Source organism: Larimichthys crocea, chromosome XXIII, assembly GCF_000972845.2.
Source record: "Larimichthys crocea isolate SSNF chromosome XXIII, L_crocea_2.0, whole genome shotgun sequence".
In the NCBI taxonomy this organism is placed as follows: Eukaryota; Metazoa; Chordata; class Actinopteri; family Sciaenidae; genus Larimichthys; species Larimichthys crocea.
Window position 1 is genome coordinate 9,592,050 of NC_040033.1, and position 286,013 is coordinate 9,878,062.

The following is a 286,013-nucleotide window of genomic DNA, read 5'->3' on the forward strand; positions in this document are numbered from 1 at the left end:
TGTGCTGAAATGCAGAGCTTGGTGTGAGTTTGTGTTGTGAGTGGGCTTTAAAAAAACCCAACTCTACAGCTTAACAAGTGTCATATGGGAGTATGCAAGTGGAGAAGGTGGGTACTGTATCTTTGTGCCTGATTATTCCTGCTTTGGTATCCTGGACACACTTATTTAGTTCTTATAAAAGAACCACATCTGAAAGAAAATGTGCCTTTATATATACTGTATAAGATGAGAAAAATCTGTCCTCCTCTATCTTAATATAACATCGGAAAAACCATCTGGAACAGAAACATCCAGTTTAGCCCCAGGTGATTCACCCTTACCAGAGTCTGTGATTAAGACATGGCTGTTTCTGGTTTTGATTAGCCTGTGCTTCAACCCCTTTAGACTTCTGCCACAGACTGGCCCCCTAGGCCTGATACAGCAGCCTTTATGTGTGTGTCTTCGACTGTGTATGTGTATGTGTGTGTGTGCGCTGATCCATAATACATGCGACACTTTTGACTACAGGCCTCCTCTCATGAGATTACCCTTTTGTTTGCATCTGTCTGCCCATTAAAACGTTACATCCCCTCTGATCCCGACGCACAAATAAATGTTCTGCTCAATTTATTAGATTTAAAATTAAGGGAATGTCTTTATGATGCCACGGATCCTGTTTTACTGAAAGTGCTATCTGTTCGCCGGAATAGTTTAAAGCCAGACAGAGAGCGATAAACACTGTTGACAGTAGCAAGTGCAAGAGGTAGAGTTTTAGTGTTTATTGTCAGCACAGTGCAGCGGCTACAACAGCATGTTTTAAAGTCAGGATGCATCTATCGTGCTGTTATGGAGAGCGAAGAAAAAAAAAAAAGCTGCATCAGTTAAATTATGAGGTGCAAAATAAAACCAAACTGTGACTGCATGAATCACACTCACAGTGCAAGAGAGCGAGAGCTCTGTAGTTGCTGTAGAAACACAGAACAATAGCACGGATCAAAGTGCTTTATGACCAGTAGGTGCTGCAAAGCCTGTTGTCTGATGGTGTACGTCAGCCACATGCACACCTGCAGTTCACACCAGATGCATCTGCGTCAATAGCAGTAATCGTATTGATTGACATTGATTACGACCGCCAGAAGCTGGATCGAGAAAGTGTGTCACAAGTGTAAAGAATGAAATCAAAACATCAATTTTGAGGTGCAAAATTGAATTCTGTCTCAATATTCTCAACATTTAAATCAATGTGTAGCTGCGCATGAAACTCAATTCATCAATTAGTTGATCGACAGGAAGTTGATCAATAGTTTAGGTCATTTTTCAAAGAGCAACACCAAATATCTTTAGGTTTTGGACTACACTCAGTTCAGTACACTCGTTCTCAGATTGGGCTCTGTAGCATTTATAGTGATTATTCAATTAATCGAGAGAATAATCTATAATGAAAATAATGGTTAGTTGCACCCACGAGCATCAGATCTCTGCAATATGATTAACTCTCAGTCCATTTTGCCATTGCAAACTTTCTCACTCTTAATGTTCTGTTAGAAAGTCGCACTCACATTGACTTGAGCCCTTGGCTTGAGGGAGAAAAAAAAACTAACTGTGAAGTGGATGTGAATGATATGCAAACACATTCGATGAGAAGACTTCACACACGAGACAGCAGGCAGTTCTTTAGTCACAGACTATTGCACAGATATTTCTGTCTGACTGATTTATCTAAAGGTGAGGGAGGGTTATATTTTGATTTCATGCTCGTGTTAAACCACTTTGACCCAGGCCCGACATTTAGCTCATCATTAGAGGGTGCAGATATTACAAACGTTTTAGTCACTTACAAAGGTCACAGACACCTGAGGGACATTATTCCTCCTATTAACGCCTACTGGAGTGAGAAAATACAGGAGCATGATAGAGTGATACTGGAAGCTGATTATGTTTCACTTTTTTGGGTGAAGAGGTGAATCTCATCAATAGATTACTCAATCTAATCCTCAATTTAGCACACAATGAGTTTGCATGTATTCATACTGCATTTTTGGTTTCTGTTCTGTCCTTCCCTCCCCATTCTGTACTAGTTTTATGTGATATCACAAGTGAAACAGCAGTTTCACTACACTGTAGTCCTTGTACAAAGCCATGAAAGAGAAAAAAGGGATCAATAACATATTGTGTTTTACACCTCGGCTGTCAAACAGAGAGTCCACTGAGGCGTACACCACCACCGTAGAGGGCCCTAAAGAAAAACAATCTCGAACAGCAGCAAATGGGAATCACATTGACGGACGCACCCGCGAATGAATGTGTCCTTCAAAGTCCTTTGTGGAGTCACTAGTCTGCTAAGAAACAATCTGTCCAGTATCGGATGCATTTGTCATATCCAATACCTACTGTGGTTTGTAATTGGACAGGAGAGTGAGGGGAGAGGAGACTGGGGGTGTTATGACATATGATGACTCCTTTCCAACACTGGCCAATCACTGCTGTGATACACACTGGTAATTACAATGAATCCTGGGCAAGATTATCAAAAGAGCACAGCCCATTATTTGCTAAAAGATCAATCATCATCAGCATCACGACGTCTAGAGATGGAGTAGTGGGAGCGAGGAAGGTCACGTGGTGATTTATTGGAGGGGGGATTATGGATTCACTTGTGGCCCGTATGAAGATAAATCTAAATCGTCCTATTCGTCATTGTGTGCACTTTCACTTAGAGTATACTGACACTTCATGAAATGAGAATATATGTTGATGTGACTTAGACTTCAAAAGGTAAGCAGTTTTATGGGGAAGGAAAAAACAGGCTTCGACTGCAGTTGTCAGTACATACATCATTTAATTCCTTACAAGTGCTTGATTTAAAGAATAGGCATTTTGATATTCTATGTTCCTCATTTTGTCAAAAAAAAATGACATGAAAAGAAAATTATAATGGATGCTGTAGGAGAGAGGAATAACGCCATGACGGGGACAAAAAGTGGGTCTAAATAACCTAAATATATATAAGAAATGAACTGTTGACATTACATAAATACATCCCGTGGGATCACGTGCGCAATTAATTTGCAGTCTGGACGCGGAGGGGTGAACATCTCCGGCTCTGGCTACAGCTGGGAATGTCTGCTGCGTGAGGACTGGACCGCCTGTGACTGCTTTGGGACAGGGAAGGTGTCCAAGGCAGCACCTGCTGCTCGTCGAGAAGGTGTGCTTTCACGTCAGAGTCTCCAAAAGTCAGGCCAGATAAAGTTACTAGATTTTTTTGGAAAAAGAGTGACTGAAGAGGTCTGAATACCTGCTAAATATAGCGACAAAGCCGTTAAGTCGGCAACACTGGAACCTCAAAGAGTGAAACGTCAGGAGAGTAGGCTTCCTCCTCTGGGAATAAAATCACCATCCCTAGAGTCATGCCTCTAGCCTGGCTAAAAATACACCCTTGAGTCACACAATTGCAGTGAGAGTGACTTGTTCATTCCTTATCATAGACATGGGCACATGTTTGCTGAAAACTACAGTGCTCAGCTGTTTTATAAAAGTGCTGGGGCCTCTAAAAATATTAAACTACATGTATATTTGCAACAAGATTTAGTAGGAATGAATTGGCTCAGTGCTGAATGTTCTGAGAAACTTCATTGTTGCTTTTGGTCTTTTTTCATGTGATTTACCGACAATATGAAAAACATAAAGTAGCCCCAGACCTGTCCTTTAAATGCGTCACTCGGAGCAACTCTACCTCCTTCTCCATTAGCTCCCATTTCCTGGGCTATTTGTCTTTCAGGAAAAATACAGGGAGGACTGCAGCATGCCATTTCTTTATTACCCCGCACTACACATATTTTCTATTCAGCTTTTAAATTTAGCAAGACTGCCTCTTTTTTCCCATTACGCCTTTAAGAGCGCGTCCTTGAAATGCCCATCAACATGTTCTCTCAGTGTATTAGACCATGAGACGGGGCGGTTTGTTTTGATTTTTGCTTGAAGGGAACATTTTCTTCAAACACACTTTGTCGCCCGTCACCACAGAATATCGATGTCAGTTCACCACATTACATTTATCTCTGCGAACACAGTTGCCATGACATGAAAGCCGTTGCTAAGCTAATTTTGCCTTCGCTGTGAAAAGGTTGACAAGAATCAGATAATGAGAAGGAGTAGAGGAGGTGAAGAATGTGAGATAACGGAGGGCAGGAACGTATAACTTCTGTTTTGTCGGGGACGCTGACAGCACAACTACAGCCTCAAATGTCATCACTATGTCAAGCTGGAAACATTATTATAACATTGTGCACTGATGCATTTAATCTGTGAATAATGTCACGACATGGACATAATTCATACTGAGTAAACTGGCTAATAAACAACATGATTGCTGAAGGTTTTCATGTGGTTTGAGAACGTTTCAGTTCTATATTTTGAATTTCAAGCAGTGTTTGAAATCACAGGAAATACTTTATCAATATCTGTACATTATGAGTCTGAATAAACTGACCTTGGAGCCCTCCAGTAATGCATGTTTTTTCCCCTGATGGCTGAACTGAAAGGCCACACTCTAGTTTATCATCGTTCCCACGCCTGTGCCTCAGAGCCAGCAGAAAACCTCATCGACCCACGAGAACAAGCTATAGCCCTTATTGACTGGCTACCTCTCCCGGTGGCCATTATCTTTACTGCCTTGTTACCAGATGGAGCCGGTCAGCATTGGCACACAAAACAACCTCATGCACCTCACCATTGTGTGAACAGATGGACCGTGAGGAGATGGGTGATATCCCATGGAGCGAGGACGCAAAACATTAAAGAGGGAGGCTCGCTGACTGTGTGATACTAGGCAGTGCAGTGACAAAAAGGAGACAACAGGCGCTGGACAATTACATGTTCAGAAGAATAATAATATGAGATGACATCCTGTGGAGGTGCACATCCAAAATAACAGGAAAAGCTGACCCCTTGGACTGTCATTAACCTGACTCCTGTGATGGAAACAGATGAAATAGCTACACCTTTGTGCTGCCGTCCTCTATTTCTGAATCCTGAAACAGAACATTTCGAACACCCACCCCACACAACCCTACAGATATGTTGTCCAGCCTATTTGACAATACCTTACAAAGTATTCTACCATCCATCATTACCCAGCCATATCTTATTGGGATTCTTTCTCTGTTATATGATTTAAAGCGATTAAATGTTTCCTCAAGCGTTTACAGATTTAATGCATTTCTAATGCGTTATGAAATATTATCCTGGGCTAATATATCACTGAATTCTCTGGTTGGTCAGTCCACCTCCATGGTCCAGACTGTCTTAACAACTGTTAGACAGATTGCCATGAAATTATATATCCGCGGTATCCAGAGGATGAATCTTAAAGACAAGAGGATGGATTGCTATGAAATTTGATGACTTTAATGTTCTCCACAGGATGGACTGCAATAACTTTCATGATCTCATGACTTTTTATCTATAACCATCATCAGGCCAACATCTGAATCTGTCCAGTACTTTGTTTTATGATCATGCACATTTAAAACAGCATCAGCATCAGGCGTACGCTGTGTTTAGCGCACGTTTCCAGTGGCTTAACCAAAACCTGAGGACTTTTACTGCATTTAAACCACCTACACTGACATATCCTGTTTGTATTTTTGCAGTTTATTTTAGTATTTTTTGTGGCACTTGCTCACAGGCTTCTGAGTCCCTCCTACACACTTGCATAAAATCGGCCACTGATTGGGAACACCACTCATAGGGAATCATGGCTGGAGTGCTATCTGCCTGACACCGTTATCACTGAGAAAGTGATTTTTAAAGATCCAGCGTGTAGGATTTTATGGCATTTGGCGCCGAAGTTGCACATTGCAGCCAACTGAACAGTGCTCGGCTCACCCTCCCTTCCAAGCATTTGAGAAAAAGGCCCTGTCTAGAGCATGTGTTTGGGTTTATCCATTCTGAGCTACTATGGAAACATGGTAGTTCAATAATGCAGGCTCCATAAACAGGTTTCTTTGTAGAAAAAAGGGCTCATTTTAAGGTAAGAAAAACACAGCAATCTGTATTTTAGGTGATTATACGCCAATGAAAACAGAGTTACGCATATTAGATTCCATGTCTGCCACATTCTACCAATAAATCCCCCTAAATCTTGTGCAATGTAACGTTAAATATGCATACAAAGAAGAAAGTCTTTCATACACTGATGAAGGAGGACCTGTTAAGTTATTGAAGACTCAATTTATTATTCGAGAAGTTTGTGAGAGCATCTGTTGATTTATCCGCCACCTCTTCCCAAAATGGCCTCATTAGAGAGGCTTCTTTCTTGGCAGAGACATTTCTCATCAGACTCACAACACAAAGACGTGTTATGCTTTACTCTAGAGGTTTCTGAAGTATTGGTTGCCCTCGTTCCTGGCACGCCTCCTCTTGGTATCGAGAAGTGACCCAAGCACATGTTAAATTGAGACAGATCTACGCCCTACCAAATGTTATCATCTTGTTTCTCCGTCTTTTATTCTCTCACTTCTTTCTCCCTCCTCTGTGGATCTGGCCTGGGGGATCCTATTTATGTGACCAGGCAGCTGTCAACAGGGCAGCCTGGCAGACTGCAGAGGAGCCTGAAATGAAAAGCTATTTCTACTCCACAGAATACAGAGATGAAGCTCTAAAGAGAATAAGTGATGCCACATACTGAACCGCAAAGACGTGCAATGGATGTGTAATCAGGTCATGCTACTTTATTTTACTTTCCCCAAACCATAGCCCTCTGAAAATATCAGTCATCACATCTATCTGAAATTTTGTGCATTGCCTTAGCTTTCAGTTTAGGTTATCTCAAAAATATATTTAAAAAAAAAAGTGGAAAAAACGGGAAGAGAGAAAGTGTGCGTGTGTGCTGATGTGTGCAGTAATGTGGTTACAAATGTGTGCGTGAGAGAGACGGCGAGGAAAGAAAGGGAGGGCGCGAGTGAGAACGGGAGCAAGAGAGGAGGGGAGCATGAGAGAGGGAAAATTGATAGTCACGACAAAATGAGGCATGAGTCATGTTGAGTGGTGACGTAGATGGATGGGTCAGGTAAGCAGCACCCATGTCATGTAATCACTGGCCCAGAGGCAGCAGGCATACAGAAAATGTGCGACATTATCCGTGCAATAAAAAGGCAAAGAACCCTAGATCAATAACTGCCGTAACTCTCTGTGTTATGACATTTTTATGGTACATTTTGGCGGCTGTTTGATGTAGCGTTATCTCCCCTAAACAGAATTCATGTGTCTCTTAGTCTCTAAAACTATTCATCCGTTGCAGCCCTATTTTCTGCAGGAGGAAACGTTAGTGTATTAAGCTTTTAGAGGACAGTGCATTTTTGTCGCAACTCTACGTGGAAAGTAAATTTTAAAACGTTATATATATTGAAGCACAGTCTGAAGTAAAAGGTTCATTCACAAAAATGATATTAAGGGCCCATTAATCCCAATTATGCTATACAGTCATCCCTCGCTATAACGCGGTTCACTTTTCGCAGATTTTTTTAGTGTAATTTTGCATGCTTTTTTTACAGCGTACTGTACAGTATGAACATTGTGTTCTGCGTCCTAAATTGGCTAAGGGAGAACCGCACGTGTAATGCGTGTAAAAAGGTGTATAAAAGTGTGTGGTTAGGGGTTTTATAGCCTTAAAACATGTATAATAATTGTAAAACTTACTTCGCGGATTTCGTTTATTGCGGGTTATTTTTTAGAATAAACGAGGGACCACTGTAATCAAAAAAACAGATGTAGTTGTTTGTAGTGACAAACCCACAGAGAACTTTCCCTTAGCATTTTAGCATCTTTTAGCTCATTGTTTTTATCGTTGTACATCCTGCAACTTTAATGTTTTGGTTCATTCTCAGTGAGTTCAGCAACAGCAAAAAGGCACAACAACAGTGTATGCTACCTGGCCAGCACCAGACAGACAAATATTAGCAACTAAAATTAGCAAGTAGCAGCTAAATGGAAAGCAAGTATTTGTGGACAGAAACACAACTCCATTGGCTAACATGTTTACCATATCAACTTTATGAGGTGATAGTATTCCATGTTGTGTTTACACACTGCTCTGCTGTCCTAAAGACAGATAAAATATCAATGAATTCAAAGTTAATCTCAGAAAATGTTAGTTTCCGTGTAGCTTCATTCATACAAGTACTACATAAGCAGTCTACTTGTACTTGAAGCTTTTCTTTTCATGCTACTTTCCGCTTTCCAAAGGAAAACATTGTACTTTTCACTCCTCTACATTTATTCAACAGCATATTTCACAAGATTATACATCACAAGAGCTTATAATATATGATATTATTTTTAGATTTTTTCTGGATGTTGAGGGTTACCCTCTTTGGAGTGGAAGAACCTGACTGGCCTGCACAGCATCCCAAATCCAAACATAATCCAAAATCTTTGGGATGAACTGGAAAACCGATTTAGAGCCGACCTCAGTAATGCTCCAGTGGCTGAATGAATCTGCAGCCAGATTCCAAAATCTTGCGGAAAGCCTTCCCACAAGAGAATATGGCTGCTATGAAAGCACAAAAGCCCCTGTGGTTTGGAAATGAGATGTACAACAAACTTATTTTTAACCATGTAGTCTATATTTATCATGAATGAATTTGTTTTCTAAGAAAATAGCAAGTGTTTTATCGCCTCCACTCAGTCGTGATCACTAAATTTAAATTTAAATACATTTTTATTTCATTAATAATAATAATAATAATAATAATAATTAATCCTTCATTAAGCCCTCAGATGTTCAAGGATTAAGCAAAAGGAAGTGAATGGGTACAAATAGAAATGAGATTTTAAAAGCAGATGACTCATATATTGGGTTCAGTGTAGTGAATCCATGACTGTGATTCAAAATGCCAGGTTTTGTGGAAACAGTGTGACCTTTCACAGGATTTCTAACACGAGCGTGCTCATATTGTTTGTCTTTTGTTGCATCAGATTGAAAAATAAAAAAGCCGGTCCTATCTGCGAGGATGAGGGGTGGGGAATGTCATTAAATGAGAATAAATGATAGAAAATGTCAATCAAATATCAGAGTTTTATCTCTTTGATTTAATTCAAACATTCATTTCATACATTTTTTCATTGTTTGTGCCACAGATATGAATTACCTACGCTCCATGTCTGTCTTTGCATGTGTGTGGTGCTGAGCGAACATCACAGTTGTTTTTATTATTAAATCAACAGGCAAGATAAAATGTTCCCTTTGCCCACAGTGCATAGCAGATATAGATAAAGAGCTCCTGACAGCAGTCTGAGAGCAACATTACCAGAGAAGACAAATCCAATCACAGGGTCAATTAACATGAGGGACGTCTTTTATAGACCATAACCCCTAGACATTAGAATGTAATATCTATAATTTGGTGACTGTGGGTAAAGATAAAATATCGAAAACAGACTTAATAGTTCTGTTGTATTACAAATGTTTTTAATATTTTCCGTGATCCCGTTTTTAATGTCTGAAATTACTCGTATAAACAAGCACATTATCGTATTTGTGTCATCAGGGAAATGAAGGTTTTGACTGCGTCTCAAAAAAGTCTTTCTGCATCTTAGAAAAGAAAATGATTATGTGTCTCTTTGCATGTATGATATTTCATTAACTATCTTGAATACTAGTACTACTACTTGAATGCTAGTTTGAAAAGGAATAGTTCAACATATACTTTGTTTCCTTGCCAATAGTTGCCAAGATGATGCCTCTTTACATTTGATTAACATAAAGACTGGAAACTGCTCATCTGGCTCTGTTTCAAGCGCACAAAATCCACCTACCAGCATGTCTAAGTAGCGGTTTATATCGCATTAGTTTAATCCGTACAAAGACAGAAACGTAAAACCCAAAAGTTGCTGTATTCCAGTGTAAACAAACAAGATATCACGTGCTTTAGAGGTGCTGGTAGGCTGCAGTGTCCCATTTTAGCCTATAGATACAACAATATTCACATCTAACTCTTGTCAGGGAAACTGTATTTAGTAATATGCTAGTCTATTAACATACATGTTAAGATACGTACTAAGGGTAATAGATGAGACACTTAAGCTGAGGTTTTGACTGTGAATATACACAAGGATTCAGCCCATACATACAGTGTTTCTAGCACAGCGGGTTGGAGACTTTCGAGCCCTCTTGAGTCTACATCCAGATGCTGATGCCCCATTTTTAACCACACATGGTTTGATGCCACTTCAAGCATCCCATCACTAAGAAACAGAGGTAAATCCACTGCAATCTGCCAGGAGCCATTAGATGGATGCAAATGGATCCTTCTAAGCCTTTCGATCAATTGATTGTTTCTGGCTGGAGCACAGGCAGTCCTTAGAGGTTATCAAGGGGTCAGCAGAAAAAGGAAGGCAAGGTAACTTAAGTGCAATGGCAAAGATATATATAGAAATATATGTGCGAGTATTTCCGGCTTTTGAGAGGTCTAGTTTGAAAACATACAGCATTCTGAAGACATGCTGTGTTCCTTATTAAAAAATGAACTGTTTCACAGAACCAAAGCAGTGTGATTTGAATGATTTAACTGCGCTGTGTGTAGATTGAATTTACTACCATGATAACAATGAAAACAAAGGAAAACTAAATTCTTATTTAAGTCACTTAAGTTGGCACTACAAGGGGTAGTTTGATTGCTCTTAATAAACACAGTTGAGTAATGTAGATCCAACAGTTATGGTATTATTTACCGTTAAATCAATATGATGGAATATCTTTATGTTGTCATTAATCAATACAGTTAATTAAAGCAAAAGAAACAGTATTTTGATGACTGTATGTTGGTCAGTTTAGAATGACCATTGACCTACTGATTAAATCCAAGTTGACCAGATATTGTTAGAATTACATAATACAGTCTTGTTAGTTGAACATAAGTGAGTTATTGCCATGTCAATGATAACACTGGGAAACAATTTGAAAAAAAATTATGTTGTGTTAGTTTTTTATGCTGATTAAAAATAAAATTGAGATGCTGATTCCAAAATTGCAGACAGTTTTTTTCTGGCACGTCAAGTTTTTTCTCCACAGCTTACCCTCCAGATAAGCAATATTCCACTGATTAGCTGTAACGATAAGATTACGATTGGACACAGCTACAGCTACGTGGCAACTTGTTTGTGCAGTCACAATTGAGACGGTGCGGTGAGAGGCGTGTGCAGCTCCCAATAGGTCAGTACTATCAATATCTGCAAACAGAAAGCTAGCATAGTAGGAATGAAGAGGATTTGTGCTGGCTTTTCTCTTAACCTTGTAACCATGGGCATACCGTTGTGAGTTCTATTTCGTTTCGTTTAAAGGAACACGTGAAAAGTTGGCATTTGGTGTCCCCATGGTTTGGCGAGAGCAAAAAGATCATTGCACAGACTGTGATCAGTTTTGGATTAGTTATTATTTTAGTTTTAATTAGTTAAAACAGCTGTCAGACCTAACTCAACAAAAACTGTGTTCCCCATTGTAATATTTAATTATATATAACAACTCAGTTTTGTGGAAATTGCTGACATAACTGGATATTTTTTTCTCATGGTGGAACAGAAGCGTTAAAATTCTGAGGGAAGAGGAAATGGATGATCTGTTGTTCTGCCGGCCTCCAGACAGAGAAAAGCTGATTCTTGCTAATCTGGTTCTTTTGTTAGTGAAATTTGTTCCACAGCATTGTGGTGTGAATGCACCGCACTGTCTGAATGTATTCCTGCTACGTCAAAACCTGAACAGATGGTGTCTTGACAGCGGTATGAACATATCATACAGCTGTAAGTGCTGCAGGAGGTTACACGTTAAAAGCTGTAAACACAAGTGCAAATTTTCTTTTCACCTCTCGAGCTGGAATTGCATGCTGCCTGAAATGTCACGATGGGAAATCTAGGGCAGGGAAACAGCAATTGAAAGGAAAAGGAAAGGAAGAATCAGCAACTGCCAGCTGGCTAACTTGAGGGCACGCTGCTGAAGTCACGCCTACATGATGAGCTGATATGGGGAGGGGGGCTTTGATTGTAGCTCCCTGCACACCATGAACACCTATAGGTTCTCCCAGTGTTGGCATTTAAGAACGCTGTGCACTTAGCACAGTGTATAGCTTAGTATAGCTGGTCCCTCAAGAATCAATTTCTAAATCAATCGGAGTGCAACATGAACAGGAGATAACAGGAGGAGGTGGTGGTGCATAAAAATATTTTTTTAAAAGACACAGTTCTCTGAATTGTACAGCCTGTGATTATACCCTTCATTGTTATTTCCAGTTACCATAGGGACAGAGACAATGCATTCAATTAAACTGCACGTGTTGGCCTGCTGGAGACAAAAATGTTCAAGTAATTAACCAACAGATCAAAGCCAGAAAACATTATATTATGGTGTTTTTGTGAGGCAAAGCTACGATTTATTTTATATATAACGGAAACACAGATTTATTTTTTAAATAATTAAGTTGCGCTTATGTAACTTTTCTGCTGCCTGTTTAATGCAACAAGATTAATTAACCTCTTCGCCGTTATTACAGCCGTAACGCCTTCCATATGATGAAGCCTTGTTCCTCAGAGGTGCATGCAGGGAACACAATGTACCGAGGAGAAATTAGCATCTAAATCAGTCGAGCGCTACCTCCGTGTGTCTTCATCTATACATGTGTGTGTCTGCAGGCAGAGCTGGAAAACAAGAGGAGACCACAGTTACATTGTCAGAGGACACTAGATGACCACAGTGGAAACTTGCCATCAGCATGTTAAAAGCCCAACCACCCACCCACACACACACACACACACACACACACACACACACACACACAGATCCAGATGCATGGATAATGCTCCCTGCATCTCTTGCGTATGATGGGTCAGTGTTGACAGTAGGAGCCTCTGATGACTCACCACCAGATAAGTGATCAGCCAGCCGTCCCTGTCTGAGTCACCTGAGTGTTCTGATCTCCATTTATCACAGTAATTGCAGTCACAGGTGGAGGCAGAGGCCTGAACCCACCTGCCATCCTCTGTTTGCCTCTGGCTAAGGTAAATAAAGTCTTTATTTCATGTCCACCTCCACCTGTCCCTGCGGATTCGAAAAAACTGAATTACACTATCTGCCAATGCAAAGCCTGTCCATTCATACAGTCTCTGTAATTATGATGGATTGTTAATGCCATCAACTGATAGCCGTTCACGCAAACTCTAATAGCAATTTAATGACGCGCATAACAAATGGACCCTGATTCGACGCAGCGTTTAAGGGTGCATTAGCAATGTGGATGCAGGCTGAGTTGGGAAGCTCTTGACATAAGCCAGACCATTTAAAAGCAGGAGGAAGAGGAACGTGAAGCTTTCACACAGCAGGAGAAAAAGCACATCCACCCCCCCATTCCCCTCCCAACTGTGTGCTGCAAAGTAATTACCAAAAAAAAAGGGAATCTCAAGAGGGAGGGTGTGTGTGTGTGTTTGTGTGTGTCCAGCTCGGCTGTTGTTAGAGAATGTGGCACTGGCCTAACCTGATAACAGGAAATTCTCACTTTGTTACACATGCAGTACATTTTCCACCCACACACACACACACACACACATAAAATTTTCCACCGGGTTATTCTCATTTTGGCTTTTGTTTGTGTTCTCCTTCAATTTTCACCCCTTACCCCGACTCTGTTTGAGTATTATTGCACTGTCCATTGTCTCAGGGGGCTCAGGTTTTTATCAAAAATAATGTGCAAACAGCGGCACAGTGCTGAGGCTCAGCAGCAAAAGCAAGCTCTATCACCCTTTAGATGTTTACATAAGCATCACTTGCCTACAGCTACTCCAATATTAGCCATGTAGGACTCTGAAATTTGGTTTTTCATGTATTCGTCTTCCCGATCCTGCGTATCTGACTGAACAGCCCTCCACACCCATCTGCACACCTCTACGTTTTTTCTTTATCTGTCCCCGTCACGGTTGCTTTTAATCCCTCTCCCGATGTGACGGCGCCTCCATTTTGCTCTGAAAAGCTGACACAGTTCAAACCCCCCTCCACACCCCCACCGACAGTGCCACGCTGCTCCAAGCACACCTCTTCAGGCCATCAGGTAGATGCTATTTTCTGGCTCGACACAAGGACACAAGCTGAGTGATGCACACCCTGTGTGTTGTCTAATTCGGCCTGTCATCTGTTTCCAAACACACACACACACACACACACACACACACACACACACACACCAAGCAGAGCAGGGCAGAGCCAATGCTGATTGAAGGAGCTACAATTGGAAATAAGTGCTGGAGCTGGAGTTTGTGTAAGTGGATGATAAATCACGTGACTAAAGACCTCAGACTTCAAATTGGTACACCCACATTCAGAGTTTTCTCTGGACCTGAATGCACTGTAAACATGATACGGCAAAAATCTTTGCTGTGGAAACACTGTCATCAAAACTCAGATTTATGCAAATCAGAGAGCGTAATAATACGTCTGTACCACTGCAGCTGTAATGTTTGGAAACTGCACGCCGCCTTCATGAATGATGCGCTACAATTTCACTACTTTATCTAACAATGACATTTTCTAGATAACAAAAACATTACCCCAGTGTTTCCAGCATTCAGGTCTGTTAGTGAATAGCATGCTATATCGTTTGCATGTTTATATATATATATTGACTTTGAAGGGCCAAAGCCAGGCATGCATTGCCCTGCGGGGTCGATAGTTAACTGGTAAATGATGTTAACACAAAGAGACAGCTCCCTATCGGGTCAAAACCAAGCCTGGCCAGTGGTGGGGATGTCACAGCAAATATGTCAGAGACACAGGAAAACAGCAGGGAACGTGCTGAGTTGTGTTTCTCCATCCACTCATGTTCACTGCGAGAGGCTGAGCTAAACCTTTATCCTTCTGTCTCATCAGCTGCTTCTCAGCAGAACAAAAGAGATCCGTGAACAGTCAGACAAAAGAAAATAAATCGCCACAGACTCTCAGAAGACATTTTTTGAGCAACGTGTATATCATAGAAAAGTCTGCCACTTCTCTTGTTGTTCTTCTTCCTGCCACGATCAAAACAAAAAGCCTTGCAGTAGCAATCTTTTATTTTTTAAATCTTTGCTTTCAAACTGTTTGGAAAAGAAATGGAACAATGAAGCATCTACCAAACAGCTCATGGCTAAATCTTCAATTCGCTGGCGGATGTTGTGAAGGAATTAATGAAAGCACTTGATGGAAGAAAAGATATTTTAACAAACGGCATGCTGTAAATGTTTATAAAGCAGTGGAACACATGATAGTGAAGTCATTTCTCTCAGGTTAAGCGATTGGGAGCCACAGTGGCAGATGGATGCAGACTTGACATCAGCGGGGTCATCCTGACAGCAGACAATGTGTTCCGTTCTCCTCGCCCCTGCAGACTGGCAATTAGTGGTGGAAATAAAGCAGGGCACCGTATCTTAACCTCCTTACTGGCTGCTGCATCCTATTTGCCTTATCTCTTGCTCACGAGGAAACCAGCACACATTGTACAAGATTAAAGATTTTCTTTGAGCAATTTTGCTGCCTTTAATAATAGTAAGGGAAACTGTGTTCGAGAGTGAGAGATGGCAAAGACCCCAGACAAGGAGGAAGCTAAAAATTACTCTAGGGATTGCAATGTTGGTTGTTTAGTCCACGACTTTCCAGACTGTAATATCTCAACATCTACTGGGTGGATCACCATGAAATTTGATACAGACATTCATGGTCCTCAGAAGATAAATCCAATTGACTTTGGTGATCCTCTGACTTTTCATCTTGTGTAAACAACAGGTCAAACGTTTGACTTATCCAGTAAGATATCTCAACATCTAATAGACAGACTGGCACAGACATTCATGGTTCCCAGATGATGTATTCTCTTGTGCTGACTTTATCTCCAGCGCCACCATGAGGTTTATATTTGTGGTTTTAAGGGAAATATCTCAACTACTGAAGCGATTGCCATGAATTTGCATACAGGCATTCATGCTTCCCTCAGGATTTGTACAATGTAAACATGCTAACCTTTGTAAACTAAGATGATGAGCATGGCACCTGCTAAATACTGGCACTGTCATAATGAGTATGTACAACACACTGACATTAGCATTTAGCTGAAAGCTTCACTGTGCCTTAAGTACACTGAGCTTACCAGATAAATTGCCAGAATTGGTCATTTGCTCAAATGCTTTAAGAAAAAAAAATCTATTTTTATGCTTTCCTGACAAGCTATCTATTTTTATTCATACAAATAATGATTGTCCTCTTTCGGAAGCAAAGCGAAAGTGGCCTGATGGTGCCACAAAACCACCTAGGGAAGAGGTTGGCGTCAATGTCGGTTTCCTTTGACCATGACCACAATCTTTCTATATTCAACAAATAGTGTTGGTGGCCTAAACCTAACCAAACCTTAACCATAGAAATAGCAGAACATGCCTATATTGCCTTCGCATCAACCACAGTGTCCCAATTTGTTTTCGGTTAAGGACCTTTGAAGCATATCTGTCATCTCTACTGTCGAATGTCAAGCAAAGACATGAAATGCTCAGAAAAGCAGTGGAAAAAAAGAAAATGCTTGTGCATTTTTTGTTGAAACGGTCATGAGTTGTTCCAAAAGACAATGACCAACAACCCATTTAGGTGTCACTCCAGTACCAACAGCACTGTCTCCTTCCCCAGCTTTCTAACATCCAGTACACATGTAGGCTAATTAAGGGAGCAGCACAGTATTGTAGCTTACAGCGTGTGATGAACAATAGTTTCAGAGCTAATTGATGAAAAATAGAGGCAAACACTTAGCCAGCTGATAATAACAGCAGGAGATGAAAACAACTTCCTAATGAATTCAGACCCCTCAGAGCGATAGTCCTCTTGCATGAATGAATATAATCACTGCATGTACATTTGTGGTCTAACACAGACGTGCAGTTTATTCCCAGGCTCTGTTGTGCATACTGTGAAGAACATTGCATGACACTGCATGACACACCGGCTCCCAGCACTTCCAAACAGAGGCTACATCACGCCAAGATGGCTCTCGATGAAGGTGTGGGAAGGTGACAAAAAAACTGAAAATAGAAACTGTGATGAGGATTTCTGCCCACACACGTGATCCAAGAAACGTCCGTTTATAGCATGTTATCCCACTGATACATGGCAAAAACATTTGAAGTGCATTTTATTTCACATAGGTATCCACACATGCCAATCTAACCATTTTCTCCTGACATAGAGTCAACCCTGAATGTCCGCATCAACCAGTGGATAAAAAGCAAGATTCAGTTTTATGCGGAGATGTGCAACCACTGTGGTTGAAGCAATTACTCGCTCATTACCCCCCCCTCACCTCCCTCCCTCCCTCCTTCCCCTCTCTCTTTCTCTGTAGTTTTTCTATTTCACAATTTGTCATGCTGCATTGACAGGCTGAGGCAACGGCCACTATGCTGGTGCCTGTGAGCTGAGCCTCTCGGAGGTTGAGATAAAGCTAAGCTGACAAGTGGGTTTCGGCTGCGTCACACTGTCCTTTGAAACGGTCTTAGAAAAAAAAAAAAAAGAAGGAGGAAATGAAGGCAAAGCATGCTCCTGCAGAGGTGGACCCCTTTACACTTACACCTCTTGGCTGCTCCTGGCATCCAGCTGCTAGGTTTTGCCCCAGCTCCCTCAAATAATGTTCAGGTTGCACAGATAATGAGAGGAATAAAAACAACATGTTCACCCTTAAGTCATGCATAAAAAAAAAAAAGATCCCAGCCTTATACTGTGTTGATTTGAACCTTGAATTATGCAAAATTTCAACACCACTTCTGATAAATTTCAGCGTGTAGGCAGAGGAGCCGTTCAGAGCTGCTTTATATTCATCTTTAAAAAATTAATCCCCTGTTTAACACGTGCACACAGGTGAGCAAGAGGAAGCTTCCTTAGGAGCAGCACTCACTCTCGGGTGGATAAAGACAAATCCTTCTCCCTCTCATCTTTCTTCCCCCACACAGTCTTTTCTTTCCTGAATGCCCATCCCCCCATCCTACAACAGAGGGCAGCCCTGGTAAATAATTGAGGCATATTCCCATTCTGCCATGGTAGCTTCCCAGATTAGCTTTTTTGCATTTTCTGGGTCTCGCAAAAAGAAAAATTAGGTTATTCTGTTCGAGATTGAGAATTACAAAGTATCAAATCACAAGTACAAACAGAGATACTGAGAAAACATTGTGATGTATATTCTGATTAATAGTTGATAGCAGCCCATCTGTCAGTTCAAACGGCAAAAAGAAATGCAGTCATACGTCTATAGATCATCAACTAGAAAAGCTCCACTTCACATTTTTCTAATGTCTGAATTAAATGAAATCAGAAGCAAGTTTGGGAACTTCTGATTTCATTTTAATGAGGGCTTTTCCAGCCCAGTGGGTTCTTCGACCCAGCATGTACCATACATACTGTAGGACCAAAGCTGAATATATTCAGCACTGGATGATACAAATAGTACAAATGATGCATCATGTCACTGGGTCTGAGGGGCATCATTTCTCTCACTTAATGCAAGCTGCTACTGTTCTGCAAGACGGAACAAACACATCTCATGATTGTGTTGAAGACTTCAGAGAGGAGATCTGATGTTTGCAATAACAAAATGGTACAGAAACATTTCATGTCTCCATCCAATTATCGAAAATATGACAGAGCAGACCTAATTTGACAGCAATTTTTGAAGCTTCTGCAATGGCAGAAGACCTAATTTGACAGCAATTTTTGAAGCTTCTGCAATGGCAGAAAACTGAAGCTTCTCTAGTTGGGATCTATAATGAGGTGTTTGCTGACCCCTGCTGTCTCAACGCATGAAGTTACGCTTCCGCACTCATTCTACACACACAGACACACACACACACACACACACACAAACACACACACACACACACACACACACACACATATACTGTACATGCTTAATAGAGACATTAAATAGGCTGCTGCAGGTTGAACTTGAGCATCTTCTTTTTATAAATATTTGAATATTTTTCATCCATCCATAAAAACCTGAAACAGAATCTGAATTATTTTGAATCTATATAAAGAGAAGAAACAGAAAACAATCAGAGAGCTGCGTCTAACATGGCTTACTCATTTACACCAATCAAAAGGTCAAACCTACACATAAGAAAGGAGGGGATTTAAAATGAGACATAAGGCAAAGAGGCTTACATGGTGAAGGCCTGAGATTTAAAAAAACGTTTCTGTTTTTCTACATGTGTACTTGTCACAAAATAAAAACATCAACCTCAAATCGATAAATGTAAAATAAAAAAAAAAAAAAAAAGAAAAATCACATGATGGATCTGTGTGAACTCCAGCTCAAACTTCTTTTTTTCTAACAGTGTTTCATACTACTTAGCAGGTAATGGTAAGAGCAACAAGACAAAATATTAGTCACCTTTGGCTTTTTAGTGCAAACTAGGGTGACGTTTAACAGCAACAAGAACTCAACTAAGGCTTCAGGCTTGACGTTGAGACATACAGTATACCTAAATCATAGAGTACATTCAGATTTGTATAACCCACCTGACCTAATTTCCAGTCAATATACTATCTTTCTTAAATGTGCAATTCAGCATGCAGCAATGGCACCAGTATATAAATAAAACTCTTTAGAAAGTAAATATTAATTCCAGTGATGCAACTTACAATCATAGGGAAGCTTTTCTGCATCAAAGTGTGCTCTAAATCTCCTCTAATGCAACTCAGTTATGAGTGAAACAGGCTACTTATACTCTGGTGCAGCAGTTTTCTTAACTGTCTGGTGCAGCAGCCTCCGACGTCTCCTCCTCCTTAGTTTTGGCTGAGCTCGAGGGCTCAGAGCCGGTATCTTGCACCTCTGGGATACTGTGGTCGCTCAGGATTTCTGTGTTAACTTCAAGGCCTACGAGGTCATCCGTGATCCCGGCGCTCAGAGAAACAGTAGAGATCATGTCAATAACATGGGCCTGCTCAGTCTCCTGGGTGTCTGAGTCTTCTTCCCTCTCTGGAGATGAAGGTCTTTGGTCAACAGATGAGGTATCTGTAAAATGAAATAAATAAACAAGTGGATTTAAAGGAAAGTTCCAACTCAAGATACAAACATCGGTCTGAAACGCACAGAGCTATTTTATAATGATAACAATGTGACTGTTACACCAGATTTCTTTTAATTTTACTATGTCAACACAGCAGAAGTGTTGTATGACTTAATAAGACTTACTATAATCTGGGAACAGTATCTTTGAAGGCAGACACACGAGGCGTACCAACAATAGCTGGTTTTCCTTTTCAAATAGGTTGGCACTGAACGCATGTAATTGCTCTATTCAGCTGCACAATTCAATCACTTGTAGAGTGAGGGTGTAGTGGTACTTACCCAAGCTACACTGATCACCAGAGTCATCGCCATAATTAGCAAACATGGAACTCTGGCCAATGTCATTGGCGGAAACCATGTCTGACAGGTCTGGCGTCATTGCTTCGGATATGTTGGAAATATCTGCAATTCACGAAGGACGAAATGTCAATTTTAATCTGCATGAAAACACAGAGTGTGTCTGTCACCGTGAAAAAAATTCCATGCTTCTTCAAATTAGATCAGGTTACCTAAGTCTACAGCGTGCTGCTGTGTGGGTGAGGTTACACACAAGTCCTGCACATCTCCTTCGATTTGATTAAAATCTATTCCGCTGTCGCTGGAGGGGCTGCCGGCTGCTTCTGAAGGCACCTGAGAACAGAGAGTCAGAGTCAGACAAGGGGGAAAAAAACTCAACGAAAGGCTCTACCAAAGAACATTTAATAAAAGAAAAAAGATGTGATAAGCAGTACCTCAGTGTGCTCACTCGCAACAGGCTCTTCACTGCTGTCAATCACCGTGGATTGCAGAAGGTTTTTGTTCTGGGGGTTAGGCTCAGCCGGACGAGTTGGGATTCTGTGCAAGTAGCCATAGCCAATGCCACAGCCTAAGCTAAAATTAGAGACAGTTAAGACGAGAGTATTATTCTATATGTTCATTAGAGCTGAACATATACAGATTCCAGATATTTAAAAAAAATCAATTTAAAGACATACAGTAATACCTACCATCCCTCTCCTCCCCATGCTCCGTTTGGAGTCACAACCACCTCCCTGCATTGGTCGGTCTTTGTGTTGTACACCAGCAGTTTCAGAGGTTTCCCCTCATTGGCTTCAATCAAAGAAAAGAAATCCTCTGACTGCAAAGGTTACACAAAAAAGAGAGGAATTTAAGATATTGCATTATATTTTGTTCATGGATGCTAGTGTATTTTATTATACATTCATATAAATAAACGTAAAAAAGGAAAAAACAAGAACGCTTACATCTTGCAACACCTGATCAGCTCCCACGATGAAGTCATCGTGAGCAATAAGGCCGGCTATGGCTGCAGGAGAGCTGGCTTCCACATCCTAAAAAAGATGGATGAAAATATTTCATTTAAAAGTGCCATCTGAATTAAATTAACAACGTCCTGTTATATGGGAATTTATGTAAGAGAATGGCACACTAACATTTGTCCATTTGGCACAACAAGTTAGAAAAAATACTGAAAGAAAATGGACTGGCTACTACCTCAAAGCTGCCAATAAGGTGTTTTATATCAGGCCAGCAAGAGTTTACAATAGATTAAACAAAAAGGTTAAAGAATAGCCCCTATTAAGGCTAGACTTGACTTACCAACACATGCCAAACATTCTCATTGGCTCCTTCGAAGCTGCAGAAGCGGACACTAGCGCCCAGCAGACCCTGACCGCCCCACATGTTACTGGGTATCACCTCCAGTTCCCTCACCCGCTGGGTTTTCGAGTTGTACACTTCAAGTTTGACCGCTTTCTCCACATTGGCTTTTAGAAGATCTTTCAGCAAGTCGCTTTCTTTATTCTGGAGAGACACAGATATGTGGACTGTTCTGGCTGTGCAGTAATGGTAAACCAGTTTTCATGTAAAAGAACATGAAATTAGATTATAGCAGACTGTATGGGCAGCTTTTTTTCCCCCGAGGCTATAATTCAGGCTTAATAGTCTTAATAGTCAGGCTGTCAAAACTAGGCACAGAACCAGAATAAAATAAAATAAAATAAAGTCATATTAAAGCTGGACAAAATCCATAGCAACAGTTCAAAATTTGTGAACAGGGCCAGACAAAACCAAAGAAGTTAACCGTTGTTGTCCCATAAAATAATATGTAAAAGTGCAACTTCTTATAAAACTTAAAGGAGCAGTGTGTAGAATTTAGTGGCAGGAGAAGTGTTAGGTGTGAAGGAGAAACTACAATAGCTATAAAGCACACAAAAAAACGTGAAAAGTCCTATTTTGAGCGAGTGTTTAGTTTCTTGACTACTGTTAAAAAAAAAGAAAAAAGGGCAGTACTCCGTAGGAGAGGACCCGCTGTGTATGCAGATATAAAAGTCTCATTCGAAAATAACAAAAACATAATGATTCTTATTTTTAAGTGACTATACACTAATAAAAACACACCTACGCATATCATATTCCATTTCTGACATAATCTGAATATAGAGCCCTCTATACATCTTACACGTTGGACCTTTAACAAAGGATGTATATGATAAGATATGTAAATATGTTAAAGACCCCGGGTAGTATGTTTCAAAAGGATCATACCTCCTGCAGCTGTCATATAACTGGTTGATAACATTTTTATATAAGTATGAACATCTACTGCTCAAACGTCCTCTGCTACCTGAGTTGAGTGTTCACTTTTGTACTCATTAAAATGCACAAAAATACACAATTGTGAAGACATACCCATTAATAAAACTTTTCTTTCTTTCTTTTTAATGTTTAACATTTATTAGATTTCATGAGTGGGTATAACAAACCACCTTTGATCTACTCACAAGTCTGGCATTTCCTATAGAGAGGATGAAGTCAAAGAAAGGCTCCAGTCCAGCCTTCAGAGCAGGTGAGTCCGCCTGCACCTGAAACATGACAAACATCCAGGGTTAAAGTCGCCACCTGGTGTCAAATAAACACATTGCATTGGTCAGATCTTTTCTTTTTTCCCCCCTCATTGCGAGATATGACACAGCTCATGTCCCTCACATGAGTATGTTTACATGTGACGTTACACTTTCTCTTTCTTTCTATCTATTATGCTGAGAGAGGAGCAAACAGCTGCAGCCTCCAAACTAACACACAGCTTTGGGTGTGTGCCAAATGCCACCTCATCATGGGCGGACACCATTTAAAAAAAAAAGCTGACCATTGTTGTACGAGTTACTTACAAACTAACCTCACAGTTACAAACCAGCTGCTGTGTTCCTTTCAAACATAAACGCAGCAGTTGTATCTGTCTCTGGTATATTTAGCAAGAGTAAAAAGAAATGCTGCAGAGACAAAGTGAAGGTTGTCACCACGTACCCCGTGGACATGATATCCACTATTAGTCCCACCGCCCGACAGAAACGAGCTCTGCGGTAGACCCATCGCCTTTCAAAAGCTCCGTAACACTAACACTGACTAGATGTCACTGAGGTCGGGTGAAGTTAGAAGTCATTACTGGAGGCTGATACAAGCTAAGCTAAGCTACCGCCGACAGCTCGTGTAAGCTCTGACAGCAGGAGCCAGGCCAAGCTAATAAATAAAGATGCCAGAAAAGGTCGAGCTCGTATACTCAGCTCCAGATCCGCGATCACATCGAGCGAGCTGCGCATCGATTAGCCGTCCTTAGACGGAGTGTTCCACGCGGTTGCCCGGCAACGGACGACGCCAGTGCAAACGCTTTAATGTCATTCATGAAAAATGTAAACACCCCGTGATTATTTAATATAAAGTGCTGTTGTAGATATATATATGACAGGTTATAGCTTCACTTACAACTGTTAATGTGTTATCTACTTCTACTACTATTTCTAATATTACTACTACTACTACTACTACTAATGCTGATGCTACTACTACTTCTACTACTATAACTACTTCTACTACTACTACATAACTATTAGTACTACTATTACTACTACTTTTACTACTACTATGACTGCTATTCCTGCTACTACTACTACTGCTACTACTATGACTACTACTGCTACTCCTACTACTACTTCTATTACTATAACTACTTCTACTACTATAACTACCTCTACTACTATAACTACTACTGCTACTCCTACTATGACTACTACTACAACTACATGACTACTGCTGCTGCTACTACCACTACAACTACTTAAACTAGTACTATTATGACTACAACTACTACTTCTATTACTACTACTACTTCTACTACTATAACTACTACTTCTGTTACTACTACTACTACTACTGCTACTACTACTACTACTACTACTACTGCTACTACTGCTACTACTATGACTACTACTGCTACTCCTACTACTACTTCTATTACTATAACTACTTTTACTACTATAACTACTACTTCTATTACTACTACTACTACTACTGCTACCACTACTACTACTACAACTACATGACTACTACTACTACTACTACTACTACTATGACTATGACTACTACTACAACTACATGACCACTACTGCTGCTACTACCACTACAACTACTTAAACTAGTACTATTATGACTACAACTACTACTTCTATTACTACTACTACTTCTACTACTATAACTACTTCTAATACTATAACTACTACTTCTGTTACTACTACTACTATGACTACTACTACAACTACTTAAACTAGTACTATTATGACTACTACTACTACAGCTATTACTACTACAACTTTAACTACTACTTCTACTACCGCAACTACTTCTTCTACTACTACTCCGACCAATAATAAGAATAAAAGTACATTTTATATAGAAATGCATCTGGTATCCAGGTTGTATCTACATATGATTGTTGAGCAGAGAACAGAAAAAGGTTTGCAGTTTAGTAGATTATATTTTTATATATTTATTGGTACAGATATTTCTACGCATAATTTGACTTGTTAATTATTGGCGTTTATACTACATAATTAAACATCTGTATCTTTCCACTGAAATACGAAAAGTGTGGGTTATGAGGTTGAATAAGGTCCTGTTCTGTTCTGTACACATGTCGTGGAACATTTTCTTCTTTTCATAGGCTGTTGATCGGTTCCATCAGTTATCTGTAGGAAAATGTGTGTTTGAGCCATGCTGGTTACAGATAGTCTGGTTAACTTTGCCTGCATGTGAATGCACCTGCTCTTTTCCCACTATGATAACAAATATGCACTCTTGTTTTGTTTAAGTTTCTTAACCGAATAAAAAATATCCAAATAAAATGAATATATATATACTGTGTATATACTGTATATAGATTTTTTTGAGATTTATATGGTTGCTGACTACCTATAAAGATAATTTCCAATGGGTTCTTTCCATTCCTCAGCTCAACATGGCATATATTCAATCTGAACCTATCCACATCGATTGCTGATATTGGCATGTAACCTAATCATTGCCTAACACTTTCTGAAGGTCTTCCAGTCTCAGTCCAATATAAATCGGTAAACTGCCACCGTTCCTCAGTGGTCCAACATGATTTGGCTCGTGGCTTTGCTGTCCTGCTTTGGTAAGTTTTTTTTTTAAAGAAATAAATCAATACATTTTACAACAGACTTTGTTAAAACAATGTCACCACTGTACTCTCTGTTCTTGTTCTTGTTCTTGTTCATGCGTGCACCAAAGGGTTGATCTGTGCTGAAGCACCCATCAACCATAATGTGCACAATCAGAGGGTGATAGGAGGCAGCAATGCTCCACGCGGCCAATGGAAATGGCAGGTAAAACCTCTGAGCACCATGTGTGTGTATTTATTAACATAATTCCCTTTGTATGATTAAAATATATTCAACATTTGTTGTCATTTTTATTCCAAGATATTATTGCCGGTGCTTTCATTTAAATGTTGAAGCTAGTGTATTTCCTTTTTGTTTTCTCTTAGATTTCTCTCCAGCAGGATGCATACAATGATGGTTCATACTACCACCTCTGTGGAGGCACCATCATTGATCCCTACAACGTTATGACTGCAGCTCACTGTATCCTCAGGTTGGGTCCCTTACTGGTTCTTGCTACCATTAATATACACTTACTGTCCATGCTTATTCCATGTCTGCTGGATAAATGACTGTCAGTAAGAATATTGTGTTTTGTTTCTTCTTCTTTGGTTCCTGTCAGCATGGATGCCAGTACTTACCGTGTGGCGGCAGGTGAGTATAACCTGTATGAGTATGATGGCAGTGAGCAGTTCATCCGTGTAGAAAGGATTACCATCCATCCTGGGTGGACTGGTGACCTTGGCAAGGGGTAAAGTGACAACACACCAGACTCCTTCTCTTAATTTAGTCACAATTTTTTTTAAAAAAAAAAGCAAGCTACTCAAAAAAGTTTATTTTTGCATTTTATTAACCATGTTTTTTTTTTGTTGTCTATTAGAAATGATATTGCTATACTAAGGCTGGCTGGTCCGGTGTATGTCAGCAGCTATGTGGATATCGCCAACCTTCCTTACCCTGGTCAGATGCTGCCTCATGACTACCAATGTTTCATCTCTGGCTGGGGTCTTATGGACTGTGAGAAAATACTCACGCACACATACATTATATGTCCAATGCACAATATTTATGTATGTCTAATAAAAAACAACAACTTCTGCACTACTTCTCCTCTTTTTACAGCCATGGGGAGCGTCCCTGCCATCCTGCAGGAAGCTATCCTCCCTGTGGTGGCGCATTCAGTCTGCTCCCAGCCTAACTGGTGGGGCAGCATTGCTCTGAAAACCATGGTGTGTGCTGGAGGGGATGGAGTCGTATCAGGTTGTCAGGTACAGCAAACATATGTGTGCATCTGCCTAATGCAGGGCAGTTTTTTGGATTTCTCTTTAAATGTAGAGCGTCTTGTTTTACTCTAATAAATGGTAGGTTTTGTTTCTGGTGATAAATAATACTTATATTATGAGAGGTAATGTCCCACTTGTTATTACCCGGTCTTCAAACTGGACTTCTTGCGTCTGCTCTTATTCCTACCTGTCCCAGGGCGATTCTGGAGGTCCCCTGAACTGTTACACTGATGGAGGTTGGAGAGTCCATGGTGTTGTCAGTTATGGTCCAGCTGGCATGTGTAACCAAGTGACTAAGCCCACTGTCTTCACCAGAGTCTCTTCCTTCATTGACTGGATCCATTCAGTAAGCCTTCATGATGTGATTCTGAAAATGTCACCGTACTTTCTGTTCAGTCGCCTGACTTTTATTTCTTCGTTTGTTTTTTCAGGTTCTGTAAAATCTACATATGGAAAAGTGTTCATCCACACAGAACCAGTGAAATAAAAGACATATGCATTAAATAATATAGTAGTTGTTTGTTTGCTTGTAGTTCTTAATTTGGCCAAAAGGTGGCAATAGTAGTTCGTGTTTAGACTAAATACCACTTTGATTCCTCTCAGGCTTCATGTGTTTCTTGGCCTCTTGTACTTTCTCACAGTCTCACAAATGTATTGCCTATTAGATGCATTTTCTGTTGATGCTTACAGTCGGTCTCGAATATGACATTTAAAAGTAGGAATGGGCACAATCCTGATCCTCTGACCATCCAAGGTGCAACCCCCATAGTGGATGAAAAATGTTTTTTTTAAACCAAAGACCAATGTGACTGGTCTTCTTCTCATGTGCTATGGAGGTACATGCTTTAAATGTCGGAATCAAAGAAACCAAAAAGAACAAGGAGTTGCAACATCTACCTTTAGACTTAACAAGAACCAAATTTTCTCAATGGTGGCCAAATGTGAGCTATATGCAGGCAGTGGCCCATCTGGGAATTCTAGCCATATGTTTTGTGGTGGTAGTCAGGAGACTACAGCATGACATCACATGAAGTGTTTTTCTCTTAACCATGGAGACCAGAAGCCACAGATGAATTCCAGTGGTTTATACAAAAAAACAAAAAGTATGTTAATGCATCTAATGTGAGCATGTCTACTGCCTGCACTATAGAAAATGTGGTTTCACTAGGTTAAAATATGAAATACTTTTAGTTAGGACTAGCAAAGCAAGGACTATATCAAACAAGCAAGGAATAAATCAAAGAAAGTCGAACTGTGTGGGTTTATCCACTGCCTCTGAATCTAAACTTCACTGAAGGATTATTAAGTAGCATAAAATTCAGTTATAGTATATGATAAACAACAGAGTCAAGCATTTAGAAAATGTTTTTTTTATTATTATTTGGAGGGACAGGCTGTCAAAATGGCTTAGATGAAAGAAACTGTTTTTGAACAGCAGGTTAAAGTGTGAATATGTAAAAAATAAAGCAGCTTTGTTTGCTCTGCAGGACCATTCAAGCAGAAATATGTACAACACAAAAGGCAAAAAGTAAGACACGTTCTTTGAAAATAAAATTAAAAAAGCTGTACTGTAATACATTACATTGATAAACACTCACTGTTGCCATTTCTTCATGAGAATTGATGTTTTATACAAGAGAAACGATGTTTGCTTGCAAAAATCAGTGCCCTCTTCATGGCATAAGAACAAATATTGGATGGATTTCAAAGTAATCAAAAAGGCAAAAAGCGAATAATACATTTCCAATGTGCACACAGCACTTTTCAAAGTATACAATTAATCAGAACAAGTTTTAACAAACAGGACCTGCATGCATAATTTCTAAAGGGTCCAGAAAGGCTGTTGAAACAGCTGTAGAAAGGGTGAGATATGTACATCAGCTCTCTAGTGTCCTCAACTGTTCACACAAGTGACAGCAGAATCACCTTTGAAAGGTCTTGTTCTATAATTAATGAGGCAACTCTTCAATTTTCAGGGTTAGTGTGTGCGATAAAAATTGTATAATATATGCAGTTTTTATCCACAAAAACCCTTTTACATGTGTAATTTATAACATATTGTAACCCAAGTCACAGACTTCCAGAAAATTCAGAATACAATCAAATTGATCTTTGCAATTTACTTTTTTTTTTAGTGGCATTTCGCTATCAAACCATAAGACTGCCTATGAAAAATACTTCAGAATGCTAGAGAGCGATAACCTTCATAAGTATACATTTCTCTATAATTCATATATTACAAAGGTTGTCCCAGATTGAAAATTACTCATTTCGCTTTCTTAATAAAATATTCAATTTGTCAGTGATTAGAATTCTTTTGTCAACCTACATAAATTAGTTACAAAATATTAGTGTAATTTTTCTATGGTTACATTATAGGCAGCGATACAATAGACCCATAATTTAGTTTCAGTGATTAGGGAGATTCCACAGTTTTCAGTCCCAAAGCTTAAATGGAAGCACTGTGCACACGCCATCGGCAGGCATGGCTCCCCTGATAAGCAGGCACATCCAGTAAACTTCACAACACCCCATTTTATTGCCAAAATGTCTTAAATTAAATAACTAATGAAATGATGACATAATAAGTTACCAAAACAAAATGTTAAATGTATAAGAGAATAGATATTAAATACTTTCTGATGGACTTGTGGTCCCGTTTCCCATAACTAAAATGTGATATGGAAAAAAGGAAGGAAGATTGCACTTTCAGGTGAAAATATCAAACCACAGTGCTTCTTGAGTGAAAGTAGGCTTTATCTGAAATAAATAAAATAAAATCATAAAAGGAAATAATTTAAAACAAGAGTAATAAAAGACAATACAGCTACAGCTTTTAATGGTATGAGCATTATTTCTAGTTACCCGGCTCATAAATAAGGAACTCCATAATTTAGCGTTGAACTGTTGAATCGACCCCATACAACCAAAACAATGCCTATTCATACATAACTATTTTCACAGATAAAGTGCTGATCGAGGAGCTTTTAGAGGGATTTTTTTGTACCATATAAGACCCTTGGGAGAGATCTTGAGGAGAAAGAGTCCACTAGCTTCAGGATTCAACACAGGAAGGACCCTACCTACTCAAGTCATCTGGGCATGAGCCCAAAGGGAGGACATGAACAGGACTATGTTGTGATTTAACTCGGGTTTCATATGAAGGCCATCACAGCACTGGTCACCATACATTGCCTCCAAAAGCTAGAAAGCTAGAAAAAATCCCTGAGGTGCACATTCAGCTGTGTTGAGATTCCCAACCTTGCCCCGGTTAAGGTTGATTCCTGTTTAGCATATGGTTGGTGATCTTAGTTTGGTTAAAAGAGCTTTCTTAGGAATTGAGAGCCATCATTGGTTTCTATGGGCCTGGTCAAATTGATCTCTATTTTGTATCTTTTCACTTTTAACACTAGCTGCCATCTCACACAGCAATAATCCCAAACTGCTTTGCTAACGTTTTGAAGGCAAGTCTGGAATTTGAACATTTATTAGGCAAGAGGGAAATCACAGCTTCCTCCCAAAAAAATCACGCTGACATTGACTTCTTATGTGCATGTTCGGTCCCCTCCAAAACCCCTCTTTTTTTCCTTGCACTGTCCACGCATTTTTTCATGTTTTGTCAAACTTTCACAGACTCCATCACAGACAATTTCATGGCTTCCTCCAACAGCTGATTGTCTGTAAATGTGGCAGGGGGTTCTGGGACGGATTCTGAAAGGCCAATCAGTGACTCCAGGAGGCAGGTCCCTGGGTCACTTGCCGGAGGGAGGCTTGGGTAACTAGGCAACTGAAACTGAAAAAAGTTGTCCATGTGTTCGTACTCCTTGAGGGAGTTGTAGAGCGAGCTGGGCCCCAAGCAGGGGAACCCGTCAAAAAACTCCAGGTCTGACTCCGAGGAGAGGCTCAGGTCCATGTTATAGCTTGCAGAGTGATCGACAGAAGGGGATGGCGTACGTGGCACACTACTGCTATGGAATAGGGCGTTTCCCTGGTTGGCGTTCTCGTCCAAAAGTTCTGAAATGGCTGTTGCTCGATTGTCTGTGTGATCATCCAACAGTGCAGCGTCTATATTGTCATTCTCGTCAGCGAAGTCCACCATGCTAAAGCTACTAAAAGCCTCCGTAGACGGCTGCTGCTGCTGCTGTTGTTCTTGCCGCTGATCATGGCAGCACATGTCTTTGCGGTCCCCACCGTCCCGGCTACTTCTTGAGCAATTCTCTGTGTCGGTGAAACTGAGAATGCGGCTCAGGCCTTTCTCGTCGACATCCAGCTGGGTGTGATGCTCGCATGGACTCTCGCCTGCTTCGGAGTCCTCGCTCTGACCTGAAGAGTCGGAGTCCGTCATATCGCTGCTGCAACTGTTCTCTCCAGTTGCCACCAGTTCTGAGCTGAAGGGGAAGGAGGGCACTGCTGGTAAGGTGTTGGCCCCTGTTGTGTTCTCCTCTTCCTCCTCCTCTGTGCTCGACTGCTCCTCCAGCCTCTTTTCCAGCTCCAGCTTCATGATAGTGTGGATGTAATGCGTCTGTACCCTGGTGGAGTTAAACTCAATGCGACCCTCTGTGTTTCCACAGCCGTCCTTAGTGCAGCCACATGGGAAAGAGGAATGATCCATCTGTGAGAAGCAGAAGGGAGTTGGTTAAATTACTTGTGAAATACAGATAAGAAGAGTCCCAATTGTATTGTGATGTGAATCCCTTATTGTTGAACCTCTTTTCAGCTCTTACCTGACATTTGATGCCGGCGAGGCTGCAGCTACACGTCTCAGGCTCACAGAAACCCTGGCAGTCGCAACCGCAGTTCTCCCTGGAGATCCTCAGCTCATGCAGCTGCCTCTTCTCCTCCTTGTCGATCTTCTTCACGCCGGCTGCTTTGAGCAGCGTGTAGCGACGTTTAGGCGGGTAAGGCTGGAGGAAAGAGCCCTCCTCCAAGTTGGTTCCACTGATGTCGATGTCCTGCTCGGGGATGTCGTCCACCGTTAGCTGCTCCGCCTCCTCGCTCTCTTGAGTTCCGTTTTTAGTCAGCTGTGGCGATCAAAAAGGATCAAATGTTTAATTGTTCCACTGAATTTGTGTATCAGAACAAATGATCTAAAACATTTTAGGGGAAGTTTGCTTACCTTTAATTTGAGAGCCTCTAGCTTCTCCTCCCTGAGTCTGTTGAGGAATTTTTCCCGGCGTAGGAGCCGCTGCTCCACAGCAAACTCAGCAAGCGTATACGTGCGGAGGACGCTGTGGCGCTGCATCATACCCAGAGTACATCCTCCTCGACTGGGAACACTGGTGAATCCCTGGCACCGAGGGAAGAAGAACACTGTCACCTGGTCAAACGTCACATTGCCCCGCCGTGCTCGCTTGGATTTCTTCAGGATGGATGTTGCTGTGGATGAAAAAAAAAGTAGATTTAGAATACATGTCATCCAAGAAGGAGGTGTTTTACATTTTCTTTTGAACAGTTGCTTTCACGTGCCACTAGATGGCATAATGTGCCACCACCTGAAGTCTTGAGATGAGTGCTGAACACACTGTAAAAGGACACCCCTCTGATTCATTGCCCTAGTCCTCAACCAAGCCTTATCATGTACCCAATTAAAAGACACTGCTAACAAGAGTTCAACACACTTGCATCCTGTAAAGTGAAATCTAAACTACCAAGAATCCATTGAGTCTTGTTTCTTGTCCTACTATGCGACAGAAAACCACCCTGCCCAGGAATTTCCCCTTAGTGGCCAACACAGAGGAGGAAGCAGAACTGCCAGGATCACAAACTGGTGTGTATATGCTCGGGGCTCCCAGAAGAGGTGGAGGGTGGAAGTGTAGCTCTCAGGACAGAAATAAAATCTGCCCACCCTGGTCTCCCTGCTAGCTGACAATCCCCACAAATGGCCCAGTAACTGGCAAGAGTCAAAGGTCCTGTCTCTGTTAAAAACATTCAAGAACCACTGCAACCAGCCATCTTTTAATATCCAGACAAATACAATAAAAATCATATAGGAATCAAAGTGGAACCACATGTGGGAACATGTCCAACAATTATTCCAGCTTTATTATAAATTCCACTTCTTCTGCCCAGCGACTTTTGAGCCTTGCTTAAAGACAAGCCACTTTTTCCTCTGCTTAAGCCGCCAGAGCCAATGTTTTTTTTGTTTTTTTTGTGCATGTGTGAACAGAAAAGGATGCTAATACTCCACATGTGTTGAGCATTACCTTTATTGTGTGGTGGGGAATTTCTTGTAGATTCCCATTTTCTCAACCATGGACGCTTTCTCGGGACACACCCTAAACAACTGCCCGCAAAAGTCACAGAAGTCAAACGGGAAAAATCTGTCTACTTGGTGTGATAACTGAAGCTCAGAGGAAGAAAAGCAACCTTTTAACCTAATGCAGATACAGACTTCCTTTGTGGTCTAATCTGCTGCTGGGGGTAATACAGATGAAACAAACTGCCAGTTTCAGCTTCACATCTATCAAATCCAGTCAGGCTTATGACACCCGCAGGAGACAAATGATACCTTCTCGGCTGCCTGTAAATGGGATAGCTTTGCTGGCTGTTTTTCCCTCCTTCACTTCACAATGGCAGGCAACTTTCTGTCCAACACAAACACTGGATTTATAATGGTCTGCACAATCTGCTCTTCTAGATGTGTCTGCTTGCCTTCTTTTCTTGATTGGCCAACCCCCCTTTTTTTGTATCCCTTCACCCAGCCTCTTTCAGCACCTGTGCTGGGTGCATGCCCGGGCTTCAGACAAGGCTCTGTGTGTTCCCAGCCTTGGCAACCTGCCACACTTCTCTTCCTGGCTCTCTGCCCCACCATCCTGGAAACCTCACAACTGTTTGCCCTTCTCCCCCTACAATCCCTCTCCAACCCGACCAGTCCCCAAAAGGCCAGCAGACGCACCCAGGTCCAGACAGAAACACCCCGAAGCCACTCAACCCACATCTCTCAAGGAAAGGTGAGGCTCTGTCTGTCTGCAAGGCTCTGGGAAGAGGGTGGATACAGAGCCAAGGTGAGCTGCCACTGCATAATGCGATTAGCCATTTTGCAGCTTCAGGGCATGAAATCAAAAGGGGTATTCATTGCAGAAGTCTGAAATCATTTCTGTGAAGTGTTTCATGCGCTGCCAGCTGCCTAAATTCCTTAACTCTCCCTCATTTTATGGGTTTGTTATCAGAGTCTCCACGGAGCAGTAAAGACAAGACGAGAGAACGCATTAAAAAGCATGTACCATCAGCTCTTTCTATGATTTATTGTTGCTGGAAGAGGACACTCACTGTTGAAATTTGTTGCTGGGGAGCTGGGGTTGCTGGGAGTGGAATCCAGGGTGTCCGAGTAGCAGCTCTCCCCCTCCGAGTCCCAGCCTGAGCAGGCAGAGGAGAGGGAGGAGGGTGAGGAGTAGCATGGGTCCTCATCCACCTCCTCAAACTTCCTCTTGAGAAGCCCACTCATGGCGTTAGTGCGAACAATCTGCAGGAAAGATCAGAGGGAGGGGTTGTCAGCAAATCAGTCAGACTTATTTTAACAGCTTTAACATCATGTGGATTCAAGTTTTGTCTTGTGCATGTAAAGTATTTGATAATACAACACAGAACCAATGAATAAACGTCATCTGTATGTTGCACGGAAGCTATTGTACACACAGGCTTTTCATGCCGTTATTGGTACAAGCGGGTCCTGTGCTCAGCCATGTGAGACCGTGTGCATCCCGGTCTCGTGCTGCACTCAGCTGAGAGTGGGAATAAGCCATGGCACAGGAAGCAATCAATCAGGCCTATTCGCATAAGTCAACAATTACTGGACCCTTCACCCTCTTCCAAAACCCATCAGCTCAGCAAATGCATTGATTAGAAAGAAAGACCGAGCACAGAGGTGACCAAATCATCAAGCCATACACATTTAATCTCAACCATTCCCTTCACTATCAAATATGCAGGCCAAAGCCAGGGCAATTTGCCACATGTCCTGTTTAATGTGCTCACATGGCCCTCATGGTAAATATGCACAGCTATGCATAGTCAAGATGTTTTGTTATGCAACTCCTGCATGTATTCTGTCAGAGCTCCCGCGAGAGGGGCTGCTGGTTCAGCGATAAAAACAATCAATCCTTTGAGAGAGACAGACGGGCAGACAGACAGAGACAGGAGTAAAAAAGATGATCACCAGTTCACGAGAAGAGGGAATGCCATTTATCTTCTAATCTTCAAGAAACATTGCCTTATATCTGTGCAGACTCTTCCGCGTACAAGCCAATATCTTTAAATCTTATTTTTAGTCAATGAACAACACACTCGTAGCTCAACCAAATCAAACTCCTGTCTCCTCACTTAGGTTCCAGGAAAAAAAAACAGAACAGAAACCACATGACATGAAAAATGAACATGTTGGATGAGAAGGAAGGTTTACTGCTGGTGTGTTTTATGGTTATGGGGCGTAAATGTGTCACGTAGCTCTGACAAACAACAGACAATCTTCTTCACAACTTCTGGGAAGAGCCAGGCGATGGCGACTGCAAGACAAGACAGGTCATCATCACACTCCGTGGGCCGTGCTCCTGCTAACTTAAACAAGGAGGGACGAAGGAGGGGGGGGGGGGGGGGGGGGGGGGGGGGGGGGGAGACATGACTGGGCACAAGTCCAGCGCAGACACTCCCTTCGATGATGTGGAATGGGAAAGGAGGCTTTTACTTTACGCGTAAAGAGATCATTTCACCATCACGCTGTTTACTGTCTTCGCTATAGCAGCCAAATCACTTACAGCTGCTGCAGCTTGAGCGCGTTATGCATGCGCTTCAATCTTTGGTTATTTTTAGCCATGTTTGTGCAAATATATGCTAGGTGATACTTATAAAGGAACTGTCAAAAGGTCATCTTTGCACTTTTTTTTTTTTTGGATAATTGCAGAGTAGTACATTTATGCCCCAAACATGTCACATATTAGACAGAACATGGATTAGGCACACAGACACCAAGCTGTCCTGCCAACAGGCTAATTTGTCACCAGCACTCCTTAGAGGGCAGCTAAATGTGTCAAAGGCAGGATACGTCATGGCCAGATATCATCCAATGGCTTTAGAGGATTTTTAACTCCATGTGTGATCTGCATGCCTGGTTTGCAAGTGTCAGCATTCGAAGAAGAGAGAAAAAAAAAGCATGACCAGGTATGCAAGGAGGAGGTCATTTTCAGCATGCAGCGGGGAGCAATTATGCAAAAACCGAGCCCTCCTTTTGACAAGGATAAAAGAGGAGTCAAGGGCAAGAGGCTGACACCTTTGTACAGGCAGTGGGGGCAGCTTTGCAGCTGTATACGGGGTTATTGTTATTGCTGCAGTCAGATATTGTTGTCCCCCAGTGCACATATGATGAATGAATCACCTTGCGATAGGTCAAGCCGGTTCGTGGTGTTCTCTGCAATGAAAAAAAAAGGCTTCCTTTAAACTGTGACCACCTCTGTGCTTGAGCTTGTTTTTTACTTTTTATCGAACCGGTGAGAAAAGGAGCCGCTCATTTCCCATCCATCAACTCACTCGAGCAGGAAATAAAATCTCCAAATGCCATTCACAGCTACTAATATTATCACATCATGGGATTTGCATTGAGACAATTTAGAAGACACCTGGGTGCAGCATCTGTTTCTCGCCTGTTCGCTGATTAGATAACAAGTGTGTTCCAAAACGCCAAGGCATCCACGTTTCAGCGCGAGAAAAAGAGGAGCACACATGGGTTCACCTTACATTTTTGCCATCGCTCCCACCTACGCTCCCCCCTTTTTCCCCCCCATGTTAAAAAAAATAAATAAAAAGGAAAACAAAGCTGTGAGGCATCCTCAAGGGAGTGCATAGCGCCAGCTAAGCAAAGTCTTTTTAATTAAAAGCTGCAGTGAGGCAGAAGGGGGAGGAGTGGGAGAGAGGTGGAGAAGAGGGTGGGGGCATTGGTGTCAGAACTGGGTCATTGTCTCTTGACTGCAGTCTACCTGACACATTGATTTGTTAATCCTGTTCAACGGGCAGAAACAATGGCGAGAGGTTAATCCTGGCAAGGGGACGGCTTGTAGTCAATCTGGAGCTTCTCAGCCTGCTCAGCCACTGCACCCAGAGAACAAGGCCAAGAGAGAGCAGGGAGAGCGGATGGAACAAGGGACTGGAGGGGGTAAAAAGACAACAATCGTGCAATGACTCATTTGCAAAAGGGTGGAGGGAGTCGGGGAGGGGGGAGAACAAAGATAAAAGAGGAGATTTCAGAGCCAGCTCCTCAAGAAAGCAATGCCTGTGAATGTCTACTCTGAATGGAGAATGGATGTGATCGGACAGCCGAGCCAGAGAGGGAGCACAGCATGTTTTCACCGCGCACTAAATTATGCATCACTGTCATTCCATCAACCGCACACAGGCAGGCAGATAAAGGACGCATCCGCTGAGGTGCTCCCCAGCCAGTTGTCACAGAGTTGGGAAGATAAATCTCAGGCGAGGAGATTTGTCACCAGAAGCACTACACAGCTCAAAGTCAGATGCATAACTATGTCAGTCGAATAAGATTATCTTGATACATTCAGCTAAAGGCGGTTAATATGACTTCAGAATCCCAATTCATTTCTATTTTATCTGCAGACAGCCAACTCAAGTTCTTATTAAGGAATTCTAAATTATTCAAAACAGGAGAGGATGTATTAAAAAGTTTCCGTTTCATCAATCAGTCAGCGAGAACATTCATCAGAAAATATGCTAATAACACTGCCCTACCTTTTCACTTTAGATAATAGTTACTGAGGAACAATCCCTACCTTTATTTCTAGTTTCCCCGGGTGCAGAAAGAGATGACAGTTATTTTAAAAGAGATGTAATCAGAAGCACAAAACAATAAGTGGAATTTGGATATCCAGGAAAATCTTAAAAGCCCTAAAGAGAAATTCTAGGCATCCGTGCACTCAGCAGCCTGTTTAAACTGCCCCCGTCTGCCCTGCAGCCCAACAGGACAAGTCACAGTTGACTTTGCCCCTTTGCAGCTGATAACAGTGTGGGTGGGAGTGACAAGTCGCACTAAACTTAGCCAGCTGAGAGAATTTACATGGCACACTGACAAACCCTGTGCAGTGTCTGAATGACTGAGTTGAGTGCTCATAAAATGTGATAATGATGAGCCTGGGAGTCTTCCTGCATGTGTGCAAGCGTGTCTAGGCAGGCCCACCCCCCTCCAGGCTTCAAGGTATTGCACCTCTCACTTCCAGCTCTGTCACTGAGAAGACGGAGGTAATTGATCAGAGCCATCAGGGTGACGGCGGGGCTAGATTCCAGCTCCTGTACAGCTGGGGAAACACTGGCTCATTTCTTCAACTCAGCTGTTCACTCACAAGCGCTCCACCTGCTGGAACAATGCAGGGAGAGCTCCCGTTCTCTCCTCTATGAGCCTGTTGTTCTCACTGAAGCCCAAAGCTCGCTGTGACTGTGCCACAGAAACATTCTGTTCCTCTGCCTCGACCCGTGCACACAACTGATTCCAAAAAGGAGAGGTAGTGGGAAGAAAGAGGGAGGATTGTACAAAACAAATAAATAATGTCATGTCTCCAGGCCACAGGAATTCCATTCTGGCAGCACCACTCTTGCTGTAATAGTGGGAGAAGAACACAGGCTCTATCTAACCCAGATGTGTTTTCTACTGCTAACCACTGGAAAGTCCCATAAGGCGGCAGAGCGAGCTACCTTTCCTAGCCACACCTGACGGGGTATTAGCTTGCACGTAGACCTCACTTACCCTCAGCTGTCATTAATCTGTTATGCAGAGCAAACTTGAATGGCCAGGTGATGCCTGCAGGTGCCAGACTACGTGCTCTTACAGAAATCACTCAAATCATAAACCAAAAAAGAGCGCTAATTATTATTTTTTTTAATTTAAGTGCATGTATTTCGGAGGAACAGTAAAAAGAAGAAGAAATATGGAGATGTGACCCCCCACCCCCCTCTCCCCGTCTTTGCACGTTTAAAAAAAAAAAAGTGTGCAGTGTTGAGAAACTCTCAAGTAACGAATTCCTTTGCATAACTGTCTACTGGTGTGTGTGTGTGTGTGTGTTTGCGTGTGTGTGTGTGTGTGTGTGTGTGTGGAGGAAGGGAGGAGGTGGTTGTGGGTTCAGGGGTCGTGCTCCAGTCTGGGACACTTGCAGTATGGAATGCTGGGAGAGGACAAAGCAGATGGGAGCTCTCCACTGCTGTGTGGGAGACTGTCAGACACACACACACACACACACACACACACACACACACACACACACACACACTCTCTTCACCCCCCCCTCCTCGCTCTCTCTCTCTCGTCTCCAAGCACAAAAGCGTGGGGGCCATCCTGCGTGACCAAAATGAAGCAGGCACAGACAACCTTGTCTGAACCCAACACTACTGCTGCTGCCGCCTCTCCCAGCTGGGGAGACAGATACTAAAAGTGTGTGTGTGTGTGTGTGTGTGTGTGAGCTTCCTGAGGTTGTGAAACATACACTGCAGTGCACAGGAAGTGGCCATCCAGTTTATCTATGCTGTGTCTGACAGCTGCAGGCAACACAAGGTTAGCTGAGAACAGGATCATATGATGGAGATGAGGGAGTCAGGAGGTATGGATGGTATTTATCATGGTTGAAATGCCTCCAAATGCATGCACAGAGCTTCTGCTGCCTATATTTACATTAGTGCCATTATTGTTATTTACAAAAAATATGAGATAAAATAAATAAATCATTGATTATATAAGTAGAGATAAAGGATTATTCAACAACACTGCACATTCCTGGGAAATTAATACCACATGAAATGCACAGCATCAAGTGCTATATTCCCTCTCTGTAAACAAAGGATCATTCAGCTCTCTGTAGCCCAATTCCAGAAAACATGATTCCAAAAATGATCCGGGTGAGGTCGCGCTAGAGACGATTAAATTCATTCAGTCGCTTTATCAAACACAGATAGAGTCTGAGGCTTTTTAGAAAATAAGAGCCTCAGACTGTAGTGTCATTTATCATTTTTAATAGGAAATAATCTTGCAAATACACAAACAGCAAGCGCACACATGCTCTCTGTCTTTTTTTTTTAGAAATTAAAATTTATGCGTCATAATTACTGGTTATGATAAGGAAATACCCATGTGGTGTCATGAGGATGGAAATGTTCAAACAATGAAAGAGCTGCAAGATTCCGTATCCACACATGGCTTCGCTGTTTTCTCTGCACACGAGGTGGAAATATATATATATATTTTTTTTTTTTAAATCAATCAAATCAAATCAAAAATCATTAAAAATGACTGAAACGTTCACGTCGTGAAGTCGGGGGTAGTAGTGCTTTCTCTCCCAGTTGACCCGATCATTCTTCATGATTAATGCTAATTCTAATGACAGCAGCCCTGTCAGCTGTGTGTGTGTGTGTGTGTGTGTGTGTGTGTGTGTGTGTGTGTGTGTGTGTGTGACTGTGTGTGTGTGTGTGTGCTCACATGTAGTGCCTTCAGGAGTCGCTCGAGTTACAAGAGGCGCACCAGCACCGCTGAGGTGAACAAGAACAACTCCGCACGGGATGAATACACAAAGCCGACCTCATCAACAGTTCACATAAATGAACCCACAGACATAAAAAACACACTGTAACGTGGAGTACAAACACTCCCCGAGCTGAGCTGCGAAGTTTCCTTATAATAAAGAAACAAACTAGAACAATTAGTGATCGATATAGATATCAATAAGTGAATGAAGCGGATTGTTGGAATCTCGCCTGAATCGATCAATTCTAGCATTTCTTTGCAATTATCGGATTCGGGTCACCTGTGTGAACAAGCCATGAGTTCAAACTCACTTTATATATATTAAAAAAAACTGCCAATATTTACAATAAAGCGTCAAGTCAAACGACTACGCGTAAAGTGTGTGTGTGTGTGTTTTTTTTTTACAACAAAAAGAAATCCAGCCAACAAACCGCAAAGATTCACCTGTAACAGCGTTTTGCGCACAAACAGCCGCACAAACAGCGCATTTCAATGACTCCCACACATGAGAAAGAGCATTCAAACTATTCGGCTTTCACACATAATTAAAATAAAAAAAATATACGGTGTTCAATAACCCCCACAAACAACCAAGCGAACTCTCCCGTTTCTGTGTCTGTACTCACCACCAAATCCAGTATCCGATCACCATTAGGGACACAATAAGCGTCGGGTATAACAGCCGATGGGATAAACAGTGTAAGTAATCCAAATGGCACAAATTAAAATACAGCGCTTTTATCCCCGCATATAGACAGCTCCTTCCTCGGGTGCTATTGTCTGTGTCTGTCCGCCGCACGGGGCTCCGTACCAGCTGAAGCGCTTCCCTTGTCTGTAGCAGACTGCCGAGAAGCGCAGCCTTTTTCGTCAGTGGAAAACTCCCTCCTGGCGTCTGGTCTGACGCAGGCGGTGACACAAGGAGGCTGCCCACGCCGCTTCCTGCCCGTCCTCCTATGTGACTCTACCCATACTACCTGCACGAGAAACACATATGGTCATCTATTGTGTTAATATAATCATCACATGATTATTGATAAGATACCGTAATAATAATAAAAAAAGGCGCTCCTGAACCTCTGGTGGTGAGTTTGTGAACATCTGTTGTTGTTTCTAGGTATCAAGTCAAATTAGAAAGATAAACAGGGTTTAAAACAAACAATATAACCGGTCCATGTTAATATATGCCACATAAGGTCACATCAGTACCAGATATAGGACAGAGGTCACACATGTAATCACTAAACAAACAACATTATGGAAGTCAAAGAGGTGGATTTCAGAATAAAAGTCTAAAAAAAATGACTTGGAAACTGAACTTAAACTAAACATTTCAAAATGTTACATTGTAATGTTCTTTTATAGGTTGAATAATAACTCATAGATAGATAGATAGATAGATAGATAGATAGATAGATAGATAGATAGATAGATAGATAGATAGATAGATAGATAGATCCAGTGTAGTGCCTCGTAACAACGCTGTAAACAGTGCTGGTGTTTTGGAGATATGTGGATAGCAACAATATATTGTTCTGTAATGCTGATGTTGACTAAGTCTCCACAAACAGAAATAAACCGTCTGAGGATCCCCTGATTCTTCTCTGTATGAGCTAACTGGCTTACACTGAGAAGTATTATTATCAGATAACATCATCTCTAATAGTGACGTGGGAGGTGCTGTAATGCTGTGTGGTGTGGCTTATTTCCAGTCAAAGGAAAACACTGACTAAGCTCAATGAGAATATGACTCAGTTTCTTTTTCTTGGAACACAAAAAAACGAAGCATAGTTTCAAAGGAAACGACTGCGTTTACTATAAGAAGCGATCAGGACAACATTCCTAAAGTGACTCACGGCGTGTCGGAGTCAACTCTGTTGATACAAAGTCTGTTAACTTGGAGCGTAGCAACAGCACAATTTATCGGTGCTTTGACAAAATAATCCTAACTCCATTCACTAATTTGGGGTTTGCAAACTCCAACCACTCAGGGTTTCCCTGAGACACAGTTGAAAGCTACAGAAAAAGCTTTCTAGTGAACACTGAGTCAAGATTTCCTTCCACTGAGGAGGCTGAGGCCATGCCCTCTGCATTCTTTTACTGGGAATTTGGCCATTTAAGCAAATTTGAGGAAGTTTATCTTCTATATTTAAAAATGTACACATATTGGGAGTTTTAAGTCTAATTGGGGTATTTTTCCAGAAAGGAAACTTTTGTCCTTTTGGGAAGCAGCTTTTGCTTTCTTCCTGAGAGTTAGATGAGAAGATTGACACCACTTATGAACATGTCTGTGCTGAGCTTAGCATAAGCCTGAAAACAGGCGGACACAGCTAGCTTGGCTCAGTAACAAAATACATCTTCTAGGCTATTTCATGGGAGAGTTGCCAGGCAACAGGAAACTACTGCTCTGAAATGTAATTTGACTACTTTTAGGCCAAAAACAAATAAATAAATCATTCCTGACAGCATGGAGAGAGCTTTAAAACAGCATTTTTTTTTTTACAATAAAAGTGTTTGCGATTTCCTAATAACTTCCTAGTAAGTTTCCTGGAATAAACTTTGTAATTTGGGGGAAATCAAAAATGTTCGATGACAGTTTTTGTAGTTCAACTTTAGTTAGTTTGCAGTTGTTGATCAGAAAAAACTCCAAATAACGACTGGTGTTGCTCATGATGTCTGCACTGGCTAAGGCCCCAGGAGTGCTGTTTACAAAGTCAAAAACTAATTTTCACACCGAATTAATGATTTCACGTCAGCGTAGCATTTGAAATTCCACAGTGTCGCAGTCACTGATTGAATCATGCCTTTCTCTAGAAGCACAAGTGTCACACACCCTTTCCCCTCCTTCCTTGGAGCTCCTCTCAGGTATTTACAAGTCTCACCGCCCATGGTGAGCACGCTGACATGCTCTGCTTTCATTCTCAGCTGGACCTGAACACTGAAGCATAGTGTTCTGCCAATGTCAATACAGGTGCTTGAATCAGATATGTGGAGAGAGGTCTCCTAAAGTGTGTACATAGGGCTATGCTAATTGTCTCCTGTTAATAGAGGGCCCTTTTCTCACTAGACTGTTGAGCCTGAGGGGCCCCATTTAGGGCCTCAGAGGCAAAACAAGCACATCAAGCTGAATGACAGCAGAAATAGTCCCGTTACTGCTCCTATTGGGCCGAAAGTACATGACGAAAATAACACTAGATACAGTGGAGATTTGCTTTGGAGGTAGTAGTTTCACTGGAGACATAAATTAGCATTTAAACAAGAGCGAGTGGCTTTGTGATAATGAACATGTTAGATAACGCTGGCAACGTATTTGTGAACCTTTAGAGCTGTAGTGAAAATGTGAGAAAAGCTGCTGATTAACAACACAAAGAGGATGTATTATACATTACTGCGTCCAAGAATATACTTATTAAAACAATATGTCTTCGAGATTTTACACATAAGCAAGTTAGTGTTGGACTAAAGCCAGATCATGATTTATAAGTGAGTAAATTTAGTGAAACACAGGGTAACGTAAAAAACAGTTTTTCCTATGATTCAAACACACAGCATTTCCTTAGTAAATAGTCAAGATCAAGGTATCCTTTTCATCACATGATGTTACGGCCTAATTACACTGTGATTAAGGTGAGGAGCGAAGGGGCCATTTAAAGTGTTATTGCAGCCTTTTTCGCGTTGTTGTTATTGCGACTAAAAGAAGTGGAAGAAGGTGTAGAGAGTGGCTCCCAGCTTAAGCATCAATCTGAGATGATTAAAGGGAGACGGGAAAGAAAAAAAGGAGATTGTTTTCTAGTTTTTTTGTTTTTTTTAACATATTTTCTCCAGTTTCTGCGCATCAATTGTGAAATACTGCACAGCTTTACTCACTTTAACTCAGGGTAAACTGCTACCTGCATGTTTGCTTTAAGGTGTGGCAAGACAATATAATGAGTAAATAAACTTTTGATAGTGCTAATCTGTATAGAGACTCTTTACTGTTATCTGCATTGAACTAATAACACGGTCTATGGTTTTGTTTTTGTTTTCATGCATCCAAGGTGTGTAACAGCGTAGGTGTGTGTGTGGGACGTGCTAATGCTCCAGTGCAACTCAGGGAGCCTGTATGTCCAGACAGGCTCCACCCAATTAGTTTCCCTGTCGCCCTGCAACTCTTTAAAAAGACACAACAATGATCCATCCACGGCCCCGAGGAAGAAACTGACGGTCACATGAGCGTCTGCACCAGCCATTACTGAAGAATTCTGCTCTTGTCACTGAAAAAAAAAACTCTAATAATCAACATTAACAATTAGCCCTCTGTTTGACAAGTCCCAGAGAGAGAGAGAGAGACAGAGCCTGGAGAGATTCTCACTCACACTGACACTTGTGTGTGGTTTGGTTCAGAGTAAAGCCTAATTATAGTCGAAGCTCTGGCAAACATCGGATCACTCACACATCTTTGACAACGATGTTTTGACGGACCAACATTATGCAAGAAGCAAATCTGGGTAGCATGAATTCTTGTGAGTTCCTACGTTGTTTTTTTGATGAAGTGTCTTTCATGAAGTTCTCTCGAGATAAACAGGAAATGTCTTGGCGGTGGAACTCATGCTTTTTATGTTGCCCTTTGAAGTCCCCTGTCAGGCCCATCAATTCCCTTTTTGATAAACAAGGCAAAAGTTCCAGGGAACAGTGCGACTCACACATGTTTACCCTCTCTTCTAAGAAAAAGAGCTGCATGTGCGTGTGTGTTTGTGTGTGTGTGTGTGTGAGAGAAGGATGGGGGGATGGTAGCCCGAGTGCCAAAGCCACTGAATCAGGCCTGAATACATTAAGGCCACTCTCTTTAAAAGTGTGCCAGAGAGTTCATGGTGGAAGACGCCCCTCCAAGAGCACAATAATGGGCTTCAATGCTTTCCATCTGCGGAGGGAGAAAGGCCTGTGACTGCACGTGCTGCGTGGAGTAGGCTCAACAATGTATCAATTTATGGCCATCAGAGGCATCATAAAACTGCTCCCAAGGTGAAAACTGAGGCCGTGGAGTGAAATGCCAAAGCCGTCACTAAATAGGCATGATTTAAAAAAAAAAAAAAAAAAAAGTAGCATGAGAATGTCAGCTGAGATTTAGAAATCATGTTCCGCCAAGCATGAAAATAAGCAAAATACAAATTCACAACAACATTCATGCCCATAGAAGTTGTGAAACGTCCCCTGGAGGAGCGACAGACCAGATGAGACACTCTGATGTTGCTGTGGTGGCGGCGGTGGTGGTGGTCAGATCGGGGCAGACGGACGCAGCGGGGTTCGCGGGGGGGAGCTGATTGATGGCTCCAGCTGTCCCAGAGGAGAGGAACACAGGCAGACAGCTGGTCACCTGTAGCCCCAGACATGACTGTGATAGAGGCGCATGGCATTGTGTTTCACTGCAGAGGGCAAGCAGTGCAATGCAGAGTTCAAGCCACTGTTCATCACCGCCAAGAAAAAAAACAAGCGGCAGAGCTACAGGGGGATGAGACTTGAAGTATGAAAGAGCACTCGAGGAAATAGATTTAGCCAAAGAAAGCATGCATAAGGCTAATTTATTGGATTTTTGAGCGGCGACTTAACACTTGGGCATTTTGTTAACACGATTACTTTAAACCTGAGCAGAAAAACACACACCTCATCATTGTCTAATGACAATGCAGTGCTCTAAATCATCCAGTCCTGTGTGTCATTGCCGGGACATGACTCTAACGAGAATAACTGTTGTTTTGACACAAGTTACATGCGAGAGAGAAGAAATGAGCTCACTGGGCACAGGGATTAATCCAGAGGCAAAAGAGGAGAAGAAGAAGAGGAAGAAAATACACCCTCCCCCTCTTACAGCTGGCCAGCCAATCAGCACGCAGAGTTGCTGGTTTACTTGGAGACCAAAGAATCTGTGTGTAATGATATGACATCATCAGCTGCCCATTAAAGGAGAGGTCACTTTTTCTTTTCTTCCCCCCTTTTTTTCCTCCCATCTTCGAGGATAAGTGAGGAAATGTGATGCAGACTCCTCTCAAGCGTCTACATTTCCTGTTTTGTCCTTTTATAGCTTGTTGACATAAAAAAAGGATTGTTGTAGTAGTCTATTCTCATTTTAGACCTTCCGGGGATGTCTGGTCTGGACTACTTGAGCAATATTCATAAGTTCCAGTTGTTCAGCTCTGAGACAGGCACGATTCACAAGTTCAACAACTTGCCTCTGCTGTTTTCCTTTGTCGCCGCTACACCGAGACGAGAAATGTTCGGTTTTCAATGCTTCCATTCATCCACTAACAAACAAGCACTATGTTTTGGTTGCCCTCACTGCATACAGTATGTGCGGTTGCGCTTACTGGTTCCCTGTATGTGTCTTTAGCTTCAGGGGAAGAAAAGCTGCCAGCTTGTGTTTTGTTTACTTGGCAACGTCACAGGGCTGTCTGACTAATGCATTCTGGATTGTCTCTCCCAAGACGTTTGTTCTATGTTTTATTCATCGGTGTGATGTGCTATAGACTTCTCTCTGACATAATATTATTGATTGTCTAATAGACTATCAAAAGAATGGCCTCACTCGAGGCAGCATCCAGAGTTTAGGATACCTTCATTTTTATTTTTTTATATAAATAATTCGATAAAAAGGCAGCTAGTTGTTTCATTACTGATTAAACTGCTGATTTTTTCCCCCCTCGAGTAACAAATGAGTGGTTTTACCTACGAAATGTCATCACTCGAGAGATTAAATTCACTACCACACAAGACAACAGTAACTGATGCTCAAACGATTGTTTGATTAATCGATCAAGCAAATGATTGATTTATTAATTATAAATGTAATGCATCTCTCTGAATTTGCCTCTTTTTCTTCATTTTTTTAATGATATTATGTCAAATTTCTGACGTTTAATGTGCCTAATGATTCATTCGTTTAACAAGATTGATAGATTCATCAACAATAAAAAAATAAGTGTTAAGTTGTAGCTCTAATAAATGCAGAAAATCCTCTCACGTGACAAGCCGGGACTAAGTCATGTTTGGGCTTAATAGTAGTCGGGATTAATTTTCCATTGACTGACTAACTGATTAATCAGCTCACTTTATAGTAGCACTGAGCTCTTTTTTTTTGTTTTTAAACTTAGTATATTTTGTGAATCCAGGTAATCCTCCAGTATCACGAGACCAAACAGCTTCCCTTGCTGTGCAGAAACCATGTTGACAGGAAGCCGTTACACCAAACAGAAAGTGAGAAAAGAGGTGTGCAAATCTGGTACTGTACGGGGTTAATGATGAGTGACATGGGTATTAGTGATGGGCTCCCATGCTTGGAGCATAGTACTCGTCCAATCACATCCCTCAACAATAAGGCCCATTTTTCACATGACTGAGCTAAACCTCACTTCCACACCGGACCCTACAATTGGCCTTCATCTCTGTGACTTCATCACACGCTGTGATCATTGTAGACTCCTGAGCTGCCATCACACTCTCCTCAATTGCTGTGAAACTACTCTCAGCTCTCAGGCAGCAGTGTTGTTAGGACACATGTCTTCTAGAATTCACAGCTCTTGACGGCTCCCTGCATTGCCCAGAAATCAATACATGGCAACCTGTGCTTTATGGCTACATAACAGTACTAAAAGATGTAGTGTGAGAGTGCATACAGAGATATTAGCTCGGTGGAAGTGCCAGACAACAAAAGTGAAACTCCTCCTTTGCTTATTTTCATTTTACTGCAGCGCTTCCTCATTGAAATGTTTACATGCAGCACACGTGCTTTCAAAGAAAAGGCAGAGGTGTCTGAAGCACAGGAAACGCTCTGCTGCACACGTTATGATTCAACATGTTCACGTCCAGCAGCCAAGATTGATGCAACATCATGTAAAACTGCAAAACTTGACTTAAGTTTTTTTGCTAGATTTAAAGCACCATTAAGCAAAACTAGTTATTATCTAACCAGTGACAGCTTCCTCTCATACGTTTACAGTTACCGTGATGCTTATCGGTGTGATTAGTGACACGATTTACAAAAAAAGAGAGATCGGCTTTCACTAGAAACTGATTGTTTCTCTGCAACAAGGAAGGTGAGAATGGAAGTCCCTCGTCGCGTCACGCTCTCACTGACACCAGGAGAAGGAAACCACACACTGTCGTGTTTCCCGTCACAGACTGAGCACTTCCTCCTTTTTCTTCTGTTCTCATTGTCTGCGCGACAATTTCAAAGCGTACAGTACATCACAGCGTCAAAATAAGTGCTGCTGGGGAGAAAAAAACAAAAAAAAACGGGCTGGTCTGTTGAAATTTCCAGCAAGAAGAAATATTTGTGAGTGTCAACAGCTCGCTCACAGTCTTACTTAGTAATTCTAACTCCGCAAATGAAGTTATTATTATTATTTCAATTATTCTGTCAGTGTGTGGTTTACCATAAGGTCGTAAACCACTAAGATGCAACGGAGCTTTTTGAGGACTATTTGTGATAGAAAATAAGTGTTGGGGTGAGCTTTCTAATTACAGCTGAATTAACATTGAGTTGCTCTGGAAATGTATCAGAGCGTCCAAAAAAAATTCATACCACTAGTTATCTTAGCTTAGCATAAAACAAACACCAAACACTGCACCCAGCCAAAAAAATAACCCTCTGTAAAACCTCAACATATTCTTTTTTTTTACATCTTTCTGTACAGATTAAATATAAATGTGTTAAGTGGTAACCTTTAGAAGTGTTGGCAGACATATTTTGTCGCCTTTGGACAATTCAGGCTAGTTGTTCCCCCTGTTCCCCAATCATTATGCTAAGCTAAGCTAACAGGCTGCTAGTTGTAGTTCATATTTCTGTACAAACATGAGAGCGGTGTCAATCTTTTCATCTAACTCTCGGAAAGAAAGTGAAATAAAAGAATCAACAGCAACAAAGTCTGCCCACTTTCATTACACATTAACGAATAACTTCATTAAAGTAGCTCACAGGTAGACAGGTAACTCATAAATGTAATAACTTAACTTGATTATATAATTCTGTGATTTGTGTTTATGTAAACGGAGTCAGGGTGCACGACCCCTTCTATTAAAACGGTTCTGCAGTAGTTAACTAAATCTCAGCTTTCGGCTGTGCAGTAGTTGGTTGTCGTCAAACAAAATCACCCTGAAACGTCTAATGAGTGACATTTTTTCACTTGGGGGGGATGGAGGACAATACAACGCTGGTAATGGGGGAACGGCAGGGGGGGAGCAGGTGGGGGGACGTGCAGTCGCTGAGGCTCGGAGAATCAGCATCACAGCATGCTGCTGTTACCACGGCTACAGTGACATGCGGGCCAACTGCAGGTGCCAGGCCGACAACAGTGAGGCCCAATTAGAGACCCTGGGAGAGGGGAGATAATGAAATCCAGCCTGGACTGACGTGGGTTAACTAAATAAGTCCGCAGTCGTTTAGCGTTAACAAAAAAGACGACTGGGTGGATGTCAGGGTAAGAAAAGTGGTGACTGACCCCCGGACAGTCGTTCAGATTTATTGACTGACAGACCGAGAAGTCTATTAGACTCAGAATGATTGTTTATAAGAGTTTAAGATTTAATTTCATCAGTTATGTCCTTGATTAGTTTGCGTTACCTCACTTCCCCCTCCTCTAACAAACCACTTCATTTCAGCTGTACCTCTTACTCTGACACACACACTCACCCCCAATACACACACACACACACACACAAACACACACACACAAACACATGACCAGTACGGCGTCAACCTCCGGGCTAGCCTCTGCAGAATAGCCTCAGAATGTGAGAAAGGGACAAGTAGCAGTGTTTACCGAGCACTACTGTCCACACATCCGTTCCCACAATGGCCCCATTGAGGGTGGGCCCAGGTTAAAGCCTATTTAAAAGGCTTGTTTAACACTGAGAAGAGGGGCCGCATACCCGAACCACAGGGAAGGGGAGGTTGGGGGAGGGAGAAGGGATTCACAGCAGGCTCCTCACCCTCCACCCAAGCTTTTTCTTCAAAGCAGAGCCCGTGTTGTGCTGACAATTCACTTTATCTTTTTCTCTCACTGCACTTCTGCTTTTTTTTTTTTTTGCTTTTTCCTGTGTGTTTTCTGAAATTCGTTTTTTTTCACATTGTGTCTGCGTGCACGTGCGAGCGAGTGTACATACACATGGACGTGCCACAGTTTGAGTTGAACAGAGGACAGGGGCCAGCGGAAAAGAGAGAGGAGGGAGTAGTTGTAAAAGTAGATAGTTTTAAGAGGGGAAAGCAGGATGGATGGGCAGAGGGGAGGAAAGAGAGAGTAAAGGACAGCGAGGGAATATTTTCCCCTCCACCCTCCCTCCTTCCCGCCTTTCTCTTCTCCTCATGTGAAGGACAAGCCTGGCGGGGCTGCGGTCTGGCCCAGTGATTGTGTACGGCGCCTTGCGGTGCCTCACACAGGAACCCCATTAATCACTGGAGCAGGTCTCTCACTCCTGGACACAAAGACCCCACACACTGACTCCGCTGCATACACTTGCACATGCAAACACACAAACATAATGAGTACCCGCATATCTGCCTGAGCATGTGAGGGAAAGAGGAAAGAGAGAGGATGGAGATTCCTAAGCGCTTTCACAGAAGTACACGTAATTATTTCTAAAATGTTTTGGCAGCGCTCAGCAGAGGGAACTGAGAAAGGAATGCCAAATAGTTTGGAGTCACACCAAGAGAGCAGTCTTGAATTGGTTTAGCATTTAGTCATGGAGTGAATTTGTTCCTACAACACAGCACAGTCCTGATATTTAAGACATTAAAGTGCCCTGATCTAGTGGTGTCAAGAAAGCTTATTTCATATTCTGCCTTATGGTGCAAAGAAACAAAACAAAACAGTATCTGATTTAATTATGAACGCAAGCAAATAGCTAAAGATGACTCTGGTGTCCTGAGAAATTAGATATCAGTGCAGAGACGTGCAGGAGAAACACATATTATCCCACAAGTCAAGCAGGCAATGTTTTCCAGGTCATTTGGTGGAGAAATCCCTGCAGCAATTCTATTTCCATCGGCTGCCTTGAGCGTGAGTCCATGTGTGCACAGTCCGTCTATAGTAGGAGCCGAGGAAAGGACACCACTGAGGTCATCCCCTATATTAAGACTACAGGCTCCTCTTACCCCCAACATGCACTGCAAAAAAAAAAATGATATCGACCTTAACAAGTCATTTACTCCCACATGCAGTATTAAAATGAAATATTGTGTCATTAGGTGAGGTGATTAGACTTGTTTCCAAAATTTGCATGAGGGAAAGAGTGACAACTGTTTACTAATCACACGAAATCCATGAAGAAAACAAGTTGATTCTCACTGGAAACAAATGTAAATATTGCATCCACATGCAGAATTTTTTCCACTTTGTTTAAGGAAAATTAATTTTTTTCACCTCTTTGCAAAGTTTGAACCTCTCCTGCTACGCCAAAACCAATCACACTCTCATCAACAAGTCTCCACATTCATTTCTTAACCGCATCGTCGTTTGTTGTCGTCTGAACAGTTGCAGAAACTGTCCGTTTCATCCCTTAAAATGTGTTTGCTTCATGTGCATCTGCAAACATAAAAAGTAAAAAAAAAAAGCAAACAGGAAATTGGATTGATTGATAGCGCAATCTGCAGGTGGAGGAGGGGGGAGGAGCACTAAAATGTAGAGTTGTCTGGCATACGAAGAGACAATCATCTGTGTGGGTATTTGTGAGTGTGTGTGTGTATGCGTCCTCCACCACTCTCAGACATCCCCCCTCTCATACCTAATCCCAGCCCAGCAACTATAATTTACAGCCCCATTGGTAACTAGCCATCGACAGGGAGGAGATGAGGAAGAGAGAGGGAAAGGCAGGAGCCAGAGGCGGGCTGAGGGTCAATGGCTATATCGAGCACATAAACCCCCATGTAATGAGCAATATTTGTGTACCAGGAGGAAGGTCGTCAGGGTGAAATGGAGAGGGAGTTGCACGTCACACACAGACCCAGGACTCCATTAGTCAAGAGCTATGTATAGTGGGTTTTTGTGTATGCATGCGCAAGCAAATAAACCGAAACTGAAGTGACGTGAGTAAACATTCTTACTTTTTTTATGATGTATCATTTATTGTTTTTATTGTTTTCCGTCTGACGCCAAATTGCGCCGCCGCTGCGTTGCTCACAAAAGAGATTTCTGATCCTAATGAGAATAATGTAGATAAGCAAAGATGAAACTGGAAAAACAAAAGCCGCGCACTAAGGGGGCCATTTGTTTCTTTTTGAACTGTCATGTTGCGGCAGACTGAATCACTATCTTAATTATGTGTTATTGCGTAATCAATGTGTTTATCGTGATGAAGCAGATTAGTTTTCGTCTGAAATCCTGCGTGCGGTGAGGTAGAAATTCAAATGAGGGCCGACACTTTGGAGCTAAATGTCCATCAATGCTGTAAATACTTTTGTCTAAGACACACAACAAAGTGAATCCAATCAGCGCCGAGCAGCTGATCTCAGGCTGTGTAAACACATTTTATGCTTGTATGTATGAGTCAGACAGCTTCTTTTTTTTTGTTTGCCTTTGTGCAGAGATTAAGGCAGCATACCCTCTGTGTTTGATGCGCATTGTGGCTACTTTAATCATCTCGGTCCTAACATGACCTCACACTGTACCAGCATATTCTACAGATGTATCCAGAAGCCTCCAGGCCTGTTTCGCCCCAACACTCATCCCCGGCGGTGAAAGCCAACGTAAGCCCCTTTCTAACTGATGGGGCTCAGGGATGTGGAGTGACAGCATGTGTTTCATAATGATTAAACGCTGAGTGAGGAGCCCATCAGTGACCAGGCATCAAGCTCTCACACACCTCCGGGTGCTGTTAATCATCTAAACAATACACTATACTTCCATCGCACACACAATGCATCCATATGCACGGGCAATCATCCATGAACCTATCAGCCCTGGTATCAGTAGTCGTTATGGTAACGACTGCTGATACCACTGATGACAGTGACGTGGTGAGAATGGGTGTCATGGCAGGCAAATTGAGCTCTGACTGATCTACATCAATGTGCTAATGGCGTGCCTGATACTCTTAATTAATTAAACTAGTAAAAGCAAACAGTGTCTATTTATTTGTAGCTTCCTGGAGTTAATTCTCCAGTAGATGGGGTCTGTGTTTGCAGGTGTGATTAGAAAGCAACACAAGATGCTGATGGAATCTCACACCTCCGCACTGTTAAACCCTCATGAGCAAATATGTAACATAAGCAAATAACCAGCGTCTAGAAGTAGCAGCATGGCAGATTTAGTGTGTATTTAATAAAGGATGCATGCATTAAATATGCAGCCTGTAAATCTTTTATAATCTAATTACCAGCACTTTGGAAATCCTTTACAAACCATTTATACGTGTACTCTTAATTCACAGTGTTGTTGTAACCACAATCAGAAGACTGCTCTGCCTAATCTATTAAAATCCAGCTAGACGAGGTAGAACCGGTTCACAAGGTCGTTTTTTTTTTTTTTTTGGTTGTTTCTAGGGGAAACAGACTTGTGACCCACGTCCAGTCTGTAAAATTCAACAACAGTGGCTTTAGATAAGAGGAGGTATTACAGAATAACATGTTTCCTTTCTGTCTGATTAATGCATCAGTGACAGATGCTGAGGGGATTAGGTCTAGATTAGTATCCTTTCCATCGACTCTGTTTTGCTCTGTTTGCCACATTGCCTCTCCAATGGTCCTTTTTAAGAAACAAACAGGATCAGCTTTCCCTGTTTTTATTCTTACTCTGCCATTGTTTTTCTTCATGTTGTTTTTGTCAAATATGTCTTGTAGACTAAATATTTTTCCCCCCTACTTTGACAAATTGACTGCTGGACCTCAGGTTGTACATATTGAAATGTCAAACTGCTCAAACAAAAGACTTTCCTGTGCGGTGTGTTCGGTTTCACTTCACTGCTCCGGCACTCTCTGTACTCCTCTTTTCAAGCGTGACTCATTATTTCACCTTTATTAACCTGACTCATCAGACTTGCCGACCATATCACCGCAGGATACAGGAAGTTGTGTTTTTTTTTGTTTTTTCTGCTGAAGCTGGCAACGGGATGGACCGCTTCTGGGCGGATTTTGGCGCCTGTTTAGCAACCCAGAGATAAAGCTATCAGCAGCAGGGCCTGTTCTCCATTGTTGAGAAGAACACCCAGACCCTAATGAAGTGCATGTAAGCGGCATAAAGGGACCAGGGTGTGTCTCTTCCTCTCTAACCTAAGTAACGCTGGTTTTCCCAGTGTTCACTCAAACTGCATTCACAAGCAGATGTCTGCTGGCAGGGCCTGCCAGATAATGACAAAGGATTAAATCGCCTGATTCCCACACCACCAGCCCACTGTGTTTGTCTACCCTCTTTAGCCACAATTTATGGGCTCTGCAGAGCTGAGATAGATTGACTATAGGAGTATAAGCCTCAGAGGAATAAAGAGGGGCGCTAATCGGTGAGGAATTATTCTAATTCAGGGGAGTGATTTGGGATTAATAAAAATGCAAATTTACAGAGATGTGATGGAATGATTTTTTGTGTTGATGACATGTTGGGGCAAAGACATGACATGTTCAGATGATATACATATATAAGATGTTTTATCACTGATTATCACAGCGTTATAATTTGTGTAAAAAAAAAAACCCAACAGCTTTAATTTTGCTAAATTTGGTTATTTGCTTTCTTGCAGAGAGTTACATGAGAAGATTGATACCACTCTCATGTTGGATGAATACGTAGTGACAGCGTGCAGTCTGTTAGCTTTGCATGGCATAAAGAGCAGACAAAGAAGAATAAAGAAAGTGAATAAACATATTTCTGCAAATGTACTATTCCTTTAAGATTTCTTCTCGTACTCTCCTATTTTTTCATTTTTAACAACATGCTCGTATTTCTACCCAAATAAATCAAATGTTTGCAAACTTGGAAATGTGAAACTGGTATAAAATTTGCCTGATTTGCAAACAATTGCCTGATTTATGCCATGTGATTTTTTTTTTATTTGCACCTGAGTTGAGCTGTCTTTTGGCATGTGTCCAACAGTTGTAACCCACCACTGAGGTCACAAAAGCAAGAGTAAAATCAACAGAGTATGCATTGATCAGATTTTTTCCTGTTCCTCAAAGATAAAAAATAAATAAATATTCAGGCCATCTCAGTTAAAAAGGGTATACTATCACTGGCTCATATAAGTGCGCAAAGTCCCCCCTATAAATAAAATAAATCGAATACTGTTTGATCAGAGTTGAAGAATGATGCTTAAAACCGAGTCAGATTAAAATCAGCTCAGTGAATCAGCTATCTTTCAAACACAAACACAAAAGAGACTAAAATAAACAGAACAAAACCTTCCGCACATGATAACCTGCAATTTTAAATCAAAACATAGATTTTTTGGTTTTATTTGTAAAATACAGAGGCAATTTTGTCTGAACACAAAGACGCTTTGGATACACACTGCTTATTTCTAGTGGATGATTTGTGTACCAAAACCTGGCAGACTATCATTTGTGTGTGTTTTAATGCGGAGTCCTACTGACTCCTGCAGTTTTGCGGATCACCCGAAATAACACCGTGTGTTTGTCATTTAGGGATAATGTAGCTGGCTGGCAGAGGAGAGCAGCAAAGCAACAATTAGAGAACTGTTCTCTCAGGCTCGCGAACAGGAGACGAGAGGAGGTCGCTGTTTTCATTTGGTCAGGTTTGCTTGGCCGCAGCGCAATAATCAACTGGCAAACTGTCGTATTGTAAAAAGATCACTTGGCACGGAGTTGAAAGCAGGACACGCATTCCCACTTCACTTCAGCCTCTTTGTTTCGGCGCTGGGAAATGTAGTGTGAAATGAAAGATTCACATTTTCTCAGCTGTTTACAGTCTCGACTTTGTTGATGTACATTTCTATTCATAACCTCTCAATGCATGAATTTTCCCTCGTGCTTACACATACACAAGAGGCAACACTTTCCACCGCTGTGTATGTGACGAGGAAAGGATCCTGACAATCCCTGCCTTTGTTTGCAGTAAACTACAGCGCTCACCTGTGACTGCAGTGGCATTGGCAGCTATCCAGAGGTGTGTGTGTATATGTGTGTGTGTGTGTGCTTGTGCGACTAAGTGTACAAAAGACAAAGAGAGGGCCAGTCAGGCGCCTGTGCATTGGTTTGCCTGTTTCCACACAGTCTGGGCCCCAGAGGAGGATTTGCAGGCCAGATAGGATTAGACTCCCTCTCTTTACACAACAGTGATGGGGATAAGGAGTCTGCAGAGCTCAGGAGCACTCCAAATCCCCATTAATACACAGCAGCAGAAACCGAACAGATGAGTACCTTAAACAGCTGAGTCCACTCTGTCCATATCGTGGACGCTGGTCAATTATTGTCCTAGCAATGCCCTGAATGCGCCAATTATCAGGGATGTCTTTCCGTTAGTAAGCTGCAGCCACTTTTGATCAGCTGGATGCCGAACAAAATCCTTCTGTAACTGTAATTCCAGGTTGTCACATCGTGATGGCACTTAATAAAAGTAGGAAGGGCACTCAATATTTGGTGCATTTGGTTTATTTAATCAGTGGCAAGCTGTAAAACACTCACACTAAAATGCCCGACAGTGTCACCTGTAATTATATTTCTCGGTTAGTCTCCCATTCATGATTATTAAAGGCAATTTTCACAAAAATACACAATGAACACCTTCCTGATTATCTAACAAAAACTGACAACTACCAGTGGGTGGAATGTGACCAGTCCAAAGTGCACGCTCCATACTGGAGACGGTTACGTAAGTGAAGGGTCCTTCCTACCCTGTGAGGGTTCAAAGAGCCATAATCACATTAAGACAAGCTACTTGCAGCTGAGTTCAATCTAACCGCAAACTCTCTCTGAGCTCAGATAAGACCTCCCGAGTCATTCAGACAAGACAGCAAGCAGCAGTCTGTTTGCTTTACTTTGATCCCCTTGTATCACTTCGATCAAGTCTTTATGGTGGGAAGCATAGAGCGTGTCGCTCATTTTGCCATTAGCTCTACACATACTGATTCATAAGCGGGTTGTCATTAAGGCGGGCGCTGGGCAAACATTTCTTCCCACTTCCTCTCATCCCTGTCTTCAGAGCTTCGACGTCATCTTTCCCATCTCATCCTCAAGTCTCTTCCTCTTATCTCCTTCATTTGCTACCTCCTGCAGAGCGTACTGATCTCTCCACAATCTGCCAGCTTGCATGTCCCACAGAGGCTGCTGGGCCTCGTGTACAGTAGTGCAAGCTAATGGAGGACAAAGTGCTCTACCAGTCATATACTGTCTGCAACAGCAGTCCATTTTCTGAGACTGAAAATGATTATTATGACGTGGATGGTGTAAATATGAATTAGGATCACTCTCTTTGGGGCATGTTCATTCTTCCATTTTTTTCTGCACTAAACATTTCCTATTAAAGAGTAACAACATCCTCAAATCCTGCTGAAAAAATCCCTCCAAGCTAAATTTTAATAAGCAAAATTAAGTCAAAAACAATTGTAAAACATGTTTTGCGACTAGTCTTCTTTTAAACTCTATCTACAACGTTTGTGGCAACTATGGTATGCTTAAAGCTGCTATAATCAATATTTTTATATTAACAATAGATCAGAAATACTAAATACTAACACAACTCTGCAGTCTCACTCAGCTCATTGTTTTGGTTTTGTTCCCTGCATTTCAGCTGTTTTAGTTCAGTCTCACTGCTCTCATCAGTGTTGTTTCCAGACACAGCAGGCAACAACAGAAAAAGCTTAAAAATCCCTCTGTATGCTACCTGCCCATCACCAAATAAACAAAAAAAAAAACAAGCAAGTAGCTTGGGGACATTATTGGACTTAAAATCATCAGATGGCTCTCTTGCTCCGTATCTGCTGGATGTGTAAATGAGTCACTTTTAGCCCCTAGCGGACAAATTACCATATCAAATTAAAAGGCGAAAAGGTTGATGATAAGGGAGACATTCATTTTAGGTTTCTAATGTGAACTCCAATGTTCTGCATGAAAATCTAACGTGCTATATGTCACCCCAATCATAACACTGTTCCTCTCTACTTAACTATATAAAGGATACACTACTTCCCGCAATGGCATATCGGTCAGGACATAAATCATTTATGAATGCAATTCCTAGGTTGGGATTAATCATTCTACGATGTATTTTTGGAGTAAATTACTTCAATGATCTGCAATTATTGCGAACACGTCTGGAATCAGTCCGAAAAAAGTTCTGCACAAATCCCAAATTTCATGCCACCAAATTTCTTGGTGGTTGCAGAGTGCTGATGCGTAGTATTCTCATTGATTCGAAGGTGAGTAGATTGACATGCAGCCAGTCAGACGGCACTCTGCTGAGATTACTTCTACCCTTCGAGTCTGTTCTGGTGTTTAAGATTAGAAAAATAACCAGCTCTGGATAGAGAGGACATTACTAACCATTGTGTTGGTACAGAGATGTGCGCAGAGCTTAATTTTGCTCTCTGTCTGTGTGTTAAAAGAAATGGGTGTAACAGCAATGGCAACCCATGAAAGAAGTAGGTCGTAAAGAAGCCTGTTTCCGACACCACAGACCATGTCTCGCTTTTTACAGGGTCTCTGCCACAGAGGGTCAGGGGGTCTGGGGCGAAGCTGTGTGTCTGTGTGATTATTGAGCAGCGAGCGACGAGGTCAGATCACGGTCACGGACGTTTACAGATAGAAATATATGATCTTAAAATAACGAGTTCCAACAAAGCCTAAAACTGAGAGCTCATTAAAACTCGCAGCTGTGGAGGGACGGAGGGGTTGTGCATCAGCAGAAGGGAGGAAAGGGAGGCTACTTTCACTGTCTGCTCTCTGTTCAGCTCACAGAGTGCAGACCTGTAGATGGAGGAGGGGAGGAGAGGGGGAGGGAGAGAGAGAGATGGAGGGTAGGGGGGGGTGGTCAGCTGTATTTAGCAGGAGAAGCTTCCTGTGCGTGGGCCTCATGGCGCCGAGCGGGGGACGGGTTCCACAATCCAACTTGCTGTCTCCACAAAACACCCTTTGCTACAAAACACACACACCCTCTGGCACCGATTCTGCTCTCAATTTCCTGCCTGTAATTCTGGCTGCTGGTCAGAGAAAAAAGCAACTTCCTAACAGTGAAAGAGACGGAGAGGACAATCATTCGCCGCTTAGATCACGTGTAAATAATCATGCTTTCATGGTACAAGAGAGATGTTGTGTAAGAGCAGAGGAAAGGGGATGACAAGGAAATCTGATTGAAACAATTAGTGACACTGACTGATGAAAATGTGAAGTATCCAGGAACTAATTATGACTTGCAAAATGTAGACAAATAAATGAAAGCTTCGCCCACCCACTGCTGCATCTTTGTTTTCAATGTAGACAGATAAACAGCTCAAAATACAAAAGACATTTTAGTTTATAGTGTTGTTTCTGTGTGTAGCCATTATTATTGATTTGCTCTGAATTATATGATCCATATCCGGTCAATACAAAGAATTCCATTAAGGTGCACAAATCATTTGACTTGCAGATCCTGCAGGTCTGTGTGAGTTTCTGCAAATCACGGGAAGCAGAAGTCACTCTTAGGTGCAACGTAAAAAAAAAACATTTGCAACAGCCACTCAGTTATATTTCAATTTCAGGAAAAAAAGACTATACACTGCTTCATTATACAATAAATAATAGACATTAAATACTTTATAGAGATAAAAAATCTTGATATTTAACAACAGTTATCCATCATTGTCAGTGTGTGTCGACAGGTTTAGAGTTGGTAATTTTTGCATAATAAAACGTGACGCATTGCACTGAGGGATTGTTAGCACAAAGCATAGATGTACTCATTGTGCTCACACGCTCCATTTAAAATGGCATAAAGGTGGTTTGTAGCTATGTTAGCGGCTACACTGCTACAGTGGGTGCTTTAAGCCAAATGCTAACAAGATTCAAGAGTCAAGTGAAGTCACGATGACCGTGCTAACATCCTAGCATTGTCACATTACCTTTGGCATAATGTGACAATGCTCACCTTCTTCATGCTAATTAGAACTAAACATAAAGTGCAGCTGAAGGCCGATAGTGGAAAAGTCGAGGGATCACCAAAGTCAGTTGGATTCGTCCTCTGTGGATAATGAATGTGTGCACGAAATGTCACAACGTTTAATCGTATAGTTGTTGAGATATTTCAGTCCGACAACAGACCGACAAACCTAAACCAAAACTATGTTACCATTCATTTAGCAAGGCTCCTAGCATCACCAAAAAAACCCCAACAATTCAGAAAAGGGACCAAAACAAAAATAGATTCATGTCACTGACTTTTTGTAGTTGCTTTTTGCTTCATTGAGCGAGTTCTTACCACTGACACAGACCTGTAAAGTGATACTTTAATCATTACTCTTAAGAAGTAGAACAACAGTGCTTCTTACACTGTGTTTACATCAGCAATGTATAGTCAAATCTAATAAGCACACATAGAACCAAACATTACTTAAAGTCAGTCGCAAGGTGCCAAACCTCTAATTAGCCTGACCTTTAGTTCTCACCCATGATAAACAATCTCAGCAAGGACAGCCTTGTAATTAAAACCCTGCGTCCACATGCTGTAAAACAAACATTTATTCCAACAGTATCTCTGACTTTATACACCCGTGCCGGCCATCTCCTCACAAACAATTCCTAATTCATGGACATTACACGACCCAGAGGATGTTCCTAATTACAGAGCGCGTGTAAACTAAACCAAGCCTGGTTACCCCTGGAGGGGTAAGAACACAGGAACATCAGGCCGGAGCCAGTTTTATTGTTGTTGCCAAGGCTGAAAAGAAGAGCATGGAGGAAGTCCTAAATCAATCCCACTCACTGAGGGGCTCACAGTAGGAAAGAGGCTGTCATCAACAGGAGGTGGATCTGTCACGATCAATTACAAATCCACAGGGAGCAGGCCTAATGAATTTTGATACCAGCCTTTGTCTCTCTTTGTTTTAATTTTAGGACTTGTCTGTGCTGATAAACTCTGAACAGTTCATTTAAAACAGATTTAACAGACTTCCTTTTCCAAAATAAAGCATATTTAGGACATATTGTGAACATGCTATTTAAGGCTCTATGCCTGTCTGATTATTCAGATTTATGGAAATCCTTAAGCCTAAAAGATTAGCCTCTCAGTCCTTATGCGAATTTGTTAGTAAAGTTTATTTTACCTATTGAATTTAACTCTTATTGTATAGATAAAAAAGTACAACAGCCATTTTGTTTCACATCCATTATTAAAGCTAAAAACCACTTCAAAATCACTGCACATCTGCTGTTTAGATGCAGCTGCGCCATTAGCCACTATATCACCACTTGTGTTGTCAGTCATTGATGCTATCTGCAGGCACATTAGATACTAACTCTGACTTTCTGTGAGATGCAATCTGTGCAGGCTTAAAAGAAGGGCAGGGCAACAGACGTGTTGTTAAAACCACAAAAGTCTGGGACACACATTGACTACAGTGGCACGACTGAAACACATATTGTGGATGACTAAATAGGTCAAAAGTAAACTTGAGCAGTTTGTTGTAACCATCCTGAAACACGACGTTTCTTTGAGTGGTACCTGACGCAGCCACAAAAAAGAGGGCAGAGTCATAAACCTAAACAAATGCTCATCAAGAAACATTTTTGAAGCCAGAGAAATTGCATACAGATGTGAAAAATGTGCAGCAAGCCAACAGGTTGATAACAAACCGTAGACAGCCTGTGTACAGTTACAGACTGAATCCAAATTACTGGCTTGCCACGACAATGACAACAAAATTTATTCCGTTCAAAAAGGACAGTCCCGATTCCATGTGCAAGGACACTGTTGTGTATCGATACCCGCAAAGCTTTACCAATGTTCTCCTCATATGTAGGTCAATGTGGCTGCAGACTCGCTCAAGTGCAGCTTCAGTCAGATATTTAGGTCACACCCCAATTACAGCGAGGCAGAGAGATGAGCTCTGCAGGGGAAATATCTTTATGGAATACAGCCATTTCTTTGAATATTATTTTGTAGTTATTTTGAGACTCAACCCTGGCAGGGGCTCCGAGCAACAAGCAGCGGTAGCAGAAAGATGACAGCTCGGGTGATTGGGTTTGAAAGTGGACCTGTCTAGCCTCTATGCTAATGCTCTGGCTCCTAGACAGTCTTCTGTTGGCGACGCTCTCCGTCGAGCTCCAACCCTTTTCTTTTAGATGACATCACCATTCATACAGGCACGTTGACATCACCGAGAGAGTATGTTTGGGCAACCACAACAGCAGATCTGGTGATTTTATACCTTGTGTGCACTTTTGTTCTCTTAAAACTGGGCAATCTCTCCGTCACATCTGCATCTTGTCACCGCTGATATAACCCGATTCACATCCCAAAACAGATCCATAAATCCGGCCTGCGTGCTGAAACTCAATGTGAGGTTTTTACGAGAGGCAAAATAATGTTGCCAACCCCATTTTATCTCTCCAAGGGAAGCCCTGGGAGAGTAAGCAAAGTAAAGTCAATACCATCATACACAAGCTCTGCATGTGGTCTGCGTCAGATCAGCCCTGGGAGCGACTCTCAGCGAGGGGGGATGGATGGGAGGGCTCATTTAAAATCTTTTGAATACACAAAAGAACTGAAGCAGATACGTTGAAGTCTGTGGTGAAAATGACTACTGCAGGTGCTGCGAATAAAACAGAGAATGATAAAGACAGACAGTTGTCAAGAGGAAGGAGGCAGGAGAACAAGTGTTCCTAATTCACAAGATTGTGATTAGCATGACAGATTTAGTGCATAGTGACAGGGGGGCCTTGCACTCTAATTGGAGGTTTTCAGCTCTGTATGTTATTTTAAACTAGCTTATGATGATTATGGCAAAGTGACACTAACTCAACTCCCACATACACTGGCAAGATTGTGGTGGATGAAGAAATAGTTTGTTTAAAATAAAACCAAGCTTGCATCATGTGCTATGAATAACAGAACGCAATTTCATGCAATCTTATTTTTTCTTAGCCCAAAAAAAATGTACCTCATCCAAAATAAACATGATATTATGTGTTAAGCACCTTGTAAAGAGTAAATCGAATGTGTTTCATGAGCACATATGTAACATAAAACTACTTAGACAAAGAACTCCCCACCCCATCCACCAACAAGCGTTAGTGGGTTAACTGTGGGTTTTCCAGTTGCTTCCTTGCCACCTGGCACTCTACATCATATAAACTTGTTCAGCTGCAGGGTCAGGCCCTTCAACAGAAATCCCCTGTGTGGTGTTGTGCATAAATACTGCTTAATAAAACAAATAGCATCCTACGACAAGGAAATGCTAGAATTGGACAACACAATTTTCATAGACTGGCGAGTTGAAGCATCAAAAATTTTCATAGGAAGTTCATGCATCATTTACATGTCTCGAAAACAATGTTGAGGAAAGTCCCTGTAACTTGGTAACACCACAGAGGAGTTTTCTCTCCGCTGCTGCTGCCACGGTTTGAGTTTGAAAACGTAAAAGTGACCATTCCAGTCACAATAAGCATATTTAGACCACGGTAGTCACTGAGGATAGCGATATCAGACAGTCCAACACTTTGGTTTAGACTGAAATATCTACACAACTATTGCATGGATATATTGTCACGATATTTTGCAGACATTCATGATCCCCAGAATATGAAAGATATTGATTTCAACATTCCCTTTAGCGCCACATTTATAGGTTGACATTTACCGTACAAACATCTTATTTGGATGGATTGCGTTAAAATTTGCTGGAGATATTTAAGATCCCAAGAGGATAGGTTCTAATAATTTTGGTAATCTCCTTTTAACCCTTTTCCTCTAGCACGAAATGCAAGCAAATGGTAGCATGCTGACAGGCTAAACCATGATATTGAATGTGGTAAAGATTATAGACTATCTGCTAAGCTCGTGTGTAGATGTTTTTATCAGGACGGAGGACTATTTCAACCCTATAGATGCCATTAATGCATATGTTGCTGGGTATTTAATGAAGGAAGGTGTGAGACTCCTGGAGCTAAGACTTTAAAGAGCTGCTAGCATTAGTCTTGTTCAAATATTTTAAATGTGTTACAACGCAGGAGGCATTTCACTTTTGTTTTTCAGTTCTTTCACAAACATTTCCATTTTAAACGATCAATCAATCTGTCCGCACAGACCACACCCAGAGCCCGGAGTCTACCTGTGCTACGTGCATGTTAATGCAACCAGTGTCAAATCTATCTTTTTTCTCTTTTTCTCGTGTACAGTGATTTCATATTGAGCTCTCAGACAATTTAGACTTTTTCACAGCAGACATTTCAACTTATAGAAGAAAAGTACAGGTATAATTCAGAACATTAATTAACGATGTTCTCTGTTCCATTTGGCGTCTCCGTAAGCCGTAACCGTGAGCCTCAAACGCCTTACTGGAATACAGCATTCATTAAAGTTGCTGCTCTGACATGAAATCCCAGTTCTGCTTTCATTGTGCTCTTCTGAAAGGTACTTTCCCTGTTTTTGTCCCACTGCGAAAAAAGAAAGATCATCTTACAATTTGGGAATGCTTTACTGTCACTCAGCTTTTCTCGAAATCTCTTCCCTGTTCCCCGTCACCATCAGCCACTTTGAATATTTTGACTTATTTCCTGCTGAAAAATTCCTGGGAGCTGTACTAACAGTGAGCGAAAGCAGAAAAAATTTCCTCCTTAAATCTTAAACCTGTTATTCTAAGGCTCTTTCCCTCTGGCAGAAAAGACACACAAGATGGCTTTCCCAATGTTATCCTTTAAATCTTCCCCAAGTTATTGCTGGCATTAGTCTGGCTATTTCAGCTGTGATATCAAAGCAACACAATGGATGCATCAGAACACAATGTCCTATGAAAATGCATGAAGGAAAACCAGAAAGTCTGTAAAAGATACATAATCAATTCCTTCAGCAGAGGCAGACCAAGAAAGGTCTTTAAAAAGCTGACTTACATCATGTGGATCTAATGAGTGATGAGTCTCTGGATTTCTAACAACCAGACCTGTGTCTGGTACACGGTGAAGCATGTGTCGATAGCAGATAATTACATGGTTTACACTACATCACACACAAGCAAGTGTGTCTGCTTCAGGAGGTGATTTTCACAAATGGAATGTATGATGTCAGTGTGTAAACGGTGGGTAAAACCATAGACTGGAAAATACGAGACCAAGCCCTTAAAATTTGTGAGAAGTCAACAACGCGACAAGGGGGAGGGTGGGGTTTCCCGACGAACACTCCCATGTTTTTTTTTGTTTTTTTTCCCTCAATTATGCTGATGTCGTGGAAACTTCAAAGAAGTAAAGAGAGAGAAAAGAGATCTGTTTTGTTTTCCCTCAGTCTGCTACTAGGTGATTTGGAAGATGGCCAGGGAAAGAAACCCAGCAGTCTACAGTACAAGACGCAGCACCTCCTCAACGGTGACTGATGTCCCGATCTTATCTTCTGACACCTGGTCAGTCAGCAGCAGTGGTACTATGACTGTAGGCAATCAGTGTTGCAGATCAGATGTCTGAGCAGTATTACCAGGCTGCCACACAAATAGCATTAGTCATGTGTCTGTAATGTATGCCAAAGGAAATTAGAACAATATGTGGTTACTGCACAAGCCGCCATTCCACCTTTTTCCTCCACAATTTGTGAGCATTAAATTCACGTGAATTCACCCAGCAGCTAGACATATTTGTCGTACCACTAACCAAACTCTAAGTATTTTAAAAGAAAACACACAATGTCACATTTTATTTATTTACTGAGGTTAGTACTGTCGCCTCGCAGCAACAATGTTCTTGATTCAAACCTGCCGACCGGCCGCAGTCTTTCTGCGTTCTTCCCATGCCTGCATGGGTTTCTTTCCACAGCCCGATGTCATGCAGGTGAGCTTAAGTAGCAATGTTAATTGTCTGTTGGTGTGAATGCAAGTGTGAGCTGTCCAGTGTGTACCCTACCTCTCTGGGACTGGCTCCAGCCCCCTAAGACGCTTAAAAGGATAAGCAGTTATAACTAGCAGATGGGTGGATATTTAACTGTTCAGTTATGCCCCCACAATTCAGCATGTCTGTAGTTGTAAAACATGAACTCCTCTTCATATCATAACACCCATAAATTCCCAGGAGGAAAAGATCTCTACATCTTTACAGCAGTAGCTGCAGCCTTGGTATCTATAATGTGAATTTAAACACATATACAATGTGGAATCCTGCACTTGTAATGTATTACATTTCATACATCAGTCGTCCTGAAACCACACATATGATATGATGTTTATCATCTGAATTGTCTGAAAACCACATAAACCTATTCATGAATCCCGAGTGACTTTTTGTAAGAGTTAGAACGTGTAGTTCTCTATGTAAGGAGATAAATTACTTTACAAAATAACAGAAACTTTTAATAAATTAGTTTCTTTCATACAGGACATGAGGGAGGATTAAGAGGTTTGATGCATGGATCAAACACTTCAGCCTCTCGGTCACCAGATCACAACCTAATTGAACGCTTGTGGGAGATTTTGGTGTCATCACCGTCATTGAAACACAAAATGAGCAAATCTCTTGGTGTTTATCTTTCCAGTAGAGATCCAAAAACGTTGAAGTTGTTCTAAAGTTGTTTGTATTTTTCCCCCCTCATTTCTAACTCATCTGTATGTTCTTCTTCCATGACACGACTGTTGGCAGTAACTATTAGCATCTTGCCAACCCAAAAGTGAGTCATTAGTGTTCGTTTAATGACATGATCCCTCACTGGCTTCCCACCCGAGAACACGGCCAATTGTGTACATGGAAAACCTCACTGTCTCCGCAACACTGTGCCACTGTGTTTCCCCATGTGCACTCAGAGGGTTTAACATGAGCCGAATCAATGTACTATAATATTTTCAAGACACTGCAAATTAGATTTTCTGTAGGTCTACGAAGTGAACACTACCTATTATTATAAATGTAAATATGACATGTCGAGCACTCTCAATTACAGAGAGGGAAATGGGAATGTCTCAGCTCCAATGGTCACATTCAGAGAAAACACCGGAGGCTTTGCTCAATCATGGCTTATTTCAACACCTTGCAAACGCAGCATTAAAACAGTGTGACATTCGAGAGAAGTCGTAATGACTACCTTAATGTTGGTAACAGGTGATTATTGAAATGTTAGTGCGGCAATTCATGCAGAGGGTAGCAGATCCAGCAGGCAGCATTACTGCTGTATGTTAATACATTTCCATACGATGAGATTCATCACATAAACACAGCCAGAGAGCGGACTCTGCTTCATTTGATGTTTCTATATTCACGCAGATCAAAGGGAGAAGGACGGATCATCCATACGTTAGGACAAAACAAGCTCCTCCACAGACTGCATGAATTCATTACCAGGGTAGTTATTTTAATTAACTGCTCAGCGTCGTCACCTTTCACCTGCTCTCATATATTCCATTCAATCATAAGAGTTAATGATTTACAGAGCTCTGCACTCGATAACTCGAGTTATTTTGATTTCATCCAGCTAGCTCTCAATACTCAAGACAAATGGCTTGCAAAAAAGAGGTTTTGGCTGAGAAACTAGACACACAACCAGCAAAAAAAAAAAAAAAAAAAAAAAAAAAAGGCAAAGTGCACGCTATCTTATCTTCCTGTCAGTCATGACAGCTGATTGCTCCTGCAGAAGGACAGCAGTAAAAGACCACAGGGAAAGTATGCCTTAAATGGTGAGTCGGCAGCTTGTAGCCAGGTGCTCCGGGTGTCCAAAGGACACGGTCGGCCAAAGGTCACTGGAGTGCAGAGCTTAAATTACATAATCAAAGTTTGTTTTAGGCTTTAAATACATTTTGCTGTTGACTTAAAGCCAATACGTGTAGAAATTTGATGTGATTGCAGCATCTTTTAAATTATTCTGATGGCTACCCCAGAGAAAAGTGGTGCAGTTGCGTTGCTTTCAGCCCATTCATCTCACTGTCCCCATGTCAGATCCATATGGGGATGGGGGAGAGAATCAGCAAATATTGATGTCTGCGACAGTGTTTTTTTTTTTTACTACCACTGCCACTACTGCTGTTAGTACTATTGCTATGACAAAGCTGGAAGATGTACCTCTAGGTAGGTGGCTTTAAAAAACAAATATGTCATCAATGCAAAAACATGTATCACCAAAAATAAAATACTGAATTGTATGTTGTCTCTGTGACAATCTCATTTGGTCATTCATCCATCATCTTCTTCCATTTATTCCTACTAGTTAGGATGAGGGGTCGTTGGAGCCTGTTCCAGCATGTTTTCGACAAAAAGTCAAGTCTAGCACCCTGGACAGGTGTCTGTTGCGTCGATGCAGCTGGGGCTTCAGCAAAAATACATGCAGGGAAAAAACCTGGCTTGGCTTTTGCCGCAATGCAATGCTGCATCAGCAGAACACATCCTGTCTTTTTGGTATCTGATAAGACTTAAAACACATTAATCCATCACTTAAACTGGACAACACGCCCTGAACACTGCAGCTCCATTCATTTATTTTAAAGCAGGGCTGTCGGACAAACATTTTCACTCTTAAAGCCAAAGAATCTATCAACTGTGAGTCGAAGCTGGAGCAGCTGAAGGAGTCATGGTCGAACTCAAACAAGACGAGAGAATCAAGGACCTTATTACAGTGAAGCAACGGTGCAACCACCTGAGCTAATCGGTTTCAAATATAAAAAATTTGCATGGTGTCTTTGTCTTGTCGAGAACAACAAGCCATTAGAACCAAACCGGTAAAATGTTTGCATTGCAAATGCAGTAAGACTTATTCTTGGCACTGTTACAAACACACTATCCCAGGTTCCACATATGTTTAAATATAGCCTCAAGCACTGAAACCTCCCTTCCCTCAGCTGAGGACAGCAGAGGACGGCTGGTATCTTTGGGTGGTCCCGTTCTCCCGCCATCTCTCCGCACAGTTTCTAACACTCGTGCGACATTCCTCACAGGGGTTACCACAGGGTCTGTCCTTTCTCATTGATGTTTGGGAAATTTTAAGAATTTTTATTGTGCTTTGTTGGTCTTCCTGCTCTTTGGACAATAGGGAGGCATTGAAAGGAATGCATGGATCATTAAAGGGTCAGTTCACCCAAATTAAAAGAAAACATATTTTCGCACTTACTGCTGGAGTAGCTGGCGGCGTCTAGCCACAGAGACAGTATTGGGTTTTATTTACTCAGGTTTAGAGATATCCTTTTGTGAGACTACTGACACCGCCCAGATACAATGGATCTGAGTGGCTTAAAGTGCTGACTACTGCTTTTTGGTGAAAAATATGTACAAGCCACTGTGAGAAGTGAAATAAAAATACTCCAGCTCAATCACACTTTGCTCTTTAGAACTTTTTTTATTTATGACTTTAAAAGGAACAGGAACCTCTGCACGCAGTAAATGTCCACTGATGTTTATAGAAACTTCCTGACTTCTACTGATGTTTTATAGTTTTCATATTCATACCAGAGCAGATGCAGCCGGTTGACTGCCTGGCAAAGACGTTCGTGCACGACTTCTCATCTGATGCCAGTGACTGCAAACCCCTCAAGAAGAACAAAAAGCATTCTTCCAAAAATTAATATAGTTAGACCCCAGATTCCTTAAACACTTTATGCTTCTAATAACAGATGGGAGCAATTTTTATTTTCCTTAAAAGACAGACTCATTGGCACTCCCGACCATCCTCCCTTTGTCTTTCTGCCTCCGCGGGCTTTTGGCGCTTAGTGCGAGGCGCGAGGGCAGGAGGAGCCCCACTTGGCACGAGGGGAGGATGATTCCCGAGCAGCCTGTCGACTTCACTCCCTAATGCTCTTTCGCCTGCCCCACTGACTGAGTTTTTAATAAATGATGAGATGTGGTATAAATAAACCACAAGGCAGTGGAACTGCCAAAAGGCAGAGAGAGATACCAAGGTAACACACAAGAGGTGATAAATAAGTCAACAAGGACTCATTTGCACAACTTGGTTTCTATCACTGTCATGAGCAGCACTACGTTAGATTGGATTTGAGAGGCAGCGAGTATGTCGCTATGTACATGCATGAATTATTTTTGGAACAGAAACAGCCAAGTTGTGCACCGTTTCTGTATGATTTCTAAATATAACTCAAATGGAAAGCGCTTTGGCTTTTTGCTCTTTAGCTTGTGCCTTTCACTACTCCCCCCACTGACAAGTTAAGCCATTTACATTGGCTTTATTAATATTCCTAAGACACCTTTATATGAATGAATTTGATAAGCTTCTGAACATGATGTAGGATAACATCAGACTGTGAGATATCAATCATACAGGCTTTCACTTAATAGAAAACAGGTTATAATAATTGATCTATTGCACAATACGTGTGTGTGTGTGCTCACTTGCTTGTATGTCAAGGTTATCAGATTATTGCAAAACACTATATTGCTATGTATTGGCAAATGTAACATTTGATAAAGTTACTTTATTACAAACATAAAGAACCAAAAAGAAAGTCGCTCATTTTTCAAGTTGTACAAAGCAACAATATCTGACAGACAATATTGACTTCATATACACACACAAGAGCTTGAACTATATACAGATAAACCAGCATCAACAATCGCAGACGGAGTTTATTGCCTCAAATCTAAAAATGGAGACTATTACTAATAGTTGACAAGCCTGGTTTCATCAACAACAGCTCATTGATTCACATGTCAAGCTGTGGGGAAATCTTAACAACAGCGTCGACTTCTTTATCTTTAGCCAACCATTGGGGAAACAGTGGTATTTTGCAACAGAATATCAGCCTATATTCCAACTCTGTCACTGCCACTTTTGCTCCAGTTATGGTCTGCAGATAAAGACAAACCTTGTCCTAGATTCTGCAGGAGCTCAAGCTGGTACAGAGCAAACTTTTAAACTAGGTAAATTCATACTTGGTTGACTCTTGTTGTCCACTAGACAATAGATAATGTCAAAAATGTTTAGATCAATTTTTAAATAAGCTTTAATTTACATGAAGTGATTCTTCAACAGTGTGGGGCTCGAAAACAAACACAACCCTGAAAAATAATCTTATCGAGTGTTTTCGGCTCATGTGTGAACAAACATCCAGCAGACACAGAGCTACATGAGCATCCCGCTGGAGTTTGTTAAATGCAAATATTCATTCATGTTTGATGAATTGCTATTAACAAGGACTATCTTTAAAAACAAACAAACCGAAAAACAAACATTAAGTTAAAATTTACCAGATTGGTCACTTTGATTGGAGGAAGGTAGACAAAGCCGAAAGGCAGAGATGAATCGAGATGGAGCTGGGAAAGGCTGAAAGGTTGTAAATTACACGGTATATCAGGATCCTGCATTTGTCAATGGAGCTGGAATGATGAAAAGAATGATGAAAGGCAGGGGTGAAAAGCTGAAATGTGGTGGTGGTGGTGGGGGGGCTGTTTAAAATGTCCTCCATTTCATCAAAGTGATTATTGGGGGTACTTAGCAGCTTTCATATTAAAATGATTAAGGTCTCTTTGAAAAACCAAGAGCTGGTGTGGCTGCAGTCGGTGGGAGGCCTGGAATAAAAGGTTCTTGTGGTAGGAGAAGAATGAGGCTTAAATACCTTACAGGGGGGACGGACGACGTGGCAGATTTTGGTCTTTTGGTGCTGTTTCTGCTTACTTACAGGTTCTGTCACGAGGAGAATCACATGGTTTAAAAGAAACAAACTCCTTTCTTTCTTTTTTGTTCATTTTCTTGGCGTTTTTCTTCTTTCTTTCCAGATGGCTTTTTTTTAAACAAAAAAAAGTATCATTTAGACACCAAATGTATTTATTACAGAAACAGAAAGAAGAATAATTACATGATTAAAACCATTTAACGGGAGAATACTGTTGTAACCATTTAACCTTTGTTAATTTGTGTCTCACAAAGAATGAGTGACCCAAGATCATTACTGAACCAGTCTAACTGAGCTCTAAATATTTTAGGGAACCGGTTGTTCTACTCTGTGGTTAGATTAAATATGTTGTGTAATATATACATACTGAGAAATATGTGTGATTTCAACAAGCAACATGCCTGTTCATGCCTTCAGCTTGTATTAGACATTATTGTGCACTCTTGATTTAACCTCTATGTCAAACATTTCAACCTCGATGTCCCCATATTAAACTGTCCAGCTTCACAGCAGCAATAAACATGTTTGCAGCCTGGTATGAAAAACTGTTTTGATCTCTACAGCTAATTTCCCCATCATAAGAACTTTTCTCACCCGTTAAAATTACATTAAGGCTTAAAATTATGCATAAATACCAGAGTGGCCACTTTAATTGACAGGTAAGTGTTGTTATAGATGACTTATTTGAGCACCCAGGTGTCCTTCAGCCAGCCTCAGGTCTGCCGATGATCCACATCTTTGTCGGTTTTGCGTAACAGGAAGGACTACCAACAGATTTTGAGCTTCAAACGAAACTTCAGAAACCTGTGGGTAACATCACGCATCCGCTGTCCATTCTGTATACAGTCAGTGGTTTCAGGGCTTCTTAGTAGAAAGACTTCTACTAATATATATAAACAGATATTAGATTATCAGATGATGGCTGATGGGTTGAGAGATTGTGTTCACCCTCTTTTCCTGTCCGCACAGACAATTTACCTGCATGCAACCAAAGCCTGCGCAAACATGATACTACTCAGACTACAAATGGAAAGCAGTCCAATGCCAAAATTCTGGTCCCTTGCCTACAGAGTCTCCATTCATATGTGCATATCTGTTTATCAAGGTTATAGTGCACTTGACACTGAAAAAAATGAACCTGTTCCTGTTTAAATCTGCACAGATTTTGATGCAATTCTTTCCAATTTCTTTTACCAATGACTGCTTATATTCTTATTTAACTGTTGCTCAGAGGCATCTTTGTCACTTTCTGCCCTTTCAGTTGTCAGTCTGGTAGAAACATTGTTTGTTTTTTTCAAACCCTTCATACAAAATAATATCTCTAATATAATAATAGAGTCTGACTATACTGACTAACTTACCAAAGTTTTGAACTGTAATGCATATAAGGATATCTGAACAGATTCACTATCCCGCTTTCACGTGCGAGTATTGTAAAGCTGGTTCGTCTAACAGATGGTCAACACAAAGCAAACAGGTGAGGACTGTCTGTCCTGTCTTGCTCTCTTGACATCCTCAGGGGCACACATAGCTCAAACAATCTCCTAGTGGAACATACAGCAAGAACCTGTTCTGCATCTCACTAAGCTGCAACCTAACACCGCCATCACATAAAAGAGAGACGTTACTCATTTCTGCGTCACCGTGGGACCTTTGAGGACAAACTGTGCATATCAGCAAACACAGCAGTCAGCTACATTATAAATTGTTAGACTCACTTTGCAGTAAATGCAACAGAGGTGCAAATATTGATCAATTGATTAGCGTCTGAATGTGACTTTGCTCGGTTGAATGTTAATGGTAGGGAACAGATGCCTGGAGAGGCACTGGCTACAAACGCAAAAAAAAAACAACAGCTCTCTATTTTGTCTGGATTAAAGGCTTGTGTCACAAAATCACTGACTTAAGTGAACAGGAGTTCGGTCGTGACCTCTGCATGGGCAAATCCAGCTTGGACTTGAGGTTGCAACTGGACACAGATTATTATTTTTTTGTAAGCTTTTTTTTTTTTTTTTTTTTTTTTTAAAGGTCAGCCTGTCTTAAAGTGCAAATCAAATGCAGTGCTCGCTCCACAAAACACGACAGAGTGTTCTCACTGCAAAAGGATTAGAGAGACAACTAGAAAAAGGGAGTAGGTTAATATTTAGATACAGCCTGGTGGAAAGTAAAAGCACTGCGGTTGAGGTGTTAGGTAGGCGTGCACAAAATAGTCTATAATTCAACACCCTGGAGCCAACTGCCAACTCATGCTGAGAGGCAGTCAAAAGGTTTAAAACTTTTCACTTTGCCACTGCCTTTTATTCAATTACATGTGGGACCATTTATTTCATGCATCAAACTGTAACTGTAATTTTCTGTTTTGTTTGATTTGACACTATTAAAATCCTATTTGCACGCATCTTCTTGTATTGCCTCGTGATTTTTTATTTTTTATATCTTCTCTATATTTTGTTTTATGCTGATGGAAAGTACTTTAAATTGCCTTGCTGTTAAAAGATGCAACTGTAGTGTCTACATATAGTCTTGTCTGGCTTTCATGTTTGACTTTTCTTGTGAATGAAGTTGCGTTAATTTCATTTTAATTTTACTTTCCGACGACAGTACGCCCAACTTGAGAAATTGTTGCAAAATCTAATCTGTGATGGAGAAAACCAGCATTTACATCATGTATGTTTACAGCATCTCATCAGAGTTTGTGATGATTTGGTGACTTCATTACATTTTAATGGAAATGTTTGATCACTGCTGACCAAAGTTCAGGGAATTTACTTTATTATGCCTGCTGCACAAATACCAATTATGTTATTGTTTTCATGCAGGGGCTTTGCACTGAAATCAAAATGAAAACATCTTGTGATAATGCCGTCATCAAACATTCCCATGAACATTCCCAACTGATCTCGGCAGCCACCCACGTACACATATTTGGAGGGATATGATGCTGCTAACAGGGACGCTACAAATTTGCCACCCAGTCGCCAGATCACTGGAAGCTGGACACTGGCTGCTGCAGCTCGAGGGGCAATACGCAACATGTCATAAAACTCTGGGAACCAGAGAGCTGCACATTGTCCTTACTTCACACACACACACACACATAGACTGTCCCAGGGGAGACAGAGACAGTCAATCAATCCTAGCAACTAGGGCATCTTATCCTCAGCTCACCCTGTCTGGTTGGACGTTAGCTCATCTGGCTTTGTTGGGGAGGGGACCTGTCCTCAAACCACACTGACTGAAGGCAACACCGGGGCAGAGGAAATATCATCTCTAATTTGATTCCTTCCTTCCTTTTCTTCTGGATTTAATAATACATTTTGAAAACAAAGTTGTCAGCCGTTGCTGCTGCTTCACCAGAGACTTATAATTCTCTTATAGTTGGTGACAATACAACTTAATCCTTAATGCAACCACGTCACCCCTTTCATCTCGATGTGACCCATGATGCACTGTTCCCCGGGCTCATTAATAAATCAGACTTTCAGTTCAGAATTTCAAGACAGGTCTCAGACAGAAATTTCCAACTAAAATGGAACCATTTGTGCCTCCACCAGAAATCAATTCATTTTCAGCTTTCAGTGGAAAAGCAGAAAAAGAAATGAGAGGGAGAGGAGAAAAAAAAAAAAGTCTCTTAACATCTCATCTCTGCTGCTTTTCCACAGAGAGCAGCGGCATTGTCTAGAGACGGTGCAGAGATCTTCTACCGAGGCTTATTAATTCACTACTCTCATCTCCCCGAGCTGGCTATCATTACAGCCCTATATATAGAGCCGCGCAGGGAATAGTGAGGGATGCACACACACATTAACATTAATGACTTTAGGCTCTGCTCCGTGTGCTCACAGACGCACTCACACATGCAAGTGTGGAAAAAAAAAAAAAAAAAAAAAAATGAACCAACTGCGCTCGCACCCCATGAAATAAACACCCCTTTGTTTACAAACAAAAGAAAGACCGGCTTCCTTTTCACTACTATATCTCAGCATCAAGTTGATGTTGACGTCTCTGGTTTCACTACTGAACTTGCGTCAGGTTTGGCTGCAGGCGGGTGTCTAATCCGGGATCTTCAGTAGGTTGGTCGAGTGCAAAGCTCCAGCTGAGTTTCCTAATGAACAATCATCAGTGCCTCCCCCAGTGGCTGTTGTAAAGGACCAGTGCACGGCGGTATTGTGAAAGCAGGATAACATTGTGTTGGCCCTTCCTTAGTAATTCTATCCCGATCTCAGCAGGAGTCTACACAGCCCATTACATTTTCCACATTGTGTTAATCAGGATCTAATGTCCAATATTGCAACCCGCACGCTTTGGGTTTTGTGCACAGGTCTGAGCACATCGTCTTGAACAGAATCCTGCAGGATGGATTCGAAGGACGGAGCCAGCGTTGAGGCTAGTTTTTAAGTCCTTCCTCCCCTGCAGCACCCCCCAGTTGCCCCTCCTCAGGCCCCATCCTGGGTGGCTCGGTAGTGGGGTAGCAGATGGTGCTTAAGGGGGGGGGGGGACACATACTCCTGTCCCCCTGCATGAGCCTTGGGGGTGTTTGCAGCTCAGCAGGGGCAATCCAGTGGGCTTCCACCCAGGAGCAGCAGAATGTGACCCCACTCTCTCTCTCTTGCACTGCCCTTAGGCCTGAACACGGTCAACCACGCATAAACCAAAGACAAGGCCAATGCCGTCCTCCTCGGTAAGCACTCACACACACAGACAAACACACACACACACACACACAGGCTACTATGGTTGGGTCGATTCCCAGCTATTTCCCCCCATTGAGGATCCATTAAGTGTCTTGTGCATGCATGTTGTTCGCACGTTACATTAACTGACAGCAAGATGAATGATTTATTCAGGGGGGCTTTTCAATTGTCAGAGATGGATGGCATCAATAGGGGTTTTGTCCTTGCTGATGAATCAGGCGATTTGCCACTTTAAACAAATCTATCCTCATGCTGTTGTACAAGCACACGGTCAAGAGAGGACTCCGGGGAGCTCCTCTGTCTGTTTAGAAACTGGACTAAAAATGAAGGAGAAACAGGTGAGTAGAGGAAAAGTCTTAAGCAGAGACGTGGAGCACATTGCAGCATATATAAGCCCCACGCTGCTCCCCTTCAGTCTCTTTGATATCTTTATGCAAATATGAGCTGGCTGATTTGGGAGTATGGAGAGGATTAATGGCTCTCTCTCCGTGGACTCGGTGTAACACAGTAGCAGAGGATTGCGGGTCAGAGCGCTGAGACCCCTGGGCACGGCGGGCATCAGCTGCCATTCTCCAGGTATGAAGGCTTGGGGAAAGACGTGTGTGGTCTCACACCTGGATGCAAACAACTCTGTCGCTATATTTATGAATATGTAGTGTTTTTATTTATCCATTAATAATCAATTAATTATTTATTCTCTCTTACAGTCTAATATCAGTTGTGAATGTGTGTCCCCCCCCCCTGTGGAATTAGCTGATAAATTAGCCTGGAAGCATTATATGCATTTGAATAAGCACCCATTTAGATTATTTAGCCGTGGGAATACCAAAGAAACACACAATGGTAAACAATTAATGACGAGATAAACCTCCAATTAATCAAAATGAATGAAGGAGGATGAAAGTGGCATCACTTGAGGAGTAATAAGATTGGAGCATGCCGGTTTTTGATTAAATCTGCATTATTCTACAGTGGAGCCCGCCGCATATTAGACAGTGTGATATTGCGGTGAGGAACGAGTGCTGTGAAATAGGCACAATAGGCTGAGCTCGTGTTTTCCTGGAGGCATACTGCATACTGCTTTCGTGTCAGCCTCACTCACTGCCGCCAGTGACCAAATCCATCATGACATGTGGACAACAAAGAGCTACAAGAATGCTTGCCTTGGTGTGTGCACACACACACACACACACACACACATCACACTGCGTCGTAGACGGCAGCGCACGTTGCACTATCTCCCCAGAACACAAGCCTATCCCCATGCACGGGAAGCATTACATGTCACAGAACACAGTGAAATCTTTAAGCACCATATCCAAAAGGAAAAAGCCCTGTCAAATAGCTCTACTCGACATGAAATACAGTAGAGCAGTTGATGGTGCCAGGGCGGAACTAGTCAGTGCAGGGAATTTTCCAGATAAAGCTTTTCTGGTAGAAAATTGTTAAAGTCCAGTCATCAGTATGTTCCAGGCAATTCTTTAAATTAGCATGAGATTAGGGAGTGCACGGTGATTAAGCTCATTTGAAGTATAGAGGATCCGTCTGGGCATTGGCAACAGCCACACTTTAATTAATCTGGTAATGGATGAGAAAAATAAGCACTCTTACGCACATATCAGCATTTTGCTGAACAGGAGGAAGTAGGGGACTGGAGGAGGGGGAGGAGGAGGAGGGTGGGTGTTGTGTGGTTGGAAGAGGGGGGGGGGCATTTTAAAAGGCAGACAGAGAGTGAAATGGAGCACGTTGCCTACAGAGAAATTAGCACTGAGTGTAGCCCGATGAATGCACCATTGTATCTATGTTATAATGGGAAAAAAAAGGAGATTGTATGAAGTTTTTTTAATCACTGCCTTGCCCTTGTCCGGTAGTTTTCCCTGGACACAAGGGATGTGACAAGATTTTAGATCATGCAAAGAAAGGCTGCGGCACCACATTAACAGTAAATGTGACACAGCGGTGAGGAAAAGAAGTATTTTTATTCTTTGTTCTGTTCCTTATGAATGACCCGATGAGTCAAACGCCGTGACTGGCCCACACATGACAGACGCAGACTCATTTAACTCCTTCCGCCAAATTGAAGCAGTGACGCTTTGGTGTCTGTACTCGCTTAGTTGAGTCATTTATTTCATAGGGACTGACAAAAAAAAGCTGGGTGTAAGTAACATTTAGTCACACAGTCCCTGAACCAAGTTGGCGCTTCTTAAATAATTGAACCCTGGGAAAGGAGCCCTGGAAGAGGTTAAGAGGGGCTGAGTCGTGCAGGCGTCCATGCTTGGTGGTCGTGTGTCTGCCAGCAGGAAGGCTTCTCACCCAGGGCTGTCCCAGGAGTGGACTTCTTCACCTAATTAGGCTTACGCCCCTTTAACATTTAATAACGGCCGGCTGGATCTTCAGTTGAATACTTAATCCAAGTCAATGCTGAGGGATTTCATAAAGATTATCAGGATTATGAGACAAAAGACTGTCCCTTCCTGTTTGAAATTCCGCTCAATGTTTTACTATTATCTTTTTTGACTGACAAGTTTCACGACGCCCACGACACGGTCAGCAGATACACGAGTACATCTTTTTCAGTTCTCCTTCGTTATTCTATAGGAGCTTGTTTCTGTCAGACGCAAGATAAAGAACAGATGCATGCAGGATAAATCTGTGCCACTGCCTATCACTCTAATACACTGAGCCGTGGGTAGTATAATAAGCAGTAAATGAGAGATCTTCTGAAAGCCTCTACTAAAAAGCCTAATCACATATGGGGAGGTCAGGGGACCATCTGTTGGCTGATTGTCATCTTGGACAGCTCTCACTGTACCTGAACATCAGCATACTAAAGGCTGCACTCATTCAAAATAAGCTCGTGAAGAGGAAATGCTTGTCAGAATTTCAAAGCACAGAGAAAAATATAGACCTCAAAAGATCAATATATGTGAATGAATAACACCTTTTTTTGTTTTAAATATTGAAGACCTGAGCAGCACTCAAATGCGGCACTAGTTGTGGATTCAGGATCTTTTAATACAAACTGTCATATCTCAGCTCGGTATACATTAAGACGTGCCACTGTCTATTTACCACCTCTGACATCTCCCCCACCGGACATGCAGCCCTTGTCGGCTTTACTCCGAACCGACTTCACGGCATGAAAAGCAGATAATGCTAGCGTGGCCTACTTATTTTTCCCCCCTGCCTTTCCCTGTGTGTGTAATAAGTAGTGATGGCATGTCCTCTTAAGGGAATGTAACTCTGAATGTGAGGAGGCCCTGTAGAGGAAGGGTCAGTGTGAGGGGGGGAGATGAGGACTATCATCAGAGAAGGAAGCTAAAAATCATACTCCTAAACAGATTCAGAGTGATAATTAGAGGTAGGTGATAAGACAAACTTACTATACTTCATCCTTCAATGCATCTAGTTGTTTTAGGCCAGTGCTGCAAATCTATAATCAGGACTGTATTTATGGCTATATTGATTTGTTTTATGTGAATAAATCACTGGATTAGCCAAAACTCAAATCATAAAGATGAGCCATACATCACACCCCGTGGGCTTATTAGTCAATTGCTCAAAGACAAACAAGAGCTTCATTTAGTTTATAGGATTCCCAGGCGAGCGAAAGATTAAAGTGACACTATGTAACATGTGAAAGAAGAAAAAACATGTCATTTTTATTTTTAAAAATGAAAAGTTGAATCCGCAAGCTTTAAAACGCACCCTTGTTTTAGTTTAATACACTCAGAGGTTTTGCTGCTACAGCCTCATCCAGTAGTTTATGGTGGCCGATATCAGCCAACATTACCAAAGCTTGCACAAACGTTTGTTTTACCGACATTACCGAGCCAGACTGATTTCATGGTGACTTTATGAGTCTTAATATCACTGTTAAAGTGAGCTAACATTAGCTATCATGAGCTCACACGCAAAACATTGGAGTTTATTGAATTGGGCAATGGCGCGTTTCATAAGCTATAAGTTCAACTTTTTATTTCTAAGAGGAATAATACAAATGTGACACAGCCTTGCTTTAAAGGGACAGTGAAGAGGAGCACCTGTTATAGCTGAAGCTGTATGTAAGCTCATACAGTAGAAAGTAAGTCAGGTCTGAGCTACTTCTCAGTAAATGACCTGTGTTAAGTCAATCAAAAGGCTCTGGATAGGACAGCCACTTTCAGCACACTAGGATTAGGTCTGCTGACCCACACTGCCTGCACCAATTAGGACAGACAGACCATAACACACGTGTCCAACACAAACGCTTCCTATAACCTAGCTGCTCTGAATTATGTTTCTGTTACGTATGACCCTGAATCGTAAGCAGGATTTTGATCTTGCTAAGGAGACGCATGTCTTAACGGTTGCATTTAGCAGCTCTGGATGCCGTCCCCCTCCTGCTGGGACCGAGGCATCTTAATTCAGGATGTGGATCTCAGTCAGCAGGTGAATGTTGGTCTAATCAGCCAACCATATGTCCTCCTATCCTCTGGCTGATTAAGGTTTCCTCTCTCCCCCTCACTGATTGCTGTATGGTTTGATAAATCATATCCCCTGTGAAAAATGCTAATTATATGGTAATGCAGGTTCCAAACTGCTGTCCGGCCAGATAAAGTCTTCCAGCTCGTATGACCCTCATACTAAATTCCTGCCCACGTTAGGGAAAAGAAAACAGGAACTACTGTCAATTCAGAGCAAAGCCAATCTCTCTTTCTCTTTTTATTTTCCAGAAATCTGTTGCCCTTGTCCTCCCACATGGCCCATCTGTGTAGCCGGGTTAGTCACAGGAACTCCATGCAGCTCCCTCAATCCCCCTCAATTTCTTTGTGGGTCACAGAAACACCTCTACCCTGCTAGTCGAGAGCAAGAGGGGAATCAGTTACCAGATCTCGATCAAATCGCAGACACATTAAAAACAGGAGCCAGGTACTAATACCCTTCACTCACACATATACTGTTTTAGAATTTGTTTCACATGCTACAAACCGAACTCCCCTGCTGTGGAACCAGGCATTGAATTCAGGTCATGACCGTTTACCTTGTTATCTTGTGATTTTATACTGCAGCAAGCGAATGAACGGCAGCGACGCCTTAATGCAGCTAAAGCCCCAATGAAACCAGCCACCGTGCAGGAAGAGTTCATCCCATTTCAGCAGCTGATGAACATCTGTTCAGCATTAGTGGTTACTGCTTTGTGGTCTGTGGTCCTGTGGGTGCAGAGCAGGGCTCAACTGATAATGTTGAATCTTCAGGTGCAGCGTGCTTCTGTTCAGAGGTAAAAAACAGACAGGAAAAAGAAATAAGGGCAAATTTCCTGTTTGTCTTATATGCAATCCTACACCAACGTATGCAGCCTGTCACAGGCCTGTCACATAAATGCAGACATTTGATGTTACTTTCTAGTTAATGTACATTCTGCCTGTTAACCTTACTATTAAAGTGGTTTAAATTTTAGCAAAATAAAATGTGAGTCAGTGCATTTTGATGAACTTATTGCAGACATTGTCAATACAGCGTGACAAGATTACATAATTTTAATGAATCACCACAGATAAAGCACATCGTGACATGTAATTGATGCTTCCTACGCAAAATAGACCAAAATAAAGCCCTAAAGTCACATTTATATGAGCTGATTGGCATCGGCTGTTTCATTCATGCTTTAGAGCTGACTGGAAACATCCAATCATATTCATGCAGGCGTACAGCGTGGCGATATAACCTGACACTTCTCATTATTACTCTGCTGGTACACTCAGACTAACGCTGTTTTTTGGTTTTGTTGATTCATGAAGAAGAAGGGGAATAGAATTCCTGAGGTTTCCCTTTAAAGAGCAGAACCTTTCCCATCAAATCAAACTGTATAAAAATATTTATCTCATCCGCCCTTGTGGTTTTTCTGAGACCCTCATCTGGACTCCAACCTGGGGTGCTGCAGATAAGAACACCCCCAACGCTTACTAACACCTACATTTTCATTTTTATTCTTCATTTTTTTGGGGGGGGGCTTTCTGGTGGATTGGAGGATTTTAACAGGGAGTGCCTACAAGATATAAATTCTTTGTCTACAATAGAAGAAGCAGAAGCTGGTACCAGAACATATACTGTAATTTTTCTTTCCTACTTTGGTTTGAATTTACTTCTATGATGTGAGATATTAATATTTCCCGTGTTACCCGCAGGTTTCTGAAGAGCTGTTGTGAGGCTCAGTGTGGTGGCTCTGGTTGTCGCCACCTTGCCCGCCTTGCAACTAATCTAAAAATAGGCAAAGACATTGAGCGAGGCTGGAGCTGAGGTGGGCTGAATGAATCCTAGTTGCTGAAATAGCTGTGACGGCGCCCACCTGTCAATCAAAGCGGCCACGTTGTTAATTATGCACAACTTTGAGCTTTAATTTGAACAGGTGAGTTATGTAAAATGTCAGATTCAGTGCAGTTCGTTAGCTATAGAAAATCGTTTGTATCAGGTTGTAAACAAGTTAATTTCTGCTGTGAAGTTCAAGATTTAAACATGGGGACTTATGGAGAAGGACTTGTTCTGTAACCAGCCTCAAGTGGCCATTTAAGGAAGTGCAGTTTTTGGCACTTGCATTGGCTTCATTTCACAGCCACGAAGGTTTTTTTTTAAATCCTTAATTAGAAATGCATATACATATACATAGAAACAGGTGAGTGGGACTTGTGTTTAATCGCTGTGACACATCGAGCACATGTCAAACGCACAAACATAACAATGAGGCGAGATTGTTTCCTGTCAACAACTTTGTTGTCACCAAACAGAGGATTTTTCTTCCGTGCGTTTATGTGCAGGGGTGTAGGTGCACATTCCTGTGAGTGTTTGTGTGATTCGCACATTCCACAGGCTTAAGGAGAGGTCATGATGAGCATATTTCTCCAGTCGTATGGCACCTCTTTGTTTACATACCAGACATGCTCCAGGGAGACGGAGTGACTGACACAATAAGTTTGCCTGGGCTGTCTGTACATCACAGCATGCATTTAGCACATCGCAGTTTATCAACAAGTTCCCAAATGGACAGAGGAGCCAACTCGTGCTACCACGGTGAATTCAATAATCTGTTGTTGTTTTTTTTGACAATATCATGATAGATATTTCCACCATTTATGACATTTTATATCATCAACCTCAACACAGCTGGCAGGTTACAAAGCTTTGATCTTTACATGTTGTTTTTTCTCAGTAAATCTAATAGAAGCCAGTTGTCCCTCATCAAATAATCAAATTAAGAAAACCATAGCCTGTTTCCCACATGATGGGGGTTATTGAAAAGGTGGAATGGCCCTCGGTGGAGACGGGATGACCTTTCCCCTGGAGCCTGACCCCTGACCCGCCTCTCTGTGATCAGCTAATTGGGAGAGAGGAGCCTAAAAGCTCTCTGGTAGGAGCCGAGCGGCTGGGACCAGGACGAGCCCGCTGGGGAATGAGCGGGTCTACTTGAGGAGAAGGGATTGAATAATGCCTTTGTGCAGAGGCCAGTCTGTCTGTCTGTGTGTGTGCGCGCGTGCATGTGCGTGTGCATGTGCGTGTGCGTACGTGTGTGTGTGTGTGTGTGTGTGTGTGTGTGTACGAGAATAACAAATCATAGGAACAACCAGTCGTTACACACACAAACTGAAGTTACAGACATGAGAATACCCCAGGCAGGTGTGGTGCCACAGACGGCACATGATGAGCCAATAAATCACGCTGCCGATAGAGTTTTAAACAGGGCAGTCATCAGCATTCAGACAGTCAGTGCAGATTTATGAACCACAAGATTGCAATACCTTTCACAAGCAGTTATCTTATGAATAATACACGTAGACCATATTTGATGAGCCAATCTACAGGCGACCATAAACTTATTTTATTTGCGGCGCTGGGGTTAGTCTGTAGTGCCTCTCTCTTCATAAAAATGGGCTCTTCTCTTCTCCTGCTTTATTGAGGTAACTGCACCATTTGGGTAATGGCACACTAATATTTTACATCATCTCAGAGAGACCTGATTTACTGCAGCGATGCTGGAAGAAATGTTACGCAATCAAAGCATTGTTTCACCTCCCACGGTGTTACTTGAATGACGGTTATGAAATCGTCAACCTTAGCTCTTGATATAGAGACAACTTTTAAGTAAAGTATAAAAGGAGGATCACAAAAATGTCTCTAAATCAGTTTTATTGCTCATTTTATTTCTGTGATTCTATGATTAGTGCCTTGGCTCAGATTGCACTACAGTTTTTTCTTTTTGCTCGCTATATATATACAAGTCGAAGGCTGTGCATGTTTACCCTAAAGCACATTTTAATGAAGCGTATAGGATGATTTAACCATTTAATGCAACTGGATACTTTGTGAAATTACATATTAGTTGCAGGATTTAGTGACATCTATTAGTGTAGTTGTGGATTGCAACTGCCTCACCTCACCGCGCAAAAAAAGTGTGTTTAATAGAAGTGTCTTTGGGACAGCCTGACAAAGTGGAGCAAAGGTTCAAATATAGTTTGTGGTCACTCTGATAGTAACTATTTACACAGTACCCCGTCTGATTCTTTAGTTTGCAATAGTAATTTACGTCTGGCCACTGAATGACAAATATATTTGATGCGTGTGTGAGTGAAAGTCTGTTTTCAGTGGAAAAACAATCTGTCTTCTCTTCTGTTGCGTCATATTCAGCAACATGCAAATGTGCCAGATCCGTCCTTTGTGCTTTCATCAGCAAACACAGCAATCTGAGCGAAGTGGGGCCTTGACAACATGCACACACACACACAAAAACACACGCATACACACAGCCGATGATTGACTGTGTGTGTGTTTAAGATAAAAACTGACCAAAAAGGCTCTGAATCCCTTGCAAGTAAGAAAGCGAGCAAGCTGTTACACGGCTGGTTTTGACATTCATTAACTAGACAACTCTGATCTTAGTGTACATAGTGTAGTACAGTGTGTGAGTGTATAGACGCAGACTACAGTGTGTATGTGTGTGTGTGTGTGTACGTCACACTCAGCTGCAGCCTGTTACCAGTGGCCTCCCAAGCTCTGACCTCTGAGCTTGAAGCCACGTAACAATTTTCCCGACCTGCCGTGAGCATGGAGCGTAGGCCTTCCTCAGGGTCGCACACACACACACCTAAACATATAAACACACACAGTATATCGGTCACTGCAGGTTTCAGGGTCTGCCTTCATATTTGTTTACGCTGTTTGATTCTAAAGAGTTGTGACTGCTTGTTTGTGGCAAGGCTGAGTTGAGGTGAAACATAAACGCTTTTGTCTCATTTCTGTGAAATACAAATGATATAATAATCTATTCATCTACTCATAAAACAGAGCTCTCTCAGTTCTCTGTACAAAATCTAATGTGTTATGTTAGTTGCTGAGCAGTTCCTATAAATACATCACGTTTGAAGTCGGTCTGAGGAACGTCTGACTCAACTACGAAACACCCACAAGGAGAAAGATGAGAGCTGATTGGTTGAACAATTGGTCAAAAACTTTCCATCTCTATTCACACAAATAGAGACACACAACTGTACACACAAACACGCATTAACATACTCACATATATACACACACATGCACAACACAGATGTAGAAATACGAGGCATAAATCATCAATTTGTATAGATGAATATCTGAATTCCATACACACTATGGCTCTGGGGGCAATGCTAACAGGTCGGTCCACCCTTTTGGTTCAGAATGAAATATCTTAACAACTATTGAACAGTTTGACATTCATGTTCTCCAGAGTATGAATCCTAAAAACTTTGGAGATTAGAAAAAAATCTGGATTTTTCATCTGCTTTTTTTATCTAGCAGGATGATTGATATGTTCAGTGCTGTTTAAATCATCCGCCTTGGCTGCTCGTTGTGTTTTGTAGTAAAGATAGCATGTTAGGCTGTTGTGCTAAACACAACCACTATGACACAATCAGAAAAACACTTTTATTTTGCTAATTAACCAGCTCTATCGACGCCGGTGCTCCCTCACTTTCATTTACTGTCTATGTCGCTCGGCCCGTATTCGCTTTCTCTCCCTCTCAAACCACTGGCCACAAACCAAAGGAGACTTCTTTGTGTCGGTATTTTGCAGCATAGGCTGCAAACCAGACACAGACAGAGAAGCCGGGATCATGAAATAAACAAAGCCAGACCACAACAGATAGAGTATCAGAGTTTAGTCCATGAATCCACCTGGATCATGCTCAGCTTCAGAGACATCTCAGGCTCACTATGATTAGAGCAAGACAATGTAAGAGAACAAAGTAAACATTACAGTTTAACATAACAGTGTTGGCGGTCGATAGTTAACATTGTCATTGTGAGCGTATTAACATGTGTACATTAACACTGCTGTGCTAAAGCATAGATCTGCTGGCTTGGCTGCAGACTTGTAACAACATTATTATAAAGACACAACTAATAAACTGTTGCTATATCATATATTTTCTTGTCTACTCTCACTGTTTTCTCACAGGCTCATTTTAACCTCCCCTTTAACCAAAACTAGATAAGTGCTCATAATCATGTCAGACAAAAACACACTGTTCCAATATGAAGTTTAAAAACTTGCCAAAACACACAAGATACTTGTGTTTTTTTCAATTGAGTCTGCAGAACAGTACATTCAAGCACAAGCACACACAGAACTGATGACAAAAGCAGGGAGGTGGCCAGCACTTGCTGAGCCCACACCACTACGGAGGAGGCATGTGCTGAGGCTGACTCACGGCGTAGCCAGAAATCATCAAGTCATGAATCCGTCTGTGTTTGGGCGTACAGAGGCACATATGAGTCATGACAGAGAGAGAGAGTGAGTGAGTGAGTGAGACAAGGAGGGAGACGGGAAGCTGCAGAGACAAAGACAGAGGACAAGTAGTCTCAGGTCAGACGTGCATATTCACACGTAGTCAATCGTGGTGACAGTCGGATTGTCAGCAGCTCTGAACAGCACTCCTGAACTTGAAATAAACCCAGAGCTGAGTGACAGCAGCGGCACCAGAGTGACACAGTTTTACTGCCTTTGTAGTGAGACACACAGATTCCTCCCACCCTCATACACTCCTACACTCTTATTTCTCATCTAAAATATATGCTTATGATCCCATGGATGATATCAAACTAGGGAGAAATACTCAGACAGCCAGTTTGGTTGACTCTTGATCTACAAAAAAAAAAAGAAAAAAAGTCCTTGATCTGTGTCCTATATTTGGAAAGTCTCTGAGGCTCTCTGGTCAATCTGTGTCAAGGCTTTACCCTAGACTAAGCCACTTCCAGTGTGCAAAAACCTTGTACAATCCCCCCAACAATATTTGTCAGTGCATATCCTATCACCATGGTGACTGACACTCTAGCCAGGCGCTGTTGTGCAACTCTCCGCTGATAGGGTGAAGGGGGAGTCTACTGTAGGTAGGAGGGGGGTGGGGGGGTGTCAGCTGCTCCTGACCGATGCAACAATCGGTCAGGAGCAGCTGAGCCTTTGTGTGTGTTATTATAGGTTAAAGCCCTCCACCTTATGGCCCCACCTGGTGTCTTTCAAAATAAAAGCTGACTTTTTCCCCCCCTATCTCTTTCAGGAAGCTTGCAAAAATGCATATTTGTTTAGATGCGATACTTCCAGGTGACGTGAATCAATTTTCCCCTCCGGTGCTCTTTGTGCGACGAGCTATTGAGGAATTGTTTTTGAGTTGAAGCGATGTTTTGGATACAGGAGTTTTCCCCATGCTGTCATGGCAACCTGCAGAGAGGGCAGTTGGCAGGATGGTAGTAAGACAGCAAGGGCGACATGCTGTTTGTTCTGCAGATGCAGCCCTCTGTTCCCGAGAAGTCCCCAGGTGGTGCAGACTGAGTGGTGTATCCCAAGAGGCTATCACGTTTCAGAGCAGGAAAACAAGCAGTCCGGGCTCTGGCAAACAGAATCACTCATTGCAAAACCTTTCATTTGCAAAGGGCTCTGTAGCTGCAGGCTTGTTTCTTTTTCTGAGAAGTCAAAGAACACCGAACTTAATTCTGTAGAATAGTTTTGGGAAATATGATCCTCGCTTCTTGCTTCTGGTATTTAGGGAAAAAAAGGATCAAAGCCCACCTGTTTGACACGCACACACACACACACACAACACAAAATGGCATGCAAAACTGATATTTGCTTTACAATCATGACAATAAAGTCAATACCCAGTGGTTGAAAATGTTCAGATCTATTTTGGGGTTTTTTTGGTCATCCATGTGAGTCATTAAAGCACAGCCACATCAACAGCAAGCGACAACTAATGCTGTTCTGTCTGTGGAGGATAAAAGGCCACTGTTGCTGGCATTGATATAAAAAGGCAACACTTCCTATAAATAGGCTCACCCGAGGCCGTAGGCATGACATAAGTACCTCAATCTACCACAGTGGCGGTGCTTGTTTCCTATTTTAACTTCTCTCTATTTACCCTTTACCACATATGGGGAACAGCACGTGCAATCATGTTCCATTTTTATCACAATATAAATAGCCAAGTTCCTGATATTGTGACACAAGGGGATGAGTAACTTAGCATAGGTGTGATATTAGTGTGAGCAGCGTGACGTCAGGAAGAAAAGGATGATGCACGTGAGACGTACCAACCTTGGGATTTCAACCTTTTTTTATGAACGCTCCAGCTCATACTGTTTGTGTCACTACTTTCTTCTCATCTACCCAGAGTTCACTGGGTGTCTCTCGGTTGCTATAAATAAGACTTTCATCATCACAAGCATCACAGACTTTGTGAATGTGTGCACGATTCCCCTTTCTCTAATTAGGTTGATAATAGTGAGGGTTTCTGACGGGGCTTCATTCATAATCGCACACATTTCCTGTCGAGTATGACTCATGTGCTCTACCAGAGGAGGATGGAGAGAGAAGAGCACCGCATCATCCATCATGGATTGTGAGGGTGATCTCATCCTGAGTCATAATATTAGTGCCTTAGTGGATGTTAAAGCTCATCCGCAGGTTATAAATCCTACTCTCTCTCTGCGTCGTCACGCCGTCGTTAGGTGTCATGAGTCTCAAGTCAGGATCGACAAGTCCCCAGTCGAGTCCAGAGTTCAGGACTTGGGAATGAGACACGTCATCATGGGTTCTTTACCAAATATAATGCCATTTAAAACAAGTCATAGTCATAGTAACAGCAAAGGCCAACTAACTAGAATAAGTTTCTTACAGCTTGGGTCTGAGTTTTGGCTGTGATGAATACCCTGCTTTATTACAACTTATCTTATTTTGCAAAAAAGTATGGGACGTTATTGTCTTCACTCCCAGGAGTCAGGATTGAATACTAAATTACTTGTAATTCTGTAATTTGTTCTTTGTTTGTAATTGTTTTTTTGTTTTTCTATGCTCACAATTTTGCTGTTGCCTGTCTTGGTCTGGGCACTTGTCCATGTCATAGTTTCTATTATCACTTCTTTTGGTTATGAAATATAAAGTTGTGTGTCGAGATCTGGAAACAAGGAAGTGAGTCAGACGGGGGAAAAACAAATCAAACTTATTTGGAAATGAAAATGACAGTGAATGCTAATTACACAGTCAGTTTAGTTTCGCAATAGTTTAGTCTGTACATAGTTTCTCTGTAAAATGGATTTTTAGCATCATTTCTGCTGCACACATTCATATTTTTATCTCAATATAAAGCCGTTTAGATATTCTGGCTAAACTTTTGGCTTGTTTGCACCCTATCCAACCATCTGACTGCTGATACTCTTGTTCTCATCAAGCTTTGCTGTACATTGCCCCTCAAATTGACAAGTATAATGTTATTTTGGTCACCTGGTAGAGCCCCATGTACAAAGGCTCAGGACTGTTTCCGACCTGTGGCCCTTTGCTGCATGCCTACCTTGTTTTTCTACCTTCTTGTCATTCTTTAGCAGTCACTATCAAAATAAAGGTTCAAAATAATAATACGCACTGACAACTGGAACCCCACAGTGTTACAAATACAAGAAAAGAGAAGTGAGAGAGAAACTGGAAGATTCACAGAAATTACCCAGCATTCCAATAACATCCAATCTGGTGACGTACGGAGCGTACTGTAAACATTTTGTTCTTTTTGTAACCTAAAATGTCAGAAAAGTTCTTGCACCCATGTTTCATATTTGTTCTGCACGCGTTGGAAATAGTTTTGTTGAACAGAATGGAGCGCTTGTATCAAAATAGTTTCTGGGAATTATTTTTTGTCTGTCTTCAGGAAGCTGAAGAGCTAACTCACGTCTCACTAAATCCACCTCACACACTGACACACTAACATTTTTAACCTTGTTGGAATAAGTGTTATGTCAAAGCAGGGCCTGAGATCATGTGACATGAATTTGACTCAAAGTCATGTGACCCAAGTCTTCTCTTGTGCTTATGTCATGTGACCCAAGTCCCCTCTTGTGCTTATGTCTCTGTCTGTGTCACTATCTTGTTTTTGTCTGAGCGCTGTAAGTAGTCACCTGACTTTAAACTCATTAACTGGGAGCTGAATCATGTAATCATCATTACCTTTTATGACGATATATTGTGAGATGCCTTGATTGATTTATTCACATTTATTCATGTGTTTACTTGTTTTACTTGTTGAAATTCATCGACAAAAGCTGTAGGCGGACAGAGTGTGCTACTGTTTTCCAGCTCCAGTATGAGCATTTAATACATGTGGGGGTTGAAATAAGAAAGAAATGACACGTAGGTCAAATAGCAGCTTTAAAACATGCACATGATAACGCCAATCCAGACTCAGTGGATATATTTAATAAGTGGAAATGAATTACAGTGAAATTATAGGTCAGACAGTGTCTGTTGTGCACCAAAAATGAAATAATTATCCTAAAATAACATTATCAGAAGCTGTTACGGTCTCAGGACATGTACATTACTGACTAAGTGGATGATGGTCAGATTATATGCATGTTCAAAACAAGAGTGCACCACATTAAATTCGGAAAAGGAAATAATCCGTTTCCTCCATTGAGCCCCCTGTTCGCAAGACTTTTGGCCATCTGCCCCATGACTTCCCCGAGTTCAGGTCGCCAAGCAACCGGCCCCCCTGCTATTACAGTTTTCATGCATCACTATCTCTGCTTTGATGTCATGGTTGCCAGGGCAACTATATGGCCAAGACACCATGACTCTTTTGCCACTATTAACGATCTATACGCCTGTCTTTTTCCTCTCACAAGCAGCAGCAGCAGCAGTGGTGGTACTGTATGCAGTGTCACTTCACAGCCTCCTCCCAAAAACAAAAGCATCAATTTGAGCATTAAAAAAAAGGGGGGATTAAATATGGGTCAGACTGGCAGTGATAATAAGGATGCATGCCTGTAATTTCTTTAAAATGGGGTTTGCCTCTCAGCAGCCACAATGCAGCTCCTACAGTAAATGGATTTTCAATGGCAACAATCCAAAGATAATCCGCCGCTGGAAAAGCAGATGATTAATACCCGTGACATAAATCTACTGTAGATTGCAACTGCCAAAACCCAAGAATTGTGGTAATCTCGGGCGGTTGTTGCCTCCAGCAAATCAGCCACAAAGCCGCGGGGTAGTGCTTTATTTAGATTAGGTCAGAGTCGATGCTGCAGGACTCAGCTCATTCATTTAAAGCACACAACATCATACTGTAGTCCCATGTTTTTCTTTTATTATTAAAATGACCATCATCATCATGAATGTGAAGGGGAGACCAAAAAAAAAAAAAAAAAAGCGTAATTGTGATCACGAGACAAGCGTTAACCCTCACACCTCCCGTCACCACTCTCCACTCACACTGAGCCCAAAAGGGGTCGTGACCTCTCAACTTAAACTACCCCCAGGCGGTAGCTGCCCTTCTTCTGAAGAGCAAACACATGCCAATAATCACAGCCACAATGGGAGTGTGTTTTGCCTCGGAGATAGACGTGACAATACGCGGCACAAAAACAACAAAAAAAAAGAGAAATGCTGACAGTGTTCAGAGATCTACAACAAACACCGCTGAGGTCAGAGAGTCCGCACATGCACGGATTGTTTTCTGAGTCGTGGAGAATGTTAATGCTTTAATTTACACTCACTCATTAACTATTCATAGTTTTGTCCCGTTCCAGCAATTTGTCTGACAACCAGAAATTAGATTATCAGTGTGATATGTCTGAAATTTGTCAGAGACAAATCAGTGGCTGATCTTTGGCGTACAATAGTGCGCCTGAGATAAAGATAAAAACCCTTTTTGTTGAAGCTCTTTCATAAGAGCATCCAAATGAGCTAACCACCAAACTCTGCTGATAATAATCTGTATAAGTATTATTGGGTTCCCTGGAGGGAGTGAAATACTGATGCTGAGGACTGTTATGTGATGATCTGTCTCGATCTCTTCCCTCGACAAAGATAATCCGTCTAGTTCACTGTGTACTGTGACTGTTTGCCCGGGAGCCTTCAGTCTGCGGGGCTGGCGGCAGCACACTGGAGCAGAGCTGCAGGGAAGTAGGTAAAGGACGGGAAGGAATCTGCGCTCACTATGCTTGCCGGTGCCAAGGGCGATCTGCCGACTGGGAAGCATGCCCAGAATATGTGTACAGATAGGAAAACAATCTGAGAGATCTTTTCCCCCCACACAGTAAGCAGGAAATGAGGGTGAATGTGTGGTGTCTCTACAGGTGAGAGGAGGCAATGCATCTGCTTTTTTTCCAGAGAGGGGAGGATTAATTCAGACGGGGTGTGCTATTAATGCTTCTCCTGGAAGTTCATCCTAAAGACAGCAACACTGGACTGAGTTGCATGTGTACAGTGTGTACACTGTTGAAATAATCAGTTGAGTAATCAATTAGCCGCTTAACAAATTAAATTATTGATGATTATGATTATCAGGGGGTGCATTAGCATGGGAGTGAACTTAAAGTTTAATCTCATAAAATATGAAAATATTTATGAAGGAACAATAAACACATCAAATCTATGATAAAGTCTGTCTTGATTAATGTCAAAATAATAATTATTTGTGTAACTCATGAAAGACACATGTTCCTGTTTCTTCTTTATTTTTGCTCAATACAAATTGAATCTTCTGTGAGCTTGAGGGATTTTTTATTTTTATTTTATTTTTTGAGCTGGGTTCTGGATCAGGTTCTTATTTACTTACTCACTGATCATCTCTTTCCTGAATCAATATCTAAATAATAACTTTGCTCATTTTCATTTGTATTTAATTTTATTGGCACGAGGATCTTTTTACAGGTGCTCAATAAACACTGATGTGATGAGAAGTTTGCCACATTTCATAAATATTTCATGTAACACCAACATAATCTCATGGATACTTTTGAAATGATTGCACTGTCGATTAACCTGCCAGATATTAAGTGGAAGTGTTTTGCAGAACAAAATGTTTATATTGTTTAAGGATCTGAAAAAAGTATGAGTTTTAGCATGAGTACACTACAATCTATATCAAGTCTCTGCAAACGAGGCTGTTTTCTGACATTATAGAGTACAAGAATCAAAGAAATTCACTCATTATTAAATAATACCCTATGCCACTGTCCTAAATATGTTGAATAACAGTGTAAGAGTCTCTTAAGACTCACAATAACTACTAATGTGATTTTTCACTATTGTTTATAATCCTTCAAAATCCATTTTTTCAAACTACTATGAGTACTACATACAGCTTTGTGTTACGTCCCAAACAGGGCTGGCTTCCAGGCAGTCAGTTAGTTGTGAATGTTTATCTGAGGCTGTGCTGCTTACACCACAGAGGCAGCATGGGAGTCTGGCACAGATACAATGCTGTGAGCTGAAACTGTGACCGTGACGTCATGTGGGTGGCCGTTCCTATGCAGTCAGCACTTTTTACCCCTCCGCCTCCTCCTCCTCCTCCTCGTCCTCCTCCTCTTCTTATTCGCCCTACAGCTGCACATCACACGTTGACCTCTGGCCATCCTCCATGAGGCCCAGGGGGAGGGGGCTCGACCAGGAGACCTGCACACAGGTCAGGGGGAGACAGACACAAAAGCACTGAAGGGGAATAGGAGCCAAAGTTTTAGGGGGGAGGGTGGCGAGTTCAGTTAACCTCTCTCCTCTGTAGACTAACCGATCAGAGAGAATCAAGAGCACCATGGCAAATGCTTGGTGTCGGCGTCGATGCCGTCCAGATAAAGTGAGAGACAAAAGGGGCAGGAAAGAGCAGAAGCGGCGGCAGTAACAGAGAGTGCCTGTCTCACATGCTCCCCCATGTGAGAGTGAACCAAGTAAGAACGGGAGCTGCTTTATGTAAGTGTCTCCCAGCAGCCTGTGGGACTGCTGGAGCGCCTCACATGTTTGTGTTGTGGTCATCCCACACTGGTAGACTGGGGACGGCTCGACTGGACCGGACCACAGAGCCTCCAGTCTCAAGCCACTTATCATCCGTCTGTCTCCGTCTGAGTGTTGGTGCTGGTTTGTTTGTGTGTCCATGTCGCTGTCTGTCTCTCTGTTGTCTGTCTACCCCTCCCATCATCATCATCATCATCATCTTCCCATTCCTGCTGCTGCTGCTGCTCCCTGGTTCACCCCTGGGTTGCAAGGGCTCGCAGCTGGGACAGGGAGGAGGAGGCAGGCGGGGTGAGGAAAGGCGGGAAGAGGAGGAGGAGGAGGACGGATCAGAGGTGCCGGCACTGTTTCCCTGCAGACGCAGCAGAGCTCAGAACCGAGCCCAAAACATAAACACTGGCTGAAATCTACTCCATCACACAAGACTTTTTCAGATTTCTACCACAAGAGACACCCCTCACAGTACTGTGTGTGCCACACAACACTTTAAAAACAGCTCATCAGTTTTGATACTATAAATAACATCCAGTACATAACATAAACCGCATTTATACACACACACACACATTCAGCCTTGTAGCTACCCCTCTCCCCTCGCCCACCACCTCCACCCCTCCTTCTCTCAGGGCAGCTGGCTAAATACAAAGGAGAGAAGTGTGCAACTGGTGCGATAAAGCTGGGAACATCTTGCTATTCAAGCGTCAGCATAATAAACTGGAGGCACAATTAAGTAAAAAAAAAAAAAAAAAATCCCCTAAACCACAAGAACAAGTGCTCAGTGCTGCTGCAGCGTTCAGCGCCTCAGTCCAGCTGCGGGTTGTCTTTAGGACACAGGAAAAAAAAAAAAAAAAGGACAACAGAGCTTTTCTGTCCCGCTCCTCTCTCTCTGTGGGGAATGCAAATGATCAGACAGTGACAAACTGAGACTACAAAGCGTGCGTGTTTTAACCTCAGATGTGCTTGATACTATTCCGGAGGTCTGATCTATTAGTGTGTGCAAACATTACACCCTTTGTCTGAAATTCCCAAAAAAAAAAAAAAAGCTTCAATTCCTCAGCAGCTACAACGCACAGTGGGATTTTCATATAAAGTTAATTGTTTAAAGGTGTTTTAAAACTTTACGGCTTAACAAAATAGAACAAAGAAACCTCATTAAAACCTTTTTTTTTATTATTTATTTTAAAGTTGCTGAAATCTTCAAAAATAAAAAACACCTCCCGTAGAATTAACAGCCATTAAAAAGCATTAAGTTTGGAGGTTATTCCCCTAAAGCTTTAAAAGAAAGAAAGGGAGAAAAAAAATACCCAGAGAGATCCTCCTCTCTGTTCTCACAATACCCCGAGGAGGCTGGTGCAAAGTCTGCCGCTGTCTGGCTGTTCCCATGGCAACCACCAGGTGAGCAGACAGGCTTGGAAAGCACGGCGAAGAACATGTGACTCCCTCCACATGCTCAGACAGAGCACACACACACACATACACACACACACACATGCTCAGATAACATAACAGGAGGCGAACTACCTCCTTTTATTCAAACTTGCAAGTACACAGTGTAGTCACTAAAAAAAAAAAGAGAGAGAAAATATGCAATGTTTGGGGGAGTCTGAAAGCAGACAAGCAGATGACCAGTCTGCCAGTCCGTCTGTTTACCACTCTATGTGTCTGTCTCTCTCTCTCTGTGACACACACACACACACACACATACACAGACACACACACGCAAAGCTCATGCTGCATTGTGGAGTGCAGAAGAAGAGGAGGAGGCTGCCCTAGAGGGGGGCAACTGAGATGTGTCATAACCGCTGAACGTCAAACCCAGTTCTGCTACAACAGCAAAAGGAGAAGGGGATGGTGGAGCAGCGGGGGGAGTTCGGCATGAAAAAAGTCACACGGATGACTAAGAGAGGTCTATGAAGAAAAATAACAACTTTAAAAAACAAAGTGAAGACAAAGAGTCTGCTAGCAGCTCTGCACTTTGAGTTCAATGTCATCTCACAGTGGCAACGCTGACGTGCCAACATCAGCAGATATGTTTCTGTATGTTCGGCTCTTAAGCATGTTATGATTTGCTAATTAGCAGCCGACTCTGATGGGAATTTCATTAAAGTTCTGCAGGTGATGCCTGTGCCACACGAGAACACACAACCTACTTCCTCCTGTTGTTTATAATCGCTTTTGTGTGTTTGCGCTTTAGTCATAGTCACATAATGTTTATGAAGTATTTACAGTTACTTTATTACGCTTCTTTATCTGCAGCTGTCAGATTTTATTGCTGCGTTATGTCTACCTTGCTTCCTTGTACATGTTTTTCAGTATAGTTCTTAATTCTGATGAAAATAGGGCACTTAACAAATGGTATTTGACTTTATTTGCGTATATTTCAACCAATAACAAGAAAGAAAAACAGTGCGTTGCTTAGTAGCATGTATGCAAAGCTGTGTGTAGTTACTAGAAGGAAATATTACAATGTTACTGTTTATTACTGACAGTTTATCGCTTAGATATTGCCTGTGAGTAATTCGTGCTGTCTGTTTGTACAGTCTGTTGTATTTCCTCCCTCTGCACGTGACACGTGGTGATGGATTGCACGTATACAGTGACAGGGATTCAGCCTCTGGTTTCACATCCAACAATACAAACTATCATCAGGCGATAAAGCTGCAGGCTGCCAGAAACCAATAAAATGCATGTACTGTCCAGCAGCCACGTGTGATTAGGATGGCTTCGGACTGGAACGGTTCCTAATTAGCCAAATCAAATTGTTTTGTTGGGATGCAGTAACTAGTCCCGTGTCTATCACAAGCCTCTTTTATTAAAATGTCACAGGTGATGAATGAGGCTAAATCATTCCTGCACAGGAGACCTGAGGAGGGCTCGGAGATCCCGTACTGCATCCTCTCTTCTTAGCTGTCAGGGATTTGCATAGTCAGTAACAGAGATCAACATGCAGCCATGTTTCTTTTCATTATTAATCCCCGCCTCACTGTTTGTGTTTTAAGTCTCGGGATGCCTATAAGCCAAAAAAAGGTCAATCCACCCACCTGCCTCACCTCTGACACGCTACTATCATCCTCATGTGCTGCTTTTTTTTTTCCAAATCTAAATGTGGACTTGATTAAAAAGCACTACCACACAGCATGAGCAGGAACACACGCACACACATTCCTTAGAGGTTTCATCACTGTTTTAACATGTGTGCACAACCCTCAGCAAGCACGGTTGTGTGTCAGTGTGACTACGAAAGGTGCAGGAGACTGACAGTGAGGCAGGGAAAAGTGCACACCTGCATGAATATTACATTACATGTGTTTTTGCTTTAACAGCCACATGTGTCTCTTTCATTTGTGAGCATTCCCCACCCATAACTGCCACCGGCATTCTATAAAAAAACAAAAAACAAAAAAAAACTCTTGGCCAAGATGTGCTCCCAAGCCCCTGGGCTTTGCAGCTCCTTTCTGCCGAGGCGATTTCTGTGGAACACGACTACAGAATAGGCTGGATCGTGTTGCTGTGGATTCCGCCTGTCCGCCTGCAGGGTCTATAAATAGTGCCTGTCAGATATTTTCACTCCTGTGCTGAGCGCACTCAGTGGCAGAGCAGTGTATTAATATCCACGGTGACCAGAGTCGTGCCTCGAGGAGGGAGAGAGTATGGTGTGGAGGTGTGTCTGTGAGGAGCGAGGGGAGGTGGAGGGACAAACAGCCAGAGCTCAGCAGGACTACACACAACCAGCAGGTCATCTTCCTTCCAACATCCCTCTGCAGACTGAAGCTCCCACAAAAAAAGCTCTTTATATCTCACTCTCTGACGTCCCTCCACAATGTGTGCACACAGCTGACCTCAGCTTAAGGAGATCTGAGTCACATTACCTTTTCACCCTGATTACCTTATGCTGTAACTGTCTCCTAGAGACACTAAACAGTGTCTCCGTTACACATTCAGATGTGATAAACCACACAAGGCCTATCATATTAACCATAAGAGTAAACAACAGGTCATAGATTGTATTTGGAGATCTGCGGTGCATGAATTGCATTACAGAAGGCTAATATCCCCGGTGCACGTTGCTAATCAGCCTTGAGAAAGTGCAGATCTGTAGATAACCCCTGAGAGCTTCAGCTGTGTGAGATTTAAACATGAAAAATAAGTCGGAAGGGGAAACAACCACAAGGTTTGAGCAGAGGCGACCGGGTGAACGAGGCACATTGAGTATGAATGCATGAATAAAATAAAAAGAGGTTTGTGCAGCACACACATGTATGTTCAAAATACTACAATCTTTTAAAAGCTACGGCAGTTTATCATTTCAGAGCTCATGTGCAAACTCCCCAGCTCACATGCACATGCCTTGTGTAACAGGGCAGGACTACTGCATGTGCAGTCTCAAAGCATCACATGTGCGACTGAACAACCTCAGGTCAGATACGACATCCACACCGACTCGTGGTGTGGCTCGACTGTGAAGCTCTCTACATGTTTGAGGCAATTAAGAAACTATGTTAATTTGTTCAGTTTACATGCATTTATTTATTTTTATCCCACTGTTCCTTCTTTGTGTAAGAAACAAGCACACTCCTCTCCTCACACTCGGGCATTATCACACTCTTGATCATTAAAAGACATGCACAACGCATGCACATCAAAGGAGAATTAATGTTGCAACAGTGTGACGATATTCAACACGATTGCATCATGTGTCTACAGTAGCATCCTGCCCTCCACCAACAGGGGACTGTGTGCAGAGAGCCTGCAGAACACTGCCTCCAGTGGAGAGGGTCGGTATAACCAAAACAGGCCCTGCTGACAGTGCTGTGAGCCAGCCACAGAGTGTGGACAAAATAACATGAACAGCCTTGACTGTGTTATAAGCTATAAATATTGTTGTTTTCATTCACACAGTTTCATAAAAAGGTGTTTATTTGATGCGAGGCTGGAGTTTGTGCTATTGTTGTATTCAATTACATGACACTGCATAAGGTAGTCCCCTTATATAATCCACTCCTGTATGTTATGAGCTCTGAGGGGATGAATTGTATTATGAATTTCCCCTTTCAAAAAGGGGGATTTCAAACTTTGCACAACTTTGCACTTCAGCACAATTGGAGAACTTATAAAAAGTCAAATGGAAAAATCTGCGCAGATATCAGACGTTCAATCTTTAAAAAACACTGGTGCCTCCACTCGTCAAAGTGCAACCCAGTGACGTCTTTCAAACTCCACACCCGTGTATAACTCAAGGTTTCTGTTTTTGAACGTGTAGTTTCCAACCCCAGATAACACCTGATGACATTTGTAAGGGTTTATTTTCTTTAAAAACTTCCCTCAGAGTCACGGAAACACACACACAGCTGATCTAGTTTTTTTTGAAAATCAGCACAGCTTCTCTTTAAATCACTTTTTTTGTTTTTCCATAGAAAAAAAATAAGAAGAGATTCAGATAAAGTCTTCACCAAATGGACGCTGTATATTCTCCTGAATGTGGACTGTAGGTGTAAGTGGATTGCAAGTTCCCTGCAGCAATGAAACGTCGATATTGTGGCTTCTCTCAGATAAACGCTGCAGATATCTGCCTATTTGACGGTATTGCAGTACAAAGTGTCACAGCCGGAGATAAGAGATTACAGTTGGCCTCTGTTTCAGTTTGTTCTGTCTCTACGCAGGACATTCCAGGAGCTGCGCTGTGTGACGTCTCACATACGGGATCACATTTCACAAGGCACGGCTCCAGTGGCCCAGTCAAAACCACAGACCTCTTTGCTGGTGCAGCTGATTACTTGCAAGCATTAAGTAACTTCAGGACTGGCTTTAGATAAAGGCAAGCGTACACACAGGAGCAATTCATTCCTCAGAAAACTAGCAGGAAACTGTGCAGATACACCCTCTTTTTCTCCTCTCTCGTGTTGCATGGGACTACTCTGCAGTATTGTGTGCTTGTCGTCTTTTTTTCCTCCTGCTTCATAAATTTACTCTTGTATTCTCTTATGCTTCATTTTGCTCCCTGTATGCCCTCCCCCCTTCCCCTTTCCTCCTCCTCTTCCTCCTTCACAGTGCCCGGCCTCTACTGGCGCCACAGCAGGGTCATCTGGGGTTCCACGGCAGAGGGGGAATGCGTAGAAACAACAATCGTACATTTTCACAGAACAAAACCATGAATGAGCCACACACAAAGCACAAAATACTCTATCTGGGGCCAAGAAAATCTCATTAAAACCCTTTTAGGATTCTGTGTTGCTCCTATGCTACCACTTATCCAAAATGCATACAAAGGCAGTTTTTAAACTCCCTGTGATAATTATCTCCTGGCAACCTTAAATCCACTGACAGAGTTTGCAAGTGGTTTGGGTTGGTATATCCTTGGAGAGCAGCAGCAGCAGCAGCAGCAGCAGCAGAGAGTGCCCTGATGCAGTGCTGCTGTGTGCTGACAGAGGAGGAACAAAGGTGAAGCTGTGAGTACAAACTCTGCACAAAGACAGGAAACCTGATATTCCAGCTCTCGACATGGACTGAATCTAGAGGGAGGGAGAGTGTGTGTGCGCTTGTGTGTGATATCAACAGCAGTGAACATTAAGTCCTGCAGGACACACTCTGCACAGACGGGTATAGTGTACGTGTGTGTGTGTGTGTGTGCACAAGCGCTTCCTTTTTTTTTTTTTCTTTTTTTTGCACGGTACATCTGCACCACAATTAATCATTCTCGACTAAAGTAAGTTGAGTAACTGTGTCAGAGTTTAACCTGCTTTCCCATGCACTCACGCTTTAGCTCCGTGAGATCTGAGCAAGAAACGCAAACAAAGAATATTTAAATATATGTAAATCACTAAAATACATCAAATTTATTGCACACACTTACAAAGACAATAGTCATTGATAAATAAAAAAAAAAGCAGCTCTTTCTTCTTTAATCAAGCAAGGTAAGATAAATACTTTCATTGACAGATTAGTGCTGTCACTTTCTTTGACTGTTGAACAAGAGCTGTGTTTGTGACCATGTACAGTTCAGTGCAGTGCCTCCGTGGGCTGCCCCTGACCCAGCATTGTTATGTGAAACCCTGGGCACCATGCTCCAGTGCTCAGCTATGCCGTCACCCCCTCTAGGCATGTAGCAAACACAGCCCTTTGAGTAGCCAGCGAGCGGCTGCCCTCCTAAGCCTCCCAAAGCAGCTTAGAGCTCGGGCTGCCTCCACGGTGGTCACACGTGTGAAACGTGCACTCTCACTGACACACAAACACATGCAGGAAGGCACGCCAAGGCCTTGTGCGTGGACACAGTGTGACGGGCGGTGCTTGCTCGGCTTCGTATGGACAAAAAGGGGACGGGTTAGGTCATAGCCACTCCCACTCAGCTGTACCAAAGCACGTTCCCCCTCAGGCACAACACACTGCACACACACCTGCAGAGTACAGGCACACACACTCACACACACAATGTACTGCTGTTGCCACTGCTCATGTTCTCCCTAGGAAAGAGGGAGTGTTTTAACAAATCATAGCCATGTGTTGGGAGAAGGCTGGAAAGAATATGCTTTCCCAATGACACATAGATTCCCACTTAGATCCTTCCATCAGGCACTGAGAACAAATGAACTGAGAAATACTTTGGTTACACTCAGCATTAGTTTTGTTTTGTTTCCCCCCCTTAACGTTCTCCAAAACATGATGTAGCCCGGGTGAACTGCTACACCTAATTAGAGTCAATTACAGCCAAACAATCTTGTTTCTCCGACAACAGAACAAAAGCATGTTTATCTTGTATCATCTCTCTGTAGACATGGGAATATTAGCAGGGTGTGCGATGACTCCTTCTATTGGTTGCTTGTGATTTTGGTGAGAATTAAATCCTCAATAAAAGTCAATTCAGTCAGTACAATCTTTAATGCAAAGGCGCGCTGTAAGCTCAGCAACCACAGCTTAACATCGGGGCGTCTTCTTGCATAAAGAAAGCTCAGTGATTCCTTTCAAGCCTTGGCTTTTCTCCACTTGTTTCTTTGATTTGTGACTCAGCTAAAGGATAAATATATACACCTTTATTCCTTTCATTCCTACTCATCCTCCTCCTCCTCCTTTTGTCTACTAGGGGAAGAATGAAGAACTAGCCATCAGCAGCGGAGGGATTCACAAATATTCTCAAAATCTAGATTACAAACATTAGAAACTGAGTTTTATATTCATAACGTTTAAAGTAATTTGCACCGACGCCCATTTGTCTTTCTAATTGCATTAATAGCGTGAGGACATCTGAATAAAGTGCCGCAAACAAGAAAGGAAACCGTGCTTTTGTAGATTATCTGAGCTCATCTTCCTGTCTTCTCTGTTGACGCAGATATTAATATCACAAAATTCTTGTCATAATGGTCTATTCATTCAGCATTATAATCATAATCACTGTAATTATCATTGCCACCACTATTGCGTCAGACATTTAACTGTCTTTTCTTGCTTTTGGCACGATTGTTTAGCAGTTATATATATATATATACATATTCATTCATTTCTCTTTCCACTCAGTTTCAGTGAGATTTTGAATTTTGCACATTCACCAGTTGTTCAGAATAACTGTAACACATTTGCGAGGTTGGAGAACCTCACTGTGAGGTTCTACAATCCCATCCTTCACCATGAGGTAATTGTGAATCTATTAAAATATGAACATGTGTTCAGTAACAAAAAAGTTCTCTCTCTTTTTTTTTTTAGGCAAATCATCATCCGATGCATCCACCATCTTTTTCCCAGTTGGCAGCACGCATACTGTAGGGAACAGTCATCTGTTCCCTGTATGCTTCTGTTTTGGATGCGCACACTGAACATTTGCTCTTACGTCAAACACGTCGCGCAAAACAGATGAACGAACAAGAATGCATATTGAGACAGAGCTCGCTAACAACTGATGATGACGTCAAGGATGCTGATCATCTGCAGCTCATCAAAACTTTTTGGGTTTCGGTTTAAAGTGTTGAAATATGCTGTATTATTTATGTGATGCAGGCAGTTTTCTAAAATGTAAAACTTGCAAATTAACAGTTGGGGCAAAAAAAAAAAAAGAAAGTATGTTTCCTCTGTTGCTTGTTATGTTGTGTGCGTTCCCCCTCTTTTGATTCTAGACTACAGATGGGACATTTCTGACTAATTGGGTTTCATCTTGGCATCACAGTAATCTGGCCAAGACTGATGAATAAATAAGAAATCCCCATCGGTGCCAAAAAATTATTTGAAGAATTACTTTTTCACTGTGATTAGACTAAATCAGCTAAGCTACGGCTATTATTAACATTTTGTAATAGTTCAAAAAATGTAATTAACATTCTGAGTTTTAAAAAATAAATATTTTCTTCCACATTCACGGATGACAAGCATTTGTTTTTCTCATAACTTCCCTGAATGAAAACCGACTGGGTTACCTCAATTACATGTTGGGCAGTATCACTAGTAGCAGCAGCATGAATCACATGCAAACACACACACACACACACACACACACAGCTGAGTCACACACACTGTCCCCGTCCTCTGTGTCATGATGCTTACATATTACCCATCTCGGGTAAACTCATGACTTCTGGCCGTGTGAGATGCGTGGTGCATGATGATGTGGGCTTTTGCGTACGTGTGTGTGTGTGTGTGTGTGTGTGTGTGTGTGTGTGTGTCACTCACATCCAACAGGCCATCCAATCAGTAGCACACACTGTAAAAAAACACTGCAAACCTCAGATTGGCATTTCTGTAATGCAGACATGATCCTGTAGAAATGAGACTGCGGCAGGGTCAAATGAGGTAACACAGAATATTTCCCTAGTACACGAAGAGACAGATTAGTCTTGCATATAAACTGATTTCACTGTCTGTGATAAAATATGCTTATGTATGCATCACTGGCGAAACATTTTTAAGCAGGTCTGACCTTATCTTCTGCAACTATCTGCTCTCTGTTCTCGCTGCTGTACATTCTGGGTTATTTTGGTGCACTGAAATAACCTAGTTTGGCCTTGAATAGCCCCACTGTAATGTTCCCACGTAACCCAAATGTGGGTAAGACAATACAGAGAGTTGTGTTTTTGTGGTCTTTCATGCCCCCTGCTGGACTAGTTCATACTGATATGCATATGCAATAAGAAAGGCCGGTTCCTTTCTCGGAGCTGTTTTTACACATTCACAACACAGGAAGTCACACAGATGTGTCTATGAGTGTGTTCATGCTTTCCTGTTCACTACAACTCTTCACTAGTCACACTGTGTAATCCGCAGGTATTTAAGTCTCCTTCAAACCAGCCGTGAATCCTCCCTCTAAAACAGCTGGTGTTAAAGTAAGTGTGTTTAAAACGCAGACAAGGCCAGTAAACTTCCCCCTAATAACACTGCACAGTTCACAGTCAAAAGGCGGCGCATTGCATATTCCCTTTCATCTCACCAGTGCCTCTGAGACAGAGACAGGAGTGGGTTTTGAAGGGAGGGATGAGGGTTGTAGTCAGAGGAGGGGCAGAGGAGGGGGAGACAGCCAGGCTGAATCTCTCATTTTTTTTGCCCCAGGGGTGTGTGCTGCTGCTGCTGCTGTTGCTCTCTCTTTGTCTGAAGACTGATTAACAGTGAGCAAGACTAAAGACAGCGAATATGAATTCTGCACACTGACAAAAGCTTCTATTGTCTCAAACCTCCACAGCATTTTACAAGCGTGTGAAACATAGGGAAACCCCAGATAAAGGATACTACGACGATGTGTTCAGATCGAGTAAAAATAGAAGTACACCAAACAAAAGTCCTGCATTTAAAATCGAATAAATGCAGCGTTATGTCTGCGGAAAAATTAACTTGAGCATCAAGCACCTTTAAATGTTGCATTGCCTTGTTGTATTCAGTATTTTATGGGTTGATCTCATGCTTCAAAGTAATATTTTTAAACTATTAATCACGATACTATGATTTCTAGAACATCTCTAGTAGTTAAATTATATTTCACAGAAAGCAAAGTACCTCAAATTTGTAACATCAAAAACTGTATATATGTGACAATACTGCATATCAGTGTTGTCTTCAGCTTGTTTCGCTGCCCTCAAGTGGCCAAAATCAATGAATGCAGTCCTAAGATCAGTATTTCAGTGAATGCATGAAGTTACAGTACTTTCCAGAACTGCTTGTAAAGCTTTAAGTTTATAGTTTTATGGGGTGTACAATTGATTTTGTGACAACCTGTTAAATCTTTTTTTAAAAACTCAAATTTTCTTTTAGTTTTTAGCCTTCGTGACAATGCAATGAACCTTTTCCAGACCTCTATGGATTTACTGTAGTAAAAATATGTCACTACAGCATTATCATCAAAACCGCCCATCATTTTATGTAAGAAAAAAAGCTCCTTTGTGTACATACGCATTGTGATTATACTATACAGTGCCAACTAGACACAAAGTAATAATTACAGCACTGGTATGTGGCTCATAAAGCGCTATGATGTTTATTCAAGTTGTTTTAACAAACTGCATTTCATAATTCACTCCCTGTACACATTTTTTTAGCTGATGCAGGTTTGCTGCAGCATGTGTCGGGGGTGTCTGGTTGGGGTCGGTGTAGTCAGCGAAGTCAGGAGAAAGCAGAGCTTCCTGCTGCTTTTACTTGATCCCTGAGGGTCAGCAGGTCTTGGAATTCCTGGGTGGAGACGAACTTCCACAACACTTGTCTCCTCACTTGCTGTCTAGGAGTTCTGAACCTCAGCCAGCTCTAATCTAATTTAGGAACCTTTAAAAGAAGTAGTAAAAAATAATTGTTTAATTGCAGTGGTGCTATTTTAAATGGGGCGTTCAAAGTGGGGCACAGACTTAAAAGAGGGTTGCACTAACCATGACATTTTGGATCTTCAAATTTTGTGGTCAAGCAATTTCAAACATTTCCAAACAGAGTGTGCCAGATTTACCCTTTGTTTCAGGTCATTAGTTTGTTTCTAGTAGCGATGATTTATTATTAAGTGTTCTACAAATGTAAAAATCTATCCCTACCATGAGCACAAAACTGAGACTGTAGTGACTGTCCAAACTCCAGCCATTTCTGTAGGTGGTGTGGTGTTCTTGACACAAAAACTTGCATTTCTTGACTTGTAGTTGGTGGTTTTTAAAAGGTAGGAACCATGTGCTCCCCTCCATCTACTATCTTAGACTGATCCTGCCTGATCTAGTGGTGCTGATTTGTAGTCAGTAGACACAAAGAAACAACAACCCGCACCACCACACCACTACCCCACCCACCTGGAGTGTTCTTGAGCAACACACTCAATCACTAGAGCCCCTATAGAGGTGCTGCTTGGTGCCTAAGCTAGCAACATTTATCATACAAACCTATTTCAGTGTTATTTCCTTAAAATTCGAAATGCACCCAAATGTAGACATTGTTCTGTCTTCAATAAGCACAATGCTTGACGGTTAAGGTATAAACACTATTTGGGAATTTTGGAAGACTGCAAACACTACAAGCCAACACATAAGGCATCTTTTCTATTAACTCTGTTTGTATGGTTGAACCATTTCTTAAAGACTGTGTAAAGGCTATTCTAATATTTCTTTCAAAATGCATTAAATATGTTGGAAAATAGTTGCTGAAAACATGTGAAAAGACTTTGTTGTTCACCAGTTTTCAGTCCAGGATTTTGTGGGCGGTCCTTAAAGGGTGGCTCGATGACACGCTGAGGCCACCCTGAGCTCTCTGCACCCCTAGCAGAGAGATAGAGGTTAATTAAAAAAATTAGTTTTACCTGATTTTGACAAATAATTTCATACTCTAAATGTTTAGGAGTTAGAAATTCTCCTAATAAAATATGAAACAACACACTGTCGAGTGTGGGTAGGTAGTATTGTACATTAACAGTGCTCACATGCTCTTATATGGCATTGGAGATTTGTAAATCTGTAACCCAAGAGTCTCTGTTAATCAGTACCTCTCAAAACTCAACCCTTACAAAATGCTCTCAAAGGAACAGAGCTGCATATTATCATAATTCTCTCATTTTTAAATCTCTTCTATTTGTTCTTCTTTGTCTCCGTCATGCTCTTTGCTGCTCTAATGGGTTTCCCTCAGGATCAATACAGATAATCTCATTTTACCTTAATGGATGGCATGCTGCTGCTCAAAGATCAAGTCATTACATCCGAGCTTTGGAAGTCTGACCTGACATCAAACCTTATGGATTCTCCTGAAATAACGCACAATAATGACAAGAGAGTAAGAGTTGAAGAAATTATTTCTGAATTAACATCAGAATCTGTGTTTCAGGTGAATGCTGCAGATGCATTTATATCATCATATAATTTTACACAGTGTGGTAATGAGGAAGAAAGAGGACTTTGCTCACAAACGCTGCACATCCTGTGCGAGTCTTGTGATGCTGTCGAAGGGTTTCTGGTTGTCACAGGGAACGGACGCTGTCTGACATCTGTCAGGTAACAATTTTTACTCAAAGTTTCTTTTCTATAGTCCAAAATCTTGTTTTCAGGAAACAACACTATTTATATTGGTTATTGAGTAATCGGTGCACTCTTTTGTATTGCTGTTAAATTGCATTACTTCCTCAAAATCCTTGCAACATCTCATTCATTAAGAGCTATGCATTATTGATGTTATAATCTTCAATTTCTACCAGTTAGTGGAAATATATTTAGCTTTACGAGGAGATAAAATGCTCACTGTTAGTGTTAGGATGATGGTTAAAACCCTATGCATCGCTGGGTTTAAAGAATTAACAGATTGTGACATTCAGGGATTGTTGATCCTCTACGGAGAAAATGTACTGCATTACTGAGTGTTGATTATCTGTCATGTATTAGGTGATATAGTTATTTGCTAACTGTGTGCTGCTGTGACGTGATTGGCCATGGAGTGGAAGAGCAACTTGAGGCGTGTCCAGTCACTGAGAAGCGTCCCCTCGTCATGTGACCAGCCCACCTGGACAGAGGCAGGGCAGCGGGACAAGACAACATCCGTGTCCCGACTAGTTACCAGGTAAAAGTTGTACAATCTAACTAACTAATCACAGTCCAAGCCTCTATAACCTTCTAAAACCAGCATAAGATTAAAGTAAAATTAATGATAAGTCTATAGATGGCAAAGGGTACTTTAAAATAACAGCTCAACTCGATTGATTTTAGTTAGAAGACCAATATTGTGACAAACCTTGATTGTTAGTAGATTAATATAGCTTGTTGTTTATGTAATAGGTATCAAACTACAGTGGAGGTGAATACATCTATTCAAGAAATGTCTGGAAATAACAGTGAAGCAAAGCAAAATCGGGTCTTAAAAGAGGTAACATCCGTCTTCACATGACATTTTTGTGCTGCTCACAAACATCTTCAACGTGGGAAACATAATCAATAAAGCTGCATTTTGCTTATTTCTGTGTGCACCACTGTTAGATAACTCCATCTCTACTGGAGAGTAAAGAGACTCATCTGGAAGATCTGTTGTGGAGAAACAACGAGAGGGAACTGTCTAGAGCAAAGACCAATTTGACCCGCAGTAAGTCAATGGGGAACCTCCAAAACAGCGCTGGGTCCATCGAGTCACTGAAGGCTCTGTTTGAGGCAAATGGAGCCACACAAACGAAGGCGAGGCACAGTTTCAGAGATGTACGTTTCCCGTCAACGTACAAGGCAGCAGACATCAAGCCGGAGATGAATGGAGAGTTCAAAGAGGTAAAGAAGCCTGCAGAGAAACCGAAGACCCAGATTCCTTCAGATGCTCTAGTTAATGATGTGAAAGATGACCACGTGACTCGAAAGGTAAAAACAATTACTGTTATTAGTGTTTCTTGACTGACCCTTACGTGTACTTGTGTTTTTACAAATATTACTCATGTAAACAAGTGACTCATATTCAACTTACATTTAATTGTCTTTTATTGTTGTTGCTGTCGACTGTTTTGGGACTGATGGAAGTTAACTTGAACTTGAAACCATCAAGTTTTTATCTAATCGATCATGAAGGTCTACTAAGTAGCAGTGACAGCTCATCATTTCTTTCTCTAGGTGGTGAATCAGACCCAGATAGTGAGGAGAAAAACAATAGGGGGTATTGATTTTGAAAAACTTGCAGCCTCTCAAGCTGGTGAGTACCAGAAAGCATTCATCAGAGTGTGCTCTGTGATGAACTGCCAACCTTGACAGCTATGTATTCCTATTTATCTATACCTACTGCCCAATAAAGCTGGGAAATTATTTTATTAAGTAGTACCAGTTCAGTGAGAGTCAGACATAATAAATAATAAAGACACAATAAAAATCATAGGAAGCCATAAACTACACATGGCAATCATAAAATAATCTAACAATTATTTACATACTGTATATAGACTTCCACGAAATGGCCAGTTGATAAGACAAAGATCAGATACTGAACTGTAGACTACAGATCCCGATCAAGGGCCTTTGAGTTGCTCCAGACCTTTCTTTGCAATAAAAATTCAGATACTACGGTGCCAAGTCATTGTTTAAAGTGCTGTGCATGGGTTAACAAAGACAAGACTGACCAAGAGTGACACAAATCTAACTTTAATTTCCTAATAATTTTCCAGGAAATTGGAATTATGAATTAAACAGAACACAGAGACAGTGTTCAATTAGTATTAATTCATTCATTGCAATTAGTAGAGAGTCTTTTAGCCAGTGCACAGCAGGCAAAACCGTGAAATTTCTCTCCAGGCATGAATTCAAGTCAACACATAAGAAAATGAAAGTTTCAAAGTAGGGATAATTATTAATAAATTAACAATTATTTGCATACAAATGGAGTATAAATCAGTACCAAATTGCATAAATCTCTTTAAAAAAAAGGAAAAGAAATTTTTAGGGAATTTTACCAAGCTATATAATAAAGTATTCCCATGTTTAACATTCCACATAGCTCAGTTCAGTGTCTAAATTCTCATGCAACTGAAAACATTGCCTGGAAATCCCTCTGTGAGTCTATGACTCAGGTCAAATGAAAGGAAGAGGTGAAATGGAGATGAACAACAGCACAGTGACTGTGCAAGAAACCATGATTGACTCAACCTGGTGTGGGGCATAGTAGGCCACTCCAGAACAGGACGGAAATAGCCGACAGGCTACAAGTCCTGAATAAGTACAGGAGGGTGAAGGGGTCAGCTGTCACTAGGGCAGGAATGGGAAAGAGACAGGAGGCGACGGAGAGTGGCAGAGGCACCACTACAAGGCAGAAACCAAGAGGAGATCAGACCTAAACACATTCATAACGATTTAAAGAGAATAAGAAGACAAGAAAGTCAGAAGGAAATAGGAGCTGTTCATTCTCTGTGAGTACAGATTAGTATTTTGATCAAATGAGGCAACCAGAAACTAATCTCAGTGTGCTGAGTCTTAATGACATTTTATAGGGCACAGTCTCTTGAAAACTTGCCTAATTCTTTAAACCCATAAAGCTTAATATATACATAGTAAATTAGTGGAACTAAAAATACCTTTGACTTATAAAATATCAGGGTGTTGAGACTTTAATATCACTAGAGGTTGACCTATTTTAATTGCTAGAGTTCTTACTTATACTAACATCAGAGTGTTTGTTTTTCCATGTGCTCCAGATGCAAGTGGACTATTGATTTTCCATCTAACATTTTTGAAACATATGCGTGTTTACTTTTGTCCTTCTGTGCTTAGTCAACTGTAGCTGCACTGTCCTTTTAACTCTCAGTATCTGTGTCAGTGGAGTCAGGTATCTATCCCTCTCCACCATAAGTGGTACATTTATAACTCCACCACATAGCAGCTGTTACCCAAAATTCCTAACTATTAACATGCAGTTTAGTGACATGGATATGAACATAGAAGTCACCTGCATGTTCGTCGAATGAGTCGCTTGTTTAATTCTGTTAAAATTTTGGCCCGGTCACATGATGGTGTTTTGACACCAGCTGCCTTTATGACAGCTAAAAATAACCAGTAAACAAAAAGAGACAAGACCACGTCTCAGAGAGCTCTGATTAGGCCACATAAACTTATTTCATAAAGAAATTCAATAAATTAAAGCTGCCATGTCTGATGTCTCTGCAGATGAAAAGAGGAGGTCATTTGCGGATTTCAGAGACAGCTCCTTCATCCAAACCAGGGAGAAATTAGGTGGCTCAGTCAAAGCTATGTCTGCTCTCTATCTATCAAAGGTGGCACCACAGGAATCAACACACAGTCATTTAAAACCGGTAAACATCCATCTACTCATTATTCTCTTCAATCTCTTTTCAGTCCTGGATTTGTTCAGTTCTATCTCAATAGTATGATCGTAAAGATGTTGTGCTTTTATGCAAGATAAATGTTTGAAACCATGGTGAAGAGAGTTAACTATTGTAATGGGTGTGAGGTTGGACCCAAGAACAGCACAGACTGAGACCAGTGTTGGAACAGTTCAACAGTTTGTTGGCCAAACAGGGTCGCAAAAATCCACAGCAGGTGCTCAGGAAATAGTCTCCAACAGAGCCAGTTTTCAACAGAGCCAGCCAAAACAGTCCAACTCTCCAGCAGAAACCTCCGGAGAGGGAATCCAAGCAACCAGGAGACAGACAAGGGGCGAGTAGGCAGAGAAGTCAGGGACGGAAGGCTGGTCAAGTTACCTGGGCAGGGACGACAAAGACTGGTCAGGGACAGGCAGGGTCGAAACCGGGGAAGCAATTCGAAGATAAATGCGCAAGAGCTGAAGACAATCTGGCAGAGACAGAGTGAAAGGAGTGGGTTTAAATCAGGTGAGGGAACACAGGTGAAAGTGGTTCCACTGATCAGGTTGGTGTGGCTGGCAGGTGAATGGAAAAGTACTGGCAGGAGGAATGAAAAACCAGGAGTGGATTATGACTACTATAAATGCATTTGAGCGGTTACATCTTATAATTTAAGTACAACGCTATCTCAGGAAATGTTTTTGCTTCAGTTTGTTTTACTGTTTTACGAGTTTACTTATCCAGGCAACCAATGTCACAACTAGGGTGGCAGCCACGTACTTGAAATATGACCTGAAATAGTTGCTCTTTCCATCCAGGCACAAGATCAGTCATCTGAATCTGGGAAAAGAGCCAAGCTAACCAAGGTAAGGAAGAATTTTACCAAGCATTTGCTGTATAGTGGTATGCATTACATTTACATTGTCACAATATCATATATTTTAAGAATTTGCTTTTCGTGAGAGTTTCCTTCAAAAGAAGGAAACAGATGCTGGATGACATCAATACTACATTTTATTTTATTTATCACTGTGGATTTGCATTTGCTGGATTTGGTTGCTTTGGAACTCAGCTAACCCACTGACCCCTGGCATGCAAAAAGAAAATCAGCTGGCATGATAAAGGTACCCTCTCATTGCTTTAAGCATGTCTGCACAGTCAGGAGCATGGTTTTCACTGAATAGCTCATTTCTGTTACAAAGGACTCAGTGATGAGAACGTTACTTTGTTGTTCTAAGATGGACGAAAACTTACAACAGAGGAAAGATGACCTCCAACCACCTCCCTCAACCAGACATCAGCCTGAGCCAGAAGATATCTCTGGGGCACATTTACAACAATCCATGCCCTCCCAACTCTCCAAAGAAAAGTTATACCAACAGCGGCAGAAATGTGAGCTGAAAAGGCTCCTGAAGCACACTCACCCAGAGCTGAAGATGTTGGATGATGTTGTGGATGAGGAGCTTGCTGAGGTTTTGAGCTCAGAGAGTGGGGTGACAACTGGTGAAACTGGATACGAGGGAGAGGTCCTTTCAAGACGCTTGATATTTGAGAACTGTGCCTTGAGTGATAAAGTTTCTTCATACACTCCCAAGAGACACATGGCAGAGGGAACAGTGGAAAGAGGCGATGTCAGTAAAACATCAGCTGTATTTGAGGAGCATGAAGGGAGGCCATGTAGTGTTAAAGGAATCCTAGAGGACGACAAAATGCTTAGCTACAGTCCAGATCATAACAGAGGGTGTGAGGAGGAGATGGCAAAAATAGATGTTCAGGCTACCAGAAGGATGTTTGAGAGTCAGTCTGTGAACACATCCAGACGAAATCCAGATAATACGTTTCAGGGCAAAGTGTCTATTTCTGGGGATGAGAAAGGGGCAGTCCAAAAACGAAAACAGGAGAGTGGAAAAGAAAATCCACACAGCGACAACAAAAGCAATGCTTATACCAAAAGTCTTGATTTGACAGATCAGCCCCCAAAACAAGGGTCTTGTGTTCATGTCATTGGTCAAAGCACTGACCATAAGTTTTCTGATTGGGAAGAGGTTTCTACTGGTGAAACAGTCTTTGAGGACCAACCTACAAGCCTTCCTGATCCAGAAGAAATGGGGGAAATAATCAAAACAAGCGCATCTCTCTCCAAAAACAACCCCTTTATCCCAACAAACATAGAAAGAGAGCATTCCTTTGTGCAGACATCAAAATCCCAAAGCCCAGCAGGAGACATCGGGGAAGCTCAGGACTATCCAATAGCTAATGTGAAAAACAGAACCCATTTGTTTGAATCAATGCCCTTTGACAAAATTAGGCATCAAAACAAGGACGAAGTTGAGACGATGGTGGAGAACATCAAGGACACGCTGAATTCCCTTCATCACGTCAATGCCATCCGTTCAGGTGGCTCAATTATTGAGGTGAATGAGACAATGATAGCTAAAAAGGCTAAATTCACACTATCAGAGGATGGGCCTGAGATAAAATATGATGAGGTTGCTGAAGGTGGGGCACAAAACTTCATAGTCCAGTTGCTACCACGTGCAAACCTAAAGCCTCAGCTCATTTACCTAAAGGAGGATAGTAAAGGAAGTATGGAGGCTATGTTGGTGAATGTACCCGTGCACCAGCATCATTTCACCTCCAACCAAGACACAGAGTTTAAAACTGCCAATGTGGTTCAGGTTGTTGAGGATATTCTCAATCAAGATAACTCTCTGAGGAAGGGAGTAATAATCCAGGAGGATGTGGATAGATGTGCTGAAGTCATTGTTTACTCCCTCTATAATTACTTTGATGAAGAAGATGTGAAAAGTTACTGTCCTCCACAAGGTACAGAGTATGATGAACCACAGCCAGAAAGATGTGATGTGAGTAAGACATCCAATCAAGAACTAAGAAAAGGTGCTATTGAATCAACCATAAGCTGCCTTCGAGAAACTTCTAAAGACCACATCTTCCAAGGATCAATAAGGCCTGAAATCACAGAAATCGGGAATGTAAAACTGTTCAAGAGTTGTATTGAAAAGGGAGATTTGGAGTATTTGAAAACTCTTCAGGCTGAGTCAACAGTGCAAGAACAAGAACACTCTCCTAACCAAAACGTGGCTGGACAAGGTGTAGAGCTTCATCATGATCAGACAGAGGAGAGTACTTCTGAATGGATCCCAGTGGATGTTAAGAAACTGAAAAACATGTTCTCTGGAGATCAAAGGCCAATCCAACCAAAGCAAAACGTATGGGAAAATCTTGCCTCATTTACCACTATTTCTTGTACATCTTCAGATCAAAATGTGCCAAAGAGCCAATCGTCCACAGAATGCAATGTTGGTATATACTCCCATGGGCAAATAAAGGATACCCTTAGGGAGTGTGGTGCCCAAACACACGAAGAAGCTGCTAACTCTACAGTTACACCACAGGGATTAAAACTACTTCATGAAACACAGGACGGTGGTGAAATCACAGAAAAAGGGAATGTAAAACTGTTTAAGAGTTGTATTGAGAAGGGAGATTTGGAGTATTTAAAAACTCTTCAGGCTGAGCCAACAGTGCAAGAACAAGAACTCTCTCCTAATCAAAATGTGGCTGGACAAGGCATAGAGTTTCATCATGATCAGGCAGAGAATAGTACTTCAGAATGGATCCCAGTGGATGTTAAGAAACTGAAAAACATGTTCTCTGGAGATCAAAGGCCAATCCAACCAAAGCAAAACATATGGGAAAATCGTATCCCATCTACCACCATTTCTTGTACATCCACAGATCAAAATGTGCCAAAGAGCCAGTCGTCCACCGATTGCAATGTTGGTATATACTCCCATGGGCAAATAAAGGATACCCCTAGGGAGTGTGGTGCCCAAACACATGAAGAAGCTTCTAACTCTGCAGTTGCACCACAAGGATTAAACCTATTTCTTGAGACACAGGACGATGGTAAAATCACAGAAAAGGGTAATGTAAAACTGTTCAAAAGTTGTATTGAGAAGGGAGATTTGGAGTATTTGAAAACTCTTCAGGCTGAGCCAACAGTGCAAGAACAAGAACACTCTCCTAACCAAAATGTGGCTGGACAAAGCATAGAGTTTCATCATGATCAGGCAGAGGATAGTACTTCTGAATGGATCCCAGTGGATGTTAAGAAACTGAAAAACATGTTCTCTGGAGATCAAAGGCCAATCCAACCAAAGCAAAACGTATGGGAAAATCTTGCCTCATTTACCACTATTTCTTGTACATCTTCAGATCAAAATGTGCCAAAGAGCCAGTCGTCCACAGAATGCAATGTTGGCATATACTCCCATGGGCAAATAAAGGATACCCCTAGGGAGTGTGGTGCCCAAACACACGAAGAAGCTGCTAACTCTACAGTTACACCACAGGGATTAAAACTACTTCATGAAACACAGGACGGTGGTGAAATCACAGAAAAAGGGAATGTAAAACTGTTTAAGAGTTGTATTGAAAAGGGAGATTTGGAGTATTTAAAAACTCTTCAGGCTGAGCCAACAGTGCAAGAACAAGAACTCTCTCCTAATCAAAATGTGGCTGGACAAGGCATAGAGTTTCATCATGATCAGGCAGAGAATAGTACTTCAGAATGGATCCCAGTGGATGTTAAGAAACTGAAAAACATGTTCTCTGGAGATCAAAGGCCAATCCAACCAAAGCAAAACATATGGGAAAATCGTATCCCATCTACCACCATTTCTTGTACATCTTCAGATCAAAATGTGCCAAAGAGCCAGTCGTCCACCGATTGCAATGTTGGTATATACTCCCACGGGCAAATAAAGGATACCCCTAGGGAGTGTGGTGCCCAAACACATGAAGAAGCTGCTAACTCTGCAGTTGCACCACAAGGATTACACCTATTTCTTGAGACACAGGACGATGGTAAAATCACAGAAAAGGGTAATGTAAAACTGTTCAAAAGTTGTATTGAGAAGGGAGATTTGGAGTATTTAAAAACTCTTCAGGCTGAGCCAACAGTGCAAGAACAAGAACACTCTCCTAACCAAAATGTGGCTGGACAAGGCATAGAGTTTCATCATGATCAGGCAGAGGAGAGTACTTCTGAATGGATCCCAGTGGATGTTAAGAAACTGAAAAACATGTTCTCTGGAGATCAAAGGCCAATCCAACCAAAGCAAAATGTATGGGAAAATCTTGTCCCATCTACCACCATTTCTTGTACATCTTCAGATCAAAATGTGCCAAAGAGCCAGTCGTCCACAGAATGCAATGTTGGTATATACTCCCATGGGCAAATAAAGGATACTTTTAGGGAGTGTGGTGCCCAAACACAAGAAGAAGCTTCTAACTCCACAGTTGCACCACAGGGATCAAACCTACTTCTCAAGACACAGGACGATGGCAGGGTCCACCAGGCTGAATTAATTGATGTGGTAGATGACGATGATGAGATTTCTCACCTCCAAACTGCAATACATAGCCTCCAACAGGCCACAACTGAAGCCAAATCTTTGCATCAATCATCACATGAAAAATTCCCTGTTCAACAATATTCCAAGGAGCCTGCTTTCTCAGTTACAGCAGATAATGTCAAACACTCACAAGGAAATAAGGACCAAACAGAGCCATGGGGAATTGAACTTTCAGCCTCCGAGATAAGCTCAGAACATAAAACAGACTTCCAACATGAGAATACAGAAACATGCCACAATGAAACTTATTCTGCAGAAGTACAAACTGAGACATGTAGCAAAATGGGACAAAAACACACAGAAGTGGTCCAGAAATCTGCTATGGTGACTGTACATAATTCAGAAATAACAGCTGCACAGCAAGAGGATGAGGAGGTTGTTTTTCAGGGTAAGCTTCAAGCAGCTTTAAATTCCCTAGAGAGATCCAATATTAATGTCAGTAGAGGAGATTTTAGAGCAGCTATGATATACAGAAACTCTTTGAAACCTCACAAAGAAACATTACAAAATGTGGATGCAGAACCTGTTCAAAAGCCTATTAAGGATGGTTTTTGCCTTTTGACTGAACCTAAATCAACTCAAGCACCACTGAAAGAAGAGATCTCCAAAGAACAAGTGGCTACAGACGATGTAGAGCTCTCAAGCCAAAGCAAAATCTTACATAAACCAAATACAAGCGCTGTTTCTGAGGAAAGCCAAAAGCCTGCTGGTCCAAAACCAGCCATCCAGCCTAAACCTGAGCATTTGAAAGTTAAACAAAGAGACCTTCAATCAACCGATGCAAAAAATCCTGTCAGATCCGTAGAAACACCTTCTCAAGCATGTATGTATGAACATAAGCAAGACCTTTTCATAGTTAACAGTGGTGCATTCTCAGGACCAACTTCAGTGGATCTTCAAGGAAATGAGCTTTTGGATAAAGCTATACCAATGACTCAGAAAGTTGAAGTAAAACATCAAGTCCAAGGTTCAGTTGTCACCTTGGAAAGTGATAATACAAATAAGAATATTACTGATCGACAACAGGAGAAAAATGTCACAGTGGATGAGAAAACCCCGGAGAATTTCCCAGTCAAAGAGAACATGAATGAAACAGATGAAAGCCATGTAGATTTTAAAGAAGCGTTTGCAAAATTTGGAGGTAAAAAGACATTTCCAGTGAAGAATGCACCTGTGAAGCCAAAAAGAGTAAAGATTTCCCAGCCTGACAACAAAAACACAAAACAGATGTGTAATAATTCTTCAAATTTCCCAGATATGGTTGAGGAACCACAACAAAGTCGAACTGGTCCATCATGCAATGACCCAAACACCTGTGGACAAACTGCTGACAGCAAAGACAAGCACAAGAAAGAGATGAAACAAGAAAGCAAAGTTGAGTTGAGGGGAAAGAAGGGACGAACTGAGACAGAGGATGAACACCGGCAGCGTCTGTCAGTTCACATGGATGAGATCATGAGAGGGAACATAACAGCAGCCATGGAGATTTTTGACAACTTGCGAAAGCAGGAAGAACTGAAGAGCATTCTCAGTCGAGTTGAAGAAATTGAACAGGACACGAGCGAGGTTGATGTAAGGTCTCTGAGGGGAGTATTTGAAAACGTCCCAGACTGGGTTGTCAGCTCAGACAGAACGGAACAAAAAAAGGTAAAAGTAGAAAACAAAGAGGAGAGGATGCCGAGAGACAGCGCTGAAAGCAAAGCCTCAATGGCACATGTTTTTGGAGATCTTGCACGAGCCAGTGAGGAAATCATCGAACTAAAAGAACAGACTTTAGCCAGACTCATGGACATAGAGGGAGCCATAAAGAAGGCTCTTTATTCTGTCTCTACTTTAAAATCTGAGTCAGATATTGCTGGTTTATCATGCCTATTTAAAGAGTCATTAGGGACAGTACAAGGATACCCATCCCCGGGTAATATTAGCAAAATTAGCATTGGCTCAAGCAAAACAAAATCTTTAACGACCCAGGAAATTGCTACAGCACAAGTAAATCCAGCTCTGCCGGTGAATGCAAGCACTGAAGTAGGCTCTGCAAAACGATTAAGTCCTCCATCTTCACCTGCCTTCATCTCCATCCAGTCAGCAGCTAGAAAGACGGACAAAACGGAGGTGCTTCCACCAGAGACCGCAATCTGTCCAAAATGTCAGCACAGCCCAAAGACAGAGGAGAAATACCGGACAACAAAAACCCTGACATGCAACAGCCCTGCTCAAAACAGAAAAGGGGACCCCAGAAAAGGAGGTCAGAAACAACCCTCTTACAACGAACTTAACCCTAAACGAGAGCTCAGTGTACTCGAGGTGCAGACGGACCGTGAGGGAAACAGTATTATGGGCCCCAAAACAGTCACAGAGAACTATGAGAGGACTGATAATTTAGGAAATCGGTTTTACTCTTCCAAAACTTCCACTGTTTTCACTGGTCATCCAGAAACAACAACATCCACAGGCCAGGCAGCGGTCAGTCCAGCTAAATATCAGGTCACCAAGTACCCAGAAGTTCGGCTGCCGATTAATCAGAAACCTTAAATATTTTACAGAGAGATGTAATTTGTTACCTATTAGTGCTGGCAGTGTTTTTCATATACTGAATGACAAAGTTGTTTTGTACATAATTTCAAATAAGAGTTAAGTTGGTTAATACTGCTTGTTTGTTTGTTTATTTATAAGAAGTTTTTAATAGTTCAAGATTTTCTTTTTGAAGTTTGAGGATTTATTTTTAGCTTGTATTCTTTAAAACTGCTTTTGATTTGCATTTCGAATTAAATAAGTGTTATTGGTTTTCATTTGTGATTGTGATTGTTGTTGTTTTTTATGCATATAAGTGTCAAACAGTCTTGTTTTGATCAAGCTTAGTCTCATTCTTCTCATCAGTTTCAACCAGCTTGTCAGGAGACGTGTTCAGCCTGTTCGAAGACGGTTTATCCGATGGAAAAAATTACTGTAAACAAACACATTTTTCACAAAAATTGCTTCTGTTGTAAACAGTGCAATAAGAAATTAAGGTGAGATATTAAAATATTATATCTAATCACCTGAAATCACCAGAAACTGATGAATGATTCCCAATATTGATTTCTTGGTTGATCACTGTGACGTATTGATTTGAATATAATAATAATTGTAAGCTGACCGACTATTCCTTGCAGAAAGTCTTTTTATAAAAACAAATATTCCATAGTTAACTAATATTTTAATTTAAATGTAATATCACTATTAATAATTAATATATAACCAACAAATGTAGTCAACATTTTTCACATTATCACCACCAAATAATACTTTTAACTTTTATATTGATTACCTATCATAGGAAATGAGTCCGCCATGTCACCACAGTAGCCATTTCACATTTTTCATGTTTCATAGCCACCATAGTTTCTCATTTTAATGGAAGAGAAGGTGAAAGAAAATAGCTGAAACCGCTAGATGTCACTAAATCATACACACTGGTCCGTTAAAGGGCCTTTCCTTGGGACATGTCACTTCAGTTAACTGTAGCAGTGCTTAGGTGAGTTATGTGTCCTGTAATTTTCCCGTGTGAAAAACAGGTTTGACGCTATGTCAGATAGGATAAATCTTACCTGTTACTAGTTAAACATCTCAGAGGATAAATCTTACCTGTTACTAGTTAAACATCTCAGAGGACACTTTCCAGTTGTTTCCATTTAGTTTATAAATTAATGTACAGCATTTCCTCCATGAAAGTCTTACAGAGCTGGGAACTTCTGTATTTTATTACAGTTTCTTATAAATGGAGAAACTTGCTAGCCTAGCAATATTAAGGCTAACAACACCAAAACAACACATGATGCAAAGTTCTTCTAAAGTAACAGGCACACTGTGTTTTCTACAGCCTATTTCAGACCCTCCAGGAATTCGCCATGTTGCGATTTGCAACTTCGATGCAACTTCAGTCAATCACCGTGAATTCACCGTGATTTTTCCGCAACTTCCACGCAGTCTGCCAGGGGATTGAACTCGGCGGGTCAGGGGCCGTGGACTTTAGTGCTCGCTGCGCCCTCTGCCCTTGGCCCCGGCGCGACTGTCGAATCGCAAGTTATCGCAACTTTCACTTTCTCCCGCAACAAAAATTTAAAAAGCACCGCAACTTTCACGGTATTTTTTTTTAAAACCTCATGCAACATCAGGCATTTTAGACCACAACTATCTCAAAAAAGGCCAGCGAAATCCTGGTGGGACTGTTATTTATATAGACTTACAATGCGTTTCACACAACCTTTTCCTGCAGTGACAAATAAAAGGCATGGCAGATAATGTGATGTGAAATATCACCACTTTTGAAAGATGATTTCCAAAATTCAGAATCAAAATAATTTTTTTAATAAAATTAAATATACATGATTCATTATAAAATGTGTAAATCCTAGTAAACTCTAAATGTGCCACATGACAACTGTAAATGCCAACAAAAGTACCTTTACTACCTCAAATGTAACTGACTAACTGTACTTATTTGTAGCATGTACAATTATGCACCTCTATATGGGGAACTCTACTGCATATTTCACTACCAACAACTGTTCAGAAGAAAGGGGAATTATGACGAAGGCTTCGGACATGCTCAACACAAGAACCGATGGCTTCTTAGGAATACTGCTGACATGGAGTCCAGTGAGTCAGAGGCATAAATAATCAGTGAGAGTGAGTATCAGCAAGCAACTCTTATCTTATCTTATCTCAATTCTTGTTATGTATTCTTTCTTGTCATACTCACGATAACTCATTAACTTTCTCTCTGTTAAAACTGTGTTCTGTTTTTTGTCCTCAGCTTCATGAAGACGTGGTTTAGGCTCCAAATAATTGCCAATTATCCAAATTGTGCTCATATACTGATTGAGAATGATAATCATAAATCATAACTTGGGACCCAGTGTATTAGTTTGATCATTGTAAAAAAGAAAAGTGTAACAGTTGCTGACAGGTTTAATTATCTTGTTTAATTAAATTACATTCAGCTTCTTTTTTTAGGTTCATAATTACTACAAGAAATTTCAGTAAATGTGTTTTATAAACCTAATTTGTCGACTCAAATCATTTTTTTACTGTGATTAAAAAAAAGAGAAAACACTTTTTTTTTTTGCAAATATTCTGGATACCAGTGTACACCTTTTTCTTTTTATCAAACTTTTATATAATTACATAATGATAAAATACAAAGATAGAATGCATTATGAAAATTATGTCCAGATGGATGAAAATAAAGAGACTCCTACTGTGTAGTACTGCTGAACCTTGAAAAATCAGTGCTGAAATTCAGTGATACTTCACATCTTAGTGTCCTCAGGATTTTACAGGACATTACTGTAGTGAGTGAATTTTACAGGACTGTACAGATAATGTCTTGTCTTTTAATTTTGATGAAATGTTCTTGTTTTTTAATTCTACTGTTCATGATATTATTCATTCTTATTTGGCACATATGTCCAAATCCAAGCCTAGCTGACCTTGCAAGTGATAATTAAATATACAAGCACTAGTATTGAGTTTCTAATTCGATTCTCAGGATGACAATAAGTAATTGACCTTGACTGAATGACTTAATTGCTAAAATGTGGGGCCAGACCAAAAGTAGCCTACATTAACTGCAAAACCAGTGTGAGATAACAATGTACATTTGACTGTATCAGACATTTTTTTTAATTTTATTACTTAATGCTTGTCTAATCATAATATTAATTGAAATACATGATGGTGTATGAACATTTAAATTCTTTTGACTTTAAACAGCAAACTCCCTGTTATACAATACATTGCAATAAAATTAATCTTTTAGATTTCTTTGATATGTTTTGTTTTGTTTTACTGGGTTAATTTATTCATTTTAACTTGCAACAAAGCGACACAGGACATGCTCAGCTACTTAGGTCAGTTCCCTGTAAGCCCATTTTCTGGTTTTCTGAAAGTAAAAACAGAAGAAAGATTATTGTATTGTTCCATTACTTACCCATAATACACAAATGTCTTTATCCTTAAAAACACTGATGCTGCGTGAGGAAGCGCACCAAGCTTGACAGGATTTTTTTCTGATACTATTGGAGTTTACCTTTGCATTTTCCATTTTCTCTTTGTATCTCATTTAAGTATTTATCAGTGTTTTGCATTATTACTACTACTACTGCTCAGATAATGGAGTTCGCACAATTCCTACCTAATAACAAAAGAAAACTGCATGTGCCATCTTCCTTGTTATAGGATCCTTTCTCAGCAGTTCAGGATGATTAATGCAGCTCAGTTCATGAATTCAATCCACGTCCTGTGTTAAAAGGCTTTATCAACTCAGTTCAGTTCAGTGTGATCTTGAAGTTCAACATTTCGTGTTTCAGGCAGTAATAAACAGAAACCTCCAGCAACAAGGGGGACAATGCCATATATCACCACTAGGATGGTGTAATGGTAGACCTCCAGGAGCCTGCTCAGTGTAGCGAGGATGCCACGAGCACACATTGAGTTTAGACTGACACCATTTTGCCTACAAGAATGGAAAATTAATATCTCTCATGCTGATTGTTAATCCTTAAAATGGCTCGTTTTTCCACTTGCAATAGCAGAATGAGTGTATATAGAATCATTCATCATGGGTATAAAATAAACATCACCTTAAAACAGTAGGGTATAATTCTGCAGAGTAAATGTAGGCTGTGGTGAAAGAGGAAGTGGCAGAATATTTCCTAAGTACAGCTATGACTGTGACCACCACAGGAAGATCTGATGAGTAAATTATATATCAGATATATAATGGTATGTTAAAACCTCTAGAACAAATGTTAAAACTATATTCAACATACAGTACCTTCCGGGACTGCAAGGACCACGAGGCAAGCAGTACCCCCAAAAAGCAGGAAGCCTACTTGACTTATTTTCCCCCCAAAATGTTTAATTACAGCCAAGCTGCTGAACTGTGCGGGAATTTCAACGACACCAAAGACAAAATGTGTGAGGTAGATATTCAGGCTAATTCAGGCTCAGTCCATAGTATAGAAGACTTGTTGAAAACCTGGAATCAGAGTTGGAAAGAAAAATTATTTTTGCTACACTGGCCAATCAGGTTAAAGTGTCTTTGTTGTTCCCACTCTGCGTCCTGTACGTCTCTTCTGTGAGAAATACGTAACGCTTTACCCAAGTAACACACCCTAAACTATTCCACTGATTTTAGTGAAACTGGATCATATTTTGTGAAAAACATAATACTAATACTTAAAACATAATTATTGGTGCAATTGTAGAATGTTAACTCTGTAGCTATTACATATCATTGTTAAACATTATTGATGTATCTCATCTGTGGTGATTCACTGTCTTGAACAATTAAATCAATTAAAGAACACACACCAGTTATAGCCCATTAAGAAGGTACGTTTTCTCAAATCCGATATTCGGAAGATGTCCAACATGTTCCTTCTTTCGGATGTACCCTCCATCTCTAGCTAAGAAAGTAAAAAGTGGGTTTTAGAAAATGTACACTTTAGAGAAATGTATTAGAGATTTTTAGATTTCTGACCTTGTCCAGCTGATCTTCTGGGACCGTCCTCCTATTCACCCTGGCTGCCCTCCAAAGCTCCTTTTGTGCCTCCTCCTTCCTGCCCTGGGTCATGAGCCAGCGAGGTGACTCTGGGAGAAACCTATTTGACCACAGGTTCAAAATTACAAAGGACTACAGGATCAACAATTATATCAAGAAGCACTTGATGGACTTTTACATTTAGAGTCTGATAGACTGCTGACCAGCTGACCAGTAAAACATTCCAAGAACAAGGACAAGAGGGCTGAAGAAAGAAAGAAATATGTTAGATCGTTCTTTGTATTTCTCATAACTGACAGTTTTAGACACCAATAATAACAATAAGAATAATGATGAGAAAAATAACTCTTTACTATAAAAACAAAATCACAGAAATTTGTGATAAGGGAGTGGATGTTTTATTGGCTCATACCTATTGGAAATTACCCCAGACACCAATGGAAGTGGGATTAGTTTGGCAACAGGTTGTATGTATTCTCGTCCCAGAATACTGACCTTAGCACTACTACCTTTCCACCTTTCCCTGGGTATACTTTGGTTATCATTCCAATAGGCCATGATGCTCGAGATTACCGGGAGTCAACAATCATTACAACCTGACCTGAATCCAAGTTTTCCTTTTCGAATTTCCATTTTTGCCTAGTTTGAAGAGTTAGGAGATAATGGCGAATGAATGCTGTCCGACTTCTTTCAGGATCTGCCCAAAGCTGCTCATATTGATATGTGGCTGATGGAATGGACGAGGTGGGCCCAGCTCTTTGTGCCATTTGTCTGGCACTATATTTGAATATTTATAAACTCTAATAAATCATTAACTCATTACAACTCAAGAGTTGTATGGCTAATTTGGCTTGAAGCAGTTGTAAAACTTTTAACAAAACAATAAAATAAGCTGTAATACAGCAACAATAACTCAGGCCTTCAAGGTCCGCCTTTATTATTATATGGCTGGTATTAAAAAACACAAAATCATTAATGAGCTAGCTTCATAGTGCAGAATCAACATGTTCAACAGTACATACATGAGCCAACTAACACCTACAGACATGCAGCTTCAAACAAACAGCAATAAACATGATGTCAGTGACGCTCTTTTGAACTCTGATCTGATCAAGGACCTAGTAGACTTTGCTTTTACTTTAGCTGCTCTGTCTGTCTTAATAGTCGTAATAGATGTACATGAATAGGCTAAATGATACATTGGGAATAAAACTTAATCAACAGAACGATTTGTGTGAATAAACCAATTTCTGATAAACTTGAAGGTATAAACACTTAATAGATCCTTAATCATTTCCAACCAGTTTGAGCTCAGCATCCTAAACTGTAGTTAAATCTCCAAAAACTGTAGCTGGCAGCTTTCATAACTGATATTAATTAAGGAAAAAGTGAACCTATGAACCTCTGATTATGATTCCAGTACAAATTACAGTTTGTTCTCTTTATCAATTTGTTCATCACTTTCTTTGTTCCTCGCCAGTCCGTTCACTGGTTTTCTAAAATCAAAAGCAGAAAAAAATATTAGAATTACTTTGCTTATTTGGACATTTCTTTAAATATCACATTTATACTCAACTCACTTCAGTTCAATTTGGTCTTGAAGTTCAACATTGAGGGTTTCAGGCAGTAGCAAACAGAAACCCAGTGCAGCAATAGGGACGATGCCATATATCACCATTGGGATGGTGTAATGGTAGACCTCCAGGAGCCTGATCAGTGGAACAAGGATGCCCGCCACACGAGCACACATGGAGTTTAGACCGACACCATTTTGCCTGCAAGAACATTCAATGGCCTCATGAGGAATTGCACATTGATTTTGGTGACTACAACAATAAATGCCATTAATCAGGTAACAAAAATTGTTAAAGTAATATTTTGAACAGATCAGTGTTGCCTGGATTTTTGTGTAATCATCATGATGAGCAGCAAATAAAGTTACATTACCTTAAAATGGTTGGGTATAATTCTGGAGTGTAAACATAGGCTGTATTGAAAGAGGCAGTAGCAGCAAATTTCCCCAGTACAGCCATGGTTGTTACCACCACTGGAAGATCTGAAGGGGAAAAACACATACTGTAATATCTTGTACTATATTATACAGAGAATTACAGCTCTATAACAATTGCAACATGTCAAAGGTTTTGAAAATACCATTTGGGACTGCAAGGACCAGGAGGCAAGCAGCACCTCCAAAGAACAGGAAGCACCCTTGACATATTCTCCTTCCAAAGTGCTGAATTAGAGCCCAACTGCCCAGGTTTGCAGGAATTTCAACAATGCCAAAGATGAACTGTGTGAGGTAGATATTCAGGCCAAAGCTGCCAACTTTCAGGCTCAGTCCATAGTATAGCAGACATGTTGCAAACCTTGTATCAGAGTTAGAGAGATACATTCAGTTTTCCTAATACTTAAAACATAATTATTGGTGCAATTGTAGAATGTTAACTCTGTAGCTATTACATATCATTGTTAAACATTATTGATGTATCTCATCTGTGGTGATTCACTGACTGAGAAAAACAGTGTCTTGAACAATTATAACAATTAAAGAAAACACACCAGTTATAGCCCATTAAGAAGGTACGTTTTCTCAAATACGATATTCGGAAGATGTCCAACATGTTCCTTTTTTCGGATGTACCCTCCATCTCTAGCTAAGGAAGTAAAAAGTGGGTTTTAGAAAATGTACACTTTAGAGAAATGTATTAGAGATTTTTAGATTTCTGACCTTGTCCAGCTGATCTTCTGGGACCGTCCTCCCATTCACCCTGGCTGCCCTCCAAAGCTCCTTTTGTGCCTCCTCCTTCCTGCCCTGGGTCATAAGCCAGCGAGCTGACTCTGGGAGAAACCTATTTGACCACAGGTTCAAAATCACAAAGGACTACAGGATCAACAATTATATCAAGAAGCACTTGATGGACTTTTAGGTTTAGAGTATGATAGACTGCTGACCAGTAAAACATTCCAAGAACAAGGACAAGAGGGCTGAAGAGCACCAACTTCAGGATCCTCCAGTTGTGGATTAAATATGCAATGCCAGACAACGCCATCAGTCCAACAGAAAAGACTATCAGGATGAGCACTGTGCAAAGAGCACTCCTAGACGGATCAGTCCACTCTATCGCTGTATGACAGATGAAGATTGTTTAGTTTCTGTATTGTATATTAGATTTACTGCTACCTTTTACTACTATTACTTTCAGCCACTTCAAAGGGATTATATCAACCACTAATAATTACAATAATAAAACTATGGAAAAAGCAGATCCTACCCATCACAGATGTTTGTGTTACAATGGCAACTGGAAAACCAAGGATGAATTTGGCAACCATATAAACATAGACGTTGGGTGAGAAAGCATCACCCACACCAAATACCAGCAGTAGAAGAAGTGAAAGCAGAATTGCAGTGCGTCGACCGAACCTACAAGGAAAGAAATATGTTAGATTGCTCTGTGTATTTCTCATAACTGACAGTTTTAGACACCAATAATAACAATAAGAATAATGATGAGAAAAATAACTCTTTACTTTAAAAACAAAATCACAGAAATTCATGATAAGGGAGTGGATGTTTTATTGGCTCATACTTATCGGAAATTGCCCCAGACACCAATGCTCCAACCAGAATCCCTGCCATGAAGATGGACTGCAATATCTCAGTCATACCACTGTTGTTACAGACAAGATCAAACTAAAAAGAGAAAATGAATGTGAAAAAAGGAAAAAATAAATAAATTAAATGAGGAGCTGAGACCAAAGGGAACACAAAGTATTATGCACCATATGCTGGACTTAGGGACTCTCTCAGGTCTAAAAGCTGTAAACAATTTGATAATCAAGCTATATATTTACCTCTGTTACAATGCTGGAAGCACCTATGGGTGCCTCATAGACCCATCCATGTATACATCCAGTTGTACTGTTAATCCCATATGTTTCAATGGTTTCCAAATCCAGATCCACAGGTGTGAACATATTACAGCTGTCATACTTTCCATCCTTGTTCACTGGAATGGTGAGATTTCTTTGTCTTTCTTCTGTCAGGTTGGGCCCATGCTCCAAAATCCAGTCAGTGTTGCAGTGATGTGGGAAGGTCATTTCTGCAAAGACCTGGACCATCAGGTTGAAACCAACAAACAAGCTGGGGATGCATAATGCAGCCAAAAACCCCTTCTGAAACAAACCAGACTCCCCAACTTCTTTCAGGATCTGCCCAAAGCTGCTCATATTGGTGTATGGCTGAATAAGTAGTGCTTCCTCCTCAAAGTGCAGTGTGAGAGAAAATAATTGAATTCATCTTGGTAATTATGAGCTGGTACTGATCGCCAGGTTGTCAAATACGATACTCTGCCACATCTCCAGCAAACATTTACTCAGTCTTCATCAAATCAAAAAGTTTAATAGATGCTGAGTCACAACTTTATTTCGATCATTTGCAGACATGGTAATGTAACCTCAGTGGAAACCTACTGTGAATTGGATCATCTGAAAGGGTTTCACTGTGCAGGCTGGGAGGCCCGTCAGGAGGACATTACAGTAATCAATATAACAACAACATTCATAAAACATTATGGATGTGACTTCTAATGAATTATGTGCTTTCAAAAGAATTTAAGTAGTTATTACATACGAAGCCAAAAACGCAGAATTAAAAATAAATTTTGTCTGCTTTAGGTGACAAACATGATATATTCAAAGTAAGGAGAAGAAGCTTTATTTTTACTATGGGATAAAAGCCACTGTTACACTCATTATAAACCCATAGTTGTACCTAGAGTCCTGCAGGAATTGTGCTCTACAAGACATGCAAGCTCTCTTTTGCTTGCATGTGTTTTTAATACAGTACCAGTCAACCCAGCAAACATGCTGAGGATGCATAATGCACCAATAGCCATTTCTCAAACAAACCAAAAATCCCAAACGCGTTACAGATCTGTCCAATGCTGCTCATATTGGCATGTGGCTGAATTGGCAGTGCTTCCTCATCAAAGTGTGGGAGAGAACAATACAATTTATCTTGGTAATAATCAACCAAAGCTCTTAGTCACAGCACAATGTGCCTCTTGGTAGGGAACATGTTGTCAGCATTCCACCAATCGTAAAACCTGGGATAGAAAAAACAATAAAACGAGCACCAACACAATTAATGACCATGAATACGTTACTCAGATTCAGACAAACACTGGGCATGCTTGCGACCCCAAGTAATGATCCCATGCCTGCAATGTCTCTACAAACCACAGGTTCTCTTAGTCTCATGAAAAGACTATAAGCTTGATCGACTGATCTGCCAATGATCTTTGAGCTTACTCATGCAGACACATGGAGAACATGCGAACTCTACATTGAAAAGTCTAAGCCACAAACTCCCCAGCCATTTGTCGTCAGAAACTAGCTTGCCCTTAGGACCTCAGACAGGTTGCTATGTTACAGTTTTATCATAGTCAATAAAATGTAACGAGCAGCAATGATCACAGTGACTGATTACAGTTTAAAGAAACATTACACACACATAAGCACTGTTGCCATTGCTTTATTACACATGTAATATATACATCCAATGCACCAGCTAGTTGATAACTATAGCTGTGTCAATATGAATTACAACCGTGCAAATTTGCAGCTCAAAGATGAACAAAAGTGCCTTAATATGACCTGTAGTGTTTCCGAACAGTGCCTGTAACACGGCAGTAAAAGTGCTCACCATGGATTCATTAACGCCAAGCTTAAGTGCAGCAGCTCTATTTCCTTCCTGGATAGCCAGATCGATGGCCTTCAACCTTAAAAGCTGCATCATACGAACTTCTTCGTGTGCTTTCCATGATGAGGGGGTGAGGGTGTGAAAATAATTTGTTCTTCTTTGCACTGACTTCCCCTGTCTGTCTTGTTTTTGCACTTCTTGTTAGAACAACAGAAAAGCAGCATCTTTGTATAAGCCGCATGGTTCAAAGCGTGGGAAAAAAGTAGCGGCTTATAGTCCGGAAAATACGGTAAATATAATTAAACATACACAAATTCTAATTTCAGTCACAAAACATTTCAAGTTCAACCTGATTCAGTTTCAGTAAGTTACATTTTTGTGGACTTTTCTGATTGACTGATGGATCCTGTGTCTGCAGTCTCGTCCACAGGTTTCCTGAAATTAAAAACAAGAAGATTATCATATTAAATGTTTCAGTAAGGGAAGTAAGCCTGGATACCCTGTGTGAAAGAGTTAATCAACTCACATGAGTTGAGCGTGGTCCTGGAGTTCAACATTGCGGGTTTCAGGCAGGAATATACAGAAACCCCCAGCAGCAATGGGGACGATGCCATATATCAGCATAGGGATGGTGTAATGGTAGACGTCCAGGAGCCTGATCAGTGGAGCGAGGATGCCGGCCACACGAGCGCACATTGAGTTAAGACCAACACCATTCTGCCTACCAGCAGAGACAATGGACAATTACAGAGTGCATAATAATAACAAACATGACATTTTGTGCCAATATTTAGTCTAATAATTTCATGTTTTACCTCTGGGGCATTACCTACTTTACCTTAGAGTGGTAGGGTATAGTTCTGCAGTATAAACATAGACTGTAGAGAAACTGGCAGTGGCAGCAAATTTTCCCACGACAGCTATGACTGTTACCACGACAGGAAGGTCTGATGGACAAATAATAAATGCGTTTGTGAACTAAATGTATCAGATATAGGATATGTTCAAAATAGACTACAATGGCATAATTATATTATACAACAAAGTACCTTTTGGAATTGCAAGTATAGCAAGACAAGCACAACCTCCAAATATCAGGACCCCTGCTTGACATATTTTCCTCCCAAAGTGCTGAATAATCGGCAAAGTGCCAAGACGTGCAGGAATTTCTACAACACCAAAGATGAACTGCGTGAGGTATATATCCAGACCAAAATTGCCAACATTCAGGCTGAGTCCGTAATACATCAGACTTGTCCCGAACCTATTAACAAAGTGGAAAAATGATTTTTAGTCCTGCCACAAAGGTATAGCTGTAGATGTTGTTGTGGTAGAAATAACTACTCACCAGACGGAGCTCATTACGAGAGCACGTTTTCTCAGATATGATATCCTGAAGATGTCCAACATGTTTCCTCCTTTGGATGTTCCCTCATCCTCCAGCTAAACAAAGTGTCATTTTATAGTTTGGGGTATATTTATTTCAGAGCTTTATTGCTTTTGATTTTGGTGTTTTCGATGTAGTTTACCCTGTCTAGCAGATATTCTGGGACCTTCCTATTGTTCACTTTTGCTGCCCTCCGGATCTCCTTTATAGCCCTTTCCTTCTTGCCCTGGGTGACCAGCCAGCGAGCTGACTCTGGAAGAATCCTAGTAGAGATATACAAGTCCATAATCACAAACTCTTCATTTTATTTTTTCTACGGCTAAAATTAAGTTTAACATCTAAAATATGAAATCCAAGTGGCCTGAGTGGCTCTTTACCAGTAAAAAAGAACCAGAACAAGGACAAGAGGGCTGAAGAGCACCAGCTGCAGGATCCTCCAGTTGCGGATCAAATAGGCAATGCCAGCCAACATCATCAAACCAAGAGGGTAAAAAGAGTGGCAGATAATGGTGCACAGAGCAAACTTGGAAGAATGACTCCACTCTCCACCTTCAAAGAAATAATACAGACAGGAACGGCATTATTTTTTAAATTTGGGTGTGTAACTTACTACTCTAATCACCACTATTTTTAAATGTATGCAAGACATTTGCACTGCAATGTTGCAAATATCACCACTGTATGTGCAAGTCAAAGCATCAGTGCACTCATTTGAATTTTACAAATAACCTCCTTGGCATGCACCATGTGAAACTATGAGACACTTGGTGTTGTTGATTATAAAGGTGTTTTTCTTCCCTATGTGGGGCTGCAACAATAATTAATTTTATTATATCACCATATGGTCTGCATTAGAGAACAGTGTGGCCTTGCCACGTCAAGTGTCTGTTAACAATGCAACACATATTATAAGCTAAAGAAGAGATGTAGACTTACCTATCACAAATACATTAGCAAGAATGCCTGAAATGGAGAATCCGCATAAAAATTTGAAGAATATATAAACGTAAATGTTGGGTGAGAAAGCAGCACTGACACCAAACAACAGTAATAGAAGGTGTGAAAGCAGGACCACAAAGCGTCGACCAAACCTGCAAAAAACAGAAAAGAGTCGTTACATTGGTACACGAGACGTAACTCTTTCCCCACGGAAGCAGCTGCTAAGCCCCAGTTTAGAATCACAACTATCAAATACACGGAGTAAAGGTGAGTACCTGTCAGCCATATGTCCCAACACCAGTGCTCCAATCAGAAGACCGGCCATGTAGATGGATTGCGATGCCTCAATCAAACTGCTCCTGTCGCACACCAAGTTGAACTGATAACAGGGAGACAGAGGAGAAGGAAAACCCAAGGAAACACCAAGCAAAGTTTTGTTTTTCTCTGCCGCTACATCAGATAGACTTTCAAAAATTGAAAAGTTAAAATAAAAAGAGGATAGCAAGAACTATATATATATATATATATACAGTTTTCAGTTGCGAATTAGTTTAGGCAATGAAACAAGTTGGTTATTGGTTTAGGGAAAGATCATGGTTAAAATTAAAACATGTTTTCTGGCAGAAGGGCAAATTTCTCCCATGTGCCTTTGCGAAATGATGTCAGACAGTGTGGTGATACCAGACAACAAAACAAACAGAACAGCTGCTACACTATTTCAAATTGAGTCTATATTAACATTCATACAAACATTAGCCGTTTCTCATTAAAAGGAAGAAATGTCATCTATTCAAGCTTCTTCAAGAAATATATTAAGATGAACAGTTCCTCCTTTTCCTTACCTCTGTCACAATGCTGGAGGCACCATTGGGTGCATTAAAATCTGTACCATTTATACATCCAGTTGTAGTATTAATCCCATATGCTTCAATGGTTTCCAAATCTAAATCCACAGGTGTGAACATTTTACAGCTGTCATACTTTCCATCCTTGTTCACTGGAATGGTGAGATTTCTTTGTCTCTCTTCTGTCAGGTTGGGCCCACGCTCCAAGATCCAGTCAGTGTTGCAGTGATGTGGGAAGCTCATGCCTGTAAACACCTGGCCTATCACGTCAAAACCTACAAACAAGCTGGGGAGGCATAATGCAGCCACTAAACGTTTCTGAAACAAACCAAACTCCCCGATCTCCTTCAGGATCTCCCCAAAGTTGCTCATGTTGGTGTGTGGATGTGCTCAGAGCGGGGCAGAGAAAGATGAGGCGTTAAGTAACATCCAGCCACCGTCAACTGGACTCTCATTCTGCGAGTTAATGTTTAAACTGACAGTCATTGTGCTTTTATGACTGCTGCCAAGTTGCTAACAGACAACCAAAGTATTAAAAATGTGACATGTCAGGATGCCACAGGCTGAAGTCCAGCTGTTGTGCATCTGCCCAGATTCATGTCTTGCTAAACATTCAGACTTAAACACTATTTGTGTACTTCAGTAGAAGTGTGAGAGCAATGAAGGACTCTGTAGACACTCTTATGGCATATGCAATCAAATAAAACTGGTATTTTGTAATTAGAATACCAGACTTTCTCCATTCACCATAAGAGCTTTTTGACCACTGTAATAAGTGATTTAATTTAAAAAGAAAGAGCAAAATCTGTACTTAAAAGGGGTTTAAAAAAAAGTCTTATCAGGAACACCCTCCTGAGTTAAATGGACTTTTACCAGCAGCTCTTATCGGATTGGTCACAAACATGGAGGAGACTGAAATCTTTCAAATATGGCGTCCCTGAAGTGCAAACACTGAAACCAGTGACAACCAGTAATATTTTCTGTTTTGCCTCCCCACAGGTTACAACAAGTTCACAAATGCTGCTGCAAGTAGTCCATGTCTCACATGTACACAGTAAAATATTATGGATGAGAATAAACACCTGACAGGAACAAAGGCAGAAACTGTTGGGTTGGGTTGCAAAGAATGAAAATTAGCTCACCTTAGCTTACCTTTCAAGTTTAGGTCATTTGAGAGTGTCAACATCCAAATTCATCACCAAGAATTAGGAATGAGAAATACAGCATGTTGAAATTCTGTTCCAGTGTCAAACCGAGCCCACACAGTCCTGATGAAGAAACATACAGCGAGTTTGTGGGCTCCAAATGTAAGTTACCTTGTGTGCTTATGATGTAATGTTTGCTTGTGCAAAAGTAATCTATCCATCTATCCATCTCTCTCTCTCTCTCAAAGTCCTCCAACTTTTAATATTTAGGAAACAGAAAATAACAACTTTCTCTGGATGAAAGGGTCGTAAAAAAAAAAAAGTTGTACAGTAATCATACCTAAAGCCCATAAGGACAGTAAACCTAAAGCAATGAGAGCAGAGGGTCAAATCCTCAAGTTTGAAACAGCTACAGCTATAAGATTACAATTGGAGAAATATAACTTTACAAGGAGAGAGTAAAGATCATAGACCATGTATAAAGTTATATAAGTGGTCATATGAAGTCTAAACGACAATACACCTAAATCTGCTTAGTCACAGGGGTCACAAGGTCTTCTTGATTTTAAGCTGTAAGAAAACTATGTCAATTATTTCATAATGTGATAATGTATTTAGAATTCATACAAATTGCTAGTTTTTAAATTGCGTTCATGGATTAATCAGTTGTTCTGTTGTTATTGCGCATTAAACGTAATCTGAAATATCTATAAAATATGGGTTTTCAGTTTATTCAGTAACTATGGAGGCATTTAAACACTTATCTACTTACCTGTACTCAACACGACGAGTACTGATGTACATAAAAAAAAACAGAAAAATGTCAAGGAGGTGGCTGATATGCTCATTCTTTATTGATTAAAAATAATCAAGAGAAACATGCTTTGAACTCCAAAAACGATCAAAAATGGAGCAAATGAAAGAATGAAAAAAACAAAAACAAAAAAAACTAAAAACAGGTGGAAAATTCAAATATATTACAGCCTTGATGAGTTATTTCCTGGACAAAAGTGTTTTTGCCCGTCATCTGTTCAGTTTGCTACAGCTTGGTTAGACTACATGTAAGCAGAGACAGAAGAGACTGTTGGAGAAAGGATGAGAACAAAGCCATTAGATCTTCAACTCCGTTAGAAGCAGGGCTCAATCTACGCAACACACACATACATACACACACTCTCAGGGCTCATACACACCTATCCTGTCCTCGTCTGCCGTCAGCTGCAGACTAATAAACCAGGAAAATGGCACCAGATACTGCAGTTCAGAAACTTAAGAGTAACATCGGGTTGCTGACTTTGTCGCTCCCCCTTGAGGAGAACACAGGGTCGACACACACCTGTATATCTTTATTTCAGGTATCTTCACGTGTAACAAGAACTACAATTTCAAAAGACACTGAAAATCTGAATCAAAACTTTGACATCATGTCAAAAAAAAAAAAAAAAAGAAGAAGAAAAAATACACTTGGTCGTTTTCAATTTAAGGCTAGCGTAAAATTTAACATGTCTAACGTCAAAATACAAAGATTTCCTCTGAACGTTTTTATCTGCAAGCAAAAGAATTCATTCATTTTCATTCAATATGGCATCTGGAGGATTCTGACATTATCACGTCACCAAATGAAACCGTAAAAACCTTGCTGGCATTTCAGATCTACACACATTAGAGCAGAATGTTAAATGAACCTGCTGCTGTCATTGAGATGCACGTTCATTTTGAAACATCCAGAGCATGTTTGAAAAGGATGCGACGTCCGTGCTGATGACAGCCCCCTTTTTCATCCAAATCCAAAAAAACACATTTCTGATCGTTTACATCGTTGTCTACAATCATAGCCTAGCTTTTTTTTTTCTCCAAAATGAAAGATGTAAAAAAAAAATCTTTATTTTAGCCGTTTAAAAATAAGTGATAAAGCAGCTGTATGACTTCAGATGTGGGTTAAAGTAAGGACTGTAAACAGCCTCCACTTGGTATTAAGAGTTGGAGACAAATTTGCTGTTACTCTGCTAAATTTTTTTGGGGGGGAGGGGAGTTTAAGGTGGACAGGCATTAAGCAGTGCATCAGGACAGCTGTGGCTCCATGGTGAAACATATTCAAACTTTTCAAAAGGCAGAAAAAAAGAAAAGAAAAAAGAAAAGCATCATGAGCAAAGGTAAATCATACATGACACACAGTAAAGTGGCAGTATGTCCTGCAAAATGAGAGAATTCAAAGCTAATTTTGCAGTGTTGTCGTCTTCCTTCACGCAGTGCTACAACCCACAATCGTGTCATAGGACAGAAAAAAAAAGGCCAAGAGTGAAACACCCGGTATAAAAACAAATCAAAGCCAAATGTCATTATGTACAAACTAGAGGTTAAATCAAGTACTTATGTTTCATCCACATAAACAAAATGCACTTTTTTTTTTCCTCCTTTCTTGAAGAATTTGAGAAACTGATTCCAAAAACAGACACAAACTAATACCAACAGACAGACACATCTGCTCATACGACGCTCGTGGTTTCAGCTGCGACTGAAAACTTTTTACTCCAACCAATACTCAGATCTACAAAAAAGACCTCAGGCCGGCGTTGTGTGTAAAATGAGTGGAGGCAAATTTTGGTTTTCTAATTTCATGCTACATCAATTTTGAGTTTTGACTAACCCCAAAACACAAGTTGGCATAACACAAGAACTGAAAACTGAAGAAAAAAGAAAAACATCATCTTGCATTTAAGTTCATTTAAGGAGTTATGGTTTATATATTTATATTTGTATAGTTACTTGAAACTAATTCTTTCATCAGACTTTCCTTTCTCATAATGCTGGTTGTATCAATACTTACAGGATGAGACTGATGACATTCGTTAGTTTTCTTATAGTCAACAAATCCCACAAAAATCAACATTTGTCTGTGTCCGATATTCCTCCCCCCATTCTTGCTCCTTAAAAAGACATCAATGAGCCACACAGTTGTACTGGGTGACATGTTTCTTAATTATGATGAATGAGGGAACTGTAGTTTATTTGTCAATCCGACATACACCCTCCCGCTGCTGAAAATACTCACCAGAGCACCAAATGTGTATTAACCTGCATCTTAAAATAGTACACAGAGAACGCAGCATTTACTGTTTGAGTGAGTTTTTGGTAAAAGTGCTCTGCTGTTGAAGAAACTGAAAAATTAAATTCTATATTTGATGTGCAGGAAGAAGTACTGCTGACCTGTTGATCTTTTCGTGGCATCCATTGACGATAAGAAACAAATAAATCTCGCCTCATCCTTTAAAGACTGTTACTGCTCTTCACATCTTTTCGTTATTTCACATTACATTTGCTGTGCGACGTCACGTCGGCACTCGTCGGTGAGACAAAACGTTTTCCTCCGCTGAATATGAAGTAAAAAGTTTGACACGAGCAACCGAAACCACATTTGTACAGACAACATAATGCTCCATATGGTAAGTAGGGGACTTCCCCCCCTAAAAACGTGCATTCAGTAGTTCTGATGAATATAAGGCATTGTTACACTTATCAGGGTTCAAGGGCGTTAGTTCAGATTGTGCAAATGCATCACATATTAGAGAAGAAAGAAAAATAACAGAATGAGAGAGACCAGAATGGTGAATGAAAACTGTTTGTTGATACTTGCATCCTTCTACATATACGCTGTAAACTTTTTTTTTTTTTTTTTGAGTGATTCTTATACTGTACGCTCTGATACTTCAGCCGACCGCTCAATTCAACGAGGCGGCATTGTATAATCCTATGGGTGACAAAACGGTACTGTTTTCTTTGGCAGTAGTGGTTTCTTTACAGCCAATAGAAAGAAAAAAAAATGCATTAAACTATTTTTTTTGTTTGTTTTTTTTTTTTTTTTAATTTTCACATTTTTTAGGCAAGTCACGGTCCCAGGTAGAACAACAGTTTAACTAATGCTGAGCTGAGCAAAGCCCATCAATTTCACGTCATCTGGTATTTCAGATCCCTCAATTCCAGAAGCCTGCGAATGTGAGAGAGGAGAATAAAAAAAGTGTGTGAGCAGTGACGCTGACAATAACTTCATTTCAATAAAGTGTCGAGTGGAATAATAGCCATGTTTCCATGCAAATGTAGCACAAATTAGACAATCGGCAGACAAAAATGCAAATTTCTGCACGTTTCCATCTACTACTGTTCTTCCAATGTTTTTGGTATGTCCGGTTATGCAGTAGGTGGCGCTAAGTCTCCACTCAGGAACCCGCAGAAATGTATAACACGTATATATGACCCCACAGATACAGATGAAGGTGTAGCACTCACCAGTTTGAAAGTGACATTTTTATTGGCTTGAGGCTCATCGACTATTTTCTGCAAATTTGCAGCAACTGAAAAGAAAGACAACGTTTTGAGTCTGATGAAAGGAAACAAAAATCAGTGTACGGAAAGAGAGGAAAACATGGACATGGTCTGCATATGATCCGCAGAGAATTTTTAACTTTCAGGTGACACTGTAAGCAGAGCAATGTTTGTTTCACTGACCTATTACTAAGTCCCTCCCGTCCACCAGGCCTGCTGACACTAGCTCCTGGGACACTCCATCTGCTGTGTCTGAAGAGTCAAAGCATAAGAGACAAACTGTGACAGGTGGACAAACAGTGTATTTAATATATATTTGACACATAACTGTAGCTTGTTAATAAAAACTCTTAATAGTCCTCAGCTACTGAAATGTGCTGGCTTTGAGTACAGGCCTCTGTATTGTTGTTTGTGCACCAGTATACCAAAACAAGTTTTAAAAAACACAAGACATATTGTAATAATTGTCAGTGTCTCTTACTGATTACCCCAAATGGAACATCTGAAGCCATGAGGTCTTCACCTCGGGACATTTTTTAAACTACTTGTTGACACCAGCAAACTTCACTTACCTCTCCCTGGCATAAATTCAAAGCGGATGTCATTCAGCTCCTTCTTTGAATTTCTGAAATAAAGAGAGACCAGATCAGAAGAGTTAAGGTCATCCTTTGTGGTTTACTTTTTTTTATGTGGTACTGGGGAAACATACCTTAACCTTAATACCAAACTAATGGGAGCCTTGACGTCCCCTGAGACAGCTGGAGCCTGTCAACACACGCAGACAGAGAGAGAGAGACAATTAATTTGAGCTTTAAAAGTAATCAGCATATCTACAGAAGTAGAAGTTATTTTTCATCTGAAGAGATAATATGATGAAAAAACATTACTGACCTGTGTGGGAACAGCAGCAGCAGCAGCAGCAGCAGTGGGTACAGCTGGTGTGGGAGATGCAGCCTGGGCAGTGGATTGAGTGTTGACGGGTGTGGGCTGCAGTGGAACCTGGCCTGCAGCCTGAGGTAGTTCTGCCTGACCTGCGGCCACTGGCTGGAGTTGATTACTTGAAGACTCAGAAGTCTGGAAAACCTGAAGAAGAGAGAAATGTCAACAAATCCTGCTCATCCTTTCATGTCGGTGTTCAAATGGAACAAATGTCTCTCTCTCTCTCAGGGTTGTGCCTAGTCAGGCAAGGTACTGGTTGAAGATGTAGTCGCATCTCCCTTTACTGAACACTCTACTCAAACCTTCTCTCTCTCTGTCTCTCCCTTCACCACCATCTGTAAACACACATGTCTCATTAATGCATGTTAATGCATCTTACTGACTAAACTTCTTCCCTGGAGTTTCTGTGCTCTCTCGTCCAGCAGCTTCTCGTGGATCGTGGCTGTGGTCCTGCACAACGTCCACTACATATATTAATAGTCATTATTGCTACCATATCTCCATTACACCATGTGCATCTGTGCATCCACTGCTACTGTAATCATTTTATCATTCATTGTAATTGTACAACTCCACCATATTGGTATGTAGCACCAGCACCTTTAATACCTACTGTATGACAGTCTGCAGTGTTGCAGAAATTCATTACAAACATCAACTAAAGACTGTGGTTTAACAAAAAGTCATGGCCCACTTCCTAAACAAAGACTAGTGAGACTTTGTAGGTTAAAACCTTTGATATTTATTTTGACCCAGGTTTAAAAAAATGTATTAATTTGCGCCATCAATGCATAAAGGTAGACTGAAGTGTGAAGAAAGAAGTTTTGACACTCACCTCTGAATTCTGTGATCCCTCCTTCACCCTTGGTGACTGTTCAAAGACAGATAATGGAAGATTACACTCAGAGAAGGATGTCGCTGCGGTGGCATTAGCAAAGCAAAAACAGCACGCATGAATGCAAAGAACACAAAGAAAAAGCGAGAGGAGGTAAAACAGATTAAATCGGCTCACTCGTTTACTTTCCTCATTTATCGCTCTGCTTAGTTTACCGTCAGCTCTTTTAAAGTGAATACAGTCGTATCATTAGGGTGGGAACAGACGTATTAAACACTAATAAATTGACTTGATTTACTTAAATTCACTTTAAATACTCCTGACTAACTGGTGCTGATGTTGTACGGTGATATGACAGCATATAGTGAGATGAGACAGTTATCTCTGGTTGTATGAGGCTATTTCAAGCAGTACTGAAAATCAATAAGCAGGCCTAAATTATATGAATGTGGATGTTTGCATCAATGTGACGAAACATTGTGATTTGTCAAGTATTTAATTCAATGGAATAAGAAGAGCCATTCCCATCTGATAAATGCATCTGTAGAAAGATAGTTTAATTTCAAGAAAATTTGCTACGTCACTAAATATATCATAACAAAAAATTACAGTCGCAGTGATCTTATACACGTGGTCTACATCTAGCTGCTGGTAATTGAGTTGTAAACGAGTGCAGATAAATATTCTACGATTACAGTTTTGTTTTTAGTTTTGGATTTGAAAAGCAGAGAAGCGGCATAAGAGAATATGAAATCAGGAGAAATTCACACTGTTAAGCGGTCAAATTGTTTATCTGCAAAAAAATAAAATAAAATAAATAGAAACCAAAAAAAGTTTAAACCAAATCCAAAGAATGTAGAGTCAGAAAGAAGCCCTGCATGCCCGATTCAAGACAAACTGACTTGACTGAGAGGATGTGATGTGGCGTCTGGCTGATCAGTCAGAAATCACATCAGCTCACCAATCTGCGGTCTGATTCAGACAAAGCGACGGCGTATTCAGGCTGAGGAGACTGTTTTAATCTTTAAAGCACACAGACGCTACACGGGTACTCAGCCAGGCTCCAGAAGAATATCATTTTATATATATGTAAAAAAAAAAAACGATGCATCATCTCATGAGAGTTTTGAGAAAACATCCAATTGAGCTAATGTAGGAATTTCAAGTTCAGTTTGCCAGTAGCCAGTAAAGCAGCATCAAAGCAGCAGAAATGTCAAATTTAAATCCCTCGATGGTCATTAGTGCTCTAACTGAAGATCAATTACAAGGTTGATCATTCGTTTTACTTATATTGATTACATGTGATTTAGTCAGTATAAATAAAAAGTGATTCAAAAAAGAGAAAATGGAAATACAGATGGCTTCCAGGAAAGTTAACTCTCACTTCTTTGATTAAATAAAAGCTCTCTCAAAGCAAACCTATGTATCTATTATACTAAAATACTTAAAGTCCCCTACATTCATCATAACTTATAAACCTTTAAATGGTTATTAAAAAGGTCTGTAATGCTCATATCTATTGAGTTCAGTAAAAAAAACAAAAAGCTTCTCGTCCCACGGGACACAACATATCTCACGGTTTAAAAGACTCTCTGCATGTGATCTACAGCATGCACAGATTTGTGCTTAGAAACTATAATATGTACCTTTCCTCTGGTTGTCTTCTGACAGGGTGAGTAAAAAGCTACAAAATGTTGGAACAAAGTCACTTCTGTCTGGAGGATAAGCGCTTATCTGTGTGAGGATTTACTCTGCCGTCTTTCTTTCCTGTCTTTTCTAGCGGTCACATGTTCCCTAGCTAACACGTGCAGGGAGAGTCCTTCCATGTTAGGGGAATGCCATCTGTATTGTGGGGGGCATGTGAACAACCCTGGACGCAGGCAGCTCGAGTGGGTAGGAGAAGCGCACTTGTCGCCTGGTGGCGCCAACAGGCTTCACCTGCTGCTCCTTGGCCGTCAGACAGAACATACACACATACGGGAAACTCAGTGGAGAGACAATGGACACACATGCTACTGCACAGACATGAGAATGACAGTTTAAAACATTGTACAGCGACATTAAAAGGCAAAAAAGACGTGAAATATATATGTGAAGGGGGGAGTGTATAAAGGAGTTGTAGATTCAGCTCACCCTTAAGGCAGCAACGGCTGCTTTGCCCTCTTCGCTTTCTTCATCCAGCTCGTCATCGCTCCATTCCCATTCGCCATCCTCCGTTTTATGCAGCCGCCCGCTGGACCCTGGCACTCGACGTACCTGTGAAGACATATCCTCACTCACTGAGCTCACCTTCTTAGCGATAAAGCACAAAGTGTAGACTTAAATCTTTGGTGTCCTTACCCTTTTCGACCTCTCTGTTATTGTGGGCGCCCTCTGAAGTAACTTCTCGTGTAAATACTCGTGGGTCTGTCACGAGAGGAAAGAAATAAAAGGCTCATTGTTACAACATGTGTTTTATTCAGCTATCTGATTAAATCTTGCATTATTTAGAAATTCAACCGCAACACATAATGTGCTTTACAAGCTAAGACTGGCTCCCCGTCAAATTTAGAATTTAATTTAAAATCCATCGACTTACTTTGAATTAATTCTTGCACAACTTGCTGCTGACCTCACACAGGTTCACTCAAAACGAGGATTATTAGTTGTCTTACGCGAGACAGTGCAAGACTTGTTGTGACCAAATTATTGCTGACTCCCGGTTTAAGTTTAAATCTCAAGATTAATTTTTATTAACGCTTTCTTGCTTTTAACAATTCCTGCTTATCTTTGCTGCTGGCATCTCTTTAACTCTCTGTAACTCTGCTTTTTTATAAAATGCTATAAAAACTAAAGTTTTGCACTTTGAATCAAACATTTCTGTTTTATCAAATAGTGGAGATTTTTTTATATGGGAATAGCTTTAAGCTCATTAAGTGACAATGAGCATACTCAACTAACAGGATAGCAAATCAATAATCATATGCTTGCTTGATGCCAGCTGGCAGTTTGCTCATTACAGACCTGCATCTGCTCTGAAACAGTGACAAAGCCTGCCTCCTGCTGTACATGCAGAGTACTGCAACTCCTGCTGCTGACCAGGGTCGTGTACAGCAAACCCACCAGGTTGTATTTGGGTGGTGTGACATGCTGAACCAGCACTTTTGTTGTTCCAGTTGCTGGGTGTATTGGGCAGCCGGAGGCTGGAGTTAGACTGCCTATCCCCGCTTTTGTTAGACGCAGCTCTGCATGCTCAATAATGAGAGGAATGCTACAATGGCCTCCGTTTGTGCCAAGTGAGAAGTATCCTGACTCGCACAAACACCTCAAGGAGAGAGACTTTATTGGTTTATAGTTCACCTTAAACCTACATGAAACCCCCTTTCAAAACTTCTGGAGCTACAAAAGAGCAACGTGCAGTCATAAGAAGCAGCTTCATTTTAAACAGAGGCCAAGCTGAGGCCATTCAGATCCTATCAGACCTTTACTCATCACACAAGGATGATGCTGACTCATTGTGTGAGTGCTTCAATCTCAGACAGCTCAAGCACCTACCTTTGCTTTCTGAAAGAATTTATGCTTCAACAACTCCGAGGACGTTGGCCTGAAAAACAGCAAAATGGCACTTGAACTTTTAAACTTCCAGCGACAGAGAAACTTGGGGGATGTTGTACAACAGGCTGTTTGTTTCATAGAATTAGTGAAGCATGTTAAAGGCATGACAAACACCTTTTCTCTGGGTCCTTCTGTAGACACATGGAGATCATCTTCCTGAAGGATTTGCCATATTTCTTAACCATCTCCTTGTCTGTGATGCCAGTCTCCAGGGCCGGGGGGTCGTTCTGCAGTGTCAGCATCAAGACCTGAAGACACAGAGAACACATTTAAATTAGTAAAGCTGATTTGTTATGTGTCATCAACTGCACGTTTCTAGGAAAGTGTTCTCACCTTCATTGGTGGGTATTTGTGATAAGGTGCAGCCCCTGTGGCGAGCTCGATGGCCGTGATTCCGAAACTCCAAATATCGGCTTTGAAATCGTAACCCCTCACCTGTGGAAGGAGAATCGTATTCAACTTTTACAGATCAGCTCCGCCTTCATCACGACCGTGATTGCTCTTTGGCATCGCAGGAAGTAAATTAGCTTATTTCCAGCATTTAAATTCACATCGAGGATTAAGTTGTGTCTAATTTCTTGCCGTCATGGTTATTTCTAGGCTCCCTGCTCGAGACGACTGACCTGCTCCATGACCTCTGGCGCCATCCAACATGGCGTTCCCACAAACGTCTTGCGCACTTTATTTCGAGTGATGTCACCGCCTGTGGCTAGAAAGGCACTGACGCCGAAGTCTGAAGGGAGGAAAGAGAGAGGGGAGAGGGAAAATAATTCGACAAACGCAGGCGGAACAGAAATAACACTGACATATTGGAACAGACTGGGCAGTCTATCACGGGTAAATGAGGTTACAAAACAGCACAACTACTTCTTCACGCCTAATCTGGGTTACTAGTGACAGGTGCTGAAGGGCGGTGTTGCCTCGTAGCTTAAGTACCTGCAATTTGCACTGAGCCATCATCCCCGAGGAGAATGTTTCCAGCCTTAAGATCTCTGCGAAAGACAAGACAAGAATTTGTGCTCAGTTACTTACTCGCACAGAGCGGTCGGAGATAGTGAATGAAGTGATTGAAGTAGCTCAGATAGATCAAACAGTGAACATAGACAAAAATATTTAGAGTCAGAATAAAGAAAAAGAGATTATTTATGAATATAAACAAGCTACTGCTGATAACTTGTCAAAGAGAACTTGATTTTATACATCTCTGCGCAACAAATAGGGAAGCTTTCATCTTTCTACTGCTCTGGGTTCCTTTTACATATTTTATTGGCAACACACACACACACAGACACACACAGACACACACAGACACACACACACACACAGACACACACAGACACACACACACACACACACACACACACACACACACAGTCTGTAGTTAATTTGTTCATCCCTATTCATCCTCCCCTGGTGGTGATGAGAGGATTCACCAGGGACAGCTGTCTGGCTGGCTGTCTACCTCCGTGCGCACTCACACACAATCACACTGACTGCCACACATACTGAACGCCGCCACCTCACCAGCCAGCCAGACAGAGTTGTCATAGCAACAGACTTTCAGAGATAAAAGTCGAGGGGTCAAGTGAAAGGCGAGGAAATAAAAAGTAAGGGTGGCAGCAGTGTCACCGAGGGACGTCAGTAAGCTCTGTCTGCTCGTGGAGAAGTGAATGTACGTCTCGACGAAAGGCGGCGAAGTGGTACAACCCCAGAACATCGTGAGCCATTACAGCGCCGTGGCGACTTCTAACAGATTTGCACAAATTACCCGGAGACAGATTATTAAACTGCACTGACAGGCTGACAAATGAGTCGAAAGAGATGTAAGTCTCAACAGCTGGAGCAGTTCACCTTGCTACCAGGTGGGGGCAGTGCAGTAAAAAGCTTGCAGCTTCAGCTGAAAGATAAATGATGTTGGCTCATTCCTGCAAACAAATTACTCTCAATGAATGTAAAAATAGACTGGTCCTTTTAAATACTGGTTTGGAGAGGAGACATCGTACAGTTTCCAAGACTCAAAGGCTCATTTTATTGGGGATATCATTCAGTCCATATAGACTATAAAAACATGCCAAATATCAGATACATGGCGGTCTGAAGACATAATTGGGAGGATTGGAAAGACTCTTGCTTATTGCTTCTTCGATAAGAACACTGCTGCACGTTTAAGTGTGTGCCAAAACTTTCTCTGGATTACCTGGGTTTCTGGATTTTGTGGCCCAAAAAAAAAAAAGTGAAGGAGGTGGAGTGGGCAGTTTAAGTACCCCCTTCTCTTGTCGCTACAAGCTGGGAGGTACAGTCTTTTACAAGCAACCTTCTCAAGACCCACAATGTTCTGAAGGGACTCAAGTATTCAGCAGAGTTTGAACAAACTCTTGAGTGTTAGACGCTTCTTTTGCTAAGAGTGCTCCAGTAAAATACCACACAGACAACAGATCTCGTAAGCGACATGGGGCAGGGAGTGGCAAACAGTGAGCCACAGAGGGAGGAATGCAGCATATGTGACATATTAGGACCGCTGGCTGAAAGCAGAGATTGGGATTCTCGCTGTGGGGCAAAATGACTGATGGGATAATAAAAGCATGTAGGAGCAGATTGGGTATTATAGCTGAATGTATCGACTGTATAAAAACGGAAAGGCGGAAAGAGCAGTCTGTGGCAAAACTACTGATGTGCATTTGTGTCTGGGCAATTTCAATTATGTAACTGTCACACTGGGGACAATGCAGAGGAAGGGAAAGGGTGGATGAGAAACGGACATGACAGCTTTCGCTAGTGGCTCTGAAAAACCACCGTTAGAAATGTCTGCTGCCGTACAGACGTCTGTGCTCCGCGGCTCTCCGGCTTGTCCCGACTGTCACTTTGCTGTCCTGACATAACACAGCTAGGTGATACCAGGTCACGGTATCTTCTCCGTAAACAAGAGCTCACTCATCCACCACCTTGGGTGTTAGTACATACGCTGATTATTTACGTCTTGGTAATTTGAGATGTTGCTTTTTAAAGGATTAGAGGGGAGGTAGAGAGCGGACCACCTGAGGCAGAAAGGCAAGTCTAGGAGTATCCCAAAATACTTCCTGCTTTGCACAACCACTGTCCGCTCTCTCAGTGGGTCCAGTCGTGTCTTCTAGGACTTGTGATTCAGGGTTCAACCCGGGCTAATAAGGTTTTGTATTACAATGAGGTAATTGCGGGTTCAGTCGAGGCCAATTAACCAATCCGGCCATGTCACAAGACCTGCTAACTAAATCCAATAGTTGTTGAGAAATTTTTACCAAAAAAAGCACAAATGTGAAGTATCAGGGGATTGAAGTCAGCAAGATTCATCCTCTGGGAACCATGACAACGGCAACCGATGTAGAGGAAGCAACGGGTATTACACATTAGAGTCATCAGAAAAAGGAAGCAGCGGACCTTGAGACAATCCACCTAGCCAGATCAGCTGGATCAGTTACCTCAGCGGGTGCTTGTGATTGGTCCAGGAGGAGAGGAAGTGAGTCGGGATAAACCTAATTTGGGCTCGAAGCTGCTCCTGGGTAATGTCTGGTCTGGATGAAATGGGGCCTGAGGCTGGCCAAGAAATGGGAAATCAGAGACTGTCCGTGCCCACATCTTTACAGAGCAAGCACTCAATGGGCAGACCTTGATCTGTGATCAAGCGTTGAGATGATCGAGTCATCAGGATACATTCTTTAGAAGTTATTAAATAAACGAATGAGTGAGTTTTGTTTTACACACGATGTTAAGATGAGTTTTATGTGAATGAAGAGTCTGAGGCTATTCCTCAGTGTCCTCAGAGCTATTTTATGACTCACTGTCTAAATATGACATCATGTTACTTCTCACGGATTAGTTCTCATTTGTGAACTTCAACAAGCTGATGAAAACTAATTTAACGTGGATTTTTTTTTTGTAATATTCTCCACTCCAATCAAGGACACGCCGTGGAGCTGCGCCATTCACAAAGAGTGATCGAGGCCATCCGATTGTGTCCCTCCTGCGCTCATTCAAGAACCGTGCAGGATACGGTTCACTGCAGCAGATTGTAAGGCTCTAAGAAAAAGGCTGCAGAGTGCAGACAGTCATTAACATTCACAGAGGAGAGGAAGAGGAGGAGGAGGAGGAGGGAGGAGGGAGGAGGTGGTGACACAATGCACCATGCAAGTTCAAAGAAACACTGTAGCAGAGAGGAAGAAAGCCAACCCGCAGTTTAAATCCCAACTCCGACTGTAGTCATCCGTCTAGCAGATACTATGATACAATAAGCCAGAAGAATACCAGACAAGTTAAGACCTATTTCTGTGTGTTAAATGTGTTTAAAACACACAGAGTGTATCAGAAACTGAAAGGTGATACAGTACGTGTGGTCTCTTCATATTTATGACCTACTGAAATGATACGCAGGCAGTAGCCAGGTGGGAACAGCCATGGTATGAAACTGTCAAGAAGATTTATCATTCTCATCTGGCAGCTCTCATACCTCGCATCTCCATCGGGTCACCTCCTGTGACATCACATCCTGGTGCCAGGCTCACAGTGCCCCTAACAGGGCTGTAAAAAAAAAAGAGTTTATGAGGCGCCCTGTGTGTCCTACAGAATACACCCCCGCCTCTTTTAAGCGTGCCATTTGCAACCACGGAAATATCTTCCCTTCGCTTTGCTCTTTTGATTGCTTTCTCCGTACTGCTGAATTTTCGTTCTCATCTGTTTTTCCAAATCAATTTTTATGTCTCATTTTGTCAATTTTCCCTTTAATCCACAGCAAGAGACCCGCTGCTCCCACAGGCAGCATAACTAAAACCATTACCTGATCATTACTAAACCACACGGCAAGTAATTTGCCGGGAAGAACCCTCCCATGTACCCTTGGAAGACGTGAGGTTTCAGAGACGAGTTAGGCAAAGAGCTTCCCACAACAGTAAAACCGCTGTCTAGGGTTTTTTTTGTTGTTGTTGTTTTTTTGCAATAATTAACTTGCACGCTGATTTTCAAAAGTATCAACTGACTGACTAATCTAAACTAGAGTGGTCTTCATCTCTTGTCACGTGCCTGATGTCTACCTGAAGCTCAAGTTAGAGGACAAGTGCCACCTCTGAATCACTGACTTTCCGAGCTGCTGTGAATGTGGAGGTGGAGCAGTTCGCCGTCTTGTGGTAAATATCTCTGGTTGAGGCTAGAGACCAGGCCGAGAGACTCTAATTGCTTTTCTGCCGTCCTGGGCTGGATGGAACATATCATGTGACTCTCCCCCTCTCTCTCTCTCTTTTTCTCCCTCTCCGTCAAGCCTCACCCCCGTTGACTTTCTCCATCACCCCTGGCCCCGAGGCTCCGACTCATATGATCCAGCTTACTCAGGAGAGGAACGCGCACGGCCACATGCGCACGTTTACATCAGCAGGACGCTGATCGACTGAATGCGGCCTGTCCGCTCTCAGCATGTCTGGAGGGGATTACCTCACATACTTCGCACTTTCTTTTTCCACCAGTCACACCTCGGAGCCTGGGGTGGACAGAAGCGATGAATGAATGATCCTCCCTAGGCAGGGCTAAGACCTGAGGGGAGGTTTTACTCTGCGAAAAGCATCCCCCCTCTCTCTCTCTCTCTGGCACTGACCGATAACCCTGTCACATTATGCTGATAGCGGATACTTAAACGCTGCAGCAGAGGATTTTCCTTTTAATTAACACAGTTATTTAAACACATCATTCCTTACATCTCTATCTATGTATCTATAGGATACTGCACGTTATAAAAAAACAAAAACAAAACAAACCTCCCTCATCCACAGGCTTGGACCACAGTCAAAGCCGTCAATCAAGCCTCTCTTATTGGCATGCTATTCTAAAAGCTGCTGAGCACTTAACCAAGTCGAAAAAAAAGCTATGCATTATTTACACGTGAAGCCCGTCCCGGGATGTATGTGTGCCAGTGGGAGAGAAGAGGAGACGTCTGAAAAAGTGAGTGAATGAATATTAAATACGAGGAGGAGAAGGAGGAGGAGGTAGTGTGATGACTTATACAGGCGGCATGTCGACTGGGTTCATTGGAACAGCTTGAGTGTGGCGACTTAGCCGGGTCTTGAACCGGCTTAGAAAGAGAGCTTTCAGGATCACATTTCATGTGGCACGCAAAATCATGCCATTGACACATGATTCCACTAATACATATTCATCTTGAAGATTATCAGCTTGGAAGTGGTGGTCTACTTACAGATTTCTTGCAGTGTTTTATTAAAACTTAAAATGAACCTCAAAGGACTGACTGATATTTTTATTCAGTGGTAATAAAGCCATAAACACGTCGTTACTGCTTCTTCTTCTGGAAGACTTGTCGCAGTCCCACTGGGGCAGTATACTGCCTCATCTCTACATAGATCCCTGTGACACACGTGACCTTTAGTGAGTGAGAGTGGCTGTCTGAAAGTGCCGTTTCCTCTGTACAGTCATCTGTCTACTGTGATGAAGAATACCAATCGCTTCCCTGCATTGAACTTTGCATTAAACCACAGGCTAAGAGCATGAACTACTCTGCAGAGATTGCCTGAGATTTCACTCATGTTTATGTGACAAGATCGCGGGAAAATGGAAACAGCATGAAGACAGATACCGCACAATGATAAGGCGCATACAATGACACAATCAGTCACTGTAATATATAAGAAATTACGGCATTTATGCTACTAAGCACATTGATAATTCCTTGCGAGAGGAGGAATTATATGCAAAGATGTCTCCATGTATTAATTAATATGAAAATTGTCTTCAAAAGATTGAATTGTGATCTCAGGTGTATGATTCCTCATTAAAATTCAAATTTTATCCAAAAAATGGACCTCATGTACAGGAATCTCTGCTACAAAACTTTCTATCTGTGTCAACGCAAGCACAAATGGAGACAGAGTCCACTATAAAAACGGAACTTCTCATCTAGTCAAGGTGGGAGACATAATATTAGTCTGACACCTTTTAGTGAAGAGAAAGTCATGGGCAGAATGATGCATTTCTGCTCCATAAACCCTCAAGGTGAAGTCTAATAAAGCCTCTGTGCTCAGTGGTAATGGGAAGTCTTGTGTCAGTATTATTACGGTAGCAGAGTGCAGGGCCATCAGTCTTGTTACCTGTGGATCTGTCCATTCTTGTGTAGGTACTCCAGGCCCTCGAGCACGTCTTTCAACACAGTGGCTATGCTGGCCTCATCCAGGACGCCCGTCTTGTGTTCGCCTCGCGAGATGATATGCTTGATCACGTCCAGCACGGAGCCTGGATAATAACCACAGGAGACAGTGGTTGATAAAATAAAATAAAAGAATTTGCAATGTCACGCTTCATTTTTCTTAGTTGAAAACTGCATTTGTGATTGTCAACATCAGTGTCGGAGAGAAACGAAAACTCTCCAGCGGCTGACCTCTTTAAGAACGGCAGGGTAAATAAATTATCTTGTGTCTGGTCTTGACTGATGATCTAGCTCCTGCATCAATGAGAAAGTCACCTCGGGCTAGTCTATATTATTTGCTAAGCCTACTCTAAACTAAACCATATTTACGAAAACACATACTTCCTGGTGGATTGGCAGGCATTCAGTCAAGATAATTTGTGTATAATCTTATACTGTTTGGATAAATTAGATTGTGGGTACACAAAGACTTCTTTTTTTTTTCCAGTTCCAGTAAGATGGATTTTTATTGAAGGAAAAAACAAATGTTTTAGCTGTGTTAAGACAAAACCCTTTAACCATAAACATCACCATGACCTTTTCTTTTGGCCAGGGCAAAACAAACCAATGGTGGAGGGAGAGAAATTAGAGCAATCATTACCGTGCATCCTTTAAAGGGTAAACCCGCCTTTAAAAAGAATTTACGCTGCACTCGCTATGATTTTAGCAAGTGGAGTCAGTATCTACAAACACCGACAGCTGTTGCAGTAACTAAACAACAGCGAGGCTTGAATTTATGATGTCATTAGGGGACATTTTTCTGGACTTGCTCCATTGACTTTAAATTAGAGTGACTTTGTTGGCGCGCAGCATTTTTTTGTCTGAGCTTTTCCATCCAAATGAGTTTCATTTGGATGTTGAGCTCACCGCTGGCACTCAGAAAATGTGCCTAGTTAAAAACCACAATGGCTACTGTCAGAGTCATGTCATTATTTGCCATCTATAGAGCAGCTCCAGGATTTGACTCGCGATTACATCATCGCTGCAGTCCATCTCTCTGCAGTTCACAAAATGAGCTCTACTAACATGTGGATCTTATGTCAGAGGGGACATGCGTCATCAATGCCTTTGGATCATGCATGAAAGACAAGTGTGAAATGTGCACGTTTAAGGTTGAAAGTCAAACTGTTGCTTTGTCTTTAGTCGCCCAGGCTGAATGGAGAACTGGTGTTGCTCTGCTGACTGACCTGGCAGGTCACTATGTCTCCCTCAGCCTGGCTCCTGCTGAATAAAAGGAGCGCTCTGGATGAAAAGTCAGACTGCTGTCAGTGTATGATTTGCTTTGTGCGACTTTTCCAAAAGAATAAAGAACATCTCTCTGAAAAGAGGTTCTGTATTTGCATTCGGTATGACAGAAAATTGGGCGACACTGGTGAATGGGGACAAAGCAGAGAAGCAAAAAGAATGCCACTTGCCTGACAAGCTGCATTGTGCTGCAGTGGTACACAAACACAAACATCACACTGCCACACTGTCTATCTGTCACACACCCTCAGCCACACACACATACAGAGCGGCACTTGCAAACAAAAGCTGGAAATGGCCTTTTCAAGGTCCTGAAACGCTGTCCGTGACACAATTCCAGGACTAAATTGATTGTGTTACCAACTGTGCCAGGCTTGATGTGCAAAGATATTTATTTGCTCAATAACTTCAGGGTGTCCTCGTCTTCAGCACTCAATCGAGCACCGCATTACGCAGAGGAGTCTGCGATGACGGGCCACCTGAGACTAGACGGCGTTATTGCAGAAAGTCTTAGACACAGCAAGACAGAGAGGCGGAGTGAGGGGAGTCGATCGAGTTCAACGGGTTCCTCGCGCAGTGACGCTGCATGGCAGAAAATGTGATTCAGCAGCGAGGAAAAGAGACAACCCTGTTCAAAGAGAGAACAGATGAGGGGGGGAAAGCGGGAGAAGCAGCCGGGATGTGTGTCTTGAGTGTGTGAGATAGCAGGCGTACAGGTGAGTGAGTGAACTGACAAAGAAGCAGGAGAAAAGCGTAAAAAGGAGAGAGCTGCGTCGCATTTCTGGTGTGACAGCTCTTTGAGAAAAGGCAGTATGTTTCACTTTTTCCTCTTCCCCTGTTCTCCACACACCGTTTCCTACTCTCTCAGTGTTTCTGCATGTTCATCCTCCTCTGTCTGAAATGGCTGTAAGGGAGGAGAGGAAGTGACACGGAGCGACAGGTGACGATGGGAAAGAGGGTGAGGGAATATAGTCACGTCAAAGTGAGGGGGGAGGTGTAGTGCAAGACCTCATCTGTACCTGTCCAACTGGATATGAAAAGTTATAGACCACTTTAGCTACACACCTTTAAAGGATGTCTATCTGAATGAGAAGACTGACACCAATATCAACACCAGCAGCTGGCTAACTTAGCTTAGCATAACAACTGACAACAGGAGGAAACAGAAAGCCTGGCAAGATCAAACTATTTGTTGTTTGTCATGGATTATTTCTTGACTAGCTACTGCTTCCAGACAATGACAGTATAGCCTGAGTGACGTCACCCGTAGGTTTCCGTCATGTTGGATGTACTGCGTCTTCCGACGTGCATCATCGGCGGACCTGAGGCGGGCTGAATGACGCCTGGGTGCCATCTGTAACGACACCTACCTGTCAATCAAGCTGCATACATGTTTATTTCTTGCTGCGAAATTGGACATTTTAATACTGAGATTGACTCACTTCTGCAGACTGTCTCGAGCAGCCGCTCAAGGATACGGTTTTTAAGCACTAGGCTTCATTTCCCAGCGACGGAGACCGCTGCTTGGATCCAGCCAAGAGATAGTGATTTTACACTTTGGTTTGTCTTATGGATTAGACAAATGGTATACAGAGTGATAATTAGTGATCTCAAAGGAGGATTTTGGACAGTGCCAGGCTAGCTGTTTCCTGGCCTTTTTTTTTGCTACGTTAAGCTTATCGGCAGCTGGCACTAGCAAAACATTTCCTGTACAGAGAGTGGTATCGATCTTCTCTGCAAGAAAGCAAAAAAAAAAAAACGTATTTCCAAAAACATCAAACTATTCCATTCCAGGAATAGAAAGACCACGGCAAAGATAGAAGAGTAGGGTAAAGCAAAACAAACAGTGTACAGTGAACACTTTTGCTTAAAGCTGAAGTGGCACTGAGGGGAGAAAAGATTCGAAGTGCACAGTCACAGCATGATGTAGGCTTTGGAGGATCACTAAATGCCAGCATTGTCAGCCTCTTTCAAAATCATCTGATTGAACGCTTCATGCCTCATTAGTTTGTTTCAACATGCTGACACTGACTGACAGGTTAATAATCTAAAGGTTTATTTTGCATGGGAAAGCCTACGGCCCCAAAGACAAATGACACCTGTTGGCCTGGTTCTTACGGTCCCCGTCCAAGACCCCAGAGGGATCTTTATACAAATCACGGGGAACAGATTAAGTCCTGACAGGGTAGTGCAGAGCATGCAAAGAACCCGGGGGGGAAATGTCAAATCATCATTTCAGTTACATTCCGGATTAGGCAAATCTCTCTCTTCTCAAACAAAACCTGTGTGGGTGTAAAAAGCCGGGACTTTTAACACCAACTCCACTTCATCCAGCGACATCACTTTAACAGCCTTTCCGTTCTCCTGGTCAGAGCAGGAGGTTTGAGACTGTGGGAGAGGATGAGAGAGTAGACGTGGGGAGCAGGGGGGGAAGTGGACGAAAGATATGAGAGCTAGTGCCAACTGTGCCAAAGGCCGACGGGGAATGCCAAGCAAAGTTGGAAGGGCAGAGGCGGGGCATGGGAGGGGCTGTGGAAAGGCATAGGTGGCGTCGAAGATAGGTGTCGAGTAGAGCAATGTTCGCTCGGCTTCGGCGTCATATATTAAATGATGGTTTAATTGTCTATGGAGAGAGAAGGATGTGATACAAAGGTCATTTTGCATGCTAGGATTTCTTTGTCTTAATTCTGTGGACCTGGAGTCACCATCAAAGCTCTCTGTCAGCATTTTGGCAATAGGAGGAGGGCCCCATCATGATGTGACAAATCCACTGGGCTCCAAACTTTGACAAAGTCTTTTCATATGCTAAACTCAAACAGTCCATAACAATCTGCCTTTAGCCGGATTTCACTCTGAGTGGCATTCGATTGAGCTCGGCAGCAAGCGACTGTAAGTCGGTGAAGACTGCACACTAATCTCCTGGGAACACATTCCTCTGCTTGCTTTGGCATGACTCATATTTTTGTCCCTGTGGGTCTCGGTGGATGTCTCTCCGATGTGAAGTCAGTCACTGACAGGTTATGCCGCGCTCTAATTAAACAGTTGTTCACATGTCGCAATGAGAACTGGAATTTCCTGAAAAGCCCTGCGCCTGCTACGTACCTGCCTCAAAACTCAGCTCTACAGGTTTGGCCTCGAACAGATTTGACAGAGAAGAGGGCAGCCTTTAAGAGCTGTACACACATGAATCAACAACATATGACAGGGCATTAGGTACACTGTACTAGTACATGGGACACTCATTACATAAGAAGCACTGCCTGCATAATTTAAAAAAGTTTCAAAGATGACTGATTGTCAAAAGTTTTAAGCCTCTTAAACTGCAGAGCCTTTTTGGGCGTATAAGATATTGTAAAGTGACACAGTTGGCATATGCCAATTCTTCGAAGCACGTTGCTCTTACCAAAGGGGAGTGGTGCATGCCAGTGGAAGACTGGTGACATGCTGTTTTAATGGGCCATATGCCAGGTCGAAATAAGTGGCATAGCACTTGTGAAAGTGACGCTAAGAAACGGTACATGACCCTGAGGCCATTTATAAGTGGCACACAGCAGTCATCACGGATCAACATATGCCAGCGCAGTCGTTTATAACCAGTTTTGCCTAAAGTAGAACCTCACTGACACCACCCGTCATGCTCTAAATGTGGTAATTCCATTACATTTTAAAATGAATGTTCTTTAACACTGTTAGTTATAGAAAGGTGGGTATTTCTTTCTTTTTTGTGGGTTTAATCAAGTTGGTATTAATGCCTATACCACTTGAAGTGTCAGAAGATAAATATTTTAACCTTTTTTTCCGTTTTTTCAAGTGTATCCTGTGCACACAATCCCTGTGCTAGCTGAAAAGTAGTAGTAGAAAAGTTGCCAGTGCAACATGAATGGCATACCCTCTATAAATGCCATAACAGCAGCATATGTAGCTGTAAACACGAGGCTACGTCTACAGTCTATCAATTATTCTTCAATATACTAAGCTATGGTAACCCTCTCAGGTGGATCCATGTCAAGTGGTTCTGGAACAAATGTCAAAAATACTGCTTTACAAATGTGATCTAGTACTCTGTGGTCAAACATAATTCTCTATTAGGAAGCCGTCCTGTAGGAATGTACTCTGCTACTTCATTAAACGGCAACTGTCGAGCTGTTATCAGTCTTTAACGGCGGAAGCAACAAGAGGACGGTGTAGGAGGTCGGAGGGGTTTCTTAGCTCCATCGAGCTAGAGGAGCAGACAGGATAGTATCCTCTGCCCTGCGGAGTGATGCTCTATAAACCTGACCTCATTTGAGGTCTTGTCTCCATGGCAGATGTCGCCATGGCCATCATTTAATTACTGCGCACAATAAAACTCAACATCAAGGGCCCTCTGTTTAACTAGGATAAGGGGAACAAGAGAGGCCATCTTAAGTGGTGTCTGTTCCTGCTGTGAGGCTGGCCGCCTGCTCAAGCGTCGCTTGGCGGGCACCGTGACCCCGGGCCCAGCTGCGAGGCGGCTGCCAAGTGGCTCATGACTCAAGTGTATCCGAGGGAGCCAGGCATGCCACCTGGGCACTATCCGTTACAGTAGGATGCTGTTTACACAGGGGGCCAGAGGGGAACAAGGGAGGGTAGAACCAGTGTAAATGTTTAGTGCGTGGACGTATCTGTGTACTCTTGTGCTCGTATAATTAGGTGTGTGAGACTGAAAGCAGGACTTGGAGAGAGATGAGCGGCAATTTTTTTTTGCCTCTTTGTAAACAAACGAACATTACTTCAGGCTGTCTTCGTCTTCAGAGTTTAAAGAGCCCCCTGCTTGTCAACTGTTTGGAACAAGACGCCTTGTGTTTAGGAGTCCTCGCAAGGTCTAATGTGTAAGATCCTCTCCCTCGCAGGCCGATTCAGATATTCTATTAGACACCATAGCTTGATTTTTTTTTTATGGGAAGAATAAAGAATGAAACAAAACAATCAGAAGCAGATGCAACCGTTGCATTTTGAGGTCTCTCTCCATGGTGGCCTCCTCTTCTGGTACTCCTCTCACTAGTTAATTGCAGCGCTGCCACATGGGTGCCATGACGCCGGCCTGCGGGCTGTTATTACCTCTGCCCTGTCATTAGCTCCTGCTCTGTGCTGAGTTAAAGCCCGGAAAGAGCTGCAGCTCACACGGGACACAATGAGGATCAGCGCTGTCACATTCCCTACAATCACCGGTTAACATCGCCGGTAGTAAGTAGCCCATCTCTTCCTACTGGCCCCTATCTCATCTTGGGTAGCCCTGCCAAGAGATTCAGGAATACAAGGGCAGAAGTATGTTCTGTATTTGATGTGTTAAGTATGCACACTGCGACTGACAAACTGCTCATTTAACCTCTTATTTTTTTAAATCGGAAATATTGAGATTGGTGTTTCGGTCTGGACTGGATGGATGATGGAAGGAGGAAGCCTTGGAAGGTGCACTTACCGCCACTGAGCAGCTTCATGACCAGCCACAGCTCATCCTTTACCACGAACGAGGTGTAGTAAGACACAATATTGGGGTGGTGGCACTGGCTCATGGCTTGAATCTCTTTCTGCGAGAGGAAAAACAAAAACAGAGACACGATCCAGTTAATCAGAGATGTACAAAGCAATTAGATAATCTAATGGCAGCCTGGCTATTTATTTGCCATCCACCTGATAGAGCTCGTGTAATCTGTTGACACTGTCACATCATCATCGGGCTGAAATGGATTATAGTTTTATATGTGAGGGAGGGTATTTTTTTTTTACTCATGACTTTTCACTCCAGCAGCAGCAGCAACAAGCAAACAACAATTTTTAGAGCTGTTAACAGTCGAGATGATAGTGAGACAGAAGACCCATGCTCACTCGCCTCTCACAAACAGGTGTGAATAAAAACCTGGAGGAAATAAACTGAACGTATTCCCACAGTAAATGCCTTTGATGCTGCAGCTATTCCTGAGATTTAGTGTGATACTTAAGATCGTAATGACGTCAGTCGTAGTCTGAAGAGAAATAGGTTAGGTCGATATAATGCATATCTGTGCAGAAGCAAAAAAACAGCCAGTGCTCAGCCCTTTATACAGCTGTAAAGCTCTCTTTCTGTGTGTGTGTGTGTGTGTGTGTGTGTGTGTGTTTGGAAAGCAGTAGAGCTGAGGTAATGCTGGCACTGAAGTCTAATCCATCACTTCAGCACTAGTCCTAAAGTCATTTGAGGATAGACAAGCTTCCTAAGAAAAAGAAAAAAAAAAAAGCTGACTTCTGAGATGAGACCTGCCCGCTGCATCCGTCCCTGCACTCCAACACTTGACAAATGACTGAACCTGCAACTAGAGCTCCATATTAATGCACAGCATCTCCGTGCCTGTTGTAATAATCACATAGAATGACACATAGGGCCCGACTGGAACCGAACGAGCTCTGAACCTTTCGAGGAAGTCTAAAAGTAACATTATTATTTTATAAATATATCTATGCTCGGTGAGTTTGCTGAATCCCTTTTGATAATTCAACATAGTCTACAGGTGAAATGATCTGTTGATAGACTAATAGATTAGTCACTCAAAAGAGGATTAATCTGTAATGATTTGTATTAATTTTCTTAGCAAATATTTGCTGTTTTCAACTCTTCAAATGTGAATGTTGATGATTTTAGTGCTCTGTGGGAGTAAATTGGATTTTTCATGGTTATTTTTGGCAGTTTGTTGGACAAAAGAAGAAATTTAAGGACAACTGTGATCAACATTTTTTGTTTTTAAAGATTTTAGGATATTTTACAGACCAAAAATTAACTGATTAATCTGGAATAAAATAAAAATGACCAGTTATATAATCAGTTGCAGCCCTCGTCTAATCACATCTCGTTGTCCTGTGAGATATATTTTCCAATAGCAACTCTTTATGTGAATACTCTTCACATTTAAAGTTAGCTGAAGTATGTGAGAAACTATCTGACATCAAACCCATTTATATCAAACTCCCGTAGTTGAGATCAGACATTACATCTTATGCATTTTTTCATGGAGCTTGGCGAGCGTTTTCCCTGCTTCTCACAGTCTTTGTGCTAAGCTCCGCTGTGCCAGACCTGCAGTATCTCTCTACTGGATGAAATCAATAACTACCATCTCATCTAATTATGGGTTTCCACCACAGATGACTCAATTTCCCCAAATTTGTTATCTAAAATAGCTATTGAGTGTTATGCCATGACCGGTGCATCATGAGCCTATCAACTGAGAAACCTGAATACGGGGAGGGGGGCTGAGGACATTTGTTAAAAGGCAATCAATCAATAGATGCTTGTGGGTCAAAAAGTAAGCAATCAAAGGCTGATGTTCCATCAGCATAAATGCTTAGCTCACACAATTGTGCATTAGCAGCAGTACAGTATGCCTCAGCTGCAGAGTCATCACTATTGAGCCTGTGGCCTTCAAGTGAGCGCCTCTGCTGAGAGGCATGCAGGTGACATCATGGTAGAGAAAAGCACTTTGACAAGAGAGGGTTAAGAATATGAACTGAGTCATAACACGGGCGGATACAGACTGGGCATGAAACAAAGTCATTAGACTGTGATGGGCATAGACATGTTTAAATACACACAGATCTGTAGAGGACAATTAAGGGGAGTGTCAGTCAAGAAAAAGGGACCGACAGGTGAGTCCGTACACGTCTCTAAGGGCTCTAACCTAAAGCCGTTTTTGATGATTAAGCAGTCTAATAATTCACAGTCTGTCCGGCCAGACGGCGAGCTCTGTGGGTTGTCTATCGTTCTTTCTCTGGATACTGCAGGCTGAGAGAGAGAACAATAATGATATAGCCTGTTGGCACTCTCTGCTCCCTCCCCTCCCCTCCGTTCTCAGCACAGTGGAAGAGGCAGGTCACCACAGCGCTGTGGGCCAGGGTAACCCCAGAAAAGGCAAACAATGGGATAACAGGGAGGATATCGTGCTCTGGCAGCTGGCAGGTTTTCCCATCTTTTCCAGTAGACAATGTGTGAATCACAGAGAGATTCTTTGTTGTGGGTATTAGGTCACTGTAAACCTATGCTGCGGTGAAGACAGTGGAAATGTTCTCGTCGCTGAAAACCATTCATATATTCTGTGCAACCTTTGACGCGTGAGGAAATCTCGCTTTGGGAAAATATTGTTGCAGGTTCTGGAAAACAACATTGTAAGAATTCCTGCATGATAACATCTGCACACAGGACCATTCATGTTAAAATGCAACTTCTCCTGCATGGATTTTCCTAATCATTTTTTTTATTGGCTACTGATGAAACACACAGGTTCAGTAGTAATGTAAAACTCATCCAACCAGTCCATGAAACCATTAAGAAAAACACTTAAATCAAAGACGCACACCCTTAAAACGTTCACTACTATTTGTTACTCAAAATGCTTATTTCTTGGCCTCGGTGGCACAATCACACACCAAACTATGTCTATCTATAAAATACTTGGTGTTTCTACAAATTAAATGCCTTTACAAAGACAAAACATCCAACTAACAGAAAAGGGGAAACTCTTCTTCTTCTTAGAAACAGTCTTTCTTTTGGCCTTTGTGTTTGGTCGTGGGTGTTACAATGACCTCATCCTGAAACACGGGCATTCAGATCGCTTTTATTCAAACCATCCGACCCGCAAACCACAAGTGACACACCTGTGTCTGTGCGCCGCTCGCACACAAAGCCGCCTGCAGCACAAACACTTCCACTCTCCCGTGATTAAATTTCCCCGTTTAATACGCGAGGCGCAGATGACATCAGAGGAGGCACTTACTTACGGCAACCTGTGCGGGACATCACTGTCGAGTGACTGTTAATAATGACCATCTGTGTTACATTCATAAGCTGCATACCATTAGCATAGCTTATTCTCCTTGCCCAGTGTTTTTGCATGAGTTAACTGTGCGACATCTTTTGTTTTTTTGTTTGTTTTCTGTAGAAGGCAGATGTGAGCCAAAAATCCTGATCAATAACAACATCAGACCGCCTCCATTCCCTTTTTCCACCCATCTAATAAAACCGTCTCTCTCTTTCTCACACTGGTTTATAGAATCTGTAACCTTTGATTGATAGCGCCTCAACATGTCAATTCAAAAGGGAGTAAAACAGGCTGTTCTTTGTGATCAGGGTGAGATCATTTTGGCTTATTTAATAAACAAAAATGACCTTTCTAACATGTAATGGGCCTTGAGACTCACGCCGAAGCCCAAGCTAAACACTAAACCCTCTGGAGACTCCTACAGATTCTCCAGGAAATAGACCAGTCCTCGTCAATTATATTTTTCTATATTTGGCCTGATCTTCACGGTATTTGGCGAGTCTGCAGACCTTGAAACTGAGCACACACAAAAAAAATAAATAAATGACCTATTGTCACAAAGTGAATACAGTGCTGGGTCACAAACTGGTGCCACAGAATGATGGCAGACGCACAGAGAAGCCACTATAGAAGCAATGTTACGTCACTATCACTTACTCAGAGCCTAACACACGCTCTCTATGAACCAATCTCACCGCAGCACGCACATACGAGTAGCTATTGAGGAACAGACACTGCCGATTGAGGGGAAATCGTGCTAAAATCTTAATGCTGAGAAAACAAATACACCACTGAATCATTTCCTTTACCGCCATTCAGACTTCGTATGTCAGAAATAATGATTTCCACCTCAACACTTTCAGTATCTTATCTAAGTTGATTGGTATTGTGCAACTGTTGCCACACTGAAAACACTGTGAGCAAAGTTTGCAACAACTGTGTAATTATGAAAGAGGATATTAGAACCGCACCGCACGCAACTTGTAAACAAGCCTCCTCCTCATCTGACCTAGCTCCAGTCACTCAAAAGCGTTTGTCCGTCAAACTGCTGTGCCAGGAATAACTACGACATACCACTGCACATGGAGGCATGGCGGATAATTGCTTTTTTCTCACATTAATGAATCTCACAGGTAAAGACCTAGAGCCTTCTTAAAAAAAACTTGCGGGATCCTCTGTAGAGAATCAATCTGGGTTCAATTTAATGCTTCCTCAACGTTTAACCGGGTACCCAACAGGCTGTGGAATTGGGGGGGAAAACCACAGGCAGGAAATCCGACCTCGCTGTATTCCATGTGACCGCCTGCTCCGAGAATCCGGGAGCAACATTCCCCTGATTCATCCTCCAGAAATCGGCAGGGGTTGGGAGGGCGGGTGTTCCTCCTCAGTTTAGTATTGCCAGTGAGTAGTGAGAAACCTGCCAGTGATCTCTAGCCATGATCGTCCATGTACGCTTATAGGCTTACACAATATTTATTTCCCACAGGTTACTTTCGCAGACTTTTGGATGAGAACTAGGAAAGAGGACTGGAAAAATCCATCAATCACTCCTTCCGTCAAAGTTAACAACGGCTCATTTCCAAGGGAAAACGCTTACTGTGAAGTACCAGGCAAATTAAAAAAAAACTAATTCAGCTGACATTTTGGACATAAGAAACAAGCCACACACTGCACCATGTGCAGAGGAGCTCGATATGATCCTTGAGCTAAATCATAAACCACATGTCATAGAGTAAATGACGTGCCGAGCCGCGGTGCAAGACTGCGTTGAGGGCATGAAGACACAATACAGCCGCGAGGAAGATGTCCCACGGTGTGGTGGTCTAACAGTTTCCTGCCAGTAAGTGGAGTCCTACTTTAGAGAACAACCAGAATAGTGTTTGAAGTGACAGGGATGATTGGAGGAGGGTTTGGAGTAAACAAGTAATGAAAAGCAGAGGCGGAACTAACTCCATCCACACGTGCAGACCACGGAGACAAAAGATCTGAACGCAATCTTGTGAGTATAGCTCTGTTTGACCGTGCATAAAAAGTAACAAGGTCACAAAAAGGCCAACTGAAATCGCATTAATCGTCTATTTTTGTAGTCAAAAAGTAATGTTAATGTGTCTTTTTTAATATTAAAACAGAAGAAAAAGGTCTTTGGAAAAACCAAAAATGCTTCTTTTCATCTCAGGCGACTGAAGTTTGACGGACAGCACCTGGCAGGCTGAGCACCAGCAGGGGAACAAACACAAAGAAACCAAACTTGCATTCATGTTGTGAGCAGACAGCATGTTATTAGTTGTGCTAAATAGAACGGGTGTGGAAATTAATGTAAGAATTTTGAGCATTATTTTCTAATACAGTAACCCCCCCCCCACTCACTCATTCTGGTATGCAATATGGTATGCTCTTCTAGAAGCCTGAGTTGCAGCAAGAGCTGGTTAATTTGCCACACCGTCTTTCTTTTTTTCCTTAATACATCTGTGGATTTCCCCCGTAGAACAAGCTGCGGCGATAACGGCTCGCCCACGATCAAAGTGTGGAAGCATATTAGACAGAAACCAAAAAGTGCGATGCACTGCAAGGTGTAAATGGCTCATAACAGCAGTACAACTGCTATGCACGCATGCATGAAAGTGAAAGGTTCCAAGTAAATGTTGCTGTGTAGCGAGACCAAGCGCCTACTGCTTACGTTTTGGCTGCACCCAAGCATGATATATTAGGATTATCAACGTGCTGAACGTGCTTTCAGAAGTAGTCACTTAAGAGATATCGGCCGCATGCTGAAGGTAATGTTTGCACCACTGCTGTTACTGTAACGCAACCCTCCACAATGTGTCACTTAACATTTAACTGCACGTTACTTTAGTGATATTAAATCCATATTATAACCATTTTAGGTTTTAAGTCAAGTTCTCCAGATCAGGAAAGGGTTACTATGACGTACAGTGCATACTTTGTTTCTTGTTACATTTGTTTGTTTTTAAAAGAGAATGGTGAGACAGGTTTTTGATATTTAATTTGGGTAAATGAATTCTGATTCATCTTAGAATAATTGGTTCTTTGGTTTTAGATCAGTCTAGAAAAGAATCACTTGATCAATCAATAAAAAGAAATTGTGGGTGTCGTTTAGCTCAGTTGATAGAGCATCCTCCCCGTGTACGAAGGCTCAATGCTTGCCGCGGCGGCCCAAGGCTTCGAATCCAACCTGCGGCCCTTTGCTGCATGTCGTTCCCCATCTCTCTCTCACATTCCTGTCACTCTTTAGCTGTCTCTGTCAAAATAAAGCTTGAAAAGGCCAAAAAAACATTCAGCAAGCTAAGGATGAGACGTGTGTACATGTTTGAAAGTTAGATAAGAAGGAGACTTTAGCAGGAACAGCTAACGTGGCTCTTGTGTTGTGCAGCAGGCTGCTGTCTGGCTCAGTGTGACAGTCTGCTTTGCCTACGATAGAAGGAAGCTTTGACTGGCTGTGCTGAAATGAGCACGCCGTCAACATCATCTGCTGAATTTATGAAAAAACTTGGGGGGCGAACACACAGGACAAGTGATTTATAGAGCAGTTAGGCTTCATTTAAGTTGGACTTTTAATTAGCTGTGTTGTGTGCGTCTTACCAGGAGTTCATCCATGCTGGTCTGGCACTTCTCTAGGTTGATGCGTTTGATGGCCACCTTCTCCTTGCGTGGTATGCAGTAAGCTGCTTGAACCACTGCTGTGGCCCCACTCCCTGAAACAGACAGACAGGAAAACAACATTTTACCACCTCGAATTTAACACTCGTCATCTCAGGCAATGACAAGGCTCCCGGTGCTATTGTTGAAGACAACTTTGGCAGATATAGCACATTCACTTCAGCTAATATTCACATCCTCAGGCTACCCCTGTCAATTGTTTGCCCCTTCCCTAACTCCTGTCTACATCCAAAAAATAATGGCCACTGGAGGGTAATAAACCTAACTTTTATGATTACCTCTGGGGTTCAGAAAGGTTAAGTACACTTCTGCTTTGACAGCTCATCCAATTTCTCTTTGGTACAGCTTAACTGTCTGTTCATCAATTATGAATCAGCTTTCCCAAATCCTGCCTGATGAAGCGAGTCTGATTGGGGCCGGTGACTCTGCTAAACGAGGCACATCCCCAGGAGGCTTTTGAAGGAGGTCCAGGCCAGGGAAACCAATATGTAGTTAAGAAACATCCCTTTTTTCTGGCCCTTATATCCTTAGGGCATAGTTGGAAGATTTTGCTCACTGTCAATTATTCTTTACAGCACCAAATACCATAATCCAGAATGTGAGAGCAGCTCTAAAACCTGGAGGATTTACACTAGTTTATACCACCACAACTACTATTCTGATTTGCAAACAAACAGCACATAAATTACAGTCTAATTCAAGCTTAAATCCTAAAGCAGTGGGTTAATCTTCATTCTGAATAACGCGTGATATATATTCAGGAGTAAAAGCTTGTAAAAATCCTCTCCAGAAGAGGTACGCCTGTTGTTCCTGCATCGTGTGAGGTCATTTCACTGCCCCCTCAGTGCTCTTATTTGATGCCGTGCACGCACACACACGGCTGTTTCCACAAGATCTCTGGAATATATGTGACGCCGTGCAATGCTGCGAGCACATTCTCCTCTGGCAACAGGCTTCGGTGAGTGAAAAAGAGTGAGAGGTGAGTCGGTTCAGCCTCCAGTAAGCTTTTCCTAACCTCCCTCATCTTAGCTATGCCCAAAATATTAACAAAGTGCTCATTGTTTTGGTGTTTTCATTGAGCTAGAGGTGTATGGAGATTTTTTTTTTAAAAGGGCTATATTTAAAGTAAAAAAAAACAGTTTCCTCATTTTAATTAAAAAGTAAAGCTGTCCCTGAAGACGTGACCGCATTTTATTTAACTGCTTTTATTTGACATAATTATGACTTCAGGCTACGTGAGGGAAGCAGAGAATAAACCAGCACAAACCTATTCAATAGAGCTGAGACTAAATGAAAACAAACTCTTTAGATAATCCAATAAAAGTGCAATTTTCTTGCATTTTCTCATAATTGATTGACGGCAGTGGTTATTTTAATCATTGTGAGTATACTGCGTGTGAAAGCCTGAAATCCTATAGCTGTGGTGGGTGCCATCTATTCACTGGCAACCTGCGATAAAGCTCCAACTCTCCAGCATCCAAGTAATCACAGATCGCTCCACCATTACTCGAAAACTAAAAGGGGGCTAAACAGAGCTGTAAAAATATCCTTCAGCCCACCCCCCACCCCGCCACCTCCTACTACCACCAGCACCAGCAATACCAAACAAACCTCTGGAGACTAGCCAGTGATGGGGAGCTCAGCCCTTGCTGGACCACAGGGAGCCCTGTTGCCCTGTACACGGCGGAGTGTAAATTCCTCCACACAAACAAACAGCCTAGTCGTCAGGGGTGGTTGGACAAGCTAGAGAGTGAAAAAGCGAAGTGGGGGGTGGGTGGTTGGGTTTTGCAGCAGGCAAGGTCAAGGGGCACCGAGCCTCTGCAAGCCATTCAGACCGAAGAAGCCCAATCTATCAGCCAGTTGGGACCTTGAGTTAATATAGGCCGATGCTCTTTGATATTTGCTACTTCCAAGCTTAGCATGAGGTTATTCTGCACAGAGCAGTCATGCCTCTACTATTTGTATCCAGTTACATGATTATTCAATACTTCACGAGGACCTTTGAGGTTCGAACCAAAGCTGTAAATTGAGTAATTATCCTATGATGCACACAGGGGAGATTGCAAACCATTACGGGCGTCACATTCACTCAGCAACAGTTTTTGACTGGGGAATGTGGAACTTATTATGAGGAGAATTAAAAACAGACACAAGTCACAAACACGTCAGATTTTATTAAATAAGCAACACGTCTTCACATCTGTCATCCTTGCAGACGACATCGCCGCCGCCCCTCTCGGTTCGACTGGGAGGAAGCACACAAAAGAAGGGAAGCACTGCAGTAGTATCAAGGTTTCGAAAAAGTCAGGCCAACATCTAATCTGCTAAACAGCCTGGCACAGGCTGCATATCAAGCAAGTGGGTATTTTTTTCTCTCTCTCTCGTAAATGAATCAATAAATGAGCCTGATTATGAACAGAGCAGGAGGCCTGCTCTTTACAAACAGAAATAAACGTTCAAAGTTCTTCTCTCTGTGTTTTCTATTTCCAAAAAAGGCACAACAACAAGACGCAGCTTGTTTTGGAAGTGGACGGCCAAATCCAATCTATATATATTAAGTTAACGCATTAGGCAAAAAAAAAAAATCAAATGAAGATGATCCAGCTGCCAGCTGAAAATGTGGCGTGATACACAAAGTTACATAAGAGTTTCGCTTTGTCGAATTCCATTCGTTTGTTTGCGTGTTTGATTTCTGTTCGTGTCGTATTTCCATTTTCATTTTTCATAGTCGACGACTGCATGAACGGCCATCGTGAACGTCGTTAAACTACCTCGCTGTGTGTCAGGAAAAAACATGACAAAAAAAAGTTGCAGACGGGGTGAAACAACTCGATCGTTGCTGCGGAGGGGGGAAACATTGACAAAACAATCATGATCTTTGGAAGAAAAAAAAAAAGCAGCCCGTGTTTTCTGTAAGCATGTTTCCTCAAAACAAATCGAGCTTGGCATGGAAAAGCCTTTGGAGCATTATACTATAACCTAGCGGTATATAAATGGGACATGCGAGACTCTGTGAACTGTGAAAAGTCTAAATACTCCAGTGAGGGCTGCTTGCCATTAACCTAAACTAACATGTTTGCTTTTTAGGGAGTTGACATCTGAGTATGGAATGTTTACGTTCCTCCTATTCTGGTGGTGGTGGTCTCTATGAATGTCTTATGAAGTAAACAAGATAGCAACACAAAGGAATAGCAAGCAGCAGAATAATAATAGGCTTACCGAGGACACGGCATTACACTTAATTAAAATTATTAAAGCGGCTCAAAGACCATTAAAATACCAGCAGGCCATTTAAATCTCACATTATGGGCCAACATTCTGCTGGTGAAAATATTTGATGAAATGGGGCTTGGTAAAGTCGAGACAGAACATACCAACTGTTCATTTTTTTTTAAGCACAAAATAAAATAAAAAAAAGCAATATCTTATCAGATTAGCCTTGAATTAGTTTCTTAATGGAGTAGGTCAGCAGCTCTCACTTTGTCTTCCCTGCCCTCGCCAGGCTGGTTCGCTTGCTTGTACTGTCAGTCATCTTTTATTACATTTCCTCCGCATACCTGGCTGACATTCCACACGTTATTCAAAAAAGGTACGATGAGAAATGTCACACATGGCTAGAAAATTGCTGTCTTTGTCTTTTTTAGTGTGTATTACTCCTGCTATCCTGGAATACAGTGTCATAAAGTAAAAATGTTGCTTTCCATTGTGCTAAGTTTCCTAGAACTTAATCATCCTTACGTTTTTTGTTTTTTTTTAAACCATCTAAGGGACAGGACAAGGAGCAGGGAGGAAACATGCTTGTCCAGTGGACACAAACAGTGAGAGCAGAAAGTTTTCCAGTCCACATTTGCCAACACAAATGATCCAAAGTTTGATCCAGAACGAGCGAGCGGTACTTTTTTTTTTTTCCTATGGGCTCCGTCCAGTATGATCCAATGCTCAGTGGGGTGAAAAGAGTGGGTGTGAACCATGTAATAACAAGTCCTCTTTCCCTTGGGGAAGTTACCAAAACAATATCTCTGCTGGGCATGCTGGGTATGCAGGGCCATCCTCATAATGTCAGCCTTCCAGCTGAGCAACTAGAGCTGTAGAAGACATCTCAGATAGTGTCTCCATCGGTTTCTGGTAGAGCTGGGAGAAGAAGGTGGGTTTAGTAGCTGCTCAATTCGTGGCTACCTGCTGAGTCCATCAGTGAGTGGATCCATACATCTTCAATTTGGAGTTCATGCACTAGGGTGGGGTGGGAAAACAAGACTGCACTGTGTGCATGTACTGTGCCGTACGGGATATTAACCGACAGTGAGGAAAATGATCTAATAAAACCCACTCTATGGGTTTTGATTTAATCAGCCACGCTTTTAAAGCAGTTAAAACATTAACACCCACTGCGAGTGATGAAGGAGAGACGCACGGCACGTTCTAAGTTTATAATAAAGCCTATTTTAATATTAACTTTCTAATACAAACAGTAGCCTGCAATGATTTTGCTCATTTGGAGCACTCAATACTGCGTCTGTGTTTACCCGCACACCCCTCCCCGAGTACACACCCCGAAAACACCACCACAGCTCACAACCCCTGACTGATTGTGCAACCTCGGGAATATGCCATCCAAACACGAACACACACACTCTTACTGACTTTGTGTTTTCTTTTAAGTTACCCAATCGTTCCAATTGAGGCGTTTATCTCATGGATTAGAGTCAGTTAAATGCTCTACTGTGATTTATGAATGGGTTTATGTTTTAGGGAATTCCCAAAAGACTAAATATCAAGATAATAACTCAAGGAAAACGACTTACTGGAGTTACTCCGATTCAGTGTGGTCGCTGATCTACATGACAAGAACAGCAAGAGTTTTTTATTAAGTAAAAACTTCTCTCCTAATCCTGAATTAAAAACAAGAAAAGTTGCGCTGCACTTGGGAGAGCTCCACAGGAGTGTTGGCGATGTTTCATCTGAACAGAAGCAGATGCCAAACAGGAGGATATTTCTTGTTTACCTTGTGTTCACAAGGAGCCTGGAAACACAGCCTCACACAGAGGGTGCTGCTAATTTAGATGATAGACAAGGTAGACCGACTCCTTCAGATTCAAGAACACAACTTGTAATCGGCTTTTGGTCATTTATAAAAATACAAAAAAAAATGAGGGGAAGAAACCAGGCTAACCTCAACGATTCAATCATGATCAGCCGCCTTAACCCCAAGTAAGCATGCTGCAGTCCAAACCTTGAAATAGTTTCAAACCTATGCTGACAACTTGTGTCACACATTGCGTAGTAAAATGCCACAGGACTGGTTTCTATACAAGAAGGGCTTTATCTCCACGCGCAGGGCGTTATCTTGTGGGGTGCCCCAGATCAAATTTTTCCAAGAAAACCCAGAGAGGAAATGTAGAAATGGGTTAGAGTTAAATCCAAGACTTTTTTTAAAAAATACACAAAAAGGTTAATTTAGGGCCCGCAGAATGGACTCTCTATAAACACACAGTTTCCCTGTAGAGGAAGCACGCACCACTGGGGTAAAGTAAACCAGAGGCACAAACTAAGTGATTTAAAAAGGAGGACAATACTTTGCTTATTCATTACACACTCAGTTCATATTCTCAACCTCAACAAAGTCAGCCAAAGGTAGGGTAGGGTCAGCGATTTGTGGGGTGGGACATTTAATAATTCACAAGTAAAAAAAACAGTCATTCCTCAGGTCGGGCAACATCAGGGCTCACAGAGGGTCGACACTGCCAAGGAAAAGGTGGAAAGGTGGGCATACAAAGCAATTATTGTGTTATAAAAAATGATTTAAAAGTCGCCTAACAACTACTGACTCGTAGATTCAACCCAGCCTGGTTGAAACAGATGGTGTTACCCAGCAAATTATCAAATTACTTTCCTTATTTTCTGTGAGGGACGTGGTTAGAAGCCCAATAATACTGATTAATCCTCTCCAAAGAGCTCTGGATTAATTCAGGCAGGAAATTGACCAAAACAATACCCTATACTTCGAGGTAGGACCATGAAGTATAATCTCTGGACTATGCAGGAAAACAAAAAAAAAAAGAAAAAGTTATGTGCTTGAATATCCAGTGTGTTTTAATTGGAAATGGGCGTGAACGCACACACACACACACACACACACACACACACACAGCAAGTTAAACTTGTCTTATCTGCTTAATACTTTCTTTTAGCCTTAATACAGTGTTTTCTCCACATAAAAAAGATAATTTTGACAATATGTTGTTTCCAACGTGCCTTCTGGAGGTTGGGTTCTTTTTAAAATACCAACACTGACTAATTTAAAACAATATAGTTCATATTTTTATAGTTTTATGGCAACAAAGTCTTGTATTTCAACCCCATTTCACAAACTATCACGCTAGCTGCTCAATGAAAGCGGCTCTTTTTTTTTCTCCAGCAAATAGTCCGAGCCTGACCAGACAGTAACGTTGGAACGCTCGTTTACTACCTCGGCATAGCCCCAGCGGACGGGGTAACCGCTCTCACTCGAAACATTCCACTGAAAGAATCACAACACCGCCCGGCTAGAATCACCAAGTTGACCAAACGCGACGAACTCAACCTAGCTCAGAAGAAAGAAGATGCCTCGCTTTTTACACTTGGGAGATATTAACGTTGTGTTCGCCTCCCTGTTTGTTTTTTTTCAGTTCGCTAACGGCAGGTTATTCCCAGACTGTTGGTTCACACATACATGAAGCTAACAGGCTAAGGATCACATACCAATCACCTCGTGTAGCTCATAATCATCTTTGTTGATGGACCAGGGTTGGGAGCTCAGGTCCTCCGACATGGCTGAGGAGTCTCTGCTTGAGGCCGTGCTATCTGTAGAAAGGGTGGCGAATCCAAAGGCTGTGCGTGAAAAGATGTCAAAGTAATCCAAACAGGACCAACAAGGGCGACACTTCCCCTTCTTTGCGAATCCTGCAGCACTCCTGTCATTCCCAAAGTTTGACACTAGCCTAGCAGCCCCGCCTACCGCATTCCTGCCGAGCAGACGTGGACCTTCCCGGCGGACATGTTGAGTGTGGGACGTTAGCGGCCAACCGGCTGGGCGGTTAATTAGCCCGAGCTAACCGTTACGTGACCGTTTGAAACGTAAGCGACACAAAACCTTTAGCTACGGACGACTTCTGTATAAAAAATTCGAGTTTTACTTTCTACGAAAATCGCTGTAAAAAGTAAAACAAGTCCTAAAAGCTTACAGCCGTTAAAGTTCCGCCACACCTTTAATGGCGGACTGCATAAATTAGGTTCGATTAGGCCCCCAGTTCAGCCTTGCAGGCATTTTTTTTCTTCTTATACAGCAAACTAAGCCAAACTTTTTGAACAGCGATTAGCACATATCACTCCCACTTATTCCCTACAAATATTGTTATTAAAGGAGCATAATTTATTATGTAACCGGCTGGGAAGTTCTACCTGACAGTCCAAACTCAGGGCGCACATATGAAAATATATGTATGAAAAGAGGCGTGTTGTTTCAGGACCGTCCTGTCTTCTGATTGGACAGCAGCACGTTCGCTGCTCTGTGATTGGACGTTCATGTGTGAAAGGCTCTTCTTTGCAGCGTTTAATTAGCGACGCCTGTGGTGGCGCGGTTCATAACACGGCGGTGCCTTTGCACGATGGCGATACCTGCTGGACAAACAAATACTGTGCTTCATAATGACTGTACACGTGCTTTGTAAAGAAAAAGACAGCAAACTGAACATGTACATTTATTTTGAGGAATGCACATTCAGATATAAAATACAATATATCCACATCTTGTGAAACTGCTTTTAATCAAAACTGCTAAAATCAAATGTGACAGAGAAAGTGAGAGTGAAAGCAGGTGTCAGCAGTCAGTAAAACTGAGCACACGGAACTGGAAGTCACAATCACAATATCTCTTCCTCTTTTAGCTTCAAACGTATCTAGAAGTTGACACACAAGAGGAAGTGGCCAGTGCAAAACCCCCACAAAAAAACAGCTTTTACAGATAATTTAGTACACGCTGCCCCAAATACTGTACGATACCAAAGATTGCCTTCTCCGATATCACTTACATATATACAAAAGACACAATCTATGTTATTCTTGAAATTTTAGTAACATAATAATGGCTTTGTGCAGAGAGAACAGTGCTCATATTTGGTGTCCTTGTTGCAGCTTGAGTGTCGAAATGATACCACTCAGAAATCACAACGTGAAACACAAATAGTAACATTATAATATATACCGTACACTTGAACCTGTAATGTTTGGGCAATGTCCAATATTCCCATTGAGGGAATAAAAAGGCACATTTAAATACATGTTTAATACCCGGTCCATGATTATGGCTGTGAGAGAGCTTTGGCCAGCCGAACCCAGAACCAGGCCTGTGTGCAAGGCCGGGTGTAGTCGCATATGGTGAGGAAGCGTAAGATGCTGGGGAACGGCTTTGCCATTGACTTGTATATCACTGGAATGAGGCGTTTATTACGAGCTCCTGAAACAGTCAAAAAAAAAAAAAGAATGAATAAAGGTAAAGTTTAGCATGCACAGGCATATGTCAGACATAAAGAGAAGATTGTGTTAAAATGTAACTTACCAGGACAGAGGCTGAGAGCAAACTTGGTCTGAAAGTCGCAGGCATCACTGTCAAGGTATTCATCTGAAATCACCACCACCATCCTCTTACACCTACACAGACAGTCGGATGTCATGCAAAATGTGAGAGCGAGAAACTAGGGAGATTTTAAGTCACAGAAAACGCCTTGTGTGGCTTTCTATGTCTACATTTAAAACAAAAGTTTTATCAGTTAACTCTTTCTTCCATGACTGAAACTTTCAGTTTTGTCTGCACATTTTTAATAGACCTGGCAGCATGTCCCATGGTTTTCTTCAATCAAATCTTCTAGCTAAAATTAAAATAAAAAGCCCAATCACCACCCGGACGTAGTTAGAATGTGTCAATATCCCACCTCCTCTCAATGAGTTCACTAGTGATGGTCCATACACAGGAACCCGGGAGGACATCTCTGTCAAACACGCACAGCTTCAGCTTGTAGTCCGTCTGTTCCAACTGCCGGATCATCTCATGGACAAACTCGAAGTCACTCTGGCAGTAGCAGATGAAGGCATCAAAGAGCTCGGGGGCACCTGGATTCAATTCAGTTAGATTAAAGTCAATGACCCATCCTTATATGGTCAGTATAGCATGATAATAAAATAAAAAAAAATAATGTTCCACAGAAGTCAAACATGAGCATCTGCAGTGTGGTAACCGGGGACGGGAAGGCTTGTGGTTAGAGCTTCAGATTACGAGATGAGCTGAGCTTTTCCTGTACGACACCTTATCACATTAATAATCTTATTCTTACAATGTTATGTTTGACATGAGCAAATACGCACGTTATTATAGCCTTATTGCAGCATCGCGCTTTTTAGAATATTTTTCGATGCAAGGGAAGAAGGAAGCATGGAAATTGTTAAAGAATGGCAAAAGCTAATGATTGTTGGTAACATAGGGAAGTAAATCTAATTAGTGATGGTCTATTATCTTGGTGTCGAAAGGTTAACACTGACTCAGACACACTGTAACAAGTCTAGCAGAACTTTTAGCTATTAATTGTTATTAAATCATAACCTGCATTTTTATCTTGTTTATTCTAAAACAACGGCTCAAAGTGTATCTGGACACAGTGCACACTGGACTTAAAAAAAAAGCATACACATTATGTATTTAATCAAAAGATACTAAAAGTATGACAAATTAAAGTACTCATTACCTAAATGGTACACAATATTTTCATGTCTTCTCATGAAATGATTGTGACGATGTGATTTATTCTTCATAGATAAAATGTATCTCCTCAAAACTTTAATGATCCGTCTCTTCCAAACACATCACAGTGAGAATGAAATCACAATTAACCTCGACGTGTATACATAAGAATAAAAAAAGAGGAATGTGTCTGAAAACAAAATTATTCCAACTTTATGGGCAACAGTGTATATCATATGTATCCAGAGCTGTTGTAGTTGGTTAGGGTGGAGTACTTAATATGCTTTTGGACACTTCTTTTTTTTTATTATTAGTATTGGATCTCAAATTTTGGCCCGCAAAGTAAACAGAAATGACAGTTATTAGTCAGATACTACGGCTCAACAGCTCATCATAAAGATTACTTTGAGAAGTGATGACTATTGTGATTATGTGTTTATGTACTGATCTGGTCACAGATTACACATCAGTCTGTGTTTTTTATGCCTTCTATTACTAATACTAATTACTAATACTAAAGTATTTTTAAATAAACAAATACTAACCATCAGGGTCATCCTCCAGGGTGAGACCAACCCTGTCTCGGGGGACACAGCTGTCAATGTCATTAACCTGAACTGGAGGCTCGGACTTCTTCTTCAGACTCTCACAATACTTCCTGACATCCTCATCTGGTACCGAAAAAAAGATGTATTAGTACAAATGCAGTGCTTGGTATGCGGTTATATAATACAGCTTATTAATGCATGTGTGCAAATACAGTGCGTAATAAGGAAAATCAAGGCATGGGAACGGTTAAACTAGTTTTATTAGTAACTACTTAGTATAAAATAATAATAAACTTATACCAACGGATTTAAAACAGGTAGAAAAGAAACTTTATCTGACACAAACTCACCAATCAAAGGCCGAAGATCCTCCACAATGTCTTTCCTCTCCACCTCCGTCAGCACCGACAGCAGCTTCCCCACCGACGCGTCCGTGCTGCGCGCCTGCCAGCCCTCCAGGACCTTCCTTGTGGGGTTATTGGTCGCTTCGTAGTTCTGGATTTCCAGGTAGTTGAAGCCCATCGTCTCTGCAACAACCATCCAGTCAGCCGCCACCATGTTTCTGGGGTTTAGATACAACTCCAACTTTTTCCTCACACTCACGTTGAGCGCAATGAGAGGGATAGTCCACAGGTCCGTCTCGGATTTATCGCAACACGCCATGCGGGTTTTTGGAAGGTTTTCAGGAGTCGACAGGCTTTAATTAAAATGTAAGAAGACACACATACCCAACAGAAACGACGCAGTTCACAGTGATCAACATGGTCCAGAGTTTACCTGACGTGGGAACGAGGAAGTGATGCGTACTGCGTCACCCAAAGGGAGGCGTAGTCATACTTTTATGAGTTATGAGTTATTTTTTATGAGTTATGCACTCATAAATGTACATTTGCTAAACTAAAACCTCAATTTTAGATACTAACTTTATTTATATTGACCTCTAACATACTCATTAACCATTTATGGCTTGTTTTTGTTGCTTTTTAGTAGCAATTTTTATTGATTAGTTCATTGGGTGAAGAAAAAGTTGGCTTAAAATAACTCAAAGGGTTTCTGTTCCCTTTTCTTATCTACATGTCCACAGAAAAGTCCTCCCACCATTCATGTGATGATATTTAATAGAAAACTAAAATCAAGAATTTCTTCTGCCATTTAGCAACTTTTATTTTTATAACTGCCACAAATCGACAACCTGTGAAAAACAGAAAAATAGAACACGAAACAGAAACAGGAAAATACTGCAGAAAAACATCAGCAGACAGTCTAAAACTGAAAACCACAATGTGCTTAACAGGAACTATAGAAATGACTACATGTAATGTGTGTTACCTGATGGTATACATGTAATACAGTACATAATACAAGTATTCAAGTGTACATGGACTTTTCGTCAAATCAACTTCCCCCAGACAGCACGACAGTGTGCAACACGGATTTCACAACAAAAGTCCAGGATTGCACCATTGTCGGAGCGTCCGCTCACAAGGTCAGTGTTTTCTTTGAGGTAGATCATCACAGGTTTTTGCTTCTGGAGAAGTAGAAATCTATGCCTCTGTCCCGATGTTGTTTGGGAGTGTGAGGTGGGCCTTTCTTCCCTCTTGGTGAAGGACCTGTGCCACTCTGTAAAAGAAAAAGAAACCTTTGGTTTGAAAGATGAAATATTGTTGTTTGCTAGTGGTGGAAGAACTATTCAGATCATTTACTCAAGTAAAGAAAGTAAGTAAGTCTATGATCTCGAACATGCTGGCACGCCTGGTCTTCAATCAACCCAAAAGGGCACATGTTACCCCGCTGCTCATCGAGCTCATTGAATTCAAATCACTAATGCTTGCCTACAAAGTAGTCTCTGGTTCTTCACCCACCTACTCGGATGCCCCGTTGGTGGAACGTCCTACCGGTTCCTACCAGATCAGGGGCGTCCCTCTCTACCTTTAAGAAACTCCTGAAGGCCCAGCTCTTCAGAGAATACCTTCTCTCCTACCACTACCAAAACTGGACATGCTAAATCCATCTCCTCTAGTACTGTCACAGTACTTATTGATGCAGTAACACGTCCTTGTCGCACTGTACCTTGGATTGTTTCCCTTTTTCCCCCCATTTTCGCTTTGGATCAAAACATCCTGCAGTCCTACAGTCAAAATCAAAGTATTGTCAGTAAAATTAGCTCAAAAGTAAAAGTATTTATTCTGCAGAAAAATTGTGGACATGAGTGAAGTTCTATTATATATAACAATGTAAGATTGTCAGTACTGATAGCAGCATTTTACTGTTGCAGTATCAAATGTTTTGGACTCTGTGTAATACTGTGAGATGTTTAAAGAAGAAATCTCTCTCTTGATAGAAGTGTGAAAAATAAGACAAGAGGCTCCAACTAGACACTGCTTTCTTGTAAGAAGTATCAAATTTAGAGTTTGGCAAATCTTTTTATGAATACGTAGTATTTTATGGAGTTATATGTTTGTGGAGGGGGCATCAGCTGCAGGAGAGAGGTGTGGAGAGGGCTCCCCTTTTTAAATACAGTAGTGTGCTGGACCTGGGAGGATGAACCAGAGACAGGCACGTGGAGTCGGCAGCACAAGCCCTGAGAGAGCACAAAAAAAGCCTGCAAACAACTCCAAAGAGCATGTATCGTCTGTCCTGAAATAAAGAACTATTAAACCGTCACAAATCTCTGAGTGGAACCTACGGTGGAAATAGAGTATGCTACAATGTTACTGTAGATAAAATCTAAAGTTCACAGCAGCAGTATCCACTTCCTTTTTCTTAAAAGCTTACCGGTTTCTTGTTAAAATGTCTGCTCCATTCAGGCGCTGTGACCATGGGGGTGGGGTATGTATCACCAAGGGACACGCGAGCATGTGACAGTGCAGCGGGGCTCAGGGTCCAAGGTGTGTGCACGTCGGCTCCCTTGATCCCCTGCAGCTCAGGGACCCACTGCCGTACATAGTCACCCTAAAGCAGATCACTCAATGAATCACAGCTTTCTTTCACATTTGTTTCATCACCGTCATGTGTCAGCAGTACCATCATAATCACAAGCAATCACAAGCTCTGGGCAAACGTCAAAGGGAAATGAAACAACATACGTTATTGTCGTAGTCGAGGCCTTGCTTGATCATGTTGAACTTCCTGTTCTCTCTGGGGTCATTTCCTATACCAGCGCTGTAAAGCCAGTTGCCATAGTTGCTGCAGACATCGTGGTCAATCTTTGGAAGAAAATGTCAAATCATGACACCATGGAAAAAAAGGTCTGAGCACAATCTTTACAAAACCTGTTATTCTACTAATCTAGACGATTTCAGGAATTAAATCAGATAATTAGTTATGACCTAAAAAATACACATTCCAAACTGATTTAAAACTTGAAAACCTTCAGTACTTACCAGAAGGTATTCAAACCACTCAGCTCCCATCCTCCAGTCCAGGCCGAGGTCTTTTGTGAGGAAGCTAGCAACATTTTGCCGCCCCCTGTTGGACATGAAGCCTGTCATTGCCAGTTCTCTCATGTTAGCGTCCACAAAGGGCACTCCTGTTCGACCCTCTGTGATTACAACAACACATATTTTCAGCAACTGTTACATGTACCATAAATGCACCTCTTAAAAGGCCACTTGATTTAGAATATTTTAAATGTTTCCAACGAGGAGAGAAACGGCGCAAACCATTCCACGCATCGAAAAGCCTCATGTCCTTTTTCCACGGAACCGTTTTGTCTTGAAGTCCTGAGGTAAAATAAATATTACCATGAGCCTTATAGAATATTAAAAACATTTGTTGAACGAATGAGTCATTTTACCTTTCACTTGAAACAGTCTGTTTCCGTACTTGACACCTACAAACTTGAAGTAATCCCTCCACAAAAGTTCAAAGATGACCCTGAAACAGAGACAACATTGTCAGAAAGTGAAGACAGATAGTGCTCTATGATATAATATATTATAGTTCTATCAAAAATTTCCCAGTGTACATGCACATTTTGACATATTATAGCTTTACATCATCAACTACAGAGAGACGGCACCAAAACAGCTTGTGGGATTTTGTACAAACTCTATCAGTAAGGCATTACACAGTTTCCATTGTTTTATATCTTACATCTGAGTGTCTAACTCCAGACTCACCAGTATGTGCTCTGATTGGCTGTTCGCTCCCTCTCGTACTGCTTGATCTGATGATAAATATACCTGGGTGAAATGCAACCCATCGCCAGCCTGCAGAATGCCAGTGGAGCACAATTAGATGTGTATTCACAGGACTTACTTACATGGAACATAAAACTCTAGTAGGCATTCACTAGTAGAGCAATGAGACAATAACACTCACCAAGGTGCAAATTTAGTGGAATAATCCACACCAATCAAGCCATTACGAGTCTCTTTGTAAGTTGCAACAGCATCCTACAAAAACAGACACCATATACTGTATTTATATTGTGTTTAACACCTACAGTACACAGTAAATGATACATCACGCATATGAGTTTATTGCCATTTTATCATGTGGAATGGAAGTTGTACTCACAGTGTCCCAGAAATAGTGTTTGACTCTGGCCAGAGCCTGACTTTCACCACCGCTGCAGGGAAAGGCTGAGCGAGGATCAGTCACAGGCTCTGTGAGAATAAAAATAAAAACAAAAGGAAGCATTTCAGCAGGCTGATTTCATATATGTTAAACGCTCCCCTGATGTACGCTTAATCATATACAGGGATATCGAGCCACTCGCTGGCACTTAAAGAGGAAATCTGTGCTCAGCAGTTTGCTTATTGAACTGTGGAAGTGGCAGAGGTGTGGATTTACTCAATAGAGTCGCTGCATAAGATGAGCAATTTGCGTTTCCTATTTTCCAAGAGCACGTAAAGACATTTACACAAAAGTCAATTTAATAAGCACATAAAATGAACGCGCAGGTATTTGTCTTGGTGATATTGACGTATTTATCTGCAATTTCACAGAACACAAAGGACACAAAAGGAAAGCGCAAGATAAACGGTAACATTTGGATTCAGCAATATTAACTTTGTAAGCCCCAATTTGTGAGATACGCTGCAACAAAAAGCATGAAACACTGTACTAATCAAGTAACAATACAGTCATACTGCACATTAAATTAAACAGGAGAAACTCTGCTACAAGCACATCTAAGTCCTATTTTCACACACCAAACACAACTCCAACACCAAGCTAATTAATGATCAAATATCAAAATCTGTATAGTGTCATAAAGTCAACCCACTCACCACATTTCTATTGCTAGTGCTCTGACACTTCATGCTGCACAGACAAACGATGTGTCATATGAAAGCTGAGACTGTGACGATTCCAACCGTGACCATCAGTGTCACTGTATTATGAAAACTCAGTAAACCAGCAGCCAAAGAATATTTTTTTAATATGACACCAAAATTAGACCTTGTATCTGCAGAGATATACTCCTTAAAAGGGCCTTGAAAAGAGGCTGGGGCTTGAGAGGTTAATCACCTGTCTGTTGCAGGTCGTCTGCTGTAGGAATGGCTCCTTCCTCCAGCCCTGAGGGGAGAGGCTTCAGCTGCTCGGGGGTTGTGAACACAGGCCTCACCCTGCTCTGGGTCTCCACTGCCTTCCTGAACTGAGTGTACACATCGGGCAGCCTATCAAACCAGGAGGAAATGTTACGAATATTCGACACGCTTAACACTTCTTAATTTACCGTTTTGTCCCAAACAGGCCATATCCTTTCACCTGGATATGTGGTGAAATGGAAGATCATCTCTGTGGTACAGCGTAGACCCCCAGCAGGTGTGAACTTTGACCTTCATCTGTGCGCAGACATCCTTCACTTGTTTCTCGACATTCAGTTCTTCCGAAGTCACCTGGGACGTGAACACATCGGGGGGGAAAACAACATCACCGCAGGGTGTGATAAAGTAGTGACATTACAATAAGAGAAAGTTTTAAAACTACCTCTTCATGGAAAGCCACAGCGCTGACAGAGCCCAGTTGCTTGATGAGGTCGGCGACAACCTCTTCTGGTTTACCCCGTCTCACTATGAGGTTGCTGTCACATGAAAAAAACAAACACACACAAGTTAAAACCATGCCAAGCAAGCTGCATCCTGGGTAGAGAGCTGACCGGAAAAAAAAAAAAAGATGGGAACAGTGTGTGCGGCACACTAATGTTAATGTAAACATAACCCCATATATAAGCCAGGTGTGTCCTGATCTCTTCTGTTAAACCCTAGAAAGCTGAGGACAAGGTCGGCACCAGGAGTATATATAACAATAACAATCATACGTTCATGATCAAAAACTTGTAAACAGATTGTAGATGACATAACAAAGACAGACCTGGACTGTGCAGAAATTCAGCTATAGATACATCAGGTCCAGTCAGCAAACAGTTTAGTTACCTGCCCACGTTGAGCAACGTGTTTCTGAGGTCTCTGATACTCTCCAGTAAGAAGCGCAGGCGGAAAGGCCCAGTCTTTGGTAGGTTGTAGTTGTATGTTCCCACATAATGTCTTGGGTCAAAGCAGTACAGTGGGACGATGTTCTCTGCATTTCTTTGAGCCCAGTGGAAAAGCTGTGTGGAAAGAGTATGAGGTGTGTTTTGTAGCACCATGTTTTAGGAAAGGTGATCATGGCATGATTTAAGTGGCAGCGAACGTGAACCATAGAAACTACAAATATGGCTGTTGTAAGTGCACTGCTATGGCTTACAACTAAATAAAGACAGCAAGTGTTGAAAACCATGATCTTAAATCTATTTAGATGTTTCAGAGACACTGAAAGTACGCTATATATACACACTACTAGTCAAAAGTTTTAACACACCTTCTCATTTAATGTTTTTTATTTTATTTTTATTCTATTTACATTGCAGATTCTTACTGAAGACATCAAAGCTTTGAATGAACACATATGGAATTATGTAGTGAACAAAAAAGTGTGAAATTATTTAAAAAAGTGTGAAATCCAAAAAAGTGTGAAATTATTCAACACATATATTTTACTCAAAGTAGCCACCACTTCAGTGAGAATCTGCAATGTAAATAGTCATGAAAATAAGGAAAAAACATTAAATGAGAAGGCGTGTCCAAACTTTTGACTAGTACTTCTTTTTTTTTAGAAAGTTCCGTCTTTTATTTTGAAAAACGGAGCGGAAGTCGTACATGCTAATATCACCAAACTACAGTATGGCTGCCTGTAGTTTTTGTCTTACAAAACTAGGCCAGTAATAATATTAAGACGTATAATTTATGGAGTTTTTGGGGGGACTTGTTTGAATTAAAAAATAATAATAAATAAAAGAAATAGGATTTTATTGTTAAAGAGCAAAAACCGGAAGTAGTACTGTCGTTACTCCCGGACCAAAAGTAACTTGACGCTAGCTGCTAACAGATAATAATGTTTAAAATGTTCTCTCAGTGTTAGTATTAAATAAAATTCAAACTTATTTACGTTGAGTGTGCTCTGAAGTTAAATATAAAGTTAATTGACTCGGTTCACAGTCCTCTTACCTCATTGTCGTGGAGTCGGAGGTCGTTTCTTAGTAAACAAATCACTGTCCGTGATGTAGACATGCTTTTTTCTTTATAGCAGCAGCAGCAGTAGTGTGTGTTGTTGTTGCAGAAACACCGACAGTGGTCCGGGTCAGTCGGCAGCGTGCTCCGGTCTGTCGGTGCTCAGTGTCCGTCACGTTTCCAGACACGTCGTTACAAAACATCAGCTTCGTAACGTGGCTGTTTAACAGCTGCCTCTCACCAACACAAACCACATAAATTCAATCCAGTTTGATTTATATAGCGCCAAATCATAACAAAAGTTATTTCATGACACTTTCCATACAGAGCAGGTCTAGACCGTACTTTTTATACTATTATATTATAAATACTGCTTATATATAAAGAATAATATATACATATATGTGACTTCCATTCATTTTCTATGGCCTAATTTAATTGTACATAATTTTCATATTTTTAGTTGTATTTCTCATTTCTATAAACATTTTTTTTTTTAACTTATTATGTAGTTTTCTATTTGTAAAAATCTTGGCACAGGTTTAATTTCTCTGCACAGATTTAACTTCTTTCTTTCTAAATCTATCTATCTATCTATCTATCTATCTATCTATCTATCTATCTATCTATCTATCTATCTATCTATCTATCTATCTATCTATCTCACTGTCCAAACTTTGGATGCCATAGGGGACACCTTTCGCCCAGTACAACCTTAATAATAAACATGGAGTAGAGTTATCACCTTAGCACAGAGAATGATCTTCTCCACTCATGTTAAAATAGAGACTCACAATACATGGCTCCTCTGATAACTGACCAAGTTCATCAGTCTGTATCTATTGTTTTTATAGCATGTCACAGTGGAATACACTTTTTTATTTAACTTTGTACAAATGCCTGTTAATGTTTACCTATGTTCTTTTTCTTTATTCTTTTCATTTTGTATTGTAACACGGCTGTAGGATGTTCTAAAAAAGCAAAATATATTTTTAAAAAGTAAAAGTAGAGTTGATGGCAGAGGTGTTGTATTGGTTTGCATTAGATTGTACAAATGTACCTAATCTAAGTGTCTAGTGATGTTATATACCAAATCTAGAAACTAAACACACACAAAAAAAACGTGCAAAATACATTTCTAAAAATAAAATAAGGAACTAAAAAAGGAATAAGGATTTCTCTGTTATTATTACGTGAAACTCCCGATGTTAAATTGAGCTTTTAAATGTTAAAAGCTTATAAAATGCCTTATTGGAGTACAGCTTACAAATCAGATAATGTCATGCAAAAATAGATTTGAGCTACGTTAAAGAAGAAAAAAAAAAGTGCAAACAAGAGCAAAGTGATACTTTCCTGAACATTTTAGGGCAATGTGATAACAAACACAATAAAAGCACACAGGGAAATAGTCTTAGACCTTGGATTTATTAAGTTAAATGTACAAAAGATCAATGACTTGATACATTTCATGTTTCAAGGCTTTGTCATTAAGACAAAACAAACTCTGTCCCAATCGAAAGCCTCCCAGCCTTTTCACACTGCCTACCAGCTCTCAAATAAGACAGTCATTACATACTCCTGTCTAAAATCACAGTACAACCTACTGTATAATGTAGCTATTTCATCAAATAGATTTGTATATAATGTAAAGAAATTTCATACAAAAGTGCAGAACAATATGTATTTACAGTATAATCTTTTTTTTTTTTTTTCCATATAAAAGAACTTCAGCAAATCCTGTGTGTGCTCTCTACTGAACAGCTGCTCACCTTATTGAGAAGCTTTCCGCTTTGGCAGTGAACATTTGTGTTTACAAGCAGATTCAGATAAGGCACTGACAAGGGTCAAAACATTTGATCATTTCTTAAGTGCCACTGTATTGCAGCTAGCAACTACATCTCCAACATCAATCTCCCCTGTTATAGTTTCATCTCAACTCCACTTTAAAGAATACAGCATTTAGCTTCGTCTTTCCAACTTGACCCTTTTTTTTTTTTTTTTTTTTGGCGCTTTGTCACACGTGACATTACACAGAGCGAGGTGTGCTGTCATTAGGTGACCCATTCGTATAGCGTTGGGAAGCAAAGTAAAGGCATGGGGTGACTGGATTCATACAACAAAACCGTAAAAATGAGACGTTCATAATTCTTTTTCATTCGGAAACAACGTGACGTCAATGCATCTGATTTGGTCTGTGCAGTCTACTGTGCACAAAGCTGCCATAACATAGAAAAAAGGCTATCGGGCTTTTGAGGTGACAAAACAATCCAACATAACTAATACTGCACATTAACTTTAGCCTAACGTTTGCTGAACGTTTCTGTAACTTTTCTTTGGCCACTGTTTTGCTTCTGTTGACCCACGGCTCACTGGATGGGAAGCTGGAATGGATGTCACAGACTGCAACAGTAGTGTTGGTATTGCTTAATATTCACTGCACACTAATGCTAAAGTTTGGTTCTTTTTTTTCCCTATCTCTCTCTTTACATCTGAAACAAACTACACATTTCTCCTTATGAAATTATATTTAAAAAAAATGCTTCAAATAGAAAAATATCTCCTCAGTTGATTATCCTGCATGTTGGAAATCTTTCAATGCATGATATCAAAAGTGCAATGTTGACAATCCTTCTAAAATGGGCTTGTGAGTGCTATGAAAGTAGGGTAACGCAAACCCGCTAAGATGTTTTTATTAAAAAAAAGACATTCTTGCTTACAAATTCTTATTGTAAGGCGTTTGACGAAAAATACATCTACATGATTTAGGTGACGGTAGAAAACTCCTTTGCTAAGATGACTTTTTACGCGTTTATTGTCTGTCATATAAAAATATTTGAAGCTTATTTCAAAGCTAACTTACGCTGATGAGTAACTTACAGTACTGTCACATGCCATCAGTCAGTCACGATAACGTAGCATCTGGACTGAACCTCGACACTGTTCTGTGGCAGTAAATGAGTGTAAAGACCCAGGAAGCTTGAGACGTCACTGCTCTCTAACTTGGGTCGCGTTTCCTGCTCTTGTTAAAGGACAGCAGTCTATAGCTCTGTGAGACTGCTAAGTGTGTTCTCGTCAAGTCCCTCCTTGGGGAACAACACTGCGATGCCTCGAAGGACTCTGGAGGTCTGACACAATCAACCTGGCCTCCCTGTGAAAAAATCCGGGTTGAGCTACTTGGTGAGAGATGCAGGGGTCCTGACAAGGCAGACACTGGTGATAGATGACAGGGCAGGAAAGTTGGAGTGATGCTGAGCCCTGGAGCCTGCTGACGGAGGAGAGGGGAGGGGGCCCTGGGGACGGGGCGGGCCGGAGAGGAGGGGAGGCGCCGGGGCTGCGGAAGGCCTCACAGGCAGGGGAGGGGAGGGGGAGCCCGCCGGCTTCAGAAGCTGCCCTGGACGAACGGGTGGCTGAGCAGAACATCCGCAGTGGGCCGCCACTTCTCCTCCACAAACACCTGCCGCAGGAAGTCCTTGCACGTGTCGGACACGCTCTCAGGGAGCATGGGCTTCGTAGGCTGGGTGGCAATCTTAAAAATGGCTGCCATGGCCTCGTACTCGGCCCACGGAGGTTTCTGGGTCAACATTTCCACAACGGTACACGCGACACTCCTGAGGACAAACAAGATCCAGCATTGCATTTAATGATATCTAAACATGTTTCATTGGACAGGACAAAATGTAATATTTAATGCAGGAATATTCTTTAGATTACGTTACATTTTACATGTGTCCATGCTAATTTATCCTCCCCAGTATGGAGGTACATTAGGGTCAAAAGTTTTGTACTTGAAAACATAAAATCTGAAACTGAAGTTTCAAGTTTTGATCTTGAATTTTGAAAAACACACCAACGTATTTAAAATAAAAATAAGTGTACACATTTTTTTTCCAGGTTAAATACAATTATGATCAACTCTGGTAATTCTTTTAAATAAATTATTTATTTTCATTTTTCACTTTCATATGTTTCTTTCAGATCTTATTTTTTACAGTTAAAAAAAAATTTCAGTTTCAGATCTTTCTTTTTCAGAGTCTGATCTACCAATACACATATTATGTACATATACTGCATATATATAACTTTTTATAGCTAATAGTATTTGTAGATTGTATCGCAGTATGTAGTATTTACTGTGGGGCGACTGCATTGGATTACATTATGTTGATTTATCTACCTCTGGCCTGTATTTCTAACACAACTTAATATTAGAGATACAGACAGCATCCACGTCTTGGTGGCTGTTTAAAGGGTCACCAGACTTTGCTTACATAAAGTTTGCTGCAGTTACTTTCACTGCAACAGTATATTTTTGCACCCGTGATTTATTTTTTTGTGCCGCAGCTGTCCCGCGCCCCCCTTTGGGCCTCATTACAGCTCCATCTGATCTTATTCTTACCATACATCAGCTTTGCGGCCATAACCCTCCCCGTTGATGACTTCTGGGCTCATCCAGTAGGGGGTGCCAGTGACAGACTTGATACCCGTACCAGACATGCAGATGGTCTGGATACGTTTGCTGGCTCCAAAGTCTCCCAGCTTCACGTTCCCTGATGAGTCTCTCAGGATGTTAGCACCTGGTGGAACGAAAACAAGATGAGCTCAGAGTTATTCAAGAGTCTCATGAGGACTGCGGTTATCCTTGAAGGGGATACTTTGACAGTTTGGAGGTGTAGTTAATGTAGTCGGCCGTTCAGTGTTGTTACAAAGAGAACTTCAATTGACCGAACAACCTGAGGGGAAAGGTAAACTTTTCCTATGGCTCTGATGATGGAACACTGGCAGACTTATTTTTAAAATGTCAAAATATATATAAACACCACGCTGACTCAACTCTAGAAACAATTTCACTTCTCTCACGTTACACAAATCAGAAAATAAAATATTGAATCAACCGTCTGCCACATGGATCAAACCACAACACCCTTTTTCCTCCTCCTCCTTTAGTCATTTTCCTACTTGTAGCTGTGTCTATCCCATTTCCTTCAGGCTTGTTTGATCAGTGACTAATGTACACCACTCGCCACTCACCCCTCCACACCCACTGTAGGATGGAGGGCTCTCAGAGAAGAGATTGAGAGACTGCAGACTGTGACCTTTACTCCTTAACCGTTCACTTCTTTAATTTCATTTTCTGCTGGCCGTACGTTAGCTGAGAGGATGTGAGAGTAAAGTATTTATTTGCTTCCTTGCGACGTTAAATTCACAGAAAACTTCATAGTCTTAATGTTACGGCTCCGATGCCGAGCTCTATGTAGAAACCGCATGTGCTGACAGCTCTTTTTACCGCATACAGAAAAGCTCTTGTGTGGTGGGACGAGAGCACACCATATATTACACATGAAGAGCATTTCTAAGTGGAAAATCCCACCCACATGTACTCTCATAGAGCCCATGTCCTGTGAGACCTACTATCTTTTTTCCCCACCAGACGGTATATTTCCCTTTTTTTTTTTTTTTGCTTGGCCACTGTTGAACGAAGCAGTGACTCCACAAGCTGCGGACAGCCAAACTAAAGCCTTTCCATCCGGTGTTGAACATTTTTAGCCTGGCCGATTTCACCAGCATGAAGCCAGCCTAATATATCTCAAAAGGGGCGGTTCAAAATAGCACTTTTTTTAAATTTTATTTCCAGGCTCCGTTAGATGGTGAATAACCAAATGAGGAAATGTCAGCCAGAATATAATGAATGGATCTGTAGTGTTCTCAGCAACAGTTGCTGCAATATGAACCGTAAAGATTTACCGTTTACTGTCAGCTAAGCGCGTCTCAAGTGTGGGTGTTCGCTGGTTACAAATCCAATTAAAATCCTACCCTGACCTTTGCTAGCTCGCTTTCTTCTGTTACCTTTGATGTCTCTGTGTACAATCATGTTGCTGTGCAGGTAGGAGACTCCTTGGAGGATCTGTCTGGTGTATCTCCTCGTCACCTTCTCTGTGAGGGCCCCATAGGCTTTCAGCTGGTCCTTTATCGAGCCCTGGAGCGAGAGAAAATAGAATATTAGGCTGAGAAATGCATGTATGATCTTTATATTGGCTGTAACTAAGATTAATGTCACGGCTGTCATGTGTAAAATTATAGATCTGCTTTGGAAGGATGTGTACGACGGATATAAAACAGTTCGGTGTCTGATATAACAATGAGTTTACGGAAAATGCGGCTGCGTACTCGCAACAACATTTCCAGCTAAATGATTTATTCACTTTTATTGTCTCTGAGCCAGCTTTTAAATAAGTATATAAACAAACAACGTGCCGAAAGCAATCCGCCAGAGTCCAAACACCTTTAGCGCCCTGCATTTCCTTTTATTTCCTGTTTTTTTAGTTCCTCGTGAGGCAAATGGCAAGATCTGTTTCAGCAACACCTGTGACGCAGTTTCACAGAGTGAAAAAACAGAACCTGAGTTTCGCTTTCAGCTGTCAACAAGACACCGCAACAGCTCTCTGGCTCTCTTAGGGACACTTGCCCCCACCGCTGCCAGCGACTTAAATGTTATCGGTCAGCCACAGCGGAGTAGCCGTGCCGAGCAGTCACATACACAAATTTGTCTTTGTCACCTCCTGTCTTGCCTCTGCCAGCAAACTCTAGTGAAACATAAACATTTCCAGACAATGTGTGACTAAGACACACAACGCCACTAAGGGGGGGAAAAAAATAAAAAAATAGCCCAGGAAATATTAAAAACAGGCGCAGGGACAGGGTCCACAGGCGACAGCAGCTCATTAAGATGCTCATTTAGTGAGAAAATGATCTCATAAACTGAGCTGTTCTGTTGACATCAACCACTGAGGACATGTTTGTTGACAGATGGTGACATTTCCAAATTGGTCTTGTGCAGATGTGGCTCGTACGGGTTTCGATTTGATGTTCGTCTTTAAACGTCCACGTACCTATCTCTTCATCCTCGTTCATATTGTGCCTCAATCAAACACTAGAGGGCTTGTGCCTCGACGTTGTGTTCTATGTGACTCAGGAAAGTTGAAATACATTCAGAAGAACGCACCCCAGGCATGAACTCGACAAAAATGGTGAGCTTCTTCTGATCGAGGTCCCGAAGACAACCATAGTACTGAACGATCCGCTCGTGACGCAGATTCTTCAGCAGCTGAATCTCACACTCCAGAGCGTTCACCTCCTACAGGAAAAGAATAAGGCATCGTTGGGCTTGATTCATAACATCACTTGTGAGTCTTGTGCCCTAATATTCAGTCAGTGCCTTTGTCTCTCACCTTGCTGGTTTCGTGACAGTCGGGATCAAAGGGCACCTGTTTGGCGGCCAGCTCGCGGCCTGTGTCGGCGTCATAACAGAGGTAGACCTCCCCGAATGCCCCGCGCCCCAGGAGCTTTCCTTGTCGCCAGTTGACTGGCGCCCGCGGTGCTGCAGAAACAAGACACCACATGATGAAAACCCCACCAGTAATTCATTTTGTTGCTAAGCTCCCCAGAGGCAGACATTAACCACTGGCGATATTCTGATTTGAGCAAACATTAACACCGAAGCATGCGTCAAAATCTGCCACAAAAGCCAACTTGCAACTCCTCCACAAACTTCACCAAGACCAGACGTCGAAATCCACCACAGGGCTGTTAAAATATTCCCACCGCAGACCCTCTCAGATGGGGGAAACCCCCTGATATCTGAGTCAAACCACAAACACTCAGCCGACAGAAAGTCTTAAAAACCTAGAGAGAGCATCTCAACAAACACTCATCTTCACAGACCCAGACTCTGAGACTTTGTTTTGGTATTAACAGGCCTCTTTGCGGCCGGGTTAGACGGTTTGGTCGTGTGTGGGTGAGAAGGACGGTGGAGACTGACATGTCGACCACAGACTGCTGAGCTGAGCTTTTGTTTCATGACAAAGACAATTTCTAGGCAGCACATCCTGTGGACTGAATGATGACAGATGTGAGTCCCTTGACATGGATGAGGGAAATTCTTGCTTGCTGTGACATACACTATTACTATACATTAGTTCTATTCCCCTTACTACCTGTTACTAAGACTTACAACATGTTTGAAAGCCAGAGTAGTATTTACTTTGCTTTGTTTGTATTTATAATGGCAGAACACATTCATAACACTGTAATTGACTTTTTTTTTCTAGCTTGAACAATTAAGTCACACTCTTTCCATCCATCTCTCTTGCTTTCCCTTATAATTTATAATTGGTAGTGCAACAAGGATGCCTAGTATCATTTAAAAATGTTCAATAATGTGCTGTAGGTGCCCAGATTCTTTAAAAGCTAAAGTGCTGAAATCATTTTGCCTAAAAACAAGCTTTCATACAAGAACTCTGCTTAACTAAAAGCTCAAATTCACTTCATCTTTTACTCGTTTTCCATAATTGCTTATCCCCATTTAGGATTGTTGAAGGCTGAAGCTGATCCCAGCTGACATTAGGGGACCCTGGACAGGTCGCCAGTTCATCACAGGGTAAACACGTAATGATTCAAGCTCACATCATCACATCACATCACCGTTTAACCTGCATGTTTTTTTTAGACTGTGGGCGGAAACCAGAGAATCCACGCAGACACGAGGAGAAGGGAAAGGCCCCAGCTGGCTTTTTTTGCTGTAAGACAACTCTGCGTAGTACTGCGCCACAAATCTTGATTTCAAATCTGAAATTATCAGATCAAACAAGACTCTTTGATCGGTCAAAAACAAACAGATACACACGGTAAATTCAGTGGACACATAGTAGTGTGAAGGCATATAAATCATGAGATGTATAGCCCTAAAAGACTTGAAACCCAGCCCTACTCTCGACAAGCAGACGAAAACAAGTCTGAACTTTCTTCGTCCCTCTCTGGGTTATCAGTGAGGGCTTAGTTGTCTCATTATCCGCAGGAACCAGAAAGATACAACACCAATTAACAACAAAGCCCCAGAAATTCAGTTTATATAAGACTGTTTACATGTCCAAGAGTGAAATGTTCCTTTAGTGCTTCTCTGTCAGTTCATTTGGGGATGTTGGAAGGTTTTTTAGGGGCTCTACTTACACTTGGCTGTACCACGCTGGCAACTTTTGTCAGCGGTGCGGCCCAGTGAGCGCAGGTCGCTGTACTGCAGCGTACCTTCTCCGGTATAACTGCGCGTGCGACTGGAAGGAACCAGCTGAAACAGGTTCTCCTGCGGCATGAAGCTGCGCGGAAGTGTCCTGCGACCTGAAAACACACAAAATAGACACGTTAATGACTTCAACACACCTTTTGTGCATCTTTTGTTTATGCTTAGAAGGATTTCCAGTTACTTTAGAAAGTAAACTCTCGGGGCCAAGACTTTTAGGGCCAAGCCAGAGCAGAGTGCCTCTCGCCACTCCGTCCCACTTCCCCTCAGACAGGAAGCAGGGCGCTGTGTTTTTATACAAGTTCGGGTTCACCGCAGGGAAACGTAAATCACTGCTAGCCAAGGTTACCCTCTGAGTAAGCAATTACTAGCAGCTGCCTGGAGAGGCAAGCCAAGCACTTCATGTACCGAATCTACCCGGACAGCACAAAAATGCAGAAGCAGTCGACAATGTTTAAAAATATTTGATCTGGAAAAGTGTTAGGAGGAGGCACCGTGGTGTTTGAATCTGTCTGTTCCATCTTGTGTACATAGTAACTGTATCTGTTTAATCCGTGTGATAATGGTCTAGAAAAGCCGGTTTCTTACGGTCTCCGTAATCCTTGCTGCGATTGGGCAACTGGAACTGGCGAGGGAAAGTCCCCCCTTTCCCGTGGCGTCCTGAGGAGGGAGCAATGAGGCAGAGCTGTCAGTTAGGAAATCAGTCAACACACAGTCTATACATCGTTCCTCGATTTACAGTTTGGTGTGTAGTCTCATATTCTCTAATGCAGGTTTAATTACATGGAGCTGCTCTAAAATAAAAACAAACAAACTTACAGTTGTTTCATACTGACGCCTGATAAAGATGACCAGAGTTTCACATTTCAACTGATTACGTCTGACAGACTCTACAGAGCCCGGTGTGTCAAATCAAAGTGGAATGGGTGGAAGACAGCTTTTCACACACTGAACACAGAGCTGTGGTGTCGCCTCGCTGCAGCCAAGACGCAAACTGAAAACAGCTCATGTGTGGCTCGCTTTTTAGCCTCAGCTCTGAACCCAGTGGAGCAGTAACTAAAGGCAGGTGGGGAGCACTGCTGACGCAGGCGAGTGCTGACACTCACTCACACACACACACACACACACACACACACACACACACACACTGAATGGAGAGCAGCGGAGCCACTTGCAATTGAAAGCAGCTGTTCTGTCAGATGACTGCCTCCCCTCGCGCTGTTTTTGTGGCCGTATCCCATGGAGACGGGAGTTATTTTTTGTGTTTGGCAGCGCGGGATGGAGAGGAAAAATCTACTCACAGGGAATGGTAAACAAATACTGTAGCTCTCAGCAGGAAGGGCCACACAGCTTTACATCTGGGGAGGGGAGGTGTGTGTGTGTGTGTGTGTGTGTGTGTGTGTGTGTGCGTGCAGGCACGTGCATGCATGCGTGCCCAAGTCCTGCTGCAGCTATATGAAGCCCCCCCCACCTCCCACATACTCCCAGTCTGTATCCACAACGTGCTTTTAGATTTACAGCACGGGGGTGTGTGCAGGAATTTAAAAAAAAAAAAAAAAAAAAAAGGAATGACCAGATTGGGAGAGCTGCTGTGGGTACTCGTTCATCAGGATTAGTGTGCCGTTATCTATCATCCTGCACTATTTGATCTGCGTTCTGAAGGAAAAGGGGACAGACGGGAAGCCGAGGGAAGAGGAGGACTAGACGACTAAAGAGGAGGAGGGGTGATCCTGGAAATACAGGAAAAGCAGCAGTGTCTTATTAGGAACTGGAATTTTGAAGAGGGTAGATGGGGGACAAAGGGGAAAAGGCGATGGACGCAGGGTGCAAAGGGAATTGTGCAGGCGATAAAGCTGAATTATGATGCTTTCACACTCTTCATCTCCTCCTTAGACACAAGAAATACAGCCAAGATATTAAAAAATCTTCACAGTAACCCGTTCCTCATTTTAAGGATTTACACCCAGATAAAATCACCAAATTATATCATCTCCCTCCTCATTAGTAATCTCTAAGATGGCATTTGCAATGGGGGAGATTTTTTTAGGTGACTGGGAGCTACGTGAACAGAGATGCAGTCATTTTTATGTGAAACCGCTTGCGTGGTTATATATAAATTAAAAAAAAAGGAAGCACAGACAAAACTTTCTAATAATGAACAAGCTTTTTTTTTTGCACTTCTCTTTTTTTTTCTGTAGCGTGAGAATGAAGCAGTTTTTTTTTGGAAGCCTTTCTTACCTTTGTATTCATAGTTGAGGTTCAGGTAATTATTGTCACGGTTGTTCTGCGAGAAAGGAGGACTGAAATGACACGAGAACAGGGGGCGAGGGAGGGAGGGAGAGAGAGGAGGAAAAGTTGAAAAAAAAATGGTTTGCTTTTTTTTTTTTCAGTCAGTAATTTCACCCCTTATCTTCAAAACAGAGTCTGGCTACAGCTTGCTGGTCTGAAACTGTAAAGCAGCACACACACACAAAAAAAGCCTCAGAATGACTTCTGCGTGCTTCGCTTTCACTCACAATTGATTTTAAACAACGGGGCGCTGAATTAGAAAAGATAAGCTGGGTGTTGGGAACCTCTCTGCATTAAACAGTCAAAGTGAAGTTTTGGGGATGCTAAATTGCTGAACTCGAGCTTTCTGTCACACACACACACACACACACACACACACACACACACACTCCTATCCACCCTCCCTGGTCTGTCTGACGACCTGAAAGCGAGTGACGTCTCTGTTGACCGCGGGGCGGCGCGGGGCCACGAGACCCTGGATAAGGGGCACGCATGCCCGCTCGAAGGGAAAAGTTCCATGCACTCGTTTCCTGCCATTGTTCTGCAGCCTGGAGCCCAGATAAGCCTCGTGCAGGTAGAGCTGTTTCCGTCCTACGCTCGCTCTCTCTCTCTCTCTCTCTCAACCTCACTTTTGCTCACTTTTCTTTCCCAGTTTGATTCACATTCAGTCTTTTTTGCTCCCCCTCCTCCTCCTCCTCCTCCCTCTCCCACTCCACTCTCACTCTTTCACCACTTTTCATCTTCTGGCTCAATTTTTCCTCTCATCCAGCATGTTCTTGCTCTACACTTTTACGTCTCCCACTCAAGCCTGTCTGTTTCTCTCCCTCTCCACTCTCTCTCTCTCTCTTTCTCTCATGATAACAGAGGAATCCAGGCGTCCAGATAAGAGTTTTGTCGCCCTGGCAACAGCAAAGCGACCCGATTAGTTCTCCCTTTTTCTTTTTTTTTTTTCCTCCACAGAGGCGGCGCAGGCAGGGTCATGAAGATCTGCTGGCCTTTAACACCATTTACAAACTTTACCAAGAGCCTCTGGTTGCTTCTGTGTGTGTGTGTGTGTGTGTGTGTTTGCAACATATAAGATCACATCCAACTGTCACAACACTGCCACGCAAACCACGTCTCAGATCTCTGTTAACAACAGCCGTCAGTGTGCACATCATAAATATAAATCCGTACATAAGAGGGCCATAAATCACAACGCTGCGTGATGACTCACCTGTCCAGTGCTTGATCTATTGATTGACAGCTGCTCGACAGCGAGTTGTCTGCGCTTCCAAAGGGATCCAGCATCTGACAGACGTAATAACAGAGAGTAATCGAGGGTCAGAGAGCATGCAATCACGTGGGAGAGAATATGAAGCAGTGCAGATAGAGTACAGGAATGTGAGGGGGCATAAGTGCTGCGTAACTCTCAAAGTATTCTCAAAAGTAACTCATGCAGTCAATAATAAAAAAAGAAACTTGGGATACTCATCCAGTCTAAAACATTTAAAAATGAACTGGTTTTGTTTCCTTTAATAAATGGCCCTGCCAGCCATGAGACTCCTGAAGTGTCTCTTGAGGTGTCTCTTAAAATTAATGGAGAAAGTAGAGGCAAAGATTCACTAAAGGTTCAAGAAATGAGAGCTCAAGAGAGGCAAAGAGCTCAAAACTTCAGACCTATGTTGTGCTCTTTAAAACACACCTCAGTATGAATTTACTTGTGTGGTCGATTGACAAGAACATTTAGAAAGAGGCAAATTAGAGGTTATGTTAACCATTCCTGTGCACGGTTGACTGTGAATCGGTCTGGACTAAAATAACACTACCTAACAGTTAAATAATACTTACTTTACTATACTTATACTTACTTATGTTTAAAAATGAACGGCTATTTTCTGTTTTGTTTTTTTCTCTAACTGGCTGTGACAAGCATGACTCTCTTAAGATGTCCAAATTAAAAAATAATGGACAAGGTGGATGCAGAAAAAGTCACTACAAAGCCTCAACACCTAATATCTATATGTAAAAAACTATTTTTATTTATAGCATGTTCATCTATCCACCTACTGTAGGTAGTTCAGCAAGTTTCTATTCAGCATGCAAAGTAAGAACATTGGTTACATGAAGATTTTATATATAATTTAACATTAAATCACACCTCCAGCCAATCATAAGGAGTTATTTTAACTTTTCCTCTGGACAGGCTCTTACATTCTGGTCGTGGGTCTCTGGGATGAACTCCCCTTCGCTGTGGATGCTGGTGTAGGAGCCCTGGCGGGCTATCTGCTGCTGCTCCTCTGGGACGCTGCCAGGAGGCGGGGATGTCCGACCTGTGTGCAGGGACCCTGTGCACGGTTTTGAAAAGGGTGAGGTGAGGAAGAGAGGCGAGCGAGTTACAGGAGGGGGTGGGGGGAGGAGGAGGAGGAGGAGGGGGATGGAAGAAATTAAGTGCAGAGAAGGAGGAGAGACATAAAACCAGAGAACAAAAGGAGAAATTAAGCGGTGAAGGTGAGAAGGAAAGGAGGGAGGCACAAGGGAAGGATGATGAAGAGATGAAAGCGAGGGGGCAGAGGGGAGAAAACGGCGTCACGGTGTTATTCATGGGTACAAGTTCAACAGTGCCAGGACCAGGAGAAATGATTTACTAAACCACACTGCTGCCACCTCTAACCTCAATTACTGTGACAAACACCCTGAGCTGCAGCGGAGACTGAGTGCTTGTCCTTGACACGGTAAGAAGACCTACTGGAAGTCTGACAGTCGCTGGCTGAGCTGACAGGAATACTGAAAAAGTGCAAAAGGCCAATAGGTGCCAAGATGTAGAGGAAGAGTCCAAATAGTTTTGGACTGAAGGCTAAAACTCCTTTTTCTTCATAGCTCACACCCTCCCCACCCCACCCCACCTCAGCCCCGTCCCCACCCTCCTCCTTTTCCCACCGCTGCTATACGTCACCGAGGTACCCGGGCTCACATCACATCCTCACTCAACCATCCACTGTGACCATTCTCCTGTCACCTCTCATCTGCCATCACTCCCTCCACCTCCATCCCTCAGCAGCTCTGACTTGTGGCGGGTGAGCGGAGAGGGGATGGGTGGGGGGTTTGAGAGAGCGCGGGTAATTCTATACAATTTATATAACTCGGGATGGTGACAGCGCCGATGTTATTGGGGCTACGTGAGAAAGATCGGCACTGACAGCGATGTAATGCAAAATGCAACGCAGAAGTGAGCGCTGTAGTCGTCTCTCTGCATGTGGTTAGAGATATGACTGCATGTTGACCTTTCTGGATAGACCTGATATAAGTGGAAGTGGGCAAGATTCAGAAATGGAGACAAGGGGAAGCAGAGCAAAATAAACCTTCACGCTGTCTTACCAAACAAGCCAGGAGGGACAACAGAACTGGACAAGAAAAGAACTTTATCTGTCTTAAAAGGAATAGTTTGACACTTTTGTCTTATTTAGTTGCACGAAAGAGTTGATGAGAAGGCTGATGCCCCTTATACAACTCGTATCTGTCAAGTAATCATTAAATATAAAGCTAGAGCTAGAAGCCAATTAGCCAAGCTAGATCCTTAAAGCTAACCATCTGGAAACTGGAAGCAGGGAGGAAACAGCAGCCTGGCTCTGTGTTAACATTAACGTTTTTTTGTGTGTGTGTGTGTTTTTGTTTAATTAGTGCAAACTACAAGTTGTGCTTTGTCACAACTCAACCTCACGGTGACAACAACACTCCACAAAAGGCCCCATAACTCCCACATAACTCTATAATTTGCTAACCGTCCGCTGTAGCTTCAAATTTAACACATGTGGGGCAGTCGGTAGTGTAGTGGGTTAAGCAGCCGCCCCGTGTGTGGAGGCTATAGTCCTCGCTGCAGCTGGCCCCCCGGTTTGAATCCCGCATCGGACGGCCATTTACTGCGTGTCACTCCCCCTCTCTTTGCCCCCTGCTTCCTGTCTATATTCAGCTGTCCTATCAATAAAGGCATAAAAGGCCAAAAAAATAATCTAAAAAAAAAGAATTTAACACATGTGAGACCGGTGAAGGTCTTGAATGAAAACGACTCGGCGTATGTCAAACGGTGCCTCTAACGTCCAAGAATCAACACGTCTAACATGAACATCTCCAGAATCAAAGCGCCAGCTAATCACGGTGAAGGACGGAGAGCTGCTTGGTGTGACAGCAGAAACTTGCCCTTGCTTTGTCCCGACGTCTCTCTGGCGGCTACAGTTGTCACTTTCACCTCCAATTCATTTGCATTTTGCCACTCTGACAAAGCATGTTCCTCATCTTGCCATTTACATTCCTATGACCGTGGCATCACTGTGTTGTAAATTGTCTCTGACAAGCCACCCTTGAAGCTTTGGTGGGTGGACAAGAAATCTTGGCATCAGCAGGATTTGGTTGCAACTCTCTGCCTCAGACGCTCAGACATAAAGATTGGGAGGAATTACACCTTAACAGCTCCTGATAGAGCTGTAATGCCATTCGGGTTGGTCCGATAGACGGTGACTTTGCATGTCTGTGCGTGCTTCTACGTGTGGGCTCACCTGTCGAGTGTTTGCGCACCCTCTCCGAGCCCTTGAGCAGGGAGCCCTTCAGATCTCCCAGTGACCGTGATGACCTCATCTCACTCTGTTTGTCCCTGCTGTTAACCTGTAGGTACTGCAAAGAGAAAATACACAGGGAGGGGGGAGTAAACAGATATAGAGAACAGGATCAAGAGAGGAAGTGAGGACAGCATTACATCAGTGTCCATATCTGTCATGAAATCAGCTGGGGAAGTTTCTCTAGAAGTTCTCCAGATAGCAACTTTGACTCTGTTCAAAGGTTATGTGGTTTTAAAAGGAGATTAATACGACACCGCTAAATTCCCCACTGTCATCTGTCATCAAATGACTGCGGCTTACTAAAGGTTATTATGACTACGATCCACACATTGTTACATCTCTGCACGATAGCGTGACGTCCTTACTGTGTCTCAAGAAGTGCACATCATTAGGGAACTCACATGGTTGTTCTTGGGCGTCTTGAGCAGTATCCTGAGCAGCCCGTTGATCCCCGAGGTGGAGCCCAACGTCAGCACCGCCTGATCCAGGTCCTCCTGCGTCTTCAGGGGCAGCAGCAACTGAAAGGACAAGAAAACATACAACGCATGACCTTTTCATTCACCATTGTTCCCGAATGACGGCGTACAGACGCATCAGCTGATGCGTACTGTAGATGTTGTTCGCCGTATTAATTACTTATTAATGAAAGAATGAGGCTTTCACAGACCCAGATTAAGTTGCGTCAGATTCATTAGTTAGAGTCATTAAATAGTTGTTTTTGTACCTCTTTCTCCATGAAGAACATGTCCATCTGCTGGCCAAAGGCCTCGGTCACTTTCTGCAGCAGCTCCTTGATCTTCAGCGGCCTCTGGAACGGGATGATTCTGGGAAGCAGAGAATGGCAGCGGGGTCAGAGGTCGGAGATAGGAGCCTGGTGTTGTGTCTAGCCTCACGAGCTCAGGCTCCGCAGACCCAAAATAGCAGCTGACTTGCAGCTTTACCTTCTCATAGATCACAACGTTTGTTCCAATTGTTTCACAATATGACACAGAAAAGAAGAGGTAGAAAGAACGAGAGAGAGAGTTAAAGACGGGTTCGGGATCGGATGACTCTCTTTCTAAGCTATTTTATGACACCGTTTCTATGGCAACAAGAGGAAAAATGGACAGGTCAGCTGGGTCAAGGAGAGGAGTGAGCTGATGCTTAAAGGGGCATTAATCAATGCGATGAAAACAAACAGTGGCAGAGTAACCCCCCCCCCTTGACGCATATAAACGTCTTATCTACTGTACGCCTACGTGTATGACTGAGTGTGTCTGTCCGAGTCCGTGCGTATCAGCGTTTGTTTGCAGTGAGTGTATTTATATGGATGCGTGCATGTTTGCAAAACTCCACATGCATGAGTGTGCTTCCCAATCAGTGTGTGCATCGGGCCACTGTTTCAACACCACCGGGCCTCTCCACTAAGCCAGCACAAAGGCAGATGGGAAACTTCCTGAGAGGAAAGGGGAAAAAAATCTGGAGCGGCAGCAAAAAGCGGCAGGATGTGTGTCTTTCCCTCCTCTTTTTAAAGAGTGACAGAGTGAAAGATACAGAGACACGGAGATATTTACAGACTGTGAGAGGGAAAATAAAAGGAGACAGCCTGAGAAAATAAAAGGAAAGAAAGAGAAAGAGATTCTCTCCGGCATTTCTTCTCCTCTCTCCGCCGTCGCTCTTTGCTTTTGAAGAATCCGCAGCCCCCTATCTCTTTATAGTATCCTGATAAAAGGACTTGTTTTTATCCCAGCATTTCCTCATCAGAGGCCAAAGCTCTGCCTATCTTAATGAGTACTCATTGGTTCCCTCATTTGAGGAGGGGATTCTGGGAATAGGGAGGCTTGCAGATCAGAGGCAAGCAGCAGCACAGCTAAACGCTCTCCATCTCTGTTTATACTCGCCGATGATGTGTCTGATAAAGAGCTAGAGGGATGTGGAGAGAGAGGTGGGGGGGTCAGAGGGGTATGAGGATGCTGCTCCGAAAGATATGGCTTTCCTTCCTCTGTGCGAGCATGTGGACGCACAGATTTGCAGAGTAAAACCAGTGCTTTCACACATCCCCGCACACTCTCTCTTTCTCTTTCCCTTTCTCTCGCGTACACAATCACAATCGCATACACATGAAAAAAAAAAGAAAAGAAAAGAAAGAAAGAAAAAAAAAAAGTCTGGCTCTGTTCCTTCACTTTCTGGCAAGAGACCCTGAGGCAGAGCCAGGGGGAAGAGAGACACAGCTCCTATTTCCTGCCCAAAACCTTCAGCGCTTGCCAATGAAAAGAGAAACCGTCCAATTAGATTCCATTGTGGACAGACAACACGGTTATCCTGACTCAGGGACTCCTAATACCTCAAGTGCCGCGGACGCTGCTCAGATATAACATGTAATTCACGCCGGTGCTGCAGCTTCAATTGTACTCGTACAGCTTTTTTTTTCTTTTTTTTCGATGAAAACCCAATAAGATCTTATTTCTGTGTTCTCAGGAATAGCAGGGAGTTTTTGATAATTTTATTAAATTTGATCATATTAAGTCATAATTGCCCTCACAGCCATGGTCAGGGGTTTCCTGCTCAGTAATTCAAGTTGAAATGTTTTCAGGAGGGCTTATAAATGTAACTCAGTGGCCTTTCATCAGGTTTTACGGCATGTCTATGTCAGTACTGCTTGTGTTTCTTACAGCAGGTAGACTATAAACACTCTGTTATCCTGCTTTGTCACTAGAAATACAAAGATTAAAGCTGCTTTAACAACTTTTTTGGCTACTTGGGGAAAGTGGAAACAACTTGTGAACACAACACTGACATACCATCACATTTTAAGTTGATAAATTGCAAGCAAACAGTTGCCTATTTAGACAGATCCAGTAGACAGTTTTGGAGTTGTGTTTCTGTCCGACTGATGAATGTAACTGAAATATTCACTCTCCTTTTAGCTCTGTCTTTGTTCTCCACCAACTCTTGAGGAAAATAATCTCATCTTTAGCTGCTGAAAGGCTAATCCCCAACTTCATATGTTTGGTGCTGGGCAGGCGGTATACAGATGAAAAACAGCGACGTGCCCGAGTGCATAATAATGTGACCCATTGTTAATATGAAAATGTTGATTAGAGCAGCTTTAAATAAATAAATATGTTAGTCATGCTAATGCTACAATGTAATATTATTATTTCACCCCGTCGAGGTAACAAACTCAGGATATCCTACTGATTTCCAAAACGGGCCCTAAATCAAGTGAAAGCAGTCAGAGCTCGGAGAGAAACATAACATGGAAATAGATTTTTTTTTTTAAAGAGGGAGTGTAAATAAAAGATGCATTAAAAAAAAAGTTGCTTTTTAAAAATCAGTGAATGGTGTCTTCCAGTGTGAGCCGTGAGAAAGAGACTGCGAGATGGAGAAACAGAGAGAGAGACAGGAACATGAAAAACTCGTCTCTTCCTCAGCGGTAGCCAATTAGGGTTGTGAAGAAGGGAAAAAAAAAATGTGAGAGAGGCCCAACGTGAAGTCATATTCTGCGGGAGGAATGTGCCGTCTCCTCTTCTCGGTCTCTCTCCTGTGAGCCTGTGAGTTTCCAATCAAAACCCAGCTGAACCAATGCCTGTTCCCCTGCTCTATATTCTGATGAATCAAGGCAATTATTCTCATAGGGTCTGGTCAGTCTCCGTCTGATGTTTTTTTTCCACTGTAACAGTACACTCTGTGTTTGTCATGAGTTGTTTGGACAACTTCAGTCTCTCCGTGGGTTATTGAATAAAGATTTCATGGGGACATTTCATTTCATGTCTGCAAATTTGGACTTCACCCAGGATGCGATGCTAAAGGCCAGACAAGAACCTGGGAGACTCACTCACAGGGTCCATACAAGGCATGACGGAGCTGCGACCCAAGCGTAGACTAAATGAATACAGAGCACCAAATAAAGTCTCTCCCCCAGTTCAAAAGAGTGGTTATTTATACCGGGGCGCCTTAGCTTTCAAAGCGCTCCGACGTGGTAAACAAACTGTAAGGCACCTTGGTGGTAAGACCGTCTCCAGACAGAGTGAGTGTAACCATGCTTCGCCTCTTGAGTAACCCTGAGGCTGGTGGTGTGAGGGAGGACAGGCAGATGTGGAGGACGAAGAAAACACACAAGATGGAGTATTAATTTGGGGTGTGCCTGGAAGACTGGACATTGAACTGACACTCTTGGCATTTTTTTTTTTTTTTTCTTTCTCGCTTACTCCCTCTCTCGGGGCCCTGTCTCTGCCCTCCTCCACCCCCCCAACCCCTTAAAAAACCGTCCCGTCCCGTCCGAGTCTGAAGCACAAGGCCGCGGCTAAATGTCAAAGCAGGAATTTTTTCCACCTCTCTTTATGCTACTCTGGCATGTAACTGCGATTTCCCTTTTGACACAAAATCCCAGGCATGGCAAAGCATAACAAAAAAAAGATCCCGAAGTGAAGAGTTAAGGCTTGGACAGAGGAGTAGAAAAAACAATACGGAGGTTCCAACATACCGTTTTTCTCTCTCATGCTCCAGCTTGACTCTTAAATCCTGTTGAGAGGAAAAATAACAACAGAGGGGAGTTATGGAAGTGGAAAGTTAAAATGATTCATGGCTGTATGTGGGATTTGAGCTGCTGGATAAATGAAAGCGGTAAGCCGGACAAGGAATTTAAACAGCATTATATGAGGATGATGATTTATGTCTTGTATTCCTGTTGCTGTATTTTCATTCCTCGACACAAAGAAAACATCATCCTTCGACTTGACTTAAAAGATGGCATGACAACGTGCTCAAGTTTTCTATTTATAAAGAAGCAGGAATCTGGAGGAGCCTGTAAGTCTGCGTGAGGTAATGGTGATAAACGAACACTGATGTCATATCAGCGCAAAGTGACTAGAAAGAAGGGGTTTACCCCAACTCATAGATGAGCATTCTATGCGGAAACTCTCTGTCCCCTCATTGTTTGTTTATGTCTGGTCATAAACACTGGTGCTTCAAGAGGATCTGCCAATTATCATTCCACAGTGAGAACAAACGCACAAGGAAACGACTTCAGGCAGAGGCACAAGGTGATAGAGAGGAATTAAATCCCGAGGGGGAAGTTTTCAGTGTGCAAAAAACATGTAGGAGAATGATCAGCCTGAAATGTATAATTTTTTTATGATTTCTAAACACTACTATGGCTATAAATAGGAGACAGGACAATAAACAACGCCATAATCTCTGCTTCGTGAATGTAAGTGTCATTTAATACTAGATTTTTGAGACACAAGCGGGACCAAATGCGAAGAGTCGTGCTTTGTTTGTGTGCACCCGCAGCATGCGGCTGAATACGACACGCCGCAAGCTGTCGAATCTTCTTCTTCTTTGAGTTTAAAAATCCCCCATGCCAATAAACGTCGTGAATACAGCACGCCGTCACATTAGCATCTGTAAAATGTGTTGGAATTAGACAAAAAAAAAAAAACCCTCAACCTTCACCTGACTTTGGCAGCTAGCAGATGTCAGTTCAGAAAAAAAAAAAAAAAAAAAGAAAGTTGTCGTGGTGATGATGGTGGAGGTTTTTTTGTGCGTAAACCCAAAATGACAGTAAAAGTTAAAGGCACCTCTGTGCTGCTGGTGTGTCTGCTTAAAACTGTAATGGAGCAGAAAGTGAGACAGATTTAATGTGATACTCAAACCAAAAATCTACACTTCACCCTCCCCGCATGCTTCAAACGTGGCTTGTAAAAAGTTTATAGTTTGTGCTCATGAAGAACGGGCAGCTGTGATCAGACTGAATTCACGTCGGCTACAATGGAGTCCAATGGCAGGAAGTTTTTATAGCAGGAAAAGGAACTACAATCAACTTCTTTTCTGTGCTTTCGTGTACTAGCACAGGTCCCAAAAAAAATCAGAATATAGCTGAATAAAGGCTGCAAAGACATCACTGATGATTGCAACGCTGATGGAGCTGTATTTGCACAAGTTTTATCATGCATTATGTGACAGCGGGAGTGACAGAGGGGATGACATGCAGCAAAGGGGGATGTTTCTGTCGATATTTTTATTTTTCAGCTGTGAAAACGTGATTTGATCCAGACATAGCTGCTCCTCTTAGTCAGTAAAGTAACTACAAACCTTTTACAGCCACAATTAAAGCCAACCAGTGGTGGTCAGAGGCCGATTCAAAGCCATATTTACCTGTTTGTAGAGTAAAGTTCTGCTTTTTGGCTTGTGGCTGTTGTGCTGGGTGTAGCAGCGACCCAGGGCTGCCAGGTCATTCATAATGGAGTTAAGCGCGTCCTCATCATCTGTGGGGACAGAAAATATAGTTGAGTTATATCTGCAATCGCTCTCGCTTTCACTCATTCGAGATTAAACTAAAAGGAACGGAGATACAGTAGCTCATGTGTATTTACCTAGCTACCTTTGTGATCACTCCTTTGGCATTTAAAAAGTGTGTCACAGATGAGTGATGATAGCCTGAGAGGCCAACACAAGTCCTGTCAGATCATTTGTCATGTGGTTTGCGTTGGAACTGATGTTGATTCACACCAAGCGATGAGGCAACACTTGCTGTGTTACTTCCTGTTCTGGTACCCAATCTGATCTGTGGACTTTCCACTAATGGAAAGAATCCAGTCGTTTTGTCTCTCTCACATACTTGTAATAATATACTGTTTACAGACAGATAAGATTTCTCCCTGGCAACACCTGTTTGAGGCAAATCTTTCATCAGTAAACCTAACAATGCTGATTGCTCGCTCTCGAACTCTGCACTCTGCATACTTTGATTTGATTTACTTTGATTTAAACTTCAATTGGAAATGGATAATGAACCCTAATAGTGACATAAAAGTGAAATATATAACATTTCAAATGACAAATGACAATTGGCGGTTCGATCCCCAGCTCCTCCAGTCTGCATGTCTTGGGCGATATACTGATACTGAACGCCAAAATATTCGGCTTTTGGATGAAATTTCAGAATGCACCTTTACAGGTAAACTTAATTTGAACTTCTCTAAACTTCTGAATGTCTAACTGTTTCAGTACTTATTGCATAACACGCTGTTCTCTGTGTCTGATCCATGAATCGATCACTGAATGTTCTGGTTCAGTGACAATTTGTAATTCTTCATCATGCCGTTCACATTTTGGCGACACCTAACAATCGATGAACAGGACCTGGCCAGTGCAACGTTTCAAACGGGATGTACTTAGAGGGAAGTTGCCACTGTGCTGAGTGTCATCAGCAGGTTGCAATAAGTCGACTTGTGAACAGCTTGAGACTTCGTTGACGAGCTGTGATCGATCGAATGCCCAACTATCATGATATATTTTCCATAGATTTCACCTGAAAGTCAAAACATACTTAACCTTTTGTGAGTTTAGAGGTGCAACTGCATCATTTCAAAGAGATACCCAAAGTGTGCCATCTTAATTTACCAGTGACATGCATACTGATACATCTGAACAAATGTCACAAGTGTTCCCTTTATTATGACACCAGAATTATTCAAATAGACAGTGTAGTTACAGAGATATACTCTGTTCATTTTGGGTATGTCAAGAGGCTGGGGCTTACGAGGTTAGGGATCCTTTAGTTTGGACTCCTGTAATCAGACAAAGACTGATCTTTTTGAACTAAGATTACAAACTTTGATGGTGAAATCAAGAGCCAAGTCAAGTGTGTTTAAAATTCATACTTCACTCCGTAAAGAGGACAAGCCTACAGTGTCATTCATCCAAAAAATAAATTTAAAAAACCTCCAAGTGCAAGAGATTTAGCCAGTTCTCTGTTTCTCACTTCCCCTTTTCCGACTTCACACTTCCCGCCGCACACACTCGCAAACACACTCTCATGTGTAAAGGGGGCAATCATGCAGATGAGCATGTCAGGCATTACCATATCAAGAGACTTTAATAGAACCAATTATCTGAGTGCGGTGATTACAATATAAGGAAGAGGTCGTTGACCTCAGCTCCCGCCTGTCTCTCTGATGAGTCCTGGGTGTATTCATTATAAAAAAACACATACACACACAAACACCTTGTTCACTGAGAAACCAGGCCAGGTGTGTGCTATGCAACCCAAACAGCACCTGCAGGACGGACAGCATTCTTTAAAATGAAAAGGATCTGTGTGTTTATGTGTGTGTGTGTGTGTGTAAGACCACTGGGAATGCCGCTCTCATAGCAAAGTGTGATAGTAGCACAGGGAGCAGATGGGCTCTGAGGCGACATTTGATCTCGATCCCACTGTACGGCTCTTGTGGCCAGCAGTTCGCCGACAGTAGGCCAGTCCGTTGGGTTCACCCAGGGGACACAGGACTCAACACACACACACAGATTTACACACCCAGATTAGGGATGCACCGCTCTGACTTTTTTTCTTTTCCTCAATGCCCACTCTGATCCGATCAGGGTTTTTGCTGATGGTGACTCCTGATCCGACTCTTGTAGTTAGGGTTAGGGTTAATTCAAAATCTAAAATAACAAGCTGAGGCCCCCAAAGACTGAATGAATGTAACTGATCTGAACTTGATACGCGATCCGTTAAATAACGGCCGTATTTTCCTGATGAAGATCTGCTATTTCTCTCATCTTAATATAGGTATTCATAGTATGCATACTATTGACATACATACATATGACATATTAAAACCCACTTGTTTAAAATAGCCTTTTCCATCTGATTCAATTGCATTGTCCTATTTTAAACTGTTTTTAATGTTGTATTCTTGTAATTTGATACTTTTATGGTTCTTTTTGTTTGTTTCTGTTATTTGCTGTCTACTCTGATTTATTGTAAGGTGTCCTTGGGTGACAGAAAGGCACCTATGAAATAAAATGTATTATTATTATTATTATATCTAGCGGCATTCCCGATTGATCACGTTTAATCTAATCAATCTGTAAAGGTCGATTTTTTTGTCAGATTTAGGAGTATTTCTTTGCAGGAATGGAATACAATATGCATTAGTATGTTTTCATCAGTGTATAATAACCTGTGTATATCATTTATTGTTGTTTTTTGTTGCTTTTATTTGCTTTATATCTACAGTGAGAACGGGTACTCTTCCACGGAGTCCACCCAGCCGGAGTTTTTTTCCCTACATGCTTCGAGAAAGGAGAGGTTGAGGCTTGGGTTGCAATCTGAAACTTCACTGCTAGATACCAGTAAATCCTACACACTGGACCTTTCAAACAAGTGTGTCCAAATTAGTTTTGTAGTGGCCACCATCCATTAATAAAGACCGCCAAGAGGCTGAACAGGCTCGTACTGTTATGCGTTAAATTTCAGAGCCTATGTCACCCTCTTTGTCACCAAGCGCACATATGAAAAGAAGGTGAAACCACATCCAGAAAACGTGTGAACTAAACAAATAAATAACTCAAACCACACACACACACACACACATACACACATGTTTTGGCTGCTACAAGCGTATTTCTGTGTTTATAAAATAAATCCAGAAATTAACAATTGACAGTTGTGGCAATCATAAATATTAAAACATAGTGTAACGACATAAACCTAATCTAATATTAGCCAACATAAACTACCAGTCATACCAAAACAAGTAATTCTGTAGCAGTGAAACATCTAAATGCACTGAACTATGTAAGGGTGTGGTTTATTCCCCTGTGGGCTTTTCAGTGAAAGAATTATTTCATCCTTCAAAAGCTGCATGATCACAAGTCTTTCATCATTATTCGGCTTTTCACTGGAAAAGCTGACTTCTATATTTAGCTCGTGTAAACTGAGGTCGAACCACGCCAGCTGCTAGCCGCAGAGGTGAACATCTTGTTTGACAATCCCGATATAGCAGCAGGGAACGGAGGTGAGAGGCGAGACGGCTCCCCCTCCCTGCTGATCGGCACACTCCCTCACGACTTTCAGATAAATCAAGGCGGCACGATAAGAACAGTTACACCCACGAAATCCCTGCCCACAGTGCAAACAGCGGAAACAAAGAAAGAAAATGCTGATATTCTTGAAATGAATGATGAGAGCTCGTTGGGCACTTTGTTACGTCAAAACTAAACATCTGAGAATTAAGTATAATTAGAGACAATCACGTAAGGCCTTATCAAATACAGTGGCATGCTGTGATTGTGGCTCGTTAGCACATTCCTTTGTGTTTATAACTACATGTGTGAGTTGTGATGAGACGAGGTAATTGCGAGACAGGTGAGCAACTTCTGATGTCTTCCTCTTGGCTCGATAAGACCGAAGGAACAATAGAGAAAAGAATGAAAACACTCCTACATATGCAAACAAGCCGCATACCTCCACAGACATAACCACACGCTGTTTTTGTCGGTAGCATGTACATAGACCTTAAGCTTCCTGTCCGAGGGTGGATGGGTAGTTAAAAGATCAGCTGTCAGGAGTGGTGGATGACTAACGGCCCGACCAGGCCTGTCGTCTCTGAACAGGAAGGAACTGAGTCACTGTCTCTGTTTCTGAATGTGGAGCTGGGTTAACCACTTTATTCCACATCAGGAAATTAATAGTTTTTTTGATTCAATCAGTCACGGATGGACAACTGAAATCCAATAAACATACTGCCGTTGTGCTCATCCTGCAAACGCAAGACAAGGAAGGAGAGCAGAGATTGTTTTGTTTTGTTTCGTAAAGATGAAATTTTTTACTGCAATTAATGATTAAATAAAGATCAAATATATTTAGATAAATCTTGAGTAATTTAGTCAACCAAATGTCCAAATCTGGAGCTATTTCTTGTATTAAAATCATCATCACACACAGTGTAGGATGAAGTACGGAGCTAGAGCCTGGAGGCGAGGGGAAACAGCTGGAGTTCATCTACCTGCCCTCACAAAAATAGACGGCACGAGACACTAGTTAGTTACTATTCTTCATGCTCCTTAATACTAGTGCAAGTTAGTGTATGTTGAGTAATTTAGTCAACCAAATGTCCAAAATGGGAGTTATTTCTTGTATTAAAAATCTCATAATCAAACCCAACACGACCTCCATCTTTAGTTCTCATTATCACTGCCTCGCTCTCTGGTGACAAGTGTTGTTTCAGTCCTGCCTCTACAGGCTCAGAGCCCCAGACTACCCCGAGCTACCCTGGCAGTCAAGGATACAAAACAAACAAAGGCTTGCATGTGTGTATTCTGTGTGTGTGTGTGTCTTTATGTATGTTTAAGGCCTGTGCTGTGACCTATGGATAATACTAGAGAGAGGAGAGAGTGGGAGGGCCTGTTGGCGAAGGCGGACGTGAGAGTGTGAGAATTGCGTGGTGGCGTACAGAGCCCGGCTGTGATGGCCGGGCCTATAAATGAAGTTATTACATCACTGAGGCCTGGTCCACACAGCCGCTGCCAGGCTTGAGGCTGGCCAAGGCTAACCACCAGCACAGTGGAAAGCAACCAGCTCGCACATCACTGCCAGGAGCAGCCTCGCAAACCAGCTACAGGGACTGGAGGACGTGACCGAGGAATGGTTGATATTTTGAATTCCTGTGCTTCTTTCTTGTGTCTTAGGTAAAATGTGACCAGCATAAGAAGAAGGGGGAATTCCAGGAAGCTGAGCAGAGCGAGCAACGTTACACAATGGAGGCTGATTGCTGGGCATTGCATCATCACTCTGTGAATGTGGACTGTGAATCTAGCCGTGGATGAAATGAAGTTGGAACTCCAAGTCCAAGAGAGTTTTAACATAAAATCATTCTCCTGTAGCCGTGCTGCTCGAGCAGATAGCCTCAACAGCTTAAAAAAGAGTTTGGAGATGAAGATGCAGGCTTACAGCCCCCGAGAGCGTTTAGAGAATAACACTGGCTTTAAAGAAGCAAGTACTGCAACTTGCAAGCTCACAAAGTGTGTGTAAGCGACTGCGAGTGTGTGTGTGTGTGCAAAGGCAGCCTGCCTGAATGAAGACATTGAGGGGATTTCCTGGTGCCGAGAGACACATCATGGCAAAGGCATCCGGCTGGATTAGCAGCTGGAGCCAAATGTGTCCTCACTCTGCAGCAGCACGAGCCGAGCTCTGACGCACAACACACACACACGCGCGCTCGCTCATGCACGCACACTGATACACACCAGCTTATAGTAAGCAAAGCACACGTTTAACTCTATACACACCTTGATGTTTGTCGAAACTACGACAGAGCTAATTTAACACCAAATGGGCGTAACGTTAAGTTAATCTTTCGCTGAGAATAATGACTCTGATGTAATGCAGGGCACTGGGGTGGGTGTGCGACAAAAAGTTGCGCAATTAAATGTTTGCACAAGGTCTACGCCGAAAGTCTTTTCATTGGTGAATGTCTGCAAACACTTCCATTCAGTATCTAAAGCTTGTGACATTCCTTCTCTTGGCACGCCTTCCGCTATACTGTAATGGAAATGTAATGAGCTCTTAAAGACGGCTTTGTATGACTGAAATCACGTTAAAGAAATAGTTTTGACATTTTCAGTTGAGTTATTTAAACTGTCGTAATTGTTTGTGCATGAAGTGCGGAGCCGGAGCCAGGAGGCAATTAAAAGATGGAGGCAAGAGGAGACGGCTAGATCCGCTTTTCCTGTCTGAAATTAAACTTTTGAAGCGCACTTAATAGAAAAGTTCACACCTTAAAAAGACAGAAAAGTTCATCTACCTGCCCTCAAAAAATAGACAGTACTACTTTATTCTAAACTAATCTAGTTCATTAACACGCAGACTCAAGAGTAGTTGTTACAATCTGCTCGTTCGCCTTTAACCGTGCTTCTCAAACTGTTGCTGCGAAACAATCTCTGCAATTGTTGTTTTACCTTGTGAGTTCCTGTGCTGTCCGGGTCCATTTTGGAGACCGTCATCTGTGGAAACAAAAGGCAAAGCAGTTTTGGATTACATGTGGAAAGAAGTCAAAAATAAAAAGAGCCAGGGGTGTGTTTGGTTTTTTTAATGGAAAGAATAGACCACAGATATCCATTCAATATTTTGATCTTTGTTTATAGAAGTCAGTTAGCAACAGGTTGAGACTACAAGGCCTGCGCACATGCAAATATGGCACAGAAGAGAGTCTATTGTTTGAGTTGTATGGAGGAACTCAGTCTGTGTATGTGTGCGTGGTTTTGCATAGAGGTGCAGTAGGAGTGCATGTGTGTCCATAAGCTTGGTAAGTGTGAGCCACACTTTCAGGGGGAGATTTGTCTGCACTTCGTACGTGCAAAATTAAGTGGCTATGTCTAAATAAAGTATGAAAATCAGGAAAATAACATTTTTATTAACAACAATGTAAAAAGACCAAAACAAGTGTGTATAAAAGAGGCCATCTGGAGCTGTTAACAGCCTCCTCACACTTTTCCGCTCTCGTACATGTGTTATTTTTCCTCTGCACTGTTTCTGCCAGAGGATGTGTAAGAGGTGTGTATGTTTGTGTGTTTCCCTCTAATCGTGCAAGTATCTGTACTACACGGCGGCCCCCGCTTTCGAATACTACTCACCCATGTTTACTGTCATCATCAGGAAGTGGCCCTGTTGAACTCGAGCACGGAGCTCAACTTCTCTCTGCAAGCGAAGATTTCATCCTGAGAACAAAAAAACACAAAACAGTTTCAACATCCAAGAACTGAACTGTGCCACTTTCCTTCTGCTCGGTGCGCATAATATTTCTATGATTGCACAAAAACAATGACAAAACAGGACACAGGTGGCAGTTTCAACACAAAGCGCTCTTTCCAAATATCAATGTCACAGCTCCGGTTATTTATTTAATCTTTATTTAACCAGGATGGTCTCTTGAGATTGACATATCCTTTTCTTTTTTCTTTTTTCTTTTTTTAAAACTCCTGGCAGACAAATAACAACATGACAGCCAAAAGCTGCATTTAATGCCAGTAACTCAAGCCATCTAAATCCTGTCAATGCCCCGATGCCTCTTTATTGCCACTTTTAAAAGAACCAAAAGCCAGCCGCAGGTGAAGGTGGAGGTATTCTTCAGTGTTTGATGATGGGAAGATGAAGATTTGTGCCCTTGAGATCCCATGGTGCAGTAGTCAGTCAGGCGTGGATGTTTGCCTGTCAGCCTCAGGTACAGACCACGAGCACTTCAAAGACAAAAGCCTTCTTTGTGCATTAAGTCGGTGAGCGCAGAGCAGAAAAGTGGCTGTCACATCTCTTAATGAGGTGATACAGAAAAGAGTCTTTTACCCCTGACAGTTGTTTTTGTGTTAAACTGATGATATTAAGTAAAGAATGGAGCAGAAAATGGAGTTAATGCATCCCATGAATCAATCTCACATCGCTTACACATACCAAACCATCATTTAATACTGAAGGAAAGTGATGTGTTTCTCAAAGATGGCTTTCACATCCTGTTAAAGACTACTTGCGGACACACACATTTGTTGTTCTTTTTTTAACGCCGTATTCGCAAGAATTGGAACAGGAACTATAGAAACAGCTGCAGAACAGCTATGCTGTGATATTTAAATGTGCCTTTTTCCACATACCATCGATCACAAGGCCATGTAAGGTGAAGCTGCAGGTTTCAGAAAGCCAGTTATATGGAGCTAAATTTAATAAACTAGCCAAGCCATATTTTAAACAACAGCAACTGTCGGAACGAGTGACACATTTTTATGATCAACTAAAATGCAGCGTAACAGAAAAGTTATCGGATCAGGAAATTCCCTCTTGTCCAAAGTGTGTTAACTTTAGCTAAAACTAGGTGGAAGTTACTGGTCATATCATATCCGGCAAAGTTGCATCAGCACAAACTGCTGAGAGTATTGAATTGAAGCAAGAACGCTGAATTCAACGTGTGATTTGAGGGGGAACAATGTGCTCTTTCTTCTGTCATGATGTTGCGTTAAAATGCAAAATAAATGGAAAAAAATGACAATTTGCATCTGAACACGGCTCATAAAATAGGAAGTACGAGAAAAACAGGATATCGGTAGAATGACAGCACTTTAATACGCCTGTTCCTTTTCTGTGTGAATGCAGACGTGCAGCACTATTTTATAAGGGAACCATGTGACTTTTATCAAAAGGGGTTAACAGGTTGTTAGGGCTGAGTGATTGGAGAACTCGCTGCTGCTGCTGCTTGTTACTACAGACAGAATAAAAGAGAATCACAGATACTGTTGTCAGTGGCTGCACAGCCTCAACGATGGAGCCAACATTTGGTCTCAGCGCTGCAGCAGTTTTGACTACAATACTACTAGTTCTGCTGTTGTGGCACTTTTTCTGATTAATTTTTGCAGCTAAACGCTCCATCACATGATTAATTGCATAGTCCCATTCAAAGGAAGCTGGATTACAATGGGAGTGAAAATCAATGTAACATATTAGTGTTAAGGAGAGATAATACAGTGGGAGAGCAGTATGTATTCATACGAGGCTTACAGGGGAACATACAGCCTGTATTAATGAAGAAGTGAGGGTATACAGCAGCCCAACACAAACTATTTGAGACTAAAGAGCCTCCAGAGAGATTAATAGCAGCACCCCCCAGATATTTTTCTCTTAAAGCATCATTTACTCTTTGTTTTGCTATCTCCAGTGTCCATGCCGCGTGTGTTCTTGTGCTTTTAAAGCCTGCACCACTGTTTATACTGTGCACAGACAAACTCTTCAGACTGTCTACAGAGACGCTAACACTTTCTCTTTGTGTCAGCCAGCGAAACTTTTCATAAAAGCAATCAAGACGGCCACTGGAGCAATTTACACAGCCTGAAGGCGCAGAGTCACGGGGTGCCAGCTGAGTTTGAACATGCAGTACACCGCTGTCAGGGGGGTGCAGAACACAAGCCGAGCTGATGGATCGGAAAGATTAAATTCCAGTAAAGTAAGAATAAAAATGTGTTTCTGAGTTTGTCAGGCAAAAAACAGAAAGTGTTATTAACCACCCAGCCAAATTTGAATGATTAAAAATAGACAAGTTTATGAAATTAGGTGTCAAAATCAGGTAAAAAGGACTCTAGGGGCGTGTCCGCTGCTCAAGGTGGCCTCAGCGTGTCATCGAGTCACCCTTTAGGACCACCCAAAAAATCCTGGACTGAAAACTGGTGAAAAACTGTTTTAACCTCTAACTCCAAATTTCAGTAATACATCATTCAAAGTCTTTTCACATGTTTTCTGCAACTATTTTCCAACATATTTAATGTATTTTGAAAGAAATCTCAGAATTTCCTTTAAACAGACTTGAAACTTTAAAGAGCCTGGCAAAAAAAAAAGTTCCAAGGATGACCACTTTCTAAAAACATCATGATATGAGTGCTAAATGTGGGCCAACTTATATCCATCCATCCACTTTCTATAGCCGCTTATTCTTATCAAGGTCACAGGGGGCTGAAGCCAATCCCAGCTAACACTGAGCGAGAGGTTAGGAGGTACACCCTGGACAAGTCGCCAGTGGGATAACTTATATTGTATGCCTGGGATTGAGTGGATTGGAGAGTGGTATGATACGTCCGGCTGTGCTAGTATGGTGCCACTGACCACACATGAAAGAGATGAAGTGCAGCCACAAGACAGGTGGTCTCCTAACACCACGTGGCCCAATCTGTTGGTGCTACACAGACACACACACACACATGCGCACGCAGGAATAGAACAGCCCCTGTCTTGTGCCAGCAAGTCACCAGATGGCCCATCTGTTTCGCCCCTCTGCCCAGCAGGGATGCCGGGCTAGTGGTGCCCACAGATCGCCAGCCCAATTCTCCACACGCTTCTTGGCAGACGAGCGTCGTGACAGCCCCGCTTGTTGAAGATCAAATGCTAATCGCCGCTCTGGTTCTTGTTGCTCTGCCGCCACGCGTCCTGCAAGAAAAGGCCGTCTGTCTCTCCACCAGATCATGAGACAAACCTACGAATGCTACTACCCACATCCAGAAGTGCTTCGAACGCTGTGACGCACATTTCACTGTCAAGACATGGATAACATCCCCGCTTGGGCCAATGTTTCACTGGCAGAGGCCTCTCCTTTGTCACAGTATGAAGACTGTGTTGAAATGACAGAGGAAGTTAATTAAAAAGAGGACAGCAGAGGATGGGATTTCAGATGAGGGTTGTGGGGAATTGTCTGAGCCAGACAGAGTAGAGCCGTGCTCCTCAAACCACACGTCGCAATTTTATTTTTATTAGACTGATTGAGAAGGAATCACAGCCAAGACTATGTGGGGAAGTACATAAATGCATGCGCACATACATACTAACGTCTTTCAGCTATGTTACGTCACTTTCTAACAAAGCAAACAATATGATGTTGGCTGTAGGTCTCAGAGGGGAACTACCCTTTCTTTGCAACAGATAAGAGAAAGGTCTGCTCTCCAGCTGCCTGGTGGCCGGCGCAGCATGATCTAATGTCTGACATCACTCCACTTTCCAAGGAAATCGCCATTTCAGAGGTCATCTTATAAACTTTGCAACAGGCCTGTTGGGCTCGTCATTGGGTTTTCATAGTGCAGCACAGCTTGTCTGTAACAGACATCAGATGCCAAAACAGACAGTCCATAAAGAGAATCGCACAGACCAGTAGGTGGAGAGGACGAGACATCTGTGAGAGTTTGATGAATGAGGACATACGCCGGGGTCAAAGAGGAGTATCGATGGAAGACAGAAAGGATCAGAGCACTTTGGACCTCTTCAGGCCGCAAAAGTGCTGACTTTTCTTCCTAAGCAAACTGATTTTTCATGGACATAACAGATGGCATGACATGGTTACTTAAACTCCAGGACCCGCAGCACGTTTTAGCAGCGTGTTTGCATGTTTTTTACAGTTTTTCTGACATTTAATAGACCAAAAAACAAATAATGAAAATAATCACTTGATCTTGTGTTGAAAGAGATCTTATACTTTGGTATTAAACAAACAAGATATAACATGTTAACTTGGGAATTATCTACCCCAAAGTTTGTATAAAATCCCTTCAAAAGTTCTAAATAAGCAATATCAAGGTTTGTTTCATGTAAAGTGATGCGATTAACTGCGATGCAAAGTGTTTTTTATGTGTATCTAACATACAAAGACTGCTGATATGGCTGTTTAAAATGTGTAATTCGTATTTTGCTGACATGACAACACCGGCTTTTAAATGCTGTATCCAAAATAAAAGTGAACAACGCAAATCTGCACTGCTGATGAAGTCACATAATGCATTACAGGCACAATATCATGAGGAGACGGTGAGCTGGTCACAATACCCGGTAGACTGACTGAATTGCAACACAGGCAGGAAGTGAAGGGTGATTAGTTAGCCACGGATATTTAGGTGACTTACTCTTTTTAAAAAGGTCAGTAGCGGGGGTGTCCTGTCCGCTGAACGCTTGCCAAGACTGTGCCGTGGCCACATGAGTCACAAGCATTATTGAGGCTGATTCTGGGAAGTTAAACAATACAGTATGTCCCTCCAGCACAAGCTTTGGGTGTTCTATGCAGGGACGCACTTGAGGACTTCTGGGTGGTGGAAGGAGTGCGTGGGCAGGAGAACATCACTCCGTATGGCCCTCAGCACTCATTTATCATAACCTTGGCTCTTCTTTGCCTTGTCTCACAGGAGTTATTGCAGAGGATAGATCCAAGATTTTCAATGGAACACACAGCTTAACAAGTCCTTCCTTAAACACAACAAAAGGATCCTGGCACTAAATCTATGTTTTACTTCAAATAAAGGAATTTCCCTTTTGATTTGATGCCATTATTTGCACATTTGTATCACTTGTTTCAACTGTAAATGCATGCTCAATTAGAGGAACTGCACTGGAGTGCCAATCTATCTCTTCGTGGAGCATGAATGAGTTTTAATTTAGGGTTATTTATACATGTCACATCCAAGGTGACACCAGTAGTCCTAGGAGAAAGTCATCCATACGATCAGGGCCCAAAGGGGCTTATAAATAGTAGGGCTGGATGTACCATGTTAACTCAATCCACTAGTTCCAATCAGATTCCAGTGTAAGAGGCTCCTCCTCAGTGAAAGTGATGGCTCTATTAGCTCAGAGATAAGTAGATCTGTCTGCCATTATCATCAACCACACAACACTGGCTAAAAATAGCCAAATAAAGGGAGTGATTCTCCTGCCGTCCACAATATATCCACTCCCTGGATCACTAGAACCAAGAGAGGAATCTAAGCACAATCTGTAAAGTAAGCTGTCTTTTCCATTATGTGACGACACGCTATTGCAAGCACATTCATTCATTGTGTTTCTCCACCCAAACGCGGCCATGCGGAGACAGCTCATAAGACTTAAACCCATTTCACGAGGCAGAATGTCAAACAGCTGTGGTTCAGGACGAGGCAAGAAAGTATTGCTGCTTTGCCATCGAGGGTTTATCTATGGAGAGTGGCTCAGTTGTGGACTTTTGATACTGAAGTGTCGTCTTCCTTTAACGTCTCTGCAACTAACTGCAAACCAGCATTGCTTTTTTATTTATGTACTCATATCGGAAAGCATTGGAATACAAAAACAATGATGCCTGACCAGTAACGGCATCCCTCATAACATTTTGTCCTTGGTGTTATTGTATCCAGTCTGGCAGTGTGTTGTTGTCTATCTGGCTGTCCTTGCAGATTCAGGATCTGCTGTTGCTGATGGCATTGTCCTTACCGGTCAGACAAGCCAAGCAGACCGAGCTCAATCAGGACAACTTCCTCTTGGTTTCTGGAGATGAAGTGGAGGAGGGGGGAGGGGGCTGGACCTGACTGCATTCTCACAGATAAAAAAAGGCGACCTAGGCTGACTTCGGAAAGCAGTCAGGCTGCTTTTCTTTCCCCCATATTTTGCTCTTCTGTAAGTTGAATTCAAAAGTAATTTTCTTCCATTGCCCTTTCCAAAAAACGCCACATAACGACAAAGCAATAAGAACTTAAACATATTTTTTTCTCTAAAGAATCCTGGAAACTCAGTATCATCATACAGAAGCAACGCTCTCAGCAATTACTGGTTTACGTCATCTTGGGTGCGCCGCAACCAGCTTTGCACACCTGTCTTTGTGCAATGTCAGTCTTTCTTCATTGCATATGAACTCTGTCGCAGTCTCTAGAAAGTGTTCGAAAAACTGAGATCTTGAGGTTCACTGATTTTCCAAAGAGTTCAAATCTGGGTTTGACAAAGTGTTTTTTTTTTACCGAGCCGAGAGGTGAATCCTTCTTTCCGTTTTCCTCAAGCAAATATGTATGTGTCCAAGCTCATTGTTTTTTTCTGTCCTGACCTGTTTTTAAGTCTCTGCAGCTGAGAAGTATGATGCTACAACTAGCATGCCTCACTGTAGGGATGGTATAATCCAGGTGGCTGTTATTTGGGTTGTGCCAGATACATTGCTTGGCAATCACGCCAAAGAGCTCAATTTCTTGTCTTGTCAGACAAGACAAGCTTCTTCCTCTCATGCTCAGTCCTCTGTGCCATCTGGCAATGTCTGAGATGGCTTTCATCAGTGTTTTACTAAAGAGCGACTTCTTTCTAGCTTTCTATCTGCCCACAAAGCTCTGATTGATGTGACGAGTGCTGCAGAGATGGTTGCCCTTCTGCCTGGTTGTCCCATCTCTGCAGAGGACTGAAGCACGCTTACAATGGTTACTTATTACTTGGCCTTTTCTTGCCCGGTTCCTGAGATTCATCAGATTGGCAGCTTTAGGAAGACTCATGGTGTTTCTAACAAACATCTTCCATTATGTCCCAATGATGGAACATTAAATGGTTTTTGTCCCCGTCTCTGGCTCAGTGCCTCAATACAATGTTATATAATAGGTCTACGGAGAATTGCTTGCCCTTAACAGCTTTATTTTGACAGGTGATGGCCCTTTATTTATTACATCCTGTGAACTGAATCTGCTCCACATGGACTCAAGTTAAGTTCTACAGATATCACAATAAAGATTGAAGGAAATAAGGATGCTCTAAGCTCAGTCTGGAGCATTGTAGCAGGTATTTCTACATTAAATATTCAATAAACGATCAAATCTTTTACAAACGTGTTTGTTTTGTCATTATGTGCTAACATTGAGGGATTATCTAGCAATTTAACCACGCTCTTCCACAAAGGTATGCCACTTAAAATGGATGCTTTGGCATGGAAAATGTCAAACTTGAGAGCCGCAGAGGCCACTGTTCATTGAACGCCACATCTCTGCTCTGCCATGCAATCAGAGGAGTAGCGAAAGGGTGAACCCACTCTGACAGTTCACTTATCTGTTTGCAGATCGTCTGTACCAATCGTCGAGGGGATTTCACAGTTCACCCAAGTCTGTCTTTATCACAACAATTGTGATAGCACGCACAAAGTTTGTGACACTTTTCCCCATCTAATGACAAACTTGTTTTGTTATCCAGTGTAACCAGGCAACTTCCAAAACAGGCCTTCTTATATGAGTCACTGTAACCTTTCACCCTCAGCCCCTCTGGTCAGTGGGCGTCTCGCAAGTGGTCAGACTTCTGTGAATATGGCTCGTGATATCATGACTTCACACTCCTCAGTAGAGAGGCTATGTGCGGAGAAAGAGGTCATGTTCAGTCTGATTAAGACACTCGACTAATGACTCGCGAAAAGGGGCCAGCATGAAATTGTCCTGAGTTGACGGCAGGATGTTAATGAGAGTTAATGGATGAACACTATTTTCTCATAAGTAGGCTGCTGAGAAATACTGCCAGCATGAGCAAAGTCTGCAGCACATGGCGTGGAAGAATGACAACACAGGCCATGAATGACACACAATATCGACCTCTGCCATAAACTCCTCCGTTTCAGGCCCATTTCTTTATTAGTCCCATCAAAACACAATTAGTAACCAATTGCTTCTGTCTCTGGCTGGCATGTTTTACTGTGGGATCCAGTCCTGTTATCAGCCAAATGGATTGTTTTGCTTGAGGCACACCAACCCGTATCTGTGGGCGGTTTCCACTTGACGGTTTGACTCTCACTTTAAGGCTATTTCCAAAGCCCCAGGGAACGCCAATGTGCTGATAAACTCATCCGTCGGTTTGCTGCTGCTCCTACTGTACTCCTGTGAGTGCAGTTCATATGGATTTGATTTGATGAACACGATGGCCTCATTAAAATCTAATTTGGCGGATTGTCTCAGAGGTCTGCCGTCGCAGGAATATGTGTTGAGCTCTGGATTGAATCTCACCAGCATCCTCATCACTTTTTTTTTTTTTTTTTTGCACTATATAATAAGCCACAACTCAAAAAACACACTTTCAAAAAATGCATAGGTAGAATTGGGCAGGAAACAGGAAGAGAGCAAAGGACTTTTCAGGACATGGCTGAGGATTCCACGTTTCAAGGAAAACACCGGTTTTCACTGACCACTGTGAATCACAAGAGTCCACAAGCACAGGATGAATGACTTTCAAGAAACCACTCACACCTCAAGACATGCAATTTAAGCCTTACTGATGATAGGCACAGCACATAACATTGTTAAAAACAGTTTATTCACTGATAATCAATGCAAACCTTTATTTTGGCAGCAACTTTATTATCAACAAAGAACAAATTGAGACACATTTGGGGTTGCCCAAGTCACAGTTTCCACTTGCAAGAAGAAGGCCTATCCAGTGAGGTGTAAACAACTACAGCACATGCATGCGTTTGATTAAAACAGCTACAAATTAAGCAAATCAATAATAGATGCAAGTCTATTTCAGTGTCCTGGCATTTCATTTGCAATCTAAACAGGAAACAACAGTCTGAAAGCAGCAGTGATCTCAGTAACTGGCACCAAACAAATGAAGAAATCACCCAGGCTGGACTCTTACCTTGTTATCTCTCCATGTTCTGGATGTGGCTGCAGGATTTGTGAAGATGAATTTTTTAAATTGTGACAAATAAACGACAGGAAGAGCTAAAAAAAAAAAAAATAAATAAAAAAATCCCAACAGATGCAGAGCAAAAAATCTTCCCAAAAACAGTGGGCTGATATCCGGAAACTGCGCTCTGTACTAAAGCGCAGAAATTACAAATACAAGCTGTGATCAGGCAGAAAGATCTTCTCTGATCCTGGGTGCATAATCCAGATCTGCGTTCACAGGCACGAATCAACTGCGATGGTTGGATGTGTTTGAGAGTAAAGTTTGTTTTTTATTTGTCAGCCTGCTCCTCGCTTGCCTCCACACACACTACACAGAGAGGAGCTGAGTTTTTCCCTGGAGCTGCGCCTCTGATGTCAGCAACAACGTGAGCTCCAGGAAGTGGTGACGCTCTCCGGTGGTGCGTTTCCAAGGCAGCGGCGACAAACCGGAGGAAGCAACGCCCCAACGTGGACACCAGAGGTAAATACAAGACCTGCTGCAACATGCATGTTTTTCTCCTCTGTGCAGGTATGATCCATCCAGAGCTATCTATTCTGCAAGCTTCATGTCACTGGGACAAAAACTGCATGATAGGAACATGACTAGAAACACGTCATCATGTAATCACTCAAATCAAATTGCAAATAAATGAAGTTTAGTTGAATTAAATAAAATAAATTTAATTCAATTCAATTAAGTTCAGTTCAGTTAGAACAATAGTTAATAAGTAGTGACAACAACAGCAACGGAAATAATAACAATGTGTATGAGCCTGTTATTGAGGACAAAATAACTCAAAAACAGGGTTGGAAACTTTCCATGAACCGGGAATTTACTAAACTGAAGGTTGGCCCTTAACAAGGAACTTAAATATAGTATAGGGAAAATATACACAGATGATTTCTTCAGCCCAGAGCACAAGATTATTGAAGCTACACAGCTTGTGGACTACATAAAGTGAAGCAAGTTTTGATGTTATTATGAGTTAAATATATTTGATGTGTGGTATTAATGTTTAACTTGCAAACAGCAGATGAAAATGTATTCATACAGTAGATATTTAGCTATCAGCTTACCCCCAATTACTAAATTATTCCCAATTTCCAGTTAATTCCCATCAATTACACATTCTCATTCCCATGGAACGTTTCCAATTTGGAATATTTCCAAAATACCGCAGCTTAACTTCCCATGGAAAGTTTCTGGAAATTTAATGGAAATTTACCAGAAGGTTTCCACCCCCACTGTATGTAGAAATTCTGATTTGTTTTATTGGAGCACATTGCTGGATGCATTTCCAAATTTACAAGGAAATTGTTCATTTTTGGAGTTTTAATGGGCAAAATTCTTTGAAATTCATAAAACAATTTATTCATGAGGTCAGATATTTATTTATTCTTTGATTTACTTGGTAGCAGTAGTTTGTGTACCGTGTCGAGTCTTGTTGGATTTTACTCAGCTGTAAAAAGAACTTTTAATGTATTTGTAGAAATGAGCTGTACAAACAGAAAATGAATCTACTGCAACACATTTATCTAAAATAAGTGTAAGTAAGCCATTCGTTTGGTGATTTGGAGGTGGAAATACATCAAAACCAGACAAAATGAGTTTATTAAATGTCCAGTTTCTTGTTACAAGGGCTCTTAAACTAGAATTTTCCATTTTTTAGATATATTCTTTTAATAGCCCTGATTCTGGCTCAGTTACTGCATTAATATATCAATTATTTTACCTGTAATGTAGACAGCCAATCAGCTCAACGCATTTTGCCCAATAGATAGATTGTTGACTGTCACCTCGTTCGTTACACCTGTTAGAAGTTTTGTTTAAACACAGTTAATCTGCATTTTGAGCTCCCATGCTGTATGTGTAGGTACTGTACCTGCTGGACTGCTGGAGTGGCAGGGTGGAGTGATTATAAGTGCTTCACATGGTGATGAGCTCTCCTCATTAGTGCAGCCACAATGTTTCTGACTGCTCTGTCTCGGGCCCCACTGGGGTTTGCAGTAACTGTGCCTGTCTACCCGTCAGCAGAGAGAGCTGCTCCTGGCTCAGTTTAAGCAGGTGAAAAAAAGTCTAAATGGTCCACTAATTGCTCAGTCCTCACAAAATCATCACCATGAACCAACATTTCCTCCCTTCACTGTGTCTGCAGGGGATCCATTATAGACTTGGACCTTGCCTGTGGGTTAGAAACCGGGTAACAGCTGTACCACTAAAACATTCACTATACTGACAAATGATGTATTTTACAGTTTAAATACACACTACACATTAGCGCCAAATATAAATCTCAATGCTCTATACATGCTTATATTGCACATCCTCAACTTCATGTGTGAATCATGCAATATTCAATCCAGCAATCTGCACCCTTGCACTTGCACCCAAGAATACTTGTATACAGACATTGTGTGTTGGTTATTGTTGGTTATTTTTACCCACTTTTGTTCGGCTTTGTTGTCCTTGATGTCTTCCTATCTATCTTCCTGTAAATTGTTCTGTGTATGTACATCGAGTGCAACTTAAAACTGGACTCAGATTCATTGTTTGCGCACACATACGTGGCCGATAAAGCTGATTCTGGTTCTGATTTGTCGGCACACCCCATTTGTAGAGAGCAGGAGAGCAACCGTGTCAAATTGAGCTCCAGGCTAATGGACAGTGACAAATACAGCAATGGATTGCAGCAGGGAATGATTGAACACATCTTAACAGTGTTGTTCTCTTGTGAGATTGTGTAACCATGGCAGTGCAAGCTAGAGAAGAGGCCGAAATTATTTATAATAGGCACAAAAATGTAACCTCAGGCCGCCCTGTCTCCTCTTTCTCAAAAATCTGCCCTTGGCTCGAGCATCGCTGTCTTCAGATTAGTTCCACATAGCTCTTGTTTTATTGTGATCAGATGTGCCCTTGCTCTGTCTAAGACTGCGTGAGTGTAATGAATATCAATTGGACATTTGCATCTCTCTGTGGATTTGCAGCGCTTGTAGATGTCTGTACCGCTAAACTGTGCTGTAGAGGAACACCACAGGCAGCTGTTAAGAACAATACTAGGGTGTGGGTGAGTGTGTTTCTTATGTTTGTTTGTTTTTGCAGCATCACTTCAGAGTCTTTCAGAGAAATTCGGGGTCTCTGGAGGAAAAGACGATGCGTTTGCAGTCTGCTTTTTTCATCGTGTAAAAATGAAGACAACAGATTATGTGGGGGATATTTTTTTGACATCAATCTGTCTGTTTGTCTGGCTGTGTATGAGCCTGTTATTGAGGACAAAATAACAGGGCTGCAAAAAGTTCTCAAAGTTGGAAACTTTCCATGGGAATTAACAGGAATTTATGAAAATAAACAGGAATAAACCGGGAATTTACTAAATTTAAGGTTGGCCCTTAACAAGAAACTTAAATATAGTATAGGGGAAATATATTTGAGCATAATCTTGATGAAAACAACCAGATTTCATGCACTTGAATATTTATGCTATTCCTCCATCATGTTGCACAGATGATTTCTTGAGCCCAGAGCACAAGAATATTGAACGTACACATCTGAGCTTGTGGACTACATAAAGTGAAGTTTTAATGTTATTATGAGTTAATATATATATTTGATGTGTGGTATTAATGTTTAACTTGCAAACAGCAGATGAAAATGTATTCATACAGTAGATAGCTAGCTATCAGCTTACCCCCAGTTACTAAATTACTCCCAATTTCCAGTTAATTTCCCATTAATTACCCATTCCCATGGAAAGTTTCTGGAAATTTAGTTTTCCACTCCCACTGTATGTAGAAAGTTTGATTTGTTTTATTGGAACACATTGCTGGATGCATTTCCAAATTTACAAGTTTAGAAGTTTTAATGGGCAAAATTCCTACTTGAATACTTGAGTACTTGAATTATTGGACTTTCATGACCAATCATGATTAATGTGAATCCAATGGAAATCAACAAAAGCATCTCTCTCAGAGTTTTATTGCCATATTTGCTTATTCTCCTACTTTGCCGCCATAAAAAATCACCAGTTGTTTTCAATCATACAGTCTTATGCGTCAGAGAACACTTTGTCCCTCTCATCAGCCTTCAGCTGATACAGCTGTTCAGCTGCACAATTATTCATTCAGAATTGTATCTCTTCTGTTGAGTTACCTGAAGATGACATTTAACAACTGCTGGGAATGCCAGCTGGAACACCTTCATGGAAAGATGAAGGAGACAAAGTATCACCCTGTGTTCTTCGCTAAAGGACACACAGTGCTCATGCATGAACCGATAAGATATCAGGATAAGAGAACATTTCTGCCACAGCAGGTGTTACTTCAAAGGAAATGCTGGAGTTGACACATGGATGGATCTATTGCAGCAGTTCACACACAGTCTCTTATAGTGAGCTGCAGCCGGGTGAGGGATGGAGTAGCACCTGTATCGACTGGTCATGGGTCTACAGTCACAGTATTTGTTCTTCCCCTCATGTTATGCGTATTGATGCAGCCTTTGTCTTCCCCGCAGCACTGGAACAAGCATGTAGGATGTGTGTGTCGAAGAACTACTAGTGTTTATCCTTGTGGTGGTATTTTTTATCTTTACACTTGGCTAAAAAGGTCTTCAAGAAAAATCCATTTCCCCTCGGGGGCAAACTGTGTCTGATATCGACTTGTTGGAAAATCAATGCAGCCTTTGGCAGTCTGGTTAAAACCTAAAAATACAGAGGAAGTGATTTCAAACTTTACAGTAAACGGTGGATTTTCTTGTGGGCAAAGCTGAGATTCCCAGTGGTGAATCCCACAAGAGGAGCCATTGCTATGGGTCATCCTCTCGTCTATTGCCTCAACAGAAGGTTTTTGCTAACGTGAGGAAGCGTTCTGTTCTAGCAAGCAAGCTTCAATAAACCTTTGACTCTCTGACTCCTGACTGAACTGACCATTGATGAATAGATTGACCTACAACAACTAACAGCTGCAGCTCATTTGTTCAAGAAATGCAAGACTAATTTGATACAAACCCACTACAAAAACACCATCCATCCATTTTCTGTATCGATTATCCTCATCAGGGTCGCTGGGGGGTTGGAGTCTATTCTAGCTGACTTAGGGCGAGAGTCAGGGTACAGCCAGATTACCCACTACAAAAAACACATCCAGAAATAAATGATCAAACTGTGGTTACTTGTTCTGAAAACTGTCTCTAAGGGCCTATCAATCGACTAAATGTTGTTGGCTGCAGAAGAATACCAGGAATAAATATTATTAATTACAGTAATGTGTGTTATATGCTAAAAAAAAGATGTTTTATTGTTTTTGTTATTGTATTTTTAAATAGTTATTTTGCAGTGAGGATCTTATGAATAGCTACTGTAAATAAAGTCCCATCATATCTTAAGGTTATGTCATTAACTGCCTTGATAGAAAAACAGTAACAAGTTGATAATTCACTGATCTTTGAAAGAGCTTTGGTGCTGTTATATGTAACAAAACTGACAGAGATGTGAAGTTGTTCTTCATATTTATTTACATTCTTACAAAAAGGACTATAACACAGGAGAGCAGGTTAAGCAGAAGCTGGCGATTGTACGACTGTGATGTTACGAGTACGTCTAGTTAGAACTGTACACTTCTGCAAAGGATCCTGTTCCCTGGAGCTGCAGAGTGAGGGGCGTCTTCACCAGAGGAGACTGGATTACAACAGTGGCCCTGAACTCTCTGTGTTCACTATAACACAAAAGCAAAATGTTCATCTTTATACCTTTGTAAGCTTATCGCCTCTGTGTGACATGTGTCATAGTGATCTGTGGTTTGTTACCTCGGAGTGAAGCCGATCTGAAGACACTGGCTGCAGCTGTTGACATGGAGCTCCTTGGACCGGAGAAGCCCAGAATCTGGAGTCACACTGAACGCATGGGAGTCTCCTTCATCTGATTCTAAACAAACAACACGTATACAGTTAAATACACAAGTATATATGTAAATATTAATCAAACAGAAGGCAAATATTTAATAAAACTCTCTCTATATTTAACTGACTTTGGAAAATCTCCAAACCTTCCAACTGCGACAGATAATAATGAGGAGGAACAAATAATATATGTAATAACTGGCACTCCAAAGTACTGTATATGTAAATAATTGTGTAATTCCAGCCAAGTTCTGTCTAAATTAAAGACTAAACAAACTCCAGAGCCAATGTAAGAGCACTGAAGTGAATGTCAAAGACATACAGGACACAGTTTAGTACCTATGAGTGATTTCCAGTATGCGTGGGCTCCGTGGCTGTAGAGGTTCACTTCTTTTGTCTGTGTTTGCCCCACGTAGCAGAACCCAAAGTCGATGCTGTCAGTGGACAGACGCATCGTAGCGAGAGCCAAATGGGCACGGAGAGGCACTGTCTGCGCAGAGAAGAGAGGTCAAATATTTTTCAGTTATCTACGAATGATCATACAGTATTATTTCATTTTCTTCTTTCTCCCTCTACACACGGAAAACATGTCTGACCTGCAGGCTGTTGTTGCTGTAGTGAATCAGGAGGTTTTGCTGGAACCTCAGCTTCCTCTCTCCACTTGCACTGTGGATCAGCGTCACCCCGGGAGAGACTTCCTCATCCTCCTGCTCTACAAGATCCAGAAGAGACAGGGAGCAGTGGAAGGCCACCTTCACCTGGTGTTCACAAAAAATAATACAACAAGATGACTTTAGAATCACAATCTTGACTTCTTCTGTATCTACAGTAAACGTTGTCCAGAATACAACAGCCTCGTCTCACCTGCATGCTGTGTTGTGGCTGCAGCACCAGAGACTTGCTGTCACCAGTGGGCGGGTTGCTGGAGATGCTGGTCTGGGCTCGAGGCTGCGGTTTGAGAACTAAAAAAGGAGGCTGAGCCCCGAGTCTGAAGTGTAGGAGCATTTCTGAGTTGTTTTTCAGCCGAAAGGTCTTTGTGATGTCAAATTCACGCACCACCAGCTATGGAGAAAAAAGGACCGCTGAGCATGACTGATCAGAAATACTGTACATGCTTGGGATCAATACTTCATGCGTGCACTTCAGTATGTCAGAGTACTCTTGATTCGTGTTGTACATTTCTCAAACCCACCTCCTTCTCTGATTCTCCTCTCAGTAAATCACCGGCTGAGGCACGAAACTCCAGTGCCCCCTCCTCCTCCTCCATCTGCACGAACAGCCTGCAGCAACAGGGAGCCAAGAGAAAGATAGGCAACTTAATCAGACCACCTCTGAGCTCCGCTTGTCTAACCTCAGCTAATTTTAATTTAGAAAACATAAACTGTGTTGGATGCATAGAGGGTTTTAGGGACATAAATAGTATGATTGTAATTGCTTACACTGCAGGCTTAACGACTGCAAGTAGATCCATCCTGATGGGATCCAAATCCAAACCCTGAGCTCTTCCAACTTTACCCGGGACACAGGCAGCCATCTGTAAACACACACAACACAATAATAAGGAGATTTAGATTTAGGATGTATGATCTCCTGTTTGCCCTTTCTAGGATTTGAAACATTTAAAATTCACTGGTCACCTTAGAGTCTAGACTCATGAAGCCCAGAGCCAAGCCCACACACCTGGACTCACAAACGGACCCGGAAAGAGTCAAAGGGGTGAACGATACGTGGATTGTGCTGCTGCCTTTTGCTGGAATGACCTTAAGATAAACAGAAAGGATTATTTAAGTGTCTTTACGTGTTAAATGGATGTATGTGGTTGAAAGCCAAAACATACTATTTGCTGAGGTGTAATGCAGTATGGATAATCCAAGAGGGTGCCTTCATGAGGTCTGATGTAGACGGAGAAGAGTTTTTTCTTTGGGTGAGATGGATAAAGACAGGTTTCCTCTTCCTCACAGCCATCCTCGGATATATGTTCCTCCCCTTCCCCATCCTGAAATTGATAGGATAAAGTTTTGAGAATAAAATGTGCATTTCATTACAGGGGCCCGCGTGGCATCATGGCCAAAAGAATCTGCTCCCAGAGGCAGCATACATAAAAGTGGTTCAAGTTTATGCATGTGTGTTGAGATGTTAAATGTGCTCACAGTCACGCTTTGGAAGGAGCCACTCGTTCCTTCAGAGCCTGGGGTCTCATTTCTTTCCCATGCTGTCTGAAGGCTCCCATCAGGAATCCTTAACGCTCCGCTCAAAACCTCATTTCCATCAGCATCCTTAAGGGGAAAGGCGTCTCCGTACACCACCCTGACATCCACCAACTGACGGTCATTTGGATCCACGTTATATGTTTCCCAGTCCATGCGGATATCTATACGGATTCAGATTACTCAGCTTCAGAGGGCAAACTGGTTTGGTCTCTCTCATACACAGAGATGAATAAGAAAAAGTCGGAGAGGTCACAGCAGGCTATATACGAAAGACTCATAAACTAACACATATTCTAAGAGGACATCAATGTAGCTCAGGAATCTGCCTCACCGCTGAATTAAAATACAATTGATCAATCAAGGACCGCTAAAATAGGCAATAAAACCTTCAACGTGATGCTAAAAACACAACTCCTTTCTCAGAAAACAAATAAACATCACATCATTCATAAGTCATTCGCAGCTGTGGGCACTAAACAGCTGATAAATCGTTCTGCGGAGCATCACTAAAATGCTAAACAGGTGGTGACCTTGAAATTGAAGCAGCTTTATTTCCTCCAACGCCGCCTCGAGAGTCAAAACGACAACAGAAGCAGACTTTTTAATACATTTATTGAACCTGTTTTTTTTTATTTTATTTTATGACTTGCACTTACCAAACATGGTGGGATTGTTGATGCGAAGTGAACGAGACACCGTGTCACCTCCGGATACGTGAGTGCCAAACCTAATGATGCAAACAGGACATGTCACACACTGTATAAGACACTAATGACAGCAGGTTTGAAAGGAGAAATAAACAGTGGAACCGACTGTATGACTGGTCCTTGGTTCTGGCCATCTGTACGTGGGCCTGTCATTTGGAAGTAGAGTGGGCATCCTTTCACTGTCATCTGCATGGGAATGAGCGTGGGCTCGAGGTCTCCCACCTGCAGGAGGAAATTTACATTTCAACATTATTCAACGGCGTACAACAGAATGAAGAGAGCACATGTCTAGAAATGGATGCTTGTTATCTAAATCTTGCCAAGAAAGTCACTTCTAATGAAATATCTGTGACATCGCATGACATCATACTTTGCATACGAGGTGATCTCTGTACTCCCCCCACATGTCAGTGTAGGCGGTGACATCCACAGTCTGGGTCTCAAACGGTCCCAGTGTCCCAGTGTCTGGGACAACAAAGAAAGCTGCACCTTTTCCATGAGACAGCAGGCCCTTCACAAACTCTGCCAACAGATACAGAAATACAGTCAGAATCTGTAGAGCATGTACTCTAGCTGCTTGCTTTAAAAAGTGTGTGCACTAACCCTCGTGTGCTTTTTCTTCTACTTTCTTAGCTTGAACCGAGTGAAGCGGCTTCTTGACGTATGTGAATCTGCCATTTAAAAAACAGCCTGTGTCACAACTGCGGTACAGTGAAGCCATCTTTTGATCCATTGTTCAGGTCCGTCAGCTGGCTCCCTTACCTTTTCTTTGACTGGTCATTTGGCTTCGAGGTGTTGCAGGTGAAATACTCCGCCTCTATGGTGAAGGAGGCAGTGATAGCAGTTTGATTGGTTACCGATAACTGCTTGGTGACGGCTTTCTTCAAAATAACATCTCCGAAGTCAAGTAACAGTGTTGAGGGGCTCTCATCGTCTGGTGTAGAGCTAAAAGCAAAGAAAAATGGCCATATTTTGAATTCTACTCTATCTATTTAACACTTGTGCTATGGAGTCAGTATAGCTCAAAGGTGGTTAGATACTGGATTTTAAGTCATGGATGATACCGGACATTCGGCAGCGAGTAGGACACGCTGAGTTTCTTGCTTTTGGAAGCCACGATGCCAAGAACAAGAGGAGAGCTCATTCCCTGGACCTCGCAGAGAGCAGCCACCTCAGTCAGTTCCATCTGGACAAAAAGACAAACAATGTAAAAAACAGCGCAACATATTTTTGGTAATTGAATTTGCCTCCTTCGCTCTCACATACTCTGGTGTTAAGTGTCAAATCATGTGAGCTTCTGGTGTGTTAATAACTGGTACTTACATCTGTGTGAGAGATAAAGTTAACTGTGATGTCCATGCTGGTGTTGGGCTCCAGAGTACCAGAGGAGGGGTCGAAACTGGCTGCACACAGTTCAGCATGTTTACCCTGGAGCTGAGCCTGGTGGGGCACCAAAGTACTACTTTAGCTTTTTACCTATTTATCTATCTCCACTTGAACATTAAGTGCTGATGAAATGCCACCATACCGTCCAGCTGAAGTGTGAAGGCAGCAGCGTCTGGTTGAAGAGAGTGACGGTCGACTTGGCAGGGACTCCAATGTAGAGTTCAGAGAGGAGCAGCTCACAGTTTAGCAGACACACCTGAGGTGACTGCACATCTGCTCGCACCAACAGGTGACTACAACGAAGACACATGTAGTGTTAGTTGTTATCAGCAGGACGCTGTCACTGAGTAACCTCATTATTCTAAGCTCCAGATGCCTTTAAATACAATTTGTTTAAGGAAAAAGTTACAACTTTAAAAGAGATGAACAATGTTTTTAAGCTTCTTTACCATCCTGTTCCCTCCTCCACTGTCAGCTGCAGATCTGTTTCATATTGCTGGCAGAAACGCGGCATAAATATCACATCCACACTGCAAGAGGCCAAGGGGGGCAGCACACCACAGCAAGGCTTCACTAAGATCTATGTAACAGAGATTCATATAGATGTGGGGAAAAAAAGGACACACACTATATCTTTCATATTATCTGATCTTAAATGCTATATTAGTAAACTATGCAGTACCTGTGTGTCTTGATGCCTCTCCTTCAGGGTCCAGGAGGCCTCCAGTTGGGTGATGTTGGTGAGGAGCAGCGTGGTCTGTGACTGCTCCCCAAGCTTCATGAGCCCAAAGTCCACACTGGGCACACCGAGGGTCACTATAGGACCCTATAATAATCAAAACATGAGAATAAAGAGGCCACAAACTATATTCAAAGAATGGCATGAATGTCAGATTTACGCTATGAACTTTTTGTACCTTAAAAGAGACTTCCACAGCCAAAGTGACGGGTTCGTGACGGTGCTCTATGTGGCACACGAGACTGGTTGCAACCTTCTCTGGTTTCCCTCCAGTCACAATCAGGTCGAAATCAAAACACTCGTTTTCCTCTAGACCCAAACCCATGAAGGACAAATCAATTAGTGATGAGCCAATAAATCAACTCTATGAAAAGATGTTATGACGTACAAATTCCATAGCCACTGGCTAAATAAGAATTTTTCTTTATTATTTGGCGTGTGATGCACCTATTTTTCCAGTAGAGGGCTCTACTTCTATTATGTGGACGCTGCTGTTCATTCTCTCCCATTGAAAAAAGATGCAGGATTTGCTGTGGTTCCACATCTGACACACACAAGACATAAAAGACATAGAAACACCATGAATAAATAAGATAAGTGATTGTGGCACACAGTGATTTGATATAAATCTGTCATGGTAACAAAGTGACTTAAGTAACCTTGAAATGTCTGCGGGTGGTTGTGCAAATAAAAATCTCTCCAGGGATTACAACAGCGTAGGGCTCCAGTAGGACCTGGTACGGCTCTGTTGACCCCTTGACCTCTATCTCCATGACGATGACGTCGTTCACCTTGGAGCCAGCGTGGACAGGTTGAAGGACTCTAGATTTCCACGTACACAGACGCAAACCAACACTGTGTTAGATGTATGTCAAAAGAAGCTTCTATTTAGTAAACTTGGTGGTGGTGATATTTTTACACATGGATATTTACAGTACACACACAAAGTCACAGGAGCATTACCCATTGTCACTGGGCTCTGATGGCAGCTGGGGGACATCCCTCAGGACTAAGTGACAGACACTGTGGTAGTCCTTCAACTTAGGAAAACATTTTGAACACGACATGACATAAATATAAAAAAAGAAATGCTTCTCTCTGTCTTGTACTGTTCTACGAAATGCAGATTTTAAACATAATTATTCCTTGTACCTCTTTAGGACAGAAGGTGAACAGAAACTCTACTTCCTGGCAGGGGGCCAGAATCCCCGTTAGGGGGCTGACGTGGAAAACATCATCTGTGGCCAGGTGGAACTGGATATGGGAGGGCTCTGGGGTTTCCCCTGGAAGCAGAGGGCGCAGGTTGGGCTTCAAGATCTGCCAGTGGAAAGGTAGCTCCAAGTGGCTTCGAGAGAGAGAGAATGAATTACGTAATGTGATATTTTATGACCCCCCGGAGGGAAAAACCTGTGCTTCAAAAAGCAACAGCTCTTGGTTTTGTAGTTAATCAGTATTTAGTTTCACTTCTTTAGCTTACTCCAGTACTGGGGCATACTGTTTTTCATATAATTAATGCTTTGTAGCGATGATATACGAAGGTGTGAGCCTTACACGTTGTTTCTGATGATGATTTTTTTCTGTTGCACAGAGTGAGGGTTACATGGGCTGAAACGGACAAAATGCTCTGCGGTGAGGTCGTGCGCCTCTCCCACCACGGGGGGCTCCTTCGTCCCAGATACAGACACAAGCTCGAGTGCAATCAGCTGGCCCTCACCTAGGAAACACACACGTTATACAGCAGGCGGCTGAGGGGTGATCAACATCCAAATGCATCTTTTTTTTTTAATAGACTAAGCTCTTGGAAAGTTTTCTGATCCCTGAAAAGATTCACCTTGAATGGAAATGTCTTTCACCTGGCAGTTGTCACACACAACAGTGAAAACCTGACAGCTCTTCTCAGCAGTGGTGGGAAAGAAAACCACCTGCAAACACATGCACATATTTGAAACACACATAGAATGGAACAAAAAAAAGGAAGTATACTGAGAGGTCTTTAAATCATTTTAACTGGTCACACTGTGATTTAAGTCCATAAAACCTGTGGTTTAATCCAGTCAGATAACACTACTTGATTTAAACTGACCTCACCTCCACCACTGTGGCTTCTCCTGGCTGCAGCACAAAAAGAGATGGGCTCACTGCAAAGGGTAGCTGTTCACAGAAGTAAGTTCTCGCCACAGACTGTATGAAGAAAGAAAAAACCTGTCAAGCTCATGATGGAAACCTTTTTTCATCTCATCAATTTCATGTGTCAGATAGACTTTTACCCTCAGGTTGGAGGCTGGCCACTGATTCTTGGGGATGATGCAGAAGGTCCCGGCACTGAGACCAACATTTTGGCACAGGAACTCAACAAACTTGACTCCTCCAATCAGACAATAACCACAGTCCAGGACTCTTGGTACTGCACAATGATTAAACAGAAACACAGCTCATGAGCCAATAAAGTACATCAATGAGCACAACAACAACATAATGCTGATACGTTATAAGGAGACTCACATGTGAGAATAGGAGGGGGTCGTCTGGCCGTGATGGGCACCACAAGCAGGTGTTCAACCTGGGTCTCCACCACGATGAAGTCCTCATAGCCTCCCAGGGAGTCTGGGGCGAAGCGCACTGTGTACTTACAGCTCATCCCTGGGGCTATAACACCACCCTCACCAGGGAATCTCCCTGTGGAAACATATCTGAAGATCAATCCCTTCTTACAGTGTACAGTTCTCTACATTTTCTTGTGTACTTATACTTTTATCCAGTAGGTGGTGCCAGTTCACAGACAGGAACAGCAACACAGAAAAAACAATTTCATTCCAGAGATGTAAACTCTGGCATTCCTTTTTGATACGATCACACACTTGCCGATTACTTCACTATCAACAGCAGTAGGTATGCTGTATAAACTAATGAGAACAACAAGGAAGCGCTCACCCAGGCCAATAGAGAAGTAAGGAGTGGTAGGAGGGATGACACGGACATGACGGCTTGCAGAAGTCGTGTTTTTAAGCTCCACTGTAGTCTAGAACAGGACGGGGCATGTTACATCATACTTGTACACACACTTAGTCTTATATCTTTTGATGTTTTCACTGAAGCCGCTGAAACATACCTCATAAACGTGTCCCACGCTGTAGTCCGTGAAAACCACCACAGAGGGCTTCGCTACAAAGACTGGGACAGGATCATCAGTGGAGCTTTCAGGGTGAAAGAACACAAACACCTTATTATTCTTCCTGTTCCCAATAAGGTAACATGGTAATACTGCCAGTATTAAATTCAACATCAAAACCACATAGCAAACATTTCATTCGCTTTCTTCATCAGCCAAAGAGGAAACTGTGTTCCGGTTCACAATGTTCTTGTTAAAGGTAGTATTTAAGTAGAGATGTTATATATTCAACTTACAGTCAGACAAATTACAGTGGCAGAGTTGCCACACTTACCGCAGACATGTGGTAGAGCTTGCTGACAAAACAGTATCCAAATAGGATCCTATACATCCTCCCACTGTTTGTATTCACAGGCAAAATATGAGTCATGAGACTGAAATTGTTGAAAGGGGATTGTCTGACCTAAGTTTTTTGGTATTTCATCAACTATAACCCACAATATTTTCATATGTAACCCTCTTTGCCAATGTGGATTCATTTTATCTTTGTTGTCTTATAAGCATTTGTTGTTAAATGATGAAGAGGGCCCTTATACTCATCAGATACTAGGTACCTTTGCTTATTTTGACCATTACCTCACATGCTCCGTCTTCCCCGCTTTGGTTCTGGGTCGGATGAGGGATGTGCCACCTCGCTGTGCATTTGGAGGCAGGAAGCGAGGGTTGCATAAGAAGCTCTGTCGATCTTTCATCTTCTGAAGTTTTCCCCATGCCTCCGCTCGATCCTTTGCGCTCGGCGCGTCCCTCCACTTCGGTTTTGGTTTGGTCTGGTTTGGCTTCTGAAAGACAGACAGATTTTTATTGTAAATTACATTAAAGTAATCATGTCTCCCTCCTTTACGGAGGAACTCCAGGTTAATAATGTTTCTTTATAGTGTTGTAGTGAAGTGGTCTTTATATGTTCTGTTTCATCCCTGCTGTCTTTATTATCTACTCATATTAGGCGTTAGTATTTCAGATTCTATTGAGAAAAGAAACTGTATAAATTCTTGAATTATGAACTTCTCCTCACCTCTCTTAGAGTTTTCTTCCCCTGTGGGGTAGCTGAGCTGGATTCGAGGGTCAGGCTGAGTTCTGACTCCATCATTTCTTGCACCGTCTTTTTTGGACAGGGAATTAGAGTATAACCATCATCCTGAGGCTTCTTGGACACGTGCATGCTGTAGGCGATGGTTGGTTTGGCAGGATCTGATTTTACTGATAGGAAAAAGGATAAGAAAGTGAAATACAGAGCCACGACACACAACGGTTATTAATAATTTAAGATTCTTGATTCCTAAAAGAGGATCATATACTTGCTGCTGGTGCTTCCACATGTGGTTTCTGTGTAGGTAAATAGTCCTGGGGGGAAATCAGGTTGTTCATTTTGAGAAGATCTTTGTCGACACACCAGGAAAAGGCTGATTTGACTGCGAATGGACAAAATAAAGAACATCATCCCTTGCGCTTGAGTTAAACAACTTTAAAAATCAATTCATGATGCGTCCATGCTCACCTGTAAGGTAGCTCTGATGATCATCATAAACATCTCCCATCTCCTCTTTCATCCTTTCGTAGGCCTGGCTTTCTATGGCTGCAGCCCGAGCCCTGGCCTGAATTATATGACTCTCCAACATGTCGGCTTCTTTTATATGCCGGCTGTATTCGGCATGAGCCTATATGCGATTGAATAAAGATGACATAAGAGTAGCACAGATTTAACATGCTGTAGAGTACAGACTGGCATTTACCTGTTGGAGCTCTTCGACATATCTGTCATGGTGGCTGCTCCGTCCAGTCCTTGACTTGACGAGGTTGGACAAAGTGTCTTTGCCAATGATGTCTTTTGTGTAAAGGTCTTTGAAGATGCTTGATAACACATGAGAGATGTCCTAATGTACAAGAAAGATGAGGTTTAACGATGTAAAGGCATTTTTTTCTGGATGTTTTGTGGGAATTTAGTGTTTTAAAACATCATAATAATAATAATAATAGTCATAATAACCGACAGGTGTTTATTGACAGACCTGGGACTTCCCTGATGCGGGTCTGTGGCTGTTCACAGACGGGTCAAATCGCGATGTTTCTCCCGCCTCTGGTTCTTCCATGGTACAGAAACTCATGCAGCTCACGATAAACGTCAAAGTTGCTCAAACAGCAACACAACACAGACACACAATTCAACCTAAAGCTGTGGCTAAGACAGTAACTTTGTTTGTTTGTCCTCACGCTGCCCGTTTCTCTTCCGCCATACTGTGTGTACACGTGGTTACCATGGCGACAGCCAAAGGGTACATCCGCTCTGCTGCTCCGGGAAGAAAACACAAACAAACAATATTTCCCCAATAAACAAACAAACAGACACATTTTCATAATTAAGCACTTATTTAATTGTGTTAATATTGACTCTGTGTAGTATTGTTGGTTCTAATTAGTTTAAAATAATTGTCTAAATGTGTAATATGGATGTGAATTTAGTTTAAAATAATTGTCTAAATGTGTAATATGGATGTGAATAAGCCTATAAAACAGTGACTTTATAAAAAAAAACATATTATATTGTATAAATACATATATATACACAGCCAAAATATGAACTAAAGAATAAAAGTCTGCCCTAAAATTCACAAAAACATTAAATAAATAAATAAATGTAATTTTTTTTTCTTCAAAGAAGCTGAGTGAATTTAACAAGTCGCTAAAGTAGTTGAACGTTTTCTTATTTATTCTGTCAGTGGAGGTTACAAGAAGTATTTTAATGAATTGTGCAAATATTAAACTATCAATCAAATTAATTTAATCAGTCAGAGACTTAGTTATGAAATAAGCTGACAACTACAAGTATAATAAGCCCAAGACACTGTCTGCTGAACTTTAGAAAACGAAAAAGAAAAAAAACACACACACACAGAGGATAATGGGATTAAGCTGATATGTTTTTTTATTTAGAAGTTTATAAGTCAGATACATCAGAGGTTTACAACAAATACAGTGCTTTGGGGAAGTTACGATAACTCAAGATCATATTGTTTTTGTTTCCATTAGTTTATTGAATGAACAACAAGATATTTATTCACCCAACCCAATACTTGAAGTGACAAAAATAAAACCCAATATGTTGAGATAGAAACATACTTTGAACTAGTAATTTCAAGTATTTCCTGATTTTCTGACTCTCACCTGACACACCTGACTCACCTGAAGCCAGACTAACTCGTGAGATTGAATGCAACGTGTTTATTAAACAATCCCACCTGCATAGTGTGCTATCAAATCAGGTGTGGCATTGTCTGTATGTGATTCTCATTCCCATTTTTCCATGCAGGTATAAAGAAGTAGGCCGTCCTTGTGCAATGTTGAAGTACAAACAGGTAGGCTCATGTAAGGATAGGTGGCTTCATGCAAAGTCTTGTAGAGCCACATGCAAAAAGTCTGATTCCTGCATAAGCTCGCACTGAGACCATTGTATTTAGTAGGCCAAGATTCCCAAAATCCAGATACTCAAAACAAAATCTTTGACTGTGCTGATCTGCTCATGTGGTGCTCAAGTGGGATTCTCAAAGAGGCAATTGTTGAGCTCACTTTGTAGCGTCTCGTGGTTTGCCTGACAGCTGTTTCTTTTTTTTTCTTCTTTTCTTCACAAGACTTGCCCCAGTGAGAAAGTTCATAGGACAGAACAAGCTGGCAGACACTGATAATAGAGAGGCACAAAGAGGGATCTGTCTGAGCTCTCTTATATTACATTCTAACAATGAACAGGAGCTTGTGCGTCCAATGCACAAACACAGTTTACCTGCTACTACTTCAAAGTATCCTGCCACTGACAACAACAAAATTCCAAGACCCCTTTACGAATTTGTTTTTGTGTTCACAAGAGATGAGCTAGGTATGCATGACAACCGAAACCTGCTGGTTTAGCTCATATTTGCACAGATTGATGCCTTTGGCTGCTGTCAGTTGTGTAAAGAGGTATTACAACAATGACTGCAGACATGGTGTGGTGAGCAGTGGTGATACTCCCAACATGAACCATGCAGGTTAAAAATGTAGAGGGGAGAGGCAAGAGCACACCTCAGACTATAAATGGCATGTCTGTACCAGACTAGGGCAACACCCAAATAAATCAGATCACACACTAAGTGCCTAATGGCCACAAAAAGCACAACACTGACTTAAAGCACAGGTTCCATGTGACCCCTTTTTTTAAATCAAGCATACATTGGATCATGTGTGAGCGTGTATTTCCTTGTTATGTACAGAATTCCAACCTAAGGTGTAGTTTCAACAGCAAACTGAATGAAAGTCGTAAGAACAAACACAGTGTTGTATGCTGTCAGACCGGTGTTGCTGTGGGTGTGGACTGAGGGCGCATAAGAGCCTGATGGGCTGGCATTAATAGCGCATTGTGTGAGGGCACACACACAGATTGGACTTTTCCATGCATAGGACTAACAGACGAGTTTGTATGGTCGTGCCAGCTTCTATCATATAACCAGGCACTGCTCAGGAGGAGAAAAGAGGACTTAAACCCGGCGCATGGTGATTTATTTTGACTGGAACCACAATGGAGTCAAATGGCACAGCTGGGAGTCACGGTGAGTTGGGGTGTGGTGACGCACAGGTTAATGATTTGATTGTACAGCCTACTTAGTTGATACTGTTTCCAAAGGCTCACCTGTTGACATTACTTTATAGGTCTTTATATAAAAAGAAAAATCAGACATAAAAACCTATATCTCTAGCACATTTTTCTGTTTTTATTCGTGGTTTTGGTGCCGGGCGCGCATCATATAACATCAATTTCCAAAATCTGGCTTTTGTTGACACAACACCAGGTTACCAACCCTCTATAGAAAGTGGGTAGAAAGTGTCCTCCACATACTGAGGGTTGGGGAAGTGGTTTTGTTTGATGATGTCTCTGTTACCAGGGCGATATCAGGTTTCACACAGTAGGTGACATACATCTAGGTGCGGGACGAGGAACTAGTGCAGCAGATGTGAGGAACAACCTCATTTGAAAGGAGTATCAGATGTACCATAAAGTTTCGAACAGGTTTTTAATTCCACACATATCCACCGTGGGATGGCGCCGTTTCACAGCTCATAAGAGGACATGGCAACACTTACATTTGAGATTCATGTCTTCTTGTGTTTGGAGTGGGGGGGGGTACAGTAACCTGATGTGTGCTGCCAAATCCACAGCGGAAAGAAAAAAAAAGACTTGATTTACATGCATCATATCAAAGTCACCATGCAGCCAATGATGGTGTTTGCTTTAATCACCCCTGGAGCGATCGACATTCTCATTTCAGCAAAGACTGACAGGGTTTTTCCAACCAGAGGTGTCCCAACCCACTGACATTTAGATGTTTTTACCCCACTTATAGATAATATAGACCCTTTTCCCTCAAGCGTTTCAAGTCCACACTGGACATGGAACATAGATGAATTTAGACCCGCCCCATGAGAGAAGAAACTCTATGTGGTGACTGCTGCTCTTTCACAGCGAGCACATATGAAACACCGACTGGATGTACTATTTAAAAAAAATACTTTGTTAATAGAAAAGTTATTCCATAATGTCTTGCTTACATAAACGTCCAAAGAGGACGACATCCGAGGAGCAGGTTTTCCTGGAGAAGGTGAGAAAAATTGCGCAGGAGAATGGAAAACGCTTAGGTAAGTCCACCCCCCCTTCCTCTCCAAAGGTGCCAATGTGTCACTGATTATTCTGCCACAGACACTCATATCTAATGTTTCCATAATCTTATCAACATAAATCACTGGACATATATACACTTGCAGGATAACTCACCTGTTTGTGTTGCTGGAATGTAACTTATGTTTAATGCAGCTCTATGCTGGCTTCCTCATCGCCTGGAGCGGTGCATTTTTTTACTTTTTACTATCCACTGATTTCAACAATTAAAACCAGGGCAAACACAGGAAGCCGTTTAAAGCCGCAAAAAGAGCTGAATGCATGCTCTGTGGTGTTTTCATGTCTTTTTGTGCCTCTGGTCTCTCTAAGTTTGTCTCATTTGACTCAATGTAGCTGCATGGTTTCAGGATGGATTCGACATTTTGAAAGAGAGAGAGAGAAAAAAAAGTTTCTAGAGTAAATGTCACTTGACTCCAATTGAGTGTGACACTGTTTATGGCAACAGCATGGTGCACAATCTTTTTTTTGTTTATTAAGCAATCATACATGCGACATTTGGAGCATTTCTCTCTGTGAAAAGTTTCCTACAATCTCAAATAACAGTTATTTTCTTGCTGGAAGAACAAAAGTATTCTGTACCCAAAGATAGGGCACCACCGCCCACTCAAGTTGTGTGTGAACTCTTATAATTACCTTGTCCCCTAGAGGTATCCCTACCTGTTATTTGGCCTAAATTCTTGTGTTTTCTTGCCCTAGCTTGCCTCATAGGGTGTAGGTTGTACCCAGCCTTGCAGCTGGAACTGATTACTCTTGATCTGATCTAAATCCCACAAACATTAAATGTAGAGTATGACTCATTTTCTTAGGAAAGTGTTATAAATCAGAATTTTTTTTTGGCTGTCCTCGTCTCAAAGAAGAATAAAAATCTGACCTCTTCAGTGCACAGATAAGGGGGTTGACTAAAGAAGTAGAAGTTAAGCCTGACAGAAAGCCTGAGTGAAAAGCAGAGGCGGCGTTCAAGCTCTCGAGCTCTCTTTGCCCATTCCTCCTCGATCTCTGCAGAGGCCAGAAGCTCATAAACAACCTCTGTGAGTCTGTGGTGCGATTTTGGGAAAAAAATGTCTGTAATGTTGTGGTCCTGCCCACGACCCTGATGGTCCCAGCTGAGTTGTCATGAACATATTTATCCTCAGATGCCCTGTTTACTGATTTGTACACAGCTGCTCAGAAGGATTGCATTTAGCAAAAACATTTTTCATTTTAAGCATGATCCAAAAATCTGCATCCAAACTTCAGTCCCACCCGCGTACGCCTCACATCTGCTCAGATGGAAAACAAATAAACTAAATGTCGACCTGCCAACATTCTCCTGTGAGCTTGCTGTGGTTTGGACATGAATTATGAATCGTGTGTTTCTGCACATGTCACACACCCTTTTCCAGAAAGCCACAGTCAGCAAATGACTTCACCTGAGCGATAAGCAACTGAGACAGACTGTGTGGCTGTTGAGAAACACTGTACTGTACACTGCTGAGAACACAGTGACTGACAAGATTACACATCTATCAGCTGCTCGGATTTCTATCACCAAACTAAAGGATGTTTTTTGCGTAATCACGATGATCCATTAAAAACACAAATCTGCTAAACTAAGGTTATGCTCAAAGTGCCACCCCACTGGCTTTACACAAACCAGACAAAAGGTCAATTTACTCAACTAAATCTAGGAATGTTCGTCTATGAAAGGATAAGATTCATCTGTCCTGATCTAAATCTTAATAAACACCTTCTATCAACACATCCCCTCCCCCCCTGTAAGTACAATTAAATGTTACACAAGTCACAACTTAGTCTATCCCAGGAGACAAAGTGGACTTGGAACTTCGACTGAATAAGAAAAGACGCCCATTATGTCTGTGTTACAAAGCGGAGTCAAGGAGGGTAGATCCAGCATTTATGGGTTAAGCACTATAGGTCAGGATGTCTCAGCCTTCGCTGTTAAGATTCTGACTGTTCTATTTTTGAGTCCTCCAACATCATGACTCACTGGAGAGTGTATTGTAAACTTCCTAACATGTTCAGTATTTTAACTGTAACGATGTCGATTTCTTATGCGAGCGCCTCTAACATTATAGGTAATCTAAATGTGTAAGATTTATGTATGACCTCTCTCCACCCTTGCCACCCCCTGCAGGTTTGGAGGGAGATGAAGATCTACAGTTCCTGCTGGTCGGCGGGGAGCTGGTCAAGATTCGCTCTAGCTCCTGGAAGAAGAACCGCTTCTTCAAACTGCAGGAAGACTGCAAAACATTTTGGCATGAATCTCACAAAACATTCCGGCGAAACCAGACCTGTGAGTGTCATATGTGTTTGCATACTTCTAATTTGTGTGTCAGCAAGATGGGATTGAATTTAATAATGCACAAAATAAGGAGAGGCTCTATAAAAACGTCCCTTCCCCCTGAGTTCTGCAAGTTATGTTACTCGGGTCTATTCATCCTGCTGACTTTTTGACCTGTACATCCTTATGCTATTATTCTGTTAACTCTTCTGAGCTCTCCTTTCAGATCTCAACAATAGTTTACAGCACACACCCTTCAAATCCCACTAGTGTTTCAGAATATGTGAGAAATGGTGGTGAAATCGGAAAACTTGATACTGCAGCCAGACAGAGACAGACAAGACAGACTGGAAAATACTAGTGTGTATCCTGACTATGTTTGTCCTTGTGTGTGTGTGAGAGATTATTTTCCCCTAACTTCTGGTTTAGTGATCCACTGTCAGTGTGTGAATTTATCTATATGTCTTCTGGGCCTCTAGTAGCTCTGATCCATCTCCCACCCCAGCTGGGGCTGCTGCTACTGGGTCTGATAACCTCTGCCCCTTTAAACAAACACTGAAAGAGCAGTGTGCCTCATAGTCCCCATAGAAACACAGCAGACACACACAGAGGTGATATAGCACAATGAGTGTGTGTGAACAGTCATGGGCTATTTTTCGACATGACCACACTGTCTTAGAGATGACCTTATTTACGGAAGTAAGCCCCTATGGTTTATTGCTTTCCTCTGGTCTTTAGCAAGCCGCAATTCAGCACTAAAGTGCCCTAAGGTAAGAGAGTGTGGGAGGACAACACATATTGTTTCGACCACTTTTTGTATGAGATAACTTTTTATCAGTGGGTAGTCCTATTATATAATTCTTATTCTGTTACTTTTGTCCGTAGTTATTGTTTACACAGCCACTCATTTCATGTCTCTCTGACAGCTGTTATATATTGTTTATATTGTGAAGCCCCCTAAAACCTCACTGTGATTCTGGAATATACAAATAAAGAAGATACACACACCTTATAGAAAATGTGGAGAAATGATCGAGTGATTGGCAGCCACGTAGCAGCGCCCTGGGGAAAGTTAGTGGTTCTGTACATTGCTCGAGGGCACCTGGATGTTTAACTGGCACCTCCCCAGCTACCAGTCCACACTCTGTACTGTGGTCCATGCTGCACTTGAACTGGCCTTCCTCCAGTACCCAAACCAAGTCCCAATATGTACTGAGTTACCACCACCCCAGAACAAGACTTGCCTTAGTTGTGATAGTAACGTTTGAAACTACGATATCTGATTCTTGGTATCTGTACCACAACAATACAAAGCTTCATTTAAAGTGGCTATAATCGATATTTTCATATGAAGAATCGATCAACTGTGTATGTGAAATGGATGATTCTAGCGACAGACCCATGAATGATTATCACCCTCTCAGCTATACAAAGTATTTTAGCGCCTTTCAGCCACTTGTTTTGGTTTTATGAGCCTGTAACTTTACTGTTTTGGTTCTGATAGCGTAATTTATACACACTTTACTATACCTATCCAGCTCCATACCACCAACAGAAAGAGTTAGCAGCTAGCTATTGAACATATATGGAGCATTTAGCTCTTTAAGAGCCAGATATTTAAATCGGGAACTGGTGGAGACCAAAGAGAGAGCTAAAAGGAGATTGAATACTGAACTTGCATTCACCAGGTGGTCACAAACACAACACCATATAAATGCTAGTGTTTCTTTGTGTCGCACTGTAAACAGACAACTGTTTGTTAACATATTGTATATGAATTCAAAAGATTATTATATGTCAGTGTTGTGTTTGCAGCTTTTTCGGGTTGGGAAGTAGCTAAAAAATAGTTTTTGCAAGTTAGAAACTTCCCGATTTAGGTCAGGAAACATCTGTTTGAATACATTTTTTGATAATTGGCACTATTCTGTGCCACTGTTCTCCAACAGCACTAAGATTTAGTGCCTGTAAGTCCTCCATGCTCTGTAACTCTGAGCGAGAGAGAAGCCCTTCACTCTGGATCACTTCACATCAGTCCCTATAGACTGTAAAGCTCTGTTTTATTGGCCTGTCTTTTTTTTTCCCACACTCAGTGACTGTCATTTTCCTTGGCAGCATTCACAGACACACACGCATACACATGCACACACACACTGTCGGGGTCATATGAGGTAGATGTTGAAGGCTTTCTATAAAGATGACACATATCTCATCACAGTCTGTCAGTCAGACAGTCACAGAGGTAAAGGTGATAGTTACTTAAAAAGTTGTTCCAGTAGTAATAATATTTGCAGATTTATCAGATCAGAATTTGACTAAACGATATTCATGTTGAAGCGTAACTACAGTAGCAGACAGGGTAATTAGGTAGTTGTTGTTTTGCATGTCATTCCACAAAGTCTATTTTGTGTTATTTCTATTCATTTCCAACCCTGGGTAAATATTAACCTTAAGGTCAAGTTTATCCATATACTGACATGGCTAACTAACACGCCACTTCACAGCTAAATGTTTTAGAAACCAGCATGAACTGTTTGGGCTTCCACAATAATCTCATTGTGTGAAATTTCATCTGGTATTTAAGCAATGCCAGCGTGACACGGATGACATGACTCGGACATTGTGGTTCGGCTCTCCAGATGGGATTCTCTGAAAATGGTCCAAATTCACAACCCCAAACTCCTCTACAGAGGTCTGTTTTGCTGGGGATAATGTGCATGCGCAGATTGAACAAACACTCCTCTTCTGGTGAGTGCCTCTAAGGTATTTTGTTCATCTAGCAGTCAGCTGGGTGTACACCACCAAGCCTTGGGTGTGTTTCCCCACACCGTTCTCTAACCTTTGTCTTTTTCCCTTCAAGTAGTCTGACCTTTAGATTCATCCTGCCATTGGATAGTCTCACAGAAACAATGGGCGCTGTTCATTGGATTCTCCAACCCACGCAATGTAAAGGGTAGAAACATTGTGATGGTACAACATATGGCCTCTTAGCTAAGCCCGTGGTCTTTGTTGTTTTGTTACCATGGCGGTTGTTGCGATTTAGTGTGGTTACATCATGCGTGGCTCTTCCATACATTAAGCTACTAAACAACAGAGCTGGCCCCCAACGTCTGGGTAAAAAACGGGATGCATATGCAGAGACTTTTAATCGTAGAAATGACAGTCATAGTATTTTATCTGTGACCTTGTATGAGCCTGAAATCAAGGGAGGCCAGATTGCATCAAACTGTTGTTAAGTACAGTAATCAAATCTCACTGGAATGTTTTTGGGTTGATGTCTGAGAGATGATCTCTTCAGTCTCAGAGGGACTAAAACTGAGCTTAGTGGAGCTTTTGGTAAACAAGGTTCAGAATAAACACGCTGTGGTTTTGTAACTTGTTCGACTGTGTTAAAGAATAACTCTGTTGCTCACATCTCTAGAAGTTATTCTTCATTTTTGCCTGAGATAAGAGTCTTTGTGGAGCACAACAGCACATTTGAAAACAAAAAGCTATAGTCTATACAGCCAGCCTAGAAACATAAGAGAATAAAAGAGTTCTTATCTGAGCTATTTTGTTTGGATTTATCATATTTTGTTATTATGTCAGAGGTATTTCACACATATTTACTGATAAAACTACAAAGACTCTTTATCTTCACACCTGGCAGCTAAATTAACCAGTGCTACTCTCTGATAAATGAGAGCTATGATAAATACCAATGCATGAAGGTGATTTGATTTTCATATTTGTATAGCTCACATCCAGGGGCAGTTATAAGGTCACACTAACCTAACCTGTCTTAATCACACGAATGCTGTATTTTTTATGAACATTTCAATTTATAAGAAATGTTAAATTATAGAAAAAAGGCTACATACATGAAAGGTGTTTTTTTTTTTCAATTAAAGCTACACAGACTGTGTGTTTTGGGCTCTGGAAAAAGGCCTGATGCCCAGACTTTGCTCTTGTGTGCACAGAGAGCCTATTTAACATATTTGTTCCTTAGGGATAGGCCTTGAGGATTCCTCTTATTTGGCATGAGAACCTGTCATTTGTGATTTTGCATAGGCATATTAACCTAAAAACCTGTTTTCGGGAATCATCAGTACGTTTCAGAGAGTCACAAAAACTCACCGTGTCTCCTGCCTACATGTGTGAGAGTTGGCAAACCGCATTTGTCCAACAATCAGTTGTTGCTGCTTGAAGACAAAGTTATTTGGGTTTATACGCGAAAGCTTCGACAGCACCGACCTCCAAACATTCAATGTGCTTGAAGGCCGTTGAGTTATATGTTTTTATCTGTTGTCTTTGTGGCTTGTAAGTGAAGGCCAAAGAAGTGAGCCCCCACAGGGAAACAAACTCCTTCCTGTAGATAAGATGTAAAAAAATAAATAAAATAGTTTCTGGCACTCACATTGTGTTGTTGTGCCCATCGGGACAAAAAGTATGTAGCCACAAGATACGACATGTCTAAGGAAGGACTGCCACTGCCAGCTACTTCATGGTAGTGCCCAGATATCAAAGTTAAAACTTTATTTTGTACTAATAAAACCATTAACAACAATTACTTATATTTTTATTATGTAATATTAAAAATACATTTCTTTGTTACAGAACAAAGGAGTCCGTTTAGGCCTCCCCTCTTAATACATCTTAGTGTTTGGATGGCTTACATCTGTAAACGCCAGTTATTACCAAACCCTTGGTGACGCTACGAGGACCAGACTTTCTAAACAAACAAACCTCTTCCTCTCTCCAAACAGTTTCCGTCGATGACATCGATTCAGTGCGCAAAGGCCGCCAGTCTGAGGTGCTTAATAAACACACCGAGCCTAGCGTTGAAGAGAAGTGCTTCTCCATAATCTTCAAGGGCCGCAAGAAGAATCTTGACCTGATGGCAGCCAGTGGACCAGAGGCGAAACAGTGGGTCAGCGGCCTGGAGAAGATCATCTTCAACATGCGCAACCTCAGCCACCAGCAGAAGAGTGAGCAGTATCCTTGACTAAGTCCGTAATCGGGCATGTGCATTCACGTTTTTTCTTGAGATATGAGTTAAGATAGTGGTTTTTGCAATCCCACATGTTTTTTTTATTTACTTTCTCAAATATTTGGGAAAATCTGAAACAGCGCTTTGGTTGAGGTGTGCATATCAATAGAATATGTGTGTAATCCTTACATCTAAATTTTAGCTGGATAGTCAACTGCATGCGAAAAGCAGACAAGAATGAGGACAACAAGATGACCCTCAAGGAGCTGAAACACTTCCTGCGACAGATCAATGTTGAAGTGGACGATACTTACGCAGCAGACCTTTTCAAGGTGAGTCTCACTGATGAGCCATTGTATCCCGCACATCTACATCTTAAGATAAATGTATCATCCGTAAAATGCACACTTTGATAATCAAATATGGAGTCAATTCATTGTTTCATTGTGTCTTATGTTTTCTAGCAATGTGACACGTCCAATTCGGGGACCTTGGAGGACTCAGAGATCCAGCACTTCTACAGCCTGCTGACGCACCGGGAGGAGATAGATGTGATTTATGGGAAGTTTGCTGAAACAGAAGGTCAGATGAGCGCCAGAAATCTTCTGGACTTCCTGTTAAATGAGCAGAGGGAGGAAGCGTCCACCATGGCGGACGCCCTCAAACTGATTGAAAAATACGAGGTGGATGCGACAGGTAGGGTTAACTTGGAAACAATTGCTTTTTTTTTATCACTTTGGTTTTTTTGGTGTAGTTCACATTCCAAAACGTCTGTTCTTTGTCCACCAGCGAAGCAGAAGAAGCATATGACCAAAGACGGCTTCTTGATGTACCTGCACCATGAGGATGGCTCCATCCTCAACCCAGCTCACAAAAACGTGTATCAGGACATGAACCAACCCCTCAACCATTACTACATCTCCTCTTCACACAACACATATCTGATGGAGGATCAACTCAAAGGACCCAGCAGCACAGAAGCCTACATAAAGTAACTACTAATATAATGTTTACTGAAGAAACCCGAAAATGAGAGATAACAGCTTTACCTCATCATGCTAATTTTATTATTTTTCATAAAGTAGCTTGACAGTGGAGTATTTTCTCCTGTGCTGTCGTGCTTATGTTGGACACGGCCTTCAAAAAGTACTTCCTCAAGAGCAGGGACTTTTTAGGAAGCAGGAACTAAAACAGACACCAGTTTCCTTTGGAAAATGGCAGGCATGATCCCAGTGGTGCGCAGGTTTTCATGCAGGTTTTCTAATCCTGCAGAGCGCTGATGAAGAGCTGTCGCTGTGTGGAACTGGACTGCTGGGACGGGGCTAACGGCGAGCCTGTTATTTACCACGGCTACACACTCACATCCAAAGTGCTCTTCAAAGACGTCATAAAAGCCATCAAAGATTACGCCTTCAAAGTATGTAAGATAGATGACATGTGGTGACCAGATGTATTAGTTAAATTGTTTTCATTCATCATTATGAAGAGGCTTCACCTTCACTGAATAATTGTTTCCTTTGTATTTCCAGACGTCTGAGTACCCAGTGATCCTGTCCCTGGAGAACCACTGCACCGTAGACCAACAGAAGATCATGGCCCATCACATGATCTCCATCCTGGGTGACGCTTTAGTCACAAAACCTCTGGGCAACACCCTGCCCACCAACTTCCCCTCACCGGAGGTGTGTGGCCTTTAATCTCAGTTTACTGATTAATATTACATAATATTTGCAGACTTTAGAGCCCTGCTATAAACCCTCCAAAGGGACCACACCCTTAAAATTCCAAGATAATAAACAACTCTAACACATTTTTTCACCTTCCTGTTTAATTTAACTTGACTATTAGATTCTCTTGGAATGAACGCTCCATGAGATTAAAGTAACACCCATCCTCATTATGTGAGCATCAAATTCAAGCCTCTGCTCCTTCTCCCTGTGTTGATAATGTTGTTACACAAGAGTTTTGGTTTTATTGACTTGTCTTAGCGAGCACGTAGAGAGCAGTTGTTCATTAACTAATTATATGTTGTTTTAAGTAATTTACAAGATCTGACCGTGAGACTCGGCAGTGTATGAGAGAACGCCTTGTTTGATAGGCGAGATTGTTGGCCAGTAGTTTTTTATTTTTGTGTGAGCAGAGGTTGGTATTTAGTGTTTGCACACAAGGCATGCAAGGAATGCACATATTCATTCAACATGCCCTGTGGTCTTTCTTTCTTTTAATGTCTTTCTTGACTCCCTTTTCCTCATTGTCTCGACACCTTTCCCCCTTTAAATCACTTTTTACAATTACATCTTTGATAGTAAAGACATCTAAGACTCTCAGATAAACTGAAAAAATGTTCTCGGTATTAGGAGAGACACACATAGAAGGGAAATATTGGTAACTTAAATCATTTTTCAGTGACATTCCTAAGCCGTCGTGGGCAGATGTTGCACTCATGGGATGAATTCCTGTGTCATTGTAATTACGCATTGCACACCATTTTCCCTTTCTGTCATTGGCTGTTGAGAGGGTGTGACTAGCAGTCAACAATATGTCAAGAAGCGTCGCTGCATTTGGCAACAAAATGTCTAATTACCGACAGTGTGTATCGTGAGTTTTAGGTTTCTAAATTGCATAACGACATGTAACAACCGTTTCTGTGCAGGAGCTGAAGGGCAAGTTCCTCATCAAGGGAAAGAGATTGAACAAACTAGATGCTATCTTCAACAATAACAACACTTTAGAGGAAGACACCGTGTCTGAAGAGGATGAGGCTGCAGATTGTAAGGAGAATGGACAAAAAGCCAAACCAAAGGTGCGCCAAGTGTTCATTACTTGCTAAAAAATACACACATATTTTGTCAAGACATCGTCTTTGAATGTGCAGAACAAAACTCATCCTCCTCCTCTCCCATCTCCTTTTAGAAATCCAAAATCAAACTTGCCAAACAGCTCTCAGACATGGTCATCTTCTGCAAGAGTGTCCATTTTAATGGCTTTGAACACGCCAAGGACAACCATAGCTTCTATGAGATGTCGTCCTTCAAGGAGGGTAAAGCTTTCAACCTGGCTGATACTTCAGGTAAACATCTTACTGACAAACATTTCACAGATGTATGAAAATTGCCTTGAAGTGTGTTAAAACATTGGTGTTCGAATGTGTTCTCATACTACAGCTACTGCCTACATCCATCACAACATGGACAAACTCAGTCGGATCTACCCAGCGGGCTCGAGAACTGACTCCTCCAACTATAACCCAGTGCCCATGTGGAACGTTGGCTGCCAGATTGGTACGCTCTCATTAGTACGTGCAGAAATCCACTTAGTTTATTAACTGTTAGAGTAATAGTTTCACTCTGTTCTCTCTCTGATTTGTTTGATTTTTAGTGGCGTTGAACTTCCAGACTCCCTCCAAGGAGATGGACCTAAACCAGGGTCGGTTTCTGCCAAATGGTTGTAGTGGCTACGTCCTGAAACCAGAATTTCAGAGAAACCTGTCCTCTCAGTTTAATCCCAGCACATTAACCGAAGGGCCCTGGCTAAAGAAGAAGACCTTTCACGTCATGGTGAGATTTTTTTTTTAGGGTAGCCCTGGTAGCTCTCCCAATCCCAAAATGTACAAAGACTCAGTCCATGACACAGCAGCCCAGACTCGAGTTCATCCTGTGCCCCTTTGCTGCATGCCCACTTTCCTGTCACACTTCAGCTGCTACTATTCAAAAAAGGTTCGAAAAGCCCCAAAAATATCTTTAAAACATATAATTAACAACTAACAACTAATGTGCAGCGTTTCTCTGCATAGGTTTTTGCGTTCTTTGTGTGTTTTTGATTTGGCATTTCTGTATTCGCAATGTGTATGGGGCTTTCTGCATGATGTTTTTTCAGCACGTTTCTGTTGTTGAATTTGTTTTAGATTTTCATATTTTTTAATTGGCATCGTTTCTGAAGCAGCAGCACGTTTCTCCGAATGCAAATGTTTTGGGCTGTTGTAGTCTGTTTGTCTTTGACGGCCACCAGAACTTGTTTATATGCAAACATACAAATAAATGGTGACCCACACAAAAACCATTTCTCCACAGTGCTTCTAGTGGTCAAAAACTCCACAGAGTATATTTAAGTTTTTGTATTTGAATCTGTGATTTGCATCCACATGATTTGTTTCTTTGTCCATGTTACAATTTTGCGTGTTTGTGTTTCGTATCCCGACACAAAAGGTGATCTCAGCTCAGCAGTTACCTAAAATCAACAAGGACAAACACAAATCCATCGTTGACCCTCTGGTAAGAGTGGAGATCTATGGGGTCGCGACAGACAACGCCAGCAAGGAGACACACTACATTGAAAACAACGGTGAGCAGAACGCACGTAAACATACAGAAAATAAGATTATATTTACGGCATTAGTGAGTTGTAGCAACTGAACAATAATCCATCCATGCAGGGTTCAACCCAATGTGGAATGAGAGATTCCAGTTTGACATCCACGTTCCAGAGCTGGCCATGGTTCGATTTGTGGTGGAGGACTATGACTCAACGTCCCAGAATGATCTCATCGGGCAGTACTGTCTACCACTTACCAGTGTACAGAACGGTAAGCTCAAAACAACATGAAGCTGGACTGGAGAAAGCTCAGATATTGAACTAAGAGATGATTGAACTAAGACTGAAACATCAAGGTGTTTGGTAGATGCATTTCATTACAGATGTTCTCCCCCCTATTTAGGCAATTTAAGATAATAAAGTACAAGATCTCTGAATTTTCATGTGACAAGAGTTGCTGACAACTTTATTTGAATCACAGGACTCGCTGACAAAGCTAAAACTCACTTCCTTTTTTTTCTAGGATATCGCCACGTCCCAGTGTTAACCAAAAGCGGAGATGTCATCAGCTCAGCCGGACTGTTTGTGCATCTCATGCTCATCGACGCCCAGTAGGCCTGTGTTTTGGAAAACCTTCATGCCAGCGTCAGCATTTTTTTAAAAACAAAACAAAAACAATAAAACTCTAAAGGAGTCCAGTTTTAAAGCTAAATAATGTAACTCAAATATTCCAAAAGTTTTTTTTAATGGAAAAAAAGAATGTGTCCTCTGCAATGCTGCAGCTGCTGACTCACCGTTTGTCTGCGTAACATTTTCCTGTCATTGAGTTAAAAAAAAAAAAAAAAAAAGGGTTGGTGGTAACAAAGCAAAGACTGAATGGAAATGTGAATGAATGAGCATCGTCGGAAATCAGTCATTTAACTGTATGTGCCATATCGGGGAGAGGTACACTAACTGAAAGGGTGTGAATTTTTATGTCATTTATGAATAGTATTTTAATTTTTATAGATTTATTGAGGCTTTATTTCCCTTCAGGATCATACAACTAATGCTAATATGAAAACAATGTTTTTCTCAAGCAACACAATAAGCACTGTTTTAATGTTGTCTGACTACAACAAGCCTTGACTTGACTTGATTTTCTGTTTTAATCTCATAATGGGACTTAAAATGACTTAAAAATGCTTCATAACATCCTTTTGACTATTGATATGACGAGCATATCAAAGACATTAACTGTATCATATATGAATCTGCTCTAAACATACTGGTCCGTAATCCACTCTATCAAGTATTTTGTGATATTTTAAATCAAACTTTATTTTTTATTTTCCATCATCTGATGTACTACAGCAGTTTTTCTGTGACAAAGTCATGACTATGTTGTCACGAGCTCACAAATAAAACCAACAAGAGTCTTTGAAGATTGAAGGTTTTGTGTGTTTATTCATAATATAAGTGAATCAGTCATTGTGAATGACAACTCGGTCATCAGCATAAAACATTGAAAAATATAGATAAATAATCAAAATGTAAGTCATATCCTTGAAATTAGACTTTTTTTATTATTACAATTATTATTAATAAACTAAATCTAGGCAACATGTTTAATCACTATAGAGAGATTGTCTAAGAGTAAAAGATCAAGGCCTATACCAATCCTGTCTTTCTAAAAACGACGGCTAAAATACTGCCTGTTTTACAACAAGTTTCTCCACAATACAATGAGACCAGTTTGACAATGTTTCTGCGTGATCCGACCGTGAATGTCTCTCAGAAAAGTCCTGCTTTTTTCTTCAGATCGCTCTGCCTCCACTTTGGCAAGCGCTGGAAATCTAAGCGACCTGTGCCCAGCAGGTTCTCAAAGTCTTCATCAGACAGGTAGAGCTGAAATCAGACAGGAAAACAGTTAGGCTGACCTCTACTGTACACTTTGTGTTATTACACCAGGATACACACCAATACATGTTTACAACATTCTCAGCATCCTCCCACTGAATTACAGTTATCTTTGCAGTGGGGCCCTTGGCCCTTCTCCCTTAGGTCTGACAGACTGAATGAGACACAAAACAACGACAAAGAAACGATGTTTTGTGCCCGTGTCTTTGTAGTTATTTTGTCTCTTTGTTGTTGATTTGTTTCCTTGTGTTTGTTTGTCTTTATAGTCATTTCACAGCTGTTTCTTTGTAGCTATGTGTTGTTGGTTCTTTCATGTCTCTTCGTAGTTGTTTCTCTCTTTCTCTCTGTTGTTTTGCAACTCCTTTTGGTCATTTTATATCTCGTTAAAGTCATTAAGCACCTGCGTCTTTGTAGTTTGTATCTTGTCTGTTTGTAGTTGTTCAGTGTCTCTCTTCTGTTTTGTAGTCTTGTGCATGTTTCAGTGACACCGCAGGTAAAGCAGAACTCTGAGGTGCTGCTGTTGCTTGAATTATTTTACACAGATAATACACTAAATACTACAGCAGCTTTAGTAATTGTGTGTTTGTTCTTTACTGTATTCATACAGTATTTACTGTCTTTACTGCTGCACCTATAATACTCAAATCTCAGATTGGATTTGGCCGATAATCAGTAGTTAAATACTAATCAGGGCAGCGAAAAACATGATCAAGACATCTCTTTACCTGAGCTCACTAGTTCACTAAACCATTAAATGTGTGTGGTATTACTACAGTTATTATGATTACCATTACCATTTGGACCAGACCTATAATTCTGCACCCACCTCTCTCTGGCCGGGATCCACTCCTTGTGGAAGCTCACTGGGAGACTTGTTGACAAGGAGTTCTGGGTCCAGAAACATCCCAGAGCCTCCAGCAGAGGGGGACACAGTGCCACCAGCTGGGGATGATGGCGTGAAGCCTGAGGAAGGGGACTGATCCACGGACACAGAGGACTGGGCTCTCTGGGTAGACGGGCTTGTGGGAGTTGAGGGTTTGGGAGACAGATCACGTCCGTGGACCCTGTAGACTGGAGGGGAGCTCACAGGGCCTCCTGGAGCCCTGTAACCTCCCGAACTAACAGCACTTGTATTGAGATTGTTCATATCCTAAAGATGTAGAAAATGGATGAGTGAAATCGAATTTTTGGAGGACATTTGGGAGAAAACGTCAAAACTGTAAACGTTCACAGAGACATTTGAGACATTAGTACATTTAGTCAATTAGTGTTAGGATTAGTGTCAGTCAATCACTTACAACAGTGATCTGTGAGAGAGATGCTGCATCACTCAGCTTTTTTTTCATCTCCTCATAGGAGTTGCCTCCCTGTTGAGAAGATCAAGTGAGCCAGGATTGAAAATTAGTGAGCATGCAGGGTCGTCTTCATCTTCAAACAATCCATAAAATCACATAAATGTACGTCCCTTCTGAAATGATTCGTCCACACAAGACTATTCAACATAGTTATCCATAATCAGCACAGATACATGGAAATGTACAGTCATGCTTCACTCGAGTGCCTCTCTCTGAGATCAAAGAGAGGTTATAACAAACTCACGCTCCACTTATGAGGATCCCATGCGTTGAACCAGCCGGTGAAGGTGGGCGGTTCATATCCCTGTTTGACAAAGATAATTGGTGTGTCGGGGTCGCGGCCTGCTGGGTGGGTCCTTAGGTATTCCTGTGCACAGTTCCATGCCTCCTTGGTCTCGTACTGGTTGGCTAAGTTTCCAACCCACAAGAAAATCTGAGGTGATTTGGAGAAAGAAATAAAAAAATCTGTTGACAGCTCACAGCGTGAGGTGGACTATAACAAATATTTAATCAAGCAATGAACTTAAGTACAGTTTTGAGATTCACTTTAGGCTTCTTAATACCTAACAGTGAGAGGGAAATGTTGTTGCACTCCACTACATTTATCCGACAGCTATAGTTACAGGCTATTTTGCATATTTTGCCTATTATTTTCCATGCAAAACACAAGATAAGCAATCTAAAATATAACACATTGTTTCCTCTCTTCATTAAATATTTATTTCCTTATAAGAAGTGAACAAAATTTGTTTGTTTCAAGGCCACCATAGTTTCTCCTTCACGCTTGGAAAGAAAAGGTGACGCCAGGAATTGCAATTGCAATCTGCAACTACACCACTAGATGCCACTAAAAATCCGCCACACTGGACCTTTAAAATCAGGTTGAAATATTATCACTGCTCTGCTAAATTAGATTTTTAGGACTCCATTATTACCAGAAATGTCACTGTAATTATTAATTATGTTAGTTTGTTTCATGTGTACAAAAACCAAAGTGTGAAAAACAACAATTTGGATCTTTATGCGGGGTTGGACAGAGCCAGGCTGATCGTTTCCATGAGTCATGAGAGTGGCATCACTTTCAGCAAGAAAATGTCAAACTATTCCTTTAAGTGCTTCACCTGATACTCACTCTGCCACACAACCTTTCACATATAAACACAAGTAACATTTTAGGCTTTGACCTTCTTTGGCCTCTTACCTCTTCCCAGGTATCCAGCAGCATAACGTCCTCCTCGTCCAAGTCGCTCTGGGCAAAGTCCTCCACCTCGGTCATCTTAAACTGGCCAGTCTGATTGGAGCATTCAAACAGCCGTGGACTGTGAGGTGGCTCCTCCTTCTGCAGTCTGAAACAACACAGGGCTCACCGTCATTACAACTGTATAATCGTGTGTGTGTGAGTGTGTGTGTTGCACAGACTTGGCTTCAGATGACATTGGACATATTTGGCAGACCTCGATGTAAAAATAATCCATGCAGATTTAAATGTAAGCTTATTAATGTTTCAAATACAGTTTAAGAGCCATCAGTGCCTGGCATGAGTGCTCATAATTGTAGTGTCACTGAGCAAGAACCAGCCGCATATGAGTCAAATTTCTCTTGAAATTACAGTCACATCACAAAAAAGTCTGATTCAAAGGTGTGATGTTGCTGCTGTCTGTGTTTACCTCTTGTCACTGGCATAGGGAGCCTTTCCTCCCAGAGCTACCCAGAATTCAGCTGGCTCCTGGCCCTCCATCACCACCTGCTTGTCGTGCTTGGACAGCACATCAGACATCGCTCTCCCCATCACCCTCTCATCCCCGCTGCAGCCCTGGAGACGGATCGGGTCAGACATCAAACAAACGTGGTCACACAAAAGGGAGTTCGTGTGAGGCTCCTGCAGCCTATTATAGTGCTCCATAACAAAGCACATACCTTTCCATACCACAGGTAACATATTTGGTCCGTTTTCAGCAGGAAAACATCATTGGTGTTGAGAGACGAGGCCCTCGCCAGCACTTCAGTGGCCTTAGTGTTGAGCTCATTAGTCCCTCTCACCTGGAACAACCTGGCACCTCCATCAGGGTTGACCACACCAGGTCGGCCTGTACCACCCTAAAGACACACACATGCACTTGCACATATGTAACATGGATACATACTTTGTGTGTTATTCTTTGTATACAAGTATATGATTAAATAGCCAATTTTGCTTGAGAAATGCATTTTTTAAATGATTGCATTGCTAGATATATAGACAGATATAGACCTTTTTTGCAATTTTGTCATTTGTAATACAACAAAAATTATCTTCAGTGACAGAAATCGCACCTCGAAGATGACGAGTTTGCCTTTGAAAATCGCCAGGAAGTGGCGAGGCTCCTTTCCCATGACCACCCTGACCTGGACTGGGGCTCCATTGTACTTGTTATCAATGTTGACGGCCTGGTAGGCGCAAGCTGTGATCTCATCTTTAGTGGCATGATGGCCCTGGTTCATGACAGACACAGATAAAGTCCAGTTAATCCAGAGAACAGAGAGAGATAAAAAAACAAATAAAATGATGATACGGACCTGCCACATGTAGAGTATGTACTGCTGCTGGCCTGATCTTTGATATGTGTACAGCACTAAGTAGCAGTCTCCTCCATAAAACTGTCCATAAGTACTTGGATTTACTTCAGCCAGCTCCAAGTTCTCAATACGCCACACCTGAAACGGACACGAACATTTACAAAAATATAAAGGGCACACTTATTAGCACTTTCATTGGAATTAGCAGACTGTCTGCCCTTTGTGTGTTTGTGTATATTTTGCTATTCGACGATGTTTCTTCCTCACTTTAACATCTCCAGAGGCGTCGTCCACCATGCGCTGCTGTGCTGCCAGTTCAGGACGTGCGTGGAGCTCCATCACATCAAATTTCACTTGGTCTACCTTTGCTATTTGGACACGCAAAACGTTCGGTATTAGACATAAATGATCATATTTATACAAACAAAATATATGATCTAAACCTGAAATAAAAACTTCTGAATTGAAATAGAAAGGACCTAAAACAAGCTCTTTTATTGTGAAAAGAAGCAGGAATAAACATATTTTATAACAATCTGAGTTCATTCGTTCATTGTTCATTGTATTATCTCGCAATTTAATAAATATCTTGTGCATATATAATCAATGATTATTCATTTTTACAACATCTTATTTATCTAATAGTGCACACTTTATGGCTTTATGGTCTCCATAAAGCTGAAGCAACAATGATAATGTCTTCGAGTGTATTTACTTTTGAAGCTATTTGACCCATATGTGAATGAATTAACGGTTATGTAGAGGTTACCTATCCTTCCCACACTGTAGGTGGTACCGAGCCCTTGGGTTTGGCCTTTATCTCTCCAGGATTTGAATAAGTGCTTGAACATTGCAGACTCTCCTCCCTCTGTCATCACGTTTACACTGGTGCTGGATGGGTAGTTCTTGGCTTTCATATAACCCTGGTTATATCAAAGGTTATGATAAGATAAGTATATTTATTTATGACTTTAATCAAGCCAAATTATTAATCCATTATTTAGTAAACTCACCACAGCCCTGTTGAGAGCTTCTCGCCGCTCTTCCTTGGAGGCTTGTTTTCCTTTCCACACCATCACACTGGAGCCTCTCTGATCCACTATGTAACAGTCCTGCCAGTGAGACAAAAAGAGACAATGAGACAGGATCCATCCTCTACAATAACAGTGTGCAAGAAACACGTTTGAAGGTTTAAAAAAAAAGACAGTTACAGAGGAGTGCAGCAGGTCTTGCGTCAGAGGCTGCGTGGCCACTTCTTGGACCACCAGATTCCCGCTGTTTTCAAACACGCTGAGGAAAAAACAGTGTATGATTTCACCAAAGGGCCAAAATATTCCCAACATGTTGCAGCACTGATGCAAAAAGTTCTTACTGGTAGAGTCTGACGCTGGTGTTCTGCACCTGGTCAGGTTTGTCATCGGGAATGGCCTCCTTCAGCTGTCCGCTTCTTTGGCCGAGCACGGCCGTCATGACTTTCATCAGCTCTGGGGAGTCTTTCTCATCTCCTCCCTCCACAACACCAATCTGAGCTCGACCTCCTCTCTCCCTGTCCCGGATGTCCTGAGCTAACAAGACTGCCTGCAAACAAGAAAAGGCAGAAGAGGAACTTCAGATTTTCTACAAGCTTCAACCAGAAGATTCTGCATCTTTTTCTTGTTGGTGAAATGTTTGCACTTTTACTTCTTTGCAGTGGAGGACTTGTGCTGCTTTATGACTAATCATAAAGAGTGGAGGATTACCTTGAGCTTCTCTCTCCGGTTGCTCTTGGGGCCGTTCCACTGCACTATAGCTTTCCCCATATCCAACAGGAATATATCTCCGTTGTTAAAGCTGTTCCATGACACCTCCACCTGCACACGGATTAATAGAGAGTTATTAAGTAGTTTCTCTTTATTCAAATGAACAATACAGTCTGCCATAAAACCAATCAAAAGAAACAGGGGCTCAGGCATTTAACACCAGCTTTGGCAGCTATGACAACAAGCACGGCATAATTTGTTTAAGAGGGAGTGCCAACACCCCTTGTAGTGTGGCTGTGTTAAGCTTGTGATAGCTCCAGTGGGAGGTACTGGGCAAGCAGCATTAATCCCTGACACAGCCTATTATGCCACACTCAATACCTCTGTCGCTGTGACATGCTTCCTCCCTTTGACGTGCAGCAATCGTAGGACGTTGTAGGCATTTGTGTCAACATGTTGAAAACCTGAGGCCACTCCACCCTTCTTGTAGCTGTGGAGAGATGAGTGTACATTACCAAAGTTCAAGTGTAATAAAGCAGCGAAACAGCTACAGCAGACCAGTGCTGGAGGCAGGGTCAACGCAAAAGCAATTTCTTGTTTTGTTCATCTGGAAATTTCCCTCAACGTTGCATAACCATGAAGTAAAAACAATGAGAAGTCAGAGGTTACTGAACTGGGCGAGAGAAAATCGTGTTTTTCTTAGCTAAGCCTCAACAAACAAGTGTAATTTGTGTCATAATGATTTCACACAGAGGGATTACTGTTGTAAACCATGTCTCAGGGAGATTACAGCAAGTGTGTGTTTGTGTGTGTGTGTGTGTGTGTTTGACTCCTTCTCTTTATTTGGTCACCACCCTCTTCTAGTCGACATACCAACCCTTTTCTTTGACTCACATGAGGCCGTTTTTGAAGTAGCTCCTGAACCGCGGTGACTCGTTACCCTGCACCTCCCTATGCTGGACGGGACTCCCACCCAGGTACTCGTCCAGCTGGGTAACGTAGATTGCCGCCGCACCTTGCTCATCCTGAGTGGAGGCGTTTCCTATCCAGTAGTGGATGTCAGTCGACTGGCCTGAGCCCTTGTTCTGACTTATCTGGTGGGAAACACAGAAAGAGACACGCAGATAGATGACTCACACTCGCACACGTACTGATAAAGCATGCGTAGATCTCATTCATTCATGTTGTAGCCTCTTGGGAAATCAGGGTTTGGACTCACATAAAGAACAATGTAACAGTCGCCCTCAAAGAAGTTACCAAAGCCTTGAGCTGGAACAGGCACCATCTGCATGTTCTGAATAAGAGAACAATAAATCATACACAAAAATGAGATTTCAGCACGGCCGCACACTATTGAAATACAGCAGTGTTTCCATATGTGAGGATATTAGTTAGAAGGGATGACTTACATTGATGGTCCATATCTGTAGGCCTGGCTTTCGGCCCACATTTCTAAACGCGTCTGGACAGTCATCACTCATCATTCTGCTGAACTGAAACAAATGTGAGGCAAGAAACAGTGAGTTTAGTTGTTTTTAACTTGCATTGAGCACTGTTTATCTCATTTACATTTAGTCATTTATCCAAAGCGACTTACAAAAAAGGTCAATCACAGTAAAGGGGGGACGCCCCTGATCTGGTAGGAACCGGTAGGACATTCCACCAACGGGGAACGACAGACGAGAAGAGTCTGGATTGCCTTCAAGTCAAAGGTTTGGACACACCGTCTCATTCAGTGTTTACTTATTTTGTGAGGAATGTATGGAATAACGTAGCTTTCCAGTCTTGAAGGAGTTCTCGTACGTGCGGAGCACTTGTTGGCTGCTTTGCCTTCACTCTGCGGTCCAAATCATCCCAAACCATCTCAGCTGAACTGAGGTCCGGTGATTGCGAAGGCCGGGTCATCTGATGCAGCACTCCATCACTCGTGTGTTTGTGTTTCTTGGCCCAGAGTTAATGGTTATTGTTAATGGTTTCTCTGCAGCAATTCGACCATGAAGGCTGATTCACACACGTCTCCTCTGAACAGTTGATTTTGAGATGTGTGAACTCTGAAGCATTTATGTGGGCTCTAATCTGAGGTGCTGTAAATTTACGGTTTATGAGGCTGGTAACTGTAATGATCTGATCCTCTGCAGCAGAGCCAACTCTTGGTCTTCCTTTCCTGGGGCAGATCCAGCTTCAGCATGTTTGATGTTTGTTTTGTGACTACACATGATGATACATTCAAAGTTCTTGTAATTTTCTGGACTATCTGACCCTAAATTAATGTTGGACTAATGTTTCTCTTTACTTAGTTGTCCACTTGCCATAATATGGGTTACTAGGGTAGTTGAAAAGAGCTATTTACTGTATGCCAACACTACCTCTGAACAACACCACTGATGGTCTCAAACACATTGAGAAGGCAAATTAGGGAAATAATTAACTTCTGATAAGGCACACCTGTTAATTAAAAACCATTCCAGCTGACGCCCTCGTGAAGTTGACTGAGTGAATACCAAGAGTGTGCAAAACTGTCATTAAAGAATCTAAACTATAAAACATATTTTACTTTATTTATTTATTTTTTGTTTACCATGTAATTTACAGTTAATCTACAATGTAGAAAATAATTAACATAAATAAAAAACATTGAATGAGAAGGTGTGTCTAAACTTTTGACTGGTATCTGACTGGTTAACATCTATATTTCTACTTCACTCATTTCCATATTTATCGTTATTATTATGCTTCTACTTTACTGCACCTTAATGATTTGACAGCTATACTTTTTCCCAGAGTTAAAATGAGTTTACACTAAAAATACTATTCACATATTAAAAATAATCCAGTAATATAACACATAATAATAACAAAAACAGCCCTATTTCTGCAAAAACTTTCTTTTTTGGCAGGGTGCAGTTTAACAAGGTATAAACACAATTAAACCATATTATAATCTTTTAACATTTTAGTTAAAAGTTTACCAATAAATATACAGAAATTATTCATTATGCATGAGGGGAGTTATAATTTAGAGGAAAAAATAAACTTGAATCTAACTTTAATTCAGACAAAGAGGAGGGATTTTTGTGTTTCAGTTAGTGGGGTGAGACTACGCAACAAGTTTACCATGGAGTTGAAGCAATGTCCAAATATGACACAGTTTAAAATGAGGCACAAATACACTATTTTTAAAGAATCTAAAATATGAAACATATTTTACTTTGCTTATTTATTTTTTTGTTTACCATGTAATTTACAGTTAATCTACAATGTAGAAAATAATTAACATAAATAAAAAAACATTGAATGAGAAGGTGTGTCTAAACTTTTGACTGGTATTTGACTGGTTAACATCTATATCTTCTACTTCACTCATTTCCATATTTATCGTTATTATTATGCTTCTACTTAACTGCACCGTAATGATTTGACAGCTATACTTTTTCCCGGAGTTAAAATGAGTTTACACTAAAAATGCTATTCACATATTAAAAATAATCCATTAATATAACACAAAATAATAACAAAAACAGCCCTATTTCTGCAAAAACTTTCTTTTTTGGCAGGGTGCAGTTTAACGAGGTATAAACACAATTAAACCATATTATAATCTTTTAACATTTTAGTTTACCAATAAATATACAGAAATTATTCATTATGCATGAGGGGAGTTATAATTTAGAGGGAAAAATAAACTTTAATCTAACTTTAATTCACGCAACAGGTTTACCATGGAGTTGAAGCAATGTTCAAATATGACACAGTTTAAAATGAGGCACAAATACACTATTTTTAAGAGGTACAGGGATAAGGGAAGTGTTGGGAAGCACTAAGTGTTATGAGGTTATTGTCTCCTTTGTTTTTGTTTTTTTGTTTTTTTGTAATATAAAGTCAGGAATATATTTTATTTATCTATAAGTATCAGGTATATCTAAACAAGGTGCAAGGAAGCTTGGTATTGTCATTCATTATTTAAATAAGAAGGGGTGGAAGTTTATAAGTTATTCTTCTTCTCACTCCTTTTCGATTATTTATTTCTATGTTTAAATGTTTTGCCCTACTTTTCTTTTTATTTCAATCAAAACAAAAATACATATTCAACTGTAACTTCTCCAAAGTAGAGAAAGCAGAGAAACATTGCACTTTTGAAGCCTCCTCCTTCTCCTTCTCATCGTTCATCCTTACATCTTCCCTATCTTTTCACTGGAAACAGATGTCTCTAACATGACAAGTGAACCATTTCAAAAGATTGAATCTCTGACAGCATAACACCTCTAATCCCTCTAATGAGTGTCGGCTTGGCACCATGGCAGCATACAAGTTCTGCAATCAGTGGTGCTTAAACTGCCTCTTGACTCAGATATCAGAAACAACAGCACTGATAAGCAAACACACTGTATCTCGCCAGCTGAGTCGAGACTATGGGCTTAGTGGTGACACGCCATATGGAAACAGGCTCGGTGGGACATCACACATTCATGATATTATGAATGCAAATACAGAATCCATGCATGTGATTGTTAAATAGCTGGAGGAACTGCAATTGGAGTTATATAGAGAAATAAACCATAATTCATAGCTGCACTTTGTGTTTTATCTTTGCTCCAGGTGTAGGAATAAAATATACAGGTTGACAATGATTGATCGAGAGGGTATTTTAAGGTCGCCTGTACTCTACCAGGATGTTAACCACACCCTCCATTAATAGTATCAAGGCTCAGGTATTTAGGTAATCAGATAAAGACGTGACACATGAAGAGCAAACAGAAAAAAGGGTTGAGATTGAAATAAAACGATAGGGCTTGGCTCAGGTATTTGGTATGTGAGGCTGAGGAGGACTGAGAGGCAATGATTGAGTCATGCCTGAATTATTTTACTATATATACACTGTATAATACATAAAGATTAAAAGATTATGTGTCTTTAAATGAAAAGTAGTAGCCAAAAGTAACGATTATGGGATAATAATGCTAAAATGTAGTACATAAGATATCTTAAGTTTGCAGTTAACAATAGCACCATCGATTATATCAGACCAGGTGTGGCTGTAGCAGTCACTTTATCCGTGCTTTCAGTAGATACATGCACTGGTATGATAATGCATTAATTTTGTTTTTAAGTTTATATTAAAATAATACATTTACATAGTGTGTAGGATTTAACTGCATCTAGCAGTGTAGTTGCTGATTACAAACCCCTCGTCTCACCCTCTTCTTACAAGGGTGAAGGACAACTACAGTGGCCGAGACACACACAAAATGCCTTGTCTAGAGCCAGTATTTAGTTTGTCTGTTCTGGGCTACTGTAGAAAACACGGCATACATTGTGGAAGAGGACCCGCAGTGTGAAAGTTTCATTCTAAGGTAACGAAAACATTAAAATTCTTATTTTCAAGTTTCATTCTAAGGTAACGAAAACATTAAAATTCTTATTTTCAGGTGATAATACACTAATGAAAACATAGCTATGCGTATTATATTCCACAATATTAGCCCTCTAAATCTTACACACTGGACCTTTAAAACGTAAATAATAATAAAAAATAATAATACTCATTCTAAAACAAGTTTTACCAACTTAAAAATCTATAATTTTAGTCTGCTTTTAAAATAAGACACTGTTATAGTCGTCATTAACATGTGCCCTGTCCTGCTGGTTGAATGATGTTCTCTCATTGTATGTATGTTTTAATTTAATTTAATTAATAAAGTGACATACAAAGGGACTGCTGGTGAAAAAAAACTCTGGTACCACATATCCAATGGTGGTATTTTTAAAATCATGTTGAAAGAACAAAGTATTCTTCCTGTTGCTAAAAGCTGGTCATCTTCATATTCCCCATTCAGAGTCCCAAATATCTATTGAACTTGTGTTATCTGAGCAAAGGAGATACCACACCCATGGCTCCTCAGTTTCAACATATCTGAGCACATGCCAGAATATAAATGACAGAATCGACCTTCAATCTGTCTGTAAAATAAGATTTTGAATCAAAGCAATCCTACTTCAAAGTTTTATCTGGTGTATTTGTGTTGATATAACCACCTGAAGGAGTTTATTATCTAAATCAACTTACTGCATACATTTCACATCTGGGTGGAGAAGAGAATCATCATCTCTCTCCTCCCATCCCACTTTATTTTAGTGGATTAATTGTATTTACCTGACTTTAATGACTTGACTAAAAAGAGGTTGATTATTGTCAGTTGCAGAAGACTTTCTATTTCGGCTCTCTGTTGTGAATGAAAAGCAACGATTGTGCTCTGCAACCCGATCCTGCCTCAAACTGAATGAAGAACTTAAACAAACAATTTTCTGAAAAGATAAATGAAAGACCTGCGTTGCTTCCATTACTGTGACAGGAAAGACTGGTTCCACTTCAATTAACCTGCGGTGTCCACTGACTCAGCACATACAATGATACAATGAGCTTTGTTAATGCCCAAAATATATCCTAATGCGCTCATCTCCATTTAATAGGCAGCGATGTGGCACATAAAAATCTGTTTTGAAGAATCTTTTCTGACAAATATAATTATAAAGAAGCTGTTTTTTGCTAAGTGCAGTAATTCATGTAGAAGAAAAAGGATGGAGAGATGTTCAAAAGGCTGAAAATGATGTCGCCAAAATAAAAGTATGGCTCTTACCTTGTGTTGTGTCCGCCGGAGTGAAGGCCTGGGTGTCTCCTATAAATCGTGAAGGTAGATTAGAAAGACGTTGTCTTTATGCAATAAACTATCGCTGGCTTTACCTCCTGTGGGCAAGCTGGAGTGTGGTGATGTGTGTGCGGCAGAGAGGGCTCGGTGTATTTGTCTCCACACCCAGGTTTGAACACACCTGCAATTTCCTGTCTGCATGTTTACATTACAAGGACCTTAATACGCCTCTTCTTACATTGTTTCCAGGCGTTTTGATGCGGACGCTCTGACTTGTTTTAGGGATGAATGACGGCAGCCAGAGCACATAGTCAAGATTCTCGAGAAAATCATCCACAATACCTGGAACTGAGAAGGACTCGAGAGCCTCACTCGAGGTCCTGATTGTGTTTAAAGTAGCCAGACTGAGTTGTGTTTGTGTTCAACTGAGCCCTCAGTCGCGCAGCGGGCATTACAGGGGCCACTTGACACCAATTATTCATTTCACAACTGTTACAACTAGCAGATGGGGGAATTGGACTCAAGGAGCTCTGAGTGGTATTGGAAAGGCATCAGAGGCTTTTCTGTAGCTAAATCTCTCATTCTGTGCCTACTCACACACACAGTCGAGGAGGAACGCTTGACATTATTGAAGGTTTATAGCTCCTGGCTTTGATCTCCCAACGGAGAAGGCATTGGCAGCTTGTGTTTACATTTGTTTGCTAAATGTGGGGACGTATTAACACGCTGTATCCAAAGTGATTTGCACACTTTCTGAAGTCATAGAAAGAAGAAGAAGAGTCTTTATACACTGTGTGGATTTGGAGCCTTCAGTCAAACACTGAATTGTACGTAAAGATACAAGAGAAATAAATTGTGGGCGAGGTGCTTTTGCACCTAAGGATAACCTTGAGATTAAAAATCAACTCTCTATTATTTCCCTCCCCACTAAAATCATCAAACCCTGCTTCTGCTGTCATTTCAAACGTTTCCACTTCTCTTGCACGTTGTAGTCTGTGCATGAATCATGGATGAGGCTCCCTGCTGATGTTTTCTATTCAGGGACTCATATATTACACTTTGTCTTTGTCTCATACAGTTCACACAGCCCCTTCCAAAGAAAAAACCTGATTACATAACTAACCTTTTCCTCTTGTTAACTAACACCTTTAAGTCAACACACTTCAGTTTTTTCTTACCTTTGTCCAGGGCTTTTCATGTTTAGATTGAGTCCTAGATTCCATTTTGACAATATGTTCACTTCAAGCACGCAGTAAACTTTGGTCCCCACATATCTGAGGAACAAGTGGAAAGTTAAGAGAAAAAAAAAAAGGCACAAGAGTTCTTCAGGCTTGAACAATAAGCTCTGTAATGCCTAATCCACTGCTGCCGTTAAAGTGACTGCTACGTAAGCGGAAGCTAAAGGTTCATATCAAGATGTCACATGAAGCTAAGCTCTCCTTGGTTGCACATTAACCAGTTTATACTAGTATATTTATGGCACCTGCAGATCAGTTAACCCTGCAAATGAAGCTTTAGGCGAAGAAGAGGTTCAGTGGTGTCCTCTTGTGTTTAATTGATATTAAATGTCTTACCATGTAAAGTTTATAATAAAGACAAACTCCACATTTTTTCTAATCTGAGTTAAGTAGTCCTTTCTACATCCACTCATTAGAATTAGACAACTATGTCGTGCCTCTGCCATCCTGGGAAAAAGGATCTATCTCACACAACACTTCTGATGTAATTCATCATTCAGCATTCATAAAATTATTTATGCCTCCATATTTTTTCAGGAGCGTAGATGGTAAATCATTTTAGGACACTGCAGGTCATAGACGTCATGGCACTGGACAGTCTTTAGAGGAACATTTCAGATCCGTCATCAGTCTTTTGTCAGAGGCTGTTCATTAAAGAAACTTACCAGATCACAGCCGCCATCTTAACGGGAAGAGAAGAAAGTGAACGATGTTTCACAAAAAGTTGAGCGGACGATTATAAACCCCTCAAGATTCAAGACCTATTTTGGGTAAGCTACTATCTAAAGTCCATCCATCCATCCATCCATCCATCCATCCATCCATCCATCCATCCATCCATCCATCCATCCAACTAGATATAAGTACAAATAACGTTGATAAAATGAAAAGATGTTTGAATTCTCCTCACACGCTGATGAAGACCATGCATGTGATAAGATTAAAAGCTACAAACCAGCTACAGACCCCAAGAGTGTTACTGATTTATCAACTGCTATTCTCAAGGTCCAAAATAAACTCTGAATGTCAGATTTATTTAAATTTTTTACATTTAAGGTTTGCTAAAGTCATTACACCATGACACAAAGTGACAGTGTGCAAACTTGCAACTTTAATAATCTTGTACAGTACGATTTCAACAGCAGTCTTTACAATGCACCCAACCCACTTTTCCCCAATAAATAGAATTTCATGTAATCTAAGCTAATCATTATATTTTCCTCAAAAGTTTAACATTTATTGGTGGACGGTGATGTCATCACAGAGATTTCTTTTTTTTTCTTTGATTAATAAAGTGGGGTTTCAATGTCTTCAAGGATTATCAATTTACAGTCACTGTCAAGGATCAAATGACGTCATTCAGCCACAAATCACATTGAATTGTAAAAAATATTTGGTAAATTTCACAATTCATTGTTACGAGACTCAAAATCAAATAAACCATCCAGGTCAACAGGCTAGTTGGATACATTTCTAGAAATTATTCATTTGTGTTTTCTCAGATTAAATGACAATTACCCAAGACTCTTTTCCAACTTCAGTTTAAAAGATTCAGTTAATACGCTTTTGGAGATTTGAGTAAATGTGCAGCATAAAAATGTGCACCCCATAACCCGACACAACAGAATCAGCACAGTAATGAAGGCACTTCATTCTGTAAGAGAAGAGAAATCACAGTTGTTTGAACGAAAGGTCAGACGAGAAACAACAGCCTGCATAGCACTGCTCAACACAAAAAAAAAAAGAAACAAAAAAAACAAAAAGGTCACCCATTTCTCAAAAAAAAAGAAACAAAAAAACTCCTCGTTCTGTTTGTTCAGTTATTTTTTGGTAACTAAAATATTACTTGATAGAATAGTAAAACCTCCTCTCTCTGATAGAAAAATTACTTTATGTATGTCTTGCTCTTAGAAACATATAGTATGTACATACAGTAATATAATCATTTGTCAGTAGGAGTCCTGTACAAAGGGTCCGAGAATGCAGAGATGGTAAGAGTCCATACAGTTGGTGTCTCTAGATTTTATTATGACCGGAACAATTGCCTGAAGTCCTCACATTGGGGGCCACGCTAGGACTCCCAGCACCGGATGGAGGACGGGAGCCGTGCTGCGGGGCCGTGGCAGCGAGGTGAGGCCTTTGTGCAGCGGGCCAGAGGCAGGAAGAACCAGCTGGAGTTGCCGTCTGCTACCTGTTCCTTAGGCTCTGTAATAGACTATAAACGTCCTCCTCCTTACTGAGGCCCTCAAAGAGAGGAATCAGGTCCAGCAGCTCCGTGTCCGTCATGTCGTCAAACCAGGACTGCACTGGGACCTGTGGAGACGATGAGAAGACAGACTGAATTTATTCTTATCAAGGGGGAAAGCCCATCTGACAGTCAATGCTCAAAAGTCTTGCATTATAGGTGAGGAGATGGTCTGAGCCTTGCGTAAATAATTAATCGGGGAGATGCATCAAAGGCATGAAGAGTGGCAGCAGCTCCACTGAGCGACTTTCCCCACAGACGAGAGAAAGCTCATAAAATTGGGAACGCTGCCTTGGGCTAGACGCTGTTTCTAAAACAACGGATTAAAACTGACGATGTCTTGCAGATCATTTACCCTTTTTTATTAACTATAACTAACTTATTTCTTATGCACGAGTATATTTTGACCTCATTTAACCCAGTGGGATGTAAACCACACCATAACATGTCAAATCTTATTGTAGCCCGCATTAAATGTGCAGATTCGCCAACAAGTGATACCTTAACCCAGCCTTCTCTCACATATCTCGGATCATCATGATCAGGACACCACTAGTCCAGGATAATGTATGTTTTAGGTCAAACTCACAAGTGTTCAACATCACGTACAGGACTGACTTACTGCATTCTCAGGGTGGAAGATGTAGGAGGCAGGTGAGTTGTCTATAATGATGACTTTACTGAGCTCTCGGCCCAGCCGACTGAGGTCTTTGACGTAGTTTCCTCTGTGGAAAACACATGATTCCCTGAAGAGTCGGGCTCGAAACACACCCCACTGGTCCAGCAGGTCTGCCACAGGGTCAGCATACTGATCGAAACCAATAAAACAATGAAAGGTTAACACAGTCTGCGCAAAGCGATACAGCGATAGTGAGCGTCGTCTTTGTTCTTCCAACGTGTGAACAAACCTTTGCTAAGCTCGCTGTGAAGAGGACACATTCGAAGAGCTCCCCCATCTTCTGGAGGAATTCGTCCACATGGGGCCTCTTCAGCACGTACACCTGAGACAAAGATGCAAAAAAACTTAACACACCTTTAAAGTTCACAAACTGACACACACGTAAGAATGCGCATCAAACCTCTATATGTTTACTGAGAGATGTTTGATACTAAAACCTGACTAAGAGTTACTTTGAATGAATGTTTGTTGTTGCTCTTTATCAAATTTAAACTGCTGATTAGTTGGATTATTGGTCTGTAACATCTCTGTCATATTTCATACCCTTACAACACTTTTTTTTTTACCGGTGAACTTCATGACTACGTCTATATAATTCATCAAGAAACATCAAACAGGCTTTCTTATTTAAAATCGCTGATTCTAAAAAAGAAAATGTGCAATAATACGAGTTTGAAAGTAAATACACGCACGCCTCTATTAAAAAAGGCACATTTGAGTCTATTTGTATGTTCTTGTGCTTCTTTTGTTAACTGAAATAATGGGCTTTGCACACAACAACAACAATTACTTTGTGATCACATTTGCCATTTCCACTCGTCTTTGTCCTTTTCAGCAGGTCTCCGTGGATTATTTGCTGCCCCCAAGTGCAAGTAATCAAGCATAGGCCAAGACAGATACAAAAAGCCTATCCTGGATTACTTGAACCCGGTTACAGCTACAGAATAGCTGCTTCTGCTTCAAACGGGACACAGAAAATAAACATCAATATACTGTACAACACGTCTAGTCATGGAGCAGGTGTCTCTTCCTTTTTTGCTGTCGTTTCTTTCTCTCGTACATGCACATTTCAAATCAGCGAAGCGTCTCTTCAGCTGCATCTTCAGCACGCTTTGTGATATCTGTTTACTTGGTGACAGAGTGGCGTCACGGCCCGTCTATCTTTACAGCGAGCAAAGACACAGAAAAAAAAAGGAAAGCACTAAATTCAGGGAGGAGCGCATGTGCTGTCCCACTTTGATGTGGATGTGAGATCATACAGAATAATAAATGCTAAAGGAAAGCTTCCGAGATAAGTTTTATAAATGAATGTCTGTTGTTTCATTCAAGCTCAATTCTGTCCTCAATATCAGTGCAACGGTACCTGATGAACAGTCCCATCAATCTCCACTGGAACAATGAAGTCTGCATTGCTGATGGGCTGCAGGAAGACAAGAAACGGAGAAAGGATTAAAAACTTCTCAAAACAGCACAATCTGACAAGGAAGCAGCTCAGCCACATGCCCATATTTTAGTAAAAAAATAAAAAAGATAACGGTAAAATAGACGTATAAGGTGCCCCAGGGAAACCAGGAAGGCTTTAAGCATAATGTGGTTCCCTCTGCTCCAACATTCTGTATCTCAGTGTTAAATAAAAACCAGAAGTGAGACTCCAGAGAGAAACCTCGGCGCTGAACAAGATGACAGAGTAGAGAGCGCAGACAGGAGGAGCGCCGCCGTTTTCTCTGCGTGACTTGTGTCGTCTTTGAAAGGGAAGAAAGGGGGAAGAGGAGAGGTGCAGGAGGTAGAGGAAGATAGATGCCAGAGGGGTGTGGGTGGGAGACAAGTGGAGGGCGTAAAAGATGAGGATGAAAGGATTAGGTGGGAGGCACGGCGGTGTCATTTCGGAAATGGAGAGAGAGAGAAAAAACAGGTGGCACGGAGACGCAGAGAAAAGATGCTCCTCCGAGTTTTAAGAAGCACAAAGAAAGCTTTTTCTGTGAGAGCTAGGCTGTCAGCGGTTTGGATAGTTTGTTGTAGGGACAGAAAAAGAACAAGAGGACTATTTAGAAGTATCATTTTATTTTTAAGTTAAATTAACTGTAATCCATCCACTGGCATTTAAAGAATGCAGGTAAATCTGCTCTTTTCTAATGAGCATTTATTATCCGTTTAAAAAACTGACGTTTGGTCAAACAGCGGTAACTATGGAAACAGCGAAGTTTAAAAAAAAAGGTTTTGAAATTTGAAGGCTAATTAGCCGAAATGTCTGTAAAAGTAGTAAAACCTTAACTTTATGCCTTTTTATGATGATCACCAGCTCCACAAAAAGAAAAAAGTAATTGTCAGACAAAATCAAAGGCTGTCCTGTAATTTAGAGAGCATCTAAGATCAGATCTTAGATGTTAGCTCAGATGTCAGATTAGATTTGAGCTTTTAGCGAGACATAAAGAGAGATAAAAATAAGCTTAAGAAATGAAATATAACACAATAAATAGAAATAGATCGATAGAATCTATCCATGTGGAGCCTATCCCAGCTGACCATCACCTACAGACAATTTAGTCACCAATTAACCTACAAAGTGCATGTCTTAATAGGGGAGACCATACAAACTGCACACAGAAAGGCCCCAGGGGAGGTTTGACCCAAGAACCAACGTGCTGCCCTAATGCAAGAACATTTTAAGTAAATAAAATAAAACATAAAGTCACTTTAACATGTACTTGTACTTGTGCTGTACTTGTAAATTCAAGTTGCGTTCAGACCTAAAACTACAGTTAGCAGGTACAGTTCAACACCATCCAACAGAGGGAGTGGTTGCTGTAGGAATACTAACAACAGCACTTTGACCTTCCACTTGTCACCTGTACAATCTGTCTAATACAACCATTACGGCATGGCGACAGTGGAACAATAGAGCCACTGTACTGGAGACATTTGGTTTCTCTGTGTGATGCTGTGAAGAGTCAGTGCACAAATCAAAGCGTCCAGATCCCTTCAAAGACAGATGTGAGTGCTTCTATGGATCCGTTTTGTAATATATTCAGCTCTGGTTAGTGTTTACACCAGTAAAAGACTGCTTTGGCTGTCTAAAAACAGCACCGGTAATGAGCCAAACCAGCGACAAGCAGAAGAGAGAACACACAGGCAGCATTTGGTCCAACTTCCACAAAGAGAAGAGAAAGAGTCACAGATGGAGGAAGAGACGCACAGACAGACTTGGCCTCTTCTTATTACTCTTCTGCTGAATCACTCCATCATCTGAAGACTGAACACGCGACAGCTGCTCTTAGCGCCGGGCCAGGATTGGAGACGGCGAGAGATATGAAAATGGAGGAGGGTGAGATGGAGGGGATGTATGTTTGAGAGAAATAGAGAGAGAGAGAAATAGAAAGAGAGATAAAGTAAATGGAAAAGTGTTTTATGGTTCTCTGCTGAACCAGCGTTGACCTCGACAGACGTGACGGACGGAGGAAACTTCTGCTGGCTCGTTTGTATCTGGTGATCACAGCGTTTCCTTTACATACATACACATCACAGCAATTCATCATTTGGTATTAACTATCTCTGAAAAACACTTCCATATCTTATTACAGCAGGTTTGTCCACATCTAGGAGCTCACTCTTACCAAATCATCATGTTATACAGAGCAAGACAAAACTTATATTTAAAACCTTTCAGGGCAAAATAAGATTATTTTCATTATTGCTGATTAATTTCTCAATTACTTCCACCTTCAAAATCTCTCCAAAACTACTCCAAAATCCAAAAGATTGGAAGAAGTAAATATTCACGACTCACAGCCTAGAAGCAAGCGACAACCGAACTGACAACTGAAGTCTGTGCTTTGATTGACAGGAGGGTGCAGTTACAGATGGCTTGTTTGAGCACCCAGGCGTCATTCGACATGCTTCAAGTCTGTTGATCCAGGTCTTTGCCGATTTTTAGATTTGAAGGGAGGTCGAAGAGCCACACATGCAGAAACCTGACGTACATGCTGTCCATTCTTTATGCCGTCAGTGCCTAGGAGCAGCAAAATGAGGTTTTGGCTTCACAGCATTAAGGAGATCTAACTCTGTCCATGTACTTTGTGCACTTTGTTTTTCAGCTTTCAGTCCCTTTGTTAAGATAAATCTTGTTGCTACAGCATGACAGTCATATTTTAGTGTCGTGTTGAAACAACAGTTTCAACACAACACTGTCAATACCGTAGGGTCCATAAATCAAAGGTTTTTGTGTTTGGTATGGAAGAACTTAACTTGGCCTGCACGGAGCCTTGACTTTAACCCCGTTCAGCACATTTAAGATGAAGTGGAGCGAACCAGACATCAGTGTCTGACCTCACGTATGCCCTTGTGGCTGAATGGGATCAAATCCCTGCAGCCAGATGCAGCCAAAATTGTGCTGAAGTGTGGAGGCTGTTAGAGCAACGTGATTCTGGGATGAGATGTGCAGCAATTACATATTGGTGTAACGTTTGGGTGTCCACCACTGACAGTAAACAGAATGGACGGTGTATGCGCAGGTTTCTGGAAAGCGGTTTTGAAACAGTTTTTGGCACTTCGGCACAGTCACGGAGGCTGTCGCTTGACCATGTGTGTTTTGATACTTATCTTATTCCTATTTCTTATTGCTATTATCATTTTTTTGTACCATGCACCTGGTTTTATTTTTTTAGTGCTTCTTCTTCTTTTTCTTCTTCTTCTTCTTATTACAGCCATCAGCCACTTTTACACATTTACCACCCACTGGATCTAATCCTAGAGGAATTATCTTTTCATCCGTAACATACCGGATAAAGCATACAGTATGTGATTCGTTATGTAACGCTTCTTTTTCAGTCTACGTCCATCTGTGCACTTTGTGAAATGTCCCTCTGTCAGTTCTGTTTTTTTTTTCCCTGCACTAATTGTCCAGCGGTTGCTTGCATATTTTGATCCAAATTTACCTCCTAACCTCGCTTAATCTACAGGAAATCCTGCAGGCTTCTGAACGGAACTGAAAACGCTACGTGTGTGCCACTTTCTGTTTCGCTCTCTTCCTCTCCCAACTGATTTTTGTCGTTTATTGCATTGCCTGAATCCATTTCGCGCCGCATACTGATCTCTGAACTAAAGGCATTTTGATGGACTGGTGTGTAACTGCAGTTTCATAACAAGGAGGGAGAAAGAAAAAAAAGTTCCCGTGTGAGTTTCTGACTTGTTTTGTCAGGAGAGAAAATAAAATCCTTCAAACTATTAGAACAGATCCAGGACTTCTGCGAAATTCATCCCGCAGTCATTTAAGGCAACAGTACTCTGTATTGGACACACCCTTGTGTGTGGGTGAGCGTGTACGTGTGTGTGGCCCCATACTGCTGGCATGTGACTGTAATGGGCAGGTCCAGTACACTGTGCGTTTTTCTTTGCCTTTGGACTTTCCACAGTCATATGAAAATGCACTGAGAGTGTTTTCTCTGCACTTATTTTTAATCAACAAATAGTTTCCTCTCGCTGCTGAGTAAAACTAGAGCAAACACAAAAGAGGCTCCAGCTTCACCTTGAGCTATCTTGTTGCACGGCTCTCCATTGAGCTGCACTCATGCTGAGGACGACAACAACAAAAAAAAAAGGCTCACGGTGCAGATCCAGATCCAGCACACAGATGTAATAAGATCAGATGGGGCAGAGTTGTGCTGAAGTGGGTTACTAGGTGTGCCAGGTGTGTCAGTAGAGGGAAGTGTTGAATCAGACCTGATAACAACAGTCATATTCAGTCCGATGGAATTTAGTGTATAATATGAGATTTATGGGAGAACCAAAGCACGTATGTGTGCCACAAAAACAGACAAACATTATTTTACAACTTCTACTACTAAAAAACATTTAACTCAGGGTCTCATCTTTAAGGTCGTCTTCAAATAGAACAGCGTGCTTAAACTTAAAAAATGTGGTATTTTCCTGGCATTCTAAAACCTTAAAAACCTTATGTCCAAATGAACTGCAAAGCAAGATAATCAATTTGTTGTTATTGTGTAGGTGAACGGGAGAGTTGGTGTTAAAGGGTTTAAGGCTATGAACTCATAAGAAGCTGACATTTTAGAGACGCTTCACATGGTTCGCAAAGATGATACTGTAAGTACCTGCTGAGGACACACTTTCCTGCAACTTCGGTAACATTGACAGAGCTCAGTGGCACCTCGTGCTCAATGTCGCAATACCACCGAACCCATTTTCACAGCAAAGAATGGCATCTTGATGATTTATTTCTGTATAATCCTATCATCCCTCCGAGGCTGTGGAGTAACAGCACCACAAAACAGAAACGATGAAAACGAGACATGAGTGTTTATTTTAATGAGCACTTGTGTTTGTGTTATAGAGATGTAAAATACCTTGAAGGAGCTGTGTACAAGGGTTTCGTCCAAGTCGATCACCACACAGTTCTTGCCGTAGTCCGGTATACTGACCTCCGGCAGGAGGAACTTGGCTGGTGGCTGCAGAGACAATACACACACTTTACAATACATGTTCATTAGAGGGAACAGGTTTACACAACACACTCACCCACACACTTACACACACACACACACTCATACTGAGGGTGTGATGATGGCTCAGTTAGAGTGTTGGGGATAATCACTTGGCCGCTTTGGGCGACACTAAAGAAAGACTTAACGGCATAAACGACCTGCAGGAGGGCGCCGCTTAGCTTCTGCGGAGGCTTGACTGAGAGATGTGATGTCAATATGCTGGAGAGGTGATATGATACTCATCCTAGACTAACTGCTGGTGCAGTATAGTACTCTTTGCTCTTGAATATGACAAATTAATCAATTTGTTGACTGACAGACAAATCTAATTATCAACAATTATCAGTTAAGGTTTTCATTTTACAGATTTATTGATAGTGAGTAATGAGTAGTCAGTAGTAGCAACTAAAAGCTAAAATTGGTTAAAAGCTGGAACTGTAATCAATATCACAATATCGATCAAATGTTAATTAAAAATAATAATAACAAACTGAACTTGCCGATTTTGTTTAAAGGTCCAGTGTGTAAGACTTAGGTGTATTCATTGTTATTCAATATTTATTAGTATGTTTTCATTAGTGTATAATCACCTGAAAATAAGAATTCTTGTGATTTTGTTTATATCTACAGTGAGAGCGGGTCCTCTTTCACGGAGTCCGCCATGTTGAACTGCCATTTTTGTACAGTAGCCCAGAACAGACAAACCAAACACTAGATCTAGATGTGACCTTTGGCTGCAAAATTCACAAAATTCATAAAAAAACAAGTTTTTCTTATATGCTTAGGAGAGGGTGAGGTGTGGGAGAGTATTCACTCACTTCACCGCTATAGAGTGCCACTAAATCCTACACACTGGACCTTTAAAGTTTTAAAGTAACGTTGTTATAAATTACATTTTGCCCGTAATCATGAACAGGATTTCGTAAAAGCAAATCACGTTGTTACAATATAATTCCAATGAATTATTGACCTGTGCTGAGTTAGTTAATATATAACATAATTATATGAATATGTGACAATGTCTGTCTATAGTGATAGAGTAGAGAGTGCATTGTTTCTTCCTTTATTAGCGAAACTCAATACACCTTTTCGGGTCAACACAGGTGTTTCCAATGATACTAATTAAGGTTCAGTTCTATTTAGTGCAGCAGGGACTTTCCAGTGAGTCACAGCAGCGCCCTGAATCTGTTTGACCTAATTGGAATGTGGCCTTAATTAGTATCATTGGTAACACCTGTGTTTACCTACTATTTGTTGTCAAAATGGCTGCTGTGAAACAATAATTGGCTTTTAAAGTGTCAAATAATAGTGAGAAAGGGCCATCAAAACACGCTCAGACCCCGAGGAGATGCCTTCAGAATACTTGTGTACAGTAATTCAAATGTCAGCCCGAAACCTAGACAAATTTAATTTAAAGTGATAAGAGAAAACATCAGATCCTCCTATGTGAGAAGCTGCAAGGACAATTATGGCTCATTTAATGTCAGCTCATCGCATATCGAAACTAGGTAGCTGGTAACATTCAGCCAAGTCATTTTCCTGTTGTTGTTGTTGTTGTGGCTGTTTGTGGTTTGACTGTACGAGTCCCTGCTGTTATTTTTGGTATTACCTCATGTTGACTGAGCTGTGATGGTGCTGCCTTCAGGGTCAGAGGGGAAAAAGGAGAAACACTCGTGTCCTCTGCCAAGCAGGCCTGGGGTTATAGACAGGCACGGGGCAGATGGTGTGGCCATGGGGGGGGGCACACACACACTCACACATATGCCCATGCATTCATGCACACACACATACATACACACAAAAATCTATATAGAGGTGACGAGCAAGGACTCTGTCAATCATACACGGTCGGTATGTCCGTCATATTATGCTGTGTCTGTGTTTCAGTGTGTGTGTTTTTTGGCCCGGGCTCGCTGTATTTATCATGTCTTATCGTGGGACCGCATGCTGATGTACCACAGAAAGGATTCCCTGTGAGCAAGGACACTGAATGACATCATGTCAGGCTGTGATGAATGTGATCCACACATGCAGGTTGAGCAAATAAAGAAAGACTGACTGGGACCTTGACATTTACACCAGGGAGCTGCACTGTGATAAAATTTTTTAAAAAAGCCTTTCACCTGAAGGCACAGGCAGGGGGCGCTCTCCCAAACTGACTAGCTCTGAATCATAGTGCAACATGGTTTTGGATAGGAAATTGTTTTACTTGATTACCAAGAAGCTAATCTAACAAACAGATGCTGAAAAACATGTGTCTAAGGAGGGAAAACATGAATTCCAGTGTGCCATCTTAATATAGGCCAACGTCATGATTTAAATTAATTAAAATATTAAATCCTGAATCCTATAAGAGGTAAAATCCAGCTTGTGTTAGTGTAAGAAAGCAGCTTAAATGACTGCAATGTTATCATAACGATGATGACAAAAGTAAGCGATAAGTATATCGCTATGTGCTATGGACCTTTTATCTTTGAAGTGTCCGAAATAAAGTTATAATAAAAATATATATAATATAAGTAATAAGCACTGGGATGTATTTTGTAAAAGATCATGAAAAACATTCAAAAGTAATTAATTACAGTAAAATATAGTATAGTATATAGAGTATTTTTTAACATATTTTGGATATTATATGAATTTGGAGCAATCAAAGTGTGCTACAGTATACAGAATAAAAATTAAAAGTAGTGTTCATAATGGCTGTAACTCTTTACTCTTTATTTATTATATTGCATTTATTTATCAATAATAATACTCTCATGATAACATACTACACCCCTTCTGCCAATGAAGGCCATGAGATGCAGCTGAAAGCTCCAGTAGATCCTTCACAGAAGAAATCATAAACCATTAATTGGGGGCCTATAATGATTATAAACGCTACATTAAAGTAGAGTGATGCTGTTTGCTTCCATGTCTGTGTCTTTATGTGTTTGTCATGACCTTAAGGCGCCTTTTGACGTGGTGCTGCGTCTGTGATAATAAAGAGTAACGCAGATGTAACCTGTCCAGGTCAGCGCGAGTTATTTAAGTTGTCCACGCCCGGACACGGCCGGGAATATAAAACAGCAGACCTCATCGCCACATGCACTTCCTGCCATTGAAGGGAGGTGTCTGCTGGGTGGTGTAGTTTAAAGCTTGGCTGCCTTGTGGGATGCTGTGAGTGTGAATATCCTAAATTACAGTAAACCACAGGACCGCATACATTCCAAAATAGCTAAATGAACTGCAGTTTCAGCACAAACAAAGCAGGGATCCGATGAATCCCCCCTTTCTGGTGAAACCTTGACGAAGTACAAATCAAGTCCCTTTCAAATGCAAAGACCACTGAGTGCATAATCACAATGTGAAATCTCTCAATAAAGACAAATAACTAATTTAATTAAGCGTTTTAAAGGCAGGTTCTCCATTTGTTGATCCAAACTGTATCTGTAAAGGTCTAGCGTAATAAGAAAATTAATCTTTTGTTCTGTCCCGGTGATTAGAGAAACAGAGGACAAATGGACAACAGGGCAAAGCCCCAAATAAATCATATGAAAATAAATGGATCTGGATTACTTCTTTCTGCCGATTACGTGCAGGGTAAGTAGCATAAAGAAAATCACTGAAAGCTGCGTCGTTATCACAATGGGACAGCGCAAAAAAATTCTACTGCGAGCAAAGAAAAACCACCTTCGTGTCAACATCCACATGCAGCTAGAATGATGAAGCACAGCTAGAAGAGGGAGGATGGTTACCGGGATGCAGTGAGATGAAGAAAAATGAAAGGTAATAATACATACACTGGGGATGGGGATGACCTGGACCTGGTCACACTGGAGGAAAATAAACAGGGAGAGAAAAAGAGAAAGAGATTGAACGACAGTGTAGAGGGGGAGGTAAAAAAAAAAAAAAACAGAAAAAGAAAGCAGGAAAGCCAAAGAAAAATCTTTGCGTGGAAGAAATCGACAACATCAATATTCGAATCAACAAATGCACAGGGAGAAAAGGAGGGAGAGGGACAGAGAAAGGGATGTATAGTACACACCGTGATAGAAAGTAAGAACAACTTGCTCAAAAACAAACAGAGCTACCATAGTAACAAATACGCCTGGCCAGAAATCCAGCAACAGTACACTGCTGGGAGGGACTGTGGCATGGACCCAGCTCGAAAATCAGCCCCGCACTATAACAAGGCTTTTTATGGCAAGGTTCGTTAGGTTCACTCTAAATTAATGGGAACTCATTTGTTGAGAAGGGGATCTGGAGCGGGTCAGCGCTGACCACATGTATAGTGTCTGTAAAGGGCCACACATTCCTCTCCTGAATGAGAGACATTTACAGGTAAACAGGAGTGGAAATGTGATATGATTTTGCTCCATTTATAGCGCTCGTGTACCTGCCTTGGCAGCAGAACGCCGTGTTTGTGGAGGAGCTCGGGGGTTTTGGCGCCTTTTCCACGGGGCCAGAACGTTCGCTTCACACATCCTCACTACACTGGTCAGTGTGTGTGTGAGGAGAGGGGGAGGCGTGGGTGCCAAGCAATCCATCACACCGGACACACACAAGGCCCACTTTATGGGGATTAAAGAAGCAGCAGTATGAGCGCATGTGTGTGTGCGTACATGTGTTGCCATGGGTATATGGTAAGAGTTGTGCAAGCTTGTGCGAGCATGCGCCAGAAAGAGCAAGCAAGAGTGTGTGTGTGTGTGTGTGTGTGTGTGTGTGTCTTTTGAGCTTCTCAGCGTGCTCTGTGTGTTATTTTGTGTGTGCGGTTGTGTGCGTAGGCAGATATCGAAGAATGCAAGATGGGAAGCGAGCCCGTATTTTCAAGCAGTGGATGGTAAACAACCTCTGGGTTCAGCGGGTTTGAAGCAGCTGGAAAAATTTGTGGAGGGAGCTCAGCGAGGCTGCACAGCGCCTCGGCCTCAGCTCTCTGCAGGAAAAAGCAAACCCTAACAAGCTGTCTGTAGCAAAACCAAACAAATGTTACTCCTTACTGGACTCAAACTGGGATTTCTGTCCCATATTAACTAATTCCCACAAGTGTGTTTTTTTTTTTTCTTTGTCATGTGAATGCAAATGGTATGTAGTTTGGACTCTGACCAAGTATGATGTGAGAGAAAAATAAGCTTCACCTTGGGAGGACTGCCATTCTCCTCTGGCGGTGGGGGCAGAGAAAGTGCCTTGTTGTTGGTGGGTGGTGGGTCCACGTGGTAGTCATTGTAGTTGCGGAAGCAGCAGAAGAAGGGGCTGAAAATGCTCCGGCTCCGGTGCTTCTTTAGGCTGCTGTTGGACTGGGAGACTGGGAAGTGATAATGAAAGAAAGAAAAGCGAGATTAGGCTGCTTTGCATATGCCAGCCAGTGGTGGAGGAATTCAATACCACACTGTTAAAATGACCCTTTTACAAGTAAAGGTTCTGCATTGAGAATGTTACGAATGGTCTGACATTTTAGGATAATAAAAAGCTACAGCCAGCGAGTGGTAAGCGTAGCTTGGAAACAAGGTGGAAGGCAGTACATAACAGCACCGTAAAAAAAAACATTTTGGTTTTCTGAAATGAAACAAACAAGATATATACAGTCGTCCCTCGCTATAATGCGCTTCACTTTTCGCGGACTCGCTGTTTCACCGTTTTTTTTTGTGTAATTTTGCATGCTTTTTTTTTTACAGCGTACTGTACAGTATGAACGCGCATGTGTTCTGCGTCCTGATTATATGTATAATAATTGTAAAACTTACTTCGCAGATTTCGTTTATTGCGGGTTATTTTTAGAACGTATCCCCCACGATAAACGAGGGACCACTGTATATATAACTTGTAGATGTTGGTTAATAATTTCATTTGGACACTGGTCGTAAATAGAATGCTAATGATTTCATGTTTTATGATTATGAGTGGCTGAGTGCCACACCTGACTTTACTGACTCAGACTTTGAACTTCCTCATTCAGGCTGGAAACCGGAATTCAACTTTTAACGTGCACGGGGGAGGCGTGGGTGCCAAGCAATCCATCACACCGGACACACACAAGGCCCACTTTATGGGATTAAAGAAGCAGCAGTATGAGCGCATGGTGTGTGCGTACATGTGTTGCCATGGGTATATGGTAAGAGTTGTGCAAGCTTGTGCGAGCATGCGCCAGAAAGAGCAAGCAAGAGGTGTGTGTGTGTGTGTGTGTGTGTGTGTGTGTGTGTGTGTGTGTGTGTGTGTGGTCTTTTGAGCTTCTCAGCGTGCTCTGTGGGTTATTTTGTGTGTGCGGTTGTGTGCGTAGGCAGATATCGAAGAATGCAAGATGGGAAGCGAGCCCGTATTTTCAAGCAGTGGATGGTAAACAACCTCTGGGTTCAGCGGGTTTGAAGCAGCTGGAAAAATTTGTGGGGGAGCTCAGCGAGGCTGCACAGCGCCTCGGCCTCAGCTCTCTGCAGGAAAAAGCAAACCCTAACAAGCTGTCTGTGCAAAACCACAACAAATTTACTCCTTACTGGACTCAAACTGGGTTTCTGTCCCATATTAACTATTCCCACAAGTGTTTTTTTTTTTTTTTTTTGTCTGTGAATGCAAATGGTATGTAGTTTGGACTCTGACCAAGTATGATGTGAGAGAAAAATAAGCTTCACCTTGGAGGACTGCCATTCTCCTCTGGCGGTGGGGCAGAGAAAGTGCCTTGTTGTTGGTGGTGGGGGGTCCACGTGGTAGTCATTGTAGTTGCGGAAGCAGCAGAAGAAGGGGCGTGAAAATGCTCCGGCTCCGGTGCTTCTTTGGCTGCTGTTGGACTGGGAGCTGATGGGAAGTGATAATAAAAGAAGAAAAGCGAGATTAGGCTGCTTTGCATATGGCAGCCAGTGGTGGAGGAATTCAATACCACACTGTTAAAATGACCCTTTTACAAGTAAAGGTTCTGCATTGAGAATGTTACGATGGTCTGACATTTTAGGATAATAAAAGCTACAGCCAGCGAGTGGTAGCGTACTTGGAAACAAGGTGGAAGGCAGTACATAACAGCACCGTAAAAAACAACATTTTTTTCTGAAATGAAACAAACAAGATATATACAGTCGTCCCTCGCTAAATGCGTTCACTTTTCGCGGACTCGCTGTTTCACAGATTTTTTTTGTGTAATTCTGCATGTTTGTTTTTTTTTACAGCATACTGTACAGTTGAACGCGCATTGTTTTCTGCCCTAAATTGGCTAAGGAGAACCGCACGTGTTCTGCGTCCTGAATATATGTATAAATTTGTAAAACTTACTTCGCAGATTTTGTTTATTGCGGTTTTTTAGAAGTATCCCCACCATAACGAGGGACCACGTGTATATATATATATATTATAATAGATATATATATATATATATATATTATATATATATATATTTATATAGTGTTAATTTGTGACTTTGTGTGCCAGTAGGCATTTGTTTTCACCACTGGACACAGCCAGGCTAGCTGCTTCCCTATGTTTCTAGTCTTTGAGCTAAACTAACCGTCTCGTGGCTTGTCACTTTGCTAATGTATGTCGAGGTAATAAAAGCTAAGTGATCAATACTTAAAAAAGATCTC

The 286,013-nt window shown here is 41.6% G+C and overlaps 15 protein-coding genes and 1 long non-coding RNA gene across 21 annotated transcripts in view; 5 read left to right on the top strand and 11 right to left on the bottom strand.

The window, feature by feature from the left end:
* Positions 1 to 19,112: 19,112 nt before the first annotated feature.
* On the bottom strand, positions 19,113 to 23,635 carry LOC104937167 (Golgi reassembly-stacking protein 1). The gene is made up of 9 exons (XM_027273977.1): positions 23,394 to 23,635; positions 22,871 to 22,951; positions 21,687 to 21,890; positions 21,332 to 21,418; positions 21,074 to 21,204; positions 20,819 to 20,957; positions 20,597 to 20,717; positions 20,367 to 20,489; positions 19,113 to 20,030 (listed from the first exon to the last, which is right to left on the bottom strand). The coding sequence occupies exons 1-9, from the start codon at positions 23,457 to 23,459 to the stop codon at positions 19,762 to 19,764; spliced, it is 1,221 nt and encodes a 406-aa protein (XP_027129778.1). The 5' UTR covers positions 23,460 to 23,635; the 3' UTR covers positions 19,113 to 19,761.
* Positions 23,636 to 25,444: 1,809 nt separating this feature from the next.
* On the top strand, positions 25,445 to 27,332 carry LOC109138445 (chymotrypsin-like elastase family member 1). Its single transcript, XM_027274027.1, has 8 exons — positions 25,445 to 25,554; positions 25,671 to 25,765; positions 25,927 to 26,033; positions 26,163 to 26,291; positions 26,421 to 26,557; positions 26,663 to 26,808; positions 27,020 to 27,169; positions 27,255 to 27,332. The coding sequence occupies exons 1-8, from the start codon at positions 25,521 to 25,523 to the stop codon at positions 27,261 to 27,263; spliced, it is 807 nt and encodes a 268-aa protein (XP_027129828.1). The 5' UTR covers positions 25,445 to 25,520; the 3' UTR covers positions 27,264 to 27,332.
* Positions 27,333 to 28,177: 845 nt separating this feature from the next.
* Positions 28,178 to 41,290, bottom strand: csrnp1b (cysteine-serine-rich nuclear protein 1b). The gene is made up of 5 exons (XM_010753327.3): positions 40,954 to 41,290; positions 34,093 to 34,285; positions 31,940 to 32,199; positions 31,548 to 31,844; positions 28,178 to 31,435 (listed from the first exon to the last, which is right to left on the bottom strand). The coding sequence occupies exons 2-5, from the start codon at positions 34,265 to 34,267 to the stop codon at positions 30,443 to 30,445; spliced, it is 1,725 nt and encodes a 574-aa protein (XP_010751629.1). The 5' UTR covers positions 34,268 to 34,285; positions 40,954 to 41,290; the 3' UTR covers positions 28,178 to 30,442.
* Positions 41,291 to 108,814: 67,524 nt separating this feature from the next.
* On the top strand, positions 108,815 to 110,109 carry LOC113744515 (uncharacterized). The gene is made up of 4 exons (XM_027274415.1): positions 108,815 to 108,949; positions 109,165 to 109,252; positions 109,363 to 109,728; positions 109,975 to 110,109. The coding sequence occupies exons 1-4, from the start codon at positions 108,822 to 108,824 to the stop codon at positions 110,107 to 110,109; spliced, it is 717 nt and encodes a 238-aa protein (XP_027130216.1). The 5' UTR covers positions 108,815 to 108,821.
* An 823-nt stretch (positions 110,110 to 110,932) lies between these two features.
* Positions 110,933 to 116,967, top strand: LOC104937149 (xin actin-binding repeat-containing protein 1). The gene is made up of 6 exons (XM_027274416.1): positions 110,933 to 111,257; positions 112,012 to 112,157; positions 112,985 to 113,032; positions 113,405 to 115,876; positions 116,357 to 116,466; positions 116,886 to 116,967. The coding sequence occupies exons 2-6, from the start codon at positions 112,095 to 112,097 to the stop codon at positions 116,965 to 116,967; spliced, it is 2,775 nt and encodes a 924-aa protein (XP_027130217.1). The 5' UTR covers positions 110,933 to 111,257; positions 112,012 to 112,094.
* A 9,762-nt stretch (positions 116,968 to 126,729) lies between these two features.
* On the bottom strand, positions 126,730 to 130,971 carry LOC113744019 (solute carrier family 22 member 13-like). Its single transcript, XM_027274104.1, has 9 exons — positions 129,012 to 130,971; positions 128,747 to 128,850; positions 128,429 to 128,580; positions 128,109 to 128,280; positions 127,885 to 128,005; positions 127,716 to 127,810; positions 127,308 to 127,522; positions 127,101 to 127,209; positions 126,730 to 126,928 (listed from the first exon to the last, which is right to left on the bottom strand). The coding sequence occupies exons 1-9, from the start codon at positions 129,384 to 129,386 to the stop codon at positions 126,730 to 126,732; spliced, it is 1,542 nt and encodes a 513-aa protein (XP_027129905.1). The 5' UTR covers positions 129,387 to 130,971.
* A 128-nt stretch (positions 130,972 to 131,099) lies between these two features.
* On the bottom strand, positions 131,100 to 135,715 carry slc22a13b (solute carrier family 22 member 13b). Of its 2 annotated transcripts, XM_027274102.1 has the most exons (10): positions 134,029 to 135,715; positions 133,462 to 133,565; positions 133,184 to 133,338; positions 132,625 to 132,796; positions 132,390 to 132,510; positions 132,209 to 132,303; positions 131,910 to 132,124; positions 131,699 to 131,807; positions 131,387 to 131,581; positions 131,100 to 131,295 (listed from the first exon to the last, which is right to left on the bottom strand). In XM_027274102.1, the coding sequence occupies exons 1-10, from the start codon at positions 134,401 to 134,403 to the stop codon at positions 131,229 to 131,231; spliced, it is 1,608 nt and encodes a 535-aa protein (XP_027129903.1). In that variant the 5' UTR covers positions 134,404 to 135,715; the 3' UTR covers positions 131,100 to 131,228. The 2 variants fall into 2 exon arrangements, with proteins under 2 accessions (XP_027129903.1, XP_027129904.1); XM_027274103.1 differs by lacking the exon at positions 131,100 to 131,295 and having other exon boundaries at positions 131,407 to 131,577.
* Positions 135,716 to 136,008: 293 nt separating this feature from the next.
* On the bottom strand, positions 136,009 to 173,227 carry oxsr1b (oxidative stress responsive kinase 1b). Its single transcript, XM_019267535.2, has 18 exons — positions 172,540 to 173,227; positions 165,724 to 165,836; positions 158,763 to 158,871; positions 151,983 to 152,124; positions 145,801 to 145,856; positions 145,488 to 145,597; positions 145,198 to 145,299; positions 144,979 to 145,112; positions 144,805 to 144,853; positions 143,611 to 143,676; positions 143,404 to 143,526; positions 141,271 to 141,306; positions 140,388 to 140,579; positions 140,206 to 140,261; positions 140,069 to 140,121; positions 139,680 to 139,748; positions 139,461 to 139,525; positions 136,009 to 139,161 (listed from the first exon to the last, which is right to left on the bottom strand). Exons 1-18 carry the CDS (start codon positions 172,607 to 172,609, stop codon positions 139,087 to 139,089), a joined length of 1,620 nt encoding a protein of 539 aa, XP_019123080.1. The 5' UTR covers positions 172,610 to 173,227; the 3' UTR covers positions 136,009 to 139,086.
* A 294-nt stretch (positions 173,228 to 173,521) lies between these two features.
* On the bottom strand, positions 173,522 to 176,912 carry myd88 (MYD88 innate immune signal transduction adaptor). Its single transcript, XM_010753272.3, has 5 exons — positions 176,469 to 176,912; positions 176,116 to 176,241; positions 174,768 to 174,945; positions 174,395 to 174,486; positions 173,522 to 174,292 (listed from the first exon to the last, which is right to left on the bottom strand). Exons 1-5 carry the CDS (start codon positions 176,779 to 176,781, stop codon positions 174,138 to 174,140), a joined length of 864 nt encoding a protein of 287 aa, XP_010751574.1. The 5' UTR covers positions 176,782 to 176,912; the 3' UTR covers positions 173,522 to 174,137.
* Positions 176,913 to 177,246: 334 nt separating this feature from the next.
* cry-dash (cryptochrome DASH) lies at positions 177,247 to 183,848 on the bottom strand. The gene is made up of 14 exons (XM_010753262.3): positions 183,615 to 183,848; positions 182,505 to 182,677; positions 182,059 to 182,152; positions 181,837 to 181,967; positions 181,597 to 181,745; positions 180,640 to 180,728; positions 180,442 to 180,515; positions 180,240 to 180,329; positions 179,915 to 179,994; positions 179,781 to 179,840; positions 179,502 to 179,659; positions 179,205 to 179,324; positions 178,894 to 179,070; positions 177,247 to 177,738 (listed from the first exon to the last, which is right to left on the bottom strand). The coding sequence occupies exons 1-14, from the start codon at positions 183,675 to 183,677 to the stop codon at positions 177,631 to 177,633; spliced, it is 1,566 nt and encodes a 521-aa protein (XP_010751564.3). The 5' UTR covers positions 183,678 to 183,848; the 3' UTR covers positions 177,247 to 177,630.
* A 1,175-nt stretch (positions 183,849 to 185,023) lies between these two features.
* Positions 185,024 to 222,597, bottom strand: map3k22 (mitogen-activated protein kinase kinase kinase 22). The gene is made up of 18 exons (XM_019267527.2): positions 222,232 to 222,597; positions 212,970 to 213,053; positions 212,295 to 212,339; positions 205,707 to 205,816; positions 204,034 to 204,071; positions 200,293 to 200,392; positions 199,970 to 200,086; positions 199,509 to 199,623; positions 197,170 to 197,303; positions 196,193 to 196,266; positions 194,926 to 194,987; positions 193,276 to 193,347; positions 192,621 to 192,785; positions 190,844 to 190,992; positions 190,618 to 190,749; positions 189,462 to 189,591; positions 188,014 to 188,191; positions 185,024 to 187,225 (listed from the first exon to the last, which is right to left on the bottom strand). Exons 2-18 carry the CDS (start codon positions 212,986 to 212,988, stop codon positions 186,997 to 186,999), a joined length of 1,869 nt encoding a protein of 622 aa, XP_019123072.1. The 5' UTR covers positions 212,989 to 213,053; positions 222,232 to 222,597; the 3' UTR covers positions 185,024 to 186,996.
* A 41-nt stretch (positions 222,598 to 222,638) lies between these two features.
* Positions 222,639 to 234,894, top strand: LOC113744458 (uncharacterized). The gene is made up of 3 exons (XR_003461550.1): positions 222,639 to 222,744; positions 234,356 to 234,526; positions 234,784 to 234,894. It is a non-coding gene; the product is annotated as an uncharacterized LOC113744458 (long non-coding RNA).
* On the bottom strand, positions 227,758 to 238,620 carry dlec1 (DLEC1 cilia and flagella associated protein). Its single transcript, XM_019267495.2, has 38 exons — positions 238,371 to 238,620; positions 238,095 to 238,235; positions 237,860 to 238,019; positions 237,660 to 237,773; positions 237,377 to 237,561; positions 236,941 to 237,143; positions 236,305 to 236,389; positions 236,127 to 236,214; positions 235,698 to 235,871; positions 235,463 to 235,599; positions 235,284 to 235,376; positions 235,027 to 235,117; positions 234,747 to 234,909; positions 234,348 to 234,540; positions 234,159 to 234,235; positions 233,855 to 234,017; positions 233,643 to 233,739; positions 233,374 to 233,504; positions 233,139 to 233,282; positions 232,906 to 233,036; positions 232,599 to 232,749; positions 232,394 to 232,510; positions 232,135 to 232,256; positions 231,833 to 232,015; positions 231,674 to 231,741; positions 231,441 to 231,592; positions 231,177 to 231,292; positions 231,020 to 231,090; positions 230,304 to 230,524; positions 229,991 to 230,149; positions 229,791 to 229,913; positions 229,593 to 229,687; positions 229,346 to 229,433; positions 229,018 to 229,215; positions 228,750 to 228,911; positions 228,493 to 228,643; positions 228,061 to 228,178; positions 227,758 to 227,969 (listed from the first exon to the last, which is right to left on the bottom strand). The coding sequence occupies exons 1-38, from the start codon at positions 238,464 to 238,466 to the stop codon at positions 227,855 to 227,857; spliced, it is 5,076 nt and encodes a 1,691-aa protein (XP_019123040.2). The 5' UTR covers positions 238,467 to 238,620; the 3' UTR covers positions 227,758 to 227,854.
* A 2,115-nt stretch (positions 238,621 to 240,735) lies between these two features.
* plcd1a (phospholipase C, delta 1a) lies at positions 240,736 to 254,478 on the top strand. 2 transcript variants are annotated; one of them, XM_019267483.2, is made up of 15 exons: positions 240,736 to 240,938; positions 244,197 to 244,355; positions 249,086 to 249,314; positions 249,512 to 249,641; positions 249,774 to 250,005; positions 250,099 to 250,300; positions 250,582 to 250,726; positions 250,839 to 250,991; positions 251,963 to 252,112; positions 252,223 to 252,379; positions 252,474 to 252,590; positions 252,688 to 252,866; positions 253,515 to 253,650; positions 253,742 to 253,891; positions 254,144 to 254,478. In XM_019267483.2, exons 1-15 carry the CDS (start codon positions 240,908 to 240,910, stop codon positions 254,233 to 254,235), a joined length of 2,262 nt encoding a protein of 753 aa, XP_019123028.1. In that variant the 5' UTR covers positions 240,736 to 240,907; the 3' UTR covers positions 254,236 to 254,478. The 2 variants fall into 2 exon arrangements, with proteins under 2 accessions (XP_019123028.1, XP_019123027.1); XM_019267482.2 differs by lacking the exon at positions 240,736 to 240,938 and adding an exon at positions 241,724 to 242,022.
* A 569-nt stretch (positions 254,479 to 255,047) lies between these two features.
* On the bottom strand, positions 255,048 to 269,123 carry vill (villin-like). 3 transcript variants are annotated; one of them, XM_019273680.2, is made up of 21 exons: positions 268,992 to 269,123; positions 267,805 to 267,843; positions 262,579 to 262,662; positions 262,389 to 262,463; positions 262,064 to 262,263; positions 261,551 to 261,659; positions 261,170 to 261,280; positions 260,803 to 261,008; positions 260,642 to 260,720; positions 260,444 to 260,542; positions 260,200 to 260,353; positions 259,698 to 259,798; positions 259,431 to 259,568; positions 259,188 to 259,346; positions 258,792 to 258,971; positions 258,542 to 258,687; positions 258,076 to 258,220; positions 257,119 to 257,307; positions 256,818 to 256,886; positions 256,346 to 256,669; positions 255,048 to 255,507 (listed from the first exon to the last, which is right to left on the bottom strand). In XM_019273680.2, the coding sequence occupies exons 1-21, from the start codon at positions 269,034 to 269,036 to the stop codon at positions 255,394 to 255,396; spliced, it is 2,766 nt and encodes a 921-aa protein (XP_019129225.2). In that variant the 5' UTR covers positions 269,037 to 269,123; the 3' UTR covers positions 255,048 to 255,393. The 3 variants fall into 3 exon arrangements, with proteins under 3 accessions (XP_019129225.2, XP_027130181.1, XP_027130182.1); XM_027274380.1 differs by lacking the exon at positions 256,818 to 256,886; XM_027274381.1 differs by lacking the exons at positions 267,805 to 267,843; positions 268,992 to 269,123 and adding an exon at positions 262,767 to 263,111.
* Positions 269,124 to 270,139: 1,016 nt separating this feature from the next.
* ctdspla (CTD (carboxy-terminal domain, RNA polymerase II, polypeptide A) small phosphatase-like a) overlaps positions 270,140 to 286,013 on the bottom strand; it is a 31,486-nt gene continuing 15,612 nt past the window's right edge. Inside the window, exons 2-8 of one of the 2 annotated variants that reach the window (XM_027274197.1) lie at positions 283,590 to 283,756; positions 282,255 to 282,287; positions 278,332 to 278,433; positions 273,339 to 273,395; positions 272,205 to 272,297; positions 271,919 to 272,104; positions 270,140 to 271,364 (exon numbers count right to left, since the gene is read on the bottom strand). In XM_027274197.1, the coding sequence (XP_027129998.1) occupies positions 271,239 to 271,364; positions 271,919 to 272,104; positions 272,205 to 272,297; positions 273,339 to 273,395; positions 278,332 to 278,433; positions 282,255 to 282,287; positions 283,590 to 283,756 (764 nt within the window). In that variant the 3' untranslated portion in view covers positions 270,140 to 271,238. The remainder of the gene's footprint in view (positions 271,365 to 271,918; positions 272,105 to 272,204; positions 272,298 to 273,338; positions 273,396 to 278,331; positions 278,434 to 282,254; positions 282,288 to 283,589; positions 283,757 to 286,013) is intronic. The other variant, XM_027274198.1, reaches the window with a different exon arrangement.

Excerpts from the sequence above, each read along its gene's own strand:
- cry-dash (XM_010753262.3), bottom strand. The coding sequence starts at position 183,677 with ATGTCTACATCACGGACAGTGATTTGTTTACTAAGAAACGACCTCCGA. Across the intron at positions 180,729-181,596 it reads AGACGACCTGCAACAGACAG|AGCCTGTGACTGATCCTCGC; the intron begins GTGATTAACCTC and ends TTATTCTCACAG. Across the intron at positions 179,995-180,239 it reads GCCAATCAGAGCACATACTG|GGTCATCTTTGAACTTTTGT; the intron begins GTGAGTCTGGAG and ends TCTCTGTTTCAG.
- csrnp1b (XM_010753327.3), bottom strand. The coding sequence starts at position 34,267 with ATGAGTGGGCTTCTCAAGAGGAAGTTTGAGGAGGTGGATGAGGACCCA. Across the intron at positions 32,200-34,092 it reads CCCAGCAACAAATTTCAACA|CAACATCCATCCTGAAGAAA; the intron begins GTGAGTGTCCTC and ends TTTCATCCACAG. Across the intron at positions 31,436-31,547 it reads TCGCCGGCATCAAATGTCAG|ATGGATCATTCCTCTTTCCC; the intron begins GTAAGAGCTGAA and ends TGCTTCTCACAG.
- LOC104937167 (XM_027273977.1), bottom strand. The coding sequence starts at position 23,459 with ATGGGTCTACCGCAGAGCTCGTTTCTGTCGGGCGGTGGGACTAATAGT. Across the intron at positions 21,891-22,870 it reads CTATAGGAAATGCCAGACTT|AATAAAGAAAGCGACTTGCT; the intron begins GTGAGTAGATCA and ends GTGTCTCTCCAG. Across the intron at positions 20,958-21,073 it reads GCATGGGGAGGAGAGGGATG|CTTAGGCTGTGGCATTGGCT; the intron begins GTAGGTATTACT and ends CTCTAATTTTAG.
- plcd1a (XM_019267482.2), top strand. The coding sequence starts at position 241,923 with ATGTCTTGCTTACATAAACGTCCAAAGAGGACGACATCCGAGGAGCAG. Across the intron at positions 249,642-249,773 it reads ACGCAGCAGACCTTTTCAAG|CAATGTGACACGTCCAATTC; the intron begins GTGAGTCTCACT and ends TATGTTTTCTAG. Across the intron at positions 253,892-254,143 it reads ACTTACCAGTGTACAGAACG|GATATCGCCACGTCCCAGTG; the intron begins GTAAGCTCAAAA and ends TTTTTTTTCTAG.
- LOC113744019 (XM_027274104.1), bottom strand. The coding sequence starts at position 129,386 with ATGAGCAGCTTTGGGCAGATCCTGAAAGAAGTTGGGGAGTCTGGTTTG. Across the intron at positions 128,006-128,108 it reads GTTCTTGGAATGTTTTACTG|GTTTCTCCCAGAGTCAGCTC; the intron begins GTCAGCAGTCTA and ends GTGGTCAAATAG. Across the intron at positions 127,811-127,884 it reads CAGAAGATCAGCTGGACAAG|CTAGAGATGGAGGGTACATC; the intron begins GTCAGAAATCTA and ends TTACTTCCTTAG.
- map3k22 (XM_019267527.2), bottom strand. Across the intron at positions 197,304-199,508 it reads GGTGCGCAAACACTCGACAG|GGTCCCTGCACACAGGTCGG; the intron begins GTGAGCCCACAC and ends AACCGTGCACAG. Across the intron at positions 196,267-197,169 it reads CAGAGACCCACGACCAGAAT|ATGCTGGATCCCTTTGGAAG; the intron begins GTAAGAGCCTGT and ends TACGTCTGTCAG.
- dlec1 (XM_019267495.2), bottom strand. The coding sequence starts at position 238,466 with ATGAGTTTCTGTACCATGGAAGAACCAGAGGCGGGAGAAACATCGCGA. Across the intron at positions 229,688-229,790 it reads TCATGAGTCTAGACTCTAAG|ATGGCTGCCTGTGTCCCGGG; the intron begins GTGACCAGTGAA and ends GTGTGTTTACAG. Across the intron at positions 227,970-228,060 it reads CAGATCGGCTTCACTCCGAG|TGAACACAGAGAGTTCAGGG; the intron begins GTAACAAACCAC and ends TTTGTGTTATAG.
- vill (XM_019273680.2), bottom strand. The coding sequence starts at position 269,036 with ATGGAATCTAGGACTCAATCTAAACATGAAAAGCCCTGGACAAAG. Across the intron at positions 261,281-261,550 it reads AGCATGTCACAGCGACAGAG|GTGGAGGTGTCATGGAACAG; the intron begins GTATTGAGTGTG and ends ATCCGTGTGCAG. Across the intron at positions 260,721-260,802 it reads ACCAGCGTCAGACTCTACCA|CGTGTTTGAAAACAGCGGGA; the intron begins GTAAGAACTTTT and ends TTTTTTCCTCAG.
- oxsr1b (XM_019267535.2), bottom strand. The coding sequence starts at position 172,609 with ATGTCGGAGGACCTGAGCTCCCAACCCTGGTCCATCAACAAAGATGAT. Across the intron at positions 140,122-140,205 it reads AGTTTGGTATTAAGGTTAAG|AAATTCAAAGAAGGAGCTGA; the intron begins GTATGTTTCCCC and ends TCTTTATTTCAG. Across the intron at positions 139,526-139,679 it reads CGGGAGGGACTTAGTAATAG|TTGCTGCAAATTTGCAGAAA; the intron begins GTCAGTGAAACA and ends CTTTCTTTTCAG.
- slc22a13b (XM_027274102.1), bottom strand. The coding sequence starts at position 134,403 with ATGAGCAACTTTGGGGAGATCCTGAAGGAGATCGGGGAGTTTGGTTTG. Across the intron at positions 132,797-133,183 it reads TGCTAATGTATTTGTGATAG|GTGGAGAGTGGAGTCATTCT; the intron begins GTAAGTCTACAT and ends ATTTCTTTGAAG. Across the intron at positions 132,125-132,208 it reads CTCGTAATGAGCTCCGTCTG|GTTCGGGACAAGTCTGATGT; the intron begins GTGAGTAGTTAT and ends CTTTGTTAATAG.
- myd88 (XM_010753272.3), bottom strand. The coding sequence starts at position 176,781 with ATGGCGTGTTGCGATAAATCCGAGACGGACCTGTGGACTATCCCTCTC. Across the intron at positions 176,242-176,468 it reads GGATCTTCGGCCTTTGATTG|ATGAGGATGTCAGGAAGTAT; the intron begins GTGAGTTTGTGT and ends TTTCGGTACCAG. Across the intron at positions 174,487-174,767 it reads AGTGAACTCATTGAGAGGAG|GTGTAAGAGGATGGTGGTGG; the intron begins GTGGGATATTGA and ends CTGTCTGTGTAG.
- LOC113744515 (XM_027274415.1), top strand. The coding sequence starts at position 108,822 with ATGGAGTGGAAGAGCAACTTGAGGCGTGTCCAGTCACTGAGAAGCGTC. Across the intron at positions 108,950-109,164 it reads GTGTCCCGACTAGTTACCAG|GTATCAAACTACAGTGGAGG; the intron begins GTAAAAGTTGTA and ends TTTATGTAATAG. Across the intron at positions 109,729-109,974 it reads ATGACCACGTGACTCGAAAG|GTGGTGAATCAGACCCAGAT; the intron begins GTAAAAACAATT and ends TTCTTTCTCTAG.
- LOC104937149 (XM_027274416.1), top strand. The coding sequence starts at position 112,095 with ATGTCTGCTCTCTATCTATCAAAGGTGGCACCACAGGAATCAACACAC. Across the intron at positions 113,033-113,404 it reads AAAGAGCCAAGCTAACCAAG|ATGGACGAAAACTTACAACA; the intron begins GTAAGGAAGAAT and ends TGTTGTTCTAAG. Across the intron at positions 116,467-116,885 it reads GTTGGCATATACTCCCATGG|ATCAAAATGTGCCAAAGAGC; the intron begins GCAAATAAAGGA and ends GTACATCTTCAG.
- LOC109138445 (XM_027274027.1), top strand. The coding sequence starts at position 25,521 with ATGATTTGGCTCGTGGCTTTGCTGTCCTGCTTTG. Across the intron at positions 26,292-26,420 it reads ACTGGTGACCTTGGCAAGGG|AAATGATATTGCTATACTAA; the intron begins GTAAAGTGACAA and ends GTTGTCTATTAG. Across the intron at positions 26,558-26,662 it reads TGGCTGGGGTCTTATGGACT|CCATGGGGAGCGTCCCTGCC; the intron begins GTGAGAAAATAC and ends CTCTTTTTACAG.